This window comes from Scaptodrosophila lebanonensis, unplaced genomic scaffold (assembly GCF_003285725.1).
Source record: "Scaptodrosophila lebanonensis strain 11010-0011.00,11010-0021.00 unplaced genomic scaffold, SlebRS2 tig00000129-arrow-arrow-pilon, whole genome shotgun sequence".
NCBI classification, from domain to species: Eukaryota; Metazoa; Arthropoda; class Insecta; order Diptera; family Drosophilidae; genus Scaptodrosophila; species Scaptodrosophila lebanonensis.
The window spans coordinates 1,749,793-2,002,297 of NW_022060583.1; the positions used below are offsets into that span (position 1 = coordinate 1,749,793).

The 252,505-nt window shown below is 39.5% G+C and overlaps 17 protein-coding genes, 1 long non-coding RNA gene and 1 other non-coding gene across 27 annotated transcripts; 10 read left to right on the forward strand and 9 right to left on the reverse strand.

The window, feature by feature from the left end:
* The first annotated feature begins 18,606 nt into the window (after positions 1 to 18,606).
* On the forward strand, positions 18,607 to 84,250 carry LOC115628888. 2 transcript variants are annotated; one of them, XM_030525145.1, is made up of 5 exons: positions 18,607 to 18,909; positions 55,187 to 55,279; positions 77,361 to 77,654; positions 78,784 to 78,912; positions 78,989 to 84,250. In XM_030525145.1, exons 1-5 carry the CDS (start codon positions 18,646 to 18,648, stop codon positions 83,609 to 83,611), a joined length of 5,403 nt encoding a protein of 1,800 aa, XP_030381005.1. In that variant the 5' UTR covers positions 18,607 to 18,645; the 3' UTR covers positions 83,612 to 84,250. The 2 variants fall into 2 exon arrangements, with proteins under 2 accessions (XP_030381005.1, XP_030381006.1); XM_030525146.1 differs by lacking the exon at positions 18,607 to 18,909 and adding an exon at positions 45,680 to 45,892.
* Trnap-cgg lies at positions 30,918 to 30,989 on the forward strand. Its single transcript has one exon. It is a non-coding gene; the product is annotated as a tRNA-Pro (tRNA).
* LOC115628889 (xenotropic and polytropic retrovirus receptor 1) lies at positions 32,641 to 35,124 on the forward strand. The gene is made up of 6 exons (XM_030525147.1): positions 32,641 to 32,809; positions 32,873 to 33,527; positions 33,592 to 34,302; positions 34,377 to 34,543; positions 34,724 to 34,857; positions 34,923 to 35,124. The coding sequence occupies exons 1-6, from the start codon at positions 32,741 to 32,743 to the stop codon at positions 35,122 to 35,124; spliced, it is 1,938 nt and encodes a 645-aa protein (XP_030381007.1). The 5' UTR covers positions 32,641 to 32,740.
* Positions 57,396 to 58,503, forward strand: LOC115628890. Its single transcript, XM_030525148.1, has 2 exons — positions 57,396 to 57,572; positions 57,631 to 58,503. Exons 1-2 carry the CDS (start codon positions 57,450 to 57,452, stop codon positions 58,429 to 58,431), a joined length of 924 nt encoding a protein of 307 aa, XP_030381008.1. The 5' UTR covers positions 57,396 to 57,449; the 3' UTR covers positions 58,432 to 58,503.
* Positions 64,387 to 65,265, reverse strand: LOC115628891. Its single transcript, XM_030525149.1, has 4 exons — positions 65,171 to 65,265; positions 64,994 to 65,098; positions 64,715 to 64,918; positions 64,387 to 64,652 (listed from the first exon to the last, which is right to left on the reverse strand). The coding sequence occupies exons 2-4, from the start codon at positions 65,096 to 65,098 to the stop codon at positions 64,599 to 64,601; spliced, it is 363 nt and encodes a 120-aa protein (XP_030381009.1). The 5' UTR covers positions 65,171 to 65,265; the 3' UTR covers positions 64,387 to 64,598.
* Positions 84,251 to 88,211: 3,961 nt separating the features above from the next.
* LOC115628873 lies at positions 88,212 to 93,262 on the reverse strand. The gene is made up of 2 exons (XR_003995850.1): positions 92,182 to 93,262; positions 88,212 to 92,113 (listed from the first exon to the last, which is right to left on the reverse strand). It is a non-coding gene; the product is annotated as an uncharacterized LOC115628873 (long non-coding RNA).
* A 769-nt stretch (positions 93,263 to 94,031) lies between these two features.
* On the reverse strand, positions 94,032 to 106,617 carry LOC115628811 (peptide transporter family 1). 2 transcript variants are annotated; one of them, XM_030525034.1, is made up of 6 exons: positions 106,544 to 106,617; positions 106,317 to 106,486; positions 98,576 to 98,654; positions 97,109 to 97,337; positions 95,673 to 97,044; positions 94,032 to 94,814 (listed from the first exon to the last, which is right to left on the reverse strand). In XM_030525034.1, the coding sequence occupies exons 1-6, from the start codon at positions 106,611 to 106,613 to the stop codon at positions 94,197 to 94,199; spliced, it is 2,538 nt and encodes an 845-aa protein (XP_030380894.1). In that variant the 5' UTR covers positions 106,614 to 106,617; the 3' UTR covers positions 94,032 to 94,196. The 2 variants fall into 2 exon arrangements, with proteins under 2 accessions (XP_030380894.1, XP_030380895.1); XM_030525035.1 differs by lacking the exons at positions 106,317 to 106,486; positions 106,544 to 106,617 and adding an exon at positions 102,491 to 102,828.
* A 5,395-nt stretch (positions 106,618 to 112,012) lies between these two features.
* On the forward strand, positions 112,013 to 122,986 carry LOC115628867 (peptide transporter family 1). 3 transcript variants are annotated; one of them, XM_030525121.1, is made up of 7 exons: positions 112,013 to 112,149; positions 112,510 to 112,573; positions 118,243 to 118,487; positions 118,550 to 118,628; positions 118,696 to 119,699; positions 121,750 to 121,957; positions 122,014 to 122,986. In XM_030525121.1, exons 2-7 carry the CDS (start codon positions 112,555 to 112,557, stop codon positions 122,868 to 122,870), a joined length of 2,412 nt encoding a protein of 803 aa, XP_030380981.1. In that variant the 5' UTR covers positions 112,013 to 112,149; positions 112,510 to 112,554; the 3' UTR covers positions 122,871 to 122,986. The 3 variants fall into 3 exon arrangements, with proteins under 3 accessions (XP_030380981.1, XP_030380982.1, XP_030380983.1); XM_030525122.1 differs by having other exon boundaries at positions 112,039 to 112,056; XM_030525123.1 differs by lacking the exons at positions 121,750 to 121,957; positions 122,014 to 122,986 and adding an exon at positions 119,867 to 121,071 and having other exon boundaries at positions 112,083 to 112,149.
* A 196-nt stretch (positions 122,987 to 123,182) lies between these two features.
* On the forward strand, positions 123,183 to 125,379 carry LOC115628967 (V-type proton ATPase subunit d 1). The gene is made up of 3 exons (XM_030525245.1): positions 123,183 to 123,541; positions 123,773 to 124,281; positions 124,346 to 125,379. Exons 1-3 carry the CDS (start codon positions 123,415 to 123,417, stop codon positions 124,760 to 124,762), a joined length of 1,053 nt encoding a protein of 350 aa, XP_030381105.1. The 5' UTR covers positions 123,183 to 123,414; the 3' UTR covers positions 124,763 to 125,379.
* A 2,768-nt stretch (positions 125,380 to 128,147) lies between these two features.
* On the forward strand, positions 128,148 to 137,514 carry LOC115628927. Of its 2 annotated transcripts, XM_030525189.1 has the most exons (3): positions 128,148 to 128,256; positions 134,897 to 135,867; positions 136,946 to 137,514. In XM_030525189.1, the coding sequence occupies exons 2-3, from the start codon at positions 134,934 to 134,936 to the stop codon at positions 137,512 to 137,514; spliced, it is 1,503 nt and encodes a 500-aa protein (XP_030381049.1). In that variant the 5' UTR covers positions 128,148 to 128,256; positions 134,897 to 134,933. The 2 variants fall into 2 exon arrangements, 1 of the variants encoding a protein (XP_030381049.1); XR_003995851.1 differs by lacking the exon at positions 128,148 to 128,256 and having other exon boundaries at positions 135,747 to 135,870; positions 136,946 to 136,989.
* Positions 137,515 to 139,558: 2,044 nt separating this feature from the next.
* Positions 139,559 to 140,347, reverse strand: LOC115628924. The gene is made up of 3 exons (XM_030525186.1): positions 140,237 to 140,347; positions 139,787 to 140,124; positions 139,559 to 139,720 (listed from the first exon to the last, which is right to left on the reverse strand). The coding sequence occupies exons 1-3, from the start codon at positions 140,297 to 140,299 to the stop codon at positions 139,657 to 139,659; spliced, it is 465 nt and encodes a 154-aa protein (XP_030381046.1). The 5' UTR covers positions 140,300 to 140,347; the 3' UTR covers positions 139,559 to 139,656.
* A 3,396-nt stretch (positions 140,348 to 143,743) lies between these two features.
* On the reverse strand, positions 143,744 to 144,532 carry LOC115628923. Its single transcript, XM_030525185.1, has 3 exons — positions 144,422 to 144,532; positions 143,972 to 144,309; positions 143,744 to 143,905 (listed from the first exon to the last, which is right to left on the reverse strand). The coding sequence occupies exons 1-3, from the start codon at positions 144,482 to 144,484 to the stop codon at positions 143,842 to 143,844; spliced, it is 465 nt and encodes a 154-aa protein (XP_030381045.1). The 5' UTR covers positions 144,485 to 144,532; the 3' UTR covers positions 143,744 to 143,841.
* Positions 144,533 to 145,664: 1,132 nt separating this feature from the next.
* Positions 145,665 to 146,275, reverse strand: LOC115628960 (nucleolar protein 3-like). The gene is made up of 2 exons (XM_030525235.1): positions 146,240 to 146,275; positions 145,665 to 146,170 (listed from the first exon to the last, which is right to left on the reverse strand). The coding sequence occupies exons 1-2, from the start codon at positions 146,244 to 146,246 to the stop codon at positions 145,665 to 145,667; spliced, it is 513 nt and encodes a 170-aa protein (XP_030381095.1). The 5' UTR covers positions 146,247 to 146,275.
* Positions 146,276 to 160,208: 13,933 nt separating this feature from the next.
* On the reverse strand, positions 160,209 to 237,266 carry LOC115628961. The gene is made up of 14 exons (XM_030525237.1): positions 237,254 to 237,266; positions 196,515 to 196,648; positions 196,289 to 196,386; positions 195,504 to 196,051; positions 183,858 to 184,003; positions 183,276 to 183,746; positions 181,759 to 181,913; positions 179,551 to 180,046; positions 174,303 to 174,424; positions 174,078 to 174,152; positions 173,310 to 173,488; positions 162,778 to 162,869; positions 161,701 to 161,893; positions 160,209 to 161,071 (listed from the first exon to the last, which is right to left on the reverse strand). Exons 2-14 carry the CDS (start codon positions 196,644 to 196,646, stop codon positions 160,209 to 160,211), a joined length of 3,570 nt encoding a protein of 1,189 aa, XP_030381097.1. The 5' UTR covers positions 196,647 to 196,648; positions 237,254 to 237,266.
* Positions 188,072 to 194,072, reverse strand: LOC115628827 (J domain-containing protein CG6693-like). Of its 2 annotated transcripts, XM_030525061.1 has the most exons (3): positions 193,966 to 194,028; positions 189,672 to 189,941; positions 188,072 to 188,978 (listed from the first exon to the last, which is right to left on the reverse strand). In XM_030525061.1, exon 3 carries the CDS (start codon positions 188,970 to 188,972, stop codon positions 188,343 to 188,345), a length of 630 nt encoding a protein of 209 aa, XP_030380921.1. In that variant the 5' UTR covers positions 188,973 to 188,978; positions 189,672 to 189,941; positions 193,966 to 194,028; the 3' UTR covers positions 188,072 to 188,342. The 2 variants fall into 2 exon arrangements, with proteins under 2 accessions (XP_030380921.1, XP_030380924.1); XM_030525064.1 differs by lacking the exon at positions 189,672 to 189,941 and having other exon boundaries at positions 193,966 to 194,072.
* Positions 192,729 to 193,516, forward strand: LOC115628829. The gene is made up of 3 exons (XM_030525065.1): positions 192,729 to 192,810; positions 192,953 to 193,296; positions 193,372 to 193,516. Exons 1-3 carry the CDS (start codon positions 192,763 to 192,765, stop codon positions 193,412 to 193,414), a joined length of 435 nt encoding a protein of 144 aa, XP_030380925.1. The 5' UTR covers positions 192,729 to 192,762; the 3' UTR covers positions 193,415 to 193,516.
* On the forward strand, positions 197,107 to 199,233 carry LOC115628826 (serine/threonine-protein kinase Doa-like). Of its 3 annotated transcripts, none has more exons than XM_030525058.1 (4): positions 197,107 to 197,422; positions 197,577 to 197,741; positions 197,792 to 198,852; positions 198,915 to 199,233. In XM_030525058.1, the coding sequence occupies exons 1-4, from the start codon at positions 197,358 to 197,360 to the stop codon at positions 198,995 to 198,997; spliced, it is 1,374 nt and encodes a 457-aa protein (XP_030380918.1). In that variant the 5' UTR covers positions 197,107 to 197,357; the 3' UTR covers positions 198,998 to 199,233. The 3 variants fall into 3 exon arrangements, with proteins under 3 accessions (XP_030380918.1, XP_030380920.1, XP_030380919.1); XM_030525059.1 differs by having other exon boundaries at positions 197,108 to 197,422; positions 197,795 to 198,852; XM_030525060.1 differs by lacking the exon at positions 197,577 to 197,741.
* Positions 237,267 to 245,980: 8,714 nt separating the features above from the next.
* Positions 245,981 to 248,991, reverse strand: LOC115628813 (N-acetylneuraminate 9-O-acetyltransferase). Its single transcript, XM_030525038.1, has 3 exons — positions 248,569 to 248,991; positions 248,398 to 248,494; positions 245,981 to 248,289 (listed from the first exon to the last, which is right to left on the reverse strand). The coding sequence occupies exons 1-3, from the start codon at positions 248,768 to 248,770 to the stop codon at positions 246,015 to 246,017; spliced, it is 2,574 nt and encodes an 857-aa protein (XP_030380898.1). The 5' UTR covers positions 248,771 to 248,991; the 3' UTR covers positions 245,981 to 246,014.
* Positions 248,992 to 249,723: 732 nt separating this feature from the next.
* On the forward strand, positions 249,724 to 252,403 carry LOC115628962 (vesicle-associated membrane protein-associated protein B; the record flags this gene model as incomplete). Its single annotated transcript, XM_030525238.1, has 3 exons — positions 249,724 to 250,388; positions 252,078 to 252,230; positions 252,294 to 252,403. Coding segments are annotated over exons 1-3 (330 nt in total), but the record flags the coding sequence as incomplete, so codon positions are not given.
* Between the last annotated feature and the right edge of the window lie 102 nt (positions 252,404 to 252,505).

Below are 252,505 nucleotides of genomic sequence, written 5' to 3' on the forward strand. Positions count from 1 at the left end.
AGCCACTTGTTGCCCGTTCATAGCTGCGTTTTTAGTTGAGATGTTGTTGAAATTTGAACGCCCCAAGCGTTGCTCAAAAACACGCGACGCGCCGATAGAGACAACGGGGCAACCAAAAAAAGAGTCAAAACGTTAGCTAACTTTCGTGTCAGCTGAAAGAAAAAATAAAAAAAATCGAGGCGAAAAAAAATTGACCATAATTACAAGCCAGGCCAAGCGACGACGCCAACGATGAAGAGAAGACCGACGACCACGTTCTTTCCAAATAAAAATCACGCGCATTTTTTTTACTTGTTGGTAGTTTTTGACGCCATCGCAACCTTTATTTTACATTTCTATGCACACGCCCACTACTGCCCAGATACAGATACATTTGTACAACAAAAGCAGAAACGAAAATGCTTGATAGGCATTCCCATCCATAGACACAAAAATTCATCCATAACACCATACAGTCAAAGAGACGCTTCAGTATGTACGAGTATGGATGCGTGTGTGTGTGTGTGTGTACAAGTATGTGTGTAGGTATATAGTTGGAAATGTAGAGAGAAAAATTAATAATGAAGAAGCACAATTTGTTTGCTGTAGTATTTTGTGTTTTTGGCTGTTTAATGTCAAGAACAGTGCGGGTTCAATGACAGAGCTCCCCGAGTGTGTCGTGTGTGCGCTACTAACGGTATTATTAAGTTAAATTACGCGCCACTCACATAATACAATAATATTGGTAGCGTGGGAAACGGTAGGAATAGCTAATCCAATAAATCCGTAGCTTAAACAGATCAGCTTATAAGCTTGCATAGAAAAAAAGCCAGACAGACAACGAATCCCGCTTACCCTAACACAGAAATAAAACAATATATGTATATATTGCAGATATATACATACATATGTATATCTTATAAAGCTACTGCTCTCGATCTATTATGTACTATAAAAACAAGAGAGAACGCTACAGTCGAGCAAGCCCGACAGTGTAATACCCTGTACCCAGGTAAACTTCCGTCACTGAGTTATATGCGCCCATAGCAGCAGCAAAAAGAGGAAGAAGAAGAGTGAACTTGTTGCTGCAGTTTGGGGGGGTTGTACTGGCGAGAATTTGTTTTGCTAATAACTTTTCTTAGAATTGACCGAATTGAATAAAATTTTATACAACAGTAGACAATTTTATATTAATTATGTATGCAAAGTTTGGTTTAGGTAGCATTTGAAATGTGGACGCTATTGACGAAATTCTGTAGCGGGGGAAGGGGGGGAAAATTAAAAAAAAAAAACATAAACTCGTCCTTACTCGGACCTAGGAGAATCTGGATGCCAACTTTGGTTATTCTAGCTTTTATAGTTTCTGAGATCCTCGCGTTCATCCAGACGGACGGACAGACGGACGGACATGTCTAGATCGATTTCTCTCGTCATGCTGATCAAGAATATATATACTTTATGGGGTCGGAGATGCTTCCTTCTGTATGTTACATACTTTGCACAAACCTAATATACCCTTTTTACCCTACGGGTACAGGGTATAACAATAGCTTTGACTTCCAAACCACAAGTTACTCTACTGTTCTAGTGGTGGCAAGTAGAATGCTTTCCCTGAACTTTACATTTCGCACTTTTTTCATAGGAAATAGAATCGGAATAGATATAGTACCATGTAAATAAAAATAATTATCAGTCACCCTTCTTCTATAAACACTCAGCACTCTTTCGTTTTCTGAAACATGTAAATATTTAAAAATCTAAACCAAGCTCCTTTATTATGTATATCGCCTACATACTCGTATGTATGTATGCCTTCTAAAGAGTTTTTACTTAAATTTAACATTTGCTGTACTAAAACAAATTTACTAGTTTAAAGAAAAATCGAAGTAAATGGCTATTAATTTGGCAAGGCACTGATGATCACCAGTTTGGTGGTGCATGCAATGCTCGAAATCCAGACCACAGGTATATGTACATATATATTTCTACGCCCAACGAAATAATATAACAAATAGAAACTGCATAAGGATCTCATCCGTTCAGTCAACTGGCTATAAGTTGTGCGGTTCGCTTTTCGGGATCTTTATTGGAATCCAATGCCTTCTTATAGGAATAGATTTAGCCTTATTGACTTGCTTACATTAGAGCCGCAAATCTTGCCTTGGGTTAATATATATTCTTTAAGTTAATAAGAAGAACTCTCATAACTATGCATGTGGTAGCCTTGTCAATTTTTCTTTTATTATTTTCTCCAAATTTCTTGAGTGGCTCTGCAGAGGTAAGAGGTAATTAGTGGTAGGTGCTGACCAGCACCGACGAACTGTAGGGCACTCTTATGCCTGCTGATCGGGGCAGACTTTTTTCACACCCATCCTAAGTTCGCCAAGGCAGTTCACGTCCACTAGCTGTACTCGTATTTTAATGTACGAGTATATATGTATATGTATGTATATTTTAGGTGCCTGGTTCGCTTTCTGGCCATCAACCAGGCCTCCAAAATTGTTTCCTATATTGATACATAGTTGGAGAATACGCGCCACGCTGCTTTTGTTGTTTTTTTTTTTGTACTTGTTAGTTTTAGGTGTAGACGCATATCACTGACCTGAACACGTTGCTATATCTGCATAGTATACATATACATACATATGTATGTATATATGTACACCCACACTCATTTAGTTAGAGAGTAATGCACATGCATCTGCCCACATGTGCATTTGGAAAAAAAAATCTGTTTATTGTTTACACTAGACGCGGAGCCACAAACGCATTTTATGCTAAACGATCTTTTGGCTGTTCAGGCACGCGTGTCCAGCAACACCAACAACACCCGAAACTGTTGCTGTTGTTGCAGCGACAAAAAGAACAACAAAAAGTGCGCAATTCTGTTTTTATTATTTTTTCTCTCGTTACGATTTGATTTTGAATTTCTTATGAAACAGAGCACGGCGGGACGGCTACGCCGACTACGCCGACTACGCTGACTACTTAGCTCATTCGGCTCGTTGTTGTTGTTACGGCTGCTTATGCACTTGATCAAGCATAGTTTATATATATATGTATATATGTAAATACATACAAGTACATGCATATGTATATATGTAATTATAAACTTATGTACATGCGGTGCTGCGTGCTGGGTTGCTCCAATCGAATTGGAAGTCTGAAGCCTGTTTGGACAGCTGCATCTGAAATGAGAGATCGTGCCTGATCTGAATTGACCCGCAATGACCAAAGCAGGGTTATGTCTGCGGAAATGTTTCTTACCAGTTATCTTTAAATAGGAAATATTAGGGTTGCAATGGTAGAGTACACCCTTTAAAGCTAACCTTCGAGCTTGAAATCGCACCTAAATATATGTATACAAAGCAACTAAGAACAGACTATCTATAATTTGTATTATAATTTATACATTTTATATGATATGATATAAAATATATTTCATATTTAATATTGAATCTAAAAACATTTTAAATATTGCATTGTATATTTATGTACTTATATGAACAACTCTTGTGTTCTCCATTAATTTTCAACTAGCTGAAGCTGCCATATTGGTAGTAGAATACTGGTTTAATAAATTGTATATAAAAAGTGTATATAAAAAAGTGTATAAAAAAGTGTGCGCTCTGTTCCACATCAAGCAGTCACCTATTTATGTTATCAAATGCATAATGTATAACAAGAGCAACCGGTTCTTAAGTAGGATTCCAATAGGAAACAAAAATCGCAGAATAAATCGTTTTTTTTTTTTCAGAATGCTTTCTACAATTAAAGTATTTCCGTAGCATTTCTTTTGCCACTCTATGATATAATGGGTGTATCGTTCAGATAGATCTCCACAGAGGTGGGAACATCAAGAAGAATCAGTATGTTTCGAGCAATTGTGTCTATTATTTTAAATTTAAGTTTATTGCTAAAACTCGAAACGCGTATTGCGTTTTAATTTCCATCCACTTTGCGGCCTCGGTTATGCATATGTAATTATTTGGAGCTCATTAAATGGGTAGGCAGCCATCAAGTGATTGATTTTGGGTTTCATTCATCAATTCTTTATGCTCATTTATCTTTTGCCATAGAATTATAGATAGTGTTCGGTACTATGCATACTTATGTTAATCAATCTGTCTATTTGGCAGGCAACAAGCGCACATCCACTTATACATACTATATACTTGTATACTATAAACACTTACGCACACATCGGATCTGCTTTGCCAACCATCCATTTATCTTGGCTGTGAAGCAATCTTTCTGTTACACTATCCATCAATATCAGTATAACTTACGAGTACAAGTATATTATAGTGGCTTTGTATTTGTATTTGTATCTGTATCGGTGTCAGTGGCAGAGGCTTCCCTTTCCTGTTCAGCTCTGACTCATTTTCCACATGCTACACGTTGTCAATTGGCAGGCCAGGGCGCTTCCGCATTACCGCCGACAGGTTACGAGTAATACATATCTTCAAAACTATCCCATACATGCCATAAACGCACGACTGCGACTATGCCGCGCCAATGATCCCATAGTCTTAATGGTCGCTGCATCAAAGGCTTCTGCATGTTGCTGGCCATTGCATTTTGATGGCTGTTAAATGCTTTTGGGCCTATCGATAATTTTCTATGACGTTGCACGCAACACGAAAATTTCCAAATAACTGACATACTCGTACGTGTATGCCCGTACGAATCTGGCTTGTCGAGCCTCGCAGCGAACTAAGAAATTATGTGCGTGTAGCTTACAGATACGCAGCAGCCGCCTCAGCTTCAGCTTCAGCCTCAACTTCAGTCTCAATTTCAATCTCAATCTTAGTCTCAGTCTCAGTCTCAGTCTCTCTGATGGCGGTGGCGGCGACTTTCCGAAAACAATTAAAGCTCTGGCTACAAAAAGAAGCAGGCCGTCAGAAAAGCCATTAAAAAATGTTAATTTCCATTAAAAAAAGTTTCGTTTCAAAAAAAAAAAAAAAAAAGACAAGCAGCTCGAAACAGAGTCAGAGTTGAAATTTATGTTGATGGGCAGGCCAAGAGGGTGCCAAGATCAGGCCACTGTAGGGGAGACTGAGAGAGATGAGAGATCGTGGCTTACAAAGCAGCCAGCACGTGGCCAAAAACCACAAAAATGTTTACAATACACTCGCATTGTTTTTTTTTTGTTTGTTTTTTTTTTGCTTTGGTATGCATGCCTGTACATTTACTAAATTTTGTATCTGTATCTATAAATTTGACTTACGAGCATGTATGTATGTAAGTATGTGCGGAGCTTCGATGGATAGATTGATTTTTGCCTGCTTGCCAGTTGTCTGTGCTGTCAGGTTTGGCATTTTGTTGTTGTTGTTGTAGGTTTTGTTTTCGATTCGGTTTTGGCAGCGCCCAAAAAATTAATTATGCATAAAAATTAACATACGCCTACAATCCACAAATGTATCTTCATAGATATATTCGCGTCGTTTGTCTCTCGTTTGTCTCCCTCCTAAATAGATGGCCTGTAATTAACTGGTTTAAGGTGTTGCTAATACGCTGGACGCTGGGCCCAATTAAGAGGGTCGCTCGGCTCGCCCAAGATGTGAAATGAAATGAAATGAAATGAGTTACGAGCATGGGTGGGGGCGCAGCTCGAAGCCACAGTATCGGCTATAAATGTCTTGTCCGGATTGTGTGATATGCGATACGCCATGGCAGGCAATTAATTTCAAATTCGTTGGCAACGGTGCGCATAATTTGTGGCATTTCGATGGATTTGAGTTACTGTCGAGCAATTTGCATACTCCTCTTCTGTCTGTATCGGGCTGATCATGTGCTGATGTCTATGATAATGATGATGCTGATGGTGATGATGATGGTGAAGATGATGCGACTGTCAGTTATGACAGTGGTCCGTCGTCATTCCGGTTGCGTTCAATGGCCCTAAGAAGACCCACACACGATGTTTTCCATTTGATTGGAGCTGTTCTATGCAGCTGAAAGAGTCCGCCACAGCTTTTCCTTGCATTTATTTTCCAATTGACCAGAAAGCCGCATGCGCTGCCCCCCTCTTCCCACATCTCCTCTGACAGCTGGCGAGCGCTGCAGTCCCAAGCTGCGGGCCCGACTTGGCGTTGACAGGCGGCAGAGCTTAGCCAAAAGGTACAACCGCACAATGACGACAAAGACGAAGACGATCAGAAGTTGGCATTCGCTGGATATGCACAGCAGTACAAAACCATTTATCAACGAACAAATTCCCTCGGCCCGACAAAGCTGCTATAATTTTTCAGAAGCCATTACGGTTATTGTCACTCGGCTTTGTTAGAATGCAGATATACTTAGTTGTGGATGCTCGTATTGTCTATCTTCAAAAAAAGCCATCTTACTTTTCTTTCGAGCCATCGTTCTGAAGGGAATGTACAGAACCCAGGTTCGGAGTCCATACCCTCTGTATATACCCTTTCGATGCAGTACGAAGTTAGAACAGTAGTAAGAACTTTTCTATCGAGCCATCATTTTTAAGGGATTGTACAGAAACCAAGTGCGGAGTTGGCTATACTTTGAAAATAATTAACAACACATTAGTATACTCTCAACTATTAAAATAAGTAGTAGGATTCTGATGGAAAAGGTTAAATGGTGACTTGAAAATGTTGTAAGAAACTGTTTGTAGGAAACTCTTTTCGATGAAGCAGAACCATTATTTTTTATTTCCCAAGAAATTGATTCACCTTGAAACTGAAAGGAAAATCGAGCTCCACATATAATTTAATAAAATAATGGAGCATTTTGAAATGTTGAGAGCTTTCAAAAGACCACTGCTCCAGCCTATCTCTCTCTCTCTCTCTCTCTCTCTCTCCCTCTCTACCTTCTTTAAATAGCAAACATACGATATGGGAGCTAAAAGAATACGATTAGAACGAAGTAAAATTCTTGGATCTTGGACGGCAAATGGGCGTATTACTTTAGCAGTCTAGAGCTGCTTCTTATAGAGGTAGAGGTTGTGGCTTTAATTGTTGTAAAAACAACCTTTTTTAACATTTATTTTTAAAAATATTCTACAAACAATATATGTCAAATATATGCTTGCGCGTATCAACCGCAATAAATTTGAAATATGATTGTGAATGGAAATCCGTATTTGTAGAATTTTCCACTGTGCAGAGGCAGCTGCTTTAATTCTTTAAAAAATTACCCTTTTTTAACATTTATTTTTTAAAATATTCTACAAACAATAAATTGACTTAAAAGAGTTTCTGATAAACTTATATATAGGTTGTTGTCAAATATATGCTTGCGCGTATCAACCGCAATAAATTTGAAATATGATTGTGAATGGAAATCCGTATTTGTAGAATTTTCCACTGTGCAGAGGCAGCTGCTTTAATTCTTTAAAAAATTACCCTTTTTTAACATTTATTTTTTAAAATATTCTACAAACAATAAATTGACTTAAAAGAGTTTCTGATAAACTTATATATAGGTTGTTGTCAAATATATGCTTGCGCGTATCAACCGCAATAAATTTGAAATATGATTGTGAATGGAAATCCGTATTTGTAGAATTTTCCACTGTGCAGAGGCAGCTGCTTTAATTCTTTAAAAAATTACCCTTTTTTAACATTTATTTTTAAAAATATTCTACAAACATTAATTGACTTAAAAGAGTTTCTGATAAACTTATATATAGGTTGTTGTCAAATATATGCTTGCGCGTATCAACCGCAATAAATTTGAAATATGATTGTGAATGGAAATCCGTATTTGTAGAATTTTCCACTGTGCAGAGGCAGCTGCTTTAATTCTTTAAAAAATTACCCTTTTTTAACATTTATTTTTTAAAATATTCTACAAACAATAAATTGACTTAAAAGAGTTTCTGATAAACTTATATATAGGTTGTTGTCAAATATATGCTTGCGCGTATCAACCGCAACAAATTTGAAATATGATTGTGAATGGAAATCCGTATTTGTAGAATTTTCCACTGTGCAGAGGCAGCTGCTTTAATTCTTTAAAAAATTACCCTTTTTTAACATTTATTTTTAAAAATATTCTACAAACAATAAATTGACTTAAAAGAGTTTCTGATAAACTTATATATAGGTTGTTGTCAAATATATGCTTGCGCGTATCAACCGCAATAAATTTGAAATATGATTGTGAATGGAAATCCGTATTTGTAGAATTTTCCACTGTGCAGCGGCGACGGCGCAGTTGTTGAAATCGCAAAACTATAAATTATGCTGTCAGTCACAATCAGGCATTGTCTTGAGCTCGCGTTGAGTTCTCGGTTTCGCGGACGCGTTCGCTATGGACACATGGCATGCTTTATTGTTGTTCCATTGACTATTGTTGTTGCTGTTGTTGTTGTTCATCTTGACATGGCATACAACGCGCTTTCGCGTTTAATTTTCTGCACAATGACGCCCATTTTTCTTGATTTTCGTAGCTGCTTTCTTGCAATTAGGCAGACATGCGCAGCGACTTTAGCGACGATGATGACGACGACGATGACGGAGATGGCAGCGACGCATGCGCACAAAATCAATCAAAACACCAGGCGATTTGAAGCGATTCGGGCGGTCGCAGTCCCACCAGCTGCTGCCCACTTATTAGATGCGCCATTAGGCGACCGAACAAATTGATTTTCTATATACATAGCTGAAAACAACAGCGATTTGTGGTGCGCTGGAATGCAGTGTAATTTAAAAAAAATTATAGAAATGCGTAGCCAATGTCGCTGTTGCTGTTGCTGTCGCTGTCGCCGTCGCGTCGCAACTCGCATATGCAACACATAATGGCGGCCTTTGTTGGGCCTACATTTTGGCCTTGGCTTCTCTCTACCAGACCGACTTCTTAGGCAGTCGTTTTGTTGACACTAAGCGGCTGATTAGCTTTTGTCGCTTCCTCAACTGAAGCGCTAAGATTACACCAAAACAGCCCGACCATAACGAATTTGTGGGACTCTCAGTGTGTGTGTGTGTGTGTGTATGTGTGTGTGTGTGGGATGCCACAGCCAAAGAACCTACAAAACTGTACAGTACACGCTCAAGTACTAGAACCTTCAAATACCATTTATTTAAAGTGTTTGCTAAAAAATCTATCTGAAATCTTCGGAAATTTTGACTTTATTTAAGCAATTGATTAAAGCCAGTAATGCAACGAATAATAATTATAATAGTGGTAGAGGGTTTGAGCGTTGTTTTAGATTAATCGAAATTTAATTTAAATAATAAACAAACAAATTTAAAGAAGGGATTGAGATGTCCATTGCAAAAATACTTATGCCAATCCATGAAAATTAGCTTGATTTATAACTTTAAGAGCTCTGATAAAATTGTCTGCTTTAAATTATTGTTTAAGTTTAAGATATCTTAAACCAATAGCTAGATATTGACAAAAATTTATGATTTTATTTTCGTGAAAATATTTGTGCCAACCAGTGTAGATTAACAACATTAAGCATTAAAAAAAAAAAAAAAAATTTATCATTATTTTTCTCCCAAAAAAGTGCATCCAATAGCATACGAGTTGAATTCATAGTACCATCCCATATCTCGCAGCCTTATAGCTTAAATTTGTTGTACTGATCGATAGATAGATTTTTGTACAGATCATTCCTTTGGCAGCTATATAAAATAATGACGTTATGTATGGCTTGTAATGAATGTTCTATACTAGCTGCTACGGTGCAAAAATTCTTCTAAATCTATACTGATCCGTTTCGTCATGCTGTTCATACCTGTTCATACCTCCTACATATATGTATATGTATATTGATACTTTTTCGTGTACCCTTTCGTGAAGCAAATATACTTCTAGATACTGCTAGGTTTCGATTATACAAGCATATGGAATTCGCGGTTTTGAGATGAACACGAAGTTGAATAAAATATAGTATTAGTCTATATATATTAAAGCAGCCAAAAACGAAGCAACTATAAGTCTTAAGCGAGTATTTTAATTTCAAATATACTTCTAGATACTGCTAGGTTTCGATTATACAAGCATATGGAATTCGCGGTTTTGGAATGAACACGAAGTTGAATAAAATATAGTATTAGTCTATATATATTAAAGCAGCCAAAAACGAAGCAACTATAAGTCTTAAGCGAGTATTTTAATTTCAAATATACTTCTAGATACTGCTAGGTTTCGATTATACAAGCATATGGAATTCGCGGTTTTGAGATGAACACGAAGTTGAATAAAATATAGTATTAGTCTATATATATTAAAGCAGCCAAAAACGAAGCAACTATAAGTCTTAAGCGAGTATTTTAATTTCAAATATACTTCTAGATACTGCTGGGTTTCGATTATACAAGCATATGGAATTCGCGGTTTTGGAATGAACATGAAATTGAAAAGTTGCAATCCATCTATCCACTGAATAAAACATAGTATTAGTCTATATTTATTGAAAGCAGCCAAAAACGAAGTAACTAGAGTAACTTAAGTGAACGAGTGTTCACTGTACTTGTGTTGTTGTTGTTGTTGCCCACGCGAACCTACGACGCCCCAACAAGATGCAACCATTTAAATTGTCAAATTAATAAAGGCCAAGACCAAAAACTAAAAACACACACACACACAATTAAACAAATTAGGCCAATGAGCAACACGTGGGCACAATTTAATTTAATTCGGCAGCGTCAGCTACAACAATACAGAACAACAACAACAACAACAACAACAATAATAACAATAACAGCAGCTAGAAGAACTAATAAAGCAACAACAGCTGCTCAATTGCTGCAGCAGGATTGTGCGATCAAAGCGATGCGGCATGTTCCACACTTTGTTTTAAAACAGTTCAAAAAGCTACAACAACAGCAACAATAATGGCAACAATAGCAGCAGCAACAGTTGGCGCTCCAGTATGCGCCCCAAAGCCTTCTCTATGCCCCTCCCAGCAGCTGTTGGATGGCTGCGAAGCGGCTCCATGCATGACACGTTCAAACGTTTTATACGAAGACGTCGTAGTCGCCAGCATCGTTGGCTGATAAACGAAACGCAAAGTACGGAGCTTGCATTGATTTCAGGGTCGCAATTGCAGCATTGTTGCTATTGTTGTTGTGCTGTGATTTAAGCCAAGTGCTTGAGAGCAGCAGCAGCAGCAGCAGCAGCAACATCGGCAGCATGTCTGAAATTATGCCAACAGGTGCTCAGCTGAACATTCTTGGCATAGTTTCGAGCCAAGTAGTTTCAATTTTTCTTACGTGTATATCTTTTTTCTTCTTCTTGCTGTTCACAGTCAACTCAAATGTTTGAGTTCGTTGGGCTGCTGGGGCAGGTGGGTTGAGGTGGTGGCGTGGGGCTTGGAGCTTGGTGCTTGGTGCTTGGAGCTTGGGTTGATTGAGCTATTGTAATTGTTAGTCTCATATGTGAAGCGTGCAGTAGCTTCGTACGCTACAGTATGTTAATTGCCATGGCCAGGTACTCGTATTTGTGCAAGCTTGCGGCATACAAAGGCACAACAAATATATATAAATATATATATAGGCATCCATATGATGATGATGATGATGATGATGATGATGGAGTCAACAGGCAAGTCATCAATGGGTCTATCAATAGTGCGCCCAAATACTGTTTTCCACTCACATGCCTCCCAGAGCATGCACTCAATACTGTTCATCACGATATTCGCTATTGAGAGACTTAAAATAATAAACGTATCTAGGAACGGCAATCATAGACTATGAGTAAACACTTGGCAATTTGTTAAGCTTATTTTTCAACGAGCAATAAAAAAAATATTATAGCATTGTTGTCTGAACTTAAAGATAATAATTAGGCGTTTATGATCTAATTATCTTCCATCTCTCTTTCAAAAGTCTTTTATGGCCGCAGTTCTTAATGGCGGCAGTTTATTATTAATAATAGTTGAATACATTTTTTAATAAAATGCGCCAAGAGTCTCAGTTGCGCGGGCTCTGTTCTTGTTTTTGGAAATTGGAATCCCTTTCTACAATATTGTGGATGTTTTCCGGCGCTGCCAAATGAAACATTTTTTTATGCAAAACTATATCGATCGCGCTTAACTTTTAAAGTTCAGTAGCTTGGCGTTAATTTATGCTTAAATAAGAGCATTATTCTAGTTCCAATGTTTTATGAAATCTTCTTAAAATTTAAACAAATTTCTAAAATGCGGATTGGATTGGATTTATATTCAAATCAATTAATATTATGATAAGCCATCACAATGCTATGTATACCTAAGCCGATGGAGGCAAATAGTTTAAGGTAATCCGGTGGACCACCAGTGCCAGCTCGAAATAGATGCAGATATCCTTAAGACGAATACTATTGCCAGAAGATCTTGAAGACAAAAAATGACACGAAATAATTGTGAATACATAGATTTGATTATAGAACGTAAAACTTTTTTTTAGCGCAACTGTACTGTGAAAGTAAAATTGATAGGAAACAAAATACTATGCATTTATAGTATATTATTATTATTATAATACATAGTATTTCTTATACAAACTTCTTTCTGGTGCTATAGATTTCCCCACTCCTTCTTAGCTTTGTAGACTTGGCAGTTCCCTTAAGATTTACTCGTGCATTTCGTACCCTTCGATTGCCTATTTGTAGATCTAACTTCGCTTCACATGAACCCTTTCGTGTGTTGTGTTCTAATTACAACCTTTTTTCACACAACATATCCTTCGAACACTCCATTAAGACTATTTCATCATTAATATATAGTACTACTTGCAACTTGATTCTGATAATCTCTAATCCTATTTTACTCTACTACTTCTTTCACTAGTTTGAATTTTATTTTTAAATACTACTACTACTATTAAATATAATGAATTTGTTGTATATTTATAGGTTTTTTTTTAATCTCTTCTCATTATTAATATTTATACCCTGTACCCAAAGGGTACAAGGGTATATTAGTTTTGTGCGAGTGCACATGGAACACACAGAAGGAGGCTTGGTAGACCCCACAAAGTATATATATTCTTGATCAGCATGACAAGCCGAGTCGATATAGCCATGTCCGTCTGTCCGTCTGTCCGTCTGTCCGTCTGTCTGTCCGTCTGTCCGTCTGTCTGTCCGTCTGCCTGTCTGTATGAACGCAAGGATCTCCGAAAGTATAAGAGCTAGAATAACCAAACTTGGTATACAGATTCTCCTGAGACCGAGAAAGGACGAGTTTGTTCATTTTTTCTGATCCACCCCCCCACTCCCCCCCTATTACCGATTTTCTATAACTCCCGTAATTCTTGGAATTTTCAACTCAAATTTGGTAGTCACATTAGGTTAGTTATTATATAACCGTATACCAAGTCTCATTATGATAGAATGATCGGAAAGAAAGTTATAGCCATATAACCAGGCCCAATGCACACATACATACATATGTACAAGTACACAAACACGCATAAGGCACGATTCTGATGTAAACGTAAATGTATGTATGCATGCATGGAATATTTTATATTTAATTTAGTTAATTAATTAAATTAATTTAGTTAATTAATTAAATTAATTTAGTTAATTAATTAAATTTAATTAATTAATTAATTTAATTACTTTTTTGTGGGGTGGTACAGGGTATTTAAGAGTTGAGCCTGCTCGACTTTAGCATTCCTTTCTTGTTTTATATTTATATTGTTCTTTTTCTTGCAAAGTTAGCAGTTCTTTGTTAACTATAATTAAATAAATAAATAAATACTTGAGTAAAAATGAAATGAAAACTACAAGTATATACAATTTATAAAAACTTGAGCATCTAAATTCAATTGCAATCCAGATTTTGTGCCGACTATGCAAAAGCTTCTCTTTCGCATTCTCAACATTTGCAACAAATTCTTAATATTTTCCATGGCACGTCCGGTTTGTGATCCGATTCGTTGTCGTTGTTGTTGTTGTTCTTGGATGCTGATGTTGATGTTGCTTTTGCTGCTGTAGGCAGTCGAGAGTCGACAGTCGGCCGGCAGTTGGAGGCCCCACGCATAGTGCACGCCGTACGTTCTCATTTTGTACTGCATTACATGCTCCATTATCTTTTGGCCACAAAATTGCATCAAGTTTGCGTTTCTACACACGTTTTGCAAATTAGGCCGGCGAGCAAGCACACACAAATTTACATACATGTGCAGATATATGCATATATTTAGGCATGGGCGTAGCCAGGATTTAGTCCAGGGGGGCGGGCAAGATTTTTTTGGCCGATTTTTTACTATCAAATTATTTCCACTATACAAAAAACACATGAAAAATATGGAAAAAAGAAATTCAAAATAATGAAAATGTGAAATTTCGAATGCAATAAAATGTAAAAAAACTTGGTAAAAAATAAGAAAATTTGTGATCGTGGAACTAATATAAATTTGGTCCCGTGCGACATCGAGAGTGTAAAATTTAAGAATTTGAAATTATGTTTTCTTACATAAATGATAAATTTTTATATACTCGTATGTACAAGTACATACTTTAAAATGATTGAAATCTAGATGAATAACACCGGCTGCGAAAAAAATAAAGTGGCGTGCAAACGGTTAGAAAAATATGTAATTTTTTCTAATGGGTGCTGCTCTCAGTTTGAAAATCAATTTATAGTATCAACTCCAGTTAATTTTCTAAAAAGAAGCATAAATAGAATGGGAGCCGTATCTGGGGTCGGGCCAGTTATCAAAAGAACGTTATGGCAGATAAAGAAATCTAAAATCATTTTGTTTCGACAGTTTAGAACTGAAACTGCATTTTCTGAACTGTTATACCAAAACTATTTTTAAGAGACAATAATGCACAACGTTTTAAAATTAGTCGCATTAATATATATTGCCTCAGGTTTCGATAAAATCAGTGAACTGTTGGCCGGAAAAACAACTTATTTGCCCCGTTTGTCCCGTTGCCCAAAATCAACCTTAGCACTAAATATACAAGTAGGGCTAGTAAAGAGTTATAAGTTGAGCATATTAACACAATATTTTCATGCCCATATATATAGGTATATATTCTCAACATTATATTTTCATAGCAATCTAGCTGATAAATTAACCGTAGCCATAAAATGGATGTCTTTTTTCGTGATTTTTGTACAATGCAGCACAAATTCAAATTTGTCTGCAAAATTTTTGATCCGTTCATAATCTAGGGGGGGGGGGGGGGGGGGGGGGGGGGGGGGGGGGCAGCTGCCCGCTTTGCACCCCCCTCGCTACGGCCATGTATTTAGGTACTGGCATGTATACAGACATACAATGTATGTATGTAGAGAGTTGGAAAAAAACCCACTGCCAATTGTATGTTGGCAATTGCGTCTCACTATTGTTTTGCATAATGTCACGTTTCTGCGTTTCTACATATATAGAAACACACTCGCACACACACACACACACACACACACACACACACACACACACACACGCACGCCGCACACACAAACAATAGCATGAATAATCTTAAAGCTGGCGCCAGCAGCAAATATTTATATTAACATTCTGAAATTCTGAAATTGTATTCTTTTAGTTTAAAAGTTGAAATTATGCTGAGCTCATCTCTAATTTGTTATAATTTGTCATACCATATGCTTGTTGTGGTTGTTGTTGTTGTTGTTGTTGCCTGACGCGCTAATGGATCGGCCAATGAGCTCAGCAGGCCGCTTATGCAAACGAGAGAAATATTTCTAGGATTAGGAGAAAGCAGACATCCAGAAAATCGTAAAATAAAAACTATGCCGAAGAATGTGTTTTTTCATTAATCGCTTGATATCAACGACGATTTTATTGATTGATTTTTAAATTTGTTTAAAGCTCGGCCATTTCTCACGCCAACGGCAACGGCAACTACCACAACAACAACAACAACAAAAACAATAAAATTATGTATTATGTATAAAATATGTGAACAACTTGTAAAAAGAAAGCGGCCCAGCATTTAAGAGCACAACGACTAGTTTTGTTTGTTGGCTTGCTGGCTTGCTGGCCTGCTGGATTGCTGGACTGACTGGCTGGCTGACTGACTGGCTGGCTTGGCATTTGCATTGCGTGCACGCATTGATGGCAGCCACTTGACTGGCGACTCTGGTCTGCATGCGTACTCGTAAATTTTGAGGCCCCGTGTAATTTATAAAGAATTTTAATTAAACTGCATCGAGATGCCGAAATATGCCAACAACATAAGCATTAATGTGGCTGAGTTAATGATACCACACAGACTCGTATACGTACTCGTACGTTTATGTGGTAAATAGAAATTGAATTGACAGCCGCTCGTTTGGGCGTGCAGCGTTAAGTGTTGATTGGCCAATCCAATACGGTGCGATCCGATCCGATCCTATCCGATCCGATGCAATCCGAACTGTTTCGATCCAATCATTTCTTTTGTGTTTTTATTATTTCCATTGCGGATGGTGTCGTTTGCCTCGTTGCATGAAATTTCTGCAAAATTGTTGCATTTCACGCACAGCAATTGAAATGCCAAGTGCAGCAATTGGCAAGCAGTTATGCGAGTAGACCCGATCATCATCTTACAATACCTCTTCTCATTCACACAATCTTGAATGCCAGCAGTGTGCGGGGCAGGGCAGGGCAGGGCAGGGCCGGGCCGGGCAGGGGGTGCTGTTCTACCATTCATTCGTGCGTTCTTCAACTCAATTAGTATGCAAAACAAACAGGCAGAGTCGTAGATAAAGCATAACGAGCATTATGCACTCAATAGCGCTGATCTTTCAGTCATCGTTGCAGCTGTGAACGCGCATATATTTAATTATAGATGGAAGCGAAAAAACCAAAGTAATAGGAATGCGGCAATTCGAGGGTGGTCGAGGGTGCTTCGAATTATCCGAAGAGAGCACATCCTTGCTTGTTTATGGAACGATTTCAATGGATGCTGGCAGATCCGGTCTTTGTCAAAGGATTGCCAAACAAATATGAGGAACCAGTTGGTTTTATAACTATTTGTATGTGCATTCTTATTCAGCTAAATATTAAATACACACTCCTTATAGTGAAGCCTATTTCTTGGTAGACTTAGTACCTTTACCTTTATTTAAAGTAGAAAGCTGCCGCAGGGTCAGTGCTATTGTTTAAACTATTAGAAATCTTTTAATTTAAACTGAACTAGAACGTAAAAATAAAGTTAAAAAATAAATTAAAATAAATTTAAATATCCATATATGTAGTACACAGGCACATCTTACAGTTACACATCCAGTTTTATGAAAGGGGAGAAAGGTATTAAAAGGGAATTTATTTAGTTGTATTTATTTGTTTGTTATATACAATAAAAAGGTTCTTATGCTATTAGATATTATTGTGATTTGATTAGATTTCTACTTACTTTTATAGTCAATTGTCTTATGTGGACAGTCAACATTTGTTGAGCTAAAAATAGAATAAAGAAAGAAATATTGATTACTTTAACAATAAAATGTTACAAAGTTCGGAAAGGTTACGTTAGCTATTTAAAACTGAAGCGGTATGTCAATAATATCATGTTAAATTTGTCTCTCTTTTTTATTTTTGTCTTATTATATGTAATATATATAATATGTATATATGCATTATGTATTTATATGCAGTTTCAGCAGTCAAAACTAGTTTTATTTGGGTTTTAATCCAGTAGTTATTGTTAGTAATATGTATGTTAAAATGTGTGCAAATACTGGCTTGTCCATATACTTAGAACAAATGTAAATATGGTGCATACTCTATAGAGCATCAGCATCCAGCGAATCTGCCACAGATTACTAGTAAACTGCATCACCCATTCAGAATGCGCGAACGTTAAGTTTGCTGCCTAAGTCTTTCGTTTGCCAGCAGCAGGCAGGCGCAAATTCTTTCAACTCCGTTGAAGGAGCCAAAGCAATGTCAAGCGGCAGCCGGGCAGCCGGGCAGCCAAATTGGCCAAGCAAATCGCCAAACATGCGCTTTGTCTGCCGGCCGTTGGCTATTTTGTGAATGAATGGGAATGCTGGCGCATAGTAGTGGCGGCAGCAGCAGCAACAACAACAATTAAAGGTTGCATAATGCAAGTTGGCCATTTCCGTTGAATGGCAATGTGAGTGCTGGCCAGTGACATACTTGCTAACACACAGATACACACACACACACACACACACACACATGCGCAAAAGCATGCTGAAAATGTCTTTGATAGCCGCCAACTTTCACTCGCAGAACTTGAGAGAAAAAAAATAATAAGAAGAAGGAGAGGGGCAGCATGGCTCATAAAAAATGCTAATCCGCCAAGACGAGAAATCATAAAAGTGGCAGCTACTGGTTTTTTTTTTCTGCTAAGAGGGCTGAGCGGGGCAATCTAATCTGTTTTTTATTTTTTTAAGTTGCGAGAATTTTCTCACCTACGAGTATCTAAGTGCCGACAACACGTAAGCCCAAGCCATCAATTCGGTCGACCGTTTGGCTACATTTTTTTTTTGTATTGTTTCTTGGTGTTCGTTGTTTTTGTTGCTCGTTTTCTGCTTCTTATTTTTTTTTGCCAGGGCGGCTAGCGCGTGTGGGCGTCTAATTATGTTGTCAGTGCCACATTGCTGAGATTTATGTTGACAGCTAAACAGCGGCTCGTCAGAAATTATATGTTGCCATTCCCAAGTCTTGAAGTCTTGTATTTGTACGACATTTTATAAATTTGTGCTCTTTTCCTTCCTTGCAGCGATGCCAGCCCTAGACGACTAATCACCCACCACTGTACTGCCCCCGCTATTACGATTAGAAGATGGCCACGCCAATGACCAGCACACTGTATCGTCAGTCTAATGCGAGTGCAGCCACGCCCATGGCGCATAACGCCCTTTATATGAGTACGCCGCCCCCAAAACCCTACGCTGTGGGCGCCGTGCAAAATAGTGCCGAACGCAATCGCCTAATGGAGCTGCTCCGTGCACCCAACAATCTCACATCGCCCACAATGGAGCCGTCGTCGAAGGGGCTGCTCAATGGACCCGGACAAAATAATTGTTTTCTCAACTGTGCTGTCCAGGTGAGTTTCAACTAAGCCCTTCTAAGCTCTAAGCTCTAGTGAGGAAGTGCTTCTCTGTTTCCTGACGGCACTGAATGGTTACATACCATACATAAATAAATACATATTACATAGGATACCATAAATAAATAGAATTCTTTATTAAACTAGAGGCTATAGGCTTTCAAATTGTAGTACAACTTTCGTTTAAGGCATACTAGTTTCGTTGTTATAGGCCTCCAAAGGCGGGAATATGAACTGCATTAAACTTCACTCTACTCAACCACTTAAACAAAAATCAGCTATTCAAATCATATACTATATATATATATATATATATATATATATATATATATATATATATTCATATATATGTAAACTAAAACTGTAAAAAACAAGAAAAACAAATATATTCATAAATATATTATGATAAATATATTTATATATATAAATATATAAATATATAATATATATAAATATATTGTTTAGCTAATTTATTGGCATATGAGCTAAGACGTTATCTCCATCTGCGCTAAAGCTATGTAGTTTTCACTGTTCCATAAGCTCATAGCTCATAGCTCATAGCACTGTACATATCTCGCTGGGAAACAGGAAAAATTGAGAAAAATTAGAAGACGTAATGCAGTGATGGAACTTGTTATACCTGCTAGTGATTGATTTTTTGTATGTCTACTTGCTTGGATTTAGGCTAGCATACTCAAAAGACTAAACGCTTAGTTTATGGAATGAAATGGATGTCCTTTTTAGGGAAACTTTTCACTTGACCATCACTTACATAAGAGTATAACATGAAATTGCTTTTAGCTGGCATTAGGCTGCTTGGAAAATTGAGCAATTAATAATTAATAATGCCAATGCTAATTAATCATTGGAATTGCTTGTCACGTCATTTGAAAAAGCCATTTCGAATCTTTCACGCAGCGCTAAAAAAGTTAAAAGATGGTCTCCTATTTTGGTATTTTCGGAATTTATTGACCATTCAATAGTCTCATTCGCTGCCATTTTGGCAAATCCAACTTGTAGAAGCATGGTCATGGCTACAGATAGAAATAAATTTTGACACTTTTTGAACGTTTCAAGATGATGCGATTGCTAACTTTATGGCAAAAGATAACGCTCAGCACCCACAACACGCTTGTCACTTGACCAACAAAACGGTTGACCTTCAGTTTCAGTTTTTTCTTTCCTTTACAAAGACGTTTTAATGAATTTTTAATTGTGTTAATTTTGTTGCTTGTTCACACCAAAATGCGCAATTTGTGAACACTTGTCTGTCTCCCATTTGAAGTGCTCAATGGCATTGACATACGATTTCTGCGATGCGATCTTTTGCACTGTCATGGGAGTAGGCGAATTTTCAGTAGCAACAACAACAACACCAACAACAACATCAGCACGAGTTACAGTAGCAAGAAGTGTTGCATGCACCCTTTTTCTCTCTCTGCACAATGAGAACTTTCGTGTTGGCTGCCATTTACATGCCCAGGGCTGGGTCGAATCAAAAGCCCAAGAAAAAGTGGCACCCAGTTGCATACATTTGTATGGCAGCATCAACAACAACAACAACAAAAGTAGCAACAAAAACATGACAGAGCAGCTCACTAACTTTTAATAATCATAAATTTGTATATTTATGATTGCTACTCTGGTTGCGGCTGCAGCTGTACATTTGAGCAGGGAATGGGGTTACGAAGACAAGACTCCGATGCCAACAAAGAATATGCTCGTGTACCGAGAGAATTATGCAAAAATCAAATTAATACAACAATTAGTCGTTAGCTACATGAAATGGGACGCCATGTCGTGCCAAGCGCCCGACTGTACGAGGGTCAGCTCAAGGGCCCTTTGGGGTGGCAAGATATTCATGGACAAGCCCCACATTGCCAGCGAATGAGAGCCGAGGTGCTCCGGTGAATTGGAATATATAGTAAGTATGTACATACATACTTCCACATGAGTATATACATACAAGTATGTATGTACATCGCCTCATCTAATTGCTTAAGCTCTTAATTTTCTCTACAGTCTTGTACAACTAGTGCAGCTTTTGAATCAACTTTGCATTGATAATCATTGAGAGGTGACCCTTAAGTCCTGACAAGATTCTGCAAATTTCGCTATTAAGATCAGCGATACAATATTGATGGATTATTAGGGTATTATATCTATTGTTTAAAGAAATATGTAGGGAGAGCTTAAAGGCGTTACCTAGGGCAGGAGAGAGATCCAAAAATATCATCAATATATTTTGAGATCGAACAAGAAAAGTGACAAGAATAGTTGATTTCGTTTAAACTTTTTTTTAGGGAGTAACAGCGAGGATTACTGATGTATGCCCGAAATATTGTGTTAGGTTTTTGCGAAAAGTTAAATATGTGGAGCAATAAAAAACAGCTGAAAAAAAGATAAAAAAATCACTCTACATATACAAGTACCTTAACGGAATGCTGCACATTTTTATTGATAATATGTTGGAACGGGTCTGGTTATGCTCGTATAATATAAACATATGTATAATAAATGCTAGACACATTTAGATTAAAGTCAAAATAGCACTCTACATATACAAGTACCTTATGGAATGCTGCACATTTTTATTGATGATTGCTTCCATTATACTATACATATATTATGTTGGAACGGGTCTGGTTATGCTCGAATAACGTTGCCTAGCAGTTGGCCAAAACGTTTAAGTGCAGGCTGGAAAGGACTTGTCAGCTTTAGTGACTCATCATATACTTGTCAAAGGCCGATCCCTCTTTCCATAACTGAGTGTCGCACCAAATCGTTGGTCAGCAATTGAATTTCGTGTAAATAGTATATATGAGCATATGTATATATATACTTGTATATATGTATACTGCACAAAGAGTCGCACTTAATTTGAGGCTAAGCAGCTCGCACGCCCAGTAGTCGTTAGTGGCTTACGAGAAATGGTGGTTTGTGGAAGGAAGGCGCAGCAGCCCGACTGGCCAGATTAGGTGTGGCTCCAAACTAAAAACTAATTGCGTTGCATGTGCTCCTATTTCACTTTTTTTTTTCATGCATACCCGTACTAGTGTTATGTATCAGGCAGCACATATCGAAATTTGTTGCGCCACACGACTTGCAGGCCGCCAGCCACCTGGGCGCGGTGTGTGTGCAACAACAACAACAACAACAATAACAACAACGACAACAACATCAGCACAACAAACAAGTACAATGGAAATCAAAGCAAAGCAAAGTAAAGCTTGTGCCGAGCCCATTTCAAAGCCAGCATTTGACATACGCACAATGTAATGTTGTTGTTGTTGTAGTTGATGCTGTCGCTGTCGCTGCTGTTGTTATTGTTTCTTGTTGCTGCTGTTGTTGGTATTTTCTTGCGTGTTTTTTGATTGTCTGCTGACATGACACAAATTTTTGACATCTTCTACAACGTCAAGACCTGTGACAAGCGTTTGTCGCATTAGCCGTCAATAAAAATGCTTCAAAGTGTTAAACAACAAATGGTATAGCAAGAGAAAATGATACAGTCGAGCACTCCCGATAGTGAAATACCCTGTAGCCAATAAAAAAAATGGCACAAGCTTTGGTCACTTTATATTCCCTTCCCCACATTTCCATAATTCCGGACGAGCGGTCGGTCATATTTGTATCTATGTAGATCGAATAGAGCATCTGTATTATTATTACTTGTGTAGCGGAGTTGCCTTCTGCTGCCTATTATATAAATTTCTCATAAACCTAACCTAATTACTCTCCATAGTTCACTTCTTAACAAATTTCGATTCAAAACATCGACAAAAATGTTCTTGGCGCGCTTGTCTATACTATAGAGGGACAGACGATTTGATTCATCTCGCTGTGCTAATCAGTTATGAGCTTAAAACATGGGGTCACCATGCCCAGCGTGTAGGGTGCACTCGTAAAAGTGTTTAAGAGACCACGGGACCAATTCTGAAGAGACGTGACGTGTGCGGAAGTGCGAAAACAATAAAAAGCGCCAAGAAACTAACAGTTTTTGGCCACAGTGTTGTTGCTTCCGTTGAGAGCTGTTGCTGCTGCTGCTGCTGTTGCTGCTGCTGCTAATGCTATTGGTGTTGTTGCCACTTACCACTAAGGCAACAGCACTGGCTGGATGGTTGCTTGAGCGGTGAGAATGAGGAGCCAAGCGAACGGGACAACTGCTGCGTTGGCTGAGCTGCAGATGATTTCATTTGATATGCTTTTAATGTGTTTCTTCAGCTCGGGGCGCAGTCAACTGCAACGGGGCAGCGAGAGAGACCCTTGCGATGAAGACGATGACGACAAAAACTTCTTCGGCTAGTGGTGTAATAAAGTAGCAGCAACAACAATAATAATAATAACACCAGCAACAACAACTACAACAACTACAACAACAGCAGCCGTACCATTTTCTTTGGCTTCAGTTTCAAGACGGACAACAATCAGTCTAAGTCGCAAGAAGACGCTCGTGCATGATATACATAAGGTCTGGAAAGAAAAACATAGTATTATGCTCATAGACTCGCACATCATTTTATGGCGCAGTGAGCGGGCGAGCGGACGAGCGGACGAGCGGGTGAATGGGCGTCTGGGCGACTGGGCGACTGGGCGACTGGGTAAGCGGGTAAGCTGAGGAGCAGGCTGTGACTCTGTGACTGTGACTTTGCTTAGATTAGTTCACACGATAAGCCAAGCCAAACGGCCAACAAGTCAGCCACTTGTTGTGAAGGTTTCTGCTTGGTTGGCAACTAATATGAATTTGATATTTATACCCCAAGTCTAGTCGCCGCACTGCCTCTTGTGGTAGTTGGTAGTTGGAAAAATTATGATTTGTCTGGCCATTGAGCGTCTGTCATTATGAATGTGAGAAAAGGCAGGACAGAGCGTCATCAAAAACAAATCGACATTTGAGCACCTGGGGAAGTTCAATGTGCCACTGCTGCTGGCCCTCGCACCTGGCCAGCTTCAGCTTCAGCTCCAGCTCCAACTCCAGCTTAAAATGCTGCAAGCCGAACGAGCTACAAAACAAGTCAACAGGTGCCTTGCACACTTTTTTTGTGTATTTATGTTTTGTTTTTGGGACGTGCGTGTGCAAATTGCCTCTCCACCTTAGGGTAAGTCGGCAGCTGTAAAAACGCTAATTGAGATGTGGCCGACTGGCAGCTGCCCCCCCAAAAATGTTGCAAGGCATCTACAGAGTGTTGCAGGTAAAAAGAATTGACTAAATTGCGTGGTGCATTGGCCGAGCTGGTGGTTTTTATTTTTTGTTTTCGTTTTTATTTCATAACTTAGCTCTCTTTAGTGTGCGCAGGCTCTAGATACGAGTAGTCTACCTGTCCGACTGTTTATCTTCTTTTAATTTTTTGTTGCTGCGTTTTTATGGCCGCCGCCGTTACGCCTGACAGCATTGCCTGTGAAAAACTTGAAGTGCTTGCTGCACTTGCTGCACTTCTGTAGCTCCTTGGACATGGCCAGTACGGCAGGCCATTTGCCTTCTTTCTGGCTTCTTACGCCTCTCTGGTCATGCCATAGTCGGGAGTGTCGAGATGTGCTTGTTAACTTAACATACTTATTTCGGGCACGCTTAATTAAACCAATGCATGCCTAATAAGCTCTACATACGAGCATATGTACAAGTATAACACTACCCGCCAGCAAAGCATTAAACGTTCATACACTAACAGAAAGGCTCTTAGGTAGGGAAGAAGTCCTTAAAGATTTTTGTATTCAAATGCATGGATAGCTTTGATAATAATTATATTAAATGAGCATTTCAAAGCTTATAGTAATTGAAAAGTGAATTTGTAATATCAAAGCTTACCTATTTGTGGATAGCGCGACTTAATCGGCGAATAGCCAGCTCAACTCAATTGATTCATATGAACGTAATTGTAGGGCACAAATTAATTTTTAACAACAAAAAAAACCGACTTCAAATCTAACGCAGTGAATGCTTTTTTAGTTAATGTTACGCTGATGATCCTGAAGTAACAGCATCCTCTTCAGGAGTAGAATTTTCAGTTATTTGGACTAAATGCGGCTTAAGGTAGTTTTCTTATGGACACCAATGTCAGAACTGGACCAAATAAAATCAGCTTTCAAATGCAAAAAGAATCATCAAAATCAATACACCCAGTCGAAAGTTCTGAGCTAAAAAACATTTTAAAAATTTAAAAAATACAGACGAATTGATAACCTCCTTCCTCCCTTTTTGAAAAACGACCTAAAAAATGGGTAGGAAATTTACAAAAAAGATATGGATTTATCTTTTTTTTAGTGTAGATACTTTACATATTCAAATTAAGTTTGGTTTTGTTTTCTGATGCCGCTGCCGTGGTCGCGGTTTTTCAATTGCTCATTGTTGTTGTTGTTGTTTGCCTCGAAACTGTAGGTACACATATAACAATTTATTTAATTTATTTCTTTGGTTAACAAAGTCATGAACAGCACTTCATCAACATCGTCATTCGTCAGTTTAAAGTGCGCGCCAGTTTTCATGGCCAAATAGTCCAAAAACAAAAAGCAACTGACACCCGCATTTCATATGCGAGTCGCGTTCATAGCTCTGCGGTAATTGTAGCACCCAAAAACAACTACAACAACTACAACTACTACAACAACCAGGCAGCATGTGTAAAGCCATTCGAAAGTTGTCCATGTTCAATGAACCCTTAAAAATGTTACCGTTTGTGTCAGCGTTTCTGACTGTATCTGCGTCCGCGCCTGCGTCTGCGCCTGTGCCTGCCTGTACAACAAGTTCGTGTCTTAAGTCTTTCGTTCGTGCGCAACTTCATTTACCTTTTTGGTGTGTGTGTGTGTGTGTGTGTGTGTGTGTCTGGCTTGTTTCGTGGAAATGTTTCCTAACTTATTGACATGGCCGCAACTTCAAACGGTAGCTAAATGGAAAGTGTTGTTGTTGTTATCTTTATTGTTGTTACTGTCACCGTTTGGGGACTGGTACGCATTTTCAATTAATGTTTTAATTAGTCGCAACATTCAAGACTGTTTTATTTTGCTACAGTTACGTGTTTTATTGTGTGAGTGCGTCTTAGTGAAACTCTCAAAAACCGCTAGAATGCATTTGTTTTCTTTTTCAAATTTCCCTCTTTTCAGTTGCCGCAGTTGGTGTTGTTGTTCTTTTGTTAGCGAGCCATAAAATGCGTTTAAATATTTAATGAATTAATCAATTTAAGCCCCGGGTAGTTAAGCCTGCATCTATTGGCTAGAAAACCCGTTGCAATGGATTGCTGTCGGGCATCGAACATGAATGAAATGTTGTAGAAAATCATCTGAGTGTTGTTTTCGATTAATATGTATTGCAGAGCAGGCTATTTACAAAACCTGACCGAGCTTTCGACTATATCTACAATTCAGATAAAAGTTTATGCTTTTTTAATTAAATGATATTTATATAAATGAGCATTTCTCTCTTTTTGGCTCATCCATTGATTGGCATAAAATAAGAGTTTGCATAATTGAGAGTCTTAGAAACTTTAAACACAAATGGGGGTTAAAATTTTCGGATTAAAACCTAGTCCATTAGAATATATCTATAACCCAGATTAAAGTTTATGATTTTTAAATTAAATGATATTTGTATAAATGAGCATAGCATTTGAATGATGCTTATAGGTTCTGTCTCTAGCTCCCTCTTTGAGTTTGCATAATTGAGAGTCTTAGGAACTTCAATTTGGAAAATCAACTACTGATTGGTTTCTGCTATTTTGCTCCACTGTACAACGTACGTGTACTATGTGTATGCAATGCTTAAGAACACAGTTGAACAACTCAATTTGTTTTTAATTGAGCGACAAACGTCAACAAGAAACGAAAACAGAATCAGAAAACCCGAATTTAAATCACATTGGCCCATTGAACATTGCACTTCCGTTGCCGACAACTACAAGCGACGGCTGCATATGCAATTAGTGGGCCATATTAACATGATATTTACATTTTCATGACTGGCTTTTCTTGCAACTTGACCGATCGCCACAAGACGCAAGAATCGAAATTCGAGCGTGCTGCCACTTCAGAAAATGTGAAAGCCAACACGGACATTGGTTGTTAGAACTTCTGGGCGCAAAACAGACAAATGCTAGTTAGCAGGGGGAATGGGACTGGGAATGGGTTACTGGCATAACAATGTTCATTTCCTGTCCACAACTTCAATAAGATCTATAGCCAATTATTATAGGCGGTTGTTCGAAGTTTTTGGGGTTCTTTGCTCTGCGATGCCGAAATGGGAGCAGGCACTCACTCACTCACTCAAAAATCATTTCACATAATATGCCATAATAATCGTAATCAGTTGGAATTGTTGCCACGCCACTCCACTCCACTCCACACTCTAGTCCACCCGCCCTCCTCCTCCATCTCCTGCAAGTCGAGGCGTTGCCACTAACGATGCTCAGAAAAACAATTTTGCACTCATTGCTCCACTTGTGCAGCTGTTGCCCCAGTTTGGCGTTTCGGTGATTGGTGAAAATACCATGCCAGAGATTTGATTGGAAAAGTTAGTATTTTCTCATTTTTTTTGTTAACTCTTTTCATAGAAAAAACTCGTGTTGGATTTCGTGTGGCCAAAAGCGGGCAATCAATTGAATATCTGGCGACTATGCGTGTGGCATTGTTGTTGTTCTCCTAATGTTGTTGTTGTTGCTGTGTGGTTGCGTTATCATTAAAGCCAGCCACCCACAGTTCGGACGGTTGGTTTTGTGTTAAACACAAATCATGACCCCCATGTCAGCCATAGATCAGTAAGAGTTGGGATCGGTCTAAGCCACGATTGATGTGGCCCCCACATTGTCAACGACAAGACATTGTAGTTGCTGTTGCTGTTGTTGCAGGCAGCTGGCAGCTGACATACCCAACAATTGGGCAACAAATTTGTTTGATGCATTAAGTAACTGACATGCTCAGCATCTGCTTACAACGCATGTCAAAGTTTTGGGGCACTTTGATTGAACTCCCTCAGCACACGCACGGACACCGAATTGATTAATGGCGTTCGAATGGCTGGGAAATGCAGGAACATTTCTTGATTACTGAAACCCTCGGCTTTTAAACCCGCCTAATAACCAACCATTTGAGGCCCCGCACTGAAAAGTGTAAAGAGAGTTGGGCAAGGACAAAGAAAACTCGATTACTCTTTGGGAACAAACATTTTGACAATGGGACAGGTTTGGTCAAAAATCGACAATGGAGGAATAGCGGGAGTGTAGTACTTGTTCAGCTTCATGAGATATACGCGTTCAAACAGACAAACAAACGGACGGACGGACGGACGGACGGATACAGGCTCATGAGAACGGGTGAATCGATTCGTCGTGCTTATCAAAAGAATAAGCACTTTTTGGGACTCTTCGTGTGTGTTGTATGTGGCATAATAGCTTCTTGCCACATATGGGGATGGGTAGTTATGACAACGCAGCGTATCAAATCCAATCGAATCGGATATAGCTTGTATCAATATCAGCGGGACAGCACACACACACACACGCATACACACTCAAACGCACACAAACTCAATTCAATTAGCCAATTACGCATGCCAATTGCAATGACCGAATGCTGACATTGGTAATTACATATCGATGTCGTAATTTGCAGTTATTATTGCTGCTGAATTGTAATTTGCAAAGTGGAGCGTTGCCTGCTGGCCTGCCGGTCTGCCGCTCAAGCTGCTGAAGCTCAAACGGAAGTTACACAAGTCAAGTGCAGAGCACACGCATGGGAGAAGCAGTTGGTTGGTTGGTTGTTGGTTCTATCTATTATTATGGCTGGATAGCAACAACATCCCATTGATAAGGCCAATAAAAATTGTCAGCATTGGCCAATTAATTTGCAATTGTTGTTCAGCAGAAGCAACGGGGCCAACCAACAAGTGCCAATCAAAACGGAAGTTCCGCATGAGCTTGGCAAGGCGTGTGCGTGTATATACTCCTATGTTATGTAGTCAGTGCGAACATATATACATATGTATATAAATATATATGTATATGCATTGCTCCTTTAGGCTGCGTAAGTCGGAAACAACGTTTCCCCAGCTTTGTGTGGCTACTTCCGTTTTCATTGATAGCTCATTTTCTTGCCTTAAGCCCTCGCCCTGTGTCCAGAGGCGCCGGGAAGTTCAGCGTTGTTTGTTTTAGCAGCGTTATTGCTCTTATTATTATACTGGTATATCTAATTGAATAATGGCAGCGCGCACAGAGCAAGGTTTGCGAAATCCTTCAGTCACTGATTTTATGATTATTTTTCTCAACTAATTATGTGACCGGAACTAAGAACTGAGAAGATTTCGCAATTTGAAATCAGTTGCCGACTAATTTGTTGCGTGGCTTTTATGCACCGCGTTGGCTGCATAAATAAAAATTATTTAAGAAAATTATTCAAGAAATGAATTTTATAATTATTTGGCATTTTGTGAGAATTATATCGATATAGCTCTCAAGCTAGTATTCAAGCAGCTCTTCAAGAAGCTGCCAAAGCTTTTACCACCGTTGATCAAATAAAACCAAGACATGTTTTAAGTTCATTATCTTTCTTCCAGTAGTTAAAACATGTCAACTACAGCTCAGCTAAAAAGAGTTCAAGCAAACAAATATATGTAGCCCACAAAAATGTGCCAGACTGAATTTAAATTCAGCATTTTGTTGCGACGTGTTCTACGAGTATGACTTGCGATCACAATATAATATAGTAAGTAGTCACTATCTAAGTTCCATTTAAGTCGCCTTGAAGCGTAATTTATGTGAACTATAGTTAATCAAATAAATATCTACCTTAAGGCCTCGTAGCTTTAGCTAAATACTTGTAGTTCTGTATATTTTACATGGCAAATAAATAAAAAATATATATATAGTAAATCATTGATATTGTCTCTGCATTATAGTATTATAGATTAAAATACAAGTATATCATTGACATATCAAATATGTGAATAAAATAATGCAAGCTGAATTATTCTGCTCCAAAGCAGTCGACAGCAGCTTCGTTTTAAAACAAAACACACAACTTTTCTTTTGGTATTTGCATCAGATGTCATAAAAGATTCATCATAATTGTAGCAAGTAGATAGATACTTGAAAGTACATAGATAGATAGATGGATAGATATGGATGGACAGATAATTAGGTAGATGGATGGATAGACAAATTCCCTTCATATTTTCCAGCACTGGCAACAACCTTTCAATTAACTGTGAGTGTGCGGTCTGCAAATCTAAGAATTGTGGCTACATTCACATTCGCTTCAATTAATTGGCGCTTATTGAACGCATTCTCTGATTCAATTAGGGCACAGTTCTTAACCTCAATTCGATGATTACAATGCTTTGGGTTAAATGCTTAACATTTCTGAAACTAATAATGAAATGATTATAAAAGAACACTACATTCTTTGTCGTGGTCGTTGCCATTGGCATTGCCCCGCCTAATTTGAATTTTATTTTATTTATTTATTTTCTGTTTTCTGCCTGGTCAATTAGTTTTGTGTTTGGGGCTTGAATAAGGCTCAGCTCGCAGTAGCCAAAACGCTGGCGGGCAACGGCAACTCCACCATAATAATTTATTGCTTACGTATAGAGTGAGAAAATGTTGTTTTTTCTTTTAATAAAATATTAAAATGTGCGTCAGTATTTGGTTTGATTTGGAAAAGCCATTTTCTTTTTATTTGGCTTGGAGTTTGGAGCACGTGCCACACACGGCGATCACTTTCGAAACTGGGCCTGAACACTAACTGTAACTGCCGTGAGCCCACACCTGTTCTCTCCTATCTATGTAATGCGATCTCAAGCCAATGACACCACCAAGAGAGACTTGAGAACATTTGTTGCCATTGGATTTGCTTTCTAGTGTCGTAGGTGGCTGACGTTGCGATCGGCAACCATAGAAGTGTGTACGCGAGTGTGTGATGTGGAGCGTTGATTGGAAGCTTGCAACTGACGTTGCAGCCCGTCTCTGCCTCTGTCTCTGCCACAGCTTGCACAATTTCGTGCACTGGAAGGGGGCTTGGAAGGAGGCTCGTTGGTCTAGGGGTATGATTCTCGCTTCGGGTGCGAGAGGTCCCGGGTTCAATTCCCGGACGAGCCCATTCCTCTAATCGTCCTCTTTTTGTCGATTTTTTATTTCGTCTGCATTGTATATAAATTATATATAAATAAATTTGAAGCAATAAATCAATTAACATTTTCATTTTGAAAACACCAGAGTTGCTTAAGGCTTGAAATGCTCGTTTGGATACCTTTTTACTGCCATTTGCTTGCACCTGTTCCAGCCCATGACAGATGCCAACAACTTGCGCTGTCGTATCCCTCCGTTCTTCCGCAGACGCCCTCTTCCAAGTTGTCACAGTACATGGGCTCTTTAATTTCGTTCAACTTCTTGTTGGCGGTTGAAATGACTTAACACGTCTAGCGGTTCTTTTCGCTTAATTTGAACATTTGCCGCTGTGCTGGCACGTTTCTCTGGCGGTTTTTCGCCAGCCGACGAGTTGTGGCAGCCAAGTTCGTGCTGATGAGTCAGTTGCCTAAATTCGAGCGACGCTTTGTGGCAGGAAGTGCAGCCAAGTGTTGGGAGCTGGAAGCGCGTCAAGCGTTCTGCTGAGGTGATTTGTGGGCGTGGGAAGAGAACATAATGGTGGCACAACAAATGAGTCATCTTCATCATCACATGCAGCAAGAAGTTGAACAAATTTCGAAAGTATAGTAAATGAAGGGCCTTTGGATGATGTCTCTACCTATAGTACAAAACAATACAATAAGTATGTGTATAACTAACAGTGGATAGACTTTTAAATTTATAATTAAATTACGGGCAGCAACACATCGTCAGGTCATTTTTTGTTCATCACTCAATAGCTGGAAATAAAGTCTAAGAACCAAAAGAAATTCCATGAAACGTAAGCATAAATTAATCGGACTCCATAGATTCCTCTCTGTTTTGTATAGAAAACTAATTTTATGAGCTGAGTTGAACTTTTTTAAGTCTGTTAACGAATTATATATATGTTGTTTTATTTATTTATAGTTAACGAAAAAATATTAAATATATATATACATATATAAAAAAACAATAATAATACCAACAAAAAAATTTAAAAATATGCCAAAGAACTCAAGATATTATTTAGTATAACTAAGAAAGAAATTCAAAAAGTGAAATAAGTAGAAGAGTAAGATAGGATTAGAGATAGTTTGAATCAAGGTGGAAGTAAATTGAAAATGAAATAGTCTGAATGGAGTGTTCGAAGGATATGTTGTCAGAAAAAGGATTATAATTGGAACACAACACACGAAAGGGTTCATGTAAGGCAGAGTTAGATCTACAAATTGGCAATCGAGGAGTGCGAAGGGAACTTCCATATCATACATATAGTAAATAGCTTTCCACAACTTAAAAAACAAAACCTTTCCATCTCGATATGGTTTCAAGTAAGAATCCGGTTGATAAACACCACAGTCCACCTCTAATATATATTTTATTTTTCTTTGCAGGTATGTACCTAAGATAGTTACTCCTTTAAAATATTTAACCGAGGTAAGTTAATTGCAAGTGGATCATTTGACTGTTTAGAGAGACTGTCTGTAAAAAGCTTGCTAATGACTGAGATTAGCATTATACGGCCAGAATAGTAGCTAGAATAGCTGGTTAGGGTTTCGGCAAAGTTGTCTGCCCACATCGTAAAAAGATTGTAGGAATTTTGAGCATCAAATCAGTTTCACAGGAAAAAACTAATTCGAGAAAGATGTCAGAATTTATACAAATCAACAAGCTGAGACTGAGCCTCTAGTACCAGGCCACAAAGTAGCGACGCGGGCGGGGCTACATGGCTTGTGGCCAGAATGAAATTTGGCAAGACCTTTGAGAGTCATCTGACCATAGAGTGGCGTCAGCAGTATATGCAATATACGGTGAGTCTCAGATGCACGTCCATGGTGCCGTTTGATCATCTTTATCTCATTGCCTTACACAAGGAGTTGAAAGACATGATTAGTGAGGCCATGGATCGGGCGCCAAATCCGGAGGTATCCACACCATACGAAATCAGGTCTTACTATAGGGCTTTCGAAGAGCAATTCTTTCGCGCGTGCCACAATGAACTGACACGTGTGAACAACTTTTTTCTGGAGAAGCTGGCGGAAGCGCGACGCAAGAACGCCACGCTCAAGCTCCAGCTGATGACAACGAATCGAAGCAGCATCATCTCCTTGCATAAACAGCACTCGGACTCCTACAATCGCAAGCCAATGACCCAACGACAGCTCCGCTACGCCTACAGCGAGTTCTACCTAAGCCTGGTGCTGCTGCAAAACTTTCAGACCCTGAATGCGACGGGGTTTCGCAAGATTTGCAAAAAATTTGACAAGAACTTGAAGTCAGATCACGGTATTATCTGGTACCAGCGCAATGTAGCCTGGGCACCCTTCACTAATCGGGTGCCCCTGGAGCGTATGATCACCGAGGTTGAGGATATGTACACGCAATATTTGGCCGGTGGCGATCGAACACTGGCGATGAACAAACTACGCGTGCCCCCATTGGGCGAGCCAACGGCCCCCGATTTGGTCTTTAGAGCGGGTCTCGCCCTGGGAATGTTCATCATGTTCGCTGTAGTGACGATGGTGTCGTGTGAGTGTCGAATACGTTCTTAGATCATAACGCTCATGTCAGGCATACTTCCCGATCATCGCAGATATGAAGTGCAAGCCAGGACAGGGTAAGATCGAGGCGTTCATGCGACTCTACCGTGGCCCCTTCACCTGGGTTATATTCAATTTTTATATGGCTGCCAATGTGGCTGGCTGGCAGCGGGCGGGTGTTAACCATGTGCTGATTTTCGAGATAGATCCCAGACACCATTTGCAGCCGGCAACATTTCTGGAAATTGCCTGCACATTTGGCATACTCTGGGCATTGTCCATCTTGGGATTTCTTTTGCACAACATCATGTATGTAGACGATCCCTTTGTGTTTCCATTGGCGCTTACGCTGATTATGATCGCTATGTTATTCCTGCCGCTACCCATACTCAATTGGCCGGCCCGCTGGTGGACCATAAGGCTGGTGGGTCGAGTGATCGCAGCCCCATTTTATTATGTGGGCTTTGCCGACTTCTGGATGGGCGATCAGATGAACTCCCTGGTCATATGCATGGCCGACTACTACTATATCATGCGATTTTACGTAACCTGCTGGCTTCGGTATTACGATGTGGACTTTTGCTTTGCCGAGGATATATTTGTGCCGATTTGTCGCTGTCTGCCCGCCTGGTTCCGGTTCGCGCAGTGCTTGAGACGCTTTCGGGACAGTGGCTCCAAGTCTGTGGTCTACCTGCTTAACGCTGGCAAGTACTCGACCACCTTCTTTGTGGCCGGCTTCGCGACCCTGCGCATACAAACGGAACGTAGGTCGAGTTGTGGCTGGGGCTGGGGCTGTGCTTAGGGGTCGTGCGTTTCAAGTACCTTAACTTCTTTGCAGATAAGTACAAGAATACGTTCCAAAATCCCTTCACTTGGGCCTATCTGGGCAGCTATGTTGTCTCGACCGTCTACTGCTATCTGTGGGATGTGCTGAAGGATTTTGGTCTCTTTCAGATCTGGAAGGGCGAGCATTTGTTTTTGCGCGACAAGCTTGTCTACCCGCAGGTGAGCGATTTGGCTGTGCAAAATAGAGCTGGGAAACTAACGATAGTTCCGTTGCTAGTTGCGATGAATCAAGAAGCAATTGAATGCTATAATTTCGATCCTATTAAGGGGTCCAGGGAGTAGTTGCCCAGCTCTAGTGCCTCTTCGTCCTCTCTTTATATCGAGGCATTCCTGTTGCAGTTCTTCTATTATTTTGCCATTATCGAGGATGCAATATTGCGCTTGTTCTGGGTCGCTGAGTTCATAATACTACACAACAATGTGATGACCCCCTACAATTGTAAGACCATCGGCAGCATTTTGGAGATCACGCGGTGAGTGGTGCGAGTGCTTTTCAGGAACCCTCCCCTCCTTATGGCTCAGTTATTGTACCTCACAGTCGCTTCATTTGGAACTATTTGAGATTGGAGAATGAACATTTGAACAATTGCGGACATTTCCGAGCAACACGCGACATATATCTGGCCACTCTGAATCCACAGCAGGAGCGCCTTCTCGAGAACATGATGGACGAGTCGGATAGTGTAACCAATCGCAAGCCGCATGACGAGCGCACAAAGCTGGCCAAGGAGTACTTCTAGAGTCTGTTCCTGTCTCTTCGCGATGATGATGTTGCTGTTTTCTTTTGTTTTTGTTTTTTTTTGTTTTTGCACCAACAACAAAAAGGAGCCACGCGTCCACAGCTGCCGTTAATGTTAATGGCCGTTGCTGTCGTTTAAGCCACTTTAATTAATTCATTTGCTTTGTCTGTCTCCCTCTGTATTTGTTTGCTAAAAAGTACAAAAAATACAACAACAACAAAAAAGTAAAAGAGGAGCGCAGCCGTCGCTTAACATGCAGCAGCAGGCTTAGCTCTGGCACACGCCAAACCGGTTGTCCGCCAGCTGCACCCAAATACGGAACGATTGTCGCTGCCACCTCTCCAGCTCTCCAGCTCGCCAGCTCGCCAGCTCTCCACCTCATGCGCCTTCCCAAGCTCTTCAGCGCCTGCATGACACATTTGTGTTGGGCAGCCAGAGCATCGGTCTGAGCAGCAATTGTCATTGCATAAGGAACAACAACAACAACCACAACAACAATATCGACTTGGCCAATTTGCGGACTCGATCGCGATCGCGATGGAGATGGCGATGGCGATGGCGTCGTTAAGTATCAGGAAAGTTGTTAGATCTTTTAATTACCACATGTTGAGCTTTGATTTTTTAATTAGCGTAACGATTAGCAGCAGCATAGGCTGCCCGGATAACAGAAATGCAATGGCAGAGCTGCGTTAACTCCACTTAGCACTCCAAGTGCAGTGCTGAAGACAACAACAAACTCACTTATTGAAGCTGAGAGAGAGAGAGAGAGAGAGGGGAGGGCAGAGAAAGGCTTGTTAATTGAATGTGTAAATTGCAGAGAGATCTGTTGGCGTCAAGTTCTTCTATCCTGCACATTAGTCCGGGTGCTATCTGAAAGATCATAAGCTGGAAGGAGGACAAGAGAAGTGTACGAGTCCAGACAGTAAATAATTTCCCTGCCACAAGGCTGCAGATGTGTTCATTTGGCTAGAAAACCCAATAGACCTATGCTCTGATAAGTGATAGCTACTTTCTGATAGATATAGTATGATTCATGATAACATATAAATCAGCTCTTGGACATCAATTTAGGTTAAGCTTGATATCATTTACATTATCCATGGAAGAGTTCAGAAATGGCTCGATTTGTGCTAACTTGATTTGCTTAGATGTCAGGGATATATAAAGAGATCGATGTGCTTATACTTAGGAAAAGATTCTGTGGCCAGTAATTATTATTCGAAATTTTATAATCAAATCACAGTGAAAAACAATTAATAGCTAGTGGTCTTTTTTTAAACCAATTGCCATGTTTCTAGAGTCTTTCTACGAGTTTTTTAATTCTACTTAGAAATTGGTATACCAGCCATGGAATAATTGCCTATTAAGTCGCGTTTGGTCCTTTTTATGGCCATACCATTTTGTTTGGTGGGTAATTGGAGAGAGGGGAGCCTTTCTATTGGCCATTGTGACTCCATTGGTCTTTTAACTTATGATTGATTTGCTATCCTACACAGTAAGATTACCTAGCAACTCATTTAATATGCAATGCTAGACAGCTTGAAAGTCCCACAGCTGGCCTCTCCCCTCAGCTCTCTCCTCCTCCCCCATGATGTACATTGGATCTTGGATGTTTTAGGCTTTGTCCATCGGTCTGGCCATTTAGCCCCTGCAGACTGTTGCGACGAAGAGTCGTTAGTATCGGCGGCCAGTAGCCAATTAGATGATGACGATGACTATCAAAACTGGCGATAACTGTGCGCTTGCGAGCGTCGTTGCTGCCACTGCAACGGCAACCTTAGCATGCGGTAGACTGTCTGTGTTGGTGGTGTGCTTGTTGCTGCGGCCGATGTTATTTATTGAGGCAACCGCTTAGGCACGAGTCAATCATAAATTTGCCATTTAGACATGGCGTCGGAAAGTTGTTGTTATTGCTGCTGCTGCTGCTGATGCCACTGTCGTTGTTGTTGTTGTTGGTAATGAGAGAGCAACAACAATTTATGTTGCAACGTCAGCAACAACTTTTGTCTGCTGACTTGGCATGCGGCGATTGCACACAGGATGCATTCAAGTGGCAGTCATGCTCACCACACATGATCATCATTGAAAGTTGTTGATTGCTTCATGTTGTCGCTCCACCGTTTGCCGGCAGACTTGCAACATTAGGCTTGTCCTAAAATCGCACTTAGATTTGCCTTCTTTCCGGACTCGCAGACGCTCAAACATTTGCACAAATGTGTCCAAATTGTTCATACTTGTATGGCACCAACTAGAAACAAAGTGCGCCACTTCTTGGCCAAAACACGCTCTTTTGGTACAGTTTTCTAGACACACACACACACACACGCCCAGATGCAAACAACCACGCGCTATGAGCAAAATAAACAGACAAACAGGCCAGAGAGATAGTGAGACAAATAAACAAATCCTAAGCACTCCAAAAACAGCAAACAAAGCGCGCGCTCGAACCAAAAACAGCAAAGGAGGGGTAAACGGGAAAAGGCTTTGAACATGGGCCAAACAAGGCTTAACTGCCAGGGCATTCGATCGTACAAGTACATATACATACATACATACATACTATATAGTAGTATTTGCACACAGCAAGAAATAATTAGTTGGCCAAGAAAACATTTAAGATGTTACTCGTACACGCGAGTAAGTTGGATTTCAATGCATTTCTCTGAACTTGAATTGAAGAAATGCATAGGTTTGACGAGACGGATTGATATAGACATTAATAAATAGACGTTTATATTTATTTATTTATTTAATTGACAAATAACTGTCAATGTTAAACATAAAGAAAAGAAATAAACTAGATATACATTCAAAAATTGAAAAAAAACATTAAAAATAAAAATTTAAATTAAATAGAATTACAAACGATTTAAAGAGATTCAGACCGAATCAGGAAATTAAGTAAGCAAGATTTAATCGAACAAACCGACCTCTCATGGCCTCAGAGATGACTCAAATTATTGTAGTTGCTACACAGAACCCGAAACGGACTGTGCCTAAATCGCTGTACAAGCAACTATGCTTTATGGGAACAAAAAATCTTGAAGGTCTTTGTGGTACCGTAAAGTTAATTTGGCTGACAAGCACCGAACACTCGATGTCGGCGGTAATTAATTTATGTATAAAAACAACACCTAATAAAATCCGGCGGTTAGCAAGTGATGGAAGACCTAACAATTGTATATATATAGAGCTGTCGGTTGCTTTCTGTGCCAAATTTTAAGTGCAGTCTTTCAATATAATATTAGAGCATATGCTTGTAATTCAATTTCAGCTAGATCGGCCTACTATATCATGCTCGTATATGAAGAACGTTAATTAGATAATACACAGGTAACAATTAATTGCTTTATTATGGCTCCGTTGGCTCAAATCTCAATTCCCAGAATATCCTATTTGGATTGTGGCTTTAAAATCCGACAGGCTTTTTTAAAGTGGCTGTTACTTAGAAAGTTGTATAAGATATAAGACTCTGATGTACATACTTGTATTTACAACATACTTGTGGTCTATATTTTTCATCTGGTCACGTTGAAAGAATTCATTCGCGACTGCCGTCTTTATTATTGTTGTACAAAGAGAAAAGTTAAAGTACGATTAAGAGTAGGTCCTGGAGATCACTGAAATAAAATCAAACTCTAAAACGTGATTTCCATTTCCATATGAAGTGTTAGGAATTGAAAAAGCTCCACTGAAATGTATTAATACAGAGAACAATAATTTCTTCCTCTGTGAGAATGGCTAGATATGGCGGGCAAGACATTGTAGCTGCATGTATCGTAGGTGTACGTGTGTGTGCTTGTTCGATAACAACTGCATTTGTTGCAGAGGTGCATGTTGGTGTTGTTGAAAAATGGCGCGCAAATCTGCGCGCGCAATTGCCAGCAACTAACAAACAAACAACAAACTGGCTGGCGGTACAAAGTCAGAAAAACTATTTTTGGTAGGGACGACAACAACTAGTTGGACGCCCTTCTTGTTGCTAAAAAAAAAAAAAAACACAGCTGAGCTGAGCTGAGGCTGCGCATCTAAATTTAGCAGGGATGATGACGATGAAGATGATGCTGCTGCTGCTGTTGCTGTTGCTGATATTGTTGATGTTGCTGTTGCTGTTGCTGTTGCTGCTGCTGCATCATCAACAACATCATGCACAAAAACCGGCTCTGCTCCTTTTCCTGGTTCAAGTTTTATCAGCATAAGCTTGCACATATAAGCACACACATATTATATACTATATTTGTTGCGTATATACATACAATGTAGGTATATACTTATATACTTTTAAATGTATTTTGTATATAATGTATATGAACAACACGCGCCGGACTCCTTGCGCCGTCGTGCCTTCTTGTAGTGTCTTGTGCCTTTCGTCTCAGCGGGGATTTGGCTTCTTACTGCTCATAAATTTATGTGGCAGTCTTTTGATTGCTTTTATGCTGCCGTGGCAAGCTGCAGCTTTTAAGCCATTTATTTTGCAGTTTTTGTTGCTGTTTGCGGCCGTTGCTGCCCCTGCTGTTGCCTGTTGCCTGTTGCCCATTGTTGTTAATTTGTGCGCATAAATTGGCTGGAAAGGCAAAAGCTGCCAAGTTCTATGGCAACTATCATATAATGCTCACTTGGCCACTTGGCACTCACTTGGAAAGTTTCTTAATTTGTGCAGCTGCCCAATACACACAATACACACATACATGCACACTCCTATATACTTGTATATGTTCGTATATGTTCTAAGCATAATGATTATGAAAGCAAACTTTGAGCTAACGAAGCGTTATGTGCAATATTCCTATACTTATGTATATTCATCTGAGCGATTAAACCTATTAACTACATATGGTTTCTTTCTTTCTAACCTGAAACAGAAGAACTGTTGATAATTAAAAAAAGCATAAGTAATAACAAAGATAATTACATTTTAAATAAATAGAAATAGAATGGAAAAAGATCTCTAAGAAACAAAAAGATTTTTAAGATTTTTAAGATCGCTTAAAAGAGATGGGAATTACAGAATTTATACCTGAAGGATAAGAAGGGCAGGAAAGAAAGCATCTCCGACCCCATAAGTATAGTAATTATGCTTAGCACGAACTGACTGAATCGACTTACATTCGTTCGTCCGTCTGGTTAAACGCACGGATTTTGCAAATGGCTGAAATCTTACGCAGATTATAGACTCGCCCAATTCCTGGGCAACACAAGCTTATTCAATTATTCAATTTTTTAAATCCAACTGCAGAGCTTTGTCAACACTGTTCAAAATTCCGAAGCTAATTTAATTTTAATAGAATTTTTTTTTACTTCTACTAATAACAACGCATATAACGAAATAAATGAATGCATTGACGAACGTATTGGGTGGGATGTCAAGTCTGCCTACCGAACAGTGGTTCGTAGTTGGCCCAAACACTCTGGAAACCTCAGTACTTTTCATTTTAGAAGCTTAGTTGTTTGATATGAGAGATGGCCGAGTCAGCCTTTCTTTCTCACACCTTGTTCATCTACTTTTTATATTGAGTTTATGGATTGCAGTCGAAAGCAAATCAAACATGAAGAAAGCTATATGTATTATTGTCCGATGGGTTTTGGATTTTGCAAGACTTACATTATTAGTTATATACGTATGGGTCTCACAGCATCCCCTTCCCAAATATCCACCCTTTGCTAAGTGGGTTTCGTCATTTTATAAAAATATTCAGATCCAGAAGCCTAGGCTAAGGTCATTTCGAGTCCACTTAAGCAAAAACAAATCACAAATATTTAATTTTTCTCAATTTTTACAAGAAATTCGGTGATATTTGAGGACCTACAGGCGAGCTATGGTCTTAAAGGCTTACCATACAGCACGCCTATAAGGCTCTCCGGCTTGCCCCTAATGGGCACAGTTCTCATATACTTAGTTGTTGCATGTCCAGCAAGTGAAACGTGCAATGCACGTACTTAGCAATTATGAAATAACAAGCCAGAATCCACAATCTGCCCACAAGGCTGGGGCCAATTGGTAGTGGTAGTGGTAGTGGCAACGGCTGTGGGCCACGACAAGTGCCGAATTACATTTAAATAAAATTAGCTAAGCAAAGTCAGAAACTGGCGACTTGTTTTCGTGTACACAACAACAACAAAAATGACAAAGTAATTGCCACAAATTGTGGCTGGCAAGCAACTGCAACGCGAAAAAAACCAAAAATTATGATAATTGACAACAGCAGCGAGAAACGAGTCCAACAACACCAACAAACGTTTTGATTGCAACACTTTTGCTGCATTTTTGCACACCTAACACAACAATAAGACCGACGACGCATATGAATACGAATTCGAATCCGCAGCAATTGCTATTTGCCGCACCCCCTGTCCTATGCAATTAAAACATTTGGCATTATCCATTTTTTTTTTCTTTTGGGGCGTGCCAAAGTTACGGAAGCAGGAAGAGACGCAAAGCTTAGTATTAGAGATTGCGCCAAAAGTGGAGCCAATAATTTGAAGAACTGTTCATTGCCATGTTGTTGCTGTTGTTGCTGTGATTTTGTTGAAATGCCAGGGTTATACTTACTGGCCAGTGGATGCGACTTAGCTCCATGCGAGTATAAGGCCGAGCATTGCCTTCTTATTGTGGCAGCCTGCGGGCCAAGTGCTGATTGGCCGTTAGGGAGGGGTGAGCGCTGAGGAGGGACGAGTGAGCTGTTGGGGTAGCGATGTTCGTCTGTCATGTGAGATTTTTCATGATCTTAAGCGGATTTTGCACATAATAAGCGGAGGGCTACTGTGTGCAGGGCTGCAAGTTCGTTGCTTAGGTCTTTCGTTTTTTCTTCTCTCTTCTTTCTCTTCTTTCTGGCTAATGATAAGCTGTGCGCGTTTTGGCTTTTGGCGCGCAATTTGCAGATCGCGCGCCTGACTGCCGCAAGTGCCACATAAATAAAACGCAAGAACGCACAGCAACAACAACAACAACAGCAACATAACATCAACAACAACAAGGAAGGAGCAGAAGAGCAGCAAAAACTTGGCCCCAAAACAAAGCGGCGCAACAGCAACTAATGGGCCATGAAAACATAAAAAACAACGAAATATCAAAAGGAAAAAACACAACAAAGATGAAAAATAAGAAGATGATGATGAAGAAGAAGAAGAAGAAGCAACTGGCAGCATCTTCAGCTTAATGCAGCCTGCAAGAACAACACAGGCACACATACAAGTATAACACGTATAAGAACCCCAAAAGTAGCCAGCTAAGCCAACCGACCAAGCAGGCAACCAATGCTTTGCACATTCGTCCAACCGTCTGCCCGTCTGCTTGTCCGCCCGTCTGCTTGTCCGCCCGTCTGCTTGTCTGCTGGTCTCTCTGTCTGTCTGTTTGTTTGTTTGTTGCCCCCTTGACGCAACCTCAATAACAATATTTTTCGTTTGGCTTTTTCGTTTCTCTTTGCGCTGCCTGCTTCGTTTCTTGCTGTGCTCTGTCTACCTTTTTGGTTGCTTGTTGCACGTTGATTTTGAAAGCCAGCAACGACGACAAGAGACAAAACTCGTTAAGTCCGTAAACGTGTTTTCTTGTTGTTGTTCTTGCACTCGTACCTTTCGTTTGGCTTTTCTCTTTTTGTACACACAAGCATAGTGTTTTTATTTTTCTCTGATCTTAACAGCGCGCGCGCACTTATACAATGGACGCCATTTTGTTTTGGGCCCGCTTGGAGCTGCTGCTGCTGCTGCTGCAATAAGCAAGCACTGCTTGGCACAGAGCGTGTACGAGACTTCTGGTTTTCGATAGACCCATGCGAATCTCTTGGACGCGGACCAAAAGCGAAGCTCGCGCTCTCCGCACTAAAGTTCATTTGCCGGGGATATTTCTGAGCTGCTCTAAGAGTGAATTTCCCCGAACGGCGTATTTTTTGTGCCGAGAGTGTTCTTTCGAACTTTAACAGAATTCGATATTGTGAGATCTTGTATAAGCAGAAGTTGTGCCTCGCAAGTACTGATTGGAAAGAAAAGTTGCATACTTCAAGGGTTAATTTCAATTCAATTCAGAAACAACACAGAATGAGTCTCGAATATACTATTAATATATAATTAATGAATATACTAAAATATAAAATGTTCGCTCTTTGCACCCCAAGCTCCCGAACTCCCTTCATCGACAAATTAATAAATTAATATAACAAAGAGTCATGTTGCATGACCGTTCTTTTCCTCACCCACACCAATTGCCGCGAACATGTTATACATACCTCAGTCAAATAATTATATGTCGCATATTTTTGTAAGTTTAAAAATGTACTCGTGCAAGTTAAAAAAACTGTAGGTTTGCAGTTTTATTGCTTATAGTATTTATTTTTATTTTATTTAAGAGCTAACTTAATAATAATAAAATTATAGGCTAGCTTATTTTTTCTAAGCTATGGCAACAGAGGCCTTCAGCTCGATTGCTTATAGTAACAGACAACAAATGCATTTAATAACATGTAAGTATGCCCACGTTTTCATTTAGAACAAAATTCTTGCAATTAAATTGTTTAAACCAATTAAAGATTAAAAGACACATATACATATTTATTTATAACCAAATGCCAAAGGCGCGCGTACATTTTGAGCTAACGGCTATCCCAATATTAAGAAAATAAGGAAATTAAAGTTGTGTATACATAAGAAGAGATATCCAAAACAGGCTGTATTCATAAATAAAGTGCCTAGGTGATGGCAGAATAGCAAAAAAATTATTTTATATATATAATTATTTGACTGAGGTATTGCCATCGTCTTCCATACCAGAGAAGATATGTAAATATGTCCTCGTATATGTATATGTATGTATTGTTCATTGTAGTGTTATGTTCATAAAAAATGTAGGTAGATCTAATACTTGAGGCACAAAATGTACATATATTTCACAGTAAGCTTTAACTTTAAATTAACGTTTGAAACATAAACAAACATTTTCCTCTAAACTCCAAATACGTATTACCCTTTTTAATAACGCAAAACTAAGTATTCACTTAAATAATTCTGTTTTAGCCAATGGCGTCAACTATGTACGACATTTTTAGCTTCACAACAAAAGACAGTAACAGCGAATCTGCTGCAGTATGAACATATTTTATTTATTTATTTATTCAATGCTTTCTTAAAGTTAAAACTTACTGCTAACTGGGTATGAATAGCTATGACTACCAGGATCTTAAGCTATTACAAGCAATGAAAGATTATGTACAAGTAATTAAAAAAGAAACAGTTTTGAGAAGAACTTTGCTGTCAAAAACTTGTGGGGCCTGGCTTCGGCGCGCCGCAATTTAACTTCAGCGCTTGGCTTGGGGAGCTATTAAAGTGTGCGCTCAAAAGCAGGCAACAGCTTGTTAAAACTCCACAATTTCCCTGAGCAAATGTACTCTAGGCTTAGCAAAGTACTGCACCACCTGTATTTGCATGCTTCGAACAGGTAAATGCCGCCTAGCCGTGACCACAACCACGAAACACAACGCGCACAGGTGAGAGAGAATTGTCCATTGGGGCAGCTTGACAACGAGCACCGCTGACTTGTTGTTGTTGTGCCTATCATTCCGAACGACCGCTTTACCGACACTCAGGGGAAATTTTACCTGAGCGTAACGTTTTAGTGTCGAACACGCTCTCAAGATCAACGGACGTTGTTAGCGCAAACGTGGAAAACTCAAAGAAAACGCGCATTTATTGCTGCTGGCCGCTGCTTATTTTTTTCGTGTGCCTCTCGCTGTATGTTTTATGTTCTATTTCTTTTATTTTTTGTTCGCCAAGTGCGGAAAGTGACTGACTGCTGAAAGCAAAGTGAAACAAACAAGTTGCAACAAATAAAATAATGAGCACACAAAAACTGCTGACGCTGAAGCCAATTTGACAAGCGTACTACAAAAGAAAAAAACAATAGCAACAGCAACAGCAACAACAATAACAACTACAATACAATTACATTTACAAGCGTCAAAGAAGAAGAAGAAGAAGTAGGAGGAGGAGGAAAAGAAACATTCAAATCTCAGCACACGAGTGCAGCTTTTAGAGTGTTATGGTGTGTGTGCTTATACTTGTATGTGTGTATTTGTATGTACAAGTATATGTATGTATGTGCATATGTGTGAGTTTGTCTGCATTTGACATTAAAAACATTTAAGTGGACAAACGTTTAGGTTGTTTAAGTTGAGAGAACAGGTGCAAAAACACGCTGCATTGCCAAAAAGCCGACAACAGTTGCAAGCAAACAACCAACAACAATAACAACAACAACAGCAACAACACTGGAACAAGGGCTGTCGGGCACACGCTAAATGCTCACAAGGGTGTCTTCAGCTTCAGCTTCGGCTTCGCTTCCTTTTTTGCCACTTCCGTGTTGTTGGCAGGAACATTTTGCACATGTCCCCTCCTTGTGAGTGTTGGAGTGCACGCATATACATACTTGTATGTACGTACTTATATTGAAGCCATGTGCTATGTCTGGGCCAACGAAACGTTGCAATAGCAACAGCAACAACAACAACAACAACAACACTACTATTGATCATACTATCTAAAAAGTGTGCAAAGAACAAAACACTAAGAAATGGATACTGTGGCCATTAAAACGGCGCCGCCTCATGCGCCACTTGCTGCACAACAGCAACAACAGCAACAACAACAAATAGCAAATACAGCCACAACAACAACAAATACAGTTGCAACAACAACAGCAGCCGCAGCAGCAGCAGCAGCAGCAGCAACATCGACTCATATCTATACGAAGAACAGCATTGGCGCATTCTTTCAAACCTGCAAGGTAAGCAAATTCAATCGACAATCAAGTCCGTGTGGGTGGATGGATGGGTAGATGGCTAGCAAGGGGAGGGGGCTTAAAACGTGTTTAGCATAGGCAAAGTAAAAGCAAATAAACCTCTGCCTGTTGCATGCAAATTGTCGACGTCTGCGTCCAGGCCAAGGGTCAATCAATGGGCCGCAGCAGGGCCGGGAATGGGGGGGGGGGCGCGCTTCCAAGAAACAACAAACAACAAAACAACAACAGCTCTATACGCAAAGTGCATATTTAAAAGTGTCTTTTGACTGTCGGCGCTGCTGCTCATAAATTCAAAATAGAAAAGCGAAACACACTCATAAACATGAGTTGCTACAATTTTATATTTCGTTTACAACTTTTACGTGGAATGCAACAACAGCGGCGGCGGCGGCGGCGGCGGCAATAACAATAACAATGACAATGACAGTGACACACAGACTGTGACAAGGAGACTGTGACAACAACCAGCGATCGTAAAGCGAGCGAACAACTCTAATGCCCATTTATGTGGCATCGATCGCTGCCCTTGTTGTGGGTGTCGCATGGTACCTGCAGCAACAAGCCAAGTGCCACAACAATAGCTGCAACAGCAACAACGAGCCGAGTAAGTGGCAGCCGCGCGCACAATATAGAAATTAAAATTCTAATGCAGTTGACAAATGTTGGAACAGAAATAATTTTCATTTAATTGCGCGCTCAACGGCGCATGGCCCAGAAGTCCCAAGTCCCCTCCCCTTGGCCGTCTAACCCTTCTCCATGTGGCATACAATGGCCGAAAGTATTTGTGAGAATGGTGACAAGATATATTTATATATTTATATATATATATATGCCATGTAATTGCATTTAATTACTGAACTTATATAAAGTATGTGCTTGGCTTGGCTTCCATCGTTTAAACAGCCTTAGCTCATAAAGCCTACACTTTACCATTTGATATCGTTCATGAAATCTTTATAATATATATGTATATATATGCTTTTTTTGTATTAGCAGAGTGTTTTTATTTGAAACTGTCCATCGTGGACAATCATTAAATTGGTTAAATAAACTTGACAATCAACTTATTTCATTTATGATGAGGTTGTAGTATCCGGCTAGTCCCAGGGGAGGTCCAGAGGATGGGTCCTGAGCAGTCTCCTGGTCCGTTCGCTGTTGTCCAGCCGGTTCATTGCCTGTGGCCTCTGCATGTATTTATAATATACGATATTCTTCATAAATGCATATAAAGCTAAAGTTCTTTGTCTGTATGCTGTTGAGTTGAGTATAAAGTGTCCCACAGTTTTGGCATATAGTTCCACCTTTTTTTTTTAATATTGGTCCCGCAATCAATCGTTGTTATGACATTGCTATGTTCGAAGTAAATATTCTATTCCATTGCGAGCTTTCTACATGAATAAAAACTAGCTGCCTTAAGCAACTTTTTTAGGTAAGTGCTTTGGAATATGGAATATCTATATTTTGTTGATATATGCATCTAAGAAAATATCTAATATCTATACAAGACAGAATTTGCTGCCATATCTGCTGGTTAGCTGAAAGTTCGGAGAGATAAACAAGCGTTCAAGCAATCAGACAGCTTTACTTCTGTGCTCATATATACAGTGAAAACTCCCTTAATAGACACCGCTTTTATCCGGACACCCCTCTTAGGAGGACACTTTTTCTAAAACATTCGATCGGAGTATAAAGTATTTAAGTTTCCAATGGGCGGACAAAAATTGGCTTAGTGTTCGGCCAAGAGAGTTTTCACTGTAGATTGTACGCTGAGAAGGATAGCTGCTTTTTAAAGGAAAACTATGTATTCCATTGATATAAATGGGCATAAAAGGTGATGGATTTGGGATTGCTGGGATATGCCAACTATTCAGCTCAGTTGGAGCCTCAAACAAACCCATTTGGCCATAAAAATGATTGCACAATGCAAGGCAACTGACTGTCATATTATGGGCAGATGAGATGCACGCTCACTGGCTTAATGTCTAGCTGCTTGGTTGTGGAGAAAGGCAGCAAAAAGCACGTGTAAATCAGCGATACACTGCGATAGAGGGGGTGGTGGTAGGTGATAAGTGTGTGAGAAGAAGGGGAGAAGGGAAGAAGGGGGGAGGGGAGAGAGTTGGCAAGCAATTAAGGCATGCCATTAAACAGTTTTGCGCTTGTTGCCCATCAACAATTTTAAATGCCAGTTGCGCTTACATAACCCCCCCCACTCCCCTACCTACCTCTCTCTCTCTCTCTCTCCCTCTCTCTGTTGCGCTACCTTAACGGTAATATGAGCAGCGCGCATAGAGCAAGTGATCAAAAATCTGGCTGCGATTCGACACCGCAGCGCGACATCAGTTGGAAGACAACAAAAAAAAACCAAAAAACAAAAAAATCTGGAATATCCAAGCACTATGCTAGTCCCTTAAAGTGGGCATATCCTGTCTTAGAGCCCAGTGATTAATGACGGCTGCAAACGGACACAATGGCTCTAAAAGTGTGCGTGTGTGTGTGTGTGTGGGTTCTGCTGCTCATGCGTGACACAATAATGCGGCTACCTGCATTAAGAGACCAACAAAAAACATTTCTACCTGTCACGCCGCTGCCGCTGCCGCTGCTGCTGGTGCTGGTGCAGTTTTCTGATTATCCTGGGAACTCACTGGGCCGCATTGGCCACATTGTGTGACACACAGCTCTCTTCCTCCCTCCCTCTCTCCCGCTCTCCCGCTCTCCCTCAATCGCGCGCTCTTTTTCTTTTCCCTGTCTGCCCGTTGTGGTTGTGGAACTTATGCAATTGTCTAAATGGGTTGCTCACCGCCTTATCTGATGTTTCTTGCGCAAAATCAGAGCCACATTTACATTCGCTTGACACTCTTAATTTAATTTCACCTTTATTTAATTTTCTTAACTTAATTATGTCAGTCAACATGCTCCCTCACCACACCAGGCTGCGTTCAAACGAGCGGAAACTTTGTTGTTGTTGTTGTTGTTGCGTTTCTTGCTTTTCCGCACTTGGCAGCTGAAAATAGCGAATTAAATAAAATAATAAAGACAGCTGAAGCTGAGGTGGGGGAAAGTGACGCGCGGGAGGGGCGCTGTGGGGTGTTGGGTGTTGGGCGGAGAGGGAAGAGGGAAGAGGGCTGGTGTGTTGCTTAAAATGAAAAGTTCGCACGGCTTTCAAAGAGCGGCACGAACAAGAAATAAGTAGTGTATTAAGCTTGTCGTCGCAGTCTCCAACAGAAAAATGTACGTCAATTTATTTGAGTTGCATTTTCTATTTATTTATTGCACGCAACACACACACACACACACACACACACGCGTGCTTGCCTATTTACATAAATCGAAAGAGCAGAGATATCCGAAACTATTTTATGCTAATTACACGCATGTATATACAAGTAATATACATAAATATGTACATATGCATATGTATAGTATGTCTAACAATTTTTCATATTGACGTGAATTTAAATTTTTCTTCTTTTTATACATTTTGTATGTCAAAGCAATAAAAGGCAGTGGCGGGAGGGGGAGGGGGAAGGGGAGGGGAAGATGAGGAGTAGAAAAACAAGTTGAAATCAATATATAGCAACAATAAAAGCAACAACAACAACAACAACAACAATAATACAGAAGACGATATACAGCAGCCCATCCACTTGACCAACAGCCACCACAACAACAACAACAACTACAACAACAACAAGAAGTGAGACCGACAACAGGTTGAGCATAAATTATGGCCAAAGCTTTTTGGTTTTTGGTTTTTTGTTGGTTGCTGCTGCTGCTGCTGCTGCTGTTGCTGTGTGGCCAACTTTAAAGGGAAATTTCTTGGTCATAGCACAACAACAACAACAACAACATAACTTTCACAAACATCTCTTGCGTTGTTGTTGCTTTGTTGTTTCGTTTGCTTATTTCGTTGTTTGCTGGCCCGCTTTTAATTGAATTGCAGGCCAAGTTTGTCGCCTCAGTCATTAGTTTCTATTTCCAATATACAAGCGAGTATATTCTTTTCTTTTTGCTTCTTCTTACTTACCAAACATCTTATGTAACGTCCAACAACAATAGCAATATCGGCAAGTCATGCGAAGTCAAATAAATCACGCTATACAAGTAAAGCGCTTAGCAACAGTCCAGTTGGACCGCCAGTTAAAATACGATCTCTTCTATGTATGTATGTGCGTGTATATCATCTTTAGTCTTTGGCAACGTAAATGTTGTATTAAATGCCAAAAGGAAATAATTGTTAACCAAACACACACACACACACACACACACACACAGAAGAGGAAAAATCATTTTATGAGCTTAGACGTAGACGTACAGAAATAAAATTGAAGAAAAAGTAGCCGAAGTAGGGGGAAAAAATTGATTTCCTGTCCTGTTACAACCACAAACACACATTTATGCACACATTTATACACACATTTCCATGTGTGCATGTGTAACTGACTATAACCGATATTTACAAGATAATTAATCCCCATCGATGTCGTATTGACATGTGCGCGTTGGCAACTCAAAAGTGCCTGTCCACCCCATCCATCCATCCATCCATCCGTCCGTCCATCCAACCATCCATCTATTTAACTATATAGATACATGTGGGTATAGCTGACAACCAGAAAGGAAGTCATTAGTGTGCGTGAGGAAATAACTAAAAACAACAACAGCAGCAGCAGCAGCAACGGATTTGGTCAAAAAAATAAATTAGCAGCGCCATCGGACATTGGCACGTGCTGTTAGGTGCTGTTAGGTGCTGTTGAAAAGTTAAACGAGCGTCGAACGACAGTCAACAAATACTAAATAATATTCATAATAATAATAAAAACAAAATAGACACATACTTATTACTATTAATAAAACGTCGCGACGTGGGCCCGTCTAGCGCCCACCTCTGCCAACATACTCGCATGCGAGCTGAGACTCGGACATAGTCGTTTATGGCAAATGTTACAAAAATACCAATTAAAGCGTTTTAAAATAGTTTACGATTTATGTGAGCGGTTTCTGCTTTTTCTGTCTTTCTTACTACAACAATACACTTTCCAGCTGGGGTACTCTGCCTATCTCCCAGCAGTTTGTGCTGATGATCAGAAGAAGCCTGTCAGTCGAGGGTTGGAACTAAATCGTTTGTCATTGAGAAGAAAGTATGGTGGCAGCATTTGTTCATACAAATATTTTAGCAAAATTATTGTTTCAGCCATTGGCTAGACTAAGTCTAAGCAGAATAACTTGGAATCGTTTAACTGTCAATACCGCTTGTCCTTCTTATGGCTTAGCACTACTTTTGGTTTCAGCTTTCGAGGCTATCCTAAGCTAAGCTAGAGAACTGTATTTTTATGGGAATGATGCATATTTGCAGAGATTTACAAAGATCAGTAAAAATATCTTTGAAATGTAAAAAATAAACTGTTTGGCTAAAGTATCATTCAAATTGTGGGTGAATTCTTCAGAAGTAACCAAATGCTTTCAGTGAAATGTGTTTAATTGTAAAACATTTTTTTGACTTATTTAGATATACAAGTACATTAAGCTACGATCGACATAGATACTAAAGGACACAGGAGCAGTTAAGTTGTAAGCTTATAAAAAACGCTGTGAAATGAAAATGAAATGAATATGAAAATATAATTTAAAACAATTTCTTACTACAGCGACTCGAAGATTAAAGCTCGACTCGGAAAACTTGAAGCATTTGTGGCAAATAGAGTGAATGGCTTAAAGGGGTATCATTAATATGTAAAACTTGTGATATCGGGATCAATATTTTATCAATTGCAGGAGCGATTATTTTGACAGACAAGTGCAGAAGAAAGCAAATGTCCTACTCCTTCATACAATATTGTTTATTTTTGCCTGTTGAAGACCTATAGAATTTATTTGAAATGCTCTTCGATTGTGTGCAAATCATTGCCTTTAATTTTTAAATTTTTTTTCTTAAATTTCATTCAAAACCGATTAATTTTTTTTTTACAAAAGGTAATGTTGTCATGGCAAGGCATGGCATGAGGTCATGGCAAGTAAAATAACATTTTTTCCAGAAGAAGTTGCTGTTAATTACTTACAACGATAAACGAATTATTAAAGTAACGATTTTCTACGGAGACATCCACAAAATTATATTTTAAATTTAAATTAAACTAACTCTAAAAGTATACAAGAATATCCAGCACTGTTGAGTCTTCTCTCCTTTATTTGAATTGGAATGAAAAGTGTTTAGCTTGTAACTGTTGGCCTGCAAGGAAACTTGGCTCGTGATGATTATATGAGTGGATACCAACCTGCACATTCTATATAATTTATTTTGATATCCAAACCTGTAAACGTTCGAGTTCTTTTGAGTTGCTTTGTTTTAAATGAAACGAACTAACAAACATGTCTGATAAATAAACTTTGTTCTTCCAATGAAATGACATCTGATGGGGCCTTTTGATTCAAATTTGGCTCAGATGGTACGACCATTTATAAATAATGCAATTAAGCGTATGCTGGCTTCGGTGTAACGCCCTTAGGCTTTTCAGTTGATTGGTTTGTGTTTTGTTTTGGTCATTTATGTAACGCCCACGCGTTCAGAATGCGAGTAGAGGCAGCAGAGGCAGCAGAGGTAGACAGTGACAGCGGAAGTGCGTGGGCCACCACGCCCACTGTCCACTGTCCACTGCCGCCTCAGCCGAGCTGCTGGGCATTGCAGGTGCACCCACCAGTTGCTGCGACTTGTTGTTGTCGCTTGTAATGCGATGCCTCAAATGAAAATCAGTTGCTCGCGGTTTTTTAGTTAGTTTTCGAGTGAAAGGCCAGAAGCTAGAGGCGCCCTAAAAGGCAGTTGTTGTAGTGACAAATGTTGTTGTTGTTGCGCATGTAATTTAGTCTTCAGCGCCTGTATTTGTATTTGTGAGAGACTCGCCAGCAAAAAAACTCGATTCCAATTTTATTGCGTACCGCTGCAATCTGCGAGGCTTAACTGACATCTGGACAGTTCGTTAAAGCGGCAACAGCAACAGCAACAGCAGCCGCAGCTGCGGTCAAACAGGCTCGTGCTAAAGCCAAAAAGCAAGCCAAAATCTACAACAACCACATGAACAACAACATCAGCAACAACATCGGCAATGGCAGCCAGCATCGCTCCTAAGCACACACAAAATAAAGAGAAGTCGAGTAAAGTACGCAGAGTCCAGTGTTGGCGCACTTCGAACGATATTGGCTAACTGCTGCTTCTGATCCGTGTGTATGTGGCTCCTTAGGTGCCCAACCGGTTTGCCTATACGTGTGTGTGTGTCTATGTGTGTGTGTCTATGTGTGTGTGTGTGTGGGTTAACCGAACTGCTCTAATTTAAGTGAAGTTTGAAGTTTGCGTTAGACGCTTCAAATTGGCTTTTTTGCTTGTTATTTATTTTTTCGGCAAGCTGCGGCAGAGTGAAGGGCTTGCCTGGGCTGGGCTGGGCTGGAAGTTGGCTTTCACTGTACGAGCAGACATCGCATAATGGCTTCAATTAATCGCTATGCACATGAAAGAAGTATTCAATTCATTGCCAGCATGACCAGCACGGGCCAGCACGGGCCAGCACGGGCCAGGTGTGCAAAAATGCTGTGACAGGCGCTCAGATTGTTCCTCTTGTGTGCCATAAAAAGCTTTTAAGATCGGCCATGACGTTGAGATAGCTGGTTAAGAAGAATTCTCAGAGGCTTTATTTTTCAGTTTTATTATACGATTTACATACCTGATAAAAATAATATTCTAATCAAGAAGTCTATATAGAGTGGACTTGTTGCTTTTACTTTATTAGCTCGATATTTATTTTAACATTTGTAACTTGGAATTAATCCTAAATCACAAAATTTGATGCATATACAAGTATATGTATAGCCAGAGCAACGAAGGCCTTCAGGCTGGAGCTCGATATTATCTTAGATTGCAGATAAAAATAAAAAAAAAAAACAATATTCTTTGGCTTCTATGTTAGAAGATCCTCAAAAGACCGTCTGAACTAATTTTGCCAAGAAAAGCCAGACATACATATGTACGAGTATTGAAATAATTATTTCACTTCGCCTATTCTTATATTACACTTCGCATCTGGGATAAGCTCTCTCTGCCAGATGCACATATTTATGTATATAATAAATCGGTTAATAAATACATACTATATATACACAAACACATTCATATGCATGTGTATTGCCTTTCAGATGATGGTTTTGGTTATGATGATGCAGAACATTTGAGGCTATTCATGTATTTGAACCATTGTTTTCCTTATTACGTATTGCGAGAGGCAAGTTCGTGTTCGAAGTCTTTCGTTTCGAGTTCTAATGAAGTGCCTAATAGCATGAGCAACAGAGTCATGGGGGCAACATTGCATGAGTCATGCAGCATGGCACTCAACGCTGAACTCTGACTTGGCAACAACAATAGATACTACAACAACAACAGCAGCAGCAGCAGCAGCAGCAGCAATGACTGCTTACAACTTTTTGTGGCACTTTGAGCGTGAGTGGTCAGCATCGTTAGGGCCGACACCAGCATGAAACATAAAGCGCGCCAAGCTAAGTTCCGAGGTTCAAAGCGTTAACGAAAACGAAACGCGCCAGCGACACAAAGCAGTCAAAAGGCCGCCAGAGAGACAGACCGACCGACAGGCCCGCGTCTATTGCGCCAAAAAGAGTTGCTCAGCAAGTTTGTCTGCCAAAAACAAAAAACAAAAAAAACGAGCGGCAAAGTCTGCCCAAAACAACAACAAAAATGTTTAAATGTATCCAAAAGGAATGAGCGCGCGTTTTCAAACCGGCTCGTTCAAGCAGTTGCCAAACGTAAATGCGCCAAGTCTTGTCGACAAAAGCCTCGGCTTGACTTAGCTTTGTGGCCCGCCTGCTGCTCAAAGCTCGGCGACAAGACTTGTAGTTTTGTGGTAAACTCGTTTTGGACCACAAAATATTGCCGCACAGGCTTAAGGTTTCAGCCTCAGCTCTTGAGCGCGCCAAGTCTCTCGACTCTTTTGTTCACGTTTGTCCCGATGTCTCTCTCTCTCTCTCTGTGTGTGTGTGTGAGTGTGCTGAATCAAAGATGGCCGCTGCGCAACCGGTTTGAGAACGCTGCACATTAAGGTATACATGCATACATACTGGCTCGGCTCCCTGGCCTGGCCCGGTCTGGCCATGGTGAAGAGATTTGTGTAGAGATACTTGGAAACACAGCCGCCTCCATACAGCGCCGGCCCCCTCCCCCACACTCATTACCTTTTGTTTATGCCTGTGCCTCACTCATCTAAGCTCTGCGTGTGTCTTTTACAGGTCTTGTGGCACTTGGACGCCTTTCGACGCTCGTTCCGGAGTCTAAATCAGCATGTCTGCAGTGGCCAAGACTGTATTTTCTGTGCTCTGAAGGTGAGTTCGAAAATTCGATATTCAATTATTTTCAATCATTTGTTTTTTAAATATATATTATTTGTTGGCATTGTAAATGGTTTTTATTGTTTTTGAATATTTTTCATCTTACAGCTTCAATTTATATTGTAAATGAATATTAATATTTCAGCAAAATATAAAAATTTTCATTTTTTCATTGCATACTCGTGGCTTTCAAAAACGCAAGGGCCCTAAATATTTTGTAGCATACTTTTTGGCTTCATTTTTATTGGCTTAAATGTTAGATCTTTAGAAGTATTATGGAAATATGGAAAAGCATAATTTTAGGCTTGGCATTCCCGTCAACGCCGCTAAGTTGAGAAATATGCAAATAAAGCAATATATAGGATTGGCAAACATTTATCTTGTAGCGGAGGATGACATTTATTAATTACTTCTGATTTTCATCGAATAATAATTTATTTCGACCATCAATATAGTCGTATATATATGATTAATTGCTTTCACGGCATCTTTTTATCTGGAAATAACACTTCTCAGCTCGTAGTACGAGCATATATTTGTGGCTTTCATTAATTTGTAGAATACCCGCACCTTTAGAGCCAATTTGATTGAACACGTTTTGTTTGCTTAGCTTTGCTTTGTTTAGCCTTTTGTCAATTGTATTTATGGAAATATTTCGGTTTTTATCGTATTGTTTCTTCTGCTTCAGGTATTTGCATAGTTTTTGTGTCTGGCCTTTTTATAATTCTTTTCCGTTTTAAAAAGTGTCTTTCAACAAAATTATCTAACTTTTTTTTTAAATAAACCCCAAAAACCGTTCTTAAATACCTAATTTATTTACATAAGTCTCTTATACACAAAAGTTAGTTAGAGTGTTTCCATTTACAAGCTTTAAGAATAACTGGGAACATTAAAATTTGTTGTTTGTAAAGACAAGCGTTCTTTCTACAGATATAGATTCGAGTACATATACATATACACATTAGCCAGCCATGTCCGTCTATTTACGCCTGTTGCACCTTAATAAAGCAATTATGTTTCCAGGGTCAGCGGCAATTTCCCACCTGCGATGAGTTGTGAGCCTGTGAGAGTTTTTCCCGTAGATTTTCCGGACAGATTTCTTAGCGCTCTTCATATGCTTTTCATTTTAATTGCAACGAGCGGTTCGAGCGGCTACAGCTATTAGGAAAACACTGACGCAGACAGCGCCGTCGACAGCAACGGCGACTGCGACTGCGACGGCGGCGGCGACGATGACGATGATGGCGACTGACAGTTGGCAAATCATTTTTCACACGCACACACACAAAGATACTTTTTCAGTTAGAACAATTGCTGCAAATCACAAGTGTCTCGTCTTCGTCATCCGTGTTGTTGTTGTTGTTGTGTTGTTGTGTTCTCCGTCAGCTGCCTCAAGTGCGTGTTCAGGGTTCTACTTGTAGTGTGCAATCATTTTCCTCACATTTCCATTGCTTTTCTTTGGCCCACAGTTGTTGAAGCCAGTCCGAAAATTCCCACACGAAAAACACACTCATAACGACAGACCCTGCGGGGATTTCGCTGGCTGGTTGTGTTTTTTCCACTCTGGGCGCATCAGCTGCTGCAAAGTGACAAAAGCAGTAAAAATGGTTCGTTTTCAAAAGTAAATGCTTACAAATGAATAAACTTGCATGGTTCGATCCCTTCCAATGCCCCCGTTTTGTGCCCAGAAGGCATGACGCTGTAAAATCTGAGATGCAAGCATAAAAGTGGAACTTTTTCCGATCCTCTTCTCCCAATTTCGAGCAAATAAACATAATATATATTACAAATTTGCACATTATTTATTTCACACTTTAGTAGTCTATTTATTTTGCATTTCCTTTAACTAACCTCATAAAGTCTTTAAGTTTATTCAATGTTTTTTCATTTTATTTCATCGAATATTTCTATCACTATTTTTTCATAGCTGTTTTATTTTTATATATTTGTATAATTTAATTACTTCTACTATATATGTCGAGCTATGAAAAGGGGACCTGCCTCTTCTGTCAATAATGTCAAGTCATAACTCATTCTTATTCAGATCTAATACTCTATATTGTTAGCTTATTGTACCGCATATTTGAGCTGAAATCTAAATTTAAATTGGACACCTTTTGTCCTTCGTTTGCTTACTCCTTGTAAATTGCAAATTATTGGCATCATGCTCAAGACTAAGCGTGTGGCGGTTAGGAAGCGTTCCAAGTTACGTTCTTTGCCCAAGCCCCTGATCACGTACGAGGATATGTACGGACATGAAATGTGTGAACGGGAACGAAACGTTGTGGTAAGTTGGTTCGCATATAGATCTAGTCTGGGGAGTAAGCGCTTTGGGTCTCTTGTAGCTGCCTCTTGTGCGAGAGGGATATGAAGAAAGTTTGATGGCGTCCAAACCTTCAATTGAGGATGCTCTGGAGGAGGCCTCTGAAAACTGCTTCTATGGGCCAGTCCCAGTCGATTCTGTCAGCAATGCGTCTGCCCGAGAGGTTCTCTATGACTGGAATTTGCCCAGCCTGATGATAATCTTCCACTCCGGCGACTTGGACAGTGCCAGACACTACCTGGTCGAATCGCTCCACAATCCTTTCGCTCCGCATGCTGTGGCCACCTTGGTCATCCATGAAGATATGGTCAAGGATTTCATGGAACGTGTAGTTGCGCGCATGCATGCTTTGGACCCCAAGATAGCTCAGCACCCCTTATTTGTGCGTTCCCTAGCCAGGCTGAGAAACATAAATGCCAGAATCTTTACTGCTGACCCGAATCGGGTGCCCGTCGAGCTCTCACCCATTGTGGTGCTCGATGCGACACACAACTATATGAACGATGGACCCACTGGAGTCATTACTCTCCACACCTATCGCACTCCCGAAGAGGCCAGCCAGCTCTATCTGATGGAGCCAGTCAAGTATAATTCGGTCAGTGTTTGGGATGAGGACACAGCCAGTTCGTATGAGGTCGCCACACTCATCGACTGCGACAATCTCTTCGTCAACTGTGCCAATGTGAACTTGGACGCAATGCAGGAGGCATTCGAGGAGGGTCGCGACGAAATGAGGCTCGTCAATGGCTATCACCTCGAGACACTCACAATCTTGGGCAAGCGTCGGAAGTTGGCCTTTCCGGTTGGCGCCATCATCATCTAACACCCAGCACACTTTCTTCTTTGTCATCATGTAGTGTATAGCAGATATTTCAGATCAATCAGAAAAAAATCCAAAATTCCTGAATTAATAAAGTCTAAGTAGAGAAAAACTGTAAAGCATTGTTAAGTGTTAGGTGACAAAGGCAGCTTTTTTTTCAAAAAAAGAAGTAGAAATGATTGTTAATTTCTGCTCTGCCCGGCGGCCCAAAAGTGCTTTAAACTTTGACATTTGCGCTTTTGGTTCATTGAAGATGCACTCGACATGCCATGAGACGATGCTCCGTCGCTTGTTGGCAGTCACGATTTGATCGTGTCAAGGCGCATTTCAATTGGCCAAGTCTTTTGCAGCTTAAGCCTAAGTTGAGGCGAGTTGTCGTCGCCATCGTCGTTACCTGGCATAAAGTATTGCGCTAGCCATATTTGGGAAATGTCCGGACTACGGTTACGCTTATGCCCACAACGACGATGCTGGCAATAGGTCGAGGCGTTCCGGCACGGCGCTGACATGCCGATACACCCTCGCCCTCGTAGTTTCCCTTGCCACTGCAACCAACCCTCCAAAGCCGCATGTGGTGTGCAGGTCCTGTGCACGACTCGGTCACTCACTTTAACACTTGGCGGTCACGGTTTTTAATTGGTTTTGGATTAATATGCGACTGAGCTAGGGTGACCAGGGTGCTGCAAATATGTGTGTTTGAACGCGAAGACAACACAGATTTAAAGATTCGAATTTTAACTTTATACTGAAAAGTCCCTTTTAAGACTGATAAGAAGGTGCACCACAGAGTCGCCTGTCTCTTCGAATTTTCCCATTTTCCATGCCTCCCTATCGTACAATGAAAATGCGTCCATAAAATGTTGGCCACTCTGATCTAATGTGCTCTATTTTTAATGACCTGTTTTAATGGCATGTTCAGTTCGCACTTAATTTATCAATGCGCATTAAATGTCAGCATTATGCAAAACAGTGGACTATATCGTTTTGTGGGCAGCATCGTGTAATTTATGATCGCGGTTAGTGGGAACTGTGCGAACTACCCGTACCCCTCCGTCCCTGTCCCTACACCTACCCCTACCCCTATCTCTAAGCCCAGCCATAATTTTCTCATGCGCCTGAACGCACCCCTAATCCCTTTAGCGGCCAGTCTAATGTTTTTAGCCTGCCAACAGGCTCTAATGGTAGTTGTATGGATAGCAAAGAAATGGAGTTTGTTGCCTAAGTCTTTCGTTTTATGTGCTAAGCGGCTTAGACGCACATTTCCAATGAAATGAAATGAAATTCAAGACGCTGCCAAAGAGTCAATAAACTCGTGCCCCGTGCATATCCTCATGCACCTCCTACATTCACAAGCACACACACACACACACACACACACATACAAAGGTAGCAGCAGCAACAAAAACAACAACAACAACTGCAGAAGCAAATTTCCATAAAATGAAATGAGAAAACGTTTTAAAACGCGACTCAATTACGAGGCAGCAGCAGCAGCAGCAGTAAGAACGGCCAAAACAACAACAACCACAACAACAGCAACAATATAAAGTTGGAAAAGCCACTGGGCACCCTCGTGAACTGCCAAGTCGATGATGGTGGCGTTCAGCTGCAATAACAACAACAGCAAACATGTTCACTGCTGACGTTAACCCGTAAGCAACAAGCCAACTTAAACTCGTGCCGCGTCACGTTGTTGTAGACCAAGCGAGTCCAAGACGAGCCACAAACAACAACAATAAGAAACGTTGGAGCGAACAGCAACAGCAACAGCAACAGCAACAACAACAGCAATGACGATGATGATGATGAGTTTGCTGCCTGCCGAGGAAAACTCACAAAACCTTTTCAAGACGCGACTGTACTTTTGCCGAGGAAGACGTTCGCGCTAATTTTGCTGCTGCCGTACAGGGTGCATCAAGTGCAACGTCTTAGCTCCTGTTCTCAGCCTACTCTCTCTCTCTATCTCTCTCTCTCTGCCTTTCACTCTCTCAGCACACTTCTTGATGACGGCGACGTCGACGTCAACGTCGCCATCGCTTCTTGCTGTTTGGTTAAGTGCTCTGCTCTTCGTAGAAGTGGAAAGTGTTCTCAGCATTTGCCGCTGTTTGCTTTTGTTTTTGTTTTGTTTGTTTTGACTCTCTGCGCCTGTGTTCTTTGCCCCCTTTTTTATGTTATTTCGTTGAGCTGTTAACTGATGGTTGGCCAAGTTGATTTCAGTCACGCTCCCATATCCCGCTTTATACCCCTCCCCCTCCCCCTCCCCCACACCCACCCACACCTCCTCCCACAGCCACACTCACACCCAGAATATATGAGCAGTGTCAACCAGACACCCGCACCTGAACCCCCGCGCACTTGCCACATTGCAGGCGACACAGACACAATTAATTGTCGACCGAGGATGGCGATCAAGATGATCATAATGATGTTGCTGATGATAATGATGTTGGCAGTTGTAGCAACAGCAATGGCAAGAGAAGAGGCACAGCAAGAACAACAGCAACAACCCCTTCAGTTCGTTTAGTTTGTTTACCTTTATCCGCCCGCTGTCTTTGCATTAATTATTTATATACGTACATACATACGTATGTATGTATGTATGTACAAGTATTTGTATATATGTTGGCCTTAGTTTGCCGGCTTTTTCACTTGTCGTCGTTCCGTTCCACGATCCCACTCCCATTCCCGTTCCCATTCCCGTTCCCATTCCCGATTCTCGTTTTCGTCTTAAGTTCTGCGACTTAGTTTAAAGCATAAATTAATTTTCTTTGCCTTCTGCCTTCTGCCTTCTGGCTCGAAACCCCTACCTCTTGCCCCGCTCGCCTGCCAGCAACTAAAATTGTTTAATTATGAAAATCGACTTGGCTTTGACTCGCTCGCCCGGCACGACCCTGTGAGAAACTCCCACGCCAACCTACTTGACTGTCTCTGGCAAAGTTCTGGCTGCTACCTTCTTATCGTTTTTCTTTTTCTTACCATTTTTCGGCCAGTTTTAAATGTCTGCACAAAATTGATTGTTTTATTTTCGTGTTGCTCTAAATTGAATTTTAGTTTTTCATTTACGAGTGTGCATGCTATTTGGCTTTTTAGCTTTTGCTGTTGTTGTTGTTGCTGTGGTATTGTAGTAGTGTCGGTGGTGGGCGTGTTCCTTCCTAAATGAATAATTGTCTGCGACTTTTCCTTTTAATGCTGCCCTTGCCACTTGCCTCATTACCCACACACATCCGCACACATGAGGGCCAAAAAAGTTGATAAATGCAATAAAGTTGACGCTTCAATGCATTCGAGTGCACATTTTCCCACAATGGCAATCAAAATAAACCTCAGCAGTGAAGTCTTTGACTTTCTCAACCACTCCTAGCTAAGGACAAAATCGTATTGTAAGTTCGGAAAGGCAAAACGTTTCTATAGCCATTTATCAGTCAGCCAACATTCTCCAGAAAAAGTTAGTAAGAAATGCTCCGCTTTTACTGAAGCATAAGTTTCTTAGTAATACTTAGGATAGCTTTTTTCTTCGACAAGTCTTGGCAAGAAGAATATTTTGAAACATTTAAATAGCATTGCATTTAACTAAAAAATCAATTCGTTGTTGCGCAAATGATATTTTTTCACAAATGTATGTCATATTTATCGAACAATACAAAATTTAAAATTATAAAAGTACCGAGAAACGAAGAAAATAAAATACAATTGTACATATTAAGTTTGATATAAGCTGATAAATTGTGACTATCGTGAGTTGTGGTGATTAGCCAAAGGAAACCTTTGGAAAATCTTGCCTAACATCACCAACGATAAGTGCTGAGAACTGCTCCAAATCAATTAATCAGCCCAAAAGCTGGCTTGGACACGCACTTAATACACTTGTTAGGTACGCCCAAAATATTTTGATAGCCAAGCAATAGGAATCTACTATCACTCTCAAATCAATGTTCAGGCCAGACCATTTACTCAATCATTAATTTGTAGCCAGAGCCGTGAGTGCCAGAGAAGGTGGACTGTAGTTTTGACTTGACCGTGAAGGGGCCATAGCTGGGCACAATGCTATGCTCGTAATACTCGTAAGTATAGTATAGCGGTAGATAGATAGATAATCCATCAGTCATTTGTTTGGGACAGACAGGGCGTCTTTTAATGACCATCAGAACACGCACATAATGACTCGTCGTCTCAGACCCGGTGCCTCACTTTACCTTTCGATTGCTGTTTTGTTTTGTTTCGGTTTTATTTTCTTCTTTCAACAACCACTTGAGAGCTGTACTCGTCTGAAAAGTTTGTGCTATCGCTGCATATCTCTGGAAAACGCGTGCCATGGGCTGCATTGATAAGCAAATGCGAAGCAAATAAACCCACAATACGCGCTTCTTCTCTTCTCTTATCAGTCCCAGTCTCAGTTGCAACCTCAGTCTCAGTCTCTGAGATGGTTGGACTGTGCGTGGGCAGCCGATCGTGCCGCATAAGTGTTTTCACATATTCTGGTGTTTCTTTTTCTTGTTCTTGTTTTTTGGTACTACGAGTATTTGCTTAGCCACTCCAATTCGGCTTGTAATCATTGTAATCAGCCTGCATATCTAACAACAACACAGAACCTCTCGGAGGCAAACAATCGAGCAACTCCAGCCAATGCAAACATGCGCACACAAAATGCAGCCTTCTATGTTTGCTTGTTTTTTTTTATTATTATTATTGTTGTTGTTGCAGTTCCCTAAGCCTATCAGTGCGGCTCTTGAAAAGGTGCTTAAGTGCTTCGGCTGGGCTAGGCTGGGCTGGGCTGGGCTGGTGTGGTACTGGGCTCATATGCAAATAGCGATGGGCATGAGGTAGAACACAGTTGACTGAAGTTTACGGCAGAAGCGGCTTCCACAAAAATCTGTGCTGTATCTGTAAAAAATGAAATAAAAATCACAGTCATTTAAGACAACGGCCGCAATGAGCCATTAACACGGACATTAACAGTCGCGCAGTCAGTAAGGCGCGCGCTAATGAGGCCAGGACTAATAGAGCCGGGCAAACAAGCCAAAATGAGCCAACTGGCTCCGACTGCCTAGCTGGTCCGGACACACAAGATTTGCAATCACCATGAAAGCTGAAACACCCCTGGTAGCATTTTATCATTTCATTTATGTACTTTTTAGAGAGAGAGAGAGGTCTTTTAATGGCACGCGAAGAAAGTGCAGCCATAAATACTGCAGGGATTTCAAGAATTCCTTAAGTCAGCTGATCAGTTTTTATTATTTTTTTTTTACTTTTATTTGCAAATTAAAACAAATTTAGTTGTAAATGGGAGGTTCTTCGAGTAATCTCACTGAGTCAAAGATCTAACCGAAAAGGGTAGCTTTAACTGACCATTTGTTTCATTTCACATCTCTCATAATACGTCTCATACTTCTCGATTGACTTTATAATGCCTCGCTAAAGCCATTCCGACTTGGCTTGCAAGACCGGGAGTCGTGGTTTTGCCAGCTTTTGGCAGCTCCCCTCTTCACGATGTCGCCGCCACTTAAAACGTTGATTCATTTGCGTTGAACTTCCAGCTAAATCTTGTGCAATCTTTTGACAAACAAATTGCTGACGATTAATGCTTTAAGATTTTATTGTCTAATCTTTAATTCGGCAACGTTTGAAGGTTGCCAGTGACGTGTATCATAAGTAGTAGTTTATAGTTATTTGATTGCAAAAAAAAAAAAAAAAAACACACACAGCTGTACAATAACTGGCAGCACACTTAATTATGTTATGGATCAGACGTGCCAAGCCATTATAAATCTGGCAGATGCTCTGGCTGCTTCTCATTGAGATAAGAGCTGCGATAATACTTGTACAGAAACTTTATACAACAATCACACATATATACAAGTACTTGTATATACAGATTAAGTTGATATAAACTTAATGTGGTGACACGTTTCGACTGTATCTTAGGCTGAAGATGCCTAAGATGATCAATATTGGAAGGAATTCAATGGAAATTGTTCGCAATTTTATTAAAATATATACTTTATGGCGCTTTGTTGCTATGATAAACGGAGTGTGTGTGGGGGTTTACGTTTTTGGTTTATGCATTAAATCAGACAGATGAATTGACCCTCTACTTGCCGATGCGGACGACAAACGAAAATGTTGGCAATGCACGGAACTGGACGGACTTGAGAGAAATGATTGATTGTCGTCTAATCGAACGGAGGAGCTCCGCGATATCCATCTTCATAGCCACTGTCAGTATCCTGCAAGGAACATTAAAGCATCTAAATGAACTCCTTAATATAGAAATGAGCTCAACTCCTACCTCATACATGGTACTTTCGAAATATAATTCGGCTGGAACATCGCCAAAACGTAGCTCAACAAATCCACGATCGTCAGCAATCTCAAATCCTATATCTTTTGCAGCGACATCCTCACCATTCACGTATACCTTGCCCGACCAGGCCACCAAGCGCACAACGAAATCGGGCGAGACCCCAAGAGCGCCATGAAACTGCTCTACGCTCTGCAAGTAGAATTAGTACATAGATATACATACATACATATATAACAAACTGTTCATGACCGAGTAAGATAATACCTCATGCTCAATTTGTAGTTCCACAATCGGGCTGCTTCCGAAACGGTAGCTATGATATGGTTGCAGCTGCACCGTTGGTTGTCCAGAAATGCGGAGGCGTGGCATCTTTATTTCGCAAGATGTGGGAAACCGAAAAATTCAATGTCTATTGTGGGGAGAACCAAGTGCCAGACTTACGTTTGCAAACGCCAAAAAACGCAATTGTCTGCTACAATATTCAGCACGAAAATATGTTAAAAGTATTTTATGTATTCGCTTGTCAGAGACAAGAATTAAAATGCTCAGTTTAGTTTCGAGCGAGCGAATGACATTTTCGAAGTTTCTATAAAGGAGCACTCTACAAGTATCCTGCCCGTTTACGTTCCCGTAAATTCGAGTGTATGTTTCCTATTTAGATAAAAACGTGTGCGACTTGAAATCGTTCGGTTCAACTTTTCAATTTGCCAGCTTTGAAGAAATACTTGTAAACTAACGAAGCTTACAACATTTTTAAAATCTTTGTCCGCTGCTCGTACATGTTCATAAAAAGAAACGTCAAAACTCGTTCCAATACTTCCATTAAAATGGGTTTTAATAGTAAAGCTATCGAAGAGGTCTTTTGTTTGCTTAAAGAAGTTTCTAAGCACAGTATTCCAACATAATATTTCATGAAATCTAAAGGAACAATTCATACGCTTTATCAGTTGACAGAAAATCTATTTCCCCCATTCTGGAGTATGACTTTTCAGTAACGAAGACTCTTTTTATACCCTGTACCCGTAGGGTAAAAAGGGTATATTAGGTTTGTGCAAAGTATGTAACATACAGAAGGAAGCATCTCCGACCCCATAAAGTATATATATTCTGAATCAGCATGACGAGAGAAATCGATCTAGACATGTCCGTCCGTCCGTCTGTCCGTCCGTCCGTCTGTCCGTCCGTCTGGATGAACGCGAGGATCTCAGAAACTATAAAAGCTAGAATAACCAAAGTTGGCATCCAGATTCTCCTAGGTCCGAGAAAGGACGAGTTTATTTTATTTTTTTGAATTTTCCCCCCCTTCCCCCGCTACAGAATTTCGTCAATAGCGTCCACATTTCAAATGCTACCTAAACCAAACTTTGCACACATAATTTCTATATAATTGTCTACTGTTGTTCAAAATTTTATTCAATTCGGTCAATTCTAAGAAAAGTTATTAGCGAAACAAATTCTCGCCAGTACAACCCCCCCAAACTGCAGCAACAAGTTCGCTCTTCTTCTTCCTCTTTTTGCTGCTTTGGGCGCATATAAGTCAGTGGCGGAAGTTTACCTGGGTACAGGGTATTACACTGTCGGGCTTGCTCGACTGTAGCGTTCTCTCTTGTTTGTCATTATTTGATGGTATTTATTGTTGCTGATTCCTAGTATATTCAAAAGTGAAACTACATTTTAGAATATGGGCTAAAAATGACTTTTAAATTAAACTTGCTACATCAAGAAGCACGAGCTGAAATGGGCTTAAATTAGAAGATATAGTATCTTTTATTCTTAAAGCGCACTCTCTTCCCTTTTTGTTGGCATATAGTAAGCCATGCATTCCGATACCACCCATCTCAAATAGCCAGACACACACATATTGTTTGGCATTTGGAATCAAACTGCTGGCAGGCCGTGCCCAGCTTATCCCGATCTCAGCCTTCTATAGCCGAGCCCGTGTCTTGCTACTGTGCTAAGCCATTAGCGCTGGCAATGGTGAGGGCGAGAAGGGCGAGGGTGAAGGCAATGGCGGCGGTGTTGGCCATCTGCATCAATCAATAGACATGTAAATGGCTATCAGAAGATCAGATGAAAAGGGGAATAAAAGAGACACGCCACATGAGTCATGGCGCGTAAAAGTTTTCCATGCAGCCGAAAAAATGGGAAAAAAGAAACGATGCTCGACAACAACAATGCCACACATTTGTCTTGAGTCATGCCTAAAGTGGTTGAAGGTGGTTGGCGGTTGGCCGTTGGCCGTTGGCGGGTGGCGGCGATGTTGGAGTTTGCGGCTTGACTTTAAACAGACACTTTAACACACATTCGGCCAAAATGTGTGGCTGCATCTTCACAAACGCAAACAAAAAAAACAACAACAACAAAAACGTGAGTTTTGTGCCGTGGCTTACTTTTCTGACTGCAATCAACAACAACGACGGTTGAAACAACAACAAAAGCAGCATGAACTCTGTTTCTTTATTCGTTCACTCCCTTAATGTTGTAAATCTTGTGTTTGGGTTTTATGATTTCTGGCTCAATCGATGTGATGCCGTTGGCTTCGATTTGGCTTTCGTTTAGCTGGAATAGCATGACGCATGCAACATGTAACATGCAACAACAACATTTGGGCGCGCTTTTAGGCGCACTGCGTTGTTTTAGCGTCCTTTTCTTTTTTTGTCACACTGCCACTTTTTTCGCGTTCATTGTAGCGGCATTTCCGTTTTGCTTCTTCAACACGCGTGTCTCGCTGGCTTTGGCTTTGACTCTCCAGCTTCGATTTCAGTTGACTCATAGTTAAAATAATAAAATGTAAGCCATGGGCGAAGCGTACACAAAATATTGTTGTTGTTGTTGTTGTTGCTGTTACTGATGGGGCTTTCAATTCGGGCTTCACCTTGCGGCCAGAAACTTGGCTGGAAATGCAAAACTTCACGTTTTCACTGCCGTTGCAGTTCAAGCTCATCAGTTCCCACCAAATCGCAACGAAAATTCAAATTTCCCGCCCTTACTTTTTACGTAGTATGTACGAGTATGTTTGCAGCTCTCGTGCACATCGAATGTTAATGCCAATTTATACCCTTTGTCTGTGCTCTGAACACATCAAATCAAATTACATTATACAGACACGCAGGTCCTCCTATGTAGTATATAGTGGGACAGGTTCTGGGGCTGCCTGTTGGTGGCTTGACTTGGCTTGGCTTGGCTGGGCTCCCAAACTGGTTTGCCTGCCGATCAACCACACTTGGCTTTGAGCCCTTTTAGTCGTGTCAAATGTTGTACAGTTTGTTGTTGTTCTTGCTGTTCTTGTTACATTTGAAATGCTGGCCGGGTCTATTATGTATTTGTCATTTGAATTGACGGCTACAATCTCAGGGCACATGGCCAGAGTTACAGTCGGAGTCGAGTGAAGTGTCGCACAGGGTGCCTCCTGTTGGCCTTAAGAGTGGCGCAAGAGTCGCTCAGATCTGTGCGTGTGTGTGTGTGTTGTGTGTTTACCTGCGCCTGTTTTGTTGTCGTTGTCGTTGTCTGCTCTGTTGGCTCAGGTGAGCGGCAAACTGGTTGTTGATATAACTGAAGTTCTGCAGTCTCTCGTTGTTGTTGTTGTTATTGTACATGTGCGCATGTGTATGAGGAACCGGTCTCGCAGCGCGCCAGTCGAAAAGAGAGAGAGTGAGAGAGAGAGAGGAGGGAGAGCAAGAGCGAGAACGACACAGCAACTACGCTCGTACGTGACTTCGGCTCCGAAACGAGTTTCAGTTACAATCAAGTGTTGTGTGCGTGCGGGTGTAGAAGCGCATCGAAGCGATTTTCAATTTTCAAAATTCAAATACAATTTTCTTGTTAACCTTTTGTGCAAAAAAGTTGAAACCACAAACGAACGAACGACGAACTGAATGTGAATTGCGCGCCAAATAAAACAAGGAGGGAACGCGGCTCTACATTTTCGAATTCAAATTAAAACCATTTTAATACGATAATACGGATATAATTTTTTTAAAATATATGCATATTTTTTTTGCTGTGCCCAAAAGTTCTCACATTTGGATATGCTGCGACACTAGGATTAACAACAACTACAACAACAACAGACACATGGGATTTGCATATTTAATGCTGTTGCAGAATATCGGGCGATGCTAACGTACCCGTAAGTTGTAATCGAAGTCGCAAAGCCGTTGCCAAATACATATTTCCACTCAGACAGTGAAGCGGTTAGGCAGTGAATAATAGAGTTTTCGTATTGGTCGCCCAACTAGTCCTCGATATTGATTATGCATATATATTCAGTCACCTGTTTGCTTTGACTTTAAATTCTAAACACCAGCTATGCTGAACTTCATCTTGAATTCACCATTCGATTGGCCAGTGTTGGCCTTTTGTCGATTGCTTAAGGTTCAGTTTGCTGGTTTTCCATGTGCCGCTAACTCATCATATTGTATTTAATACTTACGAGCATAAGCGGGTTTTTCAATCAGCTCATCATTGTTTTGGGGCTTTATAAAGTGACATTTTATGTTAATGTGCGTGTTGTCGTCTTGTTTGTTTGATTCGAGCCTGCGGGCCCTGACTTGCTCAGTTCGTTTGCCTTGTTTATGGCTTTTCATTTAAATGCAGCATTCAATTATGATTTTAATATGCGGGGCTAGCTGAATGGCCATTCGGGTGGCTACCTGACTGGCTGGCTACTTCTTCTTCATTATTTCTTTTATTTTTTATTTTTATGATCATCACTTGTTTGATAGTCGTTATTAATTTTTTGTTCCTCTGCTGCTACGGCTGTTGGCTCTTCCTCTTGCTGATCGCATTAATTGCCAATTTGAAAGCGCGCACACAGGCCCTCTCTATAGGCTCTTTTTCCCTAGGGAAAGTGCAAAGCACGCGATATTAAAGCGAAGCAAAGCTCAGCTCAGCTCAGCTCAGCTCACAACTGGCACTTAAGTGCAATTTGTGCAGAGGGGCGCGCATGGACAATTATGCAAAAAACACAAACATCTACCTATGTATATAGAGATATCTACACATGTATACATGTGTATGCATTAACATAAGAGCGAGTGTGTGTGTGTGTGTGTGTGTGTGTTTGTAGAAGACATTTGCATTGAAAAGCAATAAAATGAAGTGGAGAACCACTTGGCATGCGGGCGTCGTGTGGCAAGCAAAAAACAACAAAACAAAAGACTTAAGCAAGGAACGTTCGTATGGCGGGGTCTGTTTTTTAAACCATTCTTGGGCATATGTCACAGGCATAAATGACAACAGCCACGAGAGACAGCATAACTGCCATTTATCTCTGTGCCCCCCAACCCAGGCCTACCTGTCCGGCACCCCTTAAAGCCCCTTATGCAAATGGCGCTATAATGCGCGTAAAATATTAATGGCCCCTCCCACTTGTTCCACACATGAATACAAAAACTGAAGAAAGAAAGTGTCGCATGACTTCGTCGACGCTGTAATACCCTCTACAAAGTTGGCTTATTTCCTATGCACAGGGTTTTAAAATGTTTGAATTACACTAATTCGTCTCTATATAGTCTCTCAAAATTGAAGGGACCTTAAAAAGCTCTTCCAACTGCAAGCGTTCTTATTATAGTAGTACGATCTAAATCAAATTTCAGATGGTTAGAGAACGTTTTTTTTTATAAAACGCCTCAACAAATATAAAAGTAATTGACTGTTTTAGCAATTCAGAAGCATGATTATAAATTGTCACAGTATCATAAAATTTAATAATTGTCCAATCTAAGGCAGATCTTAAATAAGGATAAAAGATTTAAAAAAATATGTAAAAGTAATTAACTTTATCAGCAATTCAGCTTACTTTCAAAACAGTTTTTAACATTTGTATACCTGTACTTTAAAGAAATAACCAGCGTCTCTATAGCTCCCTTATAGTCCCCACTGAACTACTACTAACTGATATTCTTTACCAGATTTCATGGCGAAGGCATGACGCCCTCTTTCTTTTGTTTTCAAAGTATACACGCATATTTATAGTATTAATGCCCAATTCTACAAATCGTTGGAGCATGTTGGGCATACGTACATATATAGCATAGGTAACAGAAATAATGTGTGTAAAGAACGACTGCAAGTGTCGCCTGCACTTTGGTAATCGAGGCACGTTCGTTTGGGGTCGTACTCGTCCAAGTCTCTGTAGAAGCTGTTGTGCATGTCCACAAGTATATGGCCTGTAATGGCGCGTTCTTTAGGAAAAGCGATAGCTTGCAGTAGAAATGGGCACATGCACCTGCTTTGATTTTCTAACGTGCACCTCACGCAGAGTTTTGCATGCCTCGGGCCCAATTCGGGGACCGACCATGGCTACGGTGCTGGTACTCTTTGGGTATGGCTCTTTGTGTCTGACTGAATGCTGACCCTCTGGGCTATCTGGGCAGCTGTATCTGCTGCCTTTTGTCTTGTCTCTGCCACTTGTTAGGAAGTGATGCAAACCGATGTTCTCACATTCAGCTTCTATTCTTCTCCGTGCCTGAACTGAGCTGCCTGCCTGCCTGCCTGCCTGTCAGTCTCTCAGTCTGTCTCTCAGTCAGTCTGTCTGGCTGTCTGTGAAAGGCTCTTGTCTTTTGATATGTCGCACAGATAGCAGCAAATTTTAGTTTTATTATTTTCAATCTTGGCTGTGAAAAAGGTCAGTTTTTCTGCTTTTCAGTTTCTTTATTTTTTTGTTCTTTGTCACGTTGTTGCGTTTCTTGTCACATGATTTTTCCAACTTGCCTATACTCATAGCTGCTGTACTAGTATTTATTTGTTGTTGTTGTTGTTAATAATTGGCTGCTGCGCAATTTTGCGGAAGTTGCCAGCAGCAGCAGCAGCAACTTGTACATACAACAAAAGTACATTAGCAATGCTTCAAAATAATTTAAATAAAATAGGAAAAAAAAGAAGAATAATAATAACGAACAAAAAGCACCCACACAAGTGTGCGCGTTTAAAAACGCTAGAGAAACGCGACGGCATTCTTTAATAAATCGTATGCAAACAGACAGACAGACAGACAGACAGACAGACAGACCGCGTTCCTACTTGCTGCTGATTTGTTTGATAATTGCAAAAATAATAAAAGTATGCAAAAATAATAATAAAAAATACACATAATAATGGCTAGCAGTGGCGCGGCAGCTGCCGATTCGAGCTCTTGAAACGACTTGACTTGGCTCTAGACTTAACTTGGCTAACTGCTGCTGCTGGTGCTGCTGGCTGCTCGCAGCTCTACCATTTGCTATTTAGCTTGATTTATATGCATGTATTTCAACTTGAAATAGTGTCAGTTTCAAGGACTACAAGTGCCAGTTTCTTGTCTCGTTTATGTTTTTTTCTTAGCTTTTGTCTCTCCGGCTCTCCCCTCTGACTCCTGTCTCCTCTCTTCTGGGTAAAAGCTTTTGTGATTTGCAAGCCAAATATATCGATGATTTGTCACTGCTTTCCAGAGGTCTGTATGTATAAGCCAACAACTTTCACCATTGCCACAAAAATCGAGCACAACTTGGCCAACTTGAAACCTTCAAGCCTCGCAAACCTTCAAGCTTGCCACAATAGGCCGGTAAAGTGCTGGTCATGTTTCGGCCCTTTTTTCGTTCGCACCACATTGGCCAATTGATAACTAATTACATGGCTTACACGATTTGCACATGCACTTGACCAATATCAACAGTTTTGGCCAACTTGTGCCAAATTTAACGCCACTTTGCTCATGAGATAGCAGTTCGAAGCACAAAGAAAAGCCATCGTTGTGAAAAAATTAAAAAGCATGACGTCTAATTAGCATGCAAATGATTTCTAATTGCTTGCCACCGGCACCAACAACAATAACAGCTATTACCAACGCTTATGTAACAACCACAACTTGCATTTTTCCATAAACCACCACACACACACACACACACACACACACACACAAACACACTCGTACTTACAACAATAGCAACAACAATAGCACTGCACCTTTTCGCCCGAAAAACAATAAACGGGCATTTAAAATGAAAAAACAAACAGTCGCACTTAAAACTGTCCACTTCCGTTTAGGGCTTTTCCGCCTGCTCAGCATTTTGTTGTCTGCGCAGTTTTATGCCTCATCAAAAAAATATGACAGCCACAGCCGCAGCAACAGCAACAAAAACCAGAAGATAAAACGCAACTGCAGTCGAACTTGTTGTTGTGTTGATTACAAGTATTTTGTCTACCTGTCCATCTGTCTGTCTGTCTGTCTGTCCATCTGTCTGTCTGACTAGCTTCCACAACGTACAATGTGGCTTCTAGAGCTACGGTGAATATGGGCTAAACGCGATAAGTGTCGGCAGGGCAATTAGTTTTAAAATGCAGTTAGTCAATCAGTATATAGAGTATGCGATATATGCATGAATGGAACAATCAAGAAAATGCAAATTTTCAAACAAAAATCCTTTGCAGCTTTCTGAACTAATGACCAACAAGTAAAGTAACATCCTTCTACGTCTAGGCGGGAACAATTTAATAAGACCTGCACTTCCTATGTAAACACTTTTCTTACAATATTCTCTCCCAAAAATGCAAAGTAAAAAATTGTCGAAAATTGTTTAAGCCTAAATGAATAATGAATGGAATATATATGTATGTATATGAGGCTCCTTTATTCTGATTTCTTAGTCAATTTCTCGTGCTCAGTTCCCCTTAGTTCGCAAAGTATTTGATTTGAGGGCTAGCGACCTTTTCAATGCAGGTAGAAAGGTTTGGTGAACTGCTATCGTCCACAATTATGGATCGGCTTGGCGCTCTCTAGACTCCTTAGCACCTTAGAGTGGCTTACTTAGATAGTGGAGCAATCCAAGATCCTAATGCCTCTGCCCTTGTGCCTTTGTCCAAGCTGCCCAATAATTAGCGAACGAATTCCTTTTGCTGCAGTCCTAAAATAGAGATATAATTGGTTAAGAGCCTTAGCCTCATTCTGTTCGATAGATATGTATATATTTCTTCGTTGTAATTAAGCACTAATGATAGCTTTGCAAACTTTTGATTCATTTACACACCATCAGGCATTCGCTTAAAGACTGATTCGCATTCGTTTGCAACTGAATGTTGAATGTTGTTCGCTTTCTTTGTTGGCGTTCTATTATCCACACGTTGTATTATTTTGCACATAATACTCGGAGTCAGTTGACACAAGTGTTAATTATACTGGTACTTCTATAGGTATAACAACAATATTATCACCGTTTTATTTTTAGGGCTTGCCTTTGTCGTCGTCATAATTGTTGCTCTTGCTTTGTGAATTGTGTATTTAGCACAAAAAATGGCACGTACCGAGCATACACATAGCGACGCACAAAAAATTATATACACATATATGTAGGTAGTACATACATGCATATATAATTTTTTTTTAAATAAATAAGAGTATTAATTGTAAATAACAGCAAAAGGCAAAGAGACAAAGAGACAAGAAAAAAGCAAAAGTGCAAAAATGCCGCGTGGTCATGTCTCATAAGCCATATGGCGTCATTTTATAGAACTTGGTGCGTTTTGGAGCCATGGCACCAAATACAATAGTAATAACAACAGCAACAGCAACAACAACAACAACGAACAGTCAGGCATTATCCATTTGTCAGTTTTTAGCACTTCTCAGATTCTAAGAGCGCTCATTTTTCAGACAGAGCCAGTGTCAGCAAAAAACAAAAATTGCAACCAGTTGTTCGCATTAGTTGCGCGCTGCCCTTCTACTTGTAGTTTTGGGGCTGTTGTTTCCAGAGCCGGTTCTAGGCTCAACTACTGTGGGGCTCATGTTCTGTGGGGCTCATATTTTCAGTTCTGGCGCGGTAAACATTACAGAAGAAAGTGAACAATAATATGATGACCCCGAGCATAGCGAACAAACAATCAATTATCAATAATCACAAGATAATTTATAATGTTTATATTCAAGTTTCCTTACTCTTTGCTGGTTTCTTAGTTGTAAAGCTCTAGAACTTTTATGCTTTCAAGCAGTTGGATTGGTGGTAGGCTCAGTTTTTGTGAAGCAGGCAAATCGATAAGCAGTTTTGTTTTCAAATGGTCGCTATTGACTTAAATACTTTAAATAATGTCTGCTAAAAAATGTAAATATCTTATGGGTTTCATTGTGTGGGCTCCATTATATTCTTATTATTCAGATAAGTTATATAGATTTTAGCGCCCTTGCAAATACAGAAACGGCGCCACTCCTCCCCCAGACACGCCACTGGTTGCTGTCGTACTCGTTCTTTTGGTTTTTCACACGTCGGCAGCTTTTGCCTGCAATCTGATGTCTGACACACAAACAATAAAATATGATAGGAGGGGGAAAGATTTGAAATAAAAATGCTGCATTGACATTCTAAGCTCTAAGCCTTGTGCCTTTTGACACATTAATGTGCAAAAATGAAATGAGAAACAACAACGACAACGACAACAACAACTTTTGGCTGGATGTTTCGCTGGACCGGTTTGTGGCACAAGAAACTTTCAACGCCAACGTCTCTGACTTGTTGGTTTGTTGGCTGGTTGGCTGGTTGGCTGGTTGGGACATGCAACGAATGAGGTCAACGTCGTCAACTGGCCCAAAAGCGAAAGTCTATGCCAAAGCCACATATTGTTCTGGTTTCTCGGATGCTTTTCAGTTTTTTTTCGCTCACTTTCGTTGACTTGCCTAGCCTTTTAAGGTGCGGTCCATGCGCATAATGATAGCGACAACAACGCCTTTGAGAACAACAATAGGCAGGCAGCTGCAAGTGCAATTAGGCGGCAACAATAATATCATAATCATTACAGATCCTGCCTAGCAGCTGTTGGCCCAAAAGTGTACACATAATACAGATACAAGTATAGCATATATTATACATAGTATGTACATCTAGCTACATATGTATATATAACGTATGTGTTTTTGCATAATGATGGTGATTAAGTGGAGTGGCATGTGTTCATTGTTCGCGCTGGACACGCGTCCTAAAAGCCCTAAAAGTCCCTGGAAGCCCCTGGCAGTCCCTGGAAGTCCGAGTGCAGCAAAAGTTCAAATGCAGAACGCTCTTAACTGGAGTTTGAACTTCAACTTCAGTTCAACTGCTTGTGGTTTAATTTTTCAATTTAATGCCAGTGCAACTTCCTTTGTCACACAGACACACAAACACTCTATGTGGGCTGAGGCTACACTTTTTGTTGTTGGTTGTTGCTGTTCACTTCCGTTTGGCGACGTCAACGTCTTCTGTTATTCTTTTTTCTCAATACTTGTAGTTTTTTTGCACTTGCTCGCTTTTTGCCTTGTCAGCTGCCAACTTCTGTGCTGGTCAGTTATATGGGTGTGGGTACTCGTGAGTGTGTGTTGCACAACTCTTGGCTCCGTCAACTTCCTTCTGTTGCCACCACTTATCGCTCATCAATCTACAACTTAATTTAATGTGAATTAATTGTGTCTAGGCGTCGTCGTCGTCGTCGCCTTCGTCGTGTGCGGTTCATTTGAGTTCAAGTTGGGCGCCAGCAACGCCTATACTAGAGATGGTCAAGTGTTTGCGTCGCGACCACGCACCAATATCGAGAATCGAAACTGAAACAAACCTATAGTACACCCACAAGCAAGAGCTGCTTTAGAAAATTTGCATTGTTTGTGCCACAGCAATGGGAAGGCATTGGCTGCTTCTGAGTCGGAAATTAGCTTGGCACTGGCACTGGCAATTGCAAGGCCTGCCAGGCAACAACTAAACATATATTCTTTACCACACCTTCACAGCTAGCTAAACAGGGAGCACAGCAACAACAACAAACATTGCGATAACATTCAAAATGATAAAGTTTCGATACAAACGCAAGGAGCCCACCAATGTGGTGGGAGGCAGTGGCAGTGGCAATGGCAATGGCATTGGCAATGGCGCCATTACATCAGCCACAACAGGCTCTTCGAATGTAGCGGCACAGAGCTGCGCTGCACAGGCATCGGCAGCGGCGGCGGCGGTGGCTGCAGCAACAAATGCCGCTGCTGCTGCCACACTGACGCATCCACAACACGTGAAGCTAATAAGCAACAATGGCACCTTGCCCCGGAGTAGTCCGCGCAAGCTGCTGATGGATGTGGCCAACGATGTGGGCCACAAATCGGCGACATTGACGCGCCAGACGAAGCAAAAGGTTAGCGCCCTGGCCAAGGTGGCGTCCAGTGTGGAGCTGGCGGTGCTGGGCTACAACAACAACAGCAGCAACAAGAGTTGCAACAACAACAGCAGCAACAATGGTATCACCAACAACGAAAGAGATCGCTGCATTAATGCGGTTATTGTAAGTTTTTGCTCAAACCACCATTTGCAATGCCAACAAAAGTCTATTTAAGTTCCATTTTTATTGATTTTTAATTTATAACAAAATAAAGCTACTAGGCGGTGACTAAGGGGTCATCAAAGAGCTGACCAATTAGGTTATCCCCCTTAGCTATCGCTTCGGACAAAACAATGACAAACTGTTGCATTCTCATGTGCTTCTATCAAACGTACTTGGACAAAGATTCGGACTAGCCAGCTATTCGACTTTTTCAAAGCATTCAGAAAGATGCAAAGCAAAAAGTGAATATCAACAAACAATAGTTAATAAATTATACTATATTAAATGCTTGTAAGGCAATGTTAACCCTCGATCCATTTGCTCGCTCTTGCAGGAACTGTTTCAGCAACTGCAGACCAGCTCGGAGCCCGCCTTGTGTCCGGAGCCGTTGCGTCGCGCCTTGGCCAGCGGCCCGTTGGCCGGCCGTCGGTTCCCCCTGGGCTGTCTGGGTGATGCTGCCGAGTGCTTCGAACTGCTCTTGCATCGCGTCCACTCGCACATCTCGGCCGATGATGGGGATGCGTGCGAGTCAGCGGCTTGCATTGCCCATCGACGCTTTGCCATGCGCGTCATCGAGCAGAGCGTCTGCAAGTGTGGAGCCAATTCGGAGCAGTTGCCCTTCACGCAGGTGAGTTGACCTAAGCGATAATGGCAAGAAATTATTATGAATAAGTTATCATTAGCGGCGCTATGCAAAATAGTGTCTTTAGCTACAATCTGAAGTTCAAGTTCAATTCGAATGCTGGGAAGAGCTCTCATGGCTAGAAAACAACCAGTGGGTTAATTTCCTCGAATCCCGTAATTTACGCGAGTTATACCCCAACCTGGGGACTCGTAGTGCTGCCCCCTTTCGCCACTAGCCGCTGCTTAGCACACCTGCCAAGTTCAGCTATGCAAATTGGCCAGGCGAAGAACAGTTAAGCCGTCAAGTGGCAGCCACAAACGAGTTTGTGGCCAGATCTACGCGCACAGATTATGAACCAACAATCACATGTGCGCGTATCTACACACGAGTATGGGTGCCTGTGCCTGTGTCTCTGTCTGTGTCGGTGTCTGTGTCTGTGCTTGTCTAGAATGCTGGCGCTTTTCAAGAAAAGCCACTCGACCAGTTCGGCACCTGCTGCAATGCGGCAACACCCACAAGCACAAACATCAGCACCACCTCCAACATTAGCATCGGAACAGTGGTCCGCAATAGCTAGACAGTCCGTAAAAGGCAGCAGAAACTGCTGCCGAAACAAGAGCACCCTTAAAAGGTGGAATCGTATGATGTCAGCCAACTGGCGAGCCAGCCAGAAGAAGGTGTTAGCATTATCGTTGACTTTTTACAGCCTAATTGGAGCGTTTTACTATTCTCGTATCTATATTTTACGATGCGAAATCCGTTCTACTCACTGTGTTAGTCAGCACGTGTCGACATAACGGTGTGGGCTTTGCACTTCCGCTGCCCACACACAAGTCTTTTTTCGAAATTAGCGAGCTGGCCACCCGCGTAAGGGGTCACCAAACATATTTAATCGACATGGACCATCGACAATTTAAACCCTAATCATATATAGTATTTTACTTATCAGACAATGTTCATTTTAGCAGGAACAGTAGAAATATATTGGGTCTATAGCAATAGCCCTTAAGATAGGGATCCCTTTGCTTAACGGACAACCTTTTGAGTAACTTAGCTCTTAAACAGTTAACACGTTTTAATCTGCACAGTTAAGCTCAACTTGACTTATTTCTCTTTAATCGACTTGTTGCAGATGGTACACTATGTTTCCGCCTCTGCCCTGACCTCGCAGAAGAGCTTGGCACTGCAGAATCACCAGCAGCTGAGCTTTGGCCAACTGTTGCGTGCTGCTGGCAACATGGGCGACATTCGCGACTGTCCGGTAAGTAGCAAGCACATGGCTCCTTTATCTCTATATCATTCTAATAAATGCTGTATATTTTGTCAACCTTTTATAGAATTCATGTGGAGCCAAAATTGGTATTTGTCGCGCCCTGCTGAATCGTCCGGACGTCGTGTCCATTGGCATTGTTTGGGATTCGGAGCGACCGGCTGCGGATCAGGTGCATGCCGTACTCAAGGCTATTGGCACTAATCTGCGTCTCGGCGATGTCTTTCATCAAGTCAGCGAGCAGCGTTGGGCGCAACAGGTGCAGCACGAGTTAGTGGGCATCGTGTCCTACTATGGCAAGCATTACACCACCTTCTTCTTTCACACCAAACTAAAGGTGTGGGTGTACTTCGATGATGCCAATGTCAAGGAGGTGGGTCCCAACTGGGAGGGTGTGGTGGACAAATGCAGCCGAGGCCGCTATCAGCCACTACTCCTCTTATATGCTGTACCGCAGCCGCCGTCCAGTGCCCCGCTAAATCCGAGTGGAGGGGTCATGCCCGCACATTACATGCAAGAGTTGGCTGCTGCCCAAAGTACCAGCGCTGCAGTGCGCCGGGCCGTTACGCCAAGCCCAGAAAAACCGAGTCTGGGTAATACCAGGCGTGCCATTACACCGACTCCCTTGCGCACGCCCAACGACTATCAGAACCTGAGCGTCATACAAAAGAACATTTTTCCGGCCCCAAGTCAGGCGCCGATGGGCAGCGATGAGACGGACGCCTACATCAGTCGCAAGACCGTGGAGCATGTGCTTAATGCCCAATATCAGAATCTAAGTGTCATTCAGGACAAAATATTTCCAGCACCGAATGCGGTGGCTCCTGGAGCCAGCATCGTTGTTGATGATAAGGACGGTGGTTTCCTTAATCGCAAGCCAATCGAAGCGGTGCTGAATGCGCAGCTAGCGCGGAAGCATCATTTGCAGCTGCAGCGTAGCCACAGTGCGGAGTCCTCTTCAGGTCACAATAGCGGCGCCTCAAATGGCAGCTCGCCGCCTAGTGATGGGCTCACCATACCCGATCATCTGAATCAGCCACGTCGTCGTGACTCGGGTAACTGGTCTGGAGATCGAAACAGTGCCAGCTCGGCAAGCTCCACCACTCTGGACAATCCCTATCTGTACATGGTGGCCAAGCGTGGTGTGCCCGCCGTACCGCAGAGTCCCACACGTCATGGTCTGCCCTATGATCCCGGCTATGATTCGTTCTCTTTGAGCTCAACGGATTCATATCCGCCCAAGCATGCACTCAACCCGCAACTTGCTAAGATCCCAGAAGCTGGAGCACCAGGGTTGTCCCTGTCGGGAGACTGCGAAAAACTCTGCCATGAGGCTGATCAGTTGCTGGAGAAGTCACGCCTGGTCGAGGAGTCACACGATCTGGAGACAGCGCTGGTTTTGTGCAATGCAGCCGCTGGTCGCGCTCGTGCTGCCATGGATGCTCCTTACAGCAATCCGCATACCATGACCTTTGCGCGCATGAAGCACAACACATGTGTGATGCGAGCGCGCAGTCTGCATCGTCGCATTCTAGTGGAGAAGGGTGCCGACATGGACGCCATGCCGGAGCTGAAGCACATGCGCGAGGGCAGCACCAGCAGTGTGAAGCACGTGCGCCAGAACAGCAAGGATAAGACACTAGACAAGCAGATAGCGCCCTCGCCCCTGCAGTCGTCTGCGCAGCCACTGAACACCACTGCTAACCTACTGCATGCTGCGGTCGCAGCCAGCAAAAATATCGAGATCTATGCAACGTTGCCGAAACGCAAGAGTCCGCTCAAGGCTCTGGCGGCTGCAGCCATTGGCAATGCTGACGACAATGCCATTGAGTACGAAATGCAGCCGACTCCGACGGTCGCGAGCAAGCCAGAACGTGAGAGTCGCTCGCTCTTTGGCCGGAGCAGCAGCAGCAAAGCGGACAAGGAGAAGGAGAAGCGTAGTCGCAGCGAAGATCGCAACAAGCTGACCCGCGAGTTCTCGCTCACTGAGACGCTGCTCGTCAATGCGAAGGACACGCTGAAAAAGCATAAGGAAGACAAGGATGAGAAAAAGGAGAAGGATAAGAACGGCAAGAAGCAGCACAAAATTCGTCGCAAGCTACTCATGGGTGGTCTCATTCGCCGCAAGAATCGCTCCATGCCGGATCTGACAGAGGCCGGCGATGACGCTACATCGACGGCGCATGCGCGGGACAAGAATGCTCCGGCTCCTCTGACCAGCTCCGTCGACGATAGCGCAGTGGGTCTGCACGGTGGCAAGCACGCCATGAGTGGCTACATTTCTGAGGGCCACTTCGATTACTGTGCCGCCAACAATGCCAATCCCAATCTCGAGCGCAGCAAACTGATGCGCAAGAGTTTCCATGGCAGCGGTCGCCAGCTGACGGTGGTGGCCAAGGTGGCACCGCCGCCACCCATGCGCATTAGCTCGACTCTGACGCCGCAGCAGCAGCAGCAACAGGAGGCGGCCGCTGCCGCAGCCCTCCTGCAACACTTCCATCATGAGGCCAATCTGAGCAACATCTCGGCCATGAGCTCCAATACATCGATTAGCGAGGATTCCTGCCAGACCATCATCACCACCTGCGCCCAGGTGCACTCGGAGCAAAGTCCGCTGAAGGATATGAGTCTGTTGGCACCCTATGCGCTAACCCCCACTGGTGGGGGTCTCGATGAAGTCGATATGCGTCCCAACACAAGTCAAACTGCGCACGATCTTCCGCCTCCGCCATTGGAGCTGCCACCCTACCCCAGCCCACCACAATCTGTGTGCCACTCGCGGCAGGCGAGCGAAGATTTCCCGCCGCCGCCGCCACCCGAAATTGATCTCGAACCCCTAAACCAGCAGCTGAACCAGCTGCAGGCGCTGGAGGCCAGCAAGCCCCAACGTCATCTGGAGTCGCTGGAGGGCACCACCAGCATTCTAGCGCAGCTGCAGCAGCGTCAGCATCTGCTCAAGCTGCGGAAGGAGCAAGCGGCGGCAGCCGCCGCAGCAGCCTCATCTGCCTCCAACACCGATGCCACCACCACCAACGGGTGGCTCAAGGAGCTTCAGGCAAAGCAATCCGATCTCAGAGCCATGCAACGCACTCAGTCGCCGAGCAACGTGCGCGACCTGGCTCATCGCTTCGAGCAGACCAAGCTGCTAGACTCACCAATGCGCTCCTACGCCTCCCAGGAGCTGCTCAGCTGTAGTTCCTCCCCATCCGGCTCCATTTCTGGCGCCGGTAGTAAGCCGCCACAGATACGCACCCACATGAATGGCCTGCCCAATGGCGCCATCAAGCTAGAAGCCGATGAGGTGGACTGTGCACCACCCCAGCCGCCACCAGCAACACAGCAGCAGCAGCAGCAGCAGCATCGCTTGCCACCGCATCAGGTTCTTCCCAAGCCCAAGTACGAGATGTCGCAATCGCAGATTGCCGAAGAAATTCGAGAGGTGGAGCTTCTCAATAACATGGTTCAACAGACCCTCTCCAATGTGCCGCCCAAGCGTGTGAAGAAGAAGAGCGTATCCTTCTGCGATCAAGTAATACTGGTGGCTACCGCGGGCAACGAGGAGGACGACGACTTCATACCCAATCCGATTCTGGAGCGTGTGCTTCGTACAGCCCAGCATCCAAACGAAAAAGTGACGGCGCAGCTCATACAACAACAGCAGCAGAACATGATACGCTTGCAGACAGAGCCCCAGCCGCGCCAGCAACAATTGCAGCAGCAGCAGCAGCAGCAGCAGCAGCAACAACAGCCCCAGCCATCGCCCATGCTGGGTAGACCGGCGCCGGATATACAGCGTTATGTGCAGCTACAGCGACCACAAATGGAGGCACTGCGCCAGCAACAACAGCAGCAGCAGCAGCAACAGTTGCCAGCAGCACATCTGCAGGCGGGTCAAGTCTATACTCCCATGCAGGATATTTATCGCCTGCAGTTGCAGCAGCAACAACAACAGCGCACCAGCATGAGCGGCATAAACGGCTTGGCCAATCAGCAGCACTTGCTGCTGGCAGCACAACAACAGCAGCAGCAGCAACATGATTCGCAATATACGAGCATGCCACGCCCACTGCAGCATGCACCCTTGCACCAGCTGCCGCCCCAAAGCTACTCCGTACAGCTGCAGAAACATCAGCAACAACAGCAGCAGCAGCAGCAGCAGCAACAACAGCTTAGCCTGGCCTACTACAACAACGGCAACATTGCAGCTGCACAACAGGAACAGCCACTGCCCTCACCCTACCAACGCGTTCCCCTGCCACATGCCTATGCAGCCGCAAATGCTGCTCCACCCGCATCTCCCTACTACCCACAACAACAGCAGCAACAACAGCAGCAACAACAGCAGCAGCAACAGCAGCAGCAACTGAAGCCGCCGCATCAGAAGAAGGTTAGCTTTGAGCCGGGAACCAAGGGAGAGGCAGACTGTCTGCCCCCACCACCGAAGCCGCTACAAGCTGGACTGCAGAATGGCCTGCCAATGCCACATGGAGAGGGCGGCGTAAGTCCGGGAGCTGGCAATGCCAGCAGCGCCATCACCGCCATACCCACCCGCGTCTACAACAATGCCATTGTGAAGGCCTCGGCCAAGGCGGTTGAGTGCAACCTGTGTCGGAAGCGCCACGTGATTGCGCCCGCCGTCTACTGCACCAATTGCGAATACTATCTGCAGATGCTCAACCAGCGGAGATGATGAGAAACGAACGATCTTAATGCATTAACAACAACAACAACTACTAGCTAACTAATATTAATTTGCCTTTAGTCGTAAGTGGAAACCGTTAATCTCAAGCAATGCTGCCACGCCGCCTAAATCGCCCACAGGATGTTGTACATAGACACACACACATACACATACACCTGCACACACTAAACTATAACTACATACATAAATACTTAACGCACACACACACACACATCATACAAATGCAAATGCAAATACAAATACAAATACATACGACTTAGATACGAGCATAAGAGTCCCGCCTTCGGGACTTCGAGTGAAGCCGAAGTGAAGCAGAAGGAAGCCCGAGGCCAGGCCATGCCGCAGGACACAGTCTTTTTATGGTTGTACATAAGAAGGTAACTGTGCACAGGCATGCGAATGCACAAATGTACATACAAGTATGTATGTACTATGTACGAGTAACGCACTCACACCACCAACCAGCCTACATATATAACTGCATATACACCACATATATACTTACTTATATATAACAACGTCAACGTCAGCGCCAACGTCAGCGCCAACGCCAATCGTTCGCATCGAACATCCTCCCATGCATCACGCATCAGGCATCAGCATGATGATGAACCCACAAAGCTTCCAATATGCAAAACTTTAAACAAATTTTTGAAATTCTTTACATTTAGAATATGTTTTTTTTTTACATATATATATAGTATATAGTATATATAGATATATTTTTTATATATTGTTTTTCTTATAAGATATGTATACAATTTTTTTTCTGCATTTAATTCAAAGCAAGTTTGAAACTCAGCCGTCGAGCTTCCGCTGCCGGCGTTGTCGAACGACGTCCGGCCAAGTTCGTTTTTATATTTAATTTTTTTTTACTTGACATACAATTAATTATATAGTATAGGCTTTTTTTTTACTATGTTATATTGATTAATAGATATATGTATCTAATATGGTCTTGATTTTCAGCAATTTTTTGTATGCATTTCTAATTATTTACTCATATGGACAACTACTTATAATGTTTTAAATGTTTATATATATTTTATAATGTGTTTTTAAGGTCTTTCATTGCAGACAACAACAATGCACAATGATACGAGAAAAGATGTGTTAAGCATCCACAAAATGGTAAATTTATTTCAATAAAGATATAAAACAATAAAAACAAATCGACTATATTTCTTTAAAATGACGGTTGACAGCTTAGCCAGCCCATAAACCACAAGACCCTACAAAAGACAGGGATTAAATTTCACAGCCTAGCGTATACACGAACCACCAAACTGGTATACGATACATGGTAGCACAGTCTCAGACCTATTTAATCTATATTAAAGGAAATATTCTTGGAGAATGGTACACGAAATAAATTGTCTACGCTAAATTGTCTCTCTACCCTTTGCATCATGCATGGCAGCTAGTTCACAAACCTCTTTTTTCTACACAAAGGAAATATTGTTGGCGGATGGTACCTGAAAAAAATGTCCCCACACATTTCTGTACCCTTACTGGCTTCGCCATTTTAAGACCCAAACGCACAGCCTATCATATTCACAAACCACGATGCTGGTATAGGATACAACCGTCCCGAGCTTTGTTAATCTATACGAAAGGTATTCTTCTCTACAAGTTCACAAACCTCGTTTTTTTCACAACCGCAATTACTGTTGGACACTGGAGACATGAAATACAATTTCCTACACAGTTCTGTACCCTCATTGTCTCAGCCAATTTTAAGATCCAATTTATCATACCAGCTTCTCGAAGTGAGCGAGAGCACGTTCCTGGTGAGAAGCTTGGCTAAGCAAATATTTCCGAAGCATACTTTTGTGCAGTAGAAAAAATTGCAAATAAGTACAGAAATATATTGAAAGTAACGAGCTCTTTCAAATAGAAATGATCTTGTGGTGAAGTAACGAATCCCTTTTACCGAAGTATATCGATCTATAGGTGACGAGATCGATTCGATTCAATGGAATTGGAATGTGAAACTTAAATTATCGGTGATCTGCATCTGCTTATATAAATAAAAATACATATATGATACATCACAAATCAACAATTTATCGAGCGATAATTCAAATCGATTATATTTCTAATGTAAATAGAAAAATAAGATATTGCGAAGAATTCGCATGCATTTCAGTCGCCTCAAAATGTATTAGCTTGGGCTTAAAACGTTCCATTAACTATCCAATTCAAAAGCAGTTAAAATCATGATCTCGCTTATCGAACGGGGATGTCTCAATCACTTATTTTAGTTAATCCTTATACAAGTGAATATTTTCATTTGTCAAGCGTTTTATTTGTCTCTTTCATATCGTAAGTGATTAGGTTTTTCTCTACCCATTCTGGGTGTGGGCTTTTCACTTGAACACTTCTTCATTACAAGAGCGCATCTATTGGGGATGCGTGTGAGCTGGTGATTTCTTTTGTATTTGTGATCGGCTTGCATTTGGCTTAGCGTGCACATCCCCGATATTTAATATGAATAGCAATTTATTTACTTTACTGCTGTTATTTGTTGGTTAAAATAGCTGATTTATAGCCAATTCCCTTTTACTTTTTTCGACTTTCAAGTCGGAATACAACACGAATTGAAACACGAATATAAAATAAAAATTAAATATTAATTTCACATTACTTATTACAATTAGAACTTTAAATAACATTACTACGACTAAAATGTTCCTTAAGTTAAGAACTTACCTTCTTTCTCGGCAAATATATTGATTTCTAATCATTCCAACATTGGATTTATCTATAATGGACTTAAACAATAGACTTAAATTTACTAGTTAGTAAAAAATATGCACTGTCGAGTCAACTTTCTCTGTGCGAAATAGGAATGCGTATTTTAACAAATAAACTGTTCATTGAAGAAGATGCTCATATTAGGGAACAAATCAACAGAGACGTTTTAAATTAAAAATGTTTATAAATCATAACAGGCTGTCATGGTATTTTACTTAATGTTAATAACTTATGAAGTAATCGCAATCCAGACTCTTAATAAACTTGTATGATTTACTTAAAAATAACTTAATAAATAAATTTATAATTAAATATACATAAATTTTAAATTAAAAATGTTTATAAATCAGGCTGTCGTGATTTACTTAAAAATAACATAATAAATAAATGTATAATTATAAATAGATATAATATATAATGTATATTTATAAATATAAATAAATTTTAACTTAATGCAATAACTTATGAAGTAGTCGCAATCCTGACCTTTAATGAATTTGTTTGATTTACTTAAAAGTAACATTATTATATTCAGTTTTAAAAACAAATAAATATAGACGCTTAATATTCTAAAATATAGATAACAAACACATTTTATTAAATACATCGCAAAAATTAAAATACAAATGTACATACCTTCTCTGGTGGACCGCACAAAGAAATGTGACCGCCTAACAAAACACAAAAAATATGCAAAGAAGCATCGAAACAAAAAACATCGGAAAACATAGATGCATCGTGCTAAACACATCGTCGATGCTCGATGTTTTTTTACATCCCTAGTGCAAAATCGCTGTGTGGAGTTTTCCAACACTTGCCTACATTTTTTAATCAACAGCATCGGCTGCTTCAGCGCTTAGTATTGTATTTTCAAAATACTTTTTATGCTTTTGTTACTGGACTCTTCTAGCGTTTCAATATTTGCTTCAAGTCAAGTTGTTAGTCGATCGCTTACACAATTATATATATATGCATATATATGTATGTATATATGTTAGTACATATTTAATTTAGATCACGACATCCGCTACCAATCCGACTGCAATTTTTGCGCATCAATTTCGTTTTAAATACTTTCGTTTCCCGCTGGCATGCCAGATATTCGAAATTATCAAACCGTTGCGAATGTAATTTGTCGGGAATAGACTTAATACTTATACGCGAATAACACTACTTAAAAATAAAAGAAACACACATATTAATTAGGTACTTCTCCATCCAAATTTGACATTCCCTATCATTTTATTGATTATAAATTACACCAACAATATTAGCCAATTAATGTCCCCTTATTTGGGGAATTTGAATTTCTTTGCCACTCCAGTTCTTGTGACCTCAATTCACTTAACTATGCGTTTAAGGAAGCATAAAATATAAACTATACTTATAGTATATCAGTTATATCGTACTTGTTACAACTTTTGTTCTCACTTGTTAAAAATGCTTCAACTTGCTAATTGTGCTTTGCATTCAGCGAACCACAAGCTATTGTGATTCGGTTGTTTTGATCATTCCGGTAATAGGGTTTGAGGAAATGTTTAATTCGTAAACAAATTGTGCGATTTTCAGACTCGATTTTCTTTTCTTTATAAATGCAAATAACACAAAACTGGAAGTACAGTCATCGCTGTAGATATTTCTTTTGCGGCCATTTTGCATCATGCTGCCCGAAATTGTATCGCCAATGCACGATATGCGATGAGTATGTGGATCCATTTGCCATATACATATGTATGTATGTAAGTTCTGCAAACGACGCTTCCGAACACCGGGCTGTTCAGAATAATTTAGGAATTTTCATTTAGAAATCCACCCAGAAATAATGCAAGCGTTTTAGTTCAGTGATATAAGATGTCATTTTATTTAGGCACTTCCTATTTTTACAGTTAAGCTAGTACAGTCCGATCGGTCTGGTATTTAGACACTTCCTATTATTACAGCTTGGCTACAGTCCGACTGGTCTGGCACTGCCTGCAGATTTCCATGGAAACGCGGGAAATCGAGCTCATTCATCGGCCATATGCGACACACCGAGCGTGTCCCGCACATGTCCGCTTTACACACACAAACGCATATAAATATATATTTTGTTTCCATGGAAATCGGCTCGTTCGTATAACGACGACGAAATAGTATCTTCTTCTTTTTTTTAAGGCACTAATGGCGAAAATGCGTATAACGCTTCCACACATTTTTGCAATCTGTTCAATAATTCTTTATTTCATTTATATTTTTCGCTTCTTTTTTCTCGCAACTGCGTAAAACATTCAGCCGTATTCTTTTTTTTTTTCACTATGTGTGTGTAATTGTTGTTATTTTTTTAAAATATTTTTCTGCAAAACGCATCCAAAGCACTTAAAGGAGCGCTTCAAAGGCATTTTTCGCATCGTTTTACGCAGTTCGAGAACAGATATTTCTTTTTTACTTTTTTCGTTTCGGAAAACGCTTCAATCCTATGACGCATTTCCTGAAACATACACATTAGAGACGAGCACAGGTGATTGACGGTGATTGTGATTGGAGGTGGAGATGCAGAAATGCACGAAGGAGGGGTCGGAATGAAGACTGTGCTTTAATGAAGGTGTCGTTGTTGTTGTTGTTGAGGATTGCTTTTTAAATGGAAATGCTTTTTTCCGAGTTGTTCTTGAGTTTGCCAATTAGTTGTATTAATTGTAAGTATGTATGAGTGTGTGCGTGTGTGCGTGTGTGTGTGTGTATGAAGGAATTAGATGGCAATTGTTAGAAGGAGAGATGCAGATAAATGCACAGAAGGTTGCGCTCAAACAGTAAGGTTAGTGTATCTGTGTGTTTGTGTGCTTGTGTGTGGTGTTTTAAACAAAATGTGTCAGAAATTAGAATGGAAATTATGACGAAATGAAGGCGTTAAACCCACACACAATAGCGGCGGTGGCAGCAACAAATCAGAGAAATTAAACACACACTCAACGCAAACGTAATCGAACTCAAAAATAATGGCAGCGTTATGTACATAACTGAAGGAGAATCTGAAGGAGAAATAATTAAATAATCGGCCAGCTGTGGAATTGAGAGATTTGTTAATCGTTAGTAGTGTTAGGATGTCTGCGGCAGCTCCAGTTCATCGGGGATGCATCATCCGGGGTGTGGGTTGATCGTCCCATTCGGTTTGGGGGGTCTTTAAAGACGTGTTCTCCTTGATATCTGTTGGGCAGTCAGATTTGTTGGAGCTAGTGACGAAATGGCAGCAGCAGCTACAGAGCTTGTCGAGTCAACTCTCTGTGGAGGCTTGCATGTCAGATCGTCAGGATCTGGCAGTTGCATACATTCTTGTATATAGATGTTGCGATCGAGAGGCAAGCGAGTGAATGGAAACTAATTTGGATCGGAACAATACGAGTTTGTGGCTTTGAGGCACAAGCCGCAAGTGCTGTGATTGAAAATTATGAGGGAACATTCAACAAAAACTAGCCTGAATGCTAAAAAGTGTGAGTACACATGTACGCTATTAAAGGTGTATGTGAGTGTGAGTGTGTGTGCGGGGGCCAAGGAGCGTGTGTGAGCCAATTAGGTTTATGTTGCGCCTTTGAAATCGCCTTTGAAATCAAACTAAAAAACTATAAACTCAGGCTCCCATCGGCTCCAAAGCTTCGGCACTGTCTGACTACAAATCTGATTCCCTCTTTCATTCTTTCTGACTCATTTCTCTTATCTGAAAGGACACAGCATAAAAATAGGTTAATATATAGGCCGATTATGTGGGGGGAGGGGGCAGGTGGCAGGTGCTAGGATACTGCTATAGTAGACGCGATCGCGCCAGAGAATCGTGGTGGCCTATCTTTTATGGTTTTGTTTTTTATTTCTTTTGTCTTATACTTTTTGTACTTTTCCATGTGCATATTTTTTTCATTATAAACATTTTCTTGGGCAAACCCTAACCCCGGGACGCACGTTTCCAGTATTGGGATTGGGGTTTGCCATCTTTTTCCCTTTTTTCTTTTCTTTTTTTCATTTTTGTTTTGCTGCTCACAAAACACAATGCGTTTGTCGCACGCGTTTTTTCAGCAAACGCGCACACAAACATAATTCTTTGTTATTTTTTTCAATTTTTTTCTTTTCTTTTTTTTTTTGAGCACAATTTGCGGACTAGACATGCACAGGAAGTACAACGATGAGCCGATTTATTGAGTTATAGATATGGTTGGTTGGTTATCAACACACCTCTCCGACACGTCAGATCGTTCTCTGGCGCGACTGCGCACCGTTTTGGAGACGAGGAAACTCACCTGCCAGCAGCTGAGATAAAGGCTTTATAGTTTTATCTATAAAACTGGGCTGTAAGCGATTGGTTTGTTAGTTCAAAAGCAAGATGGAAACTAAAGGTTACAAAAAAAATCAAAGTAAACTAAAAACCGCTGTTGCGTTTTGCTGGCGACTTCAAGGCGTTTCTTGCGCGCTTAAGTCGCGCCGAACTCTAAAAATTGCTTTTATGTGCTTTGTTTTTTTATATCTTTTTCGACTGCTAGGCTAATTTTTGCTACTGAATGTTACCGACGGTCGATTTATGAGGATGGATTTGGCGGCATGTGCCCCATGCAGAGGCCAGTTATATAAATTTATGACCTATTTGATACAGAAATGAGACACAACCTCACTTGCCTTTCGCTCTCACACATCCTGTACGCGGTTGCTTTCTCCAGCGACCCATGCAGCGGCCATCTATCCACAGATTCGCTTTTCAATGTGATCCCAGCAGGCTGCATTTCATCGCTAAGTTGCGAGGGCAATTGCATTGATAGATGCCGTATCGATTATTGTGCAGGTGCGATGGCACTTAATGGGCAGAGTGAAGCTCCAATGCTCGCGATTTGACTCTCTTCCCTTGTGACGCACGCCTGTTGGTCCCCCCTGTACTTGCTACACTGCCATGTGTGCTGCATGCCCCTCGAGAGCCGAGATACAAGGTGTACAGTATACACACGAGCATATACAGAATGTATAATACAAATGAGTACCCGCATACAATGTGTCTCTTTCTCCATCTGACCATCACTATCGCGCAAGAGTGTGCTCTCACACACACACACACCCTGCATTTCAAGCTGTTGCCATCCCGCTCTACCACTTTCGACACAAACATTTGCCTGGCGCGCGTTAGAGTGCAACAGAGGCTGTTGCTTTTCCACTCGCATTCATGTAATCCCACACGACATTCGGTGCATAGTGAAGTATGTTGTGACTCTTCATTTCTGTGCTCGTCATGTGCGTGTTGTGGCATCAAATGTATGCATAAAAATACCAATTGTAAAAATGATTGCTCGCCGGGCAAATTTTTCTATTGAAAGTGTACATTTTTCCCCATTTCCGGCTAATGATAAATGGCAGTTTGAAATGCAAGCCCAGTTGTCTGGAGACACGACAACACTCTGTGGCAAGTAGCGCGCCAAAACTCTAGGCAACCCAGTAGGGTGTCCAAAAACTGGGCGTCACAATGGCGACCAACAAAACCCACGCGCAAGCTAAAGAGCCCATCGAGTACATTCCGGAAATTTCTACTAAAATGTCACAACGTGGTGAAATGTTTTTTAAACGTGAATTTGTTTTTCAATTTACGGCCGATTAACACAATTGCCCTTGCGGATAGCGCGAAATATTTGATTTTCAATATCTCAGCATTATTGATCTGCAGCATTTTTTAGGCTGCTTTATTTCTATATTTTGTTTGAGCACGATCTTTGGTCACAATATTTAATATCACTAGAAAAAAATTTGAAAAAAAAATTACACACTTTCTGTACACTTTTGGAAAACGCCTGTGTTCTTACCCGCCATGTGGCGATCCATTATTGCTGCTGCCGCGTCTAGTTTTTCAAAATATTTCGGAACTTATTTCTTGACCATGTCACTGGTTTGATCTTCTCGAGTTGACTGACGCCCTGAAGAGTTGCGTTGGTCGGCAAGTAACCTCGGGTGGTAAGCTCTTGGTGGTAATGCAGCTGCCTCTACGCTGGCCTGACTGCCTGCCTAGCGCTGGCTTAGGGTGTTTTCTGGAAAATGCATTACTTCCAGGTAGGCGCTTTTTTTCGACCCCTCTTGCAAGGGTCTTTTTGTGCGGCTCAGCTACCTGGGTGAGTTGTTTGGACTCCTTAAGTCCCCTTGCCTTTATAGCAGCTGCTTGCCAGTTATTTCACACGTTTTTCTTGATTTTCTGGATTTGTCCTTGGAATTGTATTTTCCATTGCACTTCATGCCTGCCAGTCCCAGGCGAAATCGTGAGTGCGTGTGCGTTACAGCTTCTCAATGCGAGACCGAAGCCAAACTTCACTACTCGTTGCTTTTATGTGCCACATAATTTTGCTGTTGGCAACGCTGCCACGACGCCGACAAACGAGTTCGGCCCATCGTTTCGATTGCGTGTGACGTTGACTCTGTCTGTCGTATCTCTTTTATGGATTATATATTATGCAGTCGTTCGGCCAATTTGCAATTTTCTCGCTTTTTACTGCACCCGATGCATGATTTTGCTTTATAATTAGACCAACGGCTCTTTTATTGTTCACTCTGCGGCGTGGGTGTGACATTTTCAGTCTTTTCTCTATATCCATTTGTTCATAATTGAAAACTCGTTTGTCGGAATCAAGAACACCCAGTCGCTTTGCTATCACATTGAAAAGTGTATGCACGAAACATGCTCGGCCATCTTCCAACCATTTTGGTTGATGCTTCGGCTATTTTTCAGACAGGGGCGCAGTCTGGGGGGACCATTAGATACTGTAGATTTGGGTTAAAGTAATCGGTTGTTGTGCCCCTGCAGAGTGGCGAGTATATTATCAGAATCGACGCCTCTGACCTATCTGGTACACTCTGTCAGGTGAAACAACTTGTCGACCTAATCATGAACCCGAGCGTCAACAATTTTCGGTATAAAGCAATATGGTTTGGAATTCATTACGCCTATTACTTTATTCGGCACACGACCAATTTGAAGCACGCATGCGATCGGGCACACTAAACACAGTTTACGGGGCGCTGCCAACTGCAGTTAGTTTTTTTTGCGAAGTCATCAAATAACATTTGACTAATAAGCATATTTCCCGCTTAAACAGCTACAGCCCTAAAATAAACAATTGCAAACAGTACATTTTAATGATACTACAAGCTATTCAGTGCCAATGGCATTAATTCATATATTTCGGCAAGCTCGTTTACTAAGCGCCAATCAAGGAGCAAACCCTTAAAACACACTCAGGCATATTTGTACATAAGCACAAATTAGGAATCAAGTCATCATTATTATATAGAATAGCTCAAAGAAGCGCCAATGTGTTTTTATGTCTATCTGGCAACACTGCACAGAGCAATTTGCAGCCCTGGGCGCACTTACTACTAAAAATTGCCGACAAACTTGCACGCAATCATAGTTTCACAAAATGACCGCTAGGCGCTCGACCAATAATCCTAAAACAAAAGATATTTTATAATAAAACAAATATTTATTTAAAAAAAAACAACAACTACAAATAGAAAGCTGCCAAAAACTGGCTAGAATGGGTTAAAAAATATACAATAAATACAAAAATTGGTACAAAATCCTTAAAATAGTAATAGTTTTCTAATATTTAGCTACTTAACTATAGCGAGATTGTAAACAGAGATTCAAATGGTTGCAATATACAGGGAATATACAACAAGAGGAATAAATCATACATACATAAATAAAAGACAGTATTAAAATTAAAATGAAATGGCAACAAATATTACATTTTTAGAAGCATCTGTTAGCAAGCCAACAAATCAAAGCGAACTAAAAACGTTCGGCATGTCCAAGCAGGCCAACCATTTAGGGGTCCAAGGAGTCGTCGTAGGCACGATTACGATAGGCGCCATGTGTGGGTTCGTGGCCTGCCACCTCACGGGACGGTGGCGGGGCCTGGACGTCAGCTTCGGCTTCGACTTGGGCTGGAGCCTGTGATCCGGATCCGGATCTGGCCTCGGCCTTAGCTTTTTCGTAGGCCAGCTGCGGCGGATCCGCTTCGTACTCGACCTTCGTCCTCACAGTTGGGATTGAGATGCGTTCCTGCGGTTGCGGTGGCTTAGCCTTGATAACATTTATGTTCTCCTCAGCATTATTGTACACGGTGTATGTGTAGCTGCGCGCCAGGAGCAGGAATAGCAGCATGTCCATAAACATGATGCCCGCAAAGAGTGCGAACTCCGCCGACTGGGAGTCCACGAACTTTATTTCGGCAATTACCACTACAATCATGTTGCCAATGGCCACGGCCAACAGCCAACAGGCCTGCAGCACTGATTTCATGCTGGCTGGCGCCTGCGTGAAGGAGAACTCCAGACCAGTCACTGAGAACATGATCTCAGCAGCGGTGATCACCACAATTTGCGGCAACTGCCACATCATGGATATCGTGGCTGGCGGCACCACCTCCAGCATGTTATATGTCTGCAAACAAAAGTAATATTAAATATATTTAGATATAGTACTTATGTATATAATAATAAATGTTCCCCCAACGGGTCAGTGATTCTTCACTTTTAATTTTTAATTATATTTTGTCTTGTACTATTTAAGTATTTTAATTTTAGTTTGATTTCTTCTATCTTTTATTGCTATATACAAGTATTGTCATCTCCACTTCTTTTTTGAAAGGTCTAATAACGTATCTGACTACTCTCTGCTGTGAATCGAGGCATAGGTGGCCGTTTGGCAAATTCCCCCACCCTGTCGGATTCGTTATTGGATATTTTTGTAATTTTTATAGGCTGTTTTATTTCTTTAGTTTTATTTAGTTTAAGTTCTCTATTGTACTGATTTTTTTTTTATGTACACCGACTGCATTGTTTGTCGATGAAATAAATAAATAAATAAAATAAATAAGGGTAGTAGAAAAACCTTCGATTAGTATATATTATACCTTCGATTATATAAATTGTTGAAATATGGTATGGATTCAAAGAAATTCCTGGGATAGTTTTTCACACGAGCAAATGTTAAATAGTTGTCCTTAAGAAAGAGTTTTGATGGACACTGACAGAGAAATATGCCTGTATGGCAGAAAGAGTCTCATAGAGATCATTTACTTGCATATATTATGGAGTTGGTAGTCGAATACAATAAAAATTACCCTGACAATTTAACGTAGGACTGCAGGGAGATTTATCCCTTCAGCACTTTCGGGATGTTTCTAAAGGGAAGCGCAAATGGTCTATCCTTTAAAGTTTTCGCTTTGAGACGTACTCTCATTTAAAAAGTCTGTACTGCATACAAAATAAAATAGTAATATATGGAGGCTGTACTTACATAGCCACCCTGATCGGAGCCTTGTACCAGCAGGCTATAGAGTCCGCCATTGCGCGTCTCAAACTTGGCCACCTGCCGACCATTGATGTCCAGTGCCCCTCCACCGGGCGGGACCTGGTAAAGCGCAGATATATTGCGACTGACCCGCTGCACGCCATCCGTAGTATCGCCCATTCCCGTTCCACGCAATACAATGGGACCTTCGCCAGGTGGGGTGTTGACCAGCGTCCGAATGAATGAGCCACTGTTGCCATTAGAGGCGTGCATCTTATCGATGCCATCGGAGAACTCTTGCAGCTTATCGTTGGCGATGAAGTAGCTGACGGATTTTCCGGGCTTAAGCTTGATCTTGCCCTCAATACTGGGACAGTTAAGGGCGCCTCGTGAGTGCACTCTGGCCATGAAATTGTACTCCTTGGGCTCCGGCACATACAGCGCCAGGTCGGACCACATGCCCAGGGGCTCAATGAAACGCGGGACGCCTGCAATATCGCTCCCAACATCGCTGGTGAACTCATAGCGACAGGGCATGCCGTTGTAAAGACGCAAATGAGCCATATCTACGTCACTGGGGGCAGCTGCCGGTTCAGCTATCTCCAGACGCATCTCTACGGCGGCCGAGAGGAGGAAGGCCAAGGCGGCCAATAAGCCACCGATGGTCAGCTTCTGCAATGGCCGCCTGATGCCAATGACGCTCAGCATGGGATAGATCACATAATCGAAGAGCGGTATAAAGGTGAGAATGAGCAGAGGATTGATGACCTGCATCTGATCCGGCTTAATGGTGTAGCCCCACAGTTCGCCGTCCATGCGCGTGGCCTGGAAGGTCCAACGGGAGCCTTGCTGATCGAAGAGTGCCCAGAAAATAGGGAACGGCAAGTATAAAATGAGTATCTTCACCAGACACTTCACATCGTGCACCATTTTAGCGCCGACAGTTTCCTCGGCGTAGTCCAGAAAGTGCTCCTTCGGCACAGAGTTTTTGTCCCGGCTGCGCCAGCGCTTGTAGGCGACAGCGATGGTCTGCGTCACGCCAAAGATCATGTTTCCCGTGGGCGGATTCCGCTTGTACATCTGCTGGCCGGCCACAAAAACCAGCACAGAGATAATCATGAGCACGGCCGGCACACCAAACGCCAAGGAGAAGCAATCATCCTCGCCAAAACAGTGCACATCCGCCCGCAGAATGGGCGTGACTGTTGTCGAGATCATGGATCCCGCATTGATGGCAAAGTAGAAGAGTGAGAAGAACTTGGCCAGGTGCATAGCCTGGTCAGGCAACGTGAACTGATCTCCTCCGAAAGCGGACACACACGGCTTAATGCCGCCCGTGCCAATAGCAATGAGTAGCAGACCCACGATGGTGACCAGCCTGGAAGATCGTGCATTGTATGAAAGGGTACTCGTGTAATGACCATGCTTGCATGTCTACTCACTTGGTCGGTACATCGGGGAGCGGTATGGCGCCGAAAGACACGATCATGGCACCAATACTATAGACCAGCGATAAATACAGGATCGTCTTGTATTTTCCCAGCCAACCGTCGGCGATTAGAGCGCCCACCAGCGGAAATATGTAAACGAGCATCGTGAAGGTGTGAAAGAGCACTGTGGCGGTTTCCTCATTATAACCCAGCTTGTTCGTGAGATAGAGCACCAAAATGGCTAATGGGAAAGGGGAAGAATGTTTATAATTATTCATAAATGCCAACATTCATCTTTACAGGCCCGTATTCCCATCAAGACGAAACCACGCTACTTAAGATTAAGATTTAAGTTCAACGAGATAAGCTGAAGAATAATAAGATGCGTATTAACCCTGAGCACAATTTGCGATGCAACCGAATAGAAAACTTAAGCATGCATTTCCATGGAAATCCCTCACTATATAGATTTGGCCTCCACTATATGAAATCCAACAAGACCGAATTAGAAAATCTGTTTTGAAGGCTTGCATTTAATTTAATGCTAAACGTTTTTCATTTCACCCGATATGTGAGAGCAATATTTGCTTGATTATCTTTTACATTTTTATAGCATCGTACTTTGCGATAAACAAATGAATACAAGTATATCTACAATTGTTATTCCAATGCTAAATTGCAGTGCATAAGTAGCCTCCTAGTACTTATTTGGATTATTTGCATCTTTTCTATTTATGAATTTATTTACATGTGACTAATTTATATCTTACTAAGAAAAATATGGCCATGATATGTATTCAGTCTTTGCGTCAACTTGGTCAGAAAGCTGTTCTTCTTAATCAATCAATATTAACGATTGTGTATTTGAACAAAAGAAGGGTATTGTATAATAGATTAAAAAATGCGTGGCACATATAACATAAGTTAATAACCTTGAAGTGCAGGTTTTCCTAAGTCCGAGTGATGAAGTAAATAAGTCCGACTCTCTTTTTTATATCTTTCACTGAAAAGTCTATAGATTGATCTTGGTGTATTAGGTTGTAGCACCCATTTGGAAGCAATGTAGACTCTGTCCGAGCCATGGTGTTGAGACTTTGCACAGAGACTTCTCCTTGACGGACACCTACCGATCAGAGCCTTATCACCAATTATATAGCTGTCGTAGAAACGATATCACTTAAAAATAGTTTTCGCATGCAAAGCGCATTCAATTGGCATGAATAATCAAATCTAACGATGCTACATTACTTGTTGGTCACACATGGTTTTTAATAAAAGAATATATAGTTAGTACGAACACAGTAGGGTAAATAGAAGATGGAGGAATAGAGCGGAAATAAATACGGCTCTTATTGAGTTATTCTTATCGAAATTATCCAAATATTGGAAAAGATGCAATAGAATCTACCTCGTTGCTTTAAAGATCACCAAAAACAAAATATTTCATATTCCCAGCTAGCCTTAAAAAGAAATACTCACTGCGCATGCCGTAGTAGTTGAAACGTTCGCAAAACTCATTGCTGATGATGAATGCCACTGCTTTAGGGTATTTAACGGGCTGTAAAGAAATGAGGAGAAACAGGGAGGGAGAGAGGTTAGAGAAAGCCAAAATGGGCAGCTGTTGAAAGTAGTTCGGACCGCTTTCAAGGGCTTGGGACTTGGGACAAGTTCTGGCCATGTTGTGGTCCGATTTGGGCTTGCAATTAAAGCTGCAAGTCTGTAATTAGCTGGCCATACACCCGTCACTTATTTAAACAATCTGCAATGGTTTCTGATGACAGAAGCTGAGAAATGTGACTGATTTGGCATTCCCATTTCACTTAATTACAAGGCGTTTTATTCATTTCGTTGTTTCGTTGTCGTTTTTTGTTTGGTAAGGGCATTTAACTGCTGCTAAGTAGCGGTGTTTGTGCTAATTTTTTTTTGCTAGAAGTCAGGTACTATACCCATACAAGTATATCTGCTCATTCTCATGGTAATGCGTTTCGGTTTCGTTATTGCTTTGATCGCTGTTGATTGTTGTTGGCTCAAGGTAAACGTAACTTGCAGCCAAACGGGTTTTGCGATTGCTTACAATTTTCATTGATGAAACGGCAATAAGCAAAACCCATTCGACAAAATAACGAGCCAAAGGCGAGTCTCTCCAATCACAAATTTCTGTCACACATTTTGGCCATTAGTTGGCGGTCAAGCTAACACGGCCAACAACTCTGCATTGCAATCCAACCTCAGCAGGTTTGCCAGCCAACCAATTTTAAATATTATATAATACAGCGGCAGACTATATACTACGTAGTATGCAAATAAAATAGTAGTATACTGGCGCCTCTCCCCGACACTTTCGTTTGGGAGAACATGTCTACGATATGTTCGATGTCTAACTAATTTTTATAAGAGCTTTGCTCTCAGCTTTTGAGCCTAATTTTAGCCAGAAATAAATTCAACAAGTCGGCTTAAAAATACCCTGCACATTTATGTTAAATAATTACATACATTTTAATAAAAACAAGCTTAAAAAGCAATAAACGAAATTGCAACAAAGACAAATTGTTGATCGATTACACAGGGATACTTTGGGATTATAGTAGAGCTCAGTTAAAGGTTGTTTGTATAAGTGCATATTTACATCGGTATTGTGCAAACCGTGTGAGTATGTGTGCCGTACAGAGTTAGCCAAAGCAGCAGCAACAACAACAGCTGCTGGCAGAGCTAGTGCAGAGATTATATCCATAGCTATAGCATTCCAAACAATTTGCCTGACATGCGGACACACATGGACTAACCGAATGTAATAACCAAATTTGAGTAAAGAACTGCAAGAATTACGGCAGATATGGCAAATGGTGGGGTGGAGTGTACAATCATGTATAGGGTATAAAAATATTTATGCGCTTGCGCGACACAAAACGAATTTCACATTTATTTTTACTGAACGTGTCAATGAACGTGAGGCAATTAACCCGTAAAACGGATCAGAGAAATGTGAACTGAGAGCAAACGCGCACATACACACACACACACATACATACATATGTGTACATATAACATATAGTGTATAGACGTTTAGTTGAAAGATGGCAATACAAAGCACTCGAGAACATTGGCGACAGTTCCAACGAAAGTGGGTCAGGCTGGCTGCATCAGTCGTCGCTTTTCATTCCCAGCCTCGCTGTTATCAATTAATTACATCAATTTGTGGGCAATAAAAGGATTTCACACATTTTCACACATCTCCAAGGTCGTTATCACGCACCAATTACCCCTGGCCAGTACATGGTTTGGCCATGGTTTTCCAATCAGTTTGGAACTGCATGTAGAAATGATCTCCTTTGTGTCATCATTCTTGATTAGATAAAGGGGCCTTGTTAGGGGGGCAGGGTCAAGAGTAATTTACAAATCAAGTGCAAAAAGCAATCATTTCATCTCAGTGTTTGAAAAGTGCACAACTTTTTGTAGTCATTGTAGTTGTATGTTGTAGTCCAAAGGGAAAATATCAAGCCTATTTATGACTTGATTATTGTGTCTAGGTAGTGCCAAGGATAACTCTATTCCCAGCCCCTTTTCTTCGAAGATCATGAGTACACACAAATTATGTAAAATTTATTTTAAAAGTAAGCAGAACACAATATGTGTAAAAAAATTAACCATGTCTCTTCAATCATTTCCATTTCCTCTCAGGATCTTTTCTAAATACTATGCACCTCAAAATCTATGAAATAGACAGACTTGAAACATGACTATGAAATGTGAGGCAATTCAATAAAAAAACATATTGATATTTTTTGAATTTCGTTTTTCCTTTTATCAGAGGCCTTTTTTTTTTGTATGAGCAGAGTGTTTTTATTTAAAACTGTCCATCGTGGACAATCATAAAATTTGTAAAATAAACTTGACGATTAATTATTTCATTTATGATTTATCATGAGCCTGAGTGCTGAAACAATTTGCCTTTTAAGAATCAGGCATCGGGCATTTTTCTCTAGAAACAACGGTGAAAGGTAGAACCTTCGTATCTCTCTGCATTTTGGGCATCATCATTCTCAAATATTTTAAACATCATTTCATTCTTATGATATGCAATTTAAATGATATATTTACAAGCTTTTGTTCTCATGTTCAAAGCTGAAACAAATTTGTTCTTTAATAATACATTCTAGTCTATACTATATATTCTATAATACATTATAGAGCAATATAAAATGTGATTGCGGAAGTGGAATTTGTTTAAGATGCTGCTGCTGCTGCACTCAAAGGCATCGTGATGTGAAGTATGTATGTATGTACATGCATGTAGATATGTACTACTTATAAGTTATCTGGCCGCCTGCACTCACAAATATGTACTTTACAAGTCGACAATCTCAGACTTAGTGCTAGGCACAGCAAATTGGTCAGCAATAGCACGTGTTTTTAGTGCCAAAATTGACATTGTTAATGGCTATGGAAGCAAAAGTGCACACAACAAAGACAGTAAATAAAGTAAACAAAGCTGTATATTTCTGTTGCTGTTGTTGTTGTTGGTGGTGCTGTTGCTGTTGTTTTTGTTATTGTTGCTCTTCTCTACAGTTGATGGGGTGTCTGATGCTGACGTTGATGTTGAGGTTGTGCTAATAAATTGTCAGCAATCTTTAGAGGCTGGCGCGCCTCGACTGCATCTTACATGCATGTAAGTATGTGCGTACATACATATACATACATATGTATGTATGTACTATGTGTTTAGTAGACAAGTGTGTACTTTACTTTCTCAATTTACAACTGAAAGTGACAATAGTGGGTACACACAAATGTACATACATATGTACAAGTATGTTTGGAACTAGACAAGCTGCCTACTGATGCTGATGCTGTTGCTGATGATGGTGATGACGTCAGTGCTATCATCCTCAAGTATTTTCTACTGATTTCTATGGAAGTGCGCACTATTGCCGCTGTTGTTGCTTTATGGGTATGTGTGCCCATTGAAGGTAAAAGTGACATTGTGGCACTGCACTATTATTGTTGAGGCAGTCGCCATATTTACATACGTATGTATGTATGAATATATAAATACATACTACATAGTATGCATATACACCTAATTCTGTTTTTACACTATTTTGATATAACACGGTTTGAAAATTAATAATTTCATATATGTATGTATGTATATTTCTTTAGAGATAAGGAACCAATCACCTTTTTTTGCATATGATCAACGTCTTTTTTACACGGTTGTTTCTGGAACCAATCTATCGTGTAAAAACAGAATTAGAATATAAATGTATGTACATACATACATACATACATACATACATGTGTATTTATGTAATGGCTCTCGTTAAAAAAAACATACATACATACATATTCTTGCGGTGTTTCGAAACGGGCCAATTACCGTTACTTTGCTCTCACCTTTTGCTTTTCTGCTTCGACGATTTGATTGTCATTTGAATCAAATGCCTTTGGCTCCTTTGATATGCTCGTTGCATCGGATGCCTCCAAATCCACAGAATTCATATTAAATATGTTTTCCTTCTTTTTCGATTACTCAATTAAACCAAATTAACACAATTCAACAAACAACATAACAGAATAAAATAGATGCACAGAATCACGCACAATGTCTTCAGATACGATTAACTGTGGCGCAAGTGCGTGGGTTATTGCTAATTAAAATAATATGTTGTATGTAAGTAGTTAACAAAATGGCCGCACGGTAAATATGCGGGCACGGACGGCACAGAGCGAACACGACAATTGTTGGACGTAAAATAAAGCCCGTCTCTGGTGCAAGCTGCGCTTTTAAGCCGACCCACCACCACCAAGACCATAAAGCAGTAACAACAACAATAGCACTAACAACAGCAGTAGCAGCAGAGGCGGTGAGAGGAGTTGCTGAGAGCCACCAACTGAGCAGTCAAGCCAGGTGCGACTCAATAAAGAAGAAGCAAAAAAATAAGAATAAAACACATCAAATCAATTTTGTTTTGGATAAACATACAGCAGCGGCGCAGTCAACGTTGACGACACTAATTAGACGAGAGCTTTACAGTATGTTACTGAGTAGCAGTGGCAGTGGCAGCGGCAGCGGCAGCGACAGTCGCGCATGATTGCTAACGTCTCTCACTCTCTCACCCTCTCTTTTGCGATAGCCTCTAAGCTCTGCGCAGCCTCTCTTCATCAATTTGCTGGACGCCAAGCGCAGTTTAGCACAGCATCAGCTCAGCGTCCGCGCTGCTGATTAGATAAATTTCATTAGGCATAAGAAAGCGTTACATACAAATGTACATACATATGTATGTACATCTTCTTGTAGTATGCATAACTGTAAATATGTATGTACTATATTATTGCATGCGGCAACTTTACTGGGTCTCTCATCTATACGTAAGTACTATATGTATGTACATATGTACATATGTGCGTACATAAAGCTTTGACTGTCAAGTTCAATGCGCAATGCCGCCGACAAACAATTTTTGCTGATAAGAAGAAAATGTATATAGAACATTGTTCTTTAATTGAAAATCACAAGGCATGCATGTACATATATGTATGTATGTATATGTATGCATGCACATACATATATACATACATATGTATGTGTTCATGTACATATGTACGGAGCAGATTGTTATGTAGTAAGTATTTACATGCGTTACATACATACAAGTATACTAGCTCTAAGTCGCGATTGTTCGATTCGTTACAACCCAGCAGGCAGTCCTTAGTCACTTTACCGATCGTTCAAAAAAGATGTTCTAGAATCTAGAGCGCTCGTAATGTCCATTGTACTTAAAACATTGCACTATTTTTAAACCGCTCAGTGTTTTACATATACATATGTACATACATACATATGTATATTCTGAAATCCCCTTGCTTTAGTATTACTATTGTGGTTCCCTTTAATGCAGATTCCAGTCATATTCCATATCGACACTGCAGGGAAAGGATCGCATGGGTGTACTAAAAATGTACTTACTTATATGTACATATGTATGTATTCAAATACATGTACTTTTGTTTATTTAAAAGGTATTTCGCGAATAATTGAGGGCCTTAACACGGACATACACTTAATCTAAAAGCAGATCAAAGCCGAATTCTACAACCATATTGCTCAATAGTATACAGTATCTATGAGTATGTACCTACACGTATATGTATGTATGTAACAATTATAGTTATAGGTAGGTTAATATAACAAAGAATAAGTATACAAATACCATTATCATATGTGTGTATATGTATGTAAGTAACGAAAGCCATTCGAGTGTGATATAGTTACCCATGAAATTAAAAGGTTCAAAAGCTTTACCTTCAAACATTCATCTTTGGTGGCTTTTTAAAGCTTATACTAAGGCCTACATCAAATTATTTAATATTATTCAATTCGGTTATAAGATAAGTATTAATTGAATGTAAGATATGAAACAATTAAAAATATGCTTATATTCTATAAAACCAAATATGTAAAAGGAATTAATTTTAATTTATGTAATCATTATCATGAGTTTGATTTAAAGGAACTTAAGGTTAAAATAGGTTTAAAAATGTAATGTCCTTAAAAATATAAACAATTTAACCATTCTATAAAAAAAATTGACTTCTAAATTGAATAACTATTTGTAGTAACTGTTAACCGTAAACATTTACTACAAACAAAATATAATTAAAATAAGATCAACAAAATAGGTAAACAAGAATATATTCATTGCACAGCGCATTGTATTTGCAAGTGAAACTTTAAACATTTATTGATCTGATCCCAACAATTACAATACCGCAATGATTACAATTGCTTATAACTGCTAATCGGATGGTCCAGTTAAAAGCCAGGTACATCCCAAGGAAACAGAAAATTCTTCATTACCCAAGTGTTGACGAAAAAGTGTGTGAACTTATCAAAAAACAGTAAAAAACTTCAGTCAACTTAATGAAGAAGAACTTAAATATCTCCAAATCAATGATTCATCGAAAATTTGTCTCATCGCTCGACTCTTTTGACAAGAAATCGCGGTTCGTCTTCCTATTCATTCAGAAGTCTTGTACCACCATTTTGAAGGACAAAAATTGCTTCTTGATCGTGTAAAAGGTTTTATTGACGGAAGGTGATTATTTTAAATAAAATAAACTCATTTTAGCAATGTATTAATTCCGTGGTCTTATTTACTTAAAAACCTTCTTTACTTTGGACGCGATTAGGTTACATACTGGATGATGCGTACAGTCATTGGATATTTCGAATAGCTATACGTATAATAGAATATTGGGTATCACGTTGTGTCGCATATTCAAAGCTCCAGTTAATGTTTAGAAGTCAGAGACACATTTATTAAACGACACTTCAAATAAAAATCTAAATCAATTCTTTCATTTGTAAGTATTGTGGCAATAGAATTAATTAAATACAGGCACTGTCTAAAATCTAGTACAGCGATCTTCATTGTAATCTTAATCCAAACAATGCATTTCATTTTTTAAGCTACACCTTAAAGACTACGAGCTTGAATATTGGCAGATTCAATATTAAAACAAGAAAGGAATGCTAAAGTCGAGCGGGCTCAACTCTTAAATACCCTGTACCACCACCCCAGAAAAAAAATGTAATTAATTAATTTAATTAAATATAAAATATTTAACAAATGCATACAGACTTAAGTGTTTATGTACAACAGTACAACAATTAAATAAAATGTTTAGTACAAATATCCCCACAGTAATTGCAGAATGCACTTTCAATGTAACTTTTTTAGTTTTCAGGGAAAATCGCAAGCAATACTTTTTATTAACACTAATTTTTGTTGGTCTATTTATCTAAGGTGCTCTAGCTTATGTACAAGTATACAAGTATACCGATAAGGTCTGTGCACATACATCAATATTTAATGTCGCGAGTCGGCAAATTTTCTCATTTTCGCACGCAGACCAGAAACAGAGCAATCGCTTTCCAAAGCGTGTTATCACAATGAAAATGCGCAGGCGATTTAATCAGCGGCGCTGTCGCTTTTCTTTAATTACTAAGTGTAATTAAAGTGCATCGTTGTCATTGCAATCGAACAATAACAACAATAGTAGAAGAAAAAAAAACAGTTAAAATAGCTTGCATGCGAGTGCGCGATTACGATTACATGCCGCACATGATGCCGTTAGGGAACGTCAGAAATGCCGGGAATGTCTGGAAACGGCATCACCATTTGACACCAAGCTCGAGAGACACTAATGTGACACTTACCCCCTCTATCTTTGGCTGCTTTCCGGGCTTACGCCAGTCCCCGCTGCTCAGCTCAGATGAATCCTGTGGGTCACTCTCATTGGTGTCGAATTCGGTTTCGTAGTAACGATTACGAGCGTGGACCACACCGCTTGTCACCTGGCACGGGCCACTACTACTAAACGGAGGCACTGTGGACAGAGCATTCCATCAGCTAATGACCATTGTTTCATCCGGAAACTACTCACGCCTGGGGGTTTTTTGATAGTGATCTCGTAGTCGGCGTGTAGCGATACTCGATAGCGGCGAACTAGCCATTCCCTCACGAATATGTGGCAACATTTTCCCCGAGGACTAGTCTCTCCTTCGTTTCCTTTTGACAACAGACGCTCAGCTGTGTGAGTGCCAACTTTTAAGGCATATACTCTTACACAGTTGGGAGTATTGGCTGCCATAAGGGCCGTGCTGCGGATTACAACAAAAGCCATTGTGGCTTTGGTGTGGATGGTTGCTGAAAAAAAAAACAATAATATTAATTAGTATATTTATAATTATTAGCCAATTATAACCTTGTGTATTACTCTTTTTGCTCTTGAATAAAGACATGGTTCTAATAAGCTTCGTACCTCTACAACGGCTTGTATATACAATGCCAATCACAGCTTTTTGCGCCTACAATATTGTTCTTCAGAGTTTTTTACTCAGACTATGGTATTGCTGTTGGCCATGTGGACAGTTGAAAAATGTATATATCTTGATATGTACTGCTCTTTATATATAAAACGGAGTCTATCTTATTCCTGCAGGATCCAAATTTATAAGCTCGAGAGTTAAGAAGGGTATTTTAGGCTTGTGAAAAGTATGTAACAGGCTGAGTAAAACCTCTTCGACCCCATGAACTATATACTATATATATGTATATTCATAATCAGTATGACTAATCGATCTAAACATGTCCGTCCGTCTATTCGATTTTAGAAACGGCTGACCCAAAACCTGATATGTAGAATCTACTACTCCCTAGGCAGTACAAGTTTATTGTATTTTTTTTATAGTTTTTCGAATTTCGTAAATATTGTCTAGAAGCTACATAACGTAAAATGTACATACTTAATTAAAATGCTAGTTTGTTAGGTCTATAATGTCTCTGACCACATATGGCTAAATTGGGGCAAAGCTGGCCAACTGGTAAATAAAATTCCCCCAACGCGTCGGAGGCTTTAATAGAGTTGTTGTACAGTTTTTTCTTATCTTCTAAGTTGAAATTACAACGTTAAATTATCACATATCTTTATTTTAACTAATGATATTATAATATGATGATGAGTCATAGTTATTGTAAAATGTATCGACAGCACAATTTGTTGTGTTATTATGAAAATAAATAAACACTACGGCCACAAACTAGAGCGGCAGCTACGCTTTTCTTCTGGTTTTTGGTTCTCCTATGCAGTTAGAACCCACATACAGGGTATAGGGTATTACACTAGATATAATTGTCTCTTGTTAAAAAGAGATTTTGTTAAGTGGCAATGACATATTTCTTTGATATATGTATACAAGTATTTGTCAAACATTTCTGCAACGTTTCCTACAGTAAACGGATGAACAGTTTGGGATCGAAATGAAATGATACATCTAGGTGGAAAAGACATACATCTAGGTGCTCGTACATAGCATCTAAACAATGTAAGCTAGGTGTTATGTTTAAGCGAAATAAAGTACCAGCTGGAGAGGAAAGCCAAAAAGATGAGCAGCGCTCGCAGAATATTGCTTGCAGTTTAAGTTTTCTACTCTACTTAGCATCTCTTGAGATTAAGCAGCTTTTGAGAAGAAGAGTCCGCAAGTAAGAGACTGATTCGCAATATAACAATAGGAATTACGAGAACTAGGCTGATTGGGCTCTACACTAGTGTGGTTGGGTAAAAAAAAAGGCAAACGGGCTGACTTATCTGCTGATAAGCACAAGTTGCAGACAGTTTGTTATCATCATTGGCGATGACACAGCAGACGACGTGGGCAGCGCACAAGCTGAGAGGTGAGGAGGAATTGACGACTCATCCCGGGCTATAAATTGTCCATTTACGACCCAGTACAGCCACCCATTTGACATAGTCACTTGCAATATCGATTGGGTACATTTTATTTATAGCTTGGCCATTGGCAATAGTGCGAAGTTCCCATCTTCTATTTGCTCGTGGGATGGCTAATCTACACTCATAAATACACACATACAAACAAGTATGTACTATATGTGTTCCGATCTAATCTGATCTAATCAACAATGTTTCGTCACCTGACCGCAACAAGCGGAAGGATTGGAGCATGCATTCGATTGGACAAATTGCCATGGTGGGATTATGACATATGTACTCGTATTCTCCGACCAGATATCGCAAACTTGGCCAATCGCGTTGCCAAGACATGGAACTGCGTAATAAATTGCAATTAATTCGAGTAGAAAGATAATCGAACTCTAGACCTGTTCAATTATTAGCTATGGTTACACTCTTGTTTGTCTTTTAATTTACTTATCATTATTATAAAGATTATGGTACACATACCTATAAGTACATACACCTTTAGATCGATTCAATATTTGATGAATTATCTTTGATTTTGCAAGAGGTTTGTTTAGGACTTTAAAGCCTTTCATTTCTTTGGATAAAGAGTGCGGATATCAGTACAAAGAAGGTTGCCAAAGGCACACCCAACTGCTATATAACGGCACAAGCTAGAGACCTCCAATAAAACGTCTAGACCGTGGGAGTTTCGAAAGACATAGAATGACTTATCTTTTCACATTTTGTTTTTTGCACAAGCCATGCTATTTTATTATACCCTTCAACTCTTTGGATACAGAGTATACAAAACTTAATACTAAAACTGAAATTTATGATTTATCCTTATTAGTAATCAGATGGGAAAAAATAAACTAATAGCAACTTTATTATTTTCTTAGATGTTCCCTATTCTTGAGATATCATTAATTAGTACATCAGGTAATGAATATAGTAAGCGTTTGGATAATGTGACAAAATTGGCTAAAAGCAAGTAAAAACTGTATGATGGTTTTAGATACATTGTTAAAGACTGAAAAGCAAAGCCTACATAGTTGAGTCCTTGATGAGAAGAAGAATAGTGAGAAGGAGGCTGAAGAGGTCACACCCTATTCCCAACAGATTTATATAAATTATAAATGTTAAATTGTAATTCAGACTGAACTAACTATAAGTTTAATTTAAGTTATAAATATAACAGTATAATAAAAAAAAATCATGAGAAACACTTTGCAGTTCTGTGATATCCCTAGTCAAATGGAATGCAATTCGGATGTTAAACGTATATTTTTTGGAAATGGAAAGTGAAATTTTCAATACAGATTCCGTTGCCAATTATTTTATAAGTTTGCTGGCCAAGTCAACCAATGAATAGGTTGGTGGGTGGTTGGTTTAAAAATAACCTAAAAACTGAGCTCGGATTTGCTAGGGATAGTTACAGAATTAGTTAGTTAGTTAGTTTCCTCCATTGGGTTGTTAAACAATTACTTAGCTGGCAGAATAGTCGATTCATTTCAAGCCGATAACTTTCCCCATTTATACAAATATTATTGTGCCATTATCTTGGGTTTTTTTCAATTCATTCATACCGAAGAGTATGTCTACATATATACTAATACTCAACACACAATCTTAAGGGGCTGTACAAATGACATCCATAAAGGATGATTATAAAAAGCTTTATGGTCGCCTAAATAGCAGTACAATAAATGAAAAACCCGAAATCATCTATAAATTCTTTTTGCACAATAATTGCAAGAAACTTAACTCAACAACAATTATCGGCCATGTGATTAATGGGTTCGTAAAACAAATCAAGCTCGCAAGAAACGGGCAAGTATTGAGAGATTAGACGTAGCTAGGTGTGTTCGATTCTAAACGTGTAACTGGTCGAGTGCGGAGGGCTTAGCTGAATAAAATATATGGCTTATATACTACTCATAAGTATATGAACGGGTGTATACAAATCAATTGGGAATATTGGGTTGTTTGAGGATAAATCGTTGTCGGTTCTCATTTTTATTTACGAGACGCAGCTAACGACAGCCCCCGGCCAGCCTGGCCAACAGATTTATGATTTAATGCGAACAGCTCGCAAGTGGCATTAGCAATTGCGACTCGTGTTTCAAGTGATTCATGGTTCGATTTACACGAATACGAGTGCACAGTGTTGTGTTGCCAATGGCCAATTAGGCGATCATAAAAAGCTATTGCCCATTAAAAAAGTAGCAAATGAACACGAACAACATCGGAACAAGCGGAAATGCTGAAGTTAGGCAAAAAAAAAATAAAAATTGAGCAATGCGAAGGGCTCCTTAAGAAATTGTTATCCCTTTAGAAATGGTTAGCTCTCTTATCTTAGCGTTTAATCATATATTCTCTAAATTTTTTAGACACTGACTACTACTTCAAATTTATATGCCAGTCCTGAGAAAAGCTGAGTTTTGAAGTGCAGGTCCGTTGGAAGAATACAGTTGTTGGTTAACGCTATCTTGGTAGTTATACTTCTTGTCTGACATGCAAATATGTACATACATACATACATACTATGTGGCCTAGACACCCACTACCATGTCAGTTCACAATGCATAATTGTAGATATCTTAAAGATACAAAACAATCTTGACTGACAATGACTAAGATAAGCAAGCTTCAACATTGACGCCACAACATTTCATTTATTGTCAGGCGATAGTTTCTTCGGTTTTTTATTTTGTTGTTGAATCGTTCGAAGTACTGAGAGCAACTTGATAAGCGACTCATCAACTACCTATTCTGTTCAAACTTAGTCACAGAACTGTAATTAAAAAAACAAAAAACAAAACAAACAAACAATAGAGACAGACAGACAGACAGACAGACACAAACACACATTGAAGACAGACTTCAACATTAGAATGACGCGATATTTAGACATACTGTACATATGTATGTATGTGTGTATGTGTGTACGAGTGTGTGAGTGTGAACTATCGCTACCAACAACAGATACGATTCTACCTATTGCACAGAGAATCGGTGAAGGTTTTATGTGTTGTGGATGCTTGCGGCTGTAAATCATTGGTCTCTGTGTTGTTGTTGCTGTTGCTGTTGTTGTTGCTGTTGTTGTTGGCCGAGGCTTGTAAATACTTGTTTCCGACGATATCAGCGATATCAGGTAGGTGGATAGGTAGGTGGGCTTATCAGAGAGCAGCTAAGCGCATGCGATTGCCGGCCAAGTGCCGCTGATAAGAGAGTCCGCCTTAGATCGGAGCTAAGGCAGACGGGCGGTATGGGCAGCTGGGCAACTGGCCAACTAGCTAGCTGGCTAACTAACTAACTGGCCGATCGGCCGGCGACAATGCAACCTAATTTTAGTGGCTTTATGATGATGACGATGACGATTATGGCCGTAGTGTGTTGCCGATGTTGCTGTTGATAATGATGATGATGTTGTTGTTGCTGTTGCTGTTGATGATGATGTGATGTTGTTGCCGAAGTCTACGGCCGCACACGGCACACGGCACGCGCGCAGCCGCTCGGATCGGATCGGCTCGAGTATAGTCGACTCTGACGACTTTGTTGATTTCACAGTTAACGGCTTCCTACGAGCTTACAGACATTTGAAATCAGTCTGTGGATCGCCGTTGGCGAACTTAGACGCGTATCGATCGAGCGTGGTGTTTTGCTAAATTCATTTTTTTGCATTATTTGTGCTGCTGGTACTGTTGTTATTATTATTATTATTATTATTATTACTGTTGTCGCATCGCATTCTCTGCGTCTATTATTTAAATTTTGTTAAATGTTTTAATGTGAGTTGAGTTGAGATTCGAATTGTTATTGTTATTACTACTTCTATTATTATTATTGTGTTCGTTTCGCGCCGCGTTTGAATAATGCAATAAAACTTGTTTTTCCAAATTCAATTTTTGTAATTTCTTTACACTGTCGACGACCGCTTTATGTACTTATTACAAAAATGTTTCGGTCTGAGCTCTCCGGCATTTAATGTTTTATTTATTTTTTATTTTTTGTTTGCCGCCAGTGACATTTTTTTTTATCAAGAACAAAACGATACATCAAAAAAAAAATATAAAAACGGCGGCTGTAAATTTATATGTACATACATATATATTCATTTAACATTTTGTTTTGCTTATTTATATTCGAAGTGACGTGCAGCGGCTAAAGAAGGTGTGCAAAAAGCGGATCACAACATGACGGATACAGAAAATGGTACATAATATTTAAAATAAGTGAAACCCACAATTTTTGCAAAATGAAAATGTGAGAGTATGTGTGAGCCTTTGTTTCCTAGCTGTAACAAAAATGTAGAAGTATTTGAATTGATGTAGGAAAAGGCCCCTTTTTCCCAAACAACTGACTCAGATGCTGTGACTCAAACATTCCTAGTACATCTGTACTTAGTATTTGTCGTTTGTATGAAAGGAGTGTTCTCGCAGATTATTCAGTCTGTGGTGCTATCGAAAGTATTCTCGAGATTGGGCTTCATAGCGGGCTATGGAATAGTTGATAATAAAATAATAAGGAAGTGCAAGAAAAATTCTAAGAATATGATAAGTTGTGATATAAACATATCCACCATTGTGGGACGAAACATTGGGGCCTATACTATGAACCAGATACCAGATTTCAGCTGTTCGAGTTATTTGTCGAAGGAGAGTGCTGGATTGTGTAGATCGTAAATGGGACAATCGTTTCTCCTTGACTTAAAGATTTGATTCATGAGCGAGAACAAAGAGTTTCTAGATCTTTGGCTATGATATTATTATTATCAAGCTAATCGTCCGCCGTCATCCTTGTTTCTATTTTCACTTTATCAGAGCCATTAGTGCGTCATAAATTATATATTAGTTTGCAATTAATTGAAATTGACAAAGATACAGACAGGCTGACATTATTTATGACAATTCAATTCCACTCTCCTTCCAAACAGTGCTGCGAATTAAAAATCTTATCACTGATAAGACTTGTATTTGAAGTGCACTTGACTTGACACACATTCTCACACTTGCACTTACTAGGGACGCTATCGAGTGGTTGGCTTAGCGAGGGTTTACTGTGGCACGCATTGCTTTCATTTTCGATGCTGCCGGTTGTGCACACAAATACTGGCCATACTTGGTCAACGGGCACATCGGGCCAAATCGATTGACTAGATTCAAAAACGGCAAAAACTGTGGTTGCCAAAGCTAACCTTTTTGTTGTTGTTTCGCTGTTTTCTGTTGCCAGACAAATGTGTGCACTAACGTGTCTAATGCCTTGGACGCGTTAACAATTTGCATATTTATAACTGACAATGGAGAGAGAGGGAGAAAGAGAGGGCGTCTGTTACATCAAGCTTTAGACTGTGCTTTGATATTATCCCATAACCATAAATACATATGGATACACAGAAAGAAAAAATCGGAACGAACTCTGCGAACTGTTGTTCGTACTTAAGAAGTCTTCAATGAACCAAAAGAATAACTAAAAAGAACTCGAATTTTATAAACAGCCTCTAAAAATATAAATGTAATCATTTACGATTAATCCATTTAAGCCAGAAAGAAAAAGCCTTATATTGTTCGTATTTACGATGACTTCAATGAACCAGAAGAATAACTAAAAAGAACTCTTACTTCAGGAATAATCGAGTTTGGTAATTAATCATTTATGATTAATCCATTTAATCCAAAAAGAAGAAGTGCGAGCCAAAATCGGAACAAACTATGCCGCCTAAAGGATTTGTTCTTAAGAAGTCTGTGAAAAGAACTTAAAATAACTCTTGCTTCAGCAATAATCGAATTTGATAATGGGCCTCTAAAAATAAAAATTCAATCATTTATGATTAATCCATTTTTTGTGCTTATCTATTATTGGTATCAGGCTTTAAAATACATTCTAAATTAGTTGTTCCCCACTACACATTTAATAACATGGTTGTATTTTACGACAGAAGACGATCACTATTTTGGAGACAAAAACTGAGTTATCGTGGGTAGTATAATAATATACAATTTTCACTTCCAGGAATTGCAATTTCAATAGAGATCTCGCACAACTGTTTGTAAATAAGCTGCACTGTCAATGGACACTTTGTATTTTATTTATATGCGAGTAGTATGACAAATATCGGTTTCCGATGTTTGCTTTGTTGTGCTTGACTTGACAATTCTGATTTTGTTCTCTGTAGAAATCGGCTCCCCTACTATTTGGATGGGTATACTACAAGTATAACTCTATAACGACTTCCAAACAATGCAACTTGGCAGTTTTTCGCACAAGTTGTGACGCTGCTCAAAAGCAGAGTTGGCGGGATGGAGAGGGGGTGGGGAGTAGGCGGAGGTGTTGAAGCACAGCTTGCCACCAGGTGTTTGAATTAAAGCTGAGCAGCAATTAGTTAACGCATTGTCAGATACGTCAGAATAATACGAGAAGCTTTGTCGAACTAATGTTTTCGCAGAACAAACTAACACACACACACACACACAGAGAGACCCGTACACCCACTCCGCAATCTGTGACGATAAGCTATCTGGCAGTAATTGAATTGCTTAAGCTTTTCTTCGTATTGTGGCTGTGCTGGTCCGACTTAACAGGAACAAGGCAATCAATACGGCATGGAGGGTGCATGCGGTCTGCCAACGCACGTGTCGCTCCAAATAAATATTGGCAACAGGCCGGGCAGCAAAGGCATTGTCTCAGACATACTACTCTATGTATATACATACATACGTTCTAGTATTTTATGGAATGTGCAAGCAATAGTTCCAACAACAACAACAACAACAGTTCCATGAAATTGCCATTAGAGCCGGATTGTGTCCATAAAAGGCGAGACGGCACTTTGAAATTCTTGGGCCTAATCAAAGCAGAGAGCAGCAGCAGTAACAACAACAACAACAACAACAGATTGATAAGAGCAGAGCAGAGCAGAGACTTTTCACTTTCGCTAGCGTTTCGACTCCGTGGGAAAGTACGCCCTACTAAATGCGAGTGTTCGAGATGGGCTTTTCGACTAATCTCTGGCACGAGCACTTATCAGCGTGTATATCGTAAACTCAAAGGAATGGGCTTAATCGCTTGTAAATCAATTGGCGGTGTTTGCTGATAAATCGCCCCAGAAATACAAACATACATATGTATGTATGTATGTATGTATGTATGTATGTTGATACTTGTACTCCAATGTATAAACAATAATGGCAATGCGCAAACGGATAAGAGGCCGACCAACCAAACCTTGATAAGCAGCCTTCTTTCATATAATGGCCCGAAGTGAAATTTATGGCTTACTGACGTACGCACACATACATACAAGTATGTACAAACATATGTACATAAATATGTACAGTACTAGTACTTACATACATATGTACATGTGTATGTACGTACGAGTGATTGGCATTACTGCGATGCGAACGCACACGTAGGCCGAACCCTGGAATGCATATACATATGTACATACATAGGTTAATACATACATACTTACTCAAACATACATATGTACTTGTATGTGCATGTGTGCATGGACATTGACATACATTGTTGGCAGTCTTGTTGGGTGTGTGTGATTGACGGACTGGCCATCAATTCTGTTCGAAAAATAAAATGTACGTCCATTTAGTTACCATTAGCGGGTAATACAGTACAAGTATAGTATGTAGCTGGAAGCCAACTTCAAAAGAAGTGCCGCAATGCGCAAGTGCGATCTGCTCAATAAGCGCCTTGATATAAGGCGACCCGAACGGGGCCCAAAACCCACTACAAACATACATATATACACCATATATACCAAGTTTGTTTGCACTTACTCGTACATATGCACTCCATGTGTGCAAGGTTAGTTTAATGGACAACCATTTACATTGACCTTTTAAAGCAACTATCTAAAAGGGAAAGTGTATAGTTATTCGTTACTTATGATTATTGTTGAGAGGGAAAAAACCCCACACATCCTACCTTATCCTTATCCAATTCAAGAGGAACTCTTTTCTTGCCCTATCATCAACCCCAAACCAAACTATTTTAGGGAGTCAAGCTAGTTTTAACCCAAATATCTCTGAAAACAAATATCCCAATATCTAGAAATGGAAATATGAAAAGCCAACTAACTTATATTTCTGATAAAGCGGCTTCATATTAAAAATGTAGATATTAATTTCATAAATCGACATGTGGAATAAAAGACAGACAGAATCGGAGAAGAATGGATAACAAACCAAGGTCTGAGAAGAAGCGGTTTTCTGGGATCAAGCGCGATTCCTGCCATTATAATTAATTCGAACAGTCGACCCAGTTCTTATATGAAAAATAAAAATATGAAACTTTTATTTAAACAACACTTTTAAAATTTTTATTAATTAAGTGAAATATATTTAATCAGTGATTCAATATGTCTAAATGTGTCTATTTGTGCAGTAGAGTTAAGCCAGGGCAACAACAAGTTTGGAGGAGGGGTACATGAGGAAAAAAACACAAACTGAACCTGCTTAGGGCTTGTGGAAGTATGAGTACTAAGTTTGGTTATTCTAGCTCTTAGACTCTTTGAGAGATAGCCATGACTCGTCCTACTGATCAAGCATATTTATAAACATACAAGTATATACTGTGTTGGGTTTATCAAAACTTCTTATGCATTCGCAATAAACTAGTGTACCTATTAAGTATTAGTTTCTAATATTTTTTGTAAATAAATCAGTTTTTCAATTTGGTTCCAATATTTTCATAAACAAATAAGTTTTTAATACAAAAGGTCTTGACTTGTTCGCTCTTGGGGGAAAGTGAAAAATCATTCTCAATTAATCTACGTATAAATCAGCCTACTTATATACAAGTACATACATGGTATGTTAATCGAGAGGTAATTCAAATATACGACCCATGCTTGTTTATTGTGATTAGCATAAACGTTGCTTTCTTATGGCTGCCATAAAAATAAAGATATCATGGCATTAGCTAACATTTCCAATAACAATTGGGGTGCGCACATTTACTTGGCCTTATTTGGAATGAGCAGATAATTAATGACACTATGTGTTATGTTTGGAGATGGATATACAAGTAGTATGTATAACTTTAGGAATCACACGGTTCCTTAATTAGCATGTGGTACATAGAACCATTTCATAACTCTACTACTTGTATATTCATCCCTGGATTAACATAAAAATTAACTAACAGGGCCATAAACCATTGACACGTTCATTATTTGTATTAAGGCTCCGTTAAGTCAGCGAGCCATGGAACCGACCTGGAACCACTCGACCACGCCAACGATTCATTCATTCCATTAAATAATAGCTATTAATGTCCATACACATGTCTTTCGAAACGCATATTGTCGACAAAGCTTTGTTGCGGAGATTAGCACTACATCGCGATTATGGACAGGTTCTATCGTCCACCCACCCCTCGCTTCCATCCAGACGCCCACACTTGCTGTGGGACTGCTGGTTATCAGAACGGGCTCCCTTATCTGAATTATGTATGCATGTATTTTTGTGGTAAACTATGTAGAGTATGTGTCTGACGCGACTTTTATGGGCAGTGCCTTAAGTAAACTCAAATTTGGAGTGGCTTAAATAGGTAATGCACCCAGATTTATAGAGAGGAGCTTTCCAAGCACGCAGTACGATCCATTCTGGGCACGAGCGGGCACGAGCAGGCAGTCGCAAGATGATTTCAAGTTGAATGTAATGGGGATTTCTCGACGTGATGAAATGACGCAAAAGCCGAGTAGCAATTGTAAAGTGTAGCGAATGTTGTCATCATTCGCAATGGAAGCGTCAGTGGAGCAAACAGCAGCGGAGATCGTCCCGCTCTTGGGTGGGCTGACATGGGCCTAAATACGCCGATAGGATGCAGCAACAAATATATTAAACTCCTTCATATCATTGCAGAAATTCAGCCGGCGGCCGTGCCTGTTGAGTCTGGCGGCGAGTCTGTGCCCGTAGCCACAATCTCCCCGATGCCCTCTGCGCTCACAGATGAACCGAAACAAGCACCAACTGCAGCTCCTGAAGAGCCCAAGGCTACGGAAAATGGCAAAGCGTTGGTCGAAGCTAAGAAAATATCCGAACCGGTGTCAAATGGTCATGACTTCAATGATGCCGCGAATGTGGCTGAAGCAGAGGGACAACAGAAGGTAATGGGAAGGCCTAAGAATGGGAGTATAGACTAGACTAATACCCTCTTATTTGTGTACAGAAACTGCCGTATCCGAAGTCGGTGTTTTTCATTATTAGCAATGAGTTTTGCGAGCGCTTCAACTACTACGGCATGCGAAGTAAGTACAAGTATACCCAAACGGACTAAACAGGATACTGGATTAACCCCCACCATCACCATTCCAGCTGTGTTGGTGCTTTTCCTCAGCTACCAGCTAGGTTACTCCAATGATACGGCAACGGTTGTGTTCCACATCTTCACCATGTTTGTTTACTTCCTCTGCGTTTTCGGCGCCATCATTTCGGACTCTTGGCTGGGCAAGTTCAAGACTATATTGAATCTATCACTCGTCTATATATGCGGCTCTGTTCTGCTGACATTGGGCGCCATTGGACCACTGAACTTGCCCGTGGAAACATTCACCATGATCGGCCTGGCGCTTATTGCGCTCGGCTCGGGCGGCATCAAGCCCTGTGTGTCGGCCTTTGGTGGCGATCAGTTCAAAATGCCCGAGCAGGTTAAGCAGATAACGACATTCTTCTCACTGTTTTACTTCTCGATCAATGCCGGCTCACTCATTTCGACATCGGTAACGCCGATTCTGCGCGAGGATGTGCACTGCTTTGGTGAGAAGGAGTGTTATCCTTTGGCTTTTGGTGTTCCCGCTGTTCTCATGATTGTGTCGGTGATCATCATTGTGCTGGGTCGACCATTATATAAAATCAAGCCGCCAGCAGGCAATATGGTGGTGTTGGTTAGCAAGACCATTTGGACTGCACTGCGCACCAAGTGCAAGGAGAAGAAAACCAACCCGCGCGAACACTGGCTGGACTATGCTGATCAGAAGTACGACCGCCAATTGATCGATGATGTGAAGGTCCTGATGCGGGTGCTGTTCCTGTATCTGCCACTGCCTGTGTTCTGGGCACTTTTTGATCAGCAGGGCTCCCGTTGGACCTTCCAAGCCACGCGCATGGACGGCGACATGGGATCTTGGGACATTAAGCCGGATCAGTTGCAAGTTCTGAATCCTTTGCTCATTCTGGTCTTCATTCCGCTCTACGATGTCGCCTTTTATCCGGCACTCCGACTCGTTGGCATCAGTCGACCGTTGCAGAAATTGACAATGGGTGGCGTTTTGGCTGGCATTGCGTTCATCATTTCCGGCGTTGTGGAGCTCAATCTGGAGGTAAGGCATACACTTATATAGAAAACAAACTCAGCACTCACCACAGTACTCATTACCTTTCATGGTCCTTCACAATTTTTCGTGTAGCACATACGAGTTGGTTCCTTTCTCTCCACTATTCTCTGACACTCTCTTATCTGTTTTTGCACTCTTTCCTTCTGCCGTAGAAAACCTATCCTACCTTGCCTTACGCGCAAAATGCCCAACTGCGCGTTTTCAACACCGACAACTGTGCCTATAATTTCGAAAGCAATCTACCAGCCCGCAACAGTTTCACGGTAGAACCACTCAGTGTCTACGAAGACATGGAGGTGAGCGTGCCAGGCACTTTCCAAATGACCTACACAATCACCGCAGCAGGTGAAAATTGCTTTGCCTATCCCGCTGGCACGCATACGTTAACGGACAAGACGGCCTGGTCCCTCTTCCTCAACTCTAAAAACACCACTTCCACCTACTGGTTGAAGGACTATGTGAACAAGCCATCGAATGGGCGACCCAATCAGCGCACTGTGGCAAACGTGGGTCAAGAACAGAAAATTTTGTGGCGCACCACGAAGGGCAGTGTGGATTATAACGAGCTTGCCAATGAGACCCAGATCGTGGCCATGACTGCAAGTAATTATGAGGTTCTCATCGACGATAAATTAGTTGCAGCGCACCGCCTACGTACCGGTGGAATATATACCTTACTTGTGAACGAGGAGAGCGATGGCGTCTATAAAACGACACTTATTGAAGTGACGGAACCGAATTCAATGAATATATTGTGGCTGATTCCACAGTACGTGGTCATGACATTGGCCGAGGTGATGTTCTCGGTGACAGGTCTGGAGTTCTCTTATGCACAAGCACCCCCCAGCATGAAGTCCGTGCTGCAGGCCTGCTGGCTGCTCACTGTAGCCTTTGGCAATGTCATTGTTGTCATAATTGCGGAGGCGGCCTTCTTCGACTCGCAGGCCAGCGAATTCTTCCTGTTCGCCGGCCTTATGTTTGTTGACATGCTGATCTTTATGGTGATGGCGTATAAATATCAGCCCAATAATCCCCTGAAGAATGATGAGGCACAGCCACTGACTGAGGACACAAAGAGCAGCGCTGAGGAGCCTAAACGCCAGATCGAACCATTGGAGGGCATTGAGAACAAGGGCAGCACCATCAATGAGTAGTGCTTGTCTATTGACAACCACAGTCAGTTGTATAGTCGTGTATTACATAAACCCCTACGATAAATCATATACTTGTGTCGTCCATTTACAATGTACATAAGTGAAGCTGTGTGCCTGGCGTCTGTTTCTGTACGCCGGGCGTTATTGCATATGACAAGTAATTCAATTAGTTAATAAAATAAAAGAAACAAAAAATATTTATACTTATACTCGTCCCAAATTGATTCTCCATCTACAACTCTTCAAGCCTTCTCTATCTCTGCCAAGTTATCTTCTATTCTATGTAGTCGTAGTTATAGTCTCTAATTTCTTCTCATAAAAGGAGCACAAGAAATATTTGTGGATGCTGGCCACTGGAAAACTCCGAATGCATTACGTTCCTTTGAATTGAAGTTGAATTCTCGAAATCAAACGAGCTTGTTATTTGAAGACTGTATTTTTTTATACTCTGAATACCTTTAGATATTAGTAATCAAGTTTTTATTGAGTTCCGCGATTATAAGAATCGAATACGAACTTATAACTCGAATACAACTTAGTATCTCTAGTATGTATTTACATATAGTTCGTAACATCGAAACGTTTAAGGCAACAGACGAATAGGATTGGAGCGACTAAGTTAACTCAATATATTATACGCTTTTCTATAAATGTGGGTAAAACTCTGAGGGTCAAATAAAATGAGACATCTTTCGAAATTTCCATAATAGCAGTTCAAAAAAGATCGCAACAAACTTGTTTGTTCCACCGCAAGCCGTAGTCCAAAAGAAGAGATTCTAAAATAGAATGAAACAGAAATGTTTCTGATGATAAGTAATCTGCATGTTTTCCTGTGGCCATTTCCTATTGGTATCCCTATCTTAAGTAGAGCCTATTTGCAGCGCACATATCCTGTAATTGCTAGCACTGGCAACACGCAGTTCCGAGTGTTTAGTGGCACGCCGGGCTGTCATTACCAATTCCGGAGCAATCTCTTGGGCTCTGGCAGCAACTTTACATTGCAGGGCATTGATTTCTTCTACAGCGGCATCGTGGCAACCAGCAATGGCAGCTTCACGCTCGATTATAGCATTGAGTCCCTGACAGCAGGTGAGTTCACATTCAATGCCTCCGGGCCTCTCACCGCCGTGCCTAATCCTTGCTAGGCTGTACGAGACTTAACGGTGGCACCCAAATTCTGAAGGAGGCCAAGGCGCACACTTTGTTCCTACGACCCAATCACACCGTGGCCAATTTCTGGTATGAGGACGAAGTCCAGAAATCGAACAAGTCCAAGGCACTAGTGCGCACACTAGCTAATACACCGGCTACCACGCGAATTGTTTGGCGCGAGACGAAATCGGGCTATACGGCACTGGACGAGCCAGCAAGGAACCACGACTTATACGAATTGAGCACCATGGAGTACGATGTGCTGGTTAGCGAGGTGCTGGTGCATCAGCAGTTCCTGCGTCATGGCGGCGTCTACGCTTTGGTCATTGGCGGGAGCAGTGACAGATTAGTGTCGCGCATGTTTGAGGTCACTACGCCCAATTCCATGAGCATTTTATGGCTAACACCACAGTACGTGGTCATGACACTCGCCGAGGTGATGTTTTCGGTTACGGGCCTGGAATTCTCCTATGCGCAAGCGCCACCGAGCATGAAGTCCGTGCTGCAGGCCTGCTGGCTGCTCACAGTAGCGTTTGGCAATGTTATTGTGGTGGTGGTAGCCGAATTGAAGTTCTTTCAGTCGCAGGCCAACGAGTTCTTTCTCTTTGCGGGTTTAATGTTTGTCGATATGCTAGTTTTTATGTGGATTGCCTACTACTACATACCCAATGATGAGAAGGTCCCCTCAACCGAGCTGGTAACTGAACATCTCGAAATGTTGAAGGGCAGCAGCAGCTGCAACAACGGCGAGAGTGAACGTGCCACAGGCAGCACGGAGAGCTCTCAAAGTTATTATGATGCACAGCCATCGCATTGGCCACGTTACCGTCGATACGACGAGGTGGACTGATGCATGTAACCAGCAACAACACATTATGCCCAAAGATTGTGACATATGTACCTTTATGCTGTACTTCAAATTTCTGTGCTAAGAGCTAAATAAACTTATTCCTGTTACTTAAAAAAGATGCCGTTAATTCACTGGTATTGCCGCGCAGCTGGCGTTGCCATCTTGCGCAGCGCTGCCACTGCCAACTTAATCGCACACGTTGCCAGCGCCTCTGGCTGTCTGGTAGTTTGGCGGTCTGGCAGCACTCTACAGGTCACTTGACGTTTGGATTTTTTAGTGCGTTTTCGCTGACGTAGAAAAAAACAAGAAGAGGAGGAGTTGTAATCATATGACTTGTCGATCGATATAGAAAAAAGGTTGAGTTTTCTTTTGCGCTGCGTTGGAAGTTTCGTTATTGCCACACATTTCGCGCAAACCACAGAGCGGTCATAGAAGCGTAGAGTGATAGGAAACAGACCAAATTAAAAACAGCCATAAAGCAACTCTTGTTTTTTCTCTGTCTCTGTCCGTGTGTTGTGCCTGTGCATTTATTTAGATTGCAAAAATGAACAGCGCTGGCTTTATGTTCAACATTGACAACGGCTACTTGGAGGGCCTATGCCGTGGATTCAAGTGCGGCATTTTGAAGCAGGCGGACTACCTAAATCTGGTGCAGTGCGAGACCTTGGAGGGTAAGTCTCAGTCATGTTGTTATCCATAGCCGCCCATAGCTTAGTCATGTGACCTACGAATATTTGCTATCAGCGTGCACTGCATGCCATTTTCAGTGTGTGTATGTGTGTGTGTGTATATGGTCAATGTGTGTGTGTGCGGGCGTATGTGTAAGCTTGTCTTGTGATTTGTTGCCTTTTTTCGTCTGCTGGATTTCCTTACATATTTCGCTTTGCTTTTCGCTCCTTTAGACCTGAAGCTGCATCTGCAGGGCACTGATTATGGCAGCTTTCTGGCCAACGAGCCCTCACCACTCTCGGTGTCGGTGATTGACGATAAGCTGCGCGAGAAACTGGTCATCGAGTTCCAGCATATGCGCAACCATGCTGTGGAGCCGCTGTCCAACTTCCTGGACTTTATCACCTATGGCTACATGATCGACAACATCATCTTGCTCATCACGGGCACTTTGCACCAGCGCCCCATTTCCGAGCTGATACCCAAATGCCACCCGTTGGGCAGCTTCGAGCAGATGGAGGCCATACATGTGGCATCAACGCCCGCTGAGCTCTACAATGCCGTGCTGGTGGACACACCTCTGGCACCCTTCTTTGTCGACTGCATTTCTGAGCAGGATCTCGACGAAATGAACATCGAAATCATTCGCAACACGTTGTACAAGGCATATTTGGAGGCATTCTACAATTTCTGCAAGAAGATGGGAGGCGCCACTGCCGATGTCATGTGCGAAATTCTGGCTGTGAGTATATCGAAGCAACCCCTATCGACTTGCAATGCTAATTGTCTGACTTCATTCTATTTAGTTCGAGGCCGATCGTCGCGCCATCATCATTACCATCAACTCTTTCGGCACCGAACTGTCCAAGGATGACCGAGCCAAGTTGTATCCCAACTGTGGCAGGATGTATCCGGATGGCTTAGCCGCTTTGGCACGTGCCGATGACTACGAACAGGTGAAGACCGTGGCCGAATATTATGCCGAATATGCAGCACTATTCGATGGCTCCGGCAACAACCCCGGCGACAAGACGCTCGAGGACAAGTTCTTTGAGCACGAGGTTAAGCTGAATGTGTTCGCCTTCTTGCAACAATTTCATTTTGGAGTCTTCTATGCGTACCTCAAGCTCAAGGAGCAGGAGTGCCGCAACATTGTCTGGATTGCCGAGTGTGTCGCCCAGAAGCATCGCGCCAAAATCGACAACTATATACCCATTTTCTAAGCGGGGGTCATGTGCTTGGGCATCGCACTAGCCAATATACAAAATAATTATTAATTTTTTTTCGTGCGTATTTTTTTTTTTGTGTTTCCCCTCTTGTTATTGCAACTGTTTATATATAATTATTATAATACGATACTATGTATGTATTTCTGTCTGGGTATTATTGTTGCCACTCACACACACACACAAAAGCAAGCACACATAACATTTTAATGTGCAATCAGCGCAGCTGTTCAGTTTTCCGTTTACAGTCATCCAAGTCGACAAGCATATGTATATGCCCAGTATTTTATTGCGCTGTCCTTCCATGCCGGTGCAACTGCATGTTTATCAAATATATTAAATACATACATATATATAGTGCATGCGTTGTATTTGTAAGCTTCAGCTATATATCTTCGGAGGGATTTTTACGGCGGGGGTCCATTGAAGTCATTATTGAATATGTGTACATATGTATAATTAACAATGTGGAAGGACACGGAGATTGCAAACAAATCATTTATGTTAACTACTATATAGAGACAATTACATGTTACATAAATAACTGCGTATACATACACACCTATAAGAAATGAATGAATTATTAAAACATGTTTCCAAACATTCCTGTAAAACAATGTCTACCATTTTACTCGGACAGCCATTAGAAGAAGCCTATTCGATCTTTCCAAAATGGATTCTATTGATCTGCAATCCTGCAATAAACTTCAGTAATACGGCCTTGAATGGTTGTACATTACTACAAAATGTGGTCATTAGATTAGGCATAACAATTCAAACATTTTTCCTATGTATGTTCCCGTTTTTTGTCTTGCTGAAATGGGACTCCGCAACGTGTAACCGGCATGTTTTGAATTATATTTCCTTCTTCTGACACAGCCTATTTAAACCAACTGGGCTGAAGCTTGAATTGTTTACTTACGTAAGTGCTACTATGTATTTCATTTTTTTGTACACTTAAAGGGAAAGAGGGTTTACTAAAAAATCTTAATGGATGTAGCCGGCAGGAGCAGTTGTGTCGGTCTTCATGTTATTGTTCATTTATAATTAACACGAGAACGAATCTATGTGAACAAGTCCATCGGAAGCATCCAAACTTTGTAAGCAGGCTGTCTTATCTTTACGCAGACCAAGTTTTTTGACAACCATAAATATCCGATCGGCACAACAACTTTTTGATTTATTTAAATATCAAATTTGGTATTTAAAACTTCTAAGTATAGTAATCCTCCCCATTATCTGAAGTTTCGTTCAATTCATGGCACTCTATTAGGTAACGGATATAATGATCCGAAAGATTGCAGCAACAATCTTTGTTGATTATAGTCGGAGGAGGGCAGTTATTATTTTGAAGCTCTTTGCCGCATGGGTTATGGTCTAAATCTGTCTTACATTCAGAAGGAGTCGAGTCGCGAAGTCTGCTATTTACACATATGATCAACTTGTCCAGACACAACAATAGAGGCATTTGATCTAGCCATGCATTGGAACATCGATAAATTTTTAAGTTCATACTTGTATTGCCAAATTTTTGTATAAAGTTGCGATAAAATCAATCTGAATAAAATAACTTTATTAAACTCATTCTTTCTATTTTATTTTATGTCGACAAAAACAAGCTGCGACATAGGTGATCGTACTAAATATGTACATACACACATAAATCGTTATATGAAGTCTTTCAAGCTATAAATGCCTCAATAGGAAAATTCTTCGCCTCCGACTCGATAGGGGAATTTTATTTGCCAATCGGCCAGCTATGCCTCCAAATCGCATCCAATTGTATTCATGGACTTGGAAAAATTTCAAAACTAAACCTTTAAATTATATCTTAGAAGAGAAAGGAAACTTAAATTAACTAATTGTTAATTTACTTATTAGGTGTAACAATCAAATTCGCCCCCATTGACTCTACAAAGTGTTAAACATGTATCCACATGTGCTCGCCACTGTATATTGACACTACTTGTAAATCTTTAAGTTGCCAAATTAACTATCAACGCAGTCATACTGGCAACCAAAATTGGAATTTTCTTGATGTAAATTTCTTGTACTTTTCTAGTTTTAGAACTGACATGATCGATCAAGCTTAGATTCGAACTACGTGTATGTTGCATAGCTTTGTCAAGCATAATATTTGATTCAAAAATATCGTTAATATTTCCTTTGCAGCTAACATGTCCTGACTATAGAAAGAGGAGCTATGCTTGGTAAATGTAGAGCATACAAGTAGTATGTATATAACATTAACTTCAAACTTAACGTATGTATCTTTAATGAGCCGCAGACCACTGTGCGATGGAGATATTAATATGTACGGCGTGTGATCACGTCTGGAGTGGAGGCAACGACAGTAATGTCCGGCTTGTCATCGTTCTTCAAATGAGCTCAGTATATATGTACATATAAACATATGCTCTTTGTCTTTTGTCTAGGTTTTGGATCTCTGCTGATCCAGCAAGTTGGCTTTAAAAATGTAAGCTGCAAGGTTCTCAGGGTGCGGCTAACCTTGATTTTGATTACTCAGCGCAAGGAGTAGCTTGGCTAGACAAAGAGATGTAAAGTCAGTGCAGACACAGATAAGTTGATAAAAAAAAAAAACAACATAATAATAAACTTGGAAAGAAGTCAACACATTGGCAATTGGTGTAGCTGGTGATGGAAGAGGAAGCAATGTCTGTGTTGGCCAAGTGGCACAAATTACAGCGTCGAGTTCGAGTCAGGTTAATTATGTGCTGCGAACATGTTAGACGCTTACATCGATGGCTCGACTGGAGTGTAGTTGGGTGCGGAGTGAGGGGCATGGGGTGGGGGGGGCTAATGTGTGAAGCAATACGTGAGCATAAAGTGACACCGTTACACATGCGCACAGGTGCAGCACGTCAGATCATCAGACATCTTGGACAGAAGAAGAGCGAATGAACGAACTTTCTGTTGCGGCGAACTTGTTTGAAGGGAAAAGAAAGCCAGATCCAAACCAAACACTTCTGTTATGTTCGAACGAAAGCTCACCTCTTCTTCTGTTCTGCCGATTCCAGCGCCTAGGCCCACCATACCCCGTTGCTTTGGCTTTGACCAGCACTTCAACTGCGCTGCGCTGCGCTGCGCTGCTCTGCTCCGATCAGCGCTGCGTCGCTGCCTCGGCCTCGGCCTCTACATCTGACTGGCTATGGCTATGGGGAATCCGTTGACTGTGAAATTGCCAATAACTCGGCTCGATGGTATTTTCTCGTCTCAGTTGCGTTCCGTGTTTCCGAGCGTTGAGTTCAGTTTCAGTCCGCGATCCCAAAAATTAAAACTTAACTAAGCGCGCGCCAAGCTTCAAAGACAAACAAATTTTTTTTTTTTTGGTAATACTTCAATAATTTAATTTTGTGCTTTAACATATTTTTTTGATATAAAGAGTGCATTTTGAAAGTACATATTTCGAATATACAAAAAATAGTTTACTTTTGTTGCCGCCCGCAAGGATAAAGCCGCCTGTAAGAAAGGTAATGGGGGCTGAGGTGTGCTGAGCAGGAAGTGCTGGGCATGATTTGATATTTGAAGTGAAATGCGGCCAATGAAGAACATTTCTGTTTTTTCCCCATTTTTCTAACTGCTCATGGCTTAACTTGGCTAATGAAGTTGACCAGGAAAAACAGAAACAGCAGCTGTTGCTGATTGTGTTTGTTGATGTTGTTGTTGGACGTAAAAGTAGCCGTGAAATTGTGTCAACCAGTTTGAGCTTCTTTTTTTGAAATGTCTGTTGTAGCTGCTGCTTTGCCTTCTTCTGCTGTTTGCTGTTATTGTTAATTTATCTGAATTTGGTAGAAAAAAAAACACTAACAAGAAATCAAATAAAAACAGCGTTTTTTTACATGTACTTTGCTTTCTACCACACAATCTATTGGCCAGTTCTTGGTCTTTGATTTATGATGCCACCAGTTACGTATGCTTGGAGGTTTTGGCCATTAATAACATCATCGAGCTAAACGCTTCAATTGCCCTTCACTTAGTTTTCAATCGCGTTTGTATTTAGAGCGGAACATTGGGGAATTACGCGAACTGCGATATTGCAAGCCATACTCGCAGCTGGCAGTATTTCATGAGCAATACTTAGGGTGCCCATCCCTGCCTCTTCAATCTTTGATTTTCCGTAAGGGTGTCATATGGTCGATGCCCCATGCTACATTTTTTGATTGATTTAGTGAAGAGTAATGGTGCATACACAAACGTAAATTGATGTTCTTTGAATTCAATGTTGAATATTGAATGCTCGCTTCAATGTTGAAGTTATATAAATATAAATACTATGACTGCTAAATTTGTTATTAGTTTCAAGTGGAACCCAGAGAAACAGCCTTTCATAAAGAAAAAGCTATGGTAATTTAATAAAGGGTCTACTGTTTAATTTATTCCAGGCAATACTCAGATTTTCAAAGTCTAAATATATGATGTTAAGCCTTTGTATGAGTATTTGTAGTGATTACATACAAATTTATTAGACATTTTCCCAAAACTATAAGCAAAAAAAGGGGTACCAACAAATATTAATATATATCTTCAATTATATTCGATAAAAATAATGTATATTTGTTACTATCAAATTTTTAGATCATATACAAATATCTGCAAGTTGCAGCAACTTTACTTTAGGTATTAAGACAATATGCCTGATAATTTGAATGAATCATAAGTTTGCATCTGTACCAGTTGCTCCTAGCATTGATTTTGACTCAAACCGTGTAGACATTCAGGAATTATAAAATGAATATGGATTTGAATCCAACTACCCAGACAGTAAACTTGAAAGCTTGGGCGCACTTTAGAGTGAAACGTAAAACTTGACCTAAATGGTTGTTGCATTTCCTGTGCTTTTTCTTCAAGGACAGAGAGCTTTGCCCAGCAGTCCCCGTCCCTTTAAAGCTTTTGCACTCGACTGTCAGGTCTATATGCATTTGCAGCATCCAATAAGCTGTCAGCGGGCTCAGCAGATATTTGAATTTGAAACTGAAGCGTCCAATTCCAGTGTTCACTGTGGCGTTGATAAGCCGGGCTTTAGCGTAAAAACCCTCACTCAATAATTCTGGCAATCCAAAACGAATACTCTGCCGGAAATGTGACCATAAAAAGTCGGCGAAATAATGCCAAACACATGCCCAGATTTTCACTTGCACGAGAGTATATTCGTATATAAGTAGCCTGTGTGCATTCGCTGGCGTGTAAAGAACCTAACCCTAATTTTGGCATAAGTATTATTAAGTTTGTTACGCCCCACACACACACACGCTTACAACGGGCCCAGCGATTTCACCCACGCAATAAATCAGTTTTGGCCTCAAAGAAGAAAGTAAATCAGAAAAAAAGAGTTGACTGAAAAAAGTATGGGATACATAGAAACAAAATCGTTGACGCTGTGCATCGCACAAAAATTATGCAAATTGGGAATGTGTATTATATAAACCCGCACATTAACACACATACGCACACAACGGGAGACGAGATACGAGAGATACACGCTTGCACGCAACCCATTGAAGGATGTAAAAGTCTGCCAAACTGCTTAGCATAATCAAATCATCAGACGTCGTGTCGTAATCGAGGGGGGAGAGGCACCCAGGCAGCTGATTAGAAAAAGCAGCTGCTGTTGAAATGGAATCTTTTTCTTTTTTGCAGATAAAACTAATAATATTAATATTATTAGCAGAAACAACAAGCAACACTTTCGCTTGTTCAGAAACCCAATTTTTAAAGTTTCGAGCATGTGGAGAGGTGGAGAGGTGTGCATTAATTAACAGATTTCGATTTCGTTGCGACGAATTCGAACTCGAAAACAAGAAGATGACGAAGAAAACACAAGGGTGAGCAGCAGGTGGAAAGGGAGCAAGTTGGCAAGAGGGGAACATGCTGCATTGATATTAAAAAGACAATAGGCCAAAAGATTGCGGTTGTATTATGTACATATATAGTATGATAATATCTGATCAAATTTAAGGCAAAGACGATGGCCAGCCCTTACTTTCTATTTTCCAATCCATATAATAATTAATTAATGCTAATATGTGTAGCTGCTTTTCACAACCGTTATAATTTATTTATATAAATAGAAAATATGCGGCATATCCATGCAAATGTGTCTCTCTCTGCCTCCCTATCTGTGTATGTGTGTGTGTTCGTTTGTTTGTTTGTTTGTGAACCAAAGCCATATGCAAATGAAGCTATTGACTGTTACGTATTGGAATGCCGAATGTCGGCAGTGAAATTATGAAAGAAAAGAAGTAAAGCGACGAAATACTTAACACGCATATGCATGAGTGTGTGCAGAAAGAAGAGGAAGAAAGAGAAGAGACATAATGCCGATCTTACAGTTGCAACAAGTTTTAAAGCTCACCAACCATAGCCCCTCGAAAGCATTTTACAAGTACAAAAAATATTTATTGTCTTTTCATACATTTTGTTTTAAAGAACTTTGAATCGTAAAAATTCATTAAAGGGGCTACAAAGTAACAGTTGTTCAATAGGGAATCCCTCTTGATGGGGCATACATAATTCAGTATAATCTCTATACCTCTCTAAACACTGCCGGACTTCCTAGTTTTGAAATACTTTCTACTGAGGTCTAAGGTCTTACGAAATTCGCACAGAATCTGAAATTACATTAAAATGGGGCAACTATTTCCCTATATCATAGGACCGGTCGCTGACAAAACCACTCTTTTTCTTATCAAAGACATGTTAAGCAACCTCTGAATTATTTATAGTCCCTTTTAAAAATATATGTACTACCTGTAGTAAGAATGATTGGTGCAACAAAGTCTTTTTGAGCTGGAAAGCCGGGCTTTTACCTTCTACTCTCTAAATATAACTTTGAAATTGAATTTCTTGATATTTTTCAAAATGCAAAGTAAGACTCATTTAACTACAAACAATTTTTAACTCTCAGTGCTGACTACTTTAAATATTAATCTAAAGCTTTGCCTTCTTAAACATATACTCGTATAACAGAAGCATTCACATATGTGTAAGGCATCTGAGTCTTTTCCCAAATAAGTTGCTCAAGAAACGTTAGTCGGTTAAATCCTAATGTGCTGAGATTCTCTAAGCATGTATCTTAATATAATCAGCTACTGCTACTAATGGTAATGCATTGAATAAAAATGAAAGCGTTACCTCGTTGCATGTTTCCATCATTTAAATGGGCCTTCGGGGTAATTGAACGGCAACCTACAAAACCCTGTCTGTCAATCTTCATGATTACGAACGAAAGATTGCCCCAAATCTAGTGCCGTAGATACAGAAGCTCCACTGCTAATAGGCATTGTTTTTGAAGACAATGAGCAGCTTACCCAAATGCGGCACAGCCGCTCGACATTAATGAGTTAATCGGTAGCTGGTCGGTCAAACCTTCATGGGCAATATCTTAGTCGCTGCCTCACTGACGCTTCAAACTGGGCCGGCTGAGGCCAGGGCCATTAATGTTCCCATAGAAAAAGTAAAAAGTCAGTCAGTTGGCCCAGTTGGTCCCAGTGCCAGACTCGGTCTCTCTCTCGTAAAAGGCCCGTCGGCTTGTAAGCTCACACACACACACACACAAACACACGCACAGAGTAAACATACGCTCGTAGCAGTTGTTCGAAATGGTCATCAAAAGACAGTTAAGAGTTCTAATTCGCCATTTCGATAGATGCACCTACGCTCGTAGTATGTGTGTGTGCGTGTGTGTGAGTGTGTGTGTGTGTGTGTGAATATGGCAGTGCGTATAACGGTAAATGTGTACAATGTATTGAAAAGAGCAATGGCAATAACAAAAGCAACAAATATGTTGCTGCTCTTCCTGTTGTTTTTGTTGCTTGTGTTGCTATTGTTGTTGTTGTTGGTGCTGGTGGTTGTGTGGCAAGTGTAACTGTTATTGTTATGAGCATTCTGCTGCGTGCCTTGTGCTTGTGTCACCCTATTTGGTCACACACTTTCTATCCACTAATAGCAACAACAGCAACAGTAACAGCAACAGCAACAGCAACTGGACGACAAATTGACTGTCGCTTGAGCTGCCATTTTCATACCCTTTGCACACACACACTGTGGAAGGGGAGGAGGGAGCAGAGGGAGAAGGGGGGAAAAGGGGCATTAATACTCTGCCATAAAGTGTGTCATATGTTTCGTTATTTTGGGTGGCTGTCAGTCCAGCCCGGTCGTCATCTTGAATGTGTTGTCTTGTTGTCCCAGCTGGAACTATCGCAAGTTTAAGCTTGATTTGGTTTATCAGCAACGACGCAAATGTTTTGGACACCACGCTAGGGTGCTCAAGTATATTTATAAATACATATGTAGTATAACCCAAATATTTGCAAATGACTTTGACAATCTTATGTAATCAAGAAATTTATAGTAACAAATATTCGAAGTAATATTTTGAAACCAAATTTCAGGATGTGTCGTCTGCTCAAATGTACACCCTTTTTAAATTGGCCGTGAAAACTAAACAATGAACAAAGCCTCTTTTACTCATGATTTCGAAAAATTCGAGTGGCGGTTTATTCGCTCTAAATACTTTTAAAGCAACCAATAAAGAATTTTACTGCCGTTTAGATTTAGGAAACTCATTGGTCCATGAATGCAGCTATAATAAAATAAATAGAGTGAAGAGTTCTTTAAAAAGGTCATTTCATCTTTAAAGAAACCAATGAAGTTTTGTCCTAAATCTCAGCAAAATTTGTATACTACTTATGTACTTCTATATACGAGTAAGCATACAGTTAATAATTTCAAAAAAGGTAAGCAATTAATTAAAAATTGAGCAGGGGAGCTCAATCGGAGAATTTGATCGGATCTTTAATTGAAAATTGGCATAAAGCTACTCGTGTAATATTTGTTCGAATACTTATGTAGCTTATTGTTGGATACTGAGATACGCCCGCTAGAGCTCGGCCATGTGTTAAAGTTTTTGCTGGGGCAGCAACTTGTGGTGGGAGGAACAGAGGACAGAGGACAGAGCTGAGGATAAGTTCGGGATATGAAAGACAGTTGGCAAGGTAACCCTCTTACATACACGCTTTCAGGCGGCTTAAGATTCGGGCTCATGGCCAACAACAATTGGTCACATAATTGAAATAACTTGGGCCACTCGAAAAGAAGCCACGAGACAAGCGTGTGTGTGTGTGTGTGTGTGTGTGTGTGTGTGTGTGTGTGCGGTAAATGAGTCAATGGGTAAAATTTCACTTTGCCAGCGTTCGGATAAACAAACAATACTCGAGCTCGTAAACCGCAGCAACAACAAAAAGTGACTCACAAGCTGAAGAAGAAGTGGCTTGAATCGAACTCCAACTCCAACTTGTAACAGTGCGCTGAAGGGGGTCGCCGTTGGGTTGGTTGAGGGAAGAAGAGGAAGAAGGGGAAGGGGAGGGGCCGTGGAGGGTATGCCCAATTCTAATGCCGCTAGCTGGGTAACCCAAATCATCAATTAAATGACGTAGCTGGGTAGCTAGGTGTTGATGTTGCTGTTGTTGCTGCTTATGTTGTTGTTGTTGCTATGTATTGTTATTGTTGCTAACGGCCTCGGCCTATGGTCAGGTAGAAATTTCACTCTCATTTTGGAGCGTCAATATGTTTTTCACTTTTTGTTTTGTTTGTTTGCATTTCAACGCATTGATTTCCATTTCGATATTTCATTTCTTTTATTATTATTTTTGTTGTTATTGTTGTTGTTGCTGCTGCTGATGTCGCTGTTCATAATGAATGGATTTGTGAATTGAATATATCTTTAATTATGGCCGGCCGCTAGGTGGCGCGTTAGTTTGTTTGTTTAATTTGTTGTGGCTTTGCAAATATCTCGTGTTTGGTTGAACATGAGAAAGAAAAGCAGAAGAAAGACATTTAAAAAATGAGCAAAGAAATTATGTCAATATTTATTTAAATTCTTTTCTTCTGCCACTTGGACGCTTACTGCAAAATCAAATACAACAACAGCAAAAAAAAGTTGAGTTGACGAGAAAAAAAGGTGAAATTTAATCGCGCACCACTTAAAAACCTTTCTTGTTGACTTTTGAAATATTTTTATGCGCTCTTGTCGTTGGCGTCTGGGTGAAAATTGCGTTTCGATTTCTTTGTCATGTGCTAATCGTGCACCCATTTATTTGCCTCTCTTCGCAGTCACAGCTCAAACCACAGACCCAGACACAGTCAGACCATGAGGAGCGTCCACTCTCTACTGTTGTTGTTGGCCTGCTCGGCCCTAGTGCTTGGCGGTCAGGCCAAAACGGTGTTCAGGCGAACGGATAAAATCTCAGAGAATTTTAAACAGTTGGACCTGCCGCCAGAGGAGATTGATCCAAATGTGGCGCCAGAGCCAATGAAGGTGCAAACCATAGATGCGGAGGATGTGATCTCAACATCGGCTCAAACCGAGGAACTGGACAACAGTGCCGCCGCCATCTCAGCCGCTCCTGCCTCCACCAATGAGTTGGGCATCGATGAGAGCGCCAATGAGATACCCAGTGCCGAATCTGCCGCTCCAGCTGAGGTTCCCGCTGCAACAGCTGCTGCTGCAGCTAATGCCGCCAATGAGGCCAATGCTGCCGATGTGGCTCCAGCTGCCGCCGCAGCTGCTGCCACTGTCGCCACCACCGTGGCGCCCAAGCCCACAAAACAGCCCGCCAAGCCATCCAGCGAGGATAGCCAGAATGGCATCAGCCGCTACTGCAAGTGTTCAGAGTCGCACTGCGATTGCTGCCGCAAGTTCGGTCTTCCGCTAATTCCAAGCGGTCCCGGCTGCGCCAAGATCTCATATTTGGGCAACGACGAGATGTCCGTTTCCATTAAGTATGGTGATCTGACACTAGCATCTCGTCGCATTTCCGCGAAGAAAGCGCGTCCCATTTGCGTAGGTCTGCCCGGCGGCTACTCCAAGTTCTGTGGCCGCGTCTATGGCCTTTCGCGTGCCAAGGAGAACTTCAAGGCGTGCCTGGCCTTCGAGCTGCGCGCTGATGACGAAGTGGAAGCGGCGCTTCGTGTCTCCTGCTTCAAGTTCGGACCTGAGGGCTTGCGCGTAGCTGAGGCCGAGCCCCTGCCCACGGAAGTGAACAAGGAAGAGGATGACGACGATGATGATATCTTTGGCTTTGGTGGTAAGTCAGAAAACGGGGAATACTATATGTTTTAAAATTATAATCTGAATCATATCATATAATCAAAAGCAAGTTTATTATATTGCTATTTAAATAGTCAGCGTTAGTGGAGTACTCTTTGTTTGATATATACAAGTAAATTATAATAATCGTACTACTTAATGTATATTCCCTAGTCTGGAATACGAAATACCTGCTATATAGCAGCCCCACTCTTTGATTTAAATTGAACCATGCTCAGGTATTAAATTACAAATATCCAACAATTAAGGGGTGTAGATTATATAAACTACAAGTAGCTAATTTAATATTGTAGATGGGCCTTTTTATGGAATGTTCGTAATTTTTGATACCCTTACATTAGTTATAGAGGAATGCAATGCGTGGTATTGGTAGGTTTAAAACCACGTTACCTGATATGTACGAAATAAATCGCTTCCTGTGGAGTTTTAATCCGAAATAAAACTATAGTTGTTGATTTCGCTGAGAGCAAATTTATAGGAATCTCAAACCATACATAGTACAGGGTGCGCCATCTTTTATGTCGGTGTGCGGATATTGAATGGCTTTGTCATTAGTGAACCGATTGACTTGAGTAGACCAGTGTTAAAGAATTAGTCTGAAGAAATTGTACAGAACCAAATTAAATAAAAATATTTCATACTTGAAAGTCGGTTGTTTATTTTCAAAGATATTCAGTGTTTACATACCGACATAAAAGATGGCGCACCCTGTATATGGATGAAATCTGCAGAAATTTATAGTTTACATATATTGAAATCCAGTTGATATATATAGTGCATGGTTTGTTCAAAAGAAAATGTCAATTTTTAATTTTTATTGAAAAGTATTTAATTATTCATCAATATCCATTTTGTCCCCTTTAAAGTAATCCCCCTCAGATATAATACACTTATACATATACATATACATATGGATGTCCAAATGTCTGCAGTTTTCGTGCAAAGTTTTTCTTGAAATTACAATCCAGCTACTACCGCCATTAGATTTGTGTATAATCGAACTACTTGAATAACATGCTCATTCCTAATGTACAATCTGGTCACATTTGCAGCCGGCGGCGGTGATGACGACGAGGACGAAGAGGACTATGACGATGCCGAAGAGCCGGAGGAATCAGACGACGATGATGCCGACGACTACACCGAGGACGATGATGCCGAAGCGCCCGGCGATGCGGACTATGGCGGTTTCAGTCTGGGCGGTCTGCTCGACGAGCTGGACGATGATGAGGATGAGAAGCCAAGCAAGAAGCCAGCAGCATCAGCAGTTGCCGCAGTGGTGCCAGCCGCTGACCAGACTCGGGAGAATGTAGATCAGAAATCTGTGGAGCTGGCGCAAAGCAAGGATGAGGCGGGCACGGCTGCGGCACCCGCTGCAGCAGAAGCAGTGGCAGCGGCAGCGTCTGCAGCTGGCAGCGAAGCTGCTCAGTCGGCGGCAGCTGTGGAGGAAGCTGTGAGCGCAGTTACTGCTGCTCCTGCAGCGGCCGTAGAGGCCACCACAGCCAAGTCGAAGAAGTCGAAGAAGGCGAAAAAGAACAAGAAGAAGAAGGCCGCCGCAGAGGCGAGCGAGGGAGACTTTGCCTACGAGCTGCTCAATGGGATTCTGGATTTTTTCAACTGAGCGGGCAACGCGAATTTGCCAACATGCTGGGCAATAGTGTAAATACTTTGTTTCGACGACGTTGAGCAGAAGCCTCTCTTCTACACTTTTTTTTTCGCGTACTGCCTGCGATAAGTTATTTATTTATTACACACTTTTGGGAATTTCGAAAACTTGTACGAGCTGCCGCTATGCGATATTGATTTGTAATTTTACGTTTAATTTATTTAAATTATGAATGAAAAATAAAACGAAAATCAAGTGAATGAAAATTAGACGATATCACACTCGTACTTATAACTGCAAATTGCTCTCCACTACTCTGCCTCCCCACTTCTCTGGTTTGGGTTCGGACTCGGACTCGGGCTCGGGCTCGGGCGCGGATCAAGCAGCTGCACTTGCTTGGCTTCATTTACATATAAATCAGAATGCATTGCCGTCGCGCAGTGGGCGGTCAACAGTTGTGTGGCCGGCCAGCGGGATGAAGCGAGCATGCAAATCGAATGCAAACCACTTTACACGCCGCACTGCACACGAAAACCGAGTCGGCTCGATGCACAATACAGGAGGCGGACAAGAGGACGGTCGTCAGGCTTTGGACTGGACTCTGCTGTTCGGTAGGTCTTTGACTGTGCTCGTCAGCTCGGCTTGGCAGGACTCGTTAGCGTGTTGTGGTGAAGTCTCCTTCTCCGTTGCATGACTGCGCTTCCTGTTGCTGCTATTTTTACTGCCCCCTGCTGTTTCTGTTGTGTACGCGTGCATTTTCCATTTTTCATTTTCATTTGATTTTCATTTAAGTCTCTAAAACAAACACTGGCACATTTCTGTTTTTCTGCTGCGCCAGACAATGAATGAAGCCATAGTCAAAAATTTGGTTTGGGATTGGGGAGACTGTTGCCTAATTTGAGGCGCACGTGCCACTCAAAGTTTGTACGTTCAAGTGCAGGAGATGACGGAGCAATTTTTGAATATTAAATTACAGAAAAGTTGCTCTATACAAGTATGTACAACATGAAAAGCTTTCGCCTTTTTGATAGTTTGCTTAACTGGCATTTTCAGCCCGTCGGCGACACTCGAACTTTTCGTCTATATTTTTTCAATTTATCTATCCTATGGGAAAATTTAATTTGATTTTGCGTCGTCTATACTTATATACAAATTAATCCTTTATAATCATCTCCAACATTAAAAGGAAAATATAATTATGTTCGCCTGGGACGTAGCAGAGGTGCCAGCTTCCAAATTGAAGCCAAGAGCAGCTGTAAATTCCAATAAATCAATAAAAAAGGCACTTGCATTTGCTAAAATCCAAAATCTGAAGTATCAGGCGTACAGAAACCAGCAGCAAGATGATTTTTAAAAATGTTCAAATTAAATTCGACCGCCTAATGTAGTGCAACATTTTTATTTTTTCTGCCACTGTAAAGTATGCTACACTTAGCCTTCTTGCTTGGCCTTATAAAAAATAAATTGAACAGTAGAAAATTAATTTTTTCACGCCTTGAAGACAAACATTTTTTAATCCTTAAAGAAAATTTCCCCCCAAGATATAAACAAAAATGAATTAAAATTTTAGTAATTTTTGTATATTATAATAATAATATGACTTAATTTCTAATTTATTTAAAAATTAATATAACAATTAGTTGTGTATTTATTTCATAATGGAAGTTTTTCTTATTATAAAAAACCCGCAGAAATCTATTTATAGACATCGTCTATAAACAAAGATAAGAATATCATTGTAGTTGTTTATGCTGAGATTGTACGCGTGTTCCCTTCTGATTTTGGTCCCATTCTCTATACCCTCTCCACACACGATATGCACATAAGGTCTACGATCCCCATCACCAGCTATGGTGACAATGGATCACAAAATACAATTAAAAAACTGAAAGGTTAAATAGTTCGCGGCCCATGAATTTTGACATTTTTTTGTGATAAAGTAACGCGGACGACTTTCTTAGTTCAAAAAGGAGGAAGATGCCTAAAGTAGGTGGATAAGAAAAGCTAAACTCCATCAATTGATTAAGCATAGTTGGGATGTTTTACTTCCATAGACGTATTTTGGTTTAATTTTTTATTGTATTGCATTCACGAGAAGACATCCTTCAGCAAAAGAGAATTGGAAGTAGCCAGATGTCTTGAATAAAATAAAGCTCTCTAGTAATCCGAAGAGTTGTTCCCAGCTTCCTGGTTGCTAGCTGTTTGCAGTCGTGGGGCGGCCCTACAGAGAAAAAAGGAAATGGGGGTGAGGACAGACACGTCTATGCATTATTGCTGGCTTGCGTACTGTCTTTCGAATTCTTCCTCGGCAATTTCATGATCTCCGTATTTAACGACCACCATCAGAGAGACGGCGTTCGATTCACAGTGCTTCTTTATATCCTGCTTCAGCGTCTCTTCTACCGCTTTGACGCCCAAAGTGACATTGACGTCAGCAATAAAAATCTTCTTCTTCTTCTGTAGCTCCGTCAAGGTATCCAAGTCTGCTACCCCATCAAGCACGCGGCCCAACTCAGTTATGATACGGGACGTATCGCTCAATGACGACCAGCAGTATTCCAAGTGGTTATTGTTGCTCAAGCGCGGTACTTCCCGAATAATAGCGACCACAACGCGCTCCTTGTGCTATATGCATGCAAACATGCATGTCCACAAGTATACATATATAAAGTGCATACATATATACATAAATGGTTTTTTCAATTAAGACTTGCCAATGCCCACATGGATATCTTACCTTGAATTTCTTCAAAACAATTGAGGACGGACCATTGCTTGTGTAAAGCCAATGATTATTCATATTGCTAAAATCTTCTCAAGTCGTTAACCGGCAGCGGGTCGCTGTCAGAAAGAAAAAGTTAAGGAAGAGGCGAGGGATACTAGGATTCGCGCAAGGAATATCGATGTCTAACATAGAAGTGCGGTGCCACTCATCTCTAACTGGCTTTAAGCATGTTCTTTTTGGTAGTTATTAGGGCTGGGCGCAGTCAAAAATCGAATCGTATTTTAAAAAACCGATTGCATTTTTACATAACCAATTTCTTGGCAAATCATCTTTCAATAAATTTAAAAATTGTAGGAATGTACACAGAGTGCTTTGTATAATTTATTTATTGTATAATTATTATTGTCCAATGAAGACTTTAAAATCGTTTAATAGTAAATAGTGGCATTTCAGATTTCAATTTGCAATAGACTCTGAAAAACAACTGCTCCACAAAAAAATTGCAGTATGAGCATACAAGTGATCTAAACTTAATCTAGTTTTAATTCAGATTAATCTATAACAATCAACAAGACTAATAATCAAATTGTCTAATATGGAATAATCTTTTTCAAATCTGACTGGCTCGATACCGCTAGTGTTATATTATCATTGTTAGGTGAATATAGTAATAGGTGGCTAGAATTGTCTGTTACTTTTTTTCTCGATCTGTGACTTACGACAGGCACTTAAGTATCGACCATCTCTAATAGTTTATCTTGGCACAAATGGCAAGTAAGGGGACCACCTGCTCATAAAAGAAGAGCTTCCGCAAATAATGTCAAGTATTCAATTTTTATGCAAGCTATTTGGCATCTTACACTGGAATATATTTTTAGAGTTGAATTGTCTGTTAAATATTCAAGTTTCTTAAATAGATATGTCACAACACCGTCGTAATATACATATGTATGTAGGTCTGTATGTAGGTAGTGCATTTTATAATGCGCATGTACATACATATATATGTATATGTATGCTCTTAGAGGAATATATGTACATGAGTAGGATTAATGTGTGTATTAATTTTCCTAAATAAGTAGCAATGCAATGGATTATTTGTATGTATGCGAAAAAAATAACACTTTTAATTTAATCTTGTAATATGTTAAACATATTTATAGAGCAAATTTTACAAAAGCCCTTTCTGGCCTAGCCATCAGTTTTGTACATCACACAGCGAAGACCAAGGAGTCGTCTTGAGTTTCATTTTAATTGGTCGGTGCTTCCATAGCTTGCCATCGAGTTCATCGAAAGCTATCACCGCGTTCTTGTACCGCTCAAACACAATAATTGCGCCACCAGGGTTCAGGAGGCGTATGTCTAGGAGTGGCCCATACGGTTCGAAGAGCATGAAAACATCTCTGGCGGTCACGTCCAATGGCAGATTCAAGATGCTCATTTCGTAGACAACTAGTCCCTTGTCACCTGCGCTTCGCGAATAAAGCATAACACGGCGATTATGCATGGAAGATACGTTTACTTCCAACACATCGATATTCGAAAGTTTTGTGTTTGGGCCAAAATGTGCGGAAGTGTTAACAACTACAATGTCGGCATCCGAGTTATGTGTCTTAATTTCTGAAATGTTAGTATCGCCGCTAGTACCTGTACTGCTAGCATCCTCTACGTTCTCTTTTTATAGCCTGTACCAAAAGGGTAAAAGGCTATATTAGTTTTGTGCGAGTGTACATGTAACACACAGAAGGAGGCGTGGCTGACCCCACAAAGTGACAAGCCGAGTCGATATAGCCATGCCCGTCTGTCTGTATGAGCGCAAGGATCTCAGGAAGTACACGAGCTACAATAACCAAACTTGGTATCGAGGTTCCCCTAAGTCCTAGGCAGGTCAAGTTTATTTTTTTTATTCTGATACACCCCCCACTCTCCCGCAATTCCTGTTTTTTTATAAATTCCAAAATTCTTGGAATTTTGAAATCAATTTTGGTAGTTACATCCAGTTAGTGCTAATGTGTCCGTGTGCTAAGTTTCATCATGATAGGTCAATTCTGAAGAAAGTTAGCAGCTCTGCCGGCACCGCTGCCCGCAGCTGTTGTTGTTGTTGCTGCTTTGGTTCAACTTTGTGCTGCACGCATATAAACACGCATAGGCAAATTATATACAATTTATTAAACTAGTGTTCTGCTACCAATACGGCAACTTAAGCTAGTTGAAAATTAATGGGGAATAAAAGAGTTGTCCATAGTATGCATCTATCGGACGCACTTACATCTATGTACATATATATGTAAGATTTATTAGGTTTATAAATCGTTTAATAAAGTATATCTAATATTTTAGATTAAATATGAAATATATTTTATGATATATATTTTACACAAGGGATCTCGTGGGGAGATCCTTTGGATGGCACTTCTTCACACATAATTTATATATAATTATCTACTGTTGTTTAAAACAGCAACAATTCGCTCTTCTTCTTCCTCTTTTTGCTGCTGCTTTGGGAGCATATAACTCAGTGACGGAAGTTTACCTGGGTACAGGGTATTATACTGTCGGGCTTGCTCGACTGTAGCGTTCCCTCTTGTTTAAAAACATACACATGCACATTGAAATGAGTATTTTTCCGTTCGTCTTCTTTACTTTTTTTATGCACGAGGCACGGCACTGCCAGCAGCAAATGTAGAATGAGGAAGAATAGAGAACTGTATATATAATATGTTCGCCTGGGACGTAGCAGAGGTGCCAGCTTCCAAATTGAAGCCAAGAGCAGCTGTAAATTCCAATAAATCAATAAAAAAGGCATGCATTTGCTAAAATCCAAAATCTGAAGTATCAGGCGAACAGAAACCAGCAGCAAGATGATTTTTAAAAATGTTCAAATTAAATTCGACCGCCTAATGTAGTGCAACATTTTTATTTTTTCTGCCACTGTAAAGTATGCTACACTTAGCCTTCTTGCTTGGCCTTATAAAAATTAAATTGAACAGTAGAAAATTAATTTTTCCACGCCTTGAAGACAAACATTTTTTAATCCTTAAAGAAAATTTCCCCCCCAAGATATAAAAAAAAATGAATTAAAATTTTAGTAATTTTTGTATATTATAATAATAATATGAATTAATTTCTAATTTATTTAAAAATTAATATAACAATTAGTTGTGTATTTATTTCATAATGGAAGTTTTGTTGTTGTAGTAGTTGTTTATGCTGAGATTGTACGCGTGTTCCCTTCTGATTTTGGTCCCCATTCTCTATACCCTCTCCACACACGATATGCACATAGGGTCTACGATCCCCATCACCAGCTATGGTGACAATGGATCACAAAATATAATTAAAAAACTGAAAGGTTAAATAGTTCGCGGCCCATGAATTTTAACATTTTTTTGTGGTAAAGTAACGCGGACGACTTTCTTAGTTCAAAAAGGAGGAAGATGCCTAAAGTAGGTGGATAAGAAAAGCTAAACTCCATCAATTGATTAAATATAGTTGGGGTGTTTTACTTCCATAGACGTATTTTGGTTTAATTTTTTATTGTATTGCATTCACGAGAAGACATCCTTCAGCAAAAGAGAATTGGAAGTAGCCAGATGTCTTGAATAAAATAAAGCTCTCTAGTAATCCGAAGAGTTGTTCCCAGCTTCCTGGTTGCTAGCTGTTTGCAGTCGTGGGGCGGCCCTACAGAGAAAAAAGGAAATGGGGGTGAGGACAGACACGTCTATGCATTATTGCTGGCTTGCGTACTGTCTTTCGAATTCTTCCTCGGCAATTTCATGATCTCCGTATTTAACGACCACCATCAGAGAGACGGCGTTCGATTCACAGTGCTTCTTTATATCCTGCTTCAGCGTCTCTTCTACCGCTTTGACGCCCAAAGTGACATTGACGTCAGCAATAAAAATCTTCTTCTTCTTCTGTAGCTCCGTCAAGGTATCCAAGTCTGCTACCCCATCAAGCACGCGGCCCAACTCAGTTATGATACGGGACGTATCGCTCAATGACGACCAGCAGTATTCCAAGTGGTTATTGTTGCTCAAGCGCGGTACTTCCCGAATAATAGCGACCACAACGCGCTCCTTGTGCTATATGCATGCAAACATGTATGTCCACAAGTATACATACATATATAAAGTGCATACATATATAAATGGTTTTTTCAATTAAGACTTGCCAATGCCCACATGGATATCTTACCTTGAATTTCTTCAAAACAATTGAGGACGGACCATTGCTTGTGTAAAGCCAATGATTATTCATATTGCTAAAATCTTCTCAAGTCGTTAACCGGCAGCGGGTCGCTGTCAGAAAAAAAAAGTTAAGGAAGAGGCGAGGGATACTAGGATTCGTGCAAGGAATATCGATGTCTGACATAGAAGTGCGGTGCCACTCATCTCTAACTGGCTTTAAGCATGTTCTTTTTTGTAGTTATTAGGGCTGGGTGCAGTCAAAAATCGAATCGTATTTTGAAAAACCGATTGCATTTTTACATAACCAATTTCTTGGCAAATCATCTTTCAATAAATTTAAAAATTGTAGGAATGTACACAGAGTGCTTTGTATAATTTATTTATTGTATAATTATTATTGTCCAATGAAGACTTTAAAATCGTTTATTTGTGCGTGTGTTATTTCAAATCAATTGTATATTAAATCTGTGTATCAAAATCAAGTAAATAGTGGCATTTCATATTTCAATTTGTAATAGACTCCGAAAAACAACTGATCCACAAAAAAATTGCAGTATGAGCATACAAGTGATCTAAACTAAATCTAGTTTTAATTCAGATTAATCTATAACAATCAACAAGACTAATAATCAAATTGTCTAATATGGAATAATCTTTTTCAAATCTGACTGGCTCGATACCGCTAGTGTTATATTATCATTGTTAGGTGAATATAGTAATAGGTGGCTAGAATTGTCTGTTACTTTTTTTCTCGATCTGTGACTTACGACAGGCACTTAAGTATCGACCATCTCTAATAGTTTATCTTGGCACAAATGGCAAGTAAGGGGACCACCTGCTCATAAAAGAAGAGCTTCCGCAAATAATGTCAAGTATTCAATTTTTATGCAAGCTATTTGTCATCTTACACTGGAATATATTTTTAGAGTTGAATTGTCTGTTAAATATTCAAGTTTCTTAAATAGATATGTATGTCACAACACCGTCGTAATATACATATGTATGTAGGTCTGTATGTAGGTAGTGCATTTTATAATGCGCATGTACATACATATATATGTATATGTATGCTCTTAGAGGAATATATGTACATGAGTAGGATTAATGTGTGTATTAATTTTCCTAAATAAGTAGCAATGCAATGGATTATTTGTATGTATTCGAAAAAAATAGCACTTTTAATTTAATCTTGTAATATGTTAAACATATTTATAGAGCAAATTTTACAAAAGCCCTTTCTGGCCTAGCCATCAGTTTTGTACATCACACAGCGAAGACCAAGGAGTCGTCTTGAGTTTCATTTTAATTGGTCGGTGCTTCCATAGCTTGCCATCGAGTTCATCGAAAGCTATCACCGCGTTCTTGTACCGCTCAAACACAATAATTGCGCCACCAGGGTTCAGGAGGCGTATGTCTAGGAGTGGCCCATACGGTTCGAAGAGCATGAAAACATCTCTGGCGGTCACGTCCAATGGCAGATTCAAGATGCTCATTTCGTAGACAACTAGTCCCTTGTTACCTGCGCTTCGCGAATAAAGCATAACGCGGCGATTATGCATGGAAGATACGTTTACTTCCAACACATCGATATTCGAAAGTGCGGAAGTGTTAACAACTACAATGTCGGCATCCGAGTTATGTGTGTTAATTTCTGAAATGTTAGTATCGCTGCTAGTGCCTGCACTGCCAGCACCTTCTTCGTTAACTTTTTTGAAGCACATTTTCTCAACGTCACCTCCTGCTAACTCCATTTTAGCTGAAACTGTGCCGTTGTAGTTGAAAATAGTTCCTTACATACATATGTATGTATGTTTATGTATCTTACCCTGCATTTAATTATCAGAAAACCCGAAATGTTCTGCCGAGACTATTCTGCTTTCATCCTTCGCGCTAATCATGTGCTTTCTATAAGACTATCGATAGTCTTACGCGTCGATCAAAATACTATCGCTATTACAAATTAGTTATCATCGTTAATTTGACAACATTTAATTTTATTGTCATTTATGCAAATCCCTATAGAGACAAATCGATTTTTGGGAAAGTTGAAAACATTGATTCTGAATCGTTGCGGTGTGTTCTAAATATCCGAGAAGGTTCGCAAGTTATTATTTATTAAAATAATTGACGGTTTACTTAAGTGTTTACCAACAAATAAGCATGTACATACATATGTATGTATGTAAATATGTGCACGCAAGTGTTCCCCGCCACTGCCAGCGAAATCACTATCGCATTGCAGTCGACATACAAATAGGATGCAGAAATACACGCTAAAAAGTTAGCAAAATAAAATTGAGAGGAAGAAGGTGCGGAAATTATTTAAAAACATACATAGGTATGTTAGTTTGTCTGCCCGTGCACAATATATTTGGCAAGATAGGAGTGAACACATTGAAATGAGTATTTTTCCGTTCGTCTTCTTTACTTTTTTTATACACGAGGCACGGCACTGCCAGCTGCAAATGTAGAATGAGGAAGAATAGAGAACAACAAACAGCGCTGTACAGAGAAGGTGTTAACACATGTATATATTTTAGGTATTAGTTGTTGATTTCGTTTTTCCGTTTTTGTTGAATTTAAATTCACTTTAAGATAGTACATTAAGTCATTTCTGAACTTTAAACGAGCCTTAATAGCAGTATGTGAAGTCTTAAAATCAACATTAAACCTAAAACTGAAAATTCAACGTATTATTTTAAGAATTCTCTCGCTTTAATCAAACATTATTTAAACAAATTAAGGGTAATATTATAAAATGCATATCGTTATATTAAACATTATGTACTCTAGCACGAGGGCTGCTACGAACATTACGAACTTCTTCGTACACTTTAGAGCTGGGTGTGAACGTGTTCACGAAAACTCACGATGTCGCCAGCACAAAATTGCACGAAGACAAAAATAAACAAATAGCCTAATTCATTTATTTTGTTAAATAAAACAAATATTAAACTGTTTTCAAAAACAAACAAATAAAATAGGACGACCCTTAGGGAATGGAAAATAAATAGGCGTAATTGGATTATACAGACGATAAAAGAACGCAGTTATTTTCTTGTAATTGTTGAAAATGTGCTTTATTGTGCTGTCTGGATGCATCTGTTTATACTTTGCGTATTGTGGGTGTGTGCCATTGTCATCATGTATGCATGTATGTATGTATGTATGTATGTACATATGTAGGCGATGATGTAATATGCAGTGCAAAGTAAGTAATCAAAAGACTATTTTTGTGCCAGCGGAGTCAATAGAAATGTATACGGATATTGCAGCTGATATCAGCAGAATCCTTACTGCTGTTGCTGTTGGTTGAGCAGCATTCTAATTTTCTCGTTCAGACTCTCAAGTTGTGCCTCCAGTTTGGCGACGTCTTTTGCTTCCTTACTGATTTGCAACCAAGCGTCCAAAACCTGCGCATCCAGCACGTCTATGGCTTCCTGCTTAGATGAGAGGGTCAATTGCTCAAACAATTCGGGTAGAGTATTCGGGTTTTGTTCAGCTAACTGGGCAAGCCTCTCCTCCTTCTTCTTCAATATTTCCATTACTGTATTTAATTGGCGCCTAGCCACATGGAGGCTAAGCTTATAGGCCCCATAGGTTTCAATGAGGTCGTTAACGTCTTCGGTCACGTTGTCCTTAATAAAGGCTGTGAACGGATCCGACAAATCCGATAGCTCGTCCATTTTGGAATGACCTGTTATGTTCGATTGACAATCAGATTTCGTATCTGTTATGCTATTTCCATTGGCATTTAGCTCACAGGCGACCTATTAGTCTTTTAATACTTTTCAAATAATAGTGCTGTTTATGTAAAACATACATGTGTTTATTCAACCGCTAGCTGTTTGAATATTTGTTAAAAATAGTAGGATCTATAATTCTACAATATAAATCTTAACATTAACCGTTTTAATATGGATAAGACTTAGCTGATTTTGATATGCAATAATATGAAGAAAATCCAAAAGATGCACCTACAGTATTCTTCTACATTTGTCATAAATTTTTTTCAAAAATTTTAATTAAAATGTGTCTTTTAAAATCTTACTTAGTACGAATATAAATAAAAAAATTAACATATTTAACAAAAACACAAATATTACATACAATTATTTCGTAAAATAATGTAGAAACAAGAAAATCCTACCTATATCCAAAATTGACTGGTTTATTAGGTTTTTTGTTTTTTCTAATATGCAACGGGAATAATATCTGATGCCTATTTATATCATTAACTCTTAGTTCGCTCGTTTGTCGTGTATAGCGACGATGGTCAAGCGATTCACTCCGATAGAACCCAACACTTTCCAAGTCTAGATATTTTGTAATGTAAGCAAAAATAGAATACAGAACAGCAAGATCAGCAGACGAGCAAGTAATAACTGTCTAAATAATGATACCAGTATCTTAGCCACAGCGAAAAGATTAGATTTCTGAGAATCTCTTTGCCTTATTCTCAAAGGCTTTAATGTCATTTTGCAATACAAAGGACGAATGGAGGAAGTCCCATGAATTGGATAACCATGGATGACAATTGGCTTAGTAAACCCACGAACTCAAGAGGCATTTGTTTAACTGCAAAAAGGCATATGCTTTTGTGGCTTTTTGTTAACATTGAAATAGGCGAGAATTAAAATAAAAAGATAAATTAAACTATTCCACTCTAATTATCCTTTCACCCGATAGAAGAAACATACAGATAAGTATTTGTATATATATCGGCCTTTGAATACCAATGTGTTTTGCCTGCAAAAAATGTACGCCGGTAAATCATTGCTAGTCAGAGTTAATTATTTTCTAGAACGAATGGCAAACCACGGTAATTATGCATCCATAGTGCTAGTTGCTAGTTTTATAATTACACATAGCACAATGCAACAAATTGATGGCTTACCAATCAATGGCCATTGCCCCAGATCCCATGTCTGCTATTCAGCCGTAATAGTCGCCCATCCGTTTGCCTTTGTCCAGCAACAGCAACAACAGCAGCCGCTATAAATGGCAATTAGTACAACGTTGGCCACCATCGCTTTGTATTACAAATAAATATTCTTTCACTTACTATACATGAACATGCGTATACAAGTACATACTTGTACATATACATATGTACGCTCTTTTGTACTTTTGTATATGTACGTACTGTATATATAGTATGTATGTACTTGTCGTCGATGATGCGCAAGGCATGCAAAATGTGTGCAAACAAATCAGACTCATTAATAGTCAAGGACCATCGTCATCGCAATCGCCATCGCCATCGCCACCGCTATAGCCAAAGCGAATAATTCGTTGCCTGTTTACAGGCGTTGCGCAGCGGCCGCTGCTATTCCTATAGTGTTAGTTGTGGTTGTTGCTGTCAATTTCTTTTGCCATTTTGATTAGTCATTTGCGTGCCGGCATTTTGATAATGCGCGCTATGTGGCGGAATTTGTGGCATCCGCGGCATCAACCCCAACTTCCCCCTAAAAATCTTTCCACAACGGCATTGACAATGATGCATGAATCTTGGTGTGTCCGTATTCTATCAGTTGCCTGTTGTGAGTTGATAAAGTGCCGCATCATTTGTAAAATGACGCATGCTGGTGACCACAAAGTAACAGGCGAACAACTTTTAATTAAACCCTCCAAACACTGCGGTCTAACTTTTCCAGAACCAACTTGTCTCAAACGAACTTCCTTTCCTGATAACAGTTGCGGCCAGTTGGGAAAGGAGAACATTCAACAAATTTGTTGAAGCAGAACATTTACTTATTGTTATAATATATTTTTCTGACTCAAACCGCAATAGCTTCATGCTAACTTTATTAAAATCTATTAAGCCATGCTGTTATTGCAGAACCTACTTGTTAGCACCCAGAAGATATACTAAAAACAAGAGTGGAAATTGGACTCTATGGGAGCTAGATTAATTATTACAGCCACTGCAAGATTGTTGCTAGACTAGCTATTTATAAAATAATAGGGTTATAGAATAATTTGCCAATACCTTGCACAGGCTTTAGAGGGAGCTATCCTAAAAAGGCAGCTAACATATCTTTATTTTGAAACTAAAATTTGTATATCTTGCGGTTTGTATACAATAATGAAGTTGTATTATGTTGTTGGTCAATATTTTTAACATACATATATCATTGTTCTCAAAATGGTCTGTAATTTGTCGTCCAAAACTAAAAGACTTGCAGCGATCTGTTTTTATTTATTTTACCAATATGCTCTAATACTCTAATTTAAATGAGTGAATAGTGTTTTGGTCTAAAGGTTGCTTAGAGTACTTTTATTTGGTGGAAAATATAATATTTTTACAGCCTTCATAAACGGTTGTGAACAAATATGTACACATTGCCATTAAATACTGAATATATAGGGACTAACTAATATGCAAAAAATATTTCATAATATTGATAGAAAATGGCAAAAAGCCGATATAAGCCGTTATAAGGCGCTTAAGTCCAAAAGGGCTGTTATCTTGGATGCAGCAAATGTAATTATTTTCAAACGAAATTAACCCACAATGCTGCCAAAAGCAATTTTCATGCAACTAAGTATTGGGGCATATTATTATTAAACTGTATATGTATATGGCTTTTAATATGGTTTATTTGCGTTTAACAAGGCCAGCTAGGTGTCGTCGATGACAAGATCTGAAAGATCATACAAACGCACATTGCTGATAACGATTGAATTTTAATACTTCGCTCCTGATATTCCTCTGTTCTATCTGTAACCTTAACGGGTTTCTCTTTGTGCAACAAACCTTTCTGTGTCGATGCTGATGTTGCAGACGCTATATTCTATAGCCGATCTGCTGATGTGTGCTGAAATGTTGAAATGCCAATAATTGAAAAGACAGAGAAGGAGCTTTTTTCCATACAATATATTGTTTAATGTACACATTGAATAAAATATGTTTAAAATTTGCATTCAATTTCATTGAATGAAAACATCAATTCGCTTTTACAGTTAGTTGCTTTAAACAGTTTTTGTGTAATAAAAAAAGTGCACACACACACACTTACTCGCACTCACACACACACAAAAACGCTCATATTCATCGGTTGGTGCGACAAACGCGAAAAGTTCCTTCTTTTTTGAGCTTTACAATATTTTGTATGCTTGTCTTTCCATTTTTCATTTTCTTGTGATGCTGTGTGTGTGTGTGTGTGTGTTGCGTGTCTCGTTTTGCCTTATCATAGTTTGTTGCTGATGTTTTTATTATCATTGTATTTGTGTTCTTTGTGTTAGATTCAGAGAGAACCAAAAACATGTAATACATAAGCACATACAGATTTTCTGGCTGGCAAAAAGTTTTACTCAAATGTTTGTGTAAAAACGTGTTTGTCTTTTCTTGCTTTGTTGGTGTTGCTTTTAACGCTTTTCCCTCGGTATTTCATTCAATTCTTATTGCCTGCTACCCATTTACAATACTAAGAGCAAAAATATGTCGTTCTTCTTTAAATGTGTATGTGTATTACATATGTATTAATTTATTATACCCTGTACCCAAAGGGTACACAGACCCCACAAAGTTTATACACCTAATTCCGTTGTTACACTGTCTTCTTTTACACGATTTTGATATAACACGGTTGGAAAATTCAAAATTTCATATATATTTCTTAAGAGATATGATCAATGTCTTTGTTTACACGGAACCAATCTACTGTGTAAAAACAGAATTAGGTGTATATTCTTGATCAGGGTGACAAGCCGAGTCGATGTAGCCATGTCCGTCTGTCTGTTTGTCTGTCCGTCTGTATGAATGCAAGGATCTCAGTAAGTATAAAAGCTAGAATAACCAAACTTGGTATCCAGATTCTCCTAAGTCCGAGATAGGACGAGCTTGTGTTTTTTTCTGATGCACCCCCCACTGCCCCGCCATTCGTGTTTTTTTCCCTAACTCCCGTAATTCTTGGCTTTTGCATGTATGTATGTATGTATGTATGGATTGAATATTTTTTATTTATTTTAATTAATTTAATTTTTTTTTTGAATAATTTTTTTTTAATTTTCTTTTTTTGTGGAGAGTACAGGGTATTTTACTGTCGGGCTTGCTCGACTGTAGCGTCTCTCTTGTTTTAATTTTAATTTGCACATAAAAAATGTTGGTACATTGAATACTTATGTAGATGTATGGATCAGTGTGTATGCATAGGTTTTACGCGTAATATGTTTATAACATACAATATTTATATATAAGTATATAAGTATACTCTGTATGTGTGGGTGGATACGCACGCACACTACATACACCATTACACATACTACTATCTCGATAAAGTTTTCAAAAAGGGGCACACATAAAAAAAATGCATCTACATACAAATATTTGTTACCAAGAGCCGCTGCACTGGCTCTTTGGGCAATTTTCAACTTACGACGATATACATATACGATAATAAAGATTAAACAAACATATACATATAAGTATGCATATGTTGGTACATATTTTTGTTTTTTCAGTATGTGTATATAAATATATATATATGTATGTATATAATATTTTTTAAATATTCAATAAGTTACAATTTTGATTTGACAACATCATAATAGTAAGTAGAAGAAATATAACAATTAATAGAGACAGAGAGAGCAAATAAGTTTTGGATGACTTTCGTTCGCTTTCTTTTTACTTTGCTTTCCCTTGCTTTACTCGCATTTCCTTTGCTCAATCCGCATATCACACTCGAAACTGATTTCATTTTTTGTATACCCTAAGTACAATAATTAAAAAGGTTGCTACACTGAGAAAAATACTCCTAATTACACACATACACATATGCATATGTATATATATATATATATATATATATATATATATATATATATATATATATATATATATATATATATATATATATATATATATATAGATACATATACAGATGTACATAAATGTACAAAGTGATTTGTATACTACATACATATATATCTAAACATTAAGGGAGCTCATTGAAAATTGTATACAGATTCAGCGAAACAACAAAGGAGCAATGTGGCACTCATATACATACATATGTACATACATACATATAGACATATATAGTATGCACATATGTATGTATCTGGATCCACGTTCATTTTAGTACATACTTGTACATATATGTATGTATGTATACTCTATAATAACGGAGTAGCACACAATACGTGCATCAATCGTACTATACAGACGTTAATATATAATATGTCCGTCTGTCCGTCTGTCTGTCTGTCTGTGTGTCTGCTTGTTTATTTGTATCTCTGTACGTATCCTTATGCAGTATGCAGGGAGCACAATGCTTCTTGTTGTTGTTGATATGTAGGCGGGTATGTGTGTGTGTGTGTTGTTGTGCAAAGTGTTGATGAGATGGGCGTGAAATGCGCCGGAAAATTGAAAGGAACAAAGGAGCGAAGCAACAGCGAAAAAAACCACGGGTCTGGGAATCGTCTAATCCAAAGTACGTGTGTTAACTAAATGGCGCATGCTAGTGAATTAATCAGTCTCGTTTGTTTTATTTTCATTCATTTTGTTGTTGTTGTTGTTTTTGTTAAATAGTAGTTAATGGTTAGCAGTCGGTAGGAATTAGGTGTTGGCAAATGTGGCCATAATGGGACTTATCGCAATGAATGCTGATGCTATAGAAATGAGTGCTTTATGATAATCCTCGTGTCTGATTTTACATTTTGCCCCAGAATGTGCGCACTTAATATTTAAGGTGGTAGGGAGAATTCATGGGTAAATTGGTCAGCTTTGCGGCTTTAATTGAATTTAAACTTTGTTGTTAAGTTTTAAAATATTGCATTAGAGATTTCTGGGCAAAATAACAGAGTATTCGAACATTACTCTTCGGTCAAGATTGGACATCATCTGCCTCCCAGCCCAAGTCGGGATGATAGCCTTGAGTGTCGTCAGTTTCTCCAGAGACGTCCTCCAACTCCCATAAGCTGCACAAAAGCCAACCCTTTAAAGGGACGGGAACTGTTAAGATAAAATGCAATAGAAGCCCAGAGAAGTGGTCTGCAATGAGGCATGGACAGTGTCCTATTTAACTCCTATTAGTCGTCAACCCCTGCTGCAAGTAGTTCCAAATTTGCCGCAAACTAATGGTTGCAATTAATACAGTAATAGTTAATATAATAGTCGGATTAATTGTTATTACATAGCTGGAAAAAATACAGAACGAATGTGCAGATTTTGTTGACTTGCCGCCATATTTCAAGAGCCTAGACAGAGTCTAATATTTAAATGCAACAATCTGCAGGATGACTGCATTTTTAGAGTGGCGAACAGAGGCAATTGAATTGGAAGCGATATGGAGGCACTAGTTGGCTTAAAAGGGAACTTTTTCGTTTCTGCCCAGCTGTTGCTGTTGGTAGTTGTGTTTGTGCGCGAACAAACAGCACTTAAAATTTTAGCTTGAAGTTGCTTTTTCAGGAACTTCGAGCCAAGCGTTTAAGGAAAACGGCAAAGAAATAGAGAGAAACAAAAAAAGGAGGAGGAAAAAAGGCGGAGGCAGAAGAAGGAAGAAAATCAGTTGTGTAAGGAGCAGCATTAGTTGGCTGGCCATATGGACTGACACTGCCACTGCCACGGGCCTGTGCGATGCTCCAGTGCTGATGCTTATTTTACTTTTATCTGCCCAGGCACGGTCTGTCCTGTAGTTTTTATTTATCGTATAACATTTTATTGTTGCGTGTTTGGGAGTGCTTTGTCTCTGCCTTTTTGTGCGCCCCCGCCCCGGTTCTCCCGGTTCATCCTCCGCAAAAGTACGCAATTGATTCGCTTTTTGTTTTTTGTCTTCTGACAGTACCATGTACCATGTTACATCCTTCTCGGCCACTTTATGAACTCTTTGGGTGTGTGTCGAGCGACCTTTCTTACCCCAAACTATTTTACAGCTACAGCCTCGACTTAACTTGGCTAGACTCCACTGAACTCAGCTCGGATCGGCTCGGCCCCCATCCCCCCATCCCCACTCAGCTATGCCACAGCCGCCGCCTTCTGTGCATAAATCTCAATTGTGTGGCATGTTCGTGCAAATGTTTTACTACACATAGAATTGAGCTTTTTTGTCTGGGTTATTAGCTATGTTAACATGTCCGTGCTCAGACACATGTATAGTATAGCTGTATGTGTGTGTGTGTGTGTGTGTGAACAACAATGTTTGTCTCCTTTAGGACACCCCTGCCTCAGACTTCAGGCATTGGATAGTTTACATTTCTCGCCCACCGATGACAAGAAAATACAGCATCAGTCTGGCGATAAAGTTCAACTTTCCCTCAACTACTCGTATAAATAACATGTGGACGCATTCATTTTAAATTCAAAATAATAATGTAAAGGTCGATTAGGTCGATTTTGGCCAACTCTGGGTTGCTAAAATACAGTTATCCCAGTCGGCTGCACCCTAAAACATACCTCAATGGCTATGATGCAGAATTAAACTCTAAGGAGCTGGTAAGGAAGATTTCGTTGCTTAGGTTTGGGTAAAAATGTCAATTAAACAAGTTTAATAAAAACAAACATCTCACTTCTTTTAAACAAATAATATTAATCTAAATTTTACTCTAATGAGATTTAAAAGAGAACTCTTAGCAATTTATCTTTTCAGTATCGACACAAATTTGCAATACACTTATTTTCTCCGTATTGATAATCCTGTTTTGCTTTAACATTGAAGCAAAAAGAATAAAGAAGTTCTGAGCCATTAAAGTTCTATACACATTCCATGTATATGTGTATGCCCCAGTGCCTTTACAACTTTCGCAACAAAAAATCGACGTGTGCATAAAATGTGCAAAAATTGAACCTAAAAGCCACCCATGACGATAAAAATTCTCGACTAACGCCGAGAGTTTCGTGGCGACAAGGCTTGTGTAAAACATGTTCCCTTTACAGGACGAAAAAAAAGTACCTGTACATTAGTGTGAGGTTTGGTTGCTTAGCGAAAAAATTTAAAAGCAGATTTTTAAATGCATTAAAATAGGTTTGGATTCGATTTTGAAAACTTGGGTTTGGCTTGGTAGCTTAAATTCATTTTTAATTTAAAAAACTCTTCAAAAAAGTGCTGGCAGAGCCTAAGCCAGTTCCAGATTCAATTGACGATTTGAAAGTTAAAGTGTGGACAGATCAACTTCTAAATTTGGGGATTATGTAGGATTATAGAAAATTATAAAATGTTGCAAAGAGTTCAAATTGTGGGAAGGCCTTTAAAGGATATGACAATATTTGATTACTTTATTTACTCGTTCATACAAGTATGTACATATAAGCATGGTCCAAACTATATAACAACGCTTCAATGTACTCGATGTGATATGGTTTCAAAGATAGGATATGCTTTTAATAAAATCATTGAAAAGCTGCTTTTTACTGCTCCAATGCCTGGCCCACCCCCCAGGCGACCACTTGCCTCGTCCTTCGTCGCTCGTCCCTCGCCGCCTTGACATCTTAGAGTAAGCTCATTAAGTCGTGGTTCTGCCACGGAGATGCCTTTTTTTCGTACCATTCCTCCATCGCCTGTGAATGTTCTTGTCTTTGTCGTTATACTTGTATTTGCTTTTGGTCTTGCCTGCTGCATTGGCTATATCTAGTTTATTTGTGGGGGGTGTGGGGAGGGGACGGCTTACAAAACGTACATTTATGTGTACATGTATAGTATATGGGTATAGGGACAGATGTGTGAATGTGTGTTTGTGTGTGTGGGTATGCGTACTCGGTTTTTATGAACTACCATGTACATTTAGTAAGTGATACATACATAATTGTAGTTTGTTAGTTAGCATATGCTCGATATACATATTGGTATGTAGTATATAGTATATACTTAGATATGTGGGTTTAGGTATATTACGTGGGCATATGGGTATATTGCACATATATTGTATACAGCACGTGCATATATACTATATGTTATACATACTTGTAAATGGTAGAAATATGTAATTTGCTGGTGTGCTTGTTTATATTTTTTAAGTGGTTGGCAACTAGCACCAACACAAAGAGCAGCTAACAGCTTTTTATAGAAGGTTCATTCAGTAATTTGCTTGATATTATCATTGATGTTGCTGTTCTTGTTTTTGTTGTTGCTGTTCTTGTTTTTGTTGGTACTAATAATATTTCTGTTACTGCTCTTCAGCATTCCCTGTAAACGTTTGTTTTTGTTTGTTTTCCTTGCCATCAAAAATGTTATTGCCAATTTTACGTTAATATTCTTCTTCCTTAGGTGAAATTTCATCAATCGTTTTAATGTGATTTTCCCATTACGGCTGTATATACTTGTAGTATATATTTTGTAGTTCTTGTTCTTTTCGTGTCATGCATATTGAATTTGAATATGGATTAGCATTCGAGTTTCAAAATCCTAAACAAATGCGATAAACAAATCAAAAATGTCGCATATTTATTTGGTTTTTGTGCATGATATCTACTCTAGATATGTATGTTTTACTTTCCTTCTTTTTATAGCCTGTACCCAAAGGGTGAAAGGCTATACTAGTTTTGTGCGCATGTATGTAACACACAGAAGGAGGCGTGGCAGACCCCACAAAGTATATATATTCTTGATCAGGATGAGAAGCCGAGTCGATATAGCCTTGTCCGTCCGTCCGTCCGTCTGTCCGTCTGTCTGTCCGTCTGTCCGTCTGTCCGTCTGTCCGTCTGTCCGTATGAACGCAAGGATCTCAGAAAGTATAAGAGCTAGAATAACCAAACTTGGTTTCCATATTCTCCTAAGACCGAGAAAGTACGAGTTTGAGTTTTTTTTCGATGCACCCCCCCACTCCCCCGCAATTCGTGTTTTTTCTTATAACTTCCGTAATTCTCGGAATTTTGAAATCAATTTTGGTAGGTACATCCAGTTAGTACTAATGTGTCCGTGTGCCAAATTTCATCATGATAGGTCAATTCTGAAGAAAGTTATAGCCATAAGTAAAATCGCTGCTCATGCGCTGCCTCTGTCGGCAGCGCTGCCCGCAGCTGTTGTTGTTGTTGCTGCTTTGGTTCAACTTTGTGCTGCATACATACACGCATATAAACACGCATAGGTACGTGATGTAAATGTATGCTGTTAAAACTAAACATAAACATATATTCTAATTTAATTTAATTAATTAATTCATTAATTTTTTTTAATAATTTAATTTTTTTTTTAAATTTTTTTTTTTTAATTTTTCTTTTTTTGTGGAGAGTACAGGCTATTTTACTGTCGGGCTTGCTCGACTGTAGCGTTCTATCTTGTTTTTATTCTTTATTAGTTTTGCTGGCCTTGGCTATTCAATTTAATTGAAAAGTGATGGGGTTTTTGTTTACGATTTCTTGTTTGCTGGTAGTACATAGCTTTATGTTTTTGGTTTATACTCCCATGAAACCAGGCGTAAAATTTGAAATAATCAAAAATAAAGATAAAGAGTAATCAACGTTTTCATAATTCAATTTCATGTGCAACGTTTGTGGCCTTACACCATTTGCTTTCATTATTATTGTTATTATTTTGTATTATTTGTATGTTCGGGTTGCCGCCGTTTGGCAATTGAAGTTGTTTGATTTATTTCTCATGCATTTGTTCTATTTTCCTTGTGTTCGGTTTTGTTTTTATTAAACAGTTGCCGTTTTGCCAAAAATTATTGTCCGCATTGCATTGACAAACGACGCGACGAGCACCAAAGAATTAAACTACCTACTATGTGAGTGCGTGTGTGTGTGTCCTTGAAGGTTGGATGTACATAGTACACATTAATAGGTATGTGGAGTTATGCCAGAGTATCCTCTGAATGAGGGTTTCGATATTTATCAACAATTTGCGTTTAAAATTTCTTTCTTTCTTTCTTTAAAATTATTGCATTAAAAAGCACAGGGACAATATTTTGATTATGTCAGTGCAAAAAAAAAATATACAGCACGTCCTTTAATAAGCATCCTATATAGTTTACAGAAGAAGACATAATTGAATATGTTCCCTACGTCCCAGTTGTCGCTCAGTTGTTATATGCCTTAGAATGATTTCTGATTTGCTTACCAACCCCATTAAAATCTATTCAGTCGCTTTAATTAAATTGCAGAGCCTTCAACAATTTAGCTGTGTCTCAGTTTCGATTTATTTTCAGTGCCACTCCTCCGCAATTGCTGTAATTATTTATCAGTGCATTTCCTTGAGGACCACAAGGACTCTCAGTTGACTAGCTACCAGGGCTTGGAGCAAGAATTAAAAAAAGAAGAAATTAAGTACAAATAGGGGTAAGTTGTTTCTATTTCAAAAATTCCCAAAACTGTAGCATTCTTTTTTAGATATTCTGAATAATACATTTCAAGTGTGTTCTATATACTTCTATATACGAGTATACAGGACACATGTTTGATGATACAGACAAGCGAGAACGGATCACCAAAGAGAGGCAACACACAGACTGTTGAAAAGTATAGAATGTATTATTTATTTATGTATGAAATACACATATGTATTATTAAATACACATATATAGACACACACATACACGCACACACATATCGTTTGGCATTTGCTTGGTCGCAATTTTTGATTTGTTTCGTTGTTTTTTTTTTTTTTAATTTTGTTGGTTTTTTTTTAGGAAATATGCAGATCAAAAAGAATTTCGGTTTTTAAATTGGCGCATTGAGTATCCGCCGCTTGAGCCCAAATGGGCAATTATCCCACAGAGGCAACGCTTCTCTACTGCTCTCTGAACACTACACATTTTCCCAACGCTCCCTGCTCTGTATATACAATTCTGCCCCGCATGCCCAATCAGTCTATGCCTCACTTAACTATCGTATCTTCTGCCTGGTCGCCTCTTCCTTAGATGACAAACAAATCGCTGCAGCTGGACGAGTTGCGTCGCTTCATGTTGATGGACTTCTTGAAGCGCAGCACCGATGACAAGAAGACCTTGGTGCGAGCCGTCAACTTGTTCACCACCTTGCGATTGCAGTCGCTGCGCCCACTAGCCCCCTCGCCTAGCTGTGCATCGTCCAAGGTGCGCGCATTCCTCTGCTGAAGTGCTGCTGCTGCTGCAGCCGCTTGAGCGGATGTAGAGGGCCCGTTGTCATAGGAATGCCTATTCTTGGAGGCGGCATTCGTATTGCAGAAGGGCGAGCGATTCCGCATGCCAGCGGCCAACATCTCGAACTTACTCTTGGGATTCCCCCCACTTGAGCTGCCGCCGCCACTAGCAGCGTGTGTCTGAAGGCGTTGGGCCTCAGCCTCTTCGTCCTCTAGCTCGCTCTCGCCCATCTTTAGTATACTCTCCAGATTGAGGGTGCGACGATTTTGCTTACGCACCTGACCACGTCCGTTCTTAGTCTCGGCGCCATTTTCGGGCACACCACCCACCGCACCCTCCTCGCCCTCGTCGTAGTCCAGCTCGCCGTGAAGCTCGTCGCCAGCCTCGTCTCCATAATCGTCGGGATCACCGTCGTCTCCCTGACACATGGACATCTGTCGCACAATCCGACGAGTTGGCATATGCATGCGTCGATGCTTTTGGATGGTGCTTTGTAAATTCAAGCGTTGTCGGTCCCGTTCGCTCAGCAGGCGTATGCGTTGCGGATTAAGCTTCACTTGCGCCACAATCCCCACCAGCAGCTCGTCGACATTGTGATCTAGGCCCGAGGAAGTCTCAATAAACTTACACGCTATCTCCTTAGCCACTTTACGACCCACTGCAAAAAAGTAGAGTGAGGCAAAAGTAGGTTTGAGAAGTGCGGAGGACAGCTCTTAAAACAATAATATAATATTATAATTTGAATTTATTTGGGGACGAGTGTGCATAAATTTAGGAATTCTATCTGCCATAAATTATGATATAATATATAATCGATCAAAAAATAAGCAGCACATCTGATGAAGAGTGCGATTAAAATGCACTAAATTAAAGCTCCGTCTAGTTTGTAACTTTGTAACATTTTAGTTTAAATTTATTTTCGAATAAAAGTAGAGTGAGGTAATGGTAGTTTTGAGAAGGGCGGAGGACAGCTCTTAAAACCATAATTTATAAGTTGAATTCATTTGGGGACGAGTGTGCATAAATTTAGGAATTCTATCTGGCATAAATTATGATATAATATACAATCGATCAAAAAATGAGCAGCACATCTGATGAAGAGTGCGATTAAAATGCACTAAACTAAAGGACCGCCTAGTTTGTAAATTTGTTACATTTTACTTTAAATTTATTTAACCAACAACCTCGCAGTTGCAAGTTCGACTTTGACTCTGTCTCCATGGTTACAGTCAAGAGTTTGGTGGGGTGGATGGGGTGATGGGCAGAGCTGTCTGGATAACTACTTACTTTGTCGGGGCACCTCGCGATGTCGTTCCAAATCCGTCTTGTTGCCCACCAAAATGGCGCCACGCGTCAAAAGCATTTCGTTCTCCTTCAAATACTGCAGGACCTTCTCGGCGGCCTTGAAAGTGCTGCGGTCCACCACCGAGTAAACGACGACGAACAGGTCAATGTTATAGGTGGCACAGAAAGCCTCGGTCTGTGTTGAATGGCAAGTGTCGCATGCCAAGTAGCACGAGCATCAAAGTGCCAAGCAGCGCGGGGCAGGTGGGGAAACGTGAAATGGAAAATGGCGTTAAAAGCGAACGTGTTAGTAAGAGCATTAGACAAATGTTGTGGTGCTGTCAACTAGTGGCTAACTGTCTGACTAGCTGCTGTTTTGTGTCTTTAAACGTGCTCTGTCGCCCCGTCGCCCCGTCTTGTCCAATGTAATGCAGTTAAGTATGCAACGCAAAAAGCGTGCTAATGAAATTTGCGCCACATGCGGGTGCCACATCGACAGCACCAGAACCACCACCAGCAGCAGCAGCAGCACAAAACGACGCAAGCTCTGACACATGAGCAGCCGGAGCCGCATCCACTTGGAAAAAACACATACATACATACACATACGTACACACAACTGCAACAGTTGCCGCTAACAATGTAATATACTGTGGCCTTTTTGCCACACACACATGCCACACACACACACACACACACACGCACACGCACACATTCATGCATACATACAAACAAGAAGTGTTAATGACATTTGACAAAAGTGTCACCGAACAGCAGCCAGAGCAGTTGCAGCCTGACCTCCAAACGGTAGCTGTGTAGGTGTGTGTGGGTGTGTTAGTTTGTGTGTGTGCGTATGTGTGTATGTGTGTGCGTGTGTGTGTGTGCGCTCAATAAAACATGCAACAGCACTTGACCCACAACTAGACAAGGCTTGACCTACTCAGCCAGTCAGGCAGCTGTCATAAGCCATCATCAATGGGCTGCACACACACACACACACACACAAACGCACACTAACACACACACTCACACGCACATATGTGTAGTACGAGCATACGCCTAGAAGCATGCACTACTTACCGACATTTCACAAGCTGGATGATCAATAATTTCCAAATCCGTTTCAATGCCATCGACCAGCACTGAAACCGTTTTCTGTCCATAATCATCGTCTGTTGCAAAGGAAGACAAAAAAAAAAAAAGAAAGAAAGGAAAAAGGAAAAGACAGAGCGTATTAAACCGCTAGAGAATACCTATGTGTACATATGAAAGGGACGTTTGTTCGAAGGCGTGTTAAGTTAAGTGCCTGTGGGTTAATGTGTGTAAATATTATTATATGATTTGGCCATGTGCAGCAGCACTCAAGCCGCAGGTGGCGCTCAATGGGGCTTGGTGGGCGCCCAGTTAGCAGCAGCCAACAACAATAATAATTCCCTCTTTTTTGTGTCATTAAAATCATCGGTTTTTCTTTTCATCTGTTTGGCTCTCAATTCAATTCAATTTGCGGTGAATGCAATCGATCGATGTGCTGCGAAAAGCGGCAGTTGGGGGCATAATGGTGGGCCACAGATTTTATTTCTGCATGCTGAGTCATTAAATTTAAGGTCCTTTGTTTATGGCAATCTGATAAAAAGAAAGTTCGAAAATGGCGTCTCAGCTTAACTTTTGATGAGCTTCGACAGCTGTGTGACATATGACGAGAAGTTTACAGCAGTTCTGAACCAAACATTAAACTCAGCAACTCAACTCATAAGCGTACACTTTGGAACTCTTTATTGGCAAACTTATTACTATTATTATTTAGCGCACTTATTAATAAATCAGTTAAGTAGAAACAATCTCCACAGTTTAATTATTTAAAACTTTGCTGATAGAGCGTGTATATCTGGGCTATTTCGGTTTCGTCGGTGACCTTTTCGTTCCACTGAACTATTTCCGTCCAAAGGCTGGCTTACTCAATTCTCCATATTTATCACCTTGAAGTTCTAATTTAAATTACTGCAAGTATGTCAGTGCAACAGCTCCTCATTATAAGAGCACTTGAGAGTCAGTGATTTGATGGCTACTCTATCTATATTAGAATGTTGTGGTCGGTCAGTGTTTGGTTGGGTCAGTGTGGTTCGTGATGCCCCACTAATTAAATTCCCATATATGTATGTATTTTCAAATGGAAACAAGAGAGAACGTTACAGTCAAGCCTGCTTAACGGTGAAATACCCTGTATCCCCAAAAATGTACTGTTTTAAATGCGCTAATAGCAGAATTGTTCCGCTAATTGTACGATTTCGGTGAAATTTTAAACAAAAGTTGTGACTTAGAAGAATCTAAATATCGAATTTGGTCAATGTAGGCGGAAATTGGATGGACATGTCTAGATCGATTTGTAATATTTAAGTATACTTTATACGGTACAGCGTATAAAAAGTAATATCAAAATATGTATATACTTGTAATTTACCATTATGAAAATTATGTTATAGTTATCACATTAGCGGGAAAACCAAAACGACTTCTATATATAGTATATAGAATCTCACGAAACAGGACTTTTCAATCGACGTCTGCAATAATAAGATACATCTTTTAACTGTTTTTGTAATTTCATTTTATTAAGCCGAAAATTGGGGTAAGAATAATGGCTAATGCATGATTAGCTGAACTGAGCAAAGAATATAACAAATTCTAAGATGCACATAATGATGTGTGGTTGGGTATGAAAAGTTTAGGGCGATATTAATAGCTCATCTGGGAGGTGCCTGGGCAGTCGGTTGCGGTCTGGTCTTAATCGCTCGTTGTAACGATTGGTCTTTTAACGACATCTCATCAAAACTTCAGAACAAAATAACACTACGCTTTAGACTATCATGTTCTGTTTGAAACGCGATGCGGATTTTCATTTATCTCGTGAATGATGACGAAATTCTTAACTACCAAAGTGCAGTCGAAAAAATAAAATTAAATTAAAATTATGAAGAATCAATCGAAATCTTTAATTAAGTTCAAGGGAAATTGAATGAAATTTCTCAAAATCAACGATTAACTTCATTTTTATAGCTCATCAGTGAGTTTCCTGACAACCAAAACAATAAAGATTGCTCACCATTTTCACAATTGAAATACCTCATTAAGGAGTCGAAAAAAGAGAAACACTTCTGGTACATTATTGTAATTGGTGAGAAAACATAATGTTCTAAAAGTTAAAAAGAGATGCTCCAACATCAGAAAAAAAGGTCAAAAGGGAAGAGAAGTTGAAATGTTTCCGGGAGGACATAAAACATTGGTTCAAACGGCCGAAGATGATTATTTTGAAAAGGTAAAAAAAATATATATAAAGAAATATAGTTTTATACATTTAAATAGGTATACGAGAATAACAAATTATTTTCTGAAAGAAATTTAGTAAAATTGTTCTCAGGTGACTCCCTGATTAGGATTAATATTATTTATCAATCAACGATGCAAAACAAAGAGTATTTAGCAATAGGACCGAGAACCATAATAATAAATTGTAGGTAATTTAAGCCGGTTACATCGCGCTCAATCAAAATAATTGCCACATTTGTGTTTTTCGCAGCTAAGTTGTTGTTGCTTGCAATCGGAAAGGAGGTATTGATTTTTGTTTTAAATGTACGTATAATTATTATTATTATTTATTAATAGGTAATAGCTGTAGGGCTTAGGAACAAAACAGGTTGTCAGGGCATGATAAATGGACAGACAGAAATACATACATTATTGTATTGGAAGGCATTTAGAAGAGGTACTAAATACAAGTAGCATGTAAATTTGTTCGAACAACATTTGTGCGTTACTTGACTAATTCTTCTAATTCCTGTTGAAGTGAATCAATCAATGTAATTTAATTTGGCAGTTTGCATCGCTCTTTGTGTAGGACTCATAATTCTTGGGCTCACTGGCAGGTACATCTGAGCTCACAGCTCACTGTGGCATATACATACATATAAGTAGAACAGCGAGCTCATAAATTTGTTGAGCCAATATCGAAGCTACCACAAGACTCACATATGGGGCATAAAGCCAAGTATGTGTGTGTGTGTGTGTGTGTATTACTAGCCCCTCCCCCTCCCTCTGCCTTCCGCTTCACAATTCCGACACAGCTGGGGCATTTGGCAGCTGGGTTCGCATGCGTCACGCTTATCGTCGTCGGCTTAATAATTTGCAGCGTCATTATTTGAAAAGCGTTGCGCTGCCTTAGCAACTTGGACTCTGCTACCAAACAAGTAGATAATGATGCCTTCTCCTCGTCCACCACTATCGCACTTTGTCTCTCTTTAGTCCAGCAACTTAATTTGTTTACTTAGTCGCTACTGTTGCTGCTACTGCTGCTGCTGCTGCTGCTGCTGCTGCTGCTGCTACCGCTACTGCTACTGCTGCTGTTGCATATTTAAGCGTTCATGCCAGCTCTCGCCTTTGTAGCTGTTAATTTGCATGCACCGAACTCGGAAATTCAATAAAGTAACACCCTAAAAGCTGAAGCCAGCACAAATTGCCGTCTACGTGCCGCCTCCTTAAAGGATTCCATGCCCATGCTTGCTGTTGTTGGTCCTAGTCGCTGCAGTCGCTGCTCATAGATTATGCTGTTCGTGTCAATTATTTGTGACACGCCTAATGGGTGGCTATTGTTTCATTTTTTTGGGGCGAGTCTATAGAGTGAGTGCTGCTCTTAAATCAATCACGCCCGACTTGGACTGAAACAAGCAAGTGAGAAATTAAATTAAAAGGCAAAAAGTTTTAAAATGTGCTCGCCCAAGAGCGCCCCAGAATGCAATTTGCATTCATAGGGCACGTGCAGCGAGCTCGAACTAAGGCTCTACTCTTGGTTTAGTGTGTGCTTTTTGATATAAAATTGAATTGTCAAACTTCTGCTTATACTACTTACTTGTATTAGCATGTGACACTTGCGTGCAATTCTTGTAGAAAGTGTATTTTAATAAGGTTATTTTTTAATATTGCCTTTGCCAGCTTTATAGCTTTCATCAAGATTGTAATATAATTTATTTGTACACCACACTCAACTTAAATTAACTTAAGTTCAAGTTCACGTTTTTTTTAAAGAGCGGATTCTGAGTGCGCCTTTTCATACATTTGGAGAACTGAATGAGATAACGTGGAGTAATCTGGCATGTTCGATAATTCTATGATTAAAATGTACCCACGAGTCGAGCCCAGTCCTTTGGCGTGTTTGCTTATATGTATTCCACAATTGATAATGCACATCATTAAATCATTAGAGCGATTAATAATTAGACAATTTGTTCGACCAATTGTGGGGAATTTGTTACGAATAAAGGTACAACAACCACAAGCGCTGAAATCCACACCCTCCGGGCTCTCATTTCCCTAATTCGCAGTAATTTCGATTTGGCGAAAACTGAATTTAATTACCGCACATTTGAAATAATTCGCATTTACGACGAGCATGAAGCGTACAAATTTAATCACGCACTTCATGGAATTAAATTATTATTTGATTATATGTATGTACATACATACATACATACATACATACATATGTACGTGTATGTACTGGTATGTGGCACGCGTTTAACTTTCTTTCTATTGTGCGTGGCAATGTAAAAATACATTTCAACAATGTAGAGCTGCTGCGTCAAGAAGCAAAGGCACAAATATTACTACATTGGAACATATTTATGTGCGTCTGTGTACATATTAACAAAAAAAAAAGGACATTTGTGACAAGTCTCATTAAGCGAACGATCGCAACGAACATGGCAATAAAAATCTGTATCTGTATAAAAAATGAATTTGCATAAAAGAAGCGCTGGCTTAAGGAGAACATGAAGCAAGAATTAACTGGAACTAGTACTTCAGAAGCTTGTGCTATGTTTAATTGTAGCTTAAGCCTAGTCGAAGGACGCATGAACACAGACACGAATAGACCTGCCTACACAGGCAGTGAAACACAGAGCAGAAGGAAATGCAAAGGCTGCGTATTTATGTACGTACATATGTTTGTACGTATGTATGTAAGTACGAGTGTGTACATAACATTCACAGTTACTTTGTTTCAAGTCTCACCGTTGTTTTTGCTGTTTTTGCTGTTTTTGCTACAAAGCCACAACAACAAACATTTTACTTATATTTTCTTTGTGGCTGAAGTGCTAATTAAAGCTGCCTTTTTTATTAGCTATTCGTGTGGGTAAGTGTGTAAGTGTGCAACGTCTTGTTGGCCCTCGCCTGCAACATTTGCAACAATTTCCATTTGCGCTCTGACTCCGACCTAAGCTCTTAATGCTGAGTGCTCCCACGGGGGCGCTTTGTTGCGCGCTACTTATGCCCTAAGTTTTAATACCCTACCTCTTAAATGAGAAAAGGATTGCAGATGCGAATGTAAACGAAGCATTTCACAATGTCAGAATAATATATAATACATGTTGTTTGTCAGTTTATGTATAAGTTGAGAATTTTATGCTCCTAATAAATATATTTATATTTCATTTCCAGAAACTGAGAACTCATCCAAACACTAGCAGTTTTTTCTTTTTACACCTATGACTCCAAGCAAGATCTATTGAGTTGATAAGCAAAAAGCAGATCAGAATTCAATCAATTTTTTACCCTCACCATATAATGCGACCAATTTGTTCAAAAAAATATTCTTTATGGTATGTCCACGTAGAACACGTACGTCTGAAACAGTGTTTGCAACAAAGAAGAAGCCATACATCTCGATTGTATTATATCTAACATGTGGTCTGCAAAGCTTCCTTATGGGTATTACAAACATGCACTCAACAAAGCAATAACCCCACACTTTTTAGTGAAGGGTACAAAGAAACTTTGTTTCGTAAGAGAAAGAGGCTCCAACTCTCATTTCTTACAGAATTGTTGTTTAAGAAATGCAGCCTAATAGCATTAAAAAACAAAACGTTGAACTCTGAATTTGTTTTGGTTGAATATACGCGTACTATGTCATCTGATGTGACTGTTTTTCCCGGTCCACGCATAATCTGTAACCACTTTAGGTGCAGTTTTTGAAAGGCAATAACGTAATTAAAATGAAGTCAAATATCCGATCCGCCGATACAATAAGTTCAGATAAGCCACAATGATCTTTTGGGTTGGGGTTCCACTGGCAGCGAAATGTAGAGCACATCTGTATTAAACGCTGGGCTTAACAACTTATTTCGTGGCAAAAATCTTTCAATCTCCAATTGTGTCGAATTATGACATATCTTGCCATGAACAAAAGGAATAGCATTTGGGTGCAGTCCATCCTGTTAGCCGATGCTCTTACTTGTAAGTGCAGAACCATTTCTAGTCATTTTTCCTCTATTTTTCGTAGTTATTTTATCATTTACAAACGACCTCCTCGGCCAGCTGCGTTAATAACTCGACTAACAGCACGCGAGCCCATCATCAGGAGGCCCAGTAGAGGTTGCTGCTGATTGTGTGGGTGTGTGCGATTGTGGTGGTGTGAGTGGGGGACTAAGAGGGGGTGGGGGGTGTGAGGGCAACTGGCTGTCAATGTGGGCGCGTCTATTGCTTGACTATTGCGTGCAGTTGATGCGAAAGGCCCGGACTAATGGCAGTGCACGCCCACATTTCTCTGCTTGCCACTAATATACACATACATACAAGCATACAAACACACATACACACATAGATGAATGTATGCATGAATGTGTGCGTTTCATTGTCGCATTGCGTACACGCCATGGGGGACGCTGCACATTAGGGCTACAGGTTTCAATGCATGGCAAATTGTGGGCTCAGGAGAGTGTTGAAAATGATAGTAATTGATATAGATGCTCAGGCCTTTGTATGGACACATACTTGTACGAGTACAACAACTGCAGTTCAACAGCCAGAAACAAAATTTAATTGAAGTGGAATAATCAACTCGACACCAATTAACACCACACCTTCACAATTATTGTTACACAGTTGCTGCTGCAATATGTATTATCCAAACAAGTCACACTTCAAGTTAAATTCAAATGTACAACACAAAATATGGTGAAGAAATATTTTCAATCACAGTTAAATTACGCTTAAATAATAATAATAAATAAACATAATAAAATGTATCTAATACAAATTAAGTAGGTTAAGTAGGCTAATCAAATCACTTTTCATTTCACTATCTAGGAAATTTAATTTTTGTGACTAGTGCACTAATTTATAAGAATATTTCATGTCGCACTACGAACTAATATTAAATAAATAAATAAAATCAAATACATACATATATTGGAATTAAATATATTAAGATCTCCAATAACTGGAAAGATAAATATAGCTGAAATATGGCAATAAAAATGCACCGGAAATAAAAATGAGAGGCACATTCAGCTGTGGGATGTGCAGTTGAAAATCAATTCATTATTGCTGCTACTTTGTTCGCGACAGTTGACTTGGCAGTTTAATGTTTCATTATTAAATGTTGTTTAATCACTTTCTGCATATAAGCCATAATGGCTAGCACAGAGCACATTTTATGACAGTTAATCAACGTTTTACACTATGAAATCAGTTGTGTAAATACCGTACCGCACGTACCTGGCGGGGCTTTACATAAATTACTCAAATAATCCCAATAATTCCCCTCATTTGTATGAGCTTCCTCACAAGCTCCATGAAGCATTACTCTTGTAGTTTTCCGCATGTCTCTCTCCAATTTATTATAATTATTAAATGCAAATGATAAATGTGTGATTAACGTAATTTCTGGAGAAGCATCGGAAAGTTCAAAAGTCAAATGCATATGCATAAAATGGTTTCCAACTAAATGCAATGCGAAATCAACCACAATTTCACAATTAACTTGCATTAAATTAAAGTTGGAATATTAAAAAAAAAGATACTCAGAGAGCAGTCATTAAATTAGTTTCAGTGGAAATTTCAACATAAAAATACGAAACCATGAATGCGGAAAACGGATAAATACAGACTACCCACGCAAATGGCAAGGAGACCAAAAAAAGGGCCGTAAAACGTGTAAATGGACGTACATCTACTTGTATAAGCACTTTGAGATTATAAAGTTTATGATTAAATTATTAAGTAAGCTGTTCTGCGCCCACTTCTACCACCTTTCCAATAGCATGCATACATACATATGTATGTATGTATGTATGTATGTATGTATGTGAATATTCACGTCCACACAAATGCAAGCATGCGCGATTATTGTCACAGCTTCCTCAATTATTCAATTATTTAATTAATTTTGGCAATGCTAATGCTGAGATTTTGTTTGTCAATGTTTTCGGTGGGCGTTTTCTACGCTTGTTCTAGTCACAGACATATAGACAGACATACTTATATACATACATAGATGTGTTTGTTAGCATGCATGAGCGTGAAGAAATTTTGCAATTGGGCCCGGCACATTGATGCTTGGATTTTCTCTGGCGTTTTAAGACAGCTCCTAAAGCCATTCACACACACACACACACGCACACGTGTATATACAAGCATACAATACGTATACATATATACCGCCACATTTCCGTTCAAATAAAAGTTGATGAAATTAGCTGCGGCCCCTTTGCGCGCTTTTCAAATTTTATGACTTTGTGCCATAATTAAAATGCAAATGCGCTTGATTAAAAGCCACAGATCATACGCCCCCATTCCTAAATTCCGTCTACGCCCCTCCACTCCACTACGCCCCTGCACGACTCCCGGCGATGTTCGTGCAAAGCCGCAGCATTAATTTTACAAATGCGACAAATTCTAATTTAAATAGCATGGCAAAAAATAAAACAAATAAAAAAGCTTTTTCCATTTTTTTCCTGGTGGAAAGTTACCGTTTTTTCCAACCTGTACAATAGTTAAACCACACATATTAATTAAAGCCCTCTTTCCACTAAAATACTAAAATAATTTCCGACAAAACAAAATGTTTCCAAATAGCAATTATTTTACAATATTTAATTTTTTACTTATCTGTGGAAATTACTAGTGACAGTGTGTGCATAAAAACCTAATATTGGCCTTGGTTTGCCTGTCATTTTGCAATTCGCTTCTTTTGGAAAGCACTATCGCAAAACCCTTTCTTTTTGAAGCAAGAGGACCACCACAAACCAAATGTTTATCTCGAAACAGCGTATAATTACATTAAATTCCAATGCCACCAAATGCTTCTTAAATTATAAGTATATTAACCTGCTTTAACAGGTCTTACGCTCAAAAAAATGTTGTTTTTCTTAATAAGATTAGAGAAGAAGATAAATATTCACAACTTGAAGTAACTTTTTGTTAAATTTGAAAATATTTAGACCTTAAAAACAGCGGAAATTTAAACAGCACAACTTTTTTTTTGTGCATTTATCCAAATCTAGATAGATAACCCCATATATACTGCAGGAAGGGGCCACGCTACCACAATCTAATCCTATATTTCCTATATAGCTCAGTATTTAATATATTACAAAAATGTTCATTATGGGTTATCTGGCAATGTCATATTATAAGTATACTTGTATGTTACTAAGTACACCACAAAATAATTTAATATCTTAAAATAGTCAAGTTTGAATACCAAATTCCTGTTGATATTTAGTTTTCAAATTATCAAAATGTACATATTACGTAAATTTTCTAATGCTTTCAAATTGCTTTGAAACGACCTATGAAAAGAGCGCTATTCAACATAACATCTTTTAATACTTAGCCTGGAAAACGATTTGACAAAATTTTGATTTTTTAAATGTACATTCAAAGCGGATATCGGCCCACCATTAAGAAATTATATGTTGTGTTCGTGATACTCACAAATACAATTAAGAAAAGAAAGCACCAAACAATGTACCATTATTTGCCAAACATCAAAAGCTCTATCAGCAAATCAACTCAAATACGTATTTAAAAAAAAACTATAAACATATGTAAAATTTGATAAAAGTGTGCGGTACCTTGGTCTCATGTTAGATACAAAATTAACCTTTAACGACCATGTTCAATATATCATTAAGAAATGAAATATTTTAGTTCGTGCTTTATACCCATTTAAAAATGGAAACGCTCGTCTTAGCATAGAAAACAAAATGTACCTTTTCAGATCAATATTTCAAGCATGGGGCTTGAGGCTGTAGTTTGGGCTTATGTTGCAAATTTTCATATTACAAAAATTCAAGTCACCCAAAATAAAATACTCAAATGATCTATAACTATAGCCTTTCCTGGCACTTTTCCACTGCAGATTTACACCAAATAGCAAACGTTGAATTAGTTGCAGAAAGGATTGCTCGCCTAAACGTTAGATTCAATAATAGCTGTATGTACTCTACATACTTGCATGTAAATAATATATAATTTATAAATATTAAAAAACTTGTTAGTTTAGTATTAAGTTAGGTTTAAGTTATTAAGCTTGGGTTTTTTTGCTTAATTTTTCCCGCTTTACACTGTCGATTGTTGTTAACCATTTTTATTTCTCCATTTTGTATAATTAAGTAAAAAAGGCTAAGCTGCCTGTACTCTTAACATTAAGATATATTTACCTCACTTGTTAATTCATAATGTTTTTAAGAAATGCGAATAAATTGAAATTGAAATAAACATATGTAGTTTCGGTGGGACTTGAAACTTTCGCCCAACTCTGATCAATACTCATAACTCACCCAAACTCAAATCGTAGGCGCAAATGTAATCCGAGGTGGTAAATTGGTAAGTAAGTGTTGTCTTGCCCACACCTGCGGCGCCCAGCATGGCTATCTTATAGGCGGGTATATGCTGGCCGTTCTGTTGTGACGGATCCGCCAGTTCATCTATAATGTCGGCCGAGGTGCGCGATGCGTTGCTGTGGAACAGACCAACGATGTAAAGCATTGCAATAACAATAATAAGTGGGATTTCAGAGAGAATGAAAATATTTTATACACATACATACATACATAGAAAAAAAAAACAACAGTGGAAGAGAAAGGAGAAGAGCCAGCTCCAACAACGGCTCAAAGCCAGAAAAAAGGAATACTAAGAAGAAGAAGAAGAAGCACCAAAGGCAACAAAAGGAAATGCCATTGCAAAGAAGTCTTTTGCATTGTGCGATATGTCGGCTGTCAGTTGTGAATGTGTGTGTGTGTGTTTGAATTGTTGGCAGTGTCGGCGGAAATCGTTTGTGTGAAAATTGTATGAAATTAGTTTATGTATGGATGTGTGTGTGTGTAAGCTTGCTTCCAAATTGTCGCACGTTCGCTTCATTGTTGTTGCGTATGAACTTTGTCTTTTCACTGCACATACAGCGCTTTATTATTATTATTGTTATTGTATTTGTATTTGTATTTGATGAACAATTTGCCGGGCTGGAGAGCAGCCAGCCACACACTCGGCCAAACACACTCAGACACGCACACCCATTCACAGACTGGCCGACAAACTCACTCGCTCACCTATTATGCCGGTCCACGCCGCTATTTGAAGTGCCCGTCGATGTCACAGAGTTGATTGAACGTGACCTACGGCTCCTGCGTTGTTGGTTAGCAAGTTGATGATACATATAAAGAGAAATATATATATATATATATATATATATATATATATATATACATACATAATTATGTGTGCATGTATTAGTTATAAGTAGCTAAATATCGGCTTAGGCTGCGTCTTCTTACCGCAATGAGTCCCCCAAATTGCAAACGCCATGCGATGTGATGCTGAAGCTGCGTAAACGATAATAATCCATATCCAGATCAGCACAGTGTATGGCCGCACGACGTGTGTCCGCCAAACGAGGCTGCAAATCATAATTAAAAGCCAAAATTAATGCTCCGATCGTGACACTATATACGAGTATATGTTGCCAATATTTCAAAATAGGTATAAACACATAAAAAATGCACAGAAATGTATGTATGTAGATAAATGCACCTATGATAAGAAAAGGCCTCTTGGCGAATAGCAGAGCCAAGACAGCATTCATATCTCCTCATCACTACAGCTCCACCATGTCCCTCAAACTCATTGACAATCCCACAAAAAGTTACAAGTTATTCAATGAACGGCGTTTGCAATAAAACAGATAATAATACAACTTTGTTTCAAATACTTGCAACCTCTACAAATAATAAATAAAATCAACGCATTCGGAGCCAGAGATTATTTTATAGTCGAGCCATGAAACACAACAAGGAGCAGAAGAACGCAACCACAGTTGCAGCTTGGCGGAAAATTGTTTCACTAATAACTTTTAATAGGATTAGCAAATTTGATTGAAATTTGAAATTACATAAAATTTCATTCATGTTCTTTGGAATTATGGACAGTACTAACCAAATTACTTGTATTTATCGTGGGAAGGGGGAGAGACTTTTAAAGATGCGCACACTTCCTTCTTAAAATACAAATTTAAAATAGGGACCGCAAATAATGAATATTTAGTTTTCTTTTAAAATCATTCACCTATATAGTTGAGAAAACGAGGATTATACCAATATCTTTTTTTTAGAATTATCTATAAATATTCACCATGATTTAAAATGTTAATTTTTATTCGTTTTCCCAAAATATAATGACTAATTTTTAGTTATAAAGTATAACTCAACCGCGAATTATTATTTTTGAGCAAAAAAAAAATAAAACTCATAAAATAATTAATATAATAATAATAATAATAATAATAATAATAATAATAATAATATAATAATAATAATAATAATAATATAATATATATAATAATTATTGTTCTTTGAGTTTTATTTATTTGATCAAAAATAAAACTGAAGTTGTAATTGTGCCTGCCCTTTTTATAGGGAATTAAGGCAACATTTATATATATCCTTAAACAATAAGTACAGTTTAATGAGTACAGTCTCTAATTTAAACATTTATTTAGTGGTTCACATACGAAATTCATATTCATGAGTACAACTACTTTAATTCAGCATGTATTCTGATTTCACAATCGATTAAAGCAATTAAAGCTAAGCACCAACAGAAATTATAGTTTATGGGGGCAGATGCTTCCTTTTTCTGTTCAGTACTTGGCACAAACCTAATATACTCTTTTCAATCTTCGAGTACAGGGTATAGAAAACCATTCAGCTATTCACATTTGAAAAAAAAAAAAAGTAAATTGCTTATTCATCGAAACTAATCAGGTTCCTCTATATAGTGCTCGTATGTATATGGTTTTGTCTTATTCAAAATCTCCATAACAACCTCTAGTAGCTCTATTCTTCATTTCTCACAACACCTGAGCCAATTTTTTTCGCTAATACCTATATTTGTGTGGAGATTAGTTCTAACAGGCCCAGTCGCAGTTGCAGTCGCTGTCGGTCTCTGTATAAAGAGATAAGTTACACCATGACTACACACTGACAGGGTGCACACACATATTAATGTACAATATAAGGTAAGCTTTATCGCTAGGTCATTGCCTGCTTAAGCTGAGCCACAGTTCCGGCCAGACTGGCCCAGGTGAGGCCGTCTCCGTCTCCGTCGACGTCGAAGTCAGCGAAGCGTAATTAGGCGCCTGCCAAATGTGAGCGCCAAGCAAAGAGCTGTCGGTAAGCGCATTTATATGTGTACATATATACATACATATACATGTACATATATACATGTATGTATGTATGTATGTACCCGTATATGGGAAGGGAACCACCCACTCACCCGGCCTGGCTTAGTTTGTATATCTCATATGGCAAAAGCCAAAGAAGTAGCGCTAGCTGCGCCTTCTATGGATGTATTTGCTCGTACATATATACATATACATATGCATGTGCGTTAGTGTGTGTTTTGCAGCTAGCATGTTAAAGAATCGCTGTAATTAAGTGGCACGTTAAGTGCCTGGCCTAACAGGCAGTGTACGAGTACAAGTCTTCAGATATGTACTATATATACATACATACATATATTAAGCTGAATATTTGTATGTATATGTATCGTATCTGTGTTTGCGCCCTTGTATGTGGGAGCTTCAGTCATTAACTTGGATTTATGGCCATGACTGGCAACGCGTCGCTCTTAAGCGCCACACGACGACATCGAATCCACCGACCCGGAGGAGTCGCCGAATTGAAAACATGACGAGCCATATTTTGGAAGCTACCACAGAGGCATACAAGCGAATGATGCTTGGCACAGTAATCCAATTTAAAAATGGAATAATGATCAACTAAATGCGCATACCAATGGTAGCACAAAAGGTCCATATTAATTGCTCAATTTGTTCTAGATACAATTGTTCTTTTTTATACAATCTCTAATGTTTCCATAAAAACCAGTAAATGTTTTTAAAATATTAAAGCTTAGTGATATCTACTCCCTATAGGAACTGAAAACACTATTTTCAAATGGAATTGATAACAAATGTATTTGATTTTGCGCGCAAAAGCATTTCAAAGTATGTTTTTATTGGAAAGAATGCATCGACCCTTTTACTTTGACTTTTCGCATGGAACAACACTTTTAATCGGGCCTGATTTTCGCTGCAGGACTAATTTCGTGAAGATCCTCCAAACTTTCTTTTTGTCAAAGGCAATCAAACAGGGTTACGGAAATTGATTGAATTACATGCAAAAGTGCATTTCACAAGAAAAACAACCATTTCGAATGATAAATTACGTTTTTTCATAAGAGATTCACATAAAAACTGTAATTGTTGAAAAAATTACTATTGAAATAAGAATACTTTCAGTTTCGCTGATTTTTAAATTGATAATCGAATTCCCAACACTTACAGACCACTTTATAATCGGGTGAGCTACTGGGTACTATCCAGTATGGACAAGATTGCTTTAAAATTCATTGACGGCTTTAAAATGCCTGTACTTTCCTTGGTAATAGATAGAGTATTTAAAATGAAATAACTGGCGCCTAATCTAAAAAGGTGATGAAATTTCGATACGATTTTGCAAATTCTCAAATGTAGTTCAATGATTCTTTTCTTCAATACCCAAGTATGTTGCCCCCAAAAAATATATACATTTTCTTAAACCGAATGACAAGATTTAATTTAGAGTGCAGATTACTTCAAACTGGGTACGGGCATTCAAGTTAATTTAATATTTGTGTCATGCGTCTTTAATGTCTCTTATTGTTCATCCTCTAACGATAATACCAAAATAATGTAATAATTATTGCACGGCTCTAATAGACTGTAAGATTAATGCAAATCATTTGGTGTAGCAGGTAAGTGGATAGCCGTCGCATACGATAATGTCACTTCTGTCACGAATTATTGTTATTGTGGCACACCACTGTGGCTTGCTTCTTAGCTGCGGTTGGCATGCACTTATCTATCCTAGCAGCACTGGGCCGCCTGCGCTCCCTGCCGTTCTACCTAATGTAATTAGTTTGTTAAATTGCTCGAGCGAAAATTGTGCAGCACGTGCGTTCGTCATATGGGACGGCGACGATGTGACAATGGCGATGTTGGCAACGGATACGCTGACGGAGGCAGGGGCAGGGGCAGTGGCGGAGGTGGAGACGGCAAAAGGCGACTGCTGCACCGGAATGCGCACAAAGTGCAAGCTGGGAGCGCTGGAAAGTATGCTAAGCAAAAAGTAAACACGCAAACATGGCGACGAGTGCAGTACTCTGCCGTGCGCCCCGCCCTCTCCAACACCGTGTCCCGACTTGCCGTGCATTGACCCGTACACTGATGTTCTCTGCAAACTTTTTTCAAATTGATTTTCAGTTCGCCTACACTCTGCCAACTTGTTTGCACTGCGGCTTCGGCTTCGGCTACAATTGCGAATACTCGTACTCCTACGACTGCGCCTGGAAGTGCAGAGTGGGGGCGTGGCACTAAGTGTTTTGCCACGCGTCAAAATTGCATTGCCGAAATTGATTTGGCCCTCAAAATTGGCAGCCCAAAGCGCATTACGGCCAACAATATACAACTGACAATTGAGTGGAGTTTCGGGTTTCAATTAGAGTACGGCCGTAGGGTGTTAGCCACAGCAAACACTATACTATACTGTCATGGAGACCACACCACAATTCACAGACAAATGTTCTCGTTATCGCCACAGGATACCTCTCCATATCCTCTAATTGCAATAAAGGGGAAACCTGCCGCCTCTGCTCCACAATTACGGCAAAAGGCCATCCAGCCATCCAGCTATCCGGCCACATATTATGGAAGTCGGAATGCAATATAAGAACCTAAGCACATTAATTATCAATAACTAAATACGTAATAAGGAGTGCCGGCTTAAATTACCCAAAAGTAAAGGGTAATAACGGACCTAGAGGTGAGGAAGCTTTAAAAAAATAACGCTTTTACTGGACTCTTGAAAACTTTGGGGCTGCACCCGTCACAATTAAACTGAACTCAACTTTCGTTAAACATTTTTGCCGCGCTTTGCTTTATTTTAATAACCTTATTCGAATGAATTGAAACTGTTTGTTGATCTGTATTGGAAAGCTTTCTATCATGGTAGAAATTCTTCTAAAACTCTCTTGATCTCTGAATTAATGTTGCTATATCAGCGAAACTGTTTGTTTCTTACGTGTCCCTCTACTGCTGTAAATGCTATTTTCCTCAATTCCTATTTTATGGCTATTTGTATTTTAAATATGTTGGTGCTTATATCTAGTATCTACATACATATGTATTCAAGTGGACTTTGCAATACATTCTACTATAGTGTGCTGGTACACTACTTGGATGTTTGTAACGGATTTTTAGAGCACTCCAAAGAGCTTTGTCGTCTTGGAGAATATTTATTTGATTATTCTGTGAGGAACTCGCGAAATAAAGGACAAGCGCATGAGGCATGAAAAATTGGGAGACTGCCAAAAACTTGTCGACAAAAGTAAAGAGGACTGCCAAAGGCCAAATTACTTGTGTGCGGATGTGTGGTGTGTGGTGTGGGAGGTGGTGTGGGTGTGTGTTATCGGTGTGGCACTTACCTTGCGACTCTCTGCAGGCATGCTCGAGGTCCGCATGCGTTGCCGTTCCGTGAGACGACTACCCACATGTGCGGCAGCTGCTATGGTTGCCGAACTGCCATGCATATGGCCCGGCGCAGCATTGGATGACGAGGATGCCACCACTGCCGCCTCACCCACGCCTCTCTCGCGAATTTGGGTGCTGTGTGGTGGCTGTGACAAGCCGTGTGCCTTCACAGGATGTGCAGTGGCTGTGGCGGCGGGCGAGTCATCGCTAGAGTCTGCCGTCGGTGAGTCTGTCGCATCCGGTCCACTGGTGGTTGTATCTTCGGCTACAGCTGCCAGTGCCGTTGAAGAGCCCATTAGACAATCCAATTCGCTGGCATTGCCGGCCGCCACTGCTGCAACTGACCCATATTGTGGCGACACTGCTCCAGACATCGCCTGTTGAAATGTAAGCACGCCACTCTCCACGGTAGCCCGGCCCAGAGGAGACTTGGCCAGCGACATGCGCTCACTGGAAAGAGAAAAGAGGAAAGCGAAGAGATGAGCTGCGTTTCAATCAATTATTTTCATACTTGTATATATACACATTTATTTATTAATGCCTAATTGAGGCACTCAACGTGCACCTGAAGTGCATGCTGAGGCTTGCCCTTGGCCTTGTGGGACTTCATTATTATTATGCAAATAAATGGATCCGCGCCTGCCATTTTGTGCAATTATCGCAAAAATTAAAGTGCGCTCTAGGGCTTACGAAACATAAACGAATTATGGCTGCGCATTCGATTAAGCAGGTAACAGGGGAAGTAAAAACAGCCGCACTTGTTTCCTTTAACGGGCTGCTCTGCAAAAAGCATTTAACTGTCTTTAAAGGTGAGTCAAAACAGTTGCAAAAATAAATGAATGACTGTTTATCAATGTTTTTGGCTCCAATTACGATTTAGCACTTTAATTTGCCAGCATCAGATGCATATAGAGGAAGAAGTTCTTTTTAGGGTCTAAGATAGTGAAACGCTATGTACTATACTTATAATTCCTACCATATGTACATATAAGTATGGCTTCAAGCGTATAACTCCAAATTAATTTATACGGAGGAAAGACTTGACTGTTTGAAAAATTGGATACAAATAAAAAAAAGCTTTTTTAATTGATTTTAAAAACCTTGATTTCTCTAGAAAGGCCATTTATTCAAATCTATAGAATTAAGTGCATAATTTTTGTACGCATTAATTTTTTTTTCAAATTACTAGATATTTCTTTATGGCTAATCAGATGTATTTAGAGTGAAGTAAGTGACTTTTGGTTTAATCTATGCAACGATATACATATATCGTATACACGTATATCAAAATGTAATGGATATTTGCCCGAAAATTTCTGCACCGAATAAGTCCATTCATTTCCAATTCCTGGAAGAATCTTACGAAGGAAATAAGCTCAAAAGCATTTACGTTTAAACAAAACGCAATTCTTTTAGAGTGCTTTTCTGTTCGTAATGAACTAGAAATAAATTCCGTCGAACTGGTAATTATAAATGAGGAACTGTTCTAGTTAAAAAGTAAATTTGTAAACAAAGACCTAACCAAAATCTTTGCAGTGATTTAATGGAGTTTCAAATCAGCTTAATCATAGGCTTGTGACAAGAATAGGGCCAAGTGTGTTAGATGACAGCAGCTGAGTCAAGGCCAAGATTCAAGCCCCAAAAACACAAAAAGAGGCAATAAGCTACGACAACAAACAACAATTGTAATTACAGTGGGTGCGACCACAGAAAGTTGAGCAAGATGCCAAGATGGCAGGTAATTAGACGACTTATGCCACCCGAAAGGCGCCATTGAAGCGTTCCGGGGTCACCAGAAGGGCTGCTGCTGTGAGTTCCACATTCATTGTTGAACATTTTTAATTATTTTTTGTTTTGTTTCTCTTTAAGTTATTGTTTAAAGCTACTCCACGGCTGCTGCGACTGCGTTGCCTTTATTTACAACTACCCTATTCATGTGGTTGCTACTGTTGTTGTTGGTGCCATTTATGTTTATTTTAATTAATTATTACGTGCAAACTGCTCTAATTAATGCCATGCAATAAGAGCAACAAAAACAAAATTCCTCTTGGACAAAGGCCAAAGTTTTAAAATGCAAACTTTGCGTCGCACACAATGAATGCTACCCGTAAATAAAAAGTATGCCCGGCTCTCAGACCAGGGACTGCGAACTGAGCACTTACCGCGGATTGTTGCGCATCAGATCCTCGGGAATTTGCGGAGCGCCTCCAATGCTATTCCGACTATAGCCGCCTACATCGTTGTGCAGTAAATTGGAGGCAATGGATGAGGAACGTCGACGATTCAAAATCGGAGATTTCTGCACGCGTATGCTTTGCTGTGGTTTGGTGAAGGGTGAAGAACACATTAATTAGTCAACATAGTCACAAGAATGCATATTTTAAGTATTATTAAAATTTATATTAAGCAATTAACCTTCTGAAGTTATTGCATCATAATCGACGGTCAATAGAATAGTTCTTAATAAAAGAGAAACAGATAGCTTCAAATCAACTAGCTAAAAATTAAAACGATTCTATAAGCTCTTAAATATTGACTCATTTATTGATAGCTACTCGTAAGTACCAAAGCCACCAATTATCCGTACATTTTAGCCGACTCTTAACACTGAACAATTATTTCACCTTTTAATTTATATTGACTTTAAGCATTTCCATGAGATAATGACGAGCAATCACAAAATTTGTACCGAACATATACTATGTATACGAGTATACGAGTGCATTTGCATTTGGTCGTCCAGATTCCAGATTCATGCACAAGCAAAATCTTCAAACAGCTTTACAAACAACAATTGTTTATATAAAGAATCTATTTAGATGTTACATTTTCTATATCAGCTATATACTACAAGTATATGCTGCACATACCACATATGCAAAGGTATAGTGGGTGGAACATGCAGACAGACGGGCAGAGGGACAGACACACACGATTTGTGTTCATGTATGCAAGTGTATAAAACATGTGGTTTACCGCTCTTTTAGATGCATATTATAACCATTTTATGAATACTCGTATGTAAAGTATATCTGTTTATAATACTCCACATGGACATTACTTTGAGTTCACTGTAGCTAAACCAGTCAACAAATACTAAACCACTTGTAATGTACCTAAGCAAAGCACTTTTCTTCACATTGGAAGTCCTGATGCACGTCTACGTTAAAAATAAAATGAAACAAAACAAACCAAATAAAAGCTCACATTTTACTCATAAGTCCAGTAAATAAATAAAGCTTGCCAAAAAATTGTTATTTACAAAAAATTCTGAATTTAGAATTTGTATTTTGATTTTTTTTTTACAATTTTTTATATACAAAGTTATTTTTTCTTCTTCTGTTCTGTTTTTTCCTTACTAGAGCGAGCCTCTTTAAACCCTATTATTGGAAAACTCAAACAATGCACTTTTTTGTAAAAGGTATAACAACAAACTACAATGTTGGTCGAAACACATCTACCAACTCGAATTTTCAAAAATGTATATTTTGTTTGCTTTAAAGCCTGAAATCAGAAGCCGCCTTCATCGAAATGCGTCTATACTTGAACCTCATTACACTTTCGAAATTATTTGAAGAGTTATGCGATCTGGGTTATTAACTTTATAATTTATTTATGTTATAGTCATAATTTCTCATAGTATGGGTGTTGTGGCTTACATGATTTGGCCAATACTTACGCTCATGCTGCCACGACTGGCGAATCCGCAGCCGCTGCCGCCACCGAAGGCGGCATTCAAAAAATCTCCATAACTGTTGCGTGTGCTCGCAGCTCCAGAGCCTGCAGCTGTGGGCGACCCTGGATCACGATTGTAGGCCAGGTTGTAGCTACTGCCCGGAACATTTGCTGGGCCAAATTGCACTTGTTGTTGCTGTTGTTGCTGCTGTTGCTGCTGTTGCTGGCCACTGTGTAAGTTGGCACTGCTGCCAGCCATCGCAGAGCCACTGTTGTTGTAGCTGTTGTAGGAGGAGGGTCCCGCACCACTGCTTGTGTACACTCCCATGCCTAATGCATTGAGGTTGCTGCGACTGCTCGATAGCAACATACCGCTCTGCTGCTGCACCCTATGCAGAGCCGCCTCCCGCGTATGATAAGCGCCCTTGCCACAATTTGTTGGAGGCGTGGGCAGCAGTCGATGTCCAGTGGTATGCTGCGGTGGTAGTTGCACATGAGATTGCTGCTGTTGCTGTTGCTGTTGCTGCAAAGATACTGAATTGGGGGGTTGCTGCTGCTGAAGCTGTTGCAGTTGCAGCTGCTGCTGGTGCTGCTGCTGTTGCGGTTGCTTAAGGATGGGCTTCAGCATGTTGTAGGCCGGTTGATGTGGAGCCGGAGATGGCACGGGGACACCTCGAATGCTCGGCTCCGGCGTGCTGCTGCTAAGCGTATCGCTCTCGTCACAGCTGGCGTCTGTAATGGTGAATGAATCGAAACGACAACACATGAGTCTCCTGGCTCAGTCAGTAAAGTAAACATACAGAAGACGAGTCGAGGGACTGAAAATGCGAAACCGCAAATATGTGTGACAGTAATGTGGTTTTCCTCTTCCACTAAATTAAATATTGTATATCAGAACAGTCAGACCTCATCAAAGGCGGCACTCGAGAAGAAAACGTGTAGGATAAAATTTCATTTGTTTATGAAAACCAATCTGATTCTATTCCATTTTCGCTGTACGCTTCAATGTTGTTTAATATAGTAAGATATTCAAAGACTTTCAAACACGAAATTCTCAATCTGAATCGGCCTATGCTGGTAACTAGAAAAGGGAATAAAACCTTGAATCAGCATTTTGTTACTACAAGTATATTGAAATAATCACTGCTGTCCAGTTGAATGCCAAAAACTGTTCAAGGCTCTTAACCTACATTTGTTTTTGGAATGTTCTAATGCGATACAACGCTACAGCGTTAAACTGTAATGGAATAAAAAACCGTAGAATAAAGGCTGACAATGTCATTCTTTATTTATATTTTAAAAATTTAACAGCTTTCTTGGGTTCAACTCCCAGTTATACATAGAGAGTCAGGCTCGACTGTATGTTAACATTAATGGCAATCAGGTTGCCAGCTGTGGCTTTCAGAGCCACAAACGGCGTTCTGCTGCATACCTTCAAAAAAAGCAAGCGAAGAACACGCGCCACCGCAGTTGCTTTGACAAGTTACCAGACATTTGAAACCATCGTCCTGTTCCCACACACAATACACGTGCAGGCAGCAGACCACGATCCTTGCCATGTTAAGAGGCTAGCAGGCAGTCAAACTATTGAGCTGGCCAGGTAACCATGCCTTTCTACATACGAACGTGTGCTCGTATGTATAGTATGCTTGTTTGTCTGTCTGTCTGTCTGTCTGTCTGACTGTCTGTCTGCCTGTTTATTTGTAGTATGTGTGTTTGTTTGCCAGCCATTTGACCCAATGCTTCCCACTGTGATAGCACGGCCATTGTGCAAGCTGCCTATCCTTGTTGTTGTGGTTGTTGTTGTTGCTATTGCGGCTGCCACATTCTCCTGTGCCATTCATTTTCTATAGCAATAGCTTTTGGGCTCGTGCTCGGGCTCGGGCTCGGGCTCCCATATGGGTATATTCGCACAAATATGTTCCTCAAGTCGAAGTCAAATATGAAAATGCTTTCAGCTGAACTTTTGCGCTTATATTTTTCAAAGGCTTTGCTGTGTGTGTGTGTGTGTGTGTATTTGTGTTGGTGTGTGGTGTGCGTTGTGTAGGTGTATGTGTGTGCGTGTGTGTGTGTGTGCTCTGTATGTTTACGTGTTTACAGTCGGGCTTAGGTTTTCGCAACAGAAATTTAATAAACTTTTCACTTTATGAGTTTCCTTTTGTATATATCCACAAGTATATACACATCTATATATGTGCTTATATGTAAATTTTTATATATTTATATGGATAAATTTATTTAAATGTACACACATACATATGCATGTGTATGGATAAGTCCGTGTGTGCATATGGCCCCCGCAACGACTATAAAATATATGTTTGTGTTTTTTTTTTTGTACTTCCACCATAGTAAGTATTTATAATGAAATTTCATGGACGGAGTTTGTCTGCCAAGCAGACTGCTAACTCTTAATTAACGTATGGAAATTTTGCATGTGAAAGGCAAAATTATTTCATTATGCGAGCATGCGTCATTGTCGTGAATGATGACAACAAAGGCAACAATCGCCAACCACAGCAATAATGAATTGTTTAGCCAAATTAGAGAGATATGCATAAATAATTTGTTCTTAACTCAAGTATGATCGATGCCAATAGCGGGGTAAGCTTAAAAATGCTTGCCTTGAAAATAAAATTGTAGATTGAAATACTTTGAATCCTTTGAATCTTAAATTACTGAAGAAATTTCGGTCTAACTTCATTTTTTCCACTTCTACCGCAAAGATATTTTATTCCACATATATTTTTTTTAGACTGTATCCCGTTTTATTGATTGCTTATATTATTAATAGCATTCATTCAATAATGATGAATCATATGTTTTTTGAAGGTCACAGTTTCCAAAATTTCTTTCGGATATAGATTATTGAACAGCATTAACTGATGATATATTTGCGATATACTATAGTATGCTGATATATTTGATATAAGTACATACCCAACAATCTTGCTAATGTATTTGTAGCCCCCAGATATAAAAAATATTGGTCTGCGTATGGACAAGACGTACCTATTGGTATTGGTTGTTTGGGCAGATACGTAAACGGGTATATCAATAAAGAATCGTCTCGTCTGTTCATATTGTTATATTTATTTAGTTGGCGTTTATACGTTCTAATACGCCAGTTCACCCTTCAATTATAAGGTATACATATGCTTTTACATTCTTATGCTAAAAATTCCTTAACTCCAACATTTATTATTTACTTTAAAAAGTACCCAAGTGTTTTTGAACTAACCCGGTATAGAGGCGTTATATATGTACATGCCTGATGCTATATAAAACAATCGAGGGGGTTCTCCTTTTAAAAAGTATTAAAGACAAATTAAGAAGAAGAAAAACACATACATACTAGTACATATACTTTATCTACATAAATGCATACATATATGCTTGCGTATGTAATAAAGGAAATATTCTTCCAGACCAGTGCTCAGACTTTAAGTTGCGCACAAAGTTGGATATTGCTTAAGCCTCGGGCTAAGTGGTTTCATCAAACGTGTCCAACTTCACTTTCGACTTACTTCGTAAAACTCGCTGCAGAATCTGCTCGCTTTATTACGAATACCGCCAACCATTTCATTTTAACATATGCACCCCTTCGTTGTTGCCAAGTTATGCCTAAATTTATGCCGTCGTTCTCTCTTTTGCAGCAAATCCAAATGGAATTTTTCGGACTTAAAAGTTCTATGCAAACAGCGCGCGATGAAAAGTGAGATACGGTCGATTTATGCTCGCTATTGTGGCCGACAACAATAAACGAAAACACATTTTCCATTACCCACACACACTTGCCAAAGTGATGTGCCAAGTTGCTGGCCGGGTCATCAGATTATCCATCAAACAATTTCAATTTTGCTTAGTCTTTAAAATATGAACTTACATTGTTATTGCACTGTACGAGTAGCTGCGATAATGCGTCTCGTTATTGTTATAGATTTTCAGGAGGCTCATCAATCAGAATACAGAGAAGTTTGCGAGCTCTTCTCTGCAAATGAGATCACAATTTACCAGCATACTAAAATTAATACAGAGGACGGTGACTTTTTGGGGAATTAAACTACTCGTATTGCTTCTGGTATGCTTATGCTTTACTCGTATAGTATATATCCAGTGGCAGTGCTAATAGAAATGTGAAAAATAATTTAATGCGAGCATTCTTTTAAAATATTGAAATTTAATAAAGAATTTGCCGACAAGATTTAATTAACATATTTCGGAGTAAGAGACTGGATATGATAAATGATCAGAACTGATATGTCATCGTTCTTAGATCAATTGTATAATTATTGGAGAGAGATACTGGTAATTAATATATTTGTGCCTCAACAGTTTCTCAAACTGCTCAATATGGAATTAATATCCATTGAAGTGAATTCAAGAAGTTATATTCACTTTGGCTTACAAAAGCATAATTCCTCCATAATCAAGTTCATAGTACCGTGTCCATTCTATCTACATACATAAGTATTTATTAGAAAGTCTTTTTTAATTGGATCATCCCTAGTAACCCCTGGGACCACACAAGTGTTTTCTATACTTTCACAAATAAACCTGTATTCTATATAAAAGTCTTCTTATTTATTTCGATCCTACTGCAGCTATATTATGTAGAGGTTTGACATGGTCAGTGGTTTCGACAGATAGCACTGAAGCTATGGAAGTGGTGGTCGAAGCAGACAGACGGACGAACGGACATCATGATTTGGTTTCGTCTCATCATGCTGATCATATATACGTCCTTATAGGACGTGTTACAAACTCACACACCAAAAACTTAACATAAAACATTAAATATCACCCTAAAAATTGTGTCGACTATATTTTGTAAGACCAGACAATTAAAGGTCGTTATAGACCACGATTTAATACATTTACAAGCATATTATTTATTAAAAAATCTGTCTCTGAAGCTAGTGCAGCATAAGAACTTCGAATCGAATAAAATTAGTGCAGTTAAATCAGGCTTAAGGCTTGTGGTTTTTAACAGGATCCCCTACAGGATCCTTGTTTCAGAGCGCGTTGATAGCCAGGCCCATATAAATCTTCAAGCAATGGTCAACTGGTGCTACTGTGCTTTGGGATTCTCGTTACGCTCCTCCCCAGCATTGTTTGGCTTGGCACGCATTTGAGGCGGTTCTCCGGTGAAATGGGATGGTGGCGGAATCAGTTTTTCTTGAATCATTTTGCAAACAACCTTGTGAACCCGCGGTCCATCGTTAGCATCCAGGAACGGAGTATTTTTGATTATGTATTTAATGGAGCCCCTGCCATCCAGGTAAGCCTTTTTGATGGCATCGCGCTCAGCAACTGATCCAACGTACTTGCTTTTGTGGTATAGGAACGGGTGGAATGTTTTGCGCCATTCATCAAGAAAGGCGTCAAGTTTAACAACTTTGCCTTTGAAAGTGGCGTCCTTGTCGCTGTCATCGTCTCCTTCCCTATCGATAATACCCTTCTTGTCGTAAAGCGCGCGTTTGGTGTCGTCGGTCAAAACTTGATAGATTCTCGAGAGCACCTGAAATTTAGTGGTGGCTTCAGCTTTTTGACTCTCGTGCACCCGATCGGGATGTACAAGCAAGGACATCTTGTGATAGGATTTCTTTATTTCATTCATCTGGGCGTCTTTTTGCAGATCCAAAAGCTTGTATATGTCGCGTGTTTGGAAGTACTTTTCACACAAATCCAATGTAGACATTTCAGGCTATAATGAATAACAAATACAGAAAACCTTCAACGTCTTTCCATTTCAATCAGCGACTCAAAATTGTCAGTTAATATTTATGTCAAAACCGACCAGAGCAGGTAAGCATATTTCTGGCATAGGCATTTTTCAAAAGTCGTTATCCGCACAATATTAATTGCCTGTGAAGCTACTGGAATTTAGTAAATTGAAGAAGGTCACCGATTTCGAATGTCAGAATACTTGTATATCTACAACTGATTGTTTTTGTTTCATTCTAATATTTCTAATAAGTAGATGTGAGTACTTTCTACTTTTTAGAAAAAGCAACTTCCCTGCCATCAATATAATGGTACGAATAAAATACAGGCGTGCATCAGACATTATTTGCTATAAACATTAATATTTTCTCAATAAAAATTTGAAAATTGCATCCTTGGCTTTTTTTTTGGAGGCAGCCCCACTAGGCATGACGTTATAGGCATGGCGTTTTAATTTATAATTAAAGCAATTAATGCACACAACACGGTCGGGAAGGAAGAACGAAAAAGCATAAATTTTGTCTCGAAATATTATCATTATTATGACAACTCTTAAGCTTATCCGTAACACGTTTTGGGACCAACAAGCCTGCCTTCTACGATTAAATGCTTCTTCTAATAAGCATTCAAACTAATTGTGATTGACGGGTGGCATGCGCCTTTAACCGATTACCCTTGTCCATGTCAACTGGATTGCTCAGCAAACTGTTCTCTTAATGCATTCCCGACTGGTTCACTAAGCCGCCTTTGTACTTTTCTCTGTGGGTTGATGGTTGCGGGTTAGAAGTTGATTTTTATGCGAAACGAGTGGCCCTTTTATGAGTGATATTTTGTTTTCCTATTCGTTTTGCAAGTGAAGTTGATCCTTAGTTTTTGTTGGTGGGGAGGCTGCTGTCTTGGTCAAGTTATGTGGTATGAGTTACGGTAACGGGATTGCATGGCTCTGTAAATGATTAGCTTTGTATTAGCTTTAGCGTTGATTTAAAAAAATGTAACTATTTATATGCAGACAAATTTGCGACTTTTTGTTCATTAACACCAATTTTAAACTCCTTTTAAATGCAGATGGCTAAAAGACTGTTTGCGTGCGGGTGTGTGTGTGTTTCCTAATTGAAATCTCGGTTCCATATTGTTGTCACCTCCCAAAGTACACTCAACCATATGGCTTAACATTTTAGCCAAACTAAACATCTTGCATACTTGTATATTGCAGAGGTCAACATTGCATACACACGGACACGCACGCACACACACCCGAACGGATGGGCGACAACAGCAACAAAAACAAAGGGCCATTTTGCAGAGCACCGCTTGGCAGAAAGGGGGTGGATAGTGAGCGGTGTGTGGTGTGCGGTGGGGGCGTCCCTCCCTGCTGCTCGAGCATCAAGAACCGCAAAGCATGTGGTGGACGTCAGTCATGTCGTTGTCACCGCAGAGTGTTGTCATTCATACACACACACACACACACACACGTGTACACTCAGAAACTTAAACAAATTGCATTTGTACAAAGTAATATAAATTCACAATTAAACAAACTCTATCTAAGCGTATTCCTCGTATATACATATAGTATATAGTTTGAGTATATATATTTTAATGTATTTTACTTTTGATTTTAATGCCTGTTATCTATTATAAACAAAAGTATTTTAATCGAAGTGAACAATTAACATATCTATTACATATTTGTAAAACAATAACATTCAAGTTCATCAACAGGCAGGTTTTTACGTCCTTAAATTATAAAATTAAATTATATTAAATTATAAATTATTCGTACACTTTGTGCTTCTGAGTGACCCAGAACTGACCCAAAAGAAACCAATAATTTGGTGAAAAGTATGCATCGGCATTTCCAACCCGTTATTACGGCCAAAGGCGGGCCTACAAAGTATTAACAATTAATTTAGATTGAAATTTAATGAAATAAAATTCGAAAAGCATCAACTGTACGAATAATTTATGGACGTACAAACTTTCCTGTTTTTGATTAGATTAAGTTTTTTCCATTACCAATTGTGAAATTGTTTGTTATTGTTTTAAAAATGTGAAATATAAATATTAATTCACTTATTCGGATTCAACAATTTTTGTTTTTAATTAATACACGCAAGGTTACAGAGCATTGCCGCTTTTTGAAGTTATTGGTGTGCGAATAATTCTTGGTTACATTACTTACATACTTCTGTATGTCGAGAGTAAAAGAAACCATTAACTATTAAACTACGCGTCGCTAACTTTAAAACGAATACAAGTACTCTGTACCATTTTTTACGACAATCACATGACAAAAGAAATAATAGCACTGATAACACTAATAATGTGCACTGATTGCAAAAGCTCCCTGATCCATTATAGTGAGCAGCAAATAATAAAGGTGTGAATAGGGTAGATAACTTATAAGATTTGCGAGTAACATGTTATTTAAGAATTCCTTTTAGTTTTTTTGGTCCCTACTTCTTTGAGTGTAGATACATACGTATGTATCTCTAAAACTCACTGCCGCCCAATGCTTGAAATGATTCCCAGGACCCACTCCAGGAGCCCGTAGAGGGATCATCAAATAATAGAGCTGTGGGCTACCAGGCCCACTAAAAGCAATGTGGACTACTGAATAGATTTGCTTGCTGTTTAAAGCGAATTATGATATTTTTCACAATCCAATCTTTCTGCTCAAATTGTGGTATTTTAGAATGTATTCTTTTAAACCCAATTCTCTTAGTGTATTCAAATGTATGTACACATATATCTATTGAGCTCCCTCTCGTTCTTTTTCTTGTAGACTTTCGCGCTGTTACAGCCGCCTTCCACCTGTCGCATGCAGGATCTGAGGTCGACTCACAGGCACAACCACAACTGCTTAATTAAGTTGCCTGTTACTTGTAGAACAAAAACTGGAGGAAATGGAAAAAAATATTGTACATAGCTGCATCGTGGCGCTACAACTACAAAGACGCAGGTACGGCAATAGGGAACACGTGCCGACGCACGCACTTCCGACACATTGAGGTCAACTTGCCACTGACCAGCGGGCGAGACCGCGACCAAAGCCACATCCGTATTCAAAAGCTTTGGTCGCCTGCCGGCTCCTCTCCACAGCGAACCGTGCGACCAAAGCGCTAATCGCGCCCTGCAAACGGTTGCGTTTTGCATGCTTTACGGACGACACAGACGGACGAACAGCAAACAATTGCACAATGGACAATGGGTGCTGTGTTACTTGATATAACTCACAATGTTCAGTACAACAAGCCTCTTTAGCCAAATTCACACTCAATGCACTGATCTGCGTTATACTTGCCGGCCTTTTTGCGGATTTACAAGTAATCACAAGTCCCCAACACTTTCAGCAACGTTGTCGTCTTTTTCACAGGAAATGGGGATTCGTGGAAGTGCGCTGACAGCTTTCAAAGGCATGTGTGGTGCAAAAGTACTCTGACTCGATGCTTCGGCGTCTACAGTTTGGCGAATAGATGGGGACAGGTAGAGAATTAAGAAAAACTGTGACCAAGGAGCCAAATATATCACTGTACATGATTAATTGTGTACGAATGCCGGAAACAATCACCTTCCCAAATATTAGCCCAACGATCCATTCAAATAGTTAGGGATGGACGATACAATCCTTGTGTAGCAACGATACTTTGCAAAAACTTCGCATCGCTCATCCCTTTTTCCAGCTCTTTCTTTTTCGAGGTATTGCTGCGCTGCAACCGGTTGGCGTTACTTTATCTAAACTATTCTGGATAAAAATAATCAAAATGTCTCCTATTTATACTCCAACGGGTGCTCTCTTGATGGCCTTCAAGGTAAAATGTCTCCACACTAAGCAATATTCCAATAAATCTTCCGATTGTCTCAACACGAACACACATGCATCATACACACACACACACATAAATATAATCCATTAATAATATATTAAATGTACATATGTACATACATATATAGTTCAAGGAAGACTTCGTAGCTGGACTTGTAAAAGAATTGCCACGCATGAATAAGAACAAGGAAGAATACAATTGGCTGACACCAGAAGATTTGAACTGCGTGATGAAGGACTTGGGAAAAATGCTAGATCAGTGCGCCGATTTAACTAATCTGAGCGAGCTTCGGGAGGAGACACAGTTAGACGTTTCCAAGGCTAACCTCTCTGTGAGCGTTAAAGTAGCAGATGAGTCGACAAAGGAAACTATTCGCAATTTTTGCGCCCCACTGCACGATGCTATCTCTCTGGATTTGGTGGTTCGATATGTCGGAGAAGCAGAATCCGTGGATACATCTCCAAGTGATGGGTATGTAGTTGCCGCAAAATTCCCGTATCAACAATCAACGAATGGTAAATGTTTGTACATTTTCTCTTTTTGCAGTGGCGCCCCAATTCCAACTCAAGCAGGACACGCTTCTGCTTAAGTCTTCTACTGCTCGGGCCAACTTGTAGGATCTGCCTGCTTGGAATTTTGCTCAAATTTCAGTCAAGCGCGTTTACATTAAAGAGCATATAATAAAAGACAACAATGCCACCGTACATAAGTTGCATCTACTTAAATATCAAACTATGTTTGTAAAGGATACATACATATATAATATGTAGTATATACATATGTATTTGTTCACATTGAACTACACCATTAAGCTAAAAGTTCTTTTATCCATCCAGTTTGTGCCTAAACTGTTCCAACAGAAACGTATTCTTTCGATTTAACGCAGCATTGTAGTCGTGCGTGTACATATGTATGTACATACATATATGTATCTATGTAAGCTGTTGTTTTTTGATTAATCAGAATTCTGTCTGAATCGTTAATAGAAATGTTATTGAAGCGATGAAGAAAGATTCGCTCGGAAAACTTACCTACCTATCTACATGTAACTATTATGAAAGATGAATGACATAAAAATAGAATTCAGTGAAAATCACACAAATCTTTTCTATACATAAAGGGAATTCGTATTTTTCTCACTGGATTTTTTTCAGTTGAGCAGCCTGCGTTGATTTTGCTGGAAATTAAGTTCCACGGAAGTGCTTAGCGCAGAGATGCTTCACATCAAAATAATCTCCAACAATATTACGTACGTAATACGTAAATATACATACATATATGTATAGGAATCACCAACAATTTTAACAATTTATATGCTCACGACTTCTAGTCCTACAATATAGTCAAAAGAGCAATAAGTATCGATAGTTAGAGACATATCGGTCGTTTCTAACTATCGATACTTAAAAGCATTTATTATAACTCATCTCTCATTTCAGATCATCCTATTTGCAAAGATACGGTGCAATCAGAAGTCCGCCTCGTCATATAAAGTTGTTGAAAAATAATTTAGAAAAATGAAGCCCATTCGCACTTCTGGCACGAGATTACTCTCTGGATTTGTACTAACATTCAAGGTACGAAATTATATGAATTGCAGCTTCCGATTGACTATACATACATATGTACATATGTATGTATGTGCGCGTATGTATTTCAGTACAAGGGCCGCAACGTGGCCGCGTTGCTAAAAAACGTGCCGCGCATGAGCAACTGCACTTGGCTGTTGGGAGCTGATTTCACTATCCTCATTAGCGAATTGAGTCGCCTGCTAGATCGAGTCACGGATGTAAATGCTGTGGTCGAACTTCGTGAGTGGCAGGAGGTGTTCATTCCTTCAGAGAGAATCGTGATGCGCGTTAAAGTTGCTGCCGCTACACGCACCAACGGCACTAACATCCTTCTATTGGTGAAGGTTAAATATTTGGCCAAGGAAAATGGGATGCCGTTATTCAAACGGAGGGTATGCAAACTGTATAAAGTGTTTCATTGTGTTAGCAATCGAGCTCACATATGTACATACATATGTACATATATGTACATATGTATGTACATATGTGCGTACAAATTCTTTTCGTTTTAGTGGCCCTAAAGACCCTGAAGCATCGCAAAACAATGGCGATATGTCATCCACTAGTAAGGCAGCTAAAGGCGCAAACTAATGTCTCCTGCTACAATTAAAAAAACAACAATACTTTACACTTCAACTTTAAGTGAAGATATTGAAGGAAACCTTTGTATGTTCAGATATATACATGTATACATGGCAATGAATAAACATTGAATAATGCTATATGCAAACGTACATACATGCGTATAATATTTAGCCCATCTACTAGCCAGGTCAATGTTTCCCTCCGGCTATCCGTCCATAAGCTTCTACTATACCAGATGTGTAGGTTTATGTTTTTTATTACGATATAATTCCCGTATTAGCTGGATTACAATCAAATCGAGAGTGTATGTAAAAAATTCAGCAGAAAGATCAGGCACTTTCTCATTTCATTTATGCCTTTATTTAGTAATTAGTTATTGTATCGCCTATGGGGCATATAGAACACAATGTGGGTCATCTGGATGTGCAAATGTGCATGTATGGTTATATGGCCAGTATTGGGTATCAGCAATTGCTGTTGTTCCGTTTCCGCTGCGATAGCGCAAAGACCCCGCCAACTTACCAAAATCAAAAGCGCGCTCCAAAATGACCGAATGGCGCTTTTGTAGTTGTTGCTGTTGTTGGAGCTTGGCAGCTGCCGCTGTGCTGGGTCCATCGGGCAGCAGGCGACTGTGACCGGCACCAGAATGAGCGCCACTATTATCCTCGCCATCGGGCCCCAGACGTGTGTCGCTCGCATATTCTTGGTAGCTAGCGCCGCTGTTTTTGTTGCTGCTGCTGTGGGTGTGCGTTTTGACGCAATTGGTGGCTGGTGCTGCGCCGGCCGACTGTGAAAGCGACTGCTGCGACGGCGGAGGCGGCGGTGCCTGCTGCCCATCTGCCGGCTGCGCCGGATGCTGATGCAGGCAGCAGTATTTGATGTGCTTGCAGAACAAATTGCCACTGCTGCCCAGCGCCACGCCGCATCCGCGCTCCGCGTGTGCCTGCCCCTGGCCCTGACCATGCACGGGCTCCTGCGCATGCTCGCCGCTGGCGCCCACGCCGCAGAAGCTCACACGGTTGAGACCGGTGTTGCTACCTCCGGTGCTGCTGCTGCCGCCGCTGGCGCCACTGGCGATGCATGAATTGCGCGGGCGGTTCACGCGAAACGAATTCGAGCGGCCAACATTTTGTGATCCACCGACGCCGCCACCACCGCCGCCGATGCTGCTGCTGCTGACGCCGCTCGCATAGCGACCGCCGTAGCCCAGACCATTTGCGAGTCCGTGGCTCAAGTCGCTCATGTCGCTGCTGCTGCCACTTCGGCTTCGCGCCGCTCCATGTCGGCCAAAGGCGCTTGCCGTCTGCTGTCTGTCCGCCATGGTGCTGTGGCCGCTATGGCTGCGCAGACTGCCACCGCAGCGCTGACGTTGCGCATACATAGGGCTGTTGGATCGCGGAATGACCTGCAATGGGAGAGGCAATGTGCCACCATACATTAGGCAAATACGTTCACATGTAGCTAGTCGTGTTTCTTCTTCTTGTTTCTTGACCATTGGTATGGTGTAGGGAGGGGGTTACCGAAAGATCCTACCTTGTCCTCCAACAAATTAGCAAACAAGTCCACACGATCCTCATCTTCATTCATCATTTCAAAGAAATTCTTAAATGTCTCCGGAAACGAGGCCGGGAACTGTCCTTGTCTGGCATCCAGTTTGGTGTCCATGGCTTGAAAACCCCGGCAAAGACATGCAAAAGAATAGAGCACAACATATACATATGTATGTATGTATGTATGCATGTAGTAGTGAGGGCAGACAAAATACATAGCAAGCCAAATGCAAGAAAATTAAAACAAAAGTGGCCATAAGTCAACATATTGTAGGTTTATAGAGAAAAAATGAAGCAATTAGTATTTAATGATCCTATTTCTGTAAATCAGAGAAATCAGAGACGCAGATAAAACAGGCGAAGAAGAAACAAAACAAAATTAAATGAAAGTTGGAGTGCGATCATAAGCTGACTGGCACAAAACTTTAGAAAACTTTAGTGTTCCCAGCCTCAAAAAATGTACAATGTGAACGGAAAAAAGTTTACAACTCAACGAAAATTATCGTTGAAAAGACATTCACATTGAGGAGTAAACCTGTCATTTTTAAGAATCATTCCACACGTTTGTCAATGACTGCACAGTCACATATTTACACGAAACACTAAATAACATTTTTTCTGCTCAAATTAAACTGTTTTCCTTCCCCTATTAAAGGGGTAACACAAGCAAATTGTTAGGCTCCTAATGTGTGCGCAAAACAAAACAGGTGCTTCCTTATGTGCATAAAAGAAGTTGGATAGTAATTACACTTCTAAACCGAAACCTATACTTTTTTTGGGCGTCGTGGTACCGCAGATTTATACGAATACAACGCCAGCTGTTAAGATGCCGCGAGCACGCGGCTATCCTGTTGGAAAAATTAACAAGCGCAAACCAAGAGTTCAGCAGAGGTATGTATATATGTACATATATCACGAGATTTTTAGCCATATTTTTCCGCGATCAAATAAATATTCAAGAGTCAAAAGGCAGTGAAGCAGCATCACTGCCGTAAGCTTTATTTGCGAATTTACATTTTCTTATATTCTTATTTTCTTACACAAGGTCCAATATATACCACACCAGGGCTGCAGCAGTTAGGCGTAGACAAAATAAAAGGGCTACAGGCGCCTTAATAGGCCGCGCCTTCAATGGGCGAGGAAATATTCGCAGACGCCCCAATTGTGTCAATTGTGGTCAACCAGTGATTTCATCTACAAGCCTGTCGCTGTAGGTTGCAAAATACTTATTCACAGTACAGCTACTATTTTATATTCCAGCAGGCTTTGTTCCTCCCATGCACTTCCAGCCATAGAAGATATTTACCGTATTAGAAAAGAAAACCAGTCAAAGAGGTTACCAATTCCAGATAACTATAAAAGTTTCTTAATAAAGCGAAGAATTGGAAACACGGTGAATAATAGATATAATATCGAGTCCACCTTAGGCGTTGGAACTTTCGGGCACGTGGTCAAGGTCTGGGACACAAAGGATAATCAATATAAAGCTCTAAAGATTTTAAAAGATAAGGAAGATGGCCTGGCAGCCGTAATGGAGATTAAAGTGTTGTCCAAATTGGTGGAAAAGGATCCATATCACAATCATTTTTGCATCAAGATGCATGATTCCTTTAAGATAAAAGGACATGTTGGCATAGTTCTTGATATGCTTGGAGTCAGCATTTTTCAGTTCTTGTGCGAAAACAAATTCCACCCTTTTCCCATAGACCAAATTCGTCACATAGCCTATCAATTATGCTTCGCTGTTAAGTTTTTGCACAACAACCGTCTGACGCACACAGATCTCAAGCCAGAAAATATATTATTCGTGAATTCGGACTATTTATCCTACTATGAACCGGCGGTGAATCGTGATGTGCACTTTGTCAAGAAAACGGACGTACGTCTGATTGACTTTGGCTCGGCGACCTTTAATTACGAGTATCACAGCCCTATAGTCTCGACACGTCACTACCGCGCTCCTGAGGTTATTTTAAAGAACGGCTGGTCCCATCCGTGTGATATCTGGTCCATTGGTTGCATACTGTTCGAACTCTATACGGGCAAACCTCTTTTTCAGGCCCGCGAGAATAAACAACATCTGGCCATGATGGAACGCGTACTTGGCGAAATTCCTAAGCTCATGAAACGAAGAAGCAAAACTACCTACTTTAGAAATGGTCAACTCGACTGGGATGAGTGTTCTTACGCTGCACAACAAGTGTATGAATACTATAAACCCCTGTCCAACTACAAGAAAATGAGAACAGATGATCACAATGAACTCTTCGACTTGATCAAACAGATGTTAGAGTACCGACCGAGAACACGTATTAAGATAGGTAAATTCTTGGCCCATAAGTAAGTTGTGATGCGCAATTGTTTTAATTTATATCTCGCACAGATGCAGTACTTCAGCACCCATTCTTTGACCGTCTGCCAGCACATCAGCGTGCCCCTGAATTGGAGGATACACTAAAATATTAAAATGATTCGGCTTTTTGTAGAAATGCAAGAAACACTTTAATCCACACAACACATACATAGTTAAACGAAAAACAAAATGGTTTCAAATGGACCGGAATAAAAATTTGGAACAACCGTGAATTGAGAGGACCAACTACCTCTCCTGCTGATACACTAATTAAAAAAGTAGGAAACTACAGTTCCTTAGACTTAGACAGACAATATAACGAAGATAATAAAGTTAGAATAAAAAAAGATGAGCTTTATCCTTCCTATAGATAAATTAGCTGCTCCGCCTTATTGCAGGACAGATGGATATACTTTTGTTGTTTGTTTTAAAGCAATAGCTTTACCTAAACAATTGAATGAGGGTCTTTAATTGCCCATTTGTCTTTTTAATGATGTTAATTTGTTTAAGCTATACCTAATACCAAAGGGCAAGGGAAAAGTATATGCGCTGCAGTCAACAAATTTCTTAAAAGGGTTCAAATGTGCTTTTTTTTTTTAACTATACGCGCTGCACAAACCGGCCTACTTCTTGTACATGGTTAAGGTTCATTCCGTTTCCAGCGGTAGTATAGTAATTACAGTTAGACAAGAGAAGCGAATTGAGTTAACATTTCTGCGATCTTTAAAGGCATTTCGGAAGTATTTCACATTAAAAGATTGGCACATGTACCTCTTCATTTAATCAAATCAGTATTTAAAACTAAAATTCTGGAAAATAATACAATTTGTGTGACACAAAGCAAAGAGATTACTTTTACGAGTATTTTGCATTTTTGATTTATTTAAAGACTCATTTATATTCTTTACTATTGCTTTTGTTCATTTTTTCTCTTCTCTATTCTTAATCGATTTTTGAGTCGGATTTAATTTTATTTGTCGAGTTTATTATTCGGAAAAATGACAAAATTTAAAATAATTTCAGTGCATACTCTTATAATATTGAAGCATTTATGTGAGTGTTGAGCGCCTGAGCGCACACATCAGAATCAATTAAAACGCTCAACAGAAAACTTAAAATTGTTTGCCTAGTTGGTCGCTCCACTTTGTTTGGACACTTCCTTCCTCTTCTGTGTCTGATTGTTGACAAAATTTCATTGTTCATGAATTGAATTACGCATTTTACATAGCGAAGTGAGCTGGCATCATTGTATGTGTGTGTGTGTGTGTGTGTGTGTGTGTGCGTGAATACATTGACTCCGCCATTTTTGTCAGAGGAACTTCAAACGAAGCGTTCCCATCGCGGTCTTAAACAGTCGCCCACACTAAAGCCGCCACAGCAATCCCAGCCCAACCCCTACAAACGCCTTCGCCAGTGCTTTACCTCTCGCTTGAAGTGCTTTGAGCTTAATTGAAATTTCGGCGGGGCTGTTGTCGTTACTGCTTCTACTTGGTAACAGAGCCCATGCAACTAAAATGTTATACGTAGTACACACAGCTCAGTGATGAAATTTGAAAAGTTGACGACCGCAAACAAACTGAGAAATGCTGGCCAAAATAAGGTGTCACACTTGGGCAAACAGTGCGTTGGGCCCACAAGCGCACACAAAAGTTGAAAAGTTATTTTAATGGCGGTTTTTGGTCGGCAAATTGACCGGCGTCTGGCGGCCAACTTGTCACTCAACTGCGCATGCAAATGAGTTACAGATGGACGAGCCAAAGGCACACTCGCACCCGACCCCACACATTACGATTCCACCCACCCATCACATTACATACAAATTAAGGATCGAAAAGCAGACGGAAAAGCAGTTATCGTCGAACCAAATATTGGACACCGTTGCCAACGAACGAAATCTTATGGTATGCAGAAAAATGTAGAATCGGGGAAGATGGTTAGAAAGATAGAAAAATCAGTGTTTCATCTAACGAAACAAAATACAAGTATATTCAAACTATTTTTTACAATGATGGATATTATTTATTTAGTAATCCCAAACATTTTGCAACCGTTTTGTGCTTGTTTTTAGAAACCCCGCGCTCTCATTTTAAACTCAACACAACTTCTGCAGTTAAAATTAATCCCACAAATCAAAGAAGAATGTGCACTTATTAAATTATTATATACTTGTATACACTAGCGTTTTCGGCTTCCGTTGCTGCGCCACTGAATTGTAGTGCTTTTTAAGCCTTCCACACCTCACATCTTTCCCAATACGTCCTTCTCTCTTTATGGCTTCGATTACGTCCTTGATTGAGTACCCACCCTGTCGTCCACCTTTCGTCGCCTATACAAAGGATGTCCATCGCCCCCTCTTGGTGTTTCTTGATCGGATGCGCTTTCGCGCATTTACCGAAGCCTCGGCTTCCGTTCTTGTTTCGTTTTGATGGCTCTAGATGTGGATGCCCTTTCGTAAAATCGTGCCACCGTTATTCGCGTTCATCGGCATTTTCAGCTGCATTTTTTTGAATTCGATTTTATAATTTTATTTAGTTACGTGTGAAACATTGAGAAACAGAGTAAAAAGTGACTGTCCAACTTATTAAAATTAGCAGAAAGAGGCCAGAAAACGATGGTTGATTGCATTGACGAATCGCCACAAAACTTCACAGGTTTACCCGGGACTATTTTGAATATTGCCACAAAATTTTATCAACATATTTCCATTTGTATATATATATATAGATTTATATTGTTGACAGTTAATGGGAACGCTAATCTTGGATTAAGAATTGTCAACATCTCATAGTTTTCTGCATGGTGCATACTACACAACTATATTTTAATAACATTGTAAATATTTTCATGCTCTTTCAAAGGGTAATCGCATTTTTCTTTCATCTCAACACCTTTCCAAGCGCTAAAAAAAAATTGGGTGCAGCTTAAGTTATGCCTCAGACCTTATTAAAAATCATTTCATATGTAAAATAAATTTTACACTTGTGATTAATTGTTGCCTAAACATGGCGTGGGATTATGGCAATTAAATTAAATTTCGTTGTAGATCCAAATCTGACACTAAATTACAGCACGCGGCTTTCTGACTAATCCCCATTGTACTATAGCGAAATAGGAAAGCAGCTGACACTCTGGTCGCCAAAATGACGTTTTTTCTCCCGGCGGAGGCAAAACAAAGCTCTGCACACACAGCCACACATGCCAACACTCATGTAAGTACCTGTATAGTACTTGGGTGGGGATTGTTCGTCAACAGAATGCCAGCTTTGGTCAGGGCTTGGCCCGTTGATTGCTTCACACCTGCAATCCACTTCAGCCGTTTACGAGCTACGAGGAGAAAGTAAAAAAATCTGAGCAATCTGGCTGCAGAAACTATTTTGCTGATCTGGTTCACATTGCAACGAATTTAAAAAATATTAACGTACCATTCGGTAGTTCATATGTATATAGTAACTGAGGTAATTTATTTGGTAATACAAGTAAGTTCAAATGTAAAAACTATTGCATTGCGGTGTTTTCAAAACTTGAAAAAATATGCATGAGTTTAGAAAAATATATTTGAAAAATGCAAGCAAAATTTTAAAATTGTGTGTTTACTTCTACAAATAATAAATTATATTAAGATATTATTTAAGATTTCGATTTTTAACAATTTTAACAATTTATGCGACTCGAAAAGAAACACTGCTAAAATAGACTAAATATTCAGATCGAAATCATCTCAATTTAGAATTAGTTCTTAAATAGAGACAAATAAAATGCTACTACGCATTATCTTTTGAGTTAATTTAAATTTATTTTTGTTGCAGCGGAATCGGCCTACAGATAAGGCTATAATACGACAGATTGATATTTATTAGATATGAGACCACTCCTATAGAATTTTAAAACTGCAAGTAATTATGAAAATCATGCTTTATGCGATGATGGTTGCGCCGTAAAACCGAGTCATACTCAGGAAACGAACTCATATGGGATTCCTTTTAGCTCGTTGAGCTATGCCAGGCCCCATTACCTATTATTGAGCTTCCATTCATAGTTCTTTAGCTATATTCAATATTTTCGAGAATTGAATTAAATGTAGCATTCAGTTTACACAACCTAGAGATGTTGTTCGAGAAATTGTATAATACTCGTAAACTATGCACTCCTGCAATTCCAGGGTGCGGTAATTGCAGCTGTCTATACAATTTGAAGCTTTGGGTGTGAACGTACAAGCAGACAGTGCTGACTACTTCCTTTGTTGGACAGCAGTATACGCAGACAGGTCAATAAACTGGACGCAGGAAATATCTGGCCACCAAGCCTTAACGACAGTGATGATGATGTTGTTATTGTTGTTGTTTGGGAGCACAAACTGCCAGGCCACTACTGTAGGCCTTCATTCCTGCCGTAGATGTAGTCTGCAATTTGTGCATAATAATCATTTGGTCATACATATAATGCAGGCCAATTTCGAGTTCGTTGCAACTTTTCCCAAGAACAACGAATGCAGCAACATCAAGAGCAGCAACATAAAAACTTTTTGCCAGCAATGATGTCAAGTGGGGCTGCTTGCCAACCGGCAGACTTGGCTGAGCTTATTAAAGAGCATGAAATTTCAGCAAATTGCATGCCCATACGTACATACCATACATATGTATGTACATAGTTGCCGACCATTATTAAGCACCCGTTGAGACAAAGTAAGGGCGGATGGAGTGGGGCGTGGCTGGAAGGAAGCGTGTAAAGAGCGTTAAACATTTAACGCCGACAAATGAATACAAAAACAAAAACGGCAGCGCCTGAAATTTAAATAGCTAAATAGCATACAACAACAACACCAGCAGCAACGAGCCAATTGCCAGAGGGCTGCCTGACCCCAATTTGGTAACGTTGTTGTGCCTGCGCCTAAAAATATGCGCATGTTTTTCACCTACATTTTTTGTGTGTGTTTTTTTTTTTGGCCAGCCTCTTTATGCGTCGTATTTTTAATTAGCGCCTGGCTCGGGCGCTGGGCGCTTTGCGTGTGCATCGAGTGAAGAGTATGCCTCATAGTAATGGGATCTGTTGTTGTTGCTGCTGGCGAGGGGCGTGAATGCGAAGCCTGCATTTAAATTGCGCGTGCAAAGGCAGCAGCTCCTTTTTTGTTGCATACTTTTCAGCGCCCTCTAACGCGCAAAACTCAGACACACACACATACACGTATGCAGATGTCACCGAGATTTTTGCAATGCACAGTAGGTATTACTGTTATTATATTTATTTATGTGGCATCATAAAGCTTGGCAGACAAGAGAATAGAGGCAGACAGACAAGCAGACAGGCTGAGAGGCGAGCGGTGAAAAAAAATGGGGGGTGGGGGATACAACCCGTACTGCCTTCTTGACGTCTATTAAATAAATTACACAAAACACTTTGAGAGTTTATGAGGCGTATTAAACAAAAGCCTAAACCAGGCCGAGCAACCTTTTCGAAATTGCAGGCAAACGAATTGTTGGCATGGCAAAGAATACGACTGACTACAAGTATATATACTACTAGTACAACAACAACAAGAGCTACAAAAACAAATGGAAATGGTAGCGTGAAAATGCCTAACGAGCCAAAGCCAAAAGGCCGCCCGCACTTTAATTCTCAGCTCAGCAGTTTAAGAGCGGACGACAACAACAACAACTAGGAGTGGAGCTGGAACAGCTACAACGGCTAATGTCCTAGGTAACTAACCTACTTGTAATGCCATTGTTAATGAAATACTGATGAGTTCGCGAAAAAAACATAGCTAAATATAATCTATAGTTGTACGAAGTGTCTCTCCTCTTTGGCTGCTATTTAATTTCACAGACCATTATTGGATTTTACATATTTCGCTGTCTTTAAAGCAAAACGAACCCCGAATCGGACATAGCAAAATAAATTGAATCAATAATGTACAGCTGAGCTTAAAATAATAGAAGTGGTAGTCATCACTAAGTTTGATCGCCGGTATCTTTCAGATTTATTGTATTTGCAATTATTTTCTTCTACCCATGAGATCTACTACAATAGCACAAAAAATGTCCTATTACACTTTTTGTTGTTGTTATTTAACTGTTTCATTTTTTCAAATCGACATAATTGCTCAGAAAAGGTTGACAAAGGTAAATATTACTACTATTTAACTAAGCTTATTAACCTGATTTAAATATCAGGATTTTTTCTGCTATTGGTGGAGACAAACACTGAACTTCTCCACGGAGTGCATTCATTCAATAGTGGACAAAAAAGTTCAAAATATAATTAGTTGTTCCCTCATAACCACGACGACATTTTTTAACTAACTACCAGCACTAATACTATTCTGAACGCAGCTGCATATATTTGTGCATTTTATATGCATCCGTAATAAACTAGTACGAGCATATCCATTGATGCTTTGTAAACAGGGCATTAAAAGCGATATATTTAAACGGAAAATATATTTTATTTTATTTTTATTTTCATCCTCTTACAATTCGACCGCTTAGTAGTCTTTCAAAATTGCTTATTATAATAAATATGCATTCGCACTTGCCTATTAAAATTTAGTAATCTTTGTTGTCCTCGCTGTACTTTCTTTTATTCTACAAAGATAAAAATAAACTAAACTGATGACAAAAGAAACCAAAGCAACCATTGTTGATTGTTGATGTGATTTCTAAGTTCTTTGAAAGTTTCTGGCGTCATAATGGTTGTTTATTTATTAATGTCCTGTAAGTGGCGACAAATTGTATTCATTTGCAATACCATTTGCTTCGCCACTATTGAGGCCTAATCCAGATGTTCTTCCAATGGTTTTAAATAACTTTTGAATCAAATATGAATTAATATTAAATTAAAATGTCATAAAAATTACAAACAAAATAACAAACGCCAATAGTTGTGAGTACGATTCGTCAAAATAATTGTGTCGCCAAGTGTACATTTGTAACGATTCAAAAACATTTCCAATCGCGTTTTGTGTAACTGTTTAGAATATTCAATATACATATGTATATTGCATGACATACCTATCGAATAACATATGTATGTATATACTTAAGTATAGCATAGTTATAAAGCAATCTGGTACGTATTTATTGGTGCCTTTGGATCATCTGTCATCTATCTGATTAATTTCCAGTATTTTAGAAAGGAGAATAATTCCTTTTTTGGTTTCTTTCCTTGGTTTGTTTCTTTTGGCGCTCATATGAAAATTAAAAATTACAGATCAAATGGCAATCAACAATTGCCATGAAAGTTATAATGAAAAGTTTACAAAATTCTTCAAAATTTGTTCAAGCTCTAAATTAACATTTTTACAAAATTGTATTGTTTCTCTAAGTAAAAGGAACCTGTTTACTGCTACTGATATGTTCAAGTTTATATTGTGCATTTTGTTGAACTTGTTAGAGACAAAAGGAAACTTTGTTAATTATAATAAAATAATATATAATATAATTACTATCCCAGCCATCCGCCTGCATTTAAAAGGCTTTGGGGTGTGCTTTTCAAAGTAGGAAGTCAGCCAAAGTTGGACAGCGTTCAAATGTGTCAATTTGTGTTTGGACTTTTATTAGAATTTCAAAAAGTTGTAACACAAAGTTCACTTTAAATTCCTAATCTTGCCTCTCCCTCAAATACGATGTGTGTCGGTGGATAGGTGGGTAAGTGGGTAGGTGGGTGTATGTGGATGGTTGACGTTCATGCAGGCGAGGTTCTATTCAAGTTATATGCATGTACACGCAATCCCCCAATTACGGTCCAAATATATACACAGAAAGTTATCGTGAGCCAAAAATCTGGAGAAATGAGAACAAAGGCAAAGTGCAAACTAATGCCAGCTGTAGGCGTGACTGGAACATGCAATTAAATGGTGTTTTCATATATGCCATAAAATAGTTGGTGCTTGCGCGGGAGTTTTATGGGGTTGTATTTATAGCACTGCTTCCTGACTTCATTTTAAAACAATGCACAAGCTGTTGTTGTTCTTAATTTAGTTGTACGTGTTATTTTAGCTTAATGCTTGCAATGCAAAAATAAAACGCCCAGGGCGTCCCGTGGCGTTTTGCTTTAAACTCAAAACATTCATTCAATTTATAAAACTGTAGTTGGTCCGAGCAGGTGAACGATGATGATGATCAGGACACATAAACAATGCATTATTTGAAGTTGAAAGTTAATTAAATTTTTTTCGAAGGTGCAAGTCATAGTCGCTGTGAAAATGAATGGAAAAAGTAATCATGAAAATGCTGCTGTCGATAGTGCTACGGAATGTAGGAATCCTGTCACTGTTGGATGCCCTTTTTATCAAAATGTTTGATTTAGCGCCAGAAAGTATGCAATAATTTTGTGCGTCCTTTTGTGAATTGCAATAATTCGAATTAAAAGCAAATAAACGAAATCAAAAGTCAGCGCAAACAAAGCGAATGAAACAACAAGTTTCGAGTAGATGAGATGGAAAACCGTTTGCAAAAATTATATCGTTGAAAAAGAAGACCCTTTCCAAAGTCGAAGATAACATGCTCTTTTAAAACATATAGTAATTTGTTAGAGCTTTATACTGTCTAACCCATTTCGATGGCGAACTTAGGCCTAGAAGTTTCATGCTGTAGTTGTACTAATGTTTATTTACAAAAATTTTAGTTCATTTACTAGCAATAAAAGTAATTTGATGACCTAGGCTCGATTTCAATAAATGCACGATTGATTTAACCTTGCATTTGCGCCTAAGACTATCATTTTCCATTTCTTAGTAGATCCATTAATGACTGATTTGCGGTTCTTTATTTTTCTTATACTTGTAGGTATTGCGTTGTTTTCTTAATGGTTCTTGCACATGAACTTTGTTGCTTTAAAATAAAGACCTATTAGTTTTAAGATATTCCTCTCTTTTATAAAAATGTTAAAAAATTATAAATTATGTTTTTTGGCCAATTTTCATTACGTGTTCATTAAAGTTTATTTTTTTCAACAACTTCATAAGTTAGTAATATTAGCATAGGTTTTCGAAAAACTAAATGTATATTACTTTAAGTGAATTCTAGAGTGCCCATTAGGGACTATTAGAGTAAGAACCAATATGTATATATTAACTAGGGTTTATTATAGTATTATAAGCAGATATATTTAACTAGCATAAATAAATAAAAAATAAATAAATAAAATAAAGACCTGCTTTTTTCAACACATTTTGTCACGTAACGAACATCAGCCAATATTTATAGTACACCTTGGAGAAGGGCATTAAAATATATAGAATTCAGTGTGATGTCTTCATTTTCTATCAAAGGGCCAAATTTGGACAGAGCTGTTGCCGTTTGTTGATTGTTTGCTTAGGAATCCTACTGTCCTGGGGCAGCGACAATAACCCAGTTACTGGGAATGCTTGCAGCCCTTTGCAGACCATAATAAATTATGCTAGCGGGTCCTGGCAAAAAAACAACAACAACAACAACAAAATCAGCAACCGAAAAAGCGAAGCATGAAAAGAAAAAAAAAATGAGACGCTTCGATGGGGTAACAGCAACTGGAAATTGAAGTACCACTTGCCAACTAAAAAACGCCATCAACAAGAGCAGCAGAAGCAGCAGCATCAGTACTAACAGCAACAGCAACAACAACAGCAACAAAAGCTGTAAAAAGGCACATGAAATTGGATTTGTACAACACATGACAAGGCAGAAAAAAAGAAGAAAAGAAGTGAAGTGAAGCGGGCGAAATGAATGGTCAGGCAAGATGAATGAAATGAAATGAATGAATATGAAGAGCTATGTCTCTGGTTTGGACTCAAGTTGGGGCCCGACTTGGGCATCGGCTCTGGGTCGAGGTTGGCATGGACACGCACTTGAAAATGGAAAAGCGCACAGGACCCGGGCGGTCTCATAAATGTTTTAGCAGCCATAGCCAACATACACACACGCCGTGTAGCTATGACTAAGAGACTCAGGCAGAATGTGAGTTGCAACTTAAATGTGTTCATATTTGTTTGCCTCAAATGAAGGAACATGTTTGTTTGGATATGGCTGTGTTCGCCAGTCTTTTGTGCGCGCCCCTTTATTTGTTTGTTTTTTACATTTGCAGCAACAACATCGTCGCTTTTTAGTTATTTTTCATTCATGCTGTCTTCTGGTGTTGCTGTTGCTGTAGTTGTTGTTGTTGTTGTTGTTGGGCAGCCACTTGCGGCATGTTGATCTAGCTGTTAAGGCGTTTGTAATGACAGGGATAAAGTTTTATGACAACAATCCAGCCAGCACACCGGCACAACAACACCAAAAGTAATCAAAAAGCGCCGAAAATGGGCCAACCATACTAACACCCACACCAACACACACGCACCAACACACATTTATACACATGAACACACCCACTTGACATGACTAAGGCAAGGACTAAGCACTAAGAGTCAAGTGCCAAGTGAAGCATATGTGTGTCTCAATTTTGGCATTTTTTTTGTTTGGTTTTTCTTTTTTTTTTGGTCAGGTAACGCGCAGGTAACGCTCTGGTATCCAAGCCATATAAGAGTAGGCTCTCATAGAGTCGGTCGACTGCTAGCTGTGCGCAGTACACGTACACATCTACTGCACCAGTAGTTAACTGCCGCGACTACTGCGAATACCTGCATTTTTCATTCAGGTCCCCCCCTTTGCGTTGCTCGCGATGCTTCAGTTTGAAAAGTTATTCATGTTGATGCTGATATTGATGTGGATGATGTAGATGCAGATGCCGATGTGGATGTGAATGTGATTGATATGAGTGCTTGCAGAGACAAAGCAATAATAACAGCAACAGCAATAATAGTCGTTCTGGCCGTGCCCTCGCATTTGTCAAGCTTAGAGTTGTCAGCGAGGCTTCTTGAAAACAAGCAGGAAGACCGGCAGGCATGTGAATTTGACAATTTCTCTCCCTATCTCTCTCTCTCTGTCCTTCCTCCTGTATATCAAGTTTCATCCAACTGTGAACCACTTGACGACTTTTGCCGCATCCATAAATAATGTGCCATCATCCACTTCTGTACAGTGCAGGTAAGTTATAAAGAACTATTTGAATTCTGCAGCATTTGATTTAAAGAATCAAGAAGACAGTCTAGTCTTAGTTACCGAATGGTATTCAAGAAAAAGTTATACACGCAATTGGAAGGTACTTCTCCAAAGGGCTCTTAAGGCGTTTCAAAACCGTATGAAGCTCTAGCAAATATTTGATAAATAAAATGTGACCATTTAATGTGATATGCTTCGAAATTGATTTTTCAACAGAAATTATCTACATTCTGCTTAAGAGACTAATTTCAAATTCAACAAGATAAAGAGAAGGCAACACCCGATCTTTTAGATTAAGCTATTAATGTCGCTTTAAACTTAAAAAACTTAGAAAACAGTAGTGTTATGGCAATTCTTCGCGTCTTCAATAAAACTTTTCAAGCAAATTGAATATTGAATTAGGCCTTAAATCAGAACAGAATTTTAAATTATGGCTCAAACTTTATTCCCTAGACAATATATTAAAAAAAGTATTCCCAGAAATCGTGGAACCTTTTAAATATTAAATTAAGTTTTAAATTGCAGCTTTTCTCAAATATTTAGCAAACTTTAAATGTGAAATAAAAGTGAAGTCTAAGTACTTAATGATATTTGAATTGGGTACAATTTTATATTAGCGCTATAGCCACTGTATGTCCAATCTGCATGAGATGCACACACAAACTATATATTTACATTTATATCTGTACACTTGTGTTTGACGGTGGCATCTCATTACACTAAGCTGCGCAAAGAAAGCAGAAAAGTTTATTAAAGATTGCCTTCACTTGCCTTGGGTAGAAATGTTGAACATATTCTTTTTTTCGGAAACATGCTGCCACATACATATGCATGTAAGTGAGTAGGCATACGAGTATATATACTATACATATACTATATATAGGTTTATATTTATTGCTCGTATGTATGAGTGCCACGTCATCATTGTCGTCGTTTCCAATTAACCAAACCCCGAATTGGCGCTTATTGGCGACTTTAATTGATAAAAATAAGCCCATGGACGCATCGACTTTTGCGCTTTTCTCAGGACAAAAAAAAAATGAATAAATACCAGAAACGGAACGTTGCACACAATTGAGCGTCTAATTGCAATTAGGTGGAAACGATGGCCCACGCATGTCTCGCGTGTGCGTATGCGTGTGTCTGTGTCTGTGTGTGTGTGTGTGTGGGCGCAACTTTGCAGGGCTTCCGTTATATAATTACAACTACGCACTGTGCCCATCCAGATGCCGCTTATTAGCAAGAACGGATCAAGCAACAGGCAGCGGGCAACATTAACAGCTGCTGACCCCCTTCTCAGCTCCAGCTGTGACTGCTTAACATTCTGCAGGATCTCACAGATAACCCCAACAGTTTCTCGAAATAAGTATATTTCCAAAGAAATTGCATTTCTTTTCGTTATGAATAAACAAATGTAGCAATAGTGTACAGATTTTTCTTCGAATTTCATTTCTCTACCGCCATAGGGCTGAGCCGTGCGTTGAATATATAAAATAGTTAATCTTTCCAACAGTGTCAGCGAAAAGTTTCTGACACAGAAATTTATTATGTGTCACAAATGTTCATCCAACTTTAACCCACAACAGCGGCCACTGCCTTTTTAAATGTAGTTTATATTGAAATAAAATACGTATTTTTTCATACTCATCACAAAAATCTGAAGGCTTTTGAGGCTTTCTATATTTCAACTAGTTTGTTTAATGTAAAATGTTTCAAGAAAATAATGAAAAAGAAAATTCTGTATTCCAGCAACAAACTTCATCGAAAGGACCAAATGAGTAGGGACAAACATTAATAACATACACAAACAATTTGAATATTCTCTCATTAATTAACTTATTAAGCTGAGAACTTGAGCTTATGACCAAGCTAACTTATTATCTTGAGCTTTTTATATTTGTTACTTACAAATTAAAATAATCGTAACATAAAAAGCTAAGAGAAAAAAAACACGAACACACAAAATATTGGCAACAGTAAGGAATTGGAAAATAGAATACACAAGTGTGAAAGCAATATGAAAAAACTGGTATTTTTGAAAATGGAAATGTGTACCTAAAACTATAAACTATTGTCATTGTTGCTATAAATTTGAAGAAATAATTGGAACAATCAGCAAAAAGGACAATCTGCTTAAATGCTTAAATATAAAGAGTAACGAAATAATTAATTTAAAGGCTAGCAAGCCATTTTATTTATCCTATATAGAAATCAGGACATCATTGTTGCTTCTTTTATTTTAAGAAGCAGCTCACTAAATATAAATAAAAAAAACACAGCCAATTTGTCTTTTTATATTAATATTAAGAACAGCATTCAACAGTTTTTGAAATTTAAATTCCATTTTTATTTTAAAATTATATATAATAAATAATTTTGTATGTACTTTGTTTCGGTCAACTAAACTGGCTTATGAAAAAGTATGTTCCATTCTGAAATAATATTGTGAGTTTAAGTCTCAGCCTAAAAAATAACTTCCTTTTTATTGATTTCAATTAGCCCTAAGTTACTTTATTCAATAGATTTCAATTTTTTCCCTATGATCTTTTGGCATTAGCATTTAGCACTTTTTTACAATTTGGTTATTGTTCACAATAAAATAAACAAATATCATAGCGGTGACTTTTTTGGTATATTTTTCTAAAATGACAAGTTTTTACACTGCCAACAAATATGTACTTTTATAATTTTTTTGTCATTTCAAATAGCCAATTGGTTTCTTAACCTGATTCTGATTTCCATATGGGGTAGAGAGCAGTTTTGAATACAGCCATTATGCTTATTATTTATCCTTCGGATATCAACATAGAGGTGCGTTTATGCGGAACAGAAACTGTGATTTCAACTTTGTGGAGACTCCGGGTAAACGGAACCCGATTTTAAATCAAAACTGGATTTTCAACATATTTTAAGTTTGTAATATGATTTATTTGTAAAAACGGCTTTTATCGAAGCACAATAATTTGTTGGACAGGACATTTTGTTTGTTTTTTTTTTTTCAAACATGAATTAAATATGTAAAAGTTTATTCTTAGAAAGGTTCAATAACAACAGGCAGACCGGCTTCATCTTTAAGGCATTGATACAATAAGTTGGGCTAATGAATGATTCAAATTTCGAGTGTTCGACACTGGTCGGCCGGACAAGTCGTCGAAAGAGGCGTTTGGGCACGAGGCGAGCAGGAGGAGCAGACAAGGCACAAGTTTGTCCAACAGCAACATACAACGCCCGGCAACAACAGACAAAATTCAATTGCTGCTCGTTAGGGGCGCACAAGCGGTAACATTTGTGGGTGCCTTTATATCCACTCTGCCCCCTTCCCGCCCTTCCCACACCACTGCCACAATGATTCTCGCTCGCCATTACAGCCTAAAGCAGTCAAGTGCGGAAACGGAAATGTGTCAGAGTGTTATGAACGGCAAACTGTTGTTTTTGTTGTTGCTTCTGCTGCTGGCTACTGACTGCTGCCTTTATAGCTCGGCACGTGTGTAGCCCCGATAAATTCGACAAATGCGTGCTATGAACTTTTGCTCTCACACAGCCGACAGCCGACAGCAAATTGGCTTAGAGTTTGGTCAAGCAAATCAAGGCGCAATTCAATGGTGCGTTTTATAAAACACGCTGTTTACAGCAAGCTCATTGACCCCGCAAGCGAGCGTGTGTGTGTGTGTGTGTGTGTGTGCATGATTGTCTGTGTATGTGTGTTGGTAAAGAATGCAAATAAAAAGCGTTGACAACTGCCAACTAGCGTCAGCTGCAAAATGCAATAAAGACAACATGTGCGAACTTAAAACAGTTCTCGGCTCCGGCTCCTGAGACTATTGACGTCTCACACACACACACACGCACACACACACAGATGATGCGATACAGCGACTAGTGTTGATTACAATACAGAATGTCGCGCTTCTAGTTCACTTGGCTATCAGTTGTCATGTGGTTTTCACGCTGCGCTCACAAAGGGACACATCTACAGGCACACTTATTTCTACATACGCGTACGAGTACGTTAAGAACCACTCAAAGAAATCAAGAGATTAATTCCATGAAAAGTAACGATATTTCTCAGAATTCGTATTCGAAATATAACCTTACGTGGCCAACGTTTAAATCAGTTGACGACAGAAGCCTACCATTTTGAAAGATGTTGCCTTTAATAAAGTCTTTTGCAAAATTTAACTCAAAACACAGCTTTTTTTACCCATTTTTGTGTTGCCAATGACATCATTGCAACCTAGCCGTGCTGGTCACTACATACAAGTACATATGTATGTGCTCATATGTATGTAGCGAAGTATATAAATATCCACTGTGTACGAGCACTTGATGGCAAAGCCCACTACAGTAACTTATTCCTTCATGTCTATCAGCAATTTTGTTCATTTAAAAAGAATTTTGATTTTAAAATACAAGTTCAATAGATATTGTGCTTAAATTGAACAATGATTGCCCTTTAATTGAGTTCAATTTAAAACCCACTTGTAACCAAGAAATAAATAAATTTCGAAAAATATGTTATATTCTTGAAGTCAACGCTATAAGGCAACTTAAGGAATATCAATTTGTAAGCATGAATTTGTAGCATGATGCATAGTTTTCTAAAATATAATGATGAAGTGATTGTGAATCAAAAACTTTAAAGAGTGCTTACAAAAAACATATTTTTCGGCTAACTTTGATGACCGTCTTACCATCATTCTGCTTTAAGCCCGAAGGTTGAAAAACCAGCAGAATGAATCATCCCCAACCCAACAAGTATATACTTTTTGTTAATCAGCATGACGAGACAAATGGATGTAGACATGTCCGTCCATCTTGATGAACGCCAGGATTTCGAATGCGGCTAAGCGCACATTGAACAAACTTGTACGAACATCTCAAGTACATTATTGGCAGAAGAAACTTACAGACTGGTGGACAATTTGACAATCTGCCAAAGTCTAGTATTAAATCGGTTTTAATTAACTAACCTAAGTAACTATTAACTTCTATTAACTTATTAATCTAATTAATCACAAGTGTTTTAAAAGCCACTTGCCATTGTTGTGACGTACTACGAGAAAACAAACAGTGCTGTTATTCTCTCAGTGTTTTTATCTACAAGTATCTGTGTACATTTTGATTGAATTGCTTTCACTTATCGGGCATAATTGTCGTTGCCGCCATCATTGTCATCATCTACGAGTATATTGTCGGCGCCGCTGTCAATTGTCGGCTGTGCTGTCTAATCAGTCGCCATGTATTTAAGTTTAATCCAATTCAATTGCGCCAGTAAGTAGGCAACTGTTTACTTCAGTACTTTAACGTTTAATTGTGCTAGTGCGTGATTCAGCGCTGTCCGTACTTTTCCACTTTTTAATTAAAGCCGATTTCATATAACGAAATGCCAGGCCATGTCATGTACAAACAACGGTGGCTCGTTGGCATACGCCCTATGGTATTCGCTATATACAAACAATATTGCAATATAAGCGACGCGTCGGCTCAGTTAAAACACAATGGGGCGGCGACTACCTGTAAACATTTCAAGCTGCTGCTGTCGAGTTGATGCGGCACTTCATTTGTTGGGGCATGCTGTGACTGCTTGTAGAAACTGTTGTTGTAGCTGCTTGTTTGTTATTTCTATGCTGCAGCGACATTAAAATAAAAGCGAAAGCAACAACAGCAGCAACTACAACAAGTGACGAATACTTTATCTACCACTACAGAAAAATCGTAACGACCATTTGCCACACAGTATTACGACTATGACCAACGTACACACGTACATATAGTATGCGTGCACAGACCATATACACATACTATATATATATATATATACATGTAAATATATATTTGTATGTATTGTATGTTCGTCAAGCACTTTGAGGCCAAGTCTCAGTCGTTGGTCCTACAGCATTCCATTTGGCATATCCCGACATGGGACGTTCATTTATAAATAATAAATTATATGTACTTCTCTTATTATTTTCATTTTGCGTATTTCTATAGCTGACATTTGCGTTGTTGTCAAATTTTATCATCAATCAGCATCACCAACAAGAGTACCAACAACAACAACAACAACAACAACCACAACGACGAATACAAACACCAGCATCAGAGCCAATGGTGGCAGTGACGGCCATTTACAAGTACGATGGGTTTAGAAAAAAGCACGGGCTTATAAAAATAAAAAATCACCAACAATTTTGAAAACTTTATGCAAAATAATAGAAGAAAAAATTGCTAACAATAAATAATTTGGCACCAATTCATGTACACATGCGACTCAAGCGAAAAAATCACTTGAACAGCTTTTATCAGAACTATTTAGTCAATAGCTTTTTATATTGCAATCAGTTCGAGAAGTTTGAATTAATTGCAATTCTTTGGGGAAATCTCTGACCACTTACTGCTGTGAGTCGGACTGGCATTCAATGGGGGACTTCCCTCTTTCTCTCTATGCTTAATTAACTGTTAAGTAGAGCTAATTTTCCTCCTCTACGTACTATTTTTTTTAGTTTGCTGGGCCTATAATGTCTCTGGCCACATTTGACTGTGATTCGGAACATAGCTGGCCAAATGGCAAATAAAATTCCCACAACGTGTCTAAGGCAGTAGACGTTACGTTGTACAGTTTTTTCTTAGGCTTTCTTATCTTTTATGTTGAAATTATAACGTAATATTATTACAGCTCTTTATTTTAATTTATAACATTAAAATATAATATAAATCATAGTTTTTAATATAAAATAAAATAAAATATTAGAAATATACTTAACACAGTTGCCACTTATTCCACTAGTCTTCATAATGCTAAGTACAAGCCTGCATTCCTGCATGAAGGATATCTAAATCGAATACCAAAATATAAATAAAAACACCTACGATTTTACGAAACCAAGCAAGAAATCTAAAAAACTTCGCAATTCGACTCAGGTGAAGCGCTTCAGCTCTAAGAGCAATAGGAACCAAATGAATGGGAAAATTGACAAATGTCGCAGAATTTTAGTAATTATAACAGGATTATCTGCATTTGAAATTCGTTCGTTGAGCACTGTGCAGAGTTTTCTGAGTCACTGTATCGCGAGCAAAGTGAATTGACATTGCTTATGGCGCCAAGTCACCTGCCTTCCATTTCCCTCTCCGGCGTAAATAATGCCCTCTGGCAGCAACAACAACAAGAACAGGGAACAATTCAAGCTTCTCAGCACTGAAAATTGAATTGGGAAATTTGAAAATACGGCTCCGACTGCGGTCCCACGCAACACTCGAATGTGGCTGACAGTTCAACGGTTGGGGCAAACATACAAACTCGTACTCAAGCGTACAAACCGCAAGAGTCAGGCAACCAGAACAGCAACAACAGTAACAACAACAACAACAACAACAACCAAAGCATGCACCCCACCATAATTCAGTCGAAAAACACCAGCAATATCAACAACATGTTGATATTTTCATTTAATAACACGTACATATACATATGCCCACATGCCTGCCACATGGATAACCTGATGCGACATTTGAATATTTTGTTGCTGCTGTTACTCTTGCTTCTGTTGTTCTTGTTGATGCTATTGTTGCTGTTGTTGTTGTTGTTGTTGTTGTCATAACAAATTATTTCAGTATGCATTACCGGGCCATGAATTCAAATTGACATTTGCAGCGATGCGAAAAAATGTTCGGCAAAACAAAAATCGCGCATATAGTAAATTCAAAATCAGAATCAAAATCAAATTAACAATCGCATGTTCTCAAACAGAGTGCTGAAACTCTATAAAATCCATTAAATATGCAGCTTGAGGATATGGTTCTTTAAAACTTTCACATCTGTGCCAATTGCTATAAAAAGCCACATAAGGAATATGGCGGAATTATCCAATCATCAATCAATCAATCAAAAGACATGTTCCAAGTCACTTCTTAACAGCTTACGTTTGATTTAGGCATTAGCAACAATCAGTGACACATTCGCTGCTTAATGCCACGACTAAAAACAAAAGTAAGCTAATTATTATCCTGGTGAAAAAAAAAAAACTCCTATTCTATTGGAAAATTCTGGTCGCTGGCCTCAAACATTTTAAGAAGCTCATGGCAGATGATTCCTGTTCGGCCCCACCAAATGCACTGCCTTGCTGGTTGGTTGGTCTTGGCTTGGCTTGGCTTGGACACCGTTTGGCCGCTTCACCGAGCTTTGACCCAGATCGTATACGCAGCAGATGTGACCCATTTTTCACCAACAGTCAGCATCAGCGTTGGATCGATTTCATTCCGTTTGGCCAGCGATTCGCAATTGGAAATCCAATACATTTTGTTTTTATTGCGATACCTCATGGACATCCATACGTGCACCTTGTTATAAGCGATTTAGAACTAATCTGTGGAAGTGAATCTTTCCTGTGCAAATTTCCGGAACGCAATCGCCGAAACCAAAATGGCTGAGACAGTATCATGGCCATACAAACTAATCACAATTTCAGATTCAACGACTTTTTCCTAACTGGCATGCTTAGCACAATTTATATCACAAGGATTTATCCTGCATTGGCAGAGGAGTTTTTTCCCCCTTTCTTTTTTTATTTAAGAGGGGAATCTCACATTTCAATAAGCCCAAGCACGAATTATAATTATAGCATATATTTATTTATGTCGACAAAAACAGAAGATTTTCGCGTAGGCGAAACAATACAAACGTTATACTTGTATTAAAAGCCTTATAACAGAACGATAAATCTAATCAAATTACAATAATATCTCATAAACGCTTTCAGCTGGATGGGGGAGTCTTATTTGTAACTACAAAAAAAAAAATGGTTTTATTTTCCCAAACCAAATATTATTAATAACTTATACTTGCAATTAATAATCCACTTCAATCGTAGGTTCGCCTTCTGGCGATTTGTATCGGGGAACATAACAAATATTCACACCAGTGGCGTATATAAGATGGATTTAGATTTTTTATTAACAGAGGTAAGAATTATAAAATGAATCTGTATTTAAATTAAAGCTAGAAAATTAATATCTTGAAGAATATATTGAAGAAACATGAAACTTCTCCCTTCATCGATTGACTATGAGTTTTTTCGCTACATTTAACTAAAATTCCCAATTGTGTCTTCTGCAATATGGTATTATAATATCGAATTATGTGTCCTTGATGTGTATGCGCATTGTGAAACAAATTAAACAATTTTATAGGAAGTCACATTTTTTCTATAAACATTTATATCTAATTGAACCCAAACGGGACCAAGAAGTGCTTGATTCAGATTAATAAAGATTGCAATACTTTAATGAGAAAATGGATCAGCAAGTGCACGTATCCCATATAAATGTTTTATTTTTTTAAAATCTGTAATACTGCTGCTGCGTATCTTAAAAACGGAAATTCTGTGGCTGCTGCTGCCAATCTTGGTATTAATTGGCTTTAGCTTGCGAGAGGGCGAGCGGGTACGAAATAACTTTATCTGACTTTTCCTTTTGTTTTCAGCGTACGTACGGATACTTGTATATGCCAAAATGTTCGCGTTAATTGACGGCTTAGTATAGACAGGGCTTAAGGAATTTGTGTTTTATTAAATTCGAAGCCACATTTTTTAAAGACTTCAAAGGCTGTGCGCACGCCTTATTAGGTGTTAGATGAGGCGTGACTTTAAAGCAACAATCAAAAAGGTGATGGCTCTGTTATCTGATACAGTCATTAAAATCTAAATGACAATTATTCGCTTGAGAGAGTGCCGCCTTTTGGGCACTAGCACCCTTAATTTCTCTCCGCCGGCCTGCCTTCATAATTGCCAAAAATTTCCACAGCATTTCTATACAAATACGAGCATAGTACTTGTAGTCTGTCTGTCTGTCGTCTGTCTGTCTGTCTGTCTGTGTGGGTATGTGTTTTTCTTGTGCATTACTTTATTTGCGCTCATTAAATAATAATTACAAATATTTAAAATTCCAAACATTTCATTTGGGGTCCGGACGCTTGCAGGCCCACCATAGCATCGGCGCCCTAGAATATGCAACACAAATAGTATAACGGAACGCATTTTACTCTATTAATAGACCTCTAGCAGCGGCAACTTCGCCATGTCTGCGTTTTGTCGAAAGACCGTTTAGCTTTAATTGGTGCTGCCAACGACTTTAATTATTGATTTTTGGATAGCAGCCGTCGCACTGGTGGGCGGTTCTTCTTCCGGCTGTTCTCTGCGAGCTCCCCCTCTTGGGAGTTCGGAACGTGGTGGCTTAGATGTAGTTATGTATGTACTTGTATGTATGTGTGTGTGTGTACGTATTGTTGCATTCCATTTGTTTGACTGCTGAGCGACTAGGCAGGTTGTTGGTATTTTTTTCCGCTTTGGTTCTCTAATTAAATCGATTTTGCGTCTGTGCAGTCTCAGGCTTCTCGAGAAGAAGTCGCTTCCAGCATTTACTTTTCTTCAGCATCTGGTGCACACCTAAAGCGGCGACAGTTTCTGCCATTGACTTTTTAACTGCGTAACGTGTAATTTATGTATGGCCCCCTTGCATTCACACACACATACACCAGCACACACGTCCCCACCCACACACACACACACACACACACACACACACACGCGCACACTAATGCTCATGCATATTTAAAATTACCACCAAATGTTGTCGTTGATTAGTTCAAGCTGTTTGCTTTCGCTTTTTTGCTCTCCCCCTTGATTACCCTGAGTCGCACAGTGGGCGTGTTCGTTGGAATATAATGGCTAAGAAATTTATATAAAATTGCTCTATTTTCTAGACAACTTTTGTATATACATATTACTTAAATACTTTTACTCGCTTATCCCTAATCATTGCGCACTTGCCTGTGACGGGGCATAGCTAGCCGAAAGGCAAATAATATTCCCCCACCGGGACGGAGGCGTTTATTAGATATTATTGTAATTAGATTGGAGGAGAACCTCTTAGGCTCTTTACATAATTTTGATATATTGTTTGCCCATGTCAACAGTCATTGTTTGTTGACATACATATAAACAAATAAATAAAGAAACCATAATGGTTACCTTTGTTCTTATATATATATTATATGGTTATTTTTTTATTATATTACAATTATGTATTAAAATTATTCACAGTCCCATTGGCCGGTCCCTATCTCTGCGCAGTTTTAACTTTTTTATTGCTTTTTATAGCCTGTACCCAAAGGGTGAAAGGCTATACTAGTTTTGTGCGAATGTATATAACACACAGAAGGAGGCGTGGCAGATCCCACAAAGTATAGATATTCTTGACAAGGATGACAAGCCGAGTCGATTTAGCCATGTCCGTCTGTCCGTCCGTCCATCCGTTCGTCTGTATGAGCGCAAGGATCTCAGAAGGTACAAGAGCTAGAATTACCAAACTTGGTATCCAGGTTCCCCTAAGCCCTAGGCAGGTCAAGTTTATTTTTTATTCTGATACACCCCCCCCCCCCCCCCACTCCCCCGCAATTCGTGTTTTTTTGTATAACTTATAACCGTAATTCCTGGAATTTTAAAATCAGTTTTAGTAGTTACGTCCAGTTAGTGCTTATGTGTCCGTATGCCGAATTTCATTATGACAGGCTATTTTACTGTCGGGCTTTCTCGACTGTAGCATTCTATCTTGTTTTTTAATATTTTGTGGACATTTTTACAAGTAAAATAAAATAAATGTGTGTTTTCATGGTTCCTATTGTAAAGGCACATATATGTTGTCAGATCTGAAAGCGAATCGAACAATCTTTGCATGCCGAATAAAAATTGTGGTTTTGTGAATTTTCAAGTAATCTGAACGATTGGAAAATGCTGATTTTATCAACAGTGAAATTTAAGAACCTTGTATATCAATATCCCCGTACACACACACACACACACACATTTTTATATAAACGTATGCAAGTGTGTGTCCCATGTCCTCTCTTTTAATATAATAATTTGCCCATTTAAATGCATGCGTAAGCATATTGTGCGAATTCCCATATCCATTGCTCAGCTCATTTTAAATCGATATTAATCACATGAATAGACATGACTGACATTCGATAAATGCGAATTATTTTTGTAAATATGCCAAAGATTTTGTGATAATATGCGTAAACTTGTCAGCTCATTGTGCTCTGCTCGCCCCATTTGGGAAATGCTTCTCCACAATTTGCCCAAGCTCTCCAGCCACTTGCTTCATGTCCATACGACATGTCCATACTTACATACGTTCACTTGTATGTATGTATGTATATAGTATTTACATCGATATTGATTTGCCATGCAATATGCATATGCGAAAAATTTACCAGGCCATGTAAATGAAATTAAGAAACCCTGATGCTCAATGGCAAAGCTTTTAAAACTTGTTTATTTTGTACAAAAATCCATATAAAGTGTCCTTGTTCATTTTAATCAGTTTATGTTGTTGGTTTTTTTTATTCCTTTGTGAACAGCGAATATCACTCTTTACACACTACAGAACAGTTGTGCGAGCTACTCGCGCCTATTTTTGGCCCTACAAAGTTTTAATTTCAATTTGTGACCACACACTCTTTGTGTATGTTATTATGTGTGTGTGTGTGTGTGTGTAAATATCATTATATGACAACAAAATGCACTTGCTTTTATTAAACTCAAATATGTACTTTATCGGACTTGTGGCTTTTGCAGCCGATGCAATCCTATTCATAATTAAATGCATTGAATAACTATGACAAACATTTGCTAACTACACCGATAAGCATTCGAATAGGAACACAAGATCAGGCGTTACTTCAGAAACTGACTGACAACTACATTTTATACCCACATCTGTACTCGTGTATTACAATCAGAACGCATAACAGCAGCTGCTGTCTTCACGAAGTAAACGCTTCCCAAGCTCAAACGATTTTCTATATATTTAACACATTTAACAAATTTATTTCAGCGTTATTATTTTATGTAGCTTCCATATGAACGATCGCTGAAAAACCATTCTTATCTTCCATTTATTAAAAAGGATAAGCAAACCAGGTATTTAAATGTTTTGTATATGTTTTTGATTTTCCGACGATTAGTTCATTTTGGTTTAAAGTATTTATGCAAATATCTGTGTCAAACTTTTAATCTTGAAAACTGTAAATATTTTCACAAGCATGAATGTTATTGCAGTATCTTGAAATATCTACTGAAATGTTTAAGAGTCTTGTAAAATCTTCTAAAGTTTTGATTGAAGATGGAATATATTTGTACCAGTTTTAAGCACCATACAATAAATACTTTATTATGAGCTGTCTTTAAGCAAATTCAAATGAGTTACTTTAAACACGTAACAAATAAATATTAAACCATTTTATCTTTTTCCAGTTCCGCGCAAGTTTTCAACCGCATTGAAACCATAATATTATTCAAATCCATGTCACCTGCCTACATAGCATTTGTCAGCTTAGAAACAATTATCAAATGACATTAAGCCGATTTTAAACCCACAAATATAAGAGGTGATGTTAATAAGATGACTATTTTTTTATCAACATTTGAAGCTCGTCCTTACTCCTACTTTGAAAGATGGATTTTATCCATAACAACCGAATAATTTAATTCAACCATTAACTATTTGTTACCCGATCCATAACTAGAACTCGCAAAATATCTAAAAGCCGAATAGTATCAGAATATTGTTTACTCCACAACTACCCCTTTAATGTGATTAACAATATACAATACAATACACAAGTAAATATAATTCTTCTGTTTGTTTATTTAGTTGCATACGACTGTCCATCAGAAGTTTGTTTATTTAGTTTTATACGAGTGTCCGTCCATCAGTATTTGTATGTCGTGTGCATATTTGTAGTAAAAACATATAAATCAATTTTTCATCCACAACCATCCACATAATTGTAAAATTGCCATGAAATTTGGCTGTCAAGTGTCAAGTAGTGTAAGCTGGAAAAGACGCTATTGCATTTTATCGAAATCTGCAAATAATTTATTTAATTTTATTCACAAAACACAGTCATTTACGTACAAATACAAATAAATGAAATGTTAAGCGCGCATGCAGACTATTATCTTTCTTGGCACAAATTATTTGCTTGCATGTTCGTTTGTCGCCAGCGTATTGTGCACATACATACAGACATACAGACATACAGACATACAGACACGTACCGTACCGGTACATACCGCCACACATTATGTGTATGTATGTATGTATGTATGTATGTATGTGCGGGAACAATATCGATCATAATTTTGTGTAGCTCGGTGTAGCTATTTCGTGGTTCTTTTTCTTTTTTGTGACAATTAGTTAAACACGTTTACGTATGCATATGCATATGTGCTTATGTATGTATGTATGTATATGCCTATGACACATATGTCCACAACTCCAGCGCCTCTACTCCCCCCCATCAGAACACGCCCAACCACACATCTAAACGACTCACAGTTATTGCTGCCCAGTGGAGTGTCGCGCCACTTGCCGCCATGGTGCCTTTTTTTGGCTGAAAGCGGATATGGAATTGGACAGCTTTAATCAACGCGATGAGGTGTGCTTATCGAGCTAAAGGGAAATGTCCACATATAGTACATACATTAGGCACTGAAGCACATACAATAGTGTTTGGCTTCTTTAGCTGCAAAAATATACAAACATGGCACTAATGTGCCATTATACTATATACCCACCAGTTGTCGCCCAGTTTCAATTACAGGCGATAAAGAAGCTATATATACTATCTGTACAACAAAGGGAATTGAAAGGGCTTTGCCTACAACTTGATGAACTGGGCAGCCGAGCATACATATCAGCTGTTTACATCAGCTTGACATCTGTAAACGAAACTATTTAAATACATTTTTAATTTCACAAAAATAAAGTATTTTCGAAGGCTGATAAGCCTGTTCATAAAATATATTCGTCAATATAAATTGAAATGAAATCAATTGATAACAAATATAATTATTTAAATTTCATATTGGCATCAAACAACATAAATTTTAAGTTTCTTTTCAAATGAATTATGGTAACATCTTTAAGATATACAAGTAAATGAGAATGGCATGAAAGCAAGTACTGGATTACATTTTACTCTACTTTGCATTAAAGTTCTTGGAATGCGACTGACAGCTAATATTCACTTTAAACCTAGCCATAATGATTAGGCAAAGCATTTATCTATATCTAATTTTCATAGTCGTCTGAAAGGCTCATTTATAGCTTGCAGCAAAAAAAAAACCCCCATAAATAATTTTCCATATCAGCTGAATTCCATAAATGCCAACCAACCTATTCAGATCTACATATGACAGTTGAATGAGAGCTTTAGCTTGCCATGAATATTACAAAACTGACGCACCCCAGTGTACATATATGTACTTATGTATATATGCAAGTATGTGAGTATGTATATGAGTGTGTGATTGTATGTGTTGGCTTGTGTAATTCTTTTGTGTGTGACTGATAAGATACCGTGCCGTTCGCTTTCGTAATTAGTTTGACAATATTACGTATACGCAGCATTGTGGTTCAATTCAAACTTTGTACCGCAGCTGCTTTTGTTGCTTTTGTGCTTGCTGCTGCTGTTGTTGTTGTTGTTGTTGTTACTTCGGTTGTTGTCAACGATTATGGTCATGAAACCAACGCTGATTAGTTGTTCCATACACACACACACACACACACACACAAAGGCATACGTAAATTTGCATAAGATATTTATATACTTGTATAAACATGTAGATGTATTTATATAGTAGAAGTAAAGTTAATTAATTATTACAATGGGCACACAGTTGACATAATCGATAGGAAAATAGAAACAGAAACGAGAAGAAGACGGAAACGAAACAAAATTGGAGAAGCGACAAATGGCAAATATGACAAGTGGCTATAGGCCAGCCATTTCTGTTGACTAGTTAAATTGTTATTGCCTGTTCGGCCTGCTGTTGTCAAGGTGGATGAGGAAGTTTGCAGTTTGTCGAGCATTGTGCGCGTAAATAAAATTTGGCGCATATCTTTGGCAGTATCGATAAATGCCATTATCATGGCGACTTGTGAAGACCATTTGGCAAGTGTATGATACACTTGTTTTTTGTTTTTTTGTTTGTTTGTTTGTGGATTGTCGATGCCAAAGTCGACGCCGTTCGTTGTTGCTCTTGATTGATTAATTGATTGATATATTCATGTAATTTGATTTGATTAATAACACGCAAGAGCGTAGCATACTTTGCAGCTCTGCTGGCAGCAGCAACGAATCATTTAGCATACGTACGTACGTACGTACGTATGTATGTATGTGTGTATATATGTATTTGGAAGGCGCGCACACACGCACACAAACTCACAATAAACTCAAAGAAGGAGAAGGGAGGGAATAGAAGAGACACGCAATAAATTTATAACGAGGCATTCGCTCGGGCGTTGGCAGCTTTTAATTTGCAGACAAGACAACATGACAAGAAGGCAACTGACAGACCACCGGACAGACAAACAGGCGAACAGCGGCGCGTAAAACAAGCTCAAGATGCAGAGAAAGATACACAGACAGACAGACAGACAAACGGACAGACAGACAGACAGACAGATATAGAGATATGGACGGATAGACCAACAAGCAGCAAGAGTCACACGTTCCCAAGTCAATTTAAATGTCAATAAATATCCATAGCAACAGTCGTGTATCGAGTGCATTGACATCGAGTCTTCGGCTACAACAACAATAGCAACAATGACAATAAAAAATCGGCCTGCTTGGCCATATGACTGGGACGCAATTGTGCCATGTTGCGAAGCACAGCTCTGAGCTGCTGAGAGCTGAGCTCAACTTGCCTGTCTGGCAGTCCTTGGCGTCCTCATCACTGTTGTCTTAATGGTTTTTTGAATTGGGCTTTTGTTTTATGTGTGTGGCGACAGGCACGGCCCGCAGTCGCCCAAATACGCATACACACACACACACACACACACGTGCAGATGGCGCGCTCATGTGCTCAGACATGAGCAACAATATAACCAAGGCACAAGCACAATATATTCAACAACATACTAACTTCTATATAAAACTTCACACACGCACATACCCGCCCATACCTATTTACATACTTGTATGTAAGCGTTGAAGTTGTGGAAAATCAACAAACATTTGGCAGCCAATAAGTCGCCATTTAAGAAACCCTAACTTATGGAACAAATCGCAATGGATTGAAAGATCAATATTAGATTGGAACGCATTATCGAGAATTTCGTAAGCAAAACATCATAATAAATTGAGTTTAATATAAAGAAAATCTTGTTTATTCTTATATTATTGTATTGTTGTTGATTGCCCAAGAAATCTAAATCGAATAGTTCAATAGTGGGACACGAAAAGCCTACTTTTAAAGTAAACTGAATATATTGCATGGAATCTAAGGAGTACAAGCTTAAATGATTACTTCAAAATATGATGATGATGATAAAAAGTGTTTAATAAACGGCCCTATAGATCAGAATGTTGAAATTGCAACACTAGTAATATAACCGGTTTAATTTTTGGACATGTGTAGAAACCCATTTGTAAACTTCAATTTAAGAAAAGTAATTTAAACTTCTCTTTTCTCTGTTGAACAGTAATTTCAACATTGGTCTAGAAGTTTGGCATTTTTAATTCAAATTTGGCAATTACTTCCGGTTAGTGGTTATGTGTCCCTAGCCATGCGTTTAATCCAAAAGCCAAAACTCTGCCAGCAACTGTTGTTGTTGTTGCTGCTTTGGCTCAAATATGTACTACACATATACACAATACAAACAATCCAGAAGCAAATGTGCAATCATACTCCCTTTACGTAAGTTTGAGTAAAAAAGAAGGTATATTTGATCAAAATTCTTTATTTTATGGCAATTTTTGTTAATTTTTATTATTTTTTTTATTATTTCCAGGCCGAGGCAACAAACTTCTGCTTTCCCTGTTGTTTTATAATTTATAATTGTTGTTGAAAATATATATTTCTGAAAATATATTACTCAACAATTTTCCGATACCCATTTAAATCAAATTTAATTTAAAAAAGGTGTTTGCCGACTGTTGTGTTTGGTGTACGGCTATGCTGATATTTAATTAAATATAGAATGGAAGGACATTTAAATATTATATATCTGACAGATACCATTTCTATAGGCAGAATGTAGAAACCTAGTCTCTTTTAGCTAAAAATGAAAACATGCCTGTCAATTTCCTAATGAATAGTAAAACAATACTCGCGTGTGTAAACCATAAAAAATATTTTTTCTGCCAGTCAGCTTTTTGAATATTTTTTTGACATCACCATTTTAAACATTTTCCATATGCTGCAACACAATATTTACACACGTGCTTCTGTCTGCAGTATATTTTTTCATTATTCATGGACGCCATGCATTTTTTATTATCATTATTTATTGAAACTGTCCTTCTTTTTTCCATCTAATTGTTGAAAGGCCTTTATTTTCATTCAATGAAGCACCTGAGTAACAGCATCAACTTCGTTTTATCATAAAATATCTGAATAAAATGAGTTATGATCTTTGTGGCTGAGACCGTCGGCATTTAGCAAGCCTTGCCCAACCCGATAGCAGTTAGTCTATAAAAGAACAGGACAAACGCTTCGTCTATATGTAGTAATGCTATTAGAGACTTAAGCCATTACAACAATCAAGATCCACATTACTTATTATTATTATAAACACGCATTGCTCGCATCGCAATACTAAGTGTGTATGTATATAAGTTGGCCGGTTGCTGCCAAACGCCACAAGCGAATCAAGCAGCTCGCTGCTATTTACACGATCTACGTACGCACACACACACACACACACACGCACACGCATACAAACGCATGAACAAAGGCATTGCCTACTTATGTGCGCCTCCTTTGACAACGTGCTCGTTTTCTCATCTTGTGTGGCTGACTGCGTGAAACACACACACACACACACATACGCACATTCACATACTGACATACAGGCAGACGCACGCAAAGTCAAATTGGCTCATTTATCTTATTTCACTTTTCGTACCCATTTTAAGTCGTTGGTTTTACTTCTTTTTTATATTTGTTGTTCTTTGCTTTTTGTTGTGTTCATGTGTTATTTATTTCTTGGCATGCTCGAACTTTTGGCCAAGCGTTTGTTTCACTTTAAAATACACACGAGCTCAACACAGTCATAAATATTTATACATATACTCGTTTAGGTATGTACTCGTATGTATGTATGTGTAAATGTACGCATATTTTTTGGACTGTCATGACATTTGCACAGCCCGACAGGCAGTCAAAGAAAAAGTTGAAAAGTACTCGTATAGACACACACACACACACTCTCACACACACACACACACACAGCTGCACATGATTTGAATGGTTTTAAACGCATTAGCATGTAAAATACGCCTACCCCGGCACACCCCTATAATCCCCCACACCACCGACAGCGAGCTGCGAAGTTCCCAGCACAATATGTTGCGCGTCCTTCATGCCTGCAGCCACAAAATAAAAAATAAAAAACAAAAAAAATACAGCTCAACTCGACGTCGAGAAACGAATGAATTTTCAGACAACAATTTTCAACATAAACATGTCGAGGCACCAGACAGATTCGCGTCGCTCGTGTGTGCGAGTGTGTACAGCCACTTTTCACTCTGCATTAGAGACCTGAAGTTCCACGTGATTTGGTATTTAACATTCCTCACAATTGACGGCAAAACAGCAGAAGGCACAAGGCACAAGGCAACGTGGCCAGGGTCTATTCGCTTGTCCGTCCATCGTTCATCACTCGAACAAGTTTAGCAGCTGCCACAACCATACGTACTGCGATTGCAACTGCAATTTCTACTATCTACATTGCTGCAGTTCTATTGATGTTAATTGTTTATTGATTGTGTAGTCTGTATGCAAGCCGCGCACGCTGCGATATGTCCTTTAACCACATGAAATATCGCGTACACAGAAGGCTGTAGTAACCTTGGTACACCGACACTGCTCAGCCCCTAACCTCTAGCCTCTGGCCCACCCGTTGTTCTCAATTTGAAGTCCGTACGTTAGTTCGTTCTTTCGCTCGTCCTTTGTATGCCTGTCCCTGTGCCAAAATGTTAATGCTAACATGGACGAGCGCGGATTGCTTTGCGGCAGTTCGGTTTGCAAATCGAAGCGGGGCTCAACTAAAAGCGCACACAGAACTTAGCAACGGCAAGAGCTGAGCAGTGACAGATGGTTGTTTGATGCTCCCAACTGCCAGATGGAACTCGCTGAGCGAGCTCTCATTCCTTTTTGAAAAGCCATTCCTACAAAATGCCAAAACGATGAATACATAATTTATCTTTGGAATTGGAGCCAACAACCTTACTGTTAGCATTTATTAACAGTTTCTGTATTTGCCTAGCAGTCTGGAAGTTTGCTAGTGCTTTTCCTATCGGAAGCATATTAACATTAGCCACTATTTTATTTTTCTACATATCTCGAGAAATAAAAACCTCTTGTCAGTAAAATACCAAACACAATTATTTATTAGGATATTAAATATTCGCACTTGCCACGTTCCCCTATTTATTTATAGTTGACAAGGAACTGCTAATTTTGCCAAAAATAAAACAATATAAATATAAAATAATAATACCAGCAAAACAAAAACTTATAAATATACTCATAAAGAACTCAAGATATATATAACTTGAAATGAAATTCGCGCAAATGGAGTGTTCGAAGGAAATGTTGTCAGAAAAAATATTATAATTGGAGCACAACACACGAAAGGGTTCATGAAAGACAAAATAAGATCTACAAATTTGCAATCGAAGGGTACGAAATGTACGAGTAAATCTCAAGGGAACAGGTCTACGAGACCAATAAGGAAAGGAGAGTCTTTATCACCGCCAAGAAATTTGTGAAGTAGGGTGACTCCTGAACAAATTCTACGGCGATGTACTGATGTTACATATATTAATATTTTAGTTTAAATAGTCCCAATTTAGACTCCTAAGAGCAAATAGTAAGAATTGTTGCTTTTATATGCCTAAATATTTTGAAGCCTTTTAGCAAAACTTGCAGCAACAATTCTCAATAAAAATACAAGTATGTTATCGAGACTATTTTTGTATACAAGTATGTTTAATGTTCATCAAGAAACATTTATAGCCAGAAGCTATGAACTACAAACAAAGACTTCCTGTAAGGCAATCGGATGTCATAGACTCTGAACACAAGTTTATTGTAGAGTCCCTGACAAGGGCGTAGGCAGCTTTTACCAAAGAGGGGGCCAAAAAATTAAAATTTTGATTAAATAATGCACGATGCATTTAAAAAATAACTTATGCATATGATCAATGAAAAAACTTCAACAAATCCAACTCAGATCCATTTTAATGCGAAATAATGCGTCATAATAATGAACGTGTGGTCGACTTTATATGGCAAAATTTTTTCTCCCTCCCTCCTGCCTAAAAGATATATAAAAGTTACATTTTAATCAATAATTCATTAATATACAACAGTTCACTCCCTTACTTTTATATTTTAACTTCGAAAGTTTAATAGACTAATTAAGTACGATCACCTTCGATTTATAATATTTGTCACTTCCCTTTAGGCACTTCATTAGTATATATTCTTTATATTCTCTTGTGGCTTCCGCGCATTCTGCAGGTCGAATCCTAAGCATTTTGCTGCTTTCTTTTAAGACTGCTCCGCGTATTTCTCTGTAGCTCCCAATTTTAGATTCGAATACTATTTTTAAGTTTTTAAACGTTGCCAGCGCAAGCATTTTAACTATCCGTTTTTTTCAAATGTACCCAACAATTTTGAACAGTCCAACAACGGTTCGGTCCGTTCTTTTTGGCACTTACATTTTCATCGATTGCTATATAAATTCCAAAAGACCGTGCACTTGCATGTCTACATGAATATATAGTATATGCATGATTATGACACATGGATGATGTCTCTAGGTTATAGTACATATGTTCGTATACAATCATTTCAATTTTCCTTTGCAGTCGAACTACAAAATAAGTCTCGAATGTGCAAGTATTTTGAAATTGCTTTTGTCTCTCCGACCACCACCAACTGGTCTGTGCTTTGCAACAAAATCTAGAGAGAGATAAATAGGCCCCCGGACTTTGCATCTTCCCGCCGTACGCCATACGATGCTTGTGAAGGTCAACAGCAGATGCATCTTTGGCAATAGCCGGCAAGCGTTTTGTATTAACAAGAGGGCTCCCCTCAACAGTTCAAAAACAACAGAACATAATACGAAGGAGAAAAAACTTTCAATTGTTGCCATCGTTGACCACAAAGCTGAGTGATGATGATGGTGATGTGCTGGTGCTGGTGCTGGTGCTGGTCCTGTGCAACTGACAGTGACGACAGTTCAGATAAAATGGCATAAGCCCACGCGCTGGCCAGTTAGCCAGTCAGGCAAGGAGCTTTTGTCAAAAAACCAAATCCCATACTCCCCTATTTACATTCAAATGCACACTCACTTCCTTACCCCCTGCGGCACATCACGTACTGGTATGTGGCATTTGACATTAGTCTAGAGTCCCAAAAACTTCAACGCACCACACCCGTTCGCCAATGAAAATTCAAATAGAAATGCAAATAGAAATTAGCTTTTCAAATGCTCCAGCTTCGAGGCAATTCAAGGCAAGTCCCGAAAGCATACATTGCACATTCTATATGCGTGTGTGTGTGTTTTATGACATAATTTGTGCAATGCCTGCAGCAATAATAGACAGAAGAAGAAACTCATGACGCTAATGTTTTACTTCTTGGAAATATTCGAAAATGTCAAATAAACTTGTGTTGCCCAGGGACAGGAGAGTGTACCAAGCCAGGTCCATGTGCGCTCCTCCAAACGGACGTTCGAATATGTGCTACCTACGTCTAAACATACACATATTTTATAGCATTGGAGATGCCTTCTTCTTTATATAAGAAGAATTTCTTTTATGGAATTTACACTAATAGCTTTCCATTGATATCCTTGCTTAATGGTGTTTTTAAAAGGTGCTCCAATTCATTGATACGAGCCCCACAAAATTGGACATTATCTTTAATACGCGATTTGAATGAACGTTATAATATCGTGTTAAAGTGATCAGACACATATATAGTAAGTGTACATAGCCTGTGCCTTCAATAGATCAAACAGAAAAACGACTGCACGATAGATATTCAGTTTAACAAGTGAACATTTATTACAATGCATGCCTGTTGTTGGCACTATGTTGCTAAGAATAAATTTATAATAAGCACAGGTGCAAACATAATAATAAATAAACACGGGTTTAGTTTAAAGTAAAAAAAGGTAATGCGTAGCACTTGTAATAACAACAATTAAAGTGACTGCAAAAAACCCCAAAAATAAGGAAATTTTATAGCGAAAACGGTAGAGTTTTGAGCGCACGCTGAGGCAAACAAATCTCTAAATTAAACTTTTAAAGACCTGTATCAACAGCAACAACAGCATAGAAGCATTAAAAAACATACGGAAAACGTGCCTGCTAGCAAAACGATAACCTTATACCTAACGAAAATAATTTACAATCCCAACGAACTGCGAAGGCATGATTGCTTGGCCACATCCAAATCAAATATCTTAAAACTAACTAATTACACATCGTTTGGCTTGGCATCCAATGTAATGATTTCTGCAGAAGCTGCAGAGATGAAGCAGAGTAGGAAAGCGTGAGGCAACTTCTGAGCTCTTCTTTATAAATTATCTCACAGAAAATTAAAAAATTGGGAAAACTAAATGAATTCATTGAAAGCGAACCAATAAAAAAGCATTGGAATCACAATTCGCTTCTTTAAGCCTCAGTGTGCGGGCTGGTGAGGAAACACTTAATACATTTTATTCCTGGAGATGTACATTTATTTAACCTTTTCACCTACTACAAGTATATTTGAAGCTTTTTTCTCCACTGTTATGGATGAACACAATATTCTAATTAATTTAAAAAAAGGCATACTCATCAGTATTTTTGATATTTGGAACCATTTCTGCATAATTCATTTATTTAAATAATTTGAAAAAATGTCCCTATTATTTATTGCAGCTATAAGCAATACCAATCAACTAAATGTTTTTTTCGCTCAAAATGGCACCATATTGAAAAGTCAACTATTGACATAGTTTAGTTCAGTTGTTTTATTTTAGCAACAAGTTTTATTTACATTTCCCTATAAATTATGAATACTTTTCGAAAAGTTTCGTTTTTTGATTGAATGCAATTGTTTTGTTGTTTGCTTATTGTATAACAAATTAAACAATTCCCGTATTTATAATCAGTGTGGAGTATTTTTGATTTTAAAGTTGCATTCACATTTATTCAAAGATCCATTTTGAACAATTTGTAACATGATTGAAATCAGATATACACATATTTGTTTTCTCCGCGCTTTTTTAATAACTTTTTACATGCCGATCCCATATTTTATTCAATTCTAAGGCTACATATAACTGCTTTGCGGCTAAATAAAAAATATATATAGTATAATGTAACTAAAAGTATATTTTGTGACAACACCGATTCAGTTTTCCAATTAAAAGACGATTAGAGTTGCAAAAGCCTACCTAAAATTGAATGAGAGTATTATCTTGCTAAAAGCAAGATTTCAACAATTTGTTTCCAGAATCTTTTGGAAAGCAACGCAGCCATAGCATTTAAATAAGATGTTTAAAATGTCTTTCCTTTAATCAGCATTGATAAGAAAAAACTACTTACTTAACAAAAAACTACTTAGAAATACCATACACACATAATTATAAATGTATGTATTTATTATTAACCTAAATTGTGACGATAAAGATGCGAACATGAAAACCTGCCCCAGAAGAAGAGCGTAAAAAAATTAAATTTAATTAAATTAAATTAACGGTCGCTAGAATGAATAGCAACAGCAGCTAACATATAAAAATACAACACAAACAACAATAACCATAAAGGAAGGCAAACGCCAAGAGGCATAGCCGAAATATTTGATTTTGTTTACATTTTTCTCCAGCCAAGAAGGAAAGCCAAAAATGTAGCATACATTTGAGCGCCGGCCAAACACTGCACCGGGGCAAAAAAAGAAAAATAAAAAGTGGAGAAAATCAAAAATACATGAAAATTTTGTTGTATTTTGTTACTTTTGCAGGCTTGGATGCCAAATGATTTGCTTTGAAAGTGACCTCCAGCAGCAGCACCAGCAACCTTCTCCTGGGGGGTTTCTACTTCCCCCACATCTCAAGCTCAAGCCAGACAATGCAAAAATGCAAATACAAAGGCGACTTTGCCATCTTTTTGTTTGGCCAAGCAACTGCAGTTGAACGCTCACAAGGACACTTTCCACCCGGGGCATACGTAGAGAAAGGAGACACATGCACACGTACACCAAATACATATAGACACCAGCACATGAAGCAGTCACGAAACTAGTCTGTTGAATATGGAAGACGTGCCTGCCTATCAGAGTCTGCCTAAACTGTCTGCTTAAACTGTCTGCCCGTCTGCTTGTCTGTCCCTTCATGCCTCCATGCCTCCATCCCTCTGTCTTCCCGTCTGGCACAATCAAAACAATCTAAGCTATCAAATAGGCCATAGCGCGCGTACACAGGCATTGAAACAAGCACACGCGCACGAATTTCTAATTAACTGACAGTCTATCAGTTCACACACACACACACACAAACACAAACACACACACATAGAAATATACGCACTTATTTGCAGGGGCAAAGGCACAGGAAGTCACTTAACATAAGTAAGAAGCTAAGCCAACTTTAAAATTAAATCAAAGTCACTCCAAGGCAACTGTGCCGTCTGGCCCATAAGCTGATACATAAATAAATAGTTGCATGCGTACACGAGTATGTATGAGCAGCATTAATCATACAGTACATGAAGTAGTGTGTGTAACCCAGCATTTTGCATATTCATACCATTGAGAGTTTATAAGAAGCCACCCCTTCTGGCCAATGTTTACAGATGTCCCTATGTTCAAAACGGCCAGCCCGCTCCTCCAAATGCAATTTGCGAATGTGAAATGTAATTAAACGCTCGTTGGCTTTGTTCATGGAGGAGCTCCAAAGAGCTGCCGGAGGCACAGCCTTCTGGAGACAAGCCAGCAAGCGGCAAGCATCATGAAGATGCATTGCAGCAACAGTTTCTTCTTTGCCGAGCTAACATGAGATGATGAGGATGAGTAGATGCTGGTCAGACAGCCACGACGTCTGCAGACAAATTGGTGCCACAAGCCACAAAATGACATAAGTAATTACAAAGGGTGATCCAAAAGTTCTGCTTGTAGTGCAGCTTCCCCTCTATAAATAAAGGTGTGTTAAAACGCGACGTAATTGGTATTTTTTATTATTATAGCGATAGAAAAACATAGCTGAATCGGTCATCCAGAACCGACGTTTGACGGCCCTTGGCTTTTGAATCCCTACTTGTATTTCTTAGATTTACGCAGATCTTGTTTTTAATTTTTGCTTCCAAATTAAATGCCAATATAAAAATATATATAACTTCAACAACGTCTCTGGTAATAGTGACTGGAAACAACAACCCGGCCCGGTGGTCTTGCTATATAATTTAATTTTCCCATACGCGAAAACCCGCAAAAATCAAGTATTTGCTTAACAGTTTTCATTAGATATAATATTAAATTTAAGTTCATTAATAGTCGTATTCAAAAGATGTTAAAAAATATAAATTGGTAGGGTTTCCAAAACTGCTAGAAAAAACTGCTCCAGCACAAAAATGTAGTTGATAGTCAAAATTTTATTTTATTTTAACTGTAAATTCTATTCTATTCTATTTGTGCAGTTTTTAAAATCATCGTTCCCTGAACTGATTTATATTCATAATCGATTTATAAATAAATATATTACAAGTATTAATCACTAACCACTAATGTTTAATATCTGTTTTAAAATAATTAATAAATTTGAGTGTCTGAGAAAATAAGGAAACATGAATCTAGCATATTTGGAATTACGGAAGATCACTAATAAGTTTGTGGTTAGGAATTTCATCAAAAGGCACCCCTTATTCCAAATATCTAAATGCAAGTCCAAATGCTAGCAGATGTACAAGTACAGAGATGGAGAGGATGCTGTATAGTAGAAGGCATTGAGAAGATGTTTAAATAATTCGACATCAAATGAAGGAGACGACGACGATAATGATTATAATGATGCCAAAGAAGACGCTGATAACTATACATTTAGTAATTGTAATTGCAAATGGCATAAGCAACAATAACAGCATCAGCATAAGCATCAGCATCGGCATCGGCATCGGCAACAGCAAGAGGAACAAAAACAAGCACAAAAGCAACAAAAATAACAAAACACACTTAGAAAGCAACTAAGTGAGCGCCTACATCTTTATCTTCATCTTTAGTCACTTACCTGCTCCTGGTTGTCTCTGTTGCTGCCTTGGTTGCGTTTTGCTTTCCCACTGCTCTCTCCTTCCTGCTGCTCCTATATCTTGTCCTGACAACACGACTTAGAAACGCGACGCGTCTGGGCCAACACGTTGTTGACCATCATATAAATTATACACTTGCAGATGCATATTATTTATTTTGTTGTTTACTCAAATTGCTTTGATTTTAGTAAAATTTGTTCACCGTTCTGTAGATTGCCTAACAAATGGGGAAATACAAGTATTTAAATGGGGGAAACACTGCGGGCACTGCAAGAAACGCGCGCGCTCCTTTAATGACTTTTGGGTGACACCTGAACAAAAATAGAAAAAAAAACGGGTACGCGGGAAAATTGGCGCGCAATTTGATAGACACACGCACACTCACGCATTCACACACGCACACACACGCACACACACGCACACACACGCACACACACGCACACACACGCACATGCAGGCAAGTCAACAACAACAAACTTGACAACCACCACACCAGTCCGCTAAAAAGCGGAGGAATATTGGAGACGGACTTTTAGGGTTTACTTAGTTGCCGTGATATATATAAATTTATATATATATATTTATACGTTTATATATGTGTGTGTTTGTGCGTTTCGTGCGTTTGTGCGATGAGCGCGCGCGCACAGCTCTTGACGTGCCGCGATTGGCACTGCTTTTTCAGTTTTGGCCAGTTCGGGCTTTCCAAAATGTCAACGAACCGGTTTGGCGCACGTTCAGCCGCTAACTGAGCCAAAGCAGTGCCTGGCATTACCATTTTAAGCACGAAGTCCGACGCACGACGCACGTTGCACGATGCCGAAGCACGAAGTGTTAAGCAAAACGAATAGCGGAGACGCGACCAGACGCACGGATGCGTGCGAGCTTTTAGCCGTTGGTTGTACACACACACACACACACACACACACACGCACACATACGCACACAACCACTCACGCATTGCTGCCGAAAGCTTGCCAAACACACGGATATGACCTGGTTTATATAAAGATTGAGCAACCCAACGGCCGAGGAAGACACGAAGGCCGGAAAGACGACCAACAGATACCGCAGCTTTTGGCCACTTGTTGACACGACGACCCTCACAGGATTTATTAGGTTTAGGTTTGAGTTTTGGCTCATTGGCTCCCTAGCTGCTTGGCCGTTACAAAAATGAAAAAAAAAACAACAACAAACAAAAAGCCAAAAGCTTTTTCAGAGGCGACAACATTAAATAACTTCCCACTGAGTTCTTGTTACTCAATTATAAACAAAGGAAAAATGCAGGAAACAAAATAAAACCACTCTACTTGTAGCCTTGGAAAAGTGCAATGTTGCCAAAGGTGCGAAGCCAAGCCAGCAAATGCCAAAAGGTTATCGGATAATAAATACAGACTCACAGCACAGGTAAAAGCTATTCTGCAACAGTGAATTAATGTGGGAACATTCAAATTGTTTAGGATTACATTTTAAAATTGCTGCTCATCATTACGTTACACACTACAAATTAAGACCTACATATATGGGTTTAATGAAAAATTGATCATTATATTGTATTTTTAACCGATTTCAAAAAAAGAGGAGGTTATCAATTCGTCTGTATATTTTTTTTTATTTTTTTTTTTATTTTTTTTTATTTTTTTATCTTTGTTACCTCGGTACACTCGACTGGGTAAACTGTTGTTAAAGGTTCTTATACCATTTGAAAGCTGGTGCTTCCAGAATGGTCCCATATAAATTTAGTCCAGTTCTTACAATGGCATCCATGAGAAAACAGCATAAGTCTTAAATTTGTATTAAGTATGTGCAAGACAAATGAACTATGATTCTTTTTTTATTGGAAAGGATGTACTTCAAGGGTACTTTGATGAGAGGTTGGTTAGCTTCTGCAAACGAGGACGTTCTCAATTCGACTGTATTTTTCATTGCTACCTCAGAACTTTCGACTGTGTAAACCGATTTTGATGATTCTTTTTGTATTTGAAAGCTGATGATTCCCATGTGGTCCCATTTCAATTTAGTCCAATTCTGACAATGGCATCCATGAGAAATCCATAATTCTTAAAACATACAAAATGTTCATGGGTTATCATGCGAAGGCACCCGGTAGATGAGGGTCAAATTTAAATGAGATATCATGTGAAATAGAATTTCAATTTCAGTATAATGCCGTCGAAAAAATCTAACCGTAACAATGCGTGTAGCAAAAATACACGAACCCAGCGTTCTAAAAGCTCGAAAGTCAGAAGAACAAACTGCAACAAGAGCCGCAGCTCAACAAATCAGAACAGAAGATATTCGCAGACGACAGACAGACAGTGTGATGAACGTTTTCGACAAAATACATTGAGAACAAGAGTGGCGCTCTCTCATATGAGAAACACGTTTTTTAGGTCTTCCCATATTCATACACATTAGTTAGTGTACTTCACATTCACTAAAAATCCAAAAATAAACAACAATTTAAACAAAAAAAGAAACCGATTTCAAACTATTAACAGGCAGTAAAAAGTAAAAAATAATTGCGTATTCTTCTACAACTTAATATTCAATATATAATGTAGATACAATTATTGTAATTTTTGGAGTCGGTGTCAGCCAAGGAAACACTACAATATATCAATCAATCAATCAATCTACCAGTAATAATATGAGAATACTTTAAGAAATACTTTTTTTACAAATTAACTTTTATACGAACGACAATATACTGTGACAGATTACAGATATTATGTTTTCTAAAATAAATACAATTGAGCAATACGAGTAAATCGAAAATATATATTTTTTCCCTGCAAACTCATTTACCCATGTCGCATTCCTTTTCTATAGTATCTTGCAACTTCTATCTGGCTATCATCCGAAATCATGGTTCGGTTCCAGAATTTGTTGTTATTGTGAAGTTCGATTTACTATTTCTAAAAAATGTGATCAAATCTAGATTCAATAATAGATGTATGTACTCTACATACTTCCATATAAATATATAATTTATAGATATTAAAAAACTTGTATGCGTTCGTTTAGTATTATGTTAGGTTTAAGTTATTAAGCTTTATGGTTTTTTTTGTTTCATTTTGAATCTGCTTTACAATTCCATCTGTTAATCTAGCTTACTGCCAACAGAGTAAGAAGATACTAATTTTAAAAAATTCAAGCTATGAATAGAAGGGGGATATTCCACTTCGCGATACCTGATTAATAAGACATACTTGTATATTTCAAATAAATGCATTGTGGTAGGTATCTATTTGTTTCGCATATGTAGCCAATCATTCTGTATCCCCCAAGAGTGTGAGGTTTACAAATGGGTACAGGTATCTACATGATCAACATGAAGGAACGATTCGATATACTTGCAGTCCTCATCGTATACAACTTTTCAACAATAATAGCTAAGAAAAACAAACCTAACAATCCATTCATATGTAACTTCTTTTTTTCAATAGCTTTGTTAGGATAGTGTGGGTTGAAAGAAATATTCTCCATAAAATACCAGATTACAAAATTCCCGGTATTTTACATGATTGTAAGCTTTGCAATTTTTTAAAACGCTTATTGGACTGAGTTTTTCGATCTTTAACCATTTGATTTATGTTTAAAGGACCCAGAAAGTGCGCAAACAACTTCTGGGCCACATATCTACAAGTATATTAAATCTGAATTCGCTGCCATTGCAACAAGAATTTCTCTCTGTCTCTGGATGCGGTACACTCTTATATACTCGTATTTACGCAAATACATATATTTTGTGGTAAAGAGACAAAGGCTGAAAGCGGGGAAGGGTGAGGAGTTGGAGTCAGTGTGGCAAGGAATGCTTGCGGCATGCAAATGCGGCCGCAGATTTTGTGCGTAATTAGTAAATGGAGCGCAGGGCGTATGGGGCAGAGTTCGACGAACGAATTTTCAGGATTTGAGGGAGCCCGTTGGCAAAAGAATAACTAAGAGTGATTGTCATTAAAGTTGGCGCTTTAGAAATCGCGACAAACGTAAATTTTCCGCCCTTAACTCGAGCATCTTCCGCGGCGCCTTCGGGTATGCAACAATTGGCGCGCTGCACACAGTGCAAGGCACACACATACATACATTTAAATAATCTAGCTACGTATGTATGTGTCTTCAAAAGTAACACGGCACATAGCTCGGCAATAAGTGATAATTCTAGAACTGCTGACGCAGTTTCCGCAGTCCACTCTTTAGCCTTTAATCTCGCATATTGTGCTTAACCTTTGCCTGCAATGTAATCATCTCTTGATGGAATTTTGCAACAAAATATCTTCATAATCTGTTGATTTATTAAATGGTTTCAGTTTATAGAAATAAGATGAAAAAAAATGTCATTTATCCACATTTCTCTCCTTCATCTCATCGCATCTTATCTTTAGATGGCCTCTGCCTTTACCTTTTCTAACTGATTTTTATATCCTTGACTGGTGCAATGGCCCCCGCCCTGCATTTAATCTCATTCGACTCTTTGCGCATTTTTTGCGCGTCATTTGCTTGCCTTTGTCCTTTTTGTGTTTGCAAGTTCTTCGTGCAGCCATCTTCACGGTATCCGTGTCGTCAGCATCGTCGCTGTCGTTGTCGTTGTCGCTGCCGTTGTACTTCAATGGCTTAATACGCGCTGACTTGCTTCTCGCAAAGTTTTGATCCGACGCACGTGCCAACGCTGACAGGGACGCTCACACTACACTGTATTTTAAGCTGACTGACTACCTGGATGGGGCTTAAATATGAAAACGCGCTTCGCACATACATAGATATAGATACTTGTATATAAAGTTGTTCAAATAAATACCATCAGCGCGATATCTCTTCTAATCAAAGGAAACTTCTCTTCTAATATGGTCTCGCCATATCCGGAGCATTCAGGACCCCCTTAATTTTCACGTACAAGTTTTTCATGAATGCAGAACAGGAGCTTCTCGATTACATTTTTCTTGCACTATCTTCGTTTTTCCACATCATTGATTGACCACAAATTAGGTTTTGTATTTCAAGCAGAGGAAATACAAAGAGTCGCACCTTAACCTGTGGGCAGAAAATGGAATGCACTTAATCTATTCTACCCTAACTGGAAATTAATCAATTGGTTTATGTGAATACACCCAGAGCAACCTCTCAGAAAGCAGAAGAGAAGGCTCATCGAGTTACAATACATGGCTAGCCAAAGATGGACATTTTATAAATCTTTTTAGAAGTGTAAAGAAGACGTATTCTAATTTTCTAAATCTTTTTACTATATAGTGTAAAAAAGACGTATTCTGCCACATTTGAACTATTTAAGCATTATTTTTTAAGTTCTTTGAAATTGAACAATCGCTACACCATTTTCTTTTCATCATTCAAGAAAGTAGAGTTTTTCAATCAAATGTCCTATTTTATTGAAAAACTCAATATGATGATAGCAAAATTTATTTTTAATTGCAATTCGATTCATCTTAATGGCTCTGACGATACTGCGTTGAATTTTTTAAGCAAGATGCGTCGCATATTCCATTCAATGCCTTACAAGTCCCATTATGAATTTGCCATACCAACTGAAAAATAGTAACATATATAATTAGTACACACATATTAATTAGTGTTAGTTTAATTCAAATTTAGTCGAATGGATAGTTGGAGATTGCATTATCTTTCTCTATTAATCAGATATTTGCCCCTATCACCCTAGCTATGAGCCCTCTATATTCTACTCTAACGTATGGGATTCTTAGAGAATTAAATAAATCATGAAATTCGAGCCCTCTTTACTTAGAAGCCGTTGTCGAATAACTCACATCTACCGAACTTCACATCACATAAAAAAATGTCGGAGCCTCAGGAATTGTTGGGTCCTTTCGAGGTCTTTATTAAAGACAACATCACTGAAGACGTTCACAAACTCATCAAAACCTATGCGCGTTACAAGCATAATTTCGAACGAGCTAAGCGTCAGGTAGATGAGCTAATGGTGGAAGTGAAGGATATAGAGAAGAACCGTGCCGAGCTGGCTCAACATGAAGATGCCGAAGAGCTGCTGACCCCATTAGGAAGCTTAAATATGCTGACTAAGCTAAGCAAGGAGGACGCCACAAGGTTGATGGATGAGCAGCTTTCAAACGCTACCCATTTACTCAACTCCAAGCAAGCTGACGTGGCTATCCTAGGTGGGGAGCTGGACAAACTAAACACCCAGATATGCAAGAAGCTCACTGGCGCTTAAATGAGAGTCCGACAATACATGTAATTAACTACCTTCAGACATGAACGCTTTCCGACAAATGTAACGACACAATACTTAACGAATAGGCATTTTCGAGAATCGCATAACCATTGTACAACCACAACTTTATTAGACTAATTAGATTATTTGATGAATCATTACGATAATACAAAAATTGACAACTGAGACAACTTAACATTTCTTAAATAATTGCACTTAAAATACATAAAGGTAAAGAACTGCCTAATACTTGAAGCAACTTTGAAACTGTGGACAGCGTGAACTGGGGTAAGAGTAAAGTGTACATATGTCCATCACTAGACGGTAAGCCCCTGATCATAAAACTACAGGCACGCTTGTCACCATAACTGGTACATTTTCATCACTTTCCCCTGGACGCTTCTTTTCCAGCTATAAATGGTTCGTCTTAAACAGAAATTGTATCTGTTCCTTTACATTTCAGGGAAAATCGTTACGAAAAAGAACCTGCAGCGATTTCCGGCAGCGTTTCCAGTGTTACGACTCATATACATACATAAGTATGTAAATTCATTATTTTGCATTTATTTTTTCATCGGAGCCAAAAATAAAAAACGAAATAATTGTTGCCGTGCGTCTGCGCTGTTATCTAATTGGGGCCTCCGAAAATGCAGGCCATACATACTTGTATGTATGTATGAACATCTAAAAATATAAGTAGATGTAGAAGATATTAGAACCAATGGCTAATGGAGGGGGGAAGGGGGGCATTAAGTACTACTATGCTTACATAAATATGTAAGCATGCAAAAAATGTGATAAATGAAGGACCGTACGACCGATTTTGTGCAAACTTCACATAAGCCATCTACTAAATAGTCCGAACAAAGCGTAAGCATTTGGTTTGGATAGGTGAGCCGGTTCTTGAGTTATAAAACAAAAAAGGAATGCTAAAGTCGAGCAGGCTCAACTCTTAAATACCCTGTATCACCCCACAAAAAAATAATTTAAATTAATTTAATTAATTAACTAAATTAAATAAATTAAATATAAAATATTCCATACATGCATACATACATTTACATCAGAATCGTGTCTATGCGTGTTTGTGTACTTGTACATAATTGTATATATGTATGTATGTGTGCATTGGGCCTGGGTATATGGCTATAACTTTCATTCTGATTAACCTATCATAATGAAACTTGGTATACGGATATATAACCACTCACTGGATGTGTCTACCAAATTTTAAAATTTTTTAAAATTCCAAGAATTACGGGAGTTATAAAAAATCATGAATAGGGGGGGGAGTGGGGGGTTGCATCGGGAAAAATGAACAAACTCGTCCTTTCTCGGGCTCAGGAGAATCTAGATACCAAGTTTAGTTATTCTAGCTCTTATACTTTCTAAGATCCTTGCGTTCATACAGACAGACGAACAGACGGACATGGCTATATCGACTCGGCTTGTCATGCTGATCAGCCACGCCTCCTTCTGTGTGTTACATGTACACTCGCACAAAACTAATATACCCTTGTACAGGGTATAATTATAACGAAAAGTGGCATTGATTTATATATATATATAGATGTATATATAAATTCATAATAAGCATGACGAGAAAAATCGATTGAGTCCGTCCGTTTGGATGAACGCCTAGGTCTTGGAAACGGTTGAGCGTACTTAATTCTTAAACTCTCACATTTTTGATTTTCCCCCCTCCCCCAGGTCAACCATTTTTTCAATACTGTCCACACGTTAGATAATCTTGTGTTTAAATAATTACTTATATAATTTTGTTTCAAATTTAATCAAAATCGGTCCATTCTAGGAGAAGTTATTAGCAAAACTCAACCCAAAACCCAACTCTTAAATACCCTGCACCCAATTCCACAAAAAAGTAATACACAAAATGTTTAAATTTAATTAATTTATTTAATTATGCCACATATGTATGTATGTTTGTTTGTTTATGGGATGTATGCTTAGCATCAACTGCCATCGGAATTGCGCCTATGTGTGTCCATTTGTATCTATGTATGTATGTATGTATGCATGTGTCTTTGTGTACAAACGAAAATAAAGATTTTTGATGGGTCTTCTTCCACAATTATTATTAATATATTATATATTTCACTTTGTTCGGTCGCGTTTTATACAACTTTTGGTTTCTGCTATATGTGTATATGTATGTACATACTTAAGTGTGCGTGTGTGTGACTGAAAAATTAAGTAATTTGTGCATTTTACAATTTAAATATAAAGCTAATTTAACCTAAATAATGTATGCATGTATATGTGCATGTACATATGTATACTACATACATACATAAGTATGTATGGCTTGATATTGGTGGAATAGTTGAATAGACTCGCGGCATTGCTTTAGAAGAATGGGGTGCTGTCTAGGAAACTTGGAATACATTGATAGTTTGGACGATAGCTAAGCAGAAAACCACGCGCATACAAACAGTACATATTATATTTGTATATTCTGACAAGTTGATGTGTTTTTTTTTTTTTTTTTTTCTTAAAGCGATGGTAATTTTATTACCTTACTAGAACATTCCGTCCGACTTGGCCACCGGTATGAGCACAATTAGGAAAACCACAAAATTTCTCATGACTAATCGCCAATCATTTGGGACCGCGAAGGGCACTAAAATTTGCGTTAAACGATGCACCTCATGGGAGGCGCAGACAAAAATGAACGATGTTATGATCATGTTGAGGGTTGGGAATCCGGGCAATAGGACCAGTACACCATGGCGGTCGGCCGCGAGCCAAATATGATATTGGCAGACAAAAAGCTCCAACGATATGCGACCGAACCAGGCAAAAAAGTTTGAGTAACGCGTACGCAAAATTCCGGAAATGTTTCGCAGTACCACATAGCCGATAATCGGTATGAATACGATATACGAATGAATCTCCTCGCAGTTTTGAACGTTACGACAAAGGAATGAGAAAGATGTGTATGTGCCCACGCCTAGTAGGGCCAATAATGTAACTGATATGGAAGTGCGACGCGAAAACAAATTACCATGATTGTTATCATCGAAAACGCTATACTTTTGAGCAATATGAAAGCAGGCGGCATAAATCATGCCAAATGTAACGGTATAGCGATCCAATTTCCATTGATACCACCACTCATGTATGTCATCGTCGGTTGTCACGAACAGTGCCTTCCACGGACGTGTGACAAAGATGCGCTCGAAAAATACCTCGGACATGAAGAGCACAGTGATGACACTTAAACAACCAATACATTTGCATACCAAATACAAATAATGCAATGGATTGGCGTCCACTGAGGAGGCTGAGATGCGTGGCGGCAGCGACAGCACAAAATAGACGACACACAGCCAAAAGGAAAGCAACGGCACAAAGTAATAGAATTGATATGGACGGTTCATACAAAAGCATAACAGCACCGTGAGAAAATTAATCCTGAACATGGACTGGAAGAAGCGAACAAAAAGGGAATAATTGCCTCCCGTCTGCCAGACGTGAGTGAAGTGCGTGTAGCCGGTTAGAAAGAAGTAACCGGATATTAGTAGCTTGATGTGCATATGTATGGGGAGCACACGCTGAGCACCAGTCATATAATAAATAAGCACCACCAATAATATCCATCCACGCAGCTCATCTATTTGGTCGCGATTTAACACCTTCGTGAAACGCGAGTCCTCCGTGAAGAATAGGCCTAATGCGAAGACATAGCCTACGGGTATCCAAAAGCTGAACTCCGAGTAATATTTGTTCTCCTTCATGAAGAAATTGGTGCGATCACATAGATAAAAGTAGGCCATTATTAGGCCCAGCAGCGAGAGCGCCACCATAGGTCTGCCATAGTCGGTAATGATGGCAGTAAAGGCGCTACTAGCTGATGATCCGCCGCCGGAGGAACTGGAGCTGCCCGCACCAGAACATGTATTTGACCTATGCTGGCGAAGTGGTACGTAGAGCGTGTGGCCACGTAAATGAAGCAGCCAACGGCGCAAGCACATCACACAGACTATTGTCATGCAAACACCAAAGAGCGCATAGGCTACAATCTGCAGAGTCGTATGTGGCTCGGCGCTGCTGCAGCAGGTGCCATCATTATAATTCATATAATCATTGCAGTACATATTCCACAGTAGCTGAACCTCTAAGCGCAAACCATGGGCACACAACCTATGCCCATCAATGGCATTGTCCAGCAGCCCGTTGGCAATTTGCCATGCGGACTCCCAGACAGTGGCGTCTGTGTAGCGAAAAACGCTGCGCGCAACACGATTTAAGCGATCGATATCCTCGTTTAGCACCAGTTTCCATGAAGGCGGCAACTTCTCCTCGTCAACCCGATCGGCCAGCTTCCACAGTACTCGTGATGTTTGCGCTACCAGACGATCGAATGGCATGACTAGTCGTGTTAAATTGGCGCTATACTGGCGCAACAGCTCCTCGGTAACGTTGCCGGCCAGTAAACCGGTGTGGGTCAGACCCACCACATATACCGAGGCCAATTGCTTTTGTGCCTCAAATTGTGCAAGGAGCTCGATAAGTGAATCATTCACCTCATCTGCTCTTATATATTGGGCAAGCATATGCAGCTTCTTGTCCTCAAAACGTGGAGCAGCACCCAACTCTCCAGTATCATCGTCTTGCGCATCATCGTTTCCAGCAGCTGCTGCATGGGAGGCGTTGTTGTCATCCTCTAATAGGGGCAAATGAAGTTGCTCAATAAAACGCTGATAGAGCAAGCGCACACTGGAGTCGCCAATGAAGACAAAGTTGTTCTTATTGCCAAAAAAGGCTAGATAGCGTAGGCAGCGTCGCGTATCTCTGGAATAAAAATTGAGTGCGTATGTGAGCGAGTGCGTGTGTCATAGAGTCAGATGTCAGGGTCAGGTATACATATGTGTGAGTCAGCAATAGATTATGTGTACTTACGTGAGCGAATATTTGTGCACCATGCACCCGTATGGCTGCCACTCATTATCGCCCTTAAAACGGCCTTTGGACAGCAGCCATTGGCAGGAGTCACTGCCTGCGCAAATGGAGATGAACCAAAGATCAGAGCTTACAGAATTCGATAAATCAATAAACTCACAACGAACGTACCGTAATTCCAATTGAGCAGGCCATGGTAGAGCACAAAGCCCATTACCAAAAGCAGGGCTACCTTTTTGGCATTTGCCGCGTTCAACTGCTCCATAAACAAATCCGCCTTAGTGGGCACACGATGAACGCCCCCGGCGGCGCCGCCAATACAAATGCCACCCAGCTCATTGCCACCGCTGCCGCGCAGCTCACGCAGCTCCATGTTTGGGCACCCTTATACCTCTATATGATCCTAGTGCATTTTCTTCCACAGTATGTCGTTTTACACGTTTTTCACTTTTGTTCCGTTGTAATTTTTTGACCGTTCTTTTCCTTGCGGCCGATAGGCGAATTGCATTGCTTATCGGCCCTACACCCCCCACACCCACGAATACAATCGAAATCAGCTGTTTCTCGGGCGCGCATTTCCTATACCAGTGCATTGTGAATGACATCGCTGCGGCGCAACGTATTTCTTTCAATTCAATAGCAATTTATTCGCTATATTAAAAACACGCACTTAAATTGTAGAAGACAAGAAATATTGCATTGATATTGAGTGATTTTTATCCCTTGGACCTAATAAATATTTGCGTAATTGTATATACATATATAAAGTTTTTTAGTACTTAACCGAGTAGAATGTTTGGTGTGTGAACCAGTTTCAATGGCTCCTCTGTTTAAAGTGGGGTTAACTGCAAGACTATAATTCAAGACATGGGCTTCTAATAATCAAGGACCAAGCTATCATATTTTGTATTATACTTGTGTTTTTGGATACTCGATTGCAGCTAACAAAGAACTTGTTACGATATCTTACCATTGCTGCTTCCGATTGAAAGTTGCATTGACGTTCTTGCCTGCCAGTTTTCATTGTTTGATTAATAGAATTATTATTAAGTTACTATTTGTACCTTTTTGCAACATAGGAAAATAAAATTAAAGTATAAATAATAAAAAAAAAATACATTTAATTCCCTTAAATGGGTTAAAAAAGTTCTACGTATTTCCAACAATTTACGTTACATTTAAAGTCAGTGTGTCGAAAAAATAAAGCATTCATTTCGCGTTGCCATACATATCGAAAGTTCCGATTGAGAAATGCCAAAATAGAAATCGATTTTTCACTACTGACAGTCTGGCAACTATCTTAACTGCCCGATGACTTTTGTGCAGCAAGAGCGAAAAACTAAAGTGCGTGGAACAGCATAATATTGTTAATTAAAAATCAACGTGAAATACACTGCACATTTGCGGCGGATTGCAAATTACACGTTGATCGTTGATTTTGCAAACGACACAAATTCAATACCTTTGAAACGTTTTAATTTTTTCTTGTGCTTCAATATTAAATTTTGCACGAGCATACACATACGACCGACGGACGAGCAAAGCCAGAACGACGACGCGCAAACGAAACGAAGCCAAAAGCAATCGGCGAGGCAAAAAAAATTTTTTTTGTGGAAAAGAATCTTAACTAAAGAAGCGCATGGTTGTGTGTGGTGCAGCAGCACTAACAGCAAACGTAAGCGAGAAATTAAAACCCAATTGTGAAATTTAGCAACTACCAAGGAGTGCGCGCATACACCAAATACGTACACCACCTGGAGCAGAAAAAAAACGGCGGTCAGCAAACGACGACTGGCAATAGGAGAACACACCAAGAACCAACGCGACAAAAAAAATAAAACGTAAAACGTTGACAGGTGACGTATAGTACGCGTTAGTAGGTTCTTCATCATAAGTTGGGCTGTGGAGAGAAGCACACAAAACTATGAACAAAATGCCAAAATTCGAGGATGTGCTTACCATTGAGCCGGAACATGAGTTGCGTTTTGTCGGTAAGTGTCCCCCGGTCCGAACCCACTTATTACCCACATTAAAACGCGCGATTGTCTCTTGTAATTATTGTTATTAGAATTAGTGCAAACAAAATTCATATTTGCTAAAACCCCAAGCCGCTTTAGAAGGCCATTTTGTTTGTTAGTGAAATGGTGAAACGAATGAAATAGCGACGCCACGACAACGTATATTGTAAATGTGTAAAGATTGTTCACTGGATTTCGCATTTTCAATAACATTGCAATTGGTTCCTTTACCCTTATTTTTTATGCATATTGTGCATTGGGTTTGAGTGGGTAATTCGTAAACAGCAGTTTATTTTAATTGTTTCAAGTTTTTGCAACTGTGGAGCAAACTGCAAAGTTCGCACACACACGACATTTGTGTGTACATATGTATGTATATGTATGCCGAGTTTGTGTCATACGTATATACATATGCATGTATGTATGTAAATGTATCGGTATGCACGTTTGTATGTATGTTTGCGCTTTCTTTCAGTTCTGCGCTATTTCGCAGCTTATCAATAATTTCTTTCACTATTGTTGTTGCGTTAGTTTTTGACATTTTTTTTCGCTTACGTGTGCCATGCGCCCGGGCCCCCGCCCCTCACCATTCTAGCTCTGTTCCGCAACGAGATTATGATTATTATTTTTGTTGTTGATTTTGCCGGCAGCTGCAGAATTTTGGAAACAGATTTTGGTTTTTCTCTCTTTTCCTCCCTATCCATTCTCCTTCGCACTTGGTTCCACTCTTACTCTCTTGGATCCGTGTGTGTGTGTGTGTGTCTTTTTTTTTAAATTATGTTATTTTTTTGTTCATTGAAAATTTTGTGCCTTGCTGACGAGATTTATTTATATACCACATACGCGCAAAAATTTGTCTTGGGCAATTTTTCTTTTACTTTTTTGAATTTTGGCCAAAAAGCATAGAGAAACAATAACAACAATTGTTCTAGCCAGGCCCTAAATGTGGCACAGTGAGCATTGGCCATTGTAAACTTTACATGCCCCACTGTTGCCCAGGCTACCCCCTTCGATGTGCATATGTGTGTATGAAATGCAATCCTTGGCATGCAGGTGTGTAAACAAGTGGCTAGAATTGGAAGTGTAAACAAAGCTTGTTGGCACCACTGTGCACCAGACGCCTCCCCCGCAGTCGCCGCCACTGATCGTTGACAGGCGACACACACACGCTTTTCCAATGCCAAGCTTATACATACATATACATATGTGTGTGTGTGTTTATGTGCGTGAGTCTCGTTTTACTTTGCTTAATGAATTTTCTTTCATACGAACAACACAAATACAAAAAGAACACATGCGAAAACAACAAAAACATACGGGACAAATTTCTTTTTACCAATTCTGCTGTCTGCCCTGTTTTCATTTTAATTCAATTAATTTAAAATTCTTTTTTTTTTGCTGTCGCAGCCCGCGCAGTCGCTGCATGGAAAGCGAAAGTGCTACCAATTTCTTTTGTTTTCTTCAAACAAACACACTCAAATGACGCAATGATTGACATGTCAAGAAGTTGTCGGTCGTTTGTTGTTGAGAGGGAGGGCTGGAGGCGTAGACCTATGATGCAACCAACAACATTTCATCGGCCTTTTTAGTACAAACCCCCACTCCCCCCACCCACCACTTTTATACTATTTTGTTTTCAACCTCTTCGAAATTTTTAAATAGGTCCGTTCCACCGACCCGTCGTCACAATCATGACTCTGAGAAACAACGCAGCTTTGCCATTGGTTTTCAAGATCAAAACCACCGCACCCAAGCGCTATTGTGTACGTCCAAACATTGGCAAGATTACGCCATATAAATCGACCCAGGTGGAAAGTAAGTGATATTTTCTTTAACGATTGAATGATGATGTTTATTAAAACACTTCCACTTCCACAGTTTGTCTGCAGCCCTTCATGCACGATATGGTGGAGAAGAATAAGCATAAGTTCATGGTGCAGAGCGTTCTGGCCCCTGATGATGCCGACTTGACCGATTTGAATAAATTGGTTAGTCAAATTTTGTGAAATGTCAAATAATCTAAGACTTGGACATACTTACCCAGGAGTTACAGTTCCTTAAAACCACACAAACTGCAACTGCTATGATAG

What these genes read in the sequence shown, in the direction of transcription:
- LOC115628888 (XM_030525145.1), top strand. Translation starts at nt 18,646, where the DNA reads ATGGCCACGCCAATGACCAGCACACTGTATCGTCAGTCTAATGCGAGT. An exon ending in AGCAGTTGCCCTTCACGCAG is followed by an intron (nt 77,655 to 78,783) that starts GTGAGTTGACCT and finishes GACTTGTTGCAG; the next exon opens with ATGGTACACTATGTTTCCGC. An exon ending in GCGACATTCGCGACTGTCCG is followed by an intron (nt 78,913 to 78,988) that starts GTAAGTAGCAAG and finishes AACCTTTTATAG; the next exon opens with AATTCATGTGGAGCCAAAAT.
- LOC115628889 (XM_030525147.1), top strand. Translation starts at nt 32,741, where the DNA reads ATGAAATTTGGCAAGACCTTTGAGAGTCATCTGACCATAGAGTGGCGT. An exon ending in AGCAGTATATGCAATATACG is followed by an intron (nt 32,810 to 32,872) that starts GTGAGTCTCAGA and finishes GCCTTACACAAG; the next exon opens with GAGTTGAAAGACATGATTAG. An exon ending in CCTGCGCATACAAACGGAAC is followed by an intron (nt 34,303 to 34,376) that starts GTAGGTCGAGTT and finishes ACTTCTTTGCAG; the next exon opens with ATAAGTACAAGAATACGTTC.
- LOC115628890 (XM_030525148.1), top strand. Translation starts at nt 57,450, where the DNA reads ATGCTCAAGACTAAGCGTGTGGCGGTTAGGAAGCGTTCCAAGTTACGT. An exon ending in AACGGGAACGAAACGTTGTG is followed by an intron (nt 57,573 to 57,630) that starts GTAAGTTGGTTC and finishes GGTCTCTTGTAG; the next exon opens with CTGCCTCTTGTGCGAGAGGG.
- LOC115628891 (XM_030525149.1), bottom strand. Translation starts at nt 65,098, where the DNA reads ATGCCACGCCTCCGCATTTCTGGACAACCAACGGTGCAGCTGCAACCA. An exon ending in AACTACAAATTGAGCATGAG is followed by an intron (nt 64,919 to 64,993) that starts GTATTATCTTAC and finishes TTCTACTTGCAG; the next exon opens with AGCGTAGAGCAGTTTCATGG. An exon ending in TCGAAAGTACCATGTATGAG is followed by an intron (nt 64,653 to 64,714) that starts GTAGGAGTTGAG and finishes TGTTCCTTGCAG; the next exon opens with GATACTGACAGTGGCTATGA.
- LOC115628811 (XM_030525034.1), bottom strand. Translation starts at nt 106,613, where the DNA reads ATGGCTAGTTCGCCGCTATCGAGTATCGCTACACGCCGACTACGAGAT. An exon ending in CAACTACTACGGCATGCGCA is followed by an intron (nt 97,338 to 98,575) that starts GTGAGTATTTCT and finishes CTTTCCCATTAG; the next exon opens with CCATTTTGGTGCTCTATCTC. An exon ending in CTCCCCGATGTACCGACCAA is followed by an intron (nt 97,045 to 97,108) that starts GTGAGTAGACAT and finishes ACGATCTTCCAG; the next exon opens with GCTGGTCACCATCGTGGGTC.
- LOC115628867 (XM_030525121.1), top strand. An exon ending in CAACTACTACGGCATGCGAA is followed by an intron (nt 118,629 to 118,695) that starts GTAAGTACAAGT and finishes TCACCATTCCAG; the next exon opens with CTGTGTTGGTGCTTTTCCTC. An exon ending in CATTGAGTCCCTGACAGCAG is followed by an intron (nt 121,958 to 122,013) that starts GTGAGTTCACAT and finishes AATCCTTGCTAG; the next exon opens with GCTGTACGAGACTTAACGGT.
- LOC115628967 (XM_030525245.1), top strand. Translation starts at nt 123,415, where the DNA reads ATGAACAGCGCTGGCTTTATGTTCAACATTGACAACGGCTACTTGGAG. An exon ending in GCAGTGCGAGACCTTGGAGG is followed by an intron (nt 123,542 to 123,772) that starts GTAAGTCTCAGT and finishes TCGCTCCTTTAG; the next exon opens with ACCTGAAGCTGCATCTGCAG. An exon ending in TCATGTGCGAAATTCTGGCT is followed by an intron (nt 124,282 to 124,345) that starts GTGAGTATATCG and finishes CATTCTATTTAG; the next exon opens with TTCGAGGCCGATCGTCGCGC.
- LOC115628927 (XM_030525189.1), top strand. Translation starts at nt 134,934, where the DNA reads ATGAGGAGCGTCCACTCTCTACTGTTGTTGTTGGCCTGCTCGGCCCTA. An exon ending in TGATGATATCTTTGGCTTTG is followed by an intron (nt 135,868 to 136,945) that starts GTGGTAAGTCAG and finishes TCACATTTGCAG; the next exon opens with CCGGCGGCGGTGATGACGAC.
- LOC115628924 (XM_030525186.1), bottom strand. Translation starts at nt 140,299, where the DNA reads ATGAATAATCATTGGCTTTACACAAGCAATGGTCCGTCCTCAATTGTT. An exon ending in TTGTTTTGAAGAAATTCAAG is followed by an intron (nt 140,125 to 140,236) that starts GTAAGATATCCA and finishes GCATGCATATAG; the next exon opens with CACAAGGAGCGCGTTGTGGT. An exon ending in GAGGAAGAATTCGAAAGACA is followed by an intron (nt 139,721 to 139,786) that starts GTACGCAAGCCA and finishes TTTTCTCTGTAG; the next exon opens with GGCCGCCCCACGACTGCAAA.
- LOC115628923 (XM_030525185.1), bottom strand. Translation starts at nt 144,484, where the DNA reads ATGAATAATCATTGGCTTTACACAAGCAATGGTCCGTCCTCAATTGTT. An exon ending in TTGTTTTGAAGAAATTCAAG is followed by an intron (nt 144,310 to 144,421) that starts GTAAGATATCCA and finishes GCATGCATATAG; the next exon opens with CACAAGGAGCGCGTTGTGGT. An exon ending in GAGGAAGAATTCGAAAGACA is followed by an intron (nt 143,906 to 143,971) that starts GTACGCAAGCCA and finishes TTTTCTCTGTAG; the next exon opens with GGCCGCCCCACGACTGCAAA.
- LOC115628827 (XM_030525064.1), bottom strand. Translation starts at nt 188,972, where the DNA reads ATGTCTACATTGGATTTGTGTGAAAAGTACTTCCAAACACGCGACATA.
- LOC115628829 (XM_030525065.1), top strand. Translation starts at nt 192,763, where the DNA reads ATGTCTCCTATTTATACTCCAACGGGTGCTCTCTTGATGGCCTTCAAG. An exon ending in CTCTCTTGATGGCCTTCAAG is followed by an intron (nt 192,811 to 192,952) that starts GTAAAATGTCTC and finishes ATACATATATAG; the next exon opens with TTCAAGGAAGACTTCGTAGC. An exon ending in GATACATCTCCAAGTGATGG is followed by an intron (nt 193,297 to 193,371) that starts GTATGTAGTTGC and finishes CTCTTTTTGCAG; the next exon opens with TGGCGCCCCAATTCCAACTC.
- LOC115628961 (XM_030525237.1), bottom strand. Translation starts at nt 196,646, where the DNA reads ATGGACACCAAACTGGATGCCAGACAAGGACAGTTCCCGGCCTCGTTT. An exon ending in AGCACCATGGCGGACAGACA is followed by an intron (nt 196,052 to 196,288) that starts GCAGACGGCAAG and finishes ATGCATCGCCAG; the next exon opens with TGGCGCCAGCGGCGGCAGCA. An exon ending in CTGATGCGCAACAATCCGCG is followed by an intron (nt 180,047 to 181,758) that starts GTAAGTGCTCAG and finishes TTCTCTTTCCAG; the next exon opens with TGAGCGCATGTCGCTGGCCA.
- LOC115628826 (XM_030525058.1), top strand. Translation starts at nt 197,358, where the DNA reads ATGCCGCGAGCACGCGGCTATCCTGTTGGAAAAATTAACAAGCGCAAA. An exon ending in AAACCAAGAGTTCAGCAGAG is followed by an intron (nt 197,423 to 197,576) that starts GTATGTATATAT and finishes TTCTTACACAAG; the next exon opens with GTCCAATATATACCACACCA. An exon ending in GAGAACACGTATTAAGATAG is followed by an intron (nt 198,853 to 198,914) that starts GTAAATTCTTGG and finishes TATCTCGCACAG; the next exon opens with ATGCAGTACTTCAGCACCCA.
- LOC115628813 (XM_030525038.1), bottom strand. Translation starts at nt 248,770, where the DNA reads ATGGAGCTGCGTGAGCTGCGCGGCAGCGGTGGCAATGAGCTGGGTGGC. An exon ending in CCTGCTCAATTGGAATTACG is followed by an intron (nt 248,495 to 248,568) that starts GTACGTTCGTTG and finishes CCATTTGCGCAG; the next exon opens with GCAGTGACTCCTGCCAATGG. An exon ending in GTGCACAAATATTCGCTCAC is followed by an intron (nt 248,290 to 248,397) that starts GTAAGTACACAT and finishes TTTTTATTCCAG; the next exon opens with AGATACGCGACGCTGCCTAC.